Here is a 288358-nt window from a genome sequence, read left to right as displayed (position 1 = left end):
TAAGTCAGCACTACAAACATCCGAAATTTCGACAAGTGAAAAAATTGTTATTGAAGTTCAATGTACTTTTTGTACTAAAAGAATATCGAAAATAAATCACATTTCATCTGGTACAAAAAAAAAATCTGACGGAAATGTACAACCCAGGGATAATCTGAGTTAAATGTGACGGATAATGCATCATTTCCCGAGGCGGAAGCTATGCGGTTGCCCGATGGTCCTCATTACGAAAAACATGCCGCTGTTTCCATAATTAACAGGATGTTACGTTGTAATACCAGCCACGCTGCAGTATCTTCTCTCCCCTCTAGTGAACTGGACGTAGTGAGAGCGCAGTTCCCGCAGAAGTGTAAACATAGCCATTCGAGCTGTCTGGAGAAATCGCTGCTTCCTTACGGGGCAGTGGTAACAGTCGGTGAATGGCTGTCGTTCTTTATGCTACATAATAATAAACAAGAAGCATTGCATCCTCAGCAAATGAATGTTACCGGCACAATGTCTTTTTTACAGATTTTTCATCTTCGAAGATTTTCCAAGCTTTTGTACTTCGTTGTAAATTTCCTTGACAATCTTTATAACAGTGATTTTTGTTGTATTCGACCATGCCACAATTCTTTCGATCATCTTGTTAACGGACATACACAGATTTCTATTGTATTTTTCTCTCTCGGAGTAGACGTGTACATACTACTGCACTACGTCCACTCGCTTCCCACGCCCGGGTTCCCGGGTTCGATTCCCGGCGGGGTCAGGATTTTCTCTGCCTCGTGGTGACTGGGTGTTGTGTGATGTCCTTAGGTTAGTTAGGTTTAAGTAGCTCTAAGTTATAGGGGATTGATGACCATAGATGTTAAGTCCCATAGTGCTCAGAGCCTTTTGAACCATTTTTGAACTTTGCGTCCACTGACGTCAGACGAGTCCCCTGATCAGTTGAACGGAATCAAATGTCTCTATTTACAACATTTGACGAAATTTTTTCTGATATTGTTCAGCATAACAAAGCACGCAACAATTAAAATGGTTCAAATGGCTCTAAGCACTATGGGACTTAACATCTGAGGTCATCAGTCCCATAGACGTAGAACTAGTTAAACCTAACTAACCTAAGGACATCACACACATCCGTGCCCGAGGCAGGATTCAAACCTGCGACCGTAGCAGCAGCGCGGTTCCGGACTGAAGCTCCTAGAACCTCTCGACCACAGTGGCCGGCACAATTAAAATAATACATTCCGCAACCATAAGAAATACAACGAACAAAATGACAGCACACAGCGAACGATCACGTAGGCAGGAAGTTGCTGCCAATTGACTCGCAGCGCAGCCGGCAATTTGAGTTGCGGTAGTGGAAAAGGCGACTGCCAACAGTAGGTGCTTACTGCGGCTACAAGTCTGATGGAAGTCCAGATCTATATTTACATCCAAACTCTGAAACCTAATGTTAAGTGGCTTATGCAGCTGGGGGAAGAATGCTATTTAAAAGGCTCTGTGTGCACTGTAATATCAACCTAATCATATCCCAAGATACCTACGGAGGTTATGTAGGGTTAAATTAAATGTATACGCAGTTGCGAATATGGACCACCATCAGCTGTAGGATGGAATGACTAAAATGGAAATTTTGCCGAACAGGGACTCCAACGCGCGGATTTCTAGCTTATGGTGAGCGGTCGCCTTACCGTTTGGCTGTCCATGCAAAATCTGACTGAATAAAAAAATGGCTCTGAGTACTATGGGACTTAACAGCTATGGTCATCAGTCCCCTAGAACTTAGAACTACTTAAACCTAACTAACCTAAGGACATCACACAACACCCAGTCATCACGAGGCAGAGAAAATCCCTGACCCCGCCGGGAATCGAACCCGGGAACCCGGGCGCGGGAAGCGATAACGCTACCGCACGACCACGAGCTGCGGACTCTGACTGAATATTTATGCACCTTCTTCTACACAGTACTTGGCTATAGATAACAGCATGAACTGCAAAAATCCTAGGGTTACTAATAATATTATCTGCAGGGCAATAATACACAACATGAAGAGCTGGGGTCCAAACCCATTTACCGGTGGCACTTCTACGTCAATGACTCTCCGTTCAAGGTAACGCGCTGCGTTCCCCCTACGAAAACATCCTCAATCCAGGCACAAATTTCACTTGATAACTCATACTATCTTACTTTTGACAGGAAAAGCAGACGTTATACTTAATCCAATGTTTTTGGGAACTCGAGAAATACTGCATCTACTTGACTGCGTTCATTCATTTCATAGTGTAATGGGAGAAAAATGCGAGTTAGAGTTCACTTGAAGGATGGCTTCGAAAATTGTGCTGGTTGGCCTGCAGGAGGTCATTCTGTTCGATGTGCTCCAATAATTTTCAGCTGAGAATATGTGCTAAGATTCTACTACAAATGGATGTTAAGAATATTGGTCGCTAGTTTTGTGGGTCAATCCTGCTACCTCTGTTGTAGACTGGAGTGCCCTGCGTTTTGTCCCAACTACTGTACATGATTTTTAGTTGGAGGCATCTACGGTAAATTACAATTAAAAGAGAGCTATCTCAGCCTCGAATTCGGTGCATAATCTGATAGTGTGTCCATGAAGTCCTTGAGCTTTGTTCAGTTGCTAAGCAAGTTCCGTTGGTTCTCAATACAACCGACACTAATCCGCTGACGGAATAAAAAATTGCAACACCAAAATGACAATTAATGTAGAGTAATGAAATTTCAGGAGTACATCTGTATAGATAACATATATAAGTGATTAACTTTGCAAGACCACAGGTTATTGTAAGCGCGCGATAAGCCACTGCAAACATGACATGCTGGTGCATTAATGACTGGTGTAACCACCAGAATGTTGAATGCAAGCACGCAAACGAGCATGCACTGCGCTGCACAGGTGCCGGACGTCAGTCTGTGGAATGGAATTCCATGCCTGTTGCACTTGGTCAACACAGGGACAGTTAGTGCCTTTTGGAGACGACGCTGGGGTTATCCTCTGCTGATGCCAAGTGTATGCTCGATTTGAGGCATCTTGGACCAGGTTTATCACAAGCACCCTATAATTAGGAATGTATGGTGCTTATCTATATTATTTCGTGCACGTTGTGCGCCTCTAGGTGAATGCAAGATACTGTAGTAGCACAACCCCGTCCCCAGAAAAACACGTGGCAGCATTTAGTAAACGCAAACAGAAACCTCAAAGGTTGGTTTATAGTCAGTTTTACCTAAAGTTGCGTCATGTGTCAGACATCAGGTATCAACTGTCAAGTGTAAGACGTCAGGCGTCATACGTCCTGTGTTAGGTGTCACGTGTATCTGATAAGTCATCGCACTTCCGAAGTGTTCGGTAATATGTAATCTGAAGCCTCATTGTGCATCCGGTGCATTTCGAAAGACAAATATTGAAGTAAAATGTACTTGGGTGGAAGGACGGAGGTCTCCTCTTGATGCGATATGTTGCTCAGTATTAGGACTGGCGCTTTGACAGTCTAAACAAAGTTTCCGACCCTTCAGAGTACGACCGGTCGCGAAGGCGTCCGGAAAAGTAATCACTTGTATTGATTAAATAGTGGTGGAATATTCACCTAATGAGTATTTCACAATACGAAAGGACGTAATTAATTATTACCGTAGCGTTTAGAGTCCAAATCAATCACATTGGACAAATCAGCGAATCTCGTTTTACGTAATCACAGGTTGGACAGCAAATTAATATTCATCACGACGGACCGTAAACAGGTCACCAACATTAAATGAAAATTTCATGCCGTTTCCAGTAAACCACACGCCCAGGCGGAGGCGGCGCATGGTCTAGCTATCGGACGTAACCGCTGCCCTGATGTTCATCCGACATAAGTGTTCTTTTAGAGACCAATAAGTTTCCCTTAAATTCTCTGGTTTATTATACGCTATCGTTTCATCACATTTTACGCAAAGCGTGTAACTATCTTTATCAGATCAGTTATATAAAACACTGCACTGTTCACAGTAATTCACAAAGACAAAGGCTTACATTGGTTGCTTACATTTCGCTTTTGCATACAGGAAAACAAATATCTTTCAACGAATAGAGTTACTGCTAAACAGTTGTAGATTTAGTACCGTGTATGAGGGTAGGCTTCGCTACTGTGAGTCTAAATTCTCCATTGTTTGCAGAAGGCTGTTTCAAGAATTATTACTCCCAGAAAAAAAAAAAAAAAAAAAAAAAAAACCTCAATACGTGTCAACTGTTGTTTTTACAAATATTGTAAAATTGCATCAAGTATGCACTGATTAATACTAGAAATTTATATATGCAGGGAGCAACACAGAAAGCTCATTACAGGAGGCGGTTCAGAATTTGGACATGAAGACGTTTCTACATTTTACCTCATCCTATGACAATCGCACGAAACACTGAAAGACAAGTCGATAAAATACCAGAGAATATGATGCCCAGCATTATCTAGGTCATCAACATGTGTGCCTGTGGGTGTGCAAGGGATATATGGATCGATACTTAGCGGAAATCTATTACCTATCTATTACTGTGAACTTGGCTTATCAAAAACAGTCACTGCTAAATATGGGACTAGGGTTCAAACCCACGTCCGGCCATCCTCATTTATGTTTTTCGTGATTTCCCTAATAGGGTTCGGGCAAACGCCAGAATGGTTCCTTTGAAAGGGCACGGCCGATTTCCATCCCTATCCCTGAAGCAATCCTATAGAACCATTGACCTCCTGTTTGGTGTCTTCTCCCAACTCAACGAAGCAACCAATACAAATGTTGGAAGCCAAGGAGCTCTGAACAATTCAGTTTATTTTGTTTTCGGTGCGCAAGCTGAAGAGTCAGTGTGGTACGGAGCCAGAAGATACAGAGGTACGTTTAAATTAATATAGGCAAGCTACGCGTTCAGCAAACGAAAACTGCGCTTAAATGCAAAACACCTGTTTCAGTGTCACCGGTATCTTGACAGTACTGTACAATGGTCGTACTACCGTCTATTAACTACAGATACTATGACTGCTGAAAGATCGTTGTCTCGTTTGATTGCTCCAGTTTGTTGTCTGTCCTAAATGCAGTTTTCTCACATTTTCTGTTACGGAATGGCCAATTTGTACTGGATAATTCCACAATATAGCAATTATATTTCTGCGATTTTTTTTCGTTTTGTTAGTTTACGTGCCAACGAGATGGAACTAGCCCTTGAGCACAGAATTTTTTGAAGAAGGTTAATTAATGTTTATAAGGGTGGCATGAGATCTCGTCGATTTCTGTACCTGTGAAAGTACGCTTCTTAAAATTCCTACCTCAGGCTTCTTATTCTTATTCTCGATCCTCATACCAAGATAATTTAAAATTTCCTGTTGCTCACGCTCTACGGCAAATACTAAATTCTTATCCATTTTTTCAAGGTCACTCGCCAATTTATTTATTTCCTTCTCAGATCCTTGATATACTATAAATATGTCTTCAACATTTCATCTACGTGTTTTATCGTAGTACTTAACATTTCTGAGCCGGCGGCCTGTTCCGTATCTTACCCCTTACACATTCATGTTCATAAAAACATAACACCTCGAACGACTAGAGACAGGTCGTTCATATTCACAGGATATGTACATAAGTATGTTCTACAGAAATGATTACTATTTCAGTGACATTGGTTCAGCATGACTCCCGTTGCCTAGTACGCACAGGGTCTCCCATGGGCCCTGATTTTGGAAATTTGTGGTAAGGTAGTATGGGACTAAACTACTGAGGTTATCGGTCCCTAAGCGTATGCACTACTTAAACTAACTTACGCGAAGCACAACACACACCCATTCCCGATGGAAGACTCGAACCTCCGCCGGGGGAGGCCGCGTGGACCGTGACAAGGCGCCCTAAGCCGCGCGGCCACCCCGCGCGGCTGGGCCCTTAGAACTTGTTCCATGCTTTATGGTATCGATGCGTGTAAGGCCCGAATGGCGTGCTGAGGTATAGCCATCCTACACATGAGGACCTCCCATCAATTGTTGCTTATTAAACTATCCATCGAGATTAATTCAAATCGCCCTCAATGTCGTGCAAATAGGTACACTGCACCGTCAGCGACGACGGTAACCACGTCGCAGAGACATTGCTGAGGCACGTCAACACACAGTGAACGTAGCAAGCTAACACCCAGTGAAGGCCCAGAGCGAAGCTTCCGCACTCCTCGACGTTTGCAGAGCGAATGACGCTCCGTGCTGCGGCGCAGGTTGCTCCCGTCAGGCCGCTTATGGCTGACGTCACGCCTGTTATCACTTCCTGTCACTGACTTTTAGCCCGGGCAAGGCCGAGTAAAATTTGAGGCCCCGTTCGCGGGGCAAACGCCTATGTAGGCAACCTGCAATCGCAGTCGGGGCCTGGAACCTAACTTCATCTGTGGTATTTCACATTGGATCACAGTCCGGCAAACGTTGTTTCACCAGATTTTCGTCTGACTGACTGACTGAAGAGTCAGGGCAAAAGACCGACATCCTGTGACAGCAAGAAGGCAAGTGTTCGTGCAGCAACCTATGGTCGGGCATTGTCTTGCTGAAAAATGGCGTCTGGGGTGTTGTACAGAACGTGTATGGCTACGGATCGCAGGAGGTCATTCACGTACCTCACACTTGTCACAGCGCACTGGACACACACTAACTGTGATCTGGTTATACCCAGTAGAACAGCATAAGGCCTTGAGTTGGGGCTGTATGTCTTGAACGAATGCAGACACTGTGATGTCGCTCTTCCTGTCTGCGGCGAACCAAAATATGGCCATCATTTTCAAACAAACGTCGAAAGTAGGCGGAGAAGTGGATGATGTGCACGTAACCCATGCCTTAATCAACGATGATGGACCGTAACCCCTGACAGTGTACGATCTATTACACTGTTGCGCCGGAGCAGAGGAGGACTCAGCTCTCTCCTGCAATACCATTCGGATAAGGTGTATCTTCTCGGGGGGGGGGGGGGGGGGATTGGGGCGGCGGAGGGGGGGGGGCTGTTTCTGAGAACCATTCGGCACACACCAGTTGCAACTGCAATTCCGAAACACACGAGCTGCAGTTTTCCAGATAGGTGCATCAAATTCTCTCATACCAATAATGCAACCTCTTTCAAAAAAGTTCAAATGGATCTGAGCACTATGGAACCTAACTTCTGAGGTCATCAGTCCCCTAGAACATAGAACTACTTAAACCTAACTAAGCTAAGGACATCACACACATCCATGCCCTACGCAGGATTGGAACCTGCGACCGTAGCGGTCGCGCAATTCCAGACTGTATCGCCTAGAACCGCTCGGCCACAGTGGCCGGCACGTCTCAAACTCATTGATCTGGCACATTTTGATGGTAGGTGGTGTTGCGACACGATTTAGATGTTGATCTAGAACCCGAGGTCCGACATGGTTCATATACCAATAATTTCTGCAGAACATACTAATGTAAATGTCTTGTGGATATGAAGTCCTATCTCTAGTCGTTCAAGGTGTTCTGTTCTTTCTGAGTGTATTATCCGGCTTTGCAAACGTGCTTAGCATATCAGACATTCATTTCTTCATTTTGCTTTCCGAGTCGTTCTGTATTTACCGTGCGATAGTCGCGATTTTGCGGATATAACTTGAGTGACTAGGACGTAGTTACTGATTATGTAGATAGGCGCTTATACGTCAGTATGGTATCAAGCTCATTTCTGGTGACATTCAGATTGTTCACGTCTTGAATCGGCTCGTAGGATCTCTTATAACTGTAGAAAGCAACATTCCCACGATTTGCAGTGACATGTCAGTCAAGCTTTGTTTTTCCTAGCACCTGGCTACCCGAGAGGACAGCCGTATGGCGAAAGGCAGCACGGAAATTATTCGAAGGCCGCGTCTGGTCAATGGGATATGGTGCCGACGGCAATCAATTAGGGGAGCGTTGTGTACAATAGCATCCAGACCTTCGCGAGTGGTTATGTTGAGATGAGCGGTTTTGATGGCCAACACTGAAACAGCCTGCTATCTTTTCTCTCATGGCGTTGTCCCGCTAAGCCATAGTTGCATTTCGGAAATCTTCTCTGTCCTCGTTTCTCGGGAACAAGGTTGGTCGCGTTCGTAAAATTTGCGGAATTTACCATCGTGGAGAACCGGCCGGCTGGTCGGGGTGGACGAGCGGTTCTAGGCACTACACTCTGGAACCGCGCGATCACTACGGTCACAGGTTCGAATCCTGCCTCGGGTATGGATGTGTGTGATGTCCTTAGGTTAGTTAGGTTTAAGTAGTTCTAAGTTCTAGGGGACTGATGACCTCAGAAGTTAAGTCCCATAGCGATCAGAGCAAGAACCAGCCGTGGTAACCTTTGGTCGCTAAATTTTGGTTTTCGTTGGCTCATACATGTTAAATTTTATCGCGGGAGACAGGGAACCAATTACCAGGTCAGGAATTTTCGGTTGACGTGCTTTTGCTGACTGGACGTGGAGTGGGTTTTACAAGCACTATTTCGAGATGAGGAGGAAGGCCGTGTGCGCCAAGATGGGGAGACAAGTTGATGGTTAGTTAAGTGAAAGAAATGGTTGGACTTTGGCTTTCTGCCAGGTCATTCCAGACTCAAACTTGTCCCCACTTTGAGATTGTTCAACTACGTCAGTATTGAAAAGATGATGTTTTCGGCTTCACGCAGTCAACGCGCTACAACCAGCGGCGTTTTTCATTAGTAGCTCTCACGCCTCAGCGGTTGGCGTCGCTACCTTCGGCTACAATTACGCCTCAACGGTAAGAATGAAAATTGCGTTGTACGCTTTCAGTTTTGGATTATGCGGTAGAGTGGAATAACAGAGGCCTATCCTCGCTTTAAAGACCAGTTTCCGAGGCACCGCTCGAGTAACAAGAAGCCACACATGTTTTTGTTTGACTTTTATTTTCTTGGCGATTTTCAGTCGTTAACAACTCACGAATGAATTAATTGATGCTGCAGGTCACGCTACTAGTGTAATTATTTTGAATCACTTGGAGTCCTAATTCTAATCCGGCTGTGTACTCCGTTACGGTCGGGCTAATATTCTTCTTTTTCTACTGCATTTGAAATTATTATTTATGTGTACGTAATTTGTTTTATGCCTTATATCAATCTAATTGTCCAATATAATTCTGATGGCGACCCTTTGTAATTAATTGCTCAAAATATGTCTTGTTAAAGGGTGCCATGTTTTAACAGCTCTTGTCTTTCCAATCTATCGACGAAGTTTTCAGATGTACCCAGTTTCTTCCTGAATAAAAATAAAATATTACCTCACCCTACAGTCCCACTTAGTTGTGTTACATTGCCCTAGATAGCGATTTCTCGAATTCTCTAAGCACAAGTTAGCGGACGAGGCCGGCTGGTAATATCAGGCACATTCAGCGTTTCTTGTGCACAATAGTCGGTATATCCGTGTAATCCACGTGCTTCTTGCCGGTATCAGTCGTCATTAATCAGCAAGGTATGACCATTCGCATACCCATAGTGAATTCGTTGAGGCGGTGCCTCTGCTCACAGAAGAGCGTCTTCTGGCACTTTTTCCTTTAATAACACTGTTTCAAATGAGTTCAAAAAGGTGTCGTCCATATTCCCTGCTAATACACAACGCATTCCATAGCAGGTTCCCTTACAGCGCAGCGGTATGTCGACCACATTCTACGCCCTATTTTGTTGCCCTTCATGGCGAGCCATCTTGGACTTACATTTCAGCGAGATATTGCCCGCCCGCCCACGGCGACAGTTCTTACTGCTTGTCTCCGATCTTCCCGGACCCTACGTTGGCCAGTAAGGTTGCCAAGTTGAGAACATCCGATTTATGTTTCATTAGACTAATTCCTCAAATTATTATCTTGGCAGTTGTTCAAATCCTGGAATATTTTCTTCGCCTTCTTGTAACGAAGGTATTGAGTGTGTCTTCGCGCTGATGTACTTCACATACCACCACAATTGCTTTGAATTTTCTGCCAGATTTCGCCACAGACTTCCATTGTGGAAAATATTAAAAACAACTCACCTTTAATTCCTTGGGAAATTTCGAGCTTCAGTAAAACATAGCCATCCTTGGAAATTTTTCATTATTTTAAATCTGGCATGCGTTTTTCGTTGTGTACGCTGCAGTATTTTGGAGTAATTTGTTTATCATAAGAATTTATGAAACAAGTTCCTCTTTACATAATAATCAGACTGTGTTCTACAATCCACAGTGACAGAGAATATTTCCTAATTTAGTTTACTAAAGTTGTTCTGTCCTTCTGGGGCAGAAAATCATTTTTCCTTGCTAGTACGTAGTTCTGAATAGCAATATTTCATGTGTCCCCGATTTAATAAAAACTGAAACAAAAATTACTGCACTACAGAAACTCTTTTCGCCTCTTGATTCTCTCTCTTCATTTATGAAACCACTTGACAAAAAGTAGTTGCTCCCAGGATACATCAAGTTAGTTCCTTGTAATACCGCCTCCATCATTCATCAATGCCTCACATCTGCCAGCAAGTGTGCCCATTAGTATCTTTAGGTGAGCCATTTTCAGCTAAACTCCGTCATTAGTGAATAGATTTCATAGAAATACCACATTGCTGTGACTCTGCGTGGCATGTTTCCCACTACGATCCAAATGTTTTAGCCGTCCAGTGCGGAAGGTAGCCTCTTTTATAGTGAAACCAGAAACGTTTGCCTGCAGCCCTGTCGACGCCGTTGTTGCCATGTTGAAATATACAACCTGATTCGTGTCCACGGTAAACCAAAGGATAGGCCACAAGTCACGAAACGGAGAACACCTCAGACACATCCGCTTATTACCTGAACTACACACCACACACATTGCTGGAGTAACATCTCAGAAGGCCCGTCTGTGGACTCGGTGCCTTGAACATTGAAAACGGACACAAAAGGCACCTCGTCACACTCACACTACAGGCCTTCATTTAATTACAGTCGAATTTGTTTCTTATTCTCCCAATAAAGAACTGCAGCTTCATACGCCTCTGTCTTTTTCATGTAGTCGACTTCATCTAAAAAAACTGCGTGCAGAAAGGTAGGAGTGTTCGCTAGGAATCTTGTTCAGAGATTCCTGTATTCACTCAAAACTCGAGCTCAGACACCGTCAGAACGGGCCATGGAAGGCCCAACGGTACCGACCGACCGTAGTATCATGATCAGCAGACAGGTGTCACTGGATGCGGATATGGAGGGGCGTCTTGTAAGCAAACCACTCTTCCAAAGTGATTTTTCGTGGCCGGAGCCGCTACTTCTCAGTCACGCAATCCTGCATTCACTCGCAGTAGCAGTTATTGCCGTTAAAGGCGCAACACCCGTCTCGTGTATCCTTCGGTTAAGATTATTTTCACGAACAATGTTCTTACGGCGTGTCACACGGCTGTGAGTAGCACACCATTCCCTGTAACCGCGTTCGAAAAATGCGCTGGTACACCAAACTAGCAGGTAAATTCATTCGCTGCGTTGCCATCGGCACGTACAAACAGGACAGCCGCTTTCTGCACTTCGGTCATGTCCTCGCGTCGATAGTGCTTTCTGTGGTGATTATATACAACCGAATTAAACAAACACACACGCGACGAAACTGTTACGACTGGTACCAGTGCTACATCATTTACATAAAGCTCTTGTAAGGAGTAACTAATATTTTGTCGCTACAGCTTACTTTCTTTTAGCAGAATCAGACTGTAAACGCTTCCAGCCAGGTACTAGCCTCCTTCACGAATGTTAAGCTGTGACCCACCGGGCCATTTCGCACAGTGAGTGCTGTGGAGCGCCTGGCGCTTCATCACTTTGCATTCCGCGCTGGCCTCGCCTCGCTGGCCGGCTGCTATTTCAGTCATAACGCTGCTCCTTTGACCTGCGCCAAACGCCGCAAGCGCGCCTCCCGTACCTGATGTTAATCGACCGCTTGTTGGAGCCAGCCTACTAACATGACAGCGCTGGAGATCGCCCTTCTACTTTCGCACAACGTATAGTAAATATCTACACAATTTACGGAGATATTACACGACGAGTGAACTGTGGGATACAATAGATATACAGAGAGAAGCTGGTCGATTGATATCACCTCACGCCAGTGTTAATGAGCATGCTACACAAGTTTTCCCTTTCATAAGTTATGAAGATACTTTGTCAATGTTCGATCCTACAATTCCTCATCCAACCTATAATATTCAAACACGTGAACACGTCGGAATAATTACTAGTCTTTGCTACTCACTATACATAGCACTTACGCTATCTGCAGTCCACAAAAACAAATGAATCATTTTTGATGATGAATAACAGTACACTGTTTTTGTTCTACTGATTTTTTATAACGAGCTTTCGGCGTACTGGGCCATCTTCAGGAATGATTAACGTCCGAAAAGTACACTAGTTCTTAGGTAATCAAACATTATAAGAAAATATACAATACACTTGCGTAGAGTTTGTGCAACAAACTTGTTTCTTGACGCTGAAATTACACTTTACACAATGGACAATATTAAGCACAATAAATAATTAAAGTACATAATGCTACAGGAACTGATTAGGTATCTGTGTGGTGCCAAAAATGGCAGTTGATCCTGAATAAAGAAAAGTGTGAAGTTCTTCACATGCGTACTAACAGAAATCCGCTAAATTTCGATTACGCCATAAGTCACACAGATCTGAAGGCTGTAAATTCAAATACTTAGGGATTACAATTACAAATAACCTAAATTGGAACGATCACATAGATAATGTTGTGGGTAGAGCAAACCAAAGACTGCGATTCATTAGCAGAACACTCAGAAGGTGCAACATGTGTACTAAAGAGACTGGTTACACCACACTTGTCCGCTCTGTTCTAGAGTACTGGTGTGCGGTGTGGGGTGTGGGATCCGCATCAGGAGTGACTGACGGATGACATCGAGAAAGTACAAAGAAAGGCAGCTCGTTTTGTATTATAGCGAAATAGGGGAGATAGTGCCAAAGGCATGATACGTGAATTGGAGTGACAATCATTAAAACAAAGGCGTTTTTCGTTGCGACGGGATCTTCTCATGAAATTTGAATCATCAGTTTTCTCCACCGATTGCGAAAATATTCCGTTGGTACCCACCTACAAAGGGAGAAATGATGAGATAAAATATGAGAGATCAGGGTTGGCACAGAAAAATTTAAGTGCTCGTTTTTCCCGTGCGTATTGTGAATAGCATAGTAATCACATAGAAATAGATGTTAAACGGTTTTGATGCTAAAATTTTTGAGGCCTTCACATTGACTGAGAACCTATTAAAATGAGCACCCTTTATTTATATTGTGAACAGGCATGTTTTTTAACACTCTAAATTGAACTGGACAATGTTATTCACAATAATTAAAATACACAGTAATATAGTATATTATAGTATTGCAGGCTATATGGCTGTGTTGCCATAGTTTGTGAGGTCATGACATTGGCTGAGAACTGTCTAAGTGAACACTGGTAACTTTGAACAAAATATATGTTTTACATTGTAAATTACATTTCATGCAATGGGCAACATTAAATAAAGTACATGCTCGAAGTACACAATATTACACTATTGTAAGTTATACTCTTGTATGTAAACGTAGGCTTCCGCGGCCGTTGTCACAGTTAATAAAATTCTTCTTGGTTTGAGGCCGCATTGGCAACTATAAAATTGCGACGTTTCGGCGACTGTTGCAATATGCGTTCCTCAGTTCCTCAGTGTGTACTGATAACAGTTAGCAGTACATCCTGAGGATGGCGTCTTACAACAGTTTCCGAAATGTCGGAATTTTATGGCTGACAATGCGGCTTCAAACCCAGAAAAATTTTATTGACTATATTGTTGAAGTTTGTTGGGCAAGCAAGGTAATTCCTTTGCGTTTTAATTTTGTATAGCAGTATGTGTCATTGTGGCGATTTGTTGATATGTGGCTGGCTGATTGCATCATGTGAAGATTAAAAGTGGGGATCTATTCAGTTGTACATGATCATTTAGAATCATCTGGAGATTTTGAGCTAAATGTTTGTCTATCTCCAGCGCTTCTAACAGGCTTAGTTTTTCTCGTTTGTTGGCTGTATGAAGCACTTCTCTGAGGACTTGTTATCTGTGCCCTCCCTTCCGACCTTGTAATATCAAGCTGCGTTCGTGTTAAATCAGCCTATTTGTTATGGCCCTGCCTGTCTGAGCGGTATTCAGTTTGTTGCAGTCACTGTAAGTGATAGTAGAAACACCACTGGTCTTAATACATATCTTTCGTACTTGCTGTTGAATAGGATATGAACTTTAGTGCCTTTTAAATAAAATGAAGTATTGAATTGCAGGATTCGATGATTTTTGCTAGTTTGTTGGATACGTTTCCTAAATATGGGACAGTACACCACATGGTGTTGTTGCAGGGGGGGCATACATATACGGCAACATTTTTCTTCTTTGTTTTTTGTGTAGAATGTTGTCAGTTAATTCTGGGGTATAGACATTCTTTGATACAATACATTTAATTATATCTATTCTGACTGAAAATTTTGTTTTGAATGGTGTAGATGTAAGAGGATGCACCATGGAGTGGAACGCAGCCGGTTTGTGTGGTATTGGGTGTTGTGTACATGAGGGTATTACCGTGCTTGTTGTGGTGGGTTTTCAGTAGTTTTTGGTACTGTTTATGTTTTTAGTTATATCTATGTTGAGGTCTAAGAAGTTAATGGATTTTTCAACAATCTCCATGGTGAACTGTATATTTTTGTGTTGTGGGTTTAGACGTTCCAGAAATGTGTTCCTTTGTGTTTTGTTGCCAGTTCACAGATACAGTATGTCATGTACGTAACTGTTCCAATATCTGATAATATCACCGAGGGATTCATTATGTAGGAACTGTTCTTACAAGGGAACCTCCCCATCGCACCCCCCTCAGATTTTGTTATAAGTTGGCACAATGGATAGGCCTTGAAAATCTGAACACAGATCAATCGAGAAAACAGGAAGAAGTTGTGTGGAACTATGAAAAAAATAAGCAAAATATACAAACTGAGTAGTCCATGTGCCAGATAAGTAACATTAAGGTCAGCATCAGCTCAGAAGCGCCGTGGTCCCGTGGTTAGCGTGAGCAGCTGCGGAACGAGAGGTCCTTGGTTCAAATATTCCCTCGAGTGAAACATTTACTTTCTTTATTTTCGCAAAGATAAGATTTGTCCGTTCGTTCATTGACGTATCTGTTGACTGTAATAAGTTTAGTGTCTGTGTTTTGCGACCGCACCGCAAAACCGTGCGAGTAGTAGACGAAAGGACGTGCGTCTCCAATGGGAACCGAAAACATTTGTTTGTAAATAAGGTCAACCAATTCCTCCACAGGAAAACACGTCTGATATATTCTATACGACACTGGTGACGGCATGTGCGTCACATGACAGGAATATGTTGTCGACCCACCTAACTTGTACACTTGGCGAATGGGTAAAAAGATTCTTCTACCTTGCCCGATTTAGGTTTTCTTGTGGATGTGATAATCACTCCAAAAAAAGTGATGAAAACATAAGAGTTTGTCACATAAACTGCAACAAATGAATGCAACAGTTTCACAGTCGCACAGTTTTCCCTGTTTTCTGCCAAAACATATGTTTTTAACGTTTTCAAATTTTACCGTGTCTAGACCTTCAAATCCTGCATATGTCCAAGCAAATCTGAACATGTCTTGGAATTTTGAAGAGTGAAGTTGATTATATGTGAGTGCCTGAACTTTGATAATTGTCTGAAAATAAAAAATTAAACTTTTCACTTGAGGGAATACTTGAACCAAGGACCTCTCGTTCTGCAGCTGCTCACGCTAACCACGGGACCACGGCGCTCCTCGGCAGACACTATCCTTAATGTTACCTATCTTCCGCATTGACTACTCAGTTTGTATAGTTTGCTTATTTTTTTCATAGTTCCACACAACTTCTTCCTGTTTTCTCGATTGATCTGTGTTCAATTTCTCAAGGCCTACGCATTGTGCCAACTTGTAACTAAATCTGAGGGGGGTGCGATGGGGAGGTTCCCTTGTTAGAAATCGTTCATGAAGTGGAACAGTTAAACATGGAAAACACAACGACTTCTTCCCTATCAATTTATCTTCAGATCGACGAAGTCACCACTGAAAACTAATTCGAACGTGGAAGACCGGCCCATATGGTACCTTTTTTTTATAGTATACCACAGAGTAAAAAAGCAGCGGAATGCAATGAGAAATTTATTAGTAACCCCCTAACATGTTTGATAAGCTGTTTGGCCTCACGTTTGACAGTCTTTCCATGCTCAGGGGATACTATAATCTACCACCAATGGAACTCTAATTTTTAAATGAACAATTTGATTTACAAGATATTCATGTTCTAGCTTTACTGCACATTCTACTTGTACGATGGTAACTGGTAACACTAGTAATCAAATACACAGACCTTTTTAACACCCTTTGACAAGCCAAATCATTATGATCGCTGCCCACAGCGAGACTGAATGCTGCCTGCTGGCATTGCGTGTACATGAAGCGACATTTACGAATACGAAAGGCAGCAAATGAGCAATCATCCTGGTGAGGATACGGGCCATAAATGAAGAAAACAAGTGACATACGCGACTTTGACAGGGGGCACATTGTTATGACGCGGCACCTAGAAATAAACTTCTCTGTGACTACGAAGCTACATGTCAGTTCACTTGATACTGCTTCTTTTCGTGGTTATAATGTTCCCTCTCGGAGGTAGCATCTTCCAACAGGACAACTATCCGTCAGAGGACCACGACAGTCAATTACCGTTTATGTCTTTGTCCTCGAATTCACCTGATCTCTGGCGCTATCGGTCCTACGAACTACCGATGGGTAATTTATGGGAATTATGTGACCTGTGCTTAGACATCTGGAGTTACACACGTCCGGAAATCTACAAGGGACTTATCGAATCCACGCCGAGATGAATTGCTGCTGTACTGCGTTCCAAAGGTGAGGCGACGCAGTACTAAGCGGGTCGATATAATGCTTTGGCTCATAAGTGTGTGGAAATGCTATTAGGGTCAAAAACTAAAATTTTAAACTTATTAATGTTTTAACCCTTTTTTGAGTCGTCAATCATTTGACTAGTTTGATGCTGCCCGTCATGAATTTCTCTCCAATGCCAATATCTTCATCTCAGAGTGGCACTTGCAAATCTACGACTTCTTAACCCTAACGATACCAAAATAGTTTTCAAAACACACATTACCAGTGGGGGTCCTTTAAATCCTCCCAAAAAATAGTTTAAAAAAGAAAAAATTATTGTTGGCTTATACTAACAATTTAGATCTTAAGAAGGTACTGATCCGTAAATATGGTCTAGAACCTGAAAATACATTTTAGCACATTTTTTAAACAGATATAAGTAAGGTCCTAAACTTGAAAATATTGAATATGACGTTCGTTGTGGAATGCACATCTCCTACTAATACTGTTTTTCGATTAAGTTTAAATGAAAATTTAAAACCTTTATGGAATCTAATGGAAGAATTCATTATGAAATTTTTTCAGAATTTTAAAATACAAACACAGTGACTAGACTACAATATTTTCATAACGTAGGCTTAACAATCGCTGGTACTGCGGGGGTTAACGGCCTAAACACTGAATCTAGAGGACTGTCTGATTTGTAGCAAAGTATTACAGATAAAGTCAAGTGGTATATGGCAAATATGTAGACATAAAAGGATAGGATAGCGGTGGCCCTTGTTTTTCTGTATAAAACAGACAGGTAACTAGGCAATACCTGACACTTTTTGCGCGCTTTGTTTGACTAAATACGGGCGGAGGGAAAAGTTGAAACTTCTTAGCGTGGTGTCATTGAAATACTGTTCTTAAACCTCGCAATACCAGTGAGGTAGTGGTAGGGCGAGCACTTTGTGCCCACCATTCCTTAATTTGTAAAAAAAAAAGTTTGTTGTCCTTAATGAAGTGCTCTACCAGATTCCATTAACATGTTAAAATTTTCACTCAGCTTAACCAAAAAATTAAGTCTTATTCGTATATGTCATTTCCCCAGTAAATATATACCCAGTATTTTCGGGTTCATGACCTAACTCACACATCAGTACCTCTTTAAAAATTATTTTCTGTGTAAAACTAAACAAAAGAAAACAAAGCACGCATGTCTTAAATCGTTTAAGAGCAGGCATATACTGGCCCCTCCTGGGTTGTACAAGTTATCGAAAGTGCGTTATACCGAGCGTGGTGGCGCAGTGGTTAGCACACTGGACTCGCATTCGGGAGGACGACGGTTCAATCCCGTCTCCGGCCATCCTGATTTAGGTTTTCCGTGATTTCCCTAAATCACTTCAGGCAAATGCCGGGATGATTCCTTTGAAAGGGCACGGCCGATTTCCTTCCCCATCCTTCCCTCACCCGAGCTTGCGCTCCGTCTCTAATGACCTCGTTGTCGACGGGACGTTAAACACTAATCTCCTCCTCCTCCTCGAAAGTGCGTTGATGTTGCTTAGAATGTGCTAAAAGGTATTCTCGTGTTTAGGACGTTAGTAACACATCTGTACATCTTTAAAAAGTATGTGGTTAGTATAAGTCAACATCAGTTATCGAATATTGTATTTTCCATAAAAAATTTTAAGGTGGGCATAAAGTGCTACCCTCTCCCTTCTTCATAATGCCCGTTGGGAAAATGCGTTGGTATCGCACTTATCAACGACCCTTCTAGATCATAGAACTTGCACTGAAAATTTTTCTAGTGATAAAAGTCCGTTTTTTAAATTTGATTCTGGAAATTTGCAAAATATCTGTCTGTGATTGCTACGTCTTCTTTGCACTCAAAACATTCAACAGCGACAATATTTTGAGATACGGACGGAGACGGAAGAAGATGTCAAATCTGTGTTGCAATTTAGATGTTCCTACTACAATATACCTAAACTGTTCTGTTGCCGAAACATCTTCACCCCTAGCGTTCTCGCTTCCCACGCCCGGGTCCCCGGGTTCGATTCCCGGCGGGGTCAGGGATTTTCTCTGCCTCGTGATGGCTGGGTGTTGTGTGATGTCCTTAGGTTAGTTAGGTTTAAGTAGTTCTAAGTTCTATGGGACTGATGACCATAGCTGTTAGGTCCCATAGTGCTCAGAGCCATTTGAACCATCTGAACCATCTTCACCCCCTCCCCTTCCTCCTCTACCAAAAAGTGTCCCGTGTCCGCTTTTCTTACTCTCACTCACCGTAAATCTGTGTAATGTTGGATAGCTATAGTTTTATCCTCTGGAAGATAATAAAAAAGGAGACATTTAAATCCCAGAAAATAATTTCTTATAACCTAAACTTCATAAGAGATGGTTATCGGCATATTTACGAAGAATCGACGTGTTCCAAGTACTGTTGTGACTGTCGTTTTGGTTCTTGGGTGAAGTGATACACCAGTGTTGAAAATCGACACATCGAATGAGTTGAATACTTTTGCCACCGGGAGATACGCTGAAAACATTTTTTCGAAATAAATTCTCGCAGTCAACTCTTATAACTTGTGCACCTATGGGATTTGCTATTTCACAGAGCTGTAAGTTATAATCGTCCACTGACAAATTACTTAGTTTCACAGTGCTTTCATCTATTGCTGAGGTTTTCGACCGTCATGCACTGAGATCATCTTCAAAAGAAGTAGACACATTTCGATTTGCTGCCTCTTTCTTGTTTATAGCCGGCCGCGGTGGTCTAGCGGTTCTGGCGCTGCAGTCCGGAACCGCGGGACTGCTACGGTCGCAGGTTCGAATCCTGCCTCGGGCATGGGTGTGTGTGATGTCCTTAGGTTAGTTAGGTTTAAGTAGTTCTAAGTTCTAGGGGACTTATGACCTAAGATGTTGAGTCCCATAGTGCTCATTTGAACCATTTTTTTCTTGTTTATATTGGAGAATGATGTTGAGCGGCTGACACTGCTAACAGTGATATGCGAAGCAAAAAAAGAGTATGATACAATTTGGCTATATAATTAATCTATTACACCGGAACGCTCAAATACCATTTACTTTGAAACTATGTATAAACATAATTCTTCCCATATCACGTTCATCAAGATTTGCTATATTCCAAAGAACAAACGTAAGTAATAAGTATTTACTAAAATTAGTGATGTCTTTGTGCCGGGGAGAGAACTGTTCAGCCATTTTCCCGAACTCGGCGAGGCAACTAAAACAAAGCGTTCAAAATATACCTAGTTTGCACTTTCAATAAAACGTACTTCCAAGGAGCGGCAAGTTTCTAAAAGAATTGAAGGTTTTCGCTAAGTTGTAGCGGACAGTACGGCGAACTTTAACTCCAACTTCGTATTTTTAATGCAACTACATACATTTTCCGTGGAGCTGTAAAAAGCCTTTGAGGACTTTCAGCGGCGTAAGCTGTTGTTGTACTTCGGCATAGTTCACTGTCTAACTTGATGAAATGGGTTTACTGGGAAACACAAACGGATCACAAAGACTCGAAACACGATATAACACGGGCATGAAATGCTGTAAGGGCAGGCGAGATTTAACTGTCTGTCCAGAAATGCTTTATTTCGTTATACATATTGGACTTCCGGCACTTATAGATGATGGACAGATGTGCAGATGCGTTACTAATATCTTGAGCATGAAAATACCTTTTAAAACATGCTAATTAACATCAACGCACTTTCAATACCCTGTATAACCAAGAAGGAGTACGTTCAAGTCCCCTCTAAAATAAAATATAAGAGATACGTGTTTTGTTAACTTTTGTTTAATTATGCACACAAAAGAGGTACTGACGTGTGAATAAGGTCGTGAACCTGAAAATATTGACTATTATATTCATTGGAGAAGTGACATACACGGCTAAGACTTAAATTTCTTGGTTAAATTTGAGTGAAAGTTTTATAATGTTAACGGAACCTGGTAGAACACGTCCTTCAAGAAAAATAAACATTTTTTTTCAAAATTTCAAAATATAAAATAACTGACTAAATTATAATATTTTCATAAGGTGAGCACGAAGTACTCACCCCCTCCCCCCGCCCACCACCACCACCACCACCACCTTCGTACAGCGCGAGTTAAGAAACAGTATTTCATTGACACCAGGCTAAGAGGTTTCCACTTTTTCCCCCGCCCGTACCTAGTGAAATAAAGCGCGCAACGAAATTTTAATACACAGTGTCAGGGTGTTGGAATAACAGCTGTCGTAAGATATGGCATAGTTACCTGTCTGTTTTATACAGATAAACAAGGTGCCCCCTCTATCCAATCCTTGTAGGTCTACATATTTGCCATATACCGCGCGACCTTACCTGAAATATTTTGCTACAAACACAATACCTAACAAATCAGACAGTGCTCTAGATTCAGTGTTTAGGCCGTTAACCCTCGCAGTACCAACGGCGGTTATACACACTGTTTGAAGATAATGTAGTCTAGTCCCTTACTTTATGTTTTTTCCGAATAAAACGTTCATAATGAATTCTTCTATTAGATTCCATAAATATTTTAAGTTATTCAGTGAAACTTTATCAAAAAATGTAAGTCTTATTAGTAGATGTCGCTTTCCACAACGAACGTCATATTCAATATTTTCATGTTAAGGATCTTACTTATACATCAACATCTCTTTAAAAATGTGCTAAAAGGTATTTATACATCAGTACCTCTAGAAGATCTAAATTTTTAATATAAGTCGACAACAGTTTTTTTGTCTTTATTAAACTGTTTTTTGGGAGGACGTAAATGACCCCCACTTGTATGTTATGGAAACTATTTTGGTATTGTTAACGTTATAAAGACGTAGTCTGCAAGTGCTACTCTGAGATGAAGAGGTTGGCACAGGAGAGGAATTCATGGCGAGCCGCATCAAACCAGACAGAAGACTGATAGCTGAAAAAAGAGCTAAAACATTAAACAGTTTAAAATTTGTTTTTTCAGCCTAATTGCATTTTCACACACTTATGAGCCACAGCATTACGACGACCCGCTTAGCACTGCGTCGACCCACCTCTAGAACACAGTACAGCAGCAGTCCTACTCGGCATGGATTCGACAAGTCCTTGGTTGATTTCCAAAGGTGTCCAGCACCAGACGTCTATTCACAGATCACATAATTCCCGTAAATTACCCATCGGTAGTTCGTAGGCCCGATAGCGTCAGAGATCAGGTGAATTCGAGGACCAAGACATGAACGGAAACGACTCTCGTGGTCCTCAAACCAGTGCTGCACGATTCCACCTTGGTGACACGTTTGGTTGTCCTATTGGAAGATGTGATCTCCGCTGGGGAACATATTAACCACGAAACGAGGCGGGTGTACCGCAACAGTGTTCACGCAGTCCATAGGTGCCGTGATACAATGCTTCTGCTTCTCTTAATAATTGATGTATGCGCATCAAAATGCATTAAAATGTAGTCACTTCACTCTAGTAATGAACATACTGGTACAAACTGATTCCGAACTGGTTTGTGAGTCTGTACGCGAAGGTCACCGAACTGGAGGGCGTAATTAATTGCATATTACTGTCCTTCAGATTAGTCACCAGCGTTGTGCAGAACCAGTTGCCAGCGATGTGGAAGGCGTAGTATACCGTAAGCAGAGCCTGCTCTGTTGATGGTGCGAATGGGGCGCTCTATTGCCTGTCGAATCTCTGGAACAGTTCTGAAGCGAATGCCACGAAGTGGTTCCTTCGTCTTTGGAATCAAATGCACAGTATTACTGTTCAATTTTGGAGCATCACCTGCGACCACCCTTGCGAAAGAAGCGGCGGCACTTTCTGCTCAACCCACCCATCATTTTGCACGACAATGCGCGGGCGCATACAGCACAAGCTGTGGCTGCTCTGTTCTGTCGATGGGACTGGGAGGTACTGTACCATCCACCATACTCACCTCACTTAAGTCCTTGTGAATTTGACTTGATCCCGAAACTGAAGAAACCACTTCGTGGCATTCGCTTCAGAACTGTTCCAGAGATTCGACAGGCAGTAGACCGCTCCATTCACACCATCAACAGAACAGACTCTGCTAACGGTATACTACGCCTTCCACAACGCTGGCAACGGGTTCTACACAACGCTGGAGACTACTTTGAAGGACAGTAACAGGTGCAAATATGTAACTCTTTTGTATCGGTTGCGAATAAATAGTTGCTACTATTTAAGTTGTAGCCCTCGTACTTAGTTTTAGCGACTACATTTTTCGGGCTTCTTCGTTCTTGTGAAGCATTTTCACAGAAATAGGGGTAGAAGGGCTAACAAGCAGAGTAAATCAGGATTAGTTAATTAAGTAGTTAGTTAGCTAGTTATATGTTCCATTGAACATTCGGACGATTATCTTATCGAAATGATGTGAAACGAGTTACATACTTTACAGGACGTGAACACATGGTTAGTGATAACAGTGATGAACACATCATTTTATTCCTACTCATGAAGCTACGCTTAAAAGAGGTTTTTTTAAAATACTTGCTACTAGTTTTTAGAAATTCGTCAATGGAATAGTGAGGGAAGAAACAGATAATTACTCTGTATCGAGTCACTGCATACCATATGTCACTTATATCAGAATGGTCCTAGAATATTCTTGAACAGTATCCGAAATTTTGGTGAGTTCGTCCAATATTAGTACCAGGCCAACAACCAGATGTTAGTTACTTATTGGCAATGGCCGGCCGAAGTGGCCGTGCGGTTCTATGCGCTGCAGTTTGGAACCGCGAGACCGCTACGGTCGCAGGTTCGAATCCTGCCTCGGGCATGGATGTGTATGATGTCCTTAGGTTAGTTAGGTTTAAGTAGTTCTACGTTCTAGGGGACTAAAGACCTCAAAAGTTGAGTCCCTTAGTGCTAACGGCCATTTGAACCTTTGGCAATGAATGAGATGAAGCCTGTGAAAATTTCAGGGGCATGTTAAACACCTGAACTGGCTGGAAGCCCGAGAGGATTTCATTCAGTCACACTGCCGCAGGATCATGCGTTCACGTGTGTTTCAGTAGGCCCATTGTGTAACTGACGTCATATTCATGGTTTATGTGTACTCCTACTGTGGTAGTGCGGAGAGGGTTCAATAACCTTTCCAGTGGCACAGATGTATATTTGCGGCAGTTTCAGTGAGAAGAATTTTCTACGGGCTAGTGTAGCGAATTACCAGGTTGCAAGAAGCTCTCGCTTACAATCAGCAATTATCGTTGAGCGAAGTTAGTGCAATGTGCTATGTGTCTAATGACATAAACTGACTAGTGAGACATTATGACCAATTGGCTTATAGTGTGGAAAAACAATACAACAGCGATTGAGAGTGACATGGATTCGACAAGTCCGTGGTAGGTTTCTAGAGGTATGTGGCACATCATGTCTGAGCACAGGTCACGAACCCGCCTGGGTAACCGCGCATGTTAACGCGACCACCTCCAGGACGCAGATGGAATCCGCCCGGCAGATTAAAACGAGGGTTCGGTGTGCCGGAGATCTTGTATAAGGTTTTTAGGGAATATAATTTCTATCTTGCGTGGGCAGATGTGTGACTCGGCAATTGGCGTCTTTCTCATGTTTTCACTCTCAAGGCTATTCTCTGCGTTGGTTGCATAGTTTTCTGATGTTTTCCTGCATTTGTTTGTTGCTGTGAGAGCAGTCACACAGCACTTCTTTGTAACGGCTATCTCTACGTGAGGCCTGGACAGTCTCGTGTTTGTGCTTAATCTAAGCATCTATCTAGCAAAGACTTTTTTTTAAGCAGGCTGATTCTCTTCACAGGCCGCGTGGGATTAGCCGAGCGGTTTGGGGCGCTGCAGTCGTGGACTGTGCAGCTGGTCCCGGCGGAGGTTATAGTCCTCCCTCGGGCATGGGTGTGTGTGTTTGTCGTTAGGGTAATTTAGGTTAAGTAGTGTGTAAACTTAGGGACTGGTGACCTTAGCCGTTAAGTCCCATAAGATTTTACACACTTTCTCTTCACAGTTCTTTAGTTTCACACGTCACCTGAGTGAATTCCTGACGCGTTGTGTCTACGCTCCGTTCCAGTGGCTGCAGGGGTCCATCAGTCTCCGGCACGCTTCTCATTGTTCGCCAGGTTCTTCACAAGGTGTCCTTTCCGCTGGTCTGCCCTCTGCCTGATTGCAGAATGTGTTCGCTCTAAGAGGTTGACTTTGTACTGGACCCCTGGCGCTGTGACCCGACGAAAGCGGCCACCATATAAGGTATCGCAATCAAAAAAACATTTTCTAACACGTAGATTTATATTAGATCAACATGGTACCGATTAATGTATTAACATACTGTTGGCATCAGGTCTAGAGCACTATGGCGAAGAAAGAGTCCTGAACTTTTCGCCACGTACTGAATACTCAGTGATGTTCAGCAAATGTAGCCTGAGGTCGCTCACTATTAAGCACGATATTTCGCTTTGCCATATGGCAGACATCGTCAGCTGAGCCGTCGAAAACTGGCATTCTGTCATTCTCGCACAGATATCTACCACACTGCGTTACATTACCTAGAAAACAGTCTTAATCCGGATGTATCATCGACACTTGCCTCACTTTTCCTTAATTTTTATGTTTTAAGATTGTATAGTCTTCCACTTACCACTCATCTCCATAAAATGTCATTCGTTTTGTTCTTACACGACTGCCGTCCCTGTTGTCGAATTGAATGGAAAATTTGTGTTCCTAAACTCCTCTTTTAGACGATTGACTCGTATTTCTTTCTCGTCTAATACTTTTGGCAAGTTAAATGCACTGGCGTTGGCTTTGTACTGCTAGGGATAGTAACAAGGCATTCCTTATACCTTGATCAATGCGATTTCGGACCCTTAATAGCCGCTGAGGTAAGGATCTCAACTTCACACTCTAAATTAGAATTTTTGCCCCTGAACTGCGTTCCTCCCTTTTTCCTTAGATATCCCTGATGTAACAATCATCAGCCACTGCCAATTAGTGACTGACATGTGGTTGCTACTTCGTTTTGATAATGGATAGACACGAGAAAATTTCAGATGCTGTTGAGGGATGTTATGTGAGTATTATAATATGAGTGTGCTTAACAAATGCTCAACGAAATAGGCATTTCTAGCTAAGCAGTGAAAGTAACAGAACTAAAAAAAAAAAGAAGAAGAAACCAAATGTCCGAAAGTATTTAGGATTGAAATCATATCCCGTTATTCCGACTAAAATAAAAATGCATGTTACTGCCAATCACACTTCTATCTATTCTTTGAATCTGTAATGTTTTCTTTGTTTGCTATCTTTTCACTTTCTGCGATTTTTCCCAATCTCTTTAACAATTTTACCTGTTGCATTAAATATTTCCGAAAATATATGATTAATTAGAAAGGTTTACTCGAAATAGAGTTATCTGTTTGTGACTTATTACTCTCAATGTGAAATATTCGAATTATGCTGGTGACATCTTCTGCATCGTAAAGCAGTTGTGTTCTGAAGTACGATGTAATCTTATGTTATTAACCTTTGATTTCTTGTATATCAACAAAGATGTACATTTATCTTTTCGTTATTGTTTCCTGGTAATCAACGTAAAAGACTAAAAAATTCGTTTCAATGTAACTTGGGTTGTGGCATCAAAGCAAATCCTAAACATTAGCTGTACAGGTCAATGAGCACTCAGCTGCTGGAGAAGCTTGCGTATGTTGGTATCCCTGCGAACTCTTACAGCTTATACGTATGCAGCTGCACGCTCAGCCAGCCGAAGGTTTAATTGGGTTCGGAGCTGTCGCATTGTTTCGCAGAACTTCCTTCCATTTTAGCAGTCGATACCGTAAATCGTGAACCGCGTACTACTTCACTGGCCCCAGGCTGTTACACGCTCTCGCACGCTAGTTGAACTACCATATACTACAGCACCTGAAACAATAGCGTTTATCTCCTCATTCAACGTGTATTCTCAGCACAAGGATCATGTCTCTTGAATTATTTTTAACCTGTGTCATCTGTGCACTCTAAGTAGCTAATTAAAGTAAAAAGAAACATAGTTTTGAGAAGATCGACCTACAAATCACAAGCAACAATTAACTATTACGGCTAGATGTATTTTGTCTTTCGGAAGCTTTTTTATTCTGTTTGGATCGTTCTCTTGTGATCTAGAGAAATGGTATTGTGTAGGCGTTGAGTGTATTACAAGTGTTTATTAACATTGCTGTGTGTGATATCAGTCCTGATCAGCACATCACTCCAAAATTTTACTGTGGTGACACGAGTGTGAAGACGGGAAAATTACCGATAAACTTGGAAACGGCAATGTTGAACAGGAGAACACGAACGAGGTACAGCACACAGCACGCCTTAATGCATCAGGTACTTCCACCGTCCAGCAACCACCGATTCATCCGTTTCCTGAACAAGGTAGTACTGCACATTAAGACAAACAGCCTGCATTCCTGACATTTATACCAGAACTCTGGTTCATACTAACTGAACTCCTGTTGCCAACATCGTGTTCACGACGATACTGCTCATTTTCACTGCGTAAATGTATACTTAAATGAATCGCAAACCGTATAGTTGGAGGATATTTTGCGTACACTTAGTTACACGGCATTCAAGAACGGTTTAATCGTACAGCTATCACGTGCTATGGAGTCTAGGTTACAGAGGTTGTAAGCGGACGAGCGCTTGGGAAGCAAGACGCTGAAACAACTACTGGAACTTCGTTCACTGCCTGGTTCAGATCTGTGGTCTGGGAGGTCACTGAGAATGATTTGGTTAAGGGGCTCCGGAAAGGCTCAAAATCATGAAAATTTCAATTTTTACTTTTTTCCGTTTTCTGAATCTGCAGACTATTACCTTTTAATGGATGTAAAATTTATTCAATTCCGAAGACTACAACTATTTTTAAATTTTTTTTGAAATGTGTTCTACATGGGCGTGACCCACTGTGGCGCTGTTAAACTGCTGTCAAATGGTGTTATTATTAACGTCCGTGTTCATCAGGTACATTTTAGTGACGTGAGATAAAGTATGTGTTGTGGCTAACCTGTGATGGTTCAATATATATCGCTGGTGTGATTGTCGATTGTTTCATGTTTATTTACTCTGTCGTTATCTCGAAAATATTCGTAATTAATTCTGTTTCTTGAGTCTCTGTTTTGTTGAAGTATAATAATGAGTAAAAGTAAAGTTATTAGAAATCCTCTGAAGGCTTTTAAGAAAAGGAGAAATGTTGGAAAGCCAAAGGTATGTGTTATTACTGTAAACAATAAAGACAATGAAAATCCCCAACATAGCTTGTGTCCCAAAGAAGAAGACAGTTGGTGTAAATATAACAAAGGATTGCTAACTGGTGAAGTGTACACTCATAAGCATAGTCTGCCTCATGCAATAATGGAGGTGATAAAAGCTACTTTCAGAGACTTAGCAGCACCTGAACTGTTGAAAAAGTGTATTCACGGAAAAACTCAAAACCCCAATGTAAGTGTAAATAGTGTTATATGGTCGAGAATCCCCAAGACTGTATTTGTTTGAATAGAAACACTTCACTTTGGTGTGTATGATGCTGTTGCGACTTTCAATGATGGAAACATTGTAAGGTGCAAGGTATTTAGAAATATGGGAATGAAGATAGGTTCTAACATGGTACGAGCGATGCTTGCTTTAGACAAGGAACGCCTTCGGGCTGCAGACAGGGCTGTAAAGAGTCTAGAAATACAAGCAAGAGTAAACAGGAGGAGGAACAAGAGGAAGCTGGAGGAGGAGTTTGCAGAGGATGAAGATAATCCATCCTATGGACCTGGAATGCACTAAAAAGTTAATCCAATCTTTGTCGCTCGATTCCCAAAACTTTTATTTTCTCATACTAATTACATGTTTTCTAAGGATCTTCCAAACATATTTGTTTCAAACTATCAGTAAATGTTACACAGTACCTTCTGCATAATTTAACACAGCCTTTTTCAAAAAAACTGTATATTTTTTAATATATAAATAAAAAATTGCAAAAAATGTTGTGAATTTTCATTACAATTGAAAAAAAATCATCTTTAATAACTGAACTAAAATTTTGTAAAATCCCTGTGTTAAGTTGTAGCCCATATTCCAATAAAGAAACTGTAAAAAGTTCAACTTCCTACCTCAAATACTTTGTGAGGAAAGATGTAATTTATAAGCGTTATTTTAACATTGCAAGTATAGGGCGTTCCGGAGCCCCTTAAAAAGGCTTCCTGTTAACGTGACAGTGATACCAGACGCGGACACGGAATTTCCTCTAGCAGTATTGGCAGAAAAGCGGATATCACTGCTGCTTGTGTGCAGTTCAGTGTTGCTAATACTGTAAAACGACGCGGCTGGTTGAACCAAACATTTCAGGGGCAGTTACACGAACCAGCCCCGGATCAGCATTCTACGAGGTGCATTCAAGTTGTAAGGCCACCGATTTTTTTTCTCCGGACTGGAAAGAGATAGAAACATGTGCATTGTTTTAAATTGAGGCCGCGTTCATTGTCAATACGTCCCAGAGATGGCAGCACCGTACGGCAGATGGATTTTTACCGCCAGCGGTGAGAATGAGAACTGTTTTAAATACTTAAAATGGCGACGTTTTCCTTACTTGAACAGCGAGCAGTCATTCGTTTTCTGAATTTGCGTGGTGTGAAACCAATTGAAATTCATCGACAGTTGAAGGAGAAATGTGGTGATGGAGTTATGGATGTGTCGAAAGTGCGTTCGTGGGTGCGACAGTTTAATGAAGGCAGAACATCGTGTGACAACAAACCGAAACAACCTCGGGTTCGCACAAGCGGGTCTGACGACATGATCGAGAAAGTGGAGAGAATTGTTTTGGGGGATCGCCGAATGACTGTTGAACAGATCGCCTCCAGAGTTGGCGTTTCTGTGGGTTCTGTGCACACAATCCTGCATGACGACCTGAAAATGCGAATGGTGTCATCCAGGTGGGTGCCACGAATGCTGACGGACGACTACATGGCTGCCCGTGTGGCATGTTGCCAAGCATGTTGACGCGCAACGACAGCATGAATGGGACATTCTTTTCGTCGGTTGTGACAATGGATGAGACGTGGATGCCATTTTTCAATCCAGAAACAAAGCGCCAGTCAGCACACAGATTCACCACCACCAAAAAAATTTCGGGTAACCGCCAGTGCTGAAAAAATAATGGTGTCCATGTTCTGGGACAGCGAGGGCGTAATCCTTACCCATTGCGTTCCAAAGGGCACTACGGTAACGGGTGCATCCTACTAAAATGCTTTGAAGAACAAATTCCTTCCTGCACTGCAACAAAAACGTCCAGGAAGGGCTGCGCGTGTGCTGTTTCACCAAGACAACGCACTCGCACATCGAGCTAACGTTACGCAACAGTTTCTTCGTGATAACAACTTTGAAGTGATTCCTCATGCTCCCTACTCACCTGACCTGGCTCCTAGTGACTTTTGGCTTTTTCCAACAATGAAAGACACTCTCCGTGGTCGCACATTCACCAGCCGTGCTGCTATTGCCTCAGTGATTTTCCAGTGGTCAAAACAGACTCCTAAAGAAGCCTTCGCCGCTGCCATGGAATCATGGCGTCAGCGTTGTCAAAAATGTGTACGTCTGCAGGGCGATTACGTCGAGAAGTAACGCCAGTTTCATCGATTTCGGGTGAGTAGTTAATTAGAAAAAAAATCGGAGGCCTTAGAACTTGAATGCACCTTTACTGGCCCCTCAGGCGAATTCCGCATAGCAGCTGACAGAGAGCGTTGAGGAACTTACTGCGCAAACTGCGGCACGTAATAAATGGGCAACGTTCGGTGGACCCAAAACTAACAGAGGCCCTCAGCCGCCTACCAAGCAGTGTAGAGACACGACAAATTACGGGTAAGGATTATTGGCGTTGGTTTGACCAAGGTTTTGGAGGCAGGGTACACAAGTACACAGCCCTATGCAAACACCAGAATTCTTTCGACGGTCTATAAAATGCACTACACGCCGCTGCGCAGCGTTTTTCAGTCACAATAGTCTTGCAGCCAGCCGTGAGGATAGTTGAACAGATCCCTGTGAGTGAACACCGGTTTCTTCCCGTGAGGCGTGAGCGCGGTCGGCATCAGCGAAAACGTAGTGTCGCGGAACAGCTTCCCGAAATCATAAGTAATCGTCGCCGGTGGAATCTGTGTAGGTTTTTCCGTAATAAGCTCAGTAGGTAGTCTGAAGGTTTCCTCATAGTCCAACTGAGCCGCTGTGTGTCCAACGTCTTTTTTCAGAACCGTCCTTAAACCGAGTATGACCAAAACCAAGACATGTATCCATTTTTCACCTGCATATCAACGCCACCTACAAGGTGCGGTGCAGCTGTTTTGCTACCCCGTTACTTGCTGGATGGTAGCTGATGGTGCAAATGTGTGTGCAGTTGCATAGTTGAAGCAACTTCTGAAACAATTCTGTTTCAAATTGTGGTAATCGGTTTTGGAGACCCCAATCATGAAATTCAGCTATTAACATCCTTGCACTGCAGCTTCACTAATGTCTGCAGTGGAATACACCTCGAGCCATCTTGTGAAACGATGTGCACCCGTGATCAAGAAACAATAATTGTCTAAATGTGGCAACAGCCCTACCAGGTCCTCATGAATATACGAGAATTGTGCCGTAAGCGTCACAATGGTGCCTCTAGTTGGCGAAATACGCCTGCTTAGTGTGCGTTGCTGGCAACGTCGAAACTGTTGAGCCCACCATCTGCAGTCCTGTACCAAATTATTATCATTGTATGAAACTGCACCATGGCATCTCCCAGATGATACGAATTACGAAACGCATTGAAGAATAAACGCCAAAAGTGTTTAGATATGAAGAGTCTAAGCTTATTACGAGATTGATCACACCATTAAGATACTCAGTTTCGGTACACACACCTCCTCTGATTCCAGGCTTGATTTCCCTTGTTACTGCGTGAAACAAAGTTCAGGGCCCAGTCCTTGGACCTTAGCAATATTATCCCACGGTCAATCACGTACGTTTACGCTGCGTGTGGATAGAAAGTCAGCGACCACATTTCTGCTTCCACTAATGTGACCCACGTACATCGGAAATTGTGACACGAACTCTGCATGTCTGCATTGTCTAGAAGACCCGTTGTAGGTTCCTTTTGCAAAGAGCGCCGTTAGAGGAGCGTTGACTGTGTAGATCAGGGCCGGCCAGAAATTGTGCACGCGTGCGGTGCTCCTGCACATGTGCAACTTCCGGGTCACAGCGTGCACGCCGCAGCCGTCAGCGTTCGCGTAGTGCATGTTTCTACCCACAGATGTCGCTTTATCCACTTGCTGGGATACTCTGTACCAGCGCATTCTAGTGCTCTTTCCACAGCTTGCAAGCCAACCATGGGATGGTCTTACGCTTATTAAACATTTAAAATACTGTTACAGTCTACTCATTGAGACGTCTACATTTATGTTAACAGTTCAACCCAGTAAGACAAGTAATACAGTTAACAAGCGTGGGTTTTTATTAAGGAAGCTTCACTGACGGCGCGTAAATACGCGGAATGTTTTTGATCTAGTATTTAAGAAAGAGAGCACTTAGCGACTTCCAACGAACCTTATTCATGATTTCAGATAACATTAAACTAATGCAACGTTTCTTATAACTAGTTTTCGGTGCCCTCAGTTACACCCACATAATTTCTGTCTCACTGATCTCTGAACAGAATGATAACCGCAGACCTCTCGATGATCATCTGTTATTTCGATACCATTATTGATATATCTTTCCTCAGTTACGTCTGAAATCTGCACGAACCGACAATTAGATGAATGTTATGTTTTATCGACTTCAGCTGAGCGTAGCCCTTCACACATTAAAAAAACCTTAAATGTAAGTATACATTGGAACAATCGGTTTAATGACCAACATTCCTGACAATAATGTAACATGGAGCAGAATGAGGCAATAATGGACAGTTAGTAAACAATAATTTTTAATTATGAAAGGAATAAATCCAAACAAGTTTATCACTGGTCATGAGAAATGATAATCGAGTTGATGTGTCTCATCCATTTTCTTAAGGACATTTAATTTTGCTTGCCCTTCTTCACTGTTGAGTACACTATACTCGTCTTTGTGATATGTATTGTAGTGTCTTTCAATTGAAAACTTACGCTGGCCGTCTGTTATTCGGCGGCACAGCAAACATTGTGAGTTTTCACCAACGGCTACAAAAAAAGAATTGTAGTTCCCAGTCATTTTTAAACGACTGAGAACATAGATCTCCCGTCCTTTGCTTTTTCACAGTACCTGCCATTTCTCAGTACTTCTCTGTTAAGGTTACGGTCACCAGAGGTAAACCAGACTGGGTATGTTGCCCTCTTGCTTGAACCATAAACAGGGAAGAGGAGCCACCGCCGTTCATTTAGGACACATGTATAATAACAGATGTCACTGTCGCACACGTGTGCACATGTGCAGCACTTCCGCACGTCTGCACACTGTGCAGCGTTTGGCCGGCCCTGGCGTAGATGGAGAAATGTTTCCATTCAAGTGAGTGTCTAAAATGCCGAGAGCGGCATACACGGCGTACAGCTCTCTATCGACTACTTCCCAATTCTCCTAAACATCAGTGAGCAGCTGAGAATAAGCGCTAATAGTTACAACGCACCATCAAGGAACTGCTGTAGGACCGCCGCCCCCCTCCCCCCCCCCCCCCAAGCCGCCAGCGTAGCATATACCATGCCGCAGGTACGATATGGCTTGGATGTGCAAGCAGTAGAGCACGCACTATATAGGGTCAAGCGAAATTTGCGCACTCAGGCTTCACAGCGCGACACCTCACATGGCAGCAATAAAAAAATATCTCTTACAAAATTTCGTCCGTTGAGTACATCCGGCAGGAAGAGGACGTGGCAGTCTGGCAACACTGTAACCACGTGTAGGGTAAGTACCTCGGTAAGCATATATTACCTGTACTGTACAGTTGGTGCAGCAGCTAGAGTTTTGTGTTAGCATGCAGGTGTTCTAGTGTTCGAGCCTAGGTTGGGGCGCATTTTTTTTTATTTGCTAATTCCATTCTGACATTACATACTGTAATATTTCTTGGGTCACATGTATCCTAAATTTACAACATTTTGTAACGCTGAACATAACAATTACGTGGTTAGTCAAACAAGAAATAGACAATTGAAACAAATGATCTGCCATAGGACAGAATAACTACAAAAACAATATCAATTTCGAGATGCTAGAGATGATAGCACAGTACAACAACAGAACATTTACTTGTCATTTATACTACATGTAATATGAGGGCTCAGGTGTCGCGCATTAGCAACCAGTGACAATAATAATGTCCATATCAATGTACGCATGATCTACACAACAAAATACGTTGTACTCAGAAAAACAGATTCTCAAAGTGACCTCCCTGCAGGTCCAAACATAGCGCAACCCACCGGATCGTACAGCTCTGGACCCTTCGCAGCAAAGCTGCGTCGACAGTACCAAGAGTAATCACGAACACACGCTACTAATTCTTCCACATTCGTCGGTTCCTTCAGGTGTCCCCATAGGAAGAAATCCAGGGGATTTAGGTCAGGTGAACGCGGTGTCAACTAGGCCTCCACGCCTGAGCCATTTCCTTGAAATGTTCTGTCCAAATACTGTCGCACATTAATTCCAGAGTGTCAAGGTGCACCATAATGTTGGAACCATATTCTCTGCCGAACAGGTAGTGGGGCGTCTTCCAGCACAACATGCTGATAGTTTGAAGGGAATGCATGATACCTTCGTGCAGTCAACCGGTCAGGCACCAGTATTCCGAGCCAGACGTTGATACCAAAGCGAACCTGATAGCTACGGCCGCGGGTGATATGCGGGTTAACCTCACACCGATGGTGGGCAGTGTGCATATCGAAGACACCCTCACGAGTGAATGCTGCTTCATCCAACCGTATTTTGGTGTTCACGAAGTTATCGTTGGCTTCCTGATGTTGTTGGCATCATTCACAGAATTGCATCCGCTTACGGCGATCTGCAGGATGCAGGTGTTGCGTGGAAGCATAATGATAGGGGTGCAGCCCAGGCGCGTTAACGACTGTGCGTTGCAAGACGTTCAGCTGTCTTGCTGCGCTACGTGTACCTCGCTGAAGTTCTTGGTGTATGACCTCCAGATTAGCTTCCTCAGTAGCTGGAGTACGGCGAGTCCATGGACGATCTCTGTCACGCAATGGTGAAAGGAGAGAACCTGACTCCTGAAGGTGCAGCTCCAGACGACGAAACACATTTTTATCTGGGTGGAGTCGACGAAGTTATCTAATAGCATATTCACGAGTGGCAACACCAGCCCCGTTATCAGATGCACCAAGCACCAGAAGCATATCCACATATTCAGCGTTTGTGTATGCCATACGTCTGCCACATTGGTTTAGAGGTTTACAACGAGAAAATTCGACACGTGTACCCATGTACATTGGAGTCTGACACTGTCGCGTTACTCCGCTCACAACTAGTCCCTGTCTGGTGGACAGTGCATATGGTATAAACACGCCGTCAGTCCTGCACTCTGTTCCACATAACTATCATTTTCCCTGTGACGGATACTGTTCTGCATGATTCACCTCGACACGGCTAATGTGAAACGTTCGATTTCGAATTACATTGTTTCCCTAACGGTAATAGACGTTATGTTTCCACAATACCATTTATAGAATAATAATAATAATAATAATAATAATAATAATAATAATAATAATAATAATAATCCCCGCGGAGGCCCGGGAAAAGAATAGGCCTCCGGTATGTTCTGCCAGTCGTAAAAGGCGACGAAAAGAACAAACCACTAATAGGGCTAACCCCCCTTTTAGTGTGATTAGTTGGTTCAGGACAGAACTAAAGAAGCCTCGGACAAGCGCCGTCATGGTCGGGGACGACGCTTGAACCCTATGCCCGTCCACAATGGTAACGACACTGCTAGCCAACTGGAAAATGATTTAAATCCAAATAGAGGTGTTTTGCAGGATATGCTTCCTGCAACCACCCTAGAACGAAAACAGACAGAGGATGAGATGGTCAGATGAAGTTAATCGACACCTCATGTTCTGTTATTACCAAGCAACAAACCTAGGAACCAACACAACTGGATACAGATCACAAGTATACACAACATTTATTACCAAATACCCAGAATTAAAATTTTTAACAGAACAACGACTAGCTGATCAGATCCGTGTAATAATCAAAAATAACAGGATACCCCAGTCAGAATTAGAAAACATCAAACAACAAGTACAACAAATACTGGAACAAAATAATGTGCAATCAGAAGAAGAAGAAAATACAGTAATGGACTTAAACATCCCAGAGGAAACAAACAAAGAACAACACGCACCAATTAAACAATCAGAGGAAAACGAAATCGTAAGACAGCCACCAGAACAAGCACAAATAGAACACGAAGTGACACAGATGTTAGATATAGAAGAAAAATTTCAGCTAACATATATAGAATACAAAGACACAAATACAGACATTAGACCATTCTTGCATAGACCACCAAATAACCCACAAGTCGAAACAACAATAAAAACTATCAACACAATCATACACAACAAAATAAATGAAAACACAACTATGGAAGAGTTAAAACTACTGGTTTATATAGGAGCACTCACTACACTAAATATACACACTAGGCAGAGATCAGAACCAACCAACACACAGAAGAAACCCACAAAACCAGCATGGCAACACAGGCTACAGATCAAAATAGAAAAACTGAGAAAAGACATCGGACAGCTAACACAATTTATAAGAAATGAAATCTCGGAAAAAAAAACGAAAAAGGTTAGGTAAAATCTCACAACAAGAAGCGACAGAGCAATTAGACGAAAAGAAGCAGAAATTACAAGCATTAGCCAAACGACTCAGAAGATACAAAAAAATGAAAATAGAAGGAAACAAAACCAAACATTCAACACAAACCAAAATAAATTTTACCAGACAATAGATAACACACACATTAAAATAAACAATCCACCAAACATAACAGACATGGAACACTTCTGGAGCAACATATGGTCAAACCCGGTACAACATAACAGGCATGCACGGTGGATACAAGCAGAAACAGACACATACAAGATGATACCACAAATGCCTGAAGTGATAATTTTGCAACATGAAGTCACCCAAGCAATTAATTCTACTCACAATTGGAAAACCCCTGAAAATGATAAAATAGCAAATTTCTGGTTAAAGAAGTTCACCTCAACACATTCACATCTAACTAAATTATTTAACAGTTACATTGTAGACCCATACACATTCCCTGATACACTTACACATGGAATAACATATCTGAAACCTAAAGATCAAGCAGACACAGCGAACCCAGCTAAATATCGCCCCATAACATGCCGACCAACAATATACAAAATATTAACTTCAATCATTAAACAGAAATTAATGACACATACAACACAGAACAAAATTATAAATGAAGAACAAAAAGGCTGCTGCAAAGGAGCACGAGGATGTAAAGAGCAACTGATAATAGATGCAGAGGTGACGTATCAAGCTAAAACTAAACAAAGGTCGCTACACTACGCATACATTGATTACCAAAAAGCTTTTGATAGTGTACCCCACTCATGGTTACTACAAATATTGGAAATACACAAAGTAGATCCTAAATTGATACAGTTCCTAAACATAGTAATGAAAAATTGGAAAACCACACTTAATATCCAAACAAATCCAAATAATATCACATCACAGCCAATACAGATTAAGCGTGGAATATACCAAGGAGACTCATTAAGTCCTTTCTGGTTCTGCCTTGCTCTGAATCCACTATCCAACATGCTAAGTAATACAAATTATGGATACAATATTACTGGAACATACCCACACAAAATCACACATTTGCTATACATGGATGATCTAGAACTACTGGCAGCAACAAATCAACAACTCAACCAATTACTAAAGATAACAGAAGTATTCAGCAATGATATAAATATGGCTTTTGGAACAGACAAATGTAAGAAAAATAGCATAGTCAAGGGAAAACACACTAAACAAGAAGATTACATATTGGATAACCACCGCGACTGCATAGAAGAGATGGAAAAAACGGATGCCTATAAATATCTAGGATACGGACAAAAAATAGGAATAGATAATACAAATATTAAAGAAGAACTAAAAGAAAAATATAGACAAAGACTAACAAAAATACTGAAAACAGAATTGACAGCAAGAAACAAGACCACAGCTATAAATACTTATGCCATACCAATATTGACCTACTCATTTGGAGTAGTGAAATGGAGTAACACAGGCCTAGAAGCACTCAATACACTTACACGATCACAATGCCACAAATATAGAATACATCACATACATTCAGCAACAGAAAGATTCACATTAAGCAGAAAGGAAGGAGGAAGGGGATTTATCGACATAAAAAACCTACATTATGGACAGGTAGACAATTTAAGAAAATTCTTTCTAGAACGAGCAGAAACTAGCAAAATACACAAGGCAATCACTCATATAAATACATCGGCTACACCACTGCAATTTCATAACCACTTCTACAACCCTTTAGATCACATAACATCAACAGATACGAAGAAAGTAAATTGGAAAAAGAAAACACTTCATGGCAAGCACCCGTATCATCTAACACAGCCACACATCGATCAAGATGCATCCAACACATGGCTAAGAAAAGGTAATATATACAGTGAGACAGAAGGATTCATGATTGCAATACAGGATCAAACAATAAACACCAGGTATTACAGCAAGCATATTATTAAAGATCCCAATACCACAACAGATAAATGCAGACTTTGTAAACAACAAATAGAAACAGTAGATAACATCACAAGCGGATGTACAATACTAGCAAATACAGAACACCCCAGAAGACATGACAATGTCGCAAAAATAATACATCAATAGTTTGCCTTACAACATAAACTTTTAAAACAACAAGTTCCTACATACAAGTATGCACCACAAAATGTACTGGAGAATGATGAATACAAATTATACTGGAACAGAACCATTATAACAGATAAAACAACGCCACATAACAAACCTGACATCATACTCACCAATAAAAAGAAGAAATTAACACAACTAATCGAAATATCCATACCCAATACAACAAATATACAAAAGAAAACAGGAGAAAAAATTGAAAAATACATCCAACTGGCTGAGGAAGTCAAAGACATGTGGCATCAGGATAAAGTTGACATCATACCAATTATACTATCAACTACAGGAGTCATAGCACACAATATCCACCAGTACATCAATGCAATACAGCTACATCCAAACATATATATACAACCACAGAAATCCGTAATTATTGATACCTGTTCAATTACCCGAAAGTTCCTAAATGCAATATAACACATACCGTACAGTTAATAGGAAGTGACGCTTGATCAAGGTCCGCGTCACTTTCCATTCTTAACCAGACTTAACGTCTGAGAAAGTAAAGAAATAATAATAATAATAATGCATTGAGTTACATACTAAAAGCATGAGGTTACCAGACTCAATATTGAAAGGCATAATTAGTGGGACCATGTTGATAACACATACAAATAGTAATCGAGATTGGACATCATTCGTAAAGCACGTTTCTAGTCCTACTGGTAACGTAAGGACGTAACGAAGTGTGATGGACCTGAACGAGGCAAGAATAATAGTTGGTACTAATCTATGGGATCATTGGAGTAGGGTACAAAGAAAACAGATTTCGCATCTAGTAGATGATGTGGTGAGAATAAATTCACGCCCACGAAGTGAAAAGGGTTGCTTTCACGGCTGACCAATCTTCCATTTCTACGATAGTAGTATGTAAGTGCAATTGTTTTGTGGAGGACCCGCTGCAATAACTGTTGACGATTAAGATGCCAGATACCACCCTGATTACATTTACCATATAAAAAACAAGTCTCAAGCCAGGTTCGAACCATCGATCTCCTGCATGCTAACCCAAAACTCTGTCTTCTGCACCAGCTGTACACGACGAGTAATATATGCTGGCAGAGGTGCCACCATGCACCTGGGTACAGTGTTGCCAGATTTCCACTCTATATCGTCCATTTTATGCCAGATGTACTCGCCGGACGAAATTTTGAAACAGACATTTTTTTAATCACTGGCATGTGAGGAGTGCGCGAATTTCGCTTCGCCCTGTACAGTCTTTGACTCTGTCGAAACCGATCAGTTGCATCTTCCTTTTTCCAGTAGTACACTTCCTTTTTAGGAATGGAGATAGTGGTGCTAGCAACGAGCGATGTGTGGCAGGTGACAGCTCTTATAGTTTAGTATGCCCAGAAACCTTCTCAGACCTTTGTATGTTTTAGGCAGAGAGATGCTGCAGACGCCGGCCGAAGTGGCCGTGCGGTTACAGGCGCTGCAGTCTGGAACCGCAAGACCGCTACGGTCGCAGGTTCGAATCCTGCCTCGGGCATAGATGTTTGTGATGTCCTTAGGTTAGTTAGGTTTAACTAGTTCTAAGTTCTAGGGGACTAATGACCTCAGCAGTTGAGTCCCATAGTGCTCAGAGCCATTTTAGATGCTGCAGAAAGAATCCACGCGTTCCGACGAGGGTGTAATTTCCGCCCATGATACTTCAAAGCCACAGAACATGACACATTTCTTCCCAAATACACACTTCTGTCTGTTGACTACCATCCCATACTCTAGTAGACACTGAAACACTTGGCGCAGGTGGACCTTGTGGTGACTACTGATCTCCGAGAAAACCAGCGTGCTATCCATATAACAAAAGAGGAATTCGGGGCCGCTGAGCACTTGATGGATGATGCGCTACCAATTCTGGTCGGCGTTCTTCAACTGGTACCGCATGTAACGGTACTCGAATAATGCAAATGGTATGGTGAGAGCCGTCTTTTCAACTTCTGTCGGTGTCACGCGTACTTATGAATAAGCCTGTGTAAAGTCAATGACGCTAATAACTTTATCTGTTGCCATGGAGTTGTTGAAATCCATAAGATGTAATATCTGATGTTGTTAGGTATAATTCTGGAGTTTTGTCCGTGGTAGTCGTCACTTAATTCCTGTGATGTCCTTGACTTGGAATATATTTTAAAAGGATGAAGCGAAAATTGTGTTGTTCAGTACGTCAACCAGGTCGCAAGAATGAGCACTGCAGCGATCCAATAATTTTTTTATTTTTTATTTTGGGACAAAATATTAAGTCACACGGCTGAATATAACATTTCCATTTTATATCCTCTCTCGATTGACTGGTTTAGAGCGATGTACAAACAGACAATTTCCTCAGGCTTCAGACAAAACGGCAGGGAAAGATTCACTACATCTATTAGTTGTTACACTGCAGGAAGATATCATGGATAAATACTAAATTTTCTTACTAGATCCTCCAGTTAGTGCCAAGCCCAATTGAATCAGGGCACCGTGCTGCAAAGAATATGGCACACCGTGGAAGATATTGTTTCACCTCGCTCGAGAGAAAAATCTGAATAGTTAATTCAGCAACATGACCTCACTGAGGACGGATAATAAAGTCACTCTGACAGCTCAGCATGGTGCCGTAAGAACGAGTAGATCTTCCATAACAAAGCCTAACAGCCCGCTGACATGACGGAAAACCACCAAGCTGATCCCCTAAAAGCCGATGTTGTGACAGTGACGTATGGCAAAGGACATTGATGAGCACAAAAAACGGGTACAATGGTGGTCACCTACAGCCGGACATGCGGATATGCTCTGAAAAATTTATGCGTGCACCATCATTGTGCTCTTTTGACATGTGCCAATACTAACACCGCAACATCGGCAACCACGACTGAAATTGGCACTTGGCTATCGGCACCATGTGTTGGTACAGTGGCAGAGCCTTAAAAGTCTAATGACTTCTGGTACCTTCTTCATCATGCCAATGGGAGAGCGCGAATCCGTCGTATTCCAGCTTCTTGACACCCATACTGCAGGGCGGAGACAAGCTGGTGATGGTATGCCCCGGGTGCTGGGTGCCGTTTTTCAACAAGTTAGCGGCCGGCCGGTGTGGCCGTGCGGTTCTAGGCGCTACAGTGTGGAGCCGGGCGACCGCTACGGTTGCAGGTTCCAGTCCTGCCTCGGGCATGGATGTGTGTGATGTCCTTAGGTTTAATTAGTTCTAAGTTCTAGGCGACTGATGACCTTAGAAGTCGCATAGTGCTTAGAGCCATTTTTCAACAAGTTATTGCGCCATGTCACTGAGCCAGGAGAATGGAGTGGTTCGAGGAACAGAGTGGCATGTTCCAGTTGATGTTCTGCTCCCCACCCCCTCCCCGCCACCAACTCGTCAGATCTGAACCGGACTGAATACATCTGGGATGTGGTAGGCGTGGCATCAGACCTCACCACCCCTTTCCTAGGAATTTATCGGAATTAGGTGACTTACGTGTGCAGGGCCCCGGGAGTAGACAATATTCCATTAGAACTACTGACAGCCTTGGGAGAGCCAGTCCTGACAAAACTCTACCATCCGGTGAGCAAGATATATGAGACAGGCGAAATTCCCTCAGGCTTCAAGAAGAATATAATAATTCCAATCCAAAAGAAAGCATGTGTTGACAGATGTGAAAGTTACCAAACTATCAGTTTAATAAGTCACAGCTGCAAAATACTAACGCGAATTCTTTACAGACGAATGGAAAAACTGGTAGAAGCCGACCTCGGGGAAGATCAGTTTGGATTCCGTAGAAATATTGGAACACGTGAGGCAATACTGACCCTACGACTTATCTTAGAAGAAAGATTAAGGAAAGGCAAACCTACGTTTCTAGCATTTGTAGACTTAGAGAAAGCTTTTGACAATGCTGACTAGAATACTCTCTTTCAAATTCTGAAGGTGGCAAGGGTAAAATACAGAGAGCGAAAGGCTATTTACAATTTGTACAGAAACCAGATGGCAATTATAAGGGTCGAGGGACATAAAAGGGAAGTAGTGGTTAGGAAGGGAGTGAGACAGGGTTGTAACCTCTCCCCGTTGCTCTTCAATCTGTATATTGAGCAAGCAGTGAAGGAAACGAAAGTTCGGAGTAGGTATTAAAATCCATGGAGAGCAAATAAAAACTTTGAGGTTCGCCGATGACATTGTAATTCTGTCAGAGACAGCAAAGGACAAGAGCAGTTGAACGGAATGGACAGTGTCTTGAAAGGAGGGTATAAGATGAACATCAACAAAAGCAAAACGAGGATAATGGAATGTAGTCGAATTAAGTCGGGTGATGCTGAGGGAATTAGATTAGGAAATTAGACACTTAAAGTAGTAAATGAGTTTTGCTATTTTGGGAGCAAAATAACTGATGCTGGTCGAAGTAGAGAGGACATAAAATGTAGACTGGCAATGGCAAGGAAAGCGTTTCTGAAGAAGAGAAATTGTTATCAATGAGTATAGATTTAAGTGTCAGGAAGTCGTTTCTGAAAGTATTTGTATGGAGTGTAGCCATGTATGGAAGTGAAACATGGACGATAAATAGTTTGGAATAGAAGCTTTCGAAATGTGGTGCTACAGGAGAATGCTGAAGATTAGATGGGTAGTCCACATAACTATGGAGGAAGTATTGAATAGGATTGGGAAGAAGAGACGTTTTGTCCGCAGCTCGTGGTCGTGCGGTAGCGTTCTCGCTTCCCACGCCCGGGTTCCCGGGTTCGATTCCCGGCGGGGTCAGCGATTTTCTCTGCCTCGTGATGACTGGGTGTTGTGTGCTGTCCTTAGGTTAGTTAGGTTTAAGTAGTTCTAAGTTCTAGGGGACTGATGACCTCAGAGCCATTTTTGTAAATATGAGGTGTGATCAAAAAACATGGTGAATGAATTCTTTTTGCAGAAAGTGCTGACTCTGAAATCAGTTGATGTAATTTACCCGATAGCCTGATCCGTAGAGATAGACAGCGTCAAGTTGGAGCACATTCTACACGTTCTGACTTATCAGTCAGCTTCCAGAGAGGCTAAACGTACGTTGCGTTTATCGTGTCTGCGGCGCATAATGAATTTCGAACAATGCGGGAATATTAAGTTCTGTTTCAAGAAGAAGAAAGATGCCAGAGAAACTTTTAAAATGTTGCATTAGGTGTATGGCGACAAAGCTCTAACTCTGAAGACCGCTTACAAGTGGTATGCGTGATTTATAAAAATGAGTCGGCAGAGACGGGAACCGTTTGGCACATCCATTAAACTTGAAAATAGAAGAAAACGTACAAAATGTGCCAAAAATTATTTGTTTAAATAGGCGAATAACTATTCAAGAGCGTATCTGAAAACTTAGCATCTCATACAAGCCCGAGCAAAGCATTTTAACCGATAATTTGCAAGTGAGACGAGTGAATTCTAAATTTGTTCCTAAACTTTTGAGTCAAGAACAAAATTTAATCGTGAGTCAATTTGCACAGAGCTGATGGGTCGTCTTCTTTCATATCCGGGATTCATGTCCAACAATAGAACTTGGGTCACAGGTTCACAATGAAAAAACCGGTAAATCTCTTCACAGTAAAGACGCACGGTAATGAAAATCGAATTTCAAAGTCACGTTTACCGATTTTTTTTATATTGAGGGCATATAGAATTTGTTCCAAGGAGAACAAATGTAAACGCTGAATTTTATAAGGGCGTTGTGCAACGGTGGCGAAACGACGTATGAAGAAACTGACCAGAAAAATATGCCAGTGGCTTCATTCTTCACTTTGTCTTGATGTGAGAGGTATTGCCTGGAAAATGTGTTCCTGTCTGTCCACATCCTTCTTGCGCACCAGATTTAGTACCACGCGACTTCAGGCTGTTTCCAAAAATTAAAAAATATCCTTAAAGGAAAACGCTTTGACACCGTTCCTAACATTGAAAGGGCCACGACACAGCAGCTGAACGCTCTTCCAAAACAAGCCTTCCAGAAATTCTTCCAGTGCTGGAATAAGTGCATTGCTAGTCAACAACGGTCTTTGAAGGGGATAAAGCCAAATTCCATGCAAGCTCATTACTTTGTTTCAAATAAAGTTATTTCCAGTATTTTTTAATCACGCCTAATATGTATAGAGCTGGAGAATATAGCAGATGAACTATCAAGACATTAAAACATTCAGTTCATTTCGCAATAAGAGATTTCAGTGTCCTAGTGGGAAGAAAAGATGGTCCTGATAGTAACTATGAAACAAGCAGTTAGAACGGTATCTGGTTGATTAACTTTGCCAAAACGAGGAGTATGACTATTAGAAGCACGTACTATTCCTGCGAAGTAGTAGATACGATTGCCTAGACATTCGCAGATGGAAGTACAATGAACTAAATCGACTGTGTTCTGGATGACAGCGGAGTCATGGAAGTGTGGAATATTTGTAAACCCCCAGTATGGCAGATATGAGTTACGATCAATTTTTGGTGGCAGTTGGATTACGTCTGAAAGTGTCTACCAAGTGGTGAAGTAATATTGAAAGTATTGTCCCTATCGACAAGTATAAACTGGAACATGTGGAAGTTAGTCAGCACTATCAAGACAGAACTACAGAACACCTCACAATATCTCTAGATCCTAATAATGTATACGGTGCATGGTTAAGGAACGCATTGTCAATTAATGCAAATGAACAGCTCGTTTGTCATCCAAAACGCAGAAGTAAACCTTGGTTCGTCAAAGAATGCTGTGAATCGAGAGACCAGACCACTAAAGAGACTAAAACGCTAGAAAAACTTTCGGAAGATGCAAAGACAGTTTACTAAGAGGAGATGCGTCTCCCAGATTTCATTAGGAAGAAGAAGAGGAAACACCATAAAAGTTTGTTGATAGCAGTCGACGAATCTAAGACGTCAGGCTCCGTTTTCCCGGCCACAAGATTTCCAGAGGTGTCTACCGACGACGTACATTGGTTCTAACGAATGAGGCTGGTGACGAGGTACAACCATCAGGAAACCTATTTAAACAACGTTTGGAGGACGTACTAACTCATTACATCGTAACAGTCGTGACAACTCAGATGGGCACTCAGTCTGATACACTAGAAGTGTTGAACCATCAGAGGAAGTAATTAGTGATGTGCTAAAGAACCTCAAGAATAACAAGGCTTCAGAAGGTAGTCGTATCACAGTTAACACTCTCTACTTCAAAGGTGAAAATTGATGGCTGTTTTGAAGCTGTTAATACCAACAGAAATAATTTAGAAAGAACAGATGGGAGCTACATTATCTGTCCACCATCGGGTTAGGTGTAGTGCACAAGTATCCAACTACCGAGGGGTTTTATTACTTGAATTTGGTTATAAAGTCTTGACAACGATGCTGCTAAGCCGCATGAAACAATCGACTGAAGCAATTGTTGACGTCTACAATTGTGGCTTCCCTGGATGATCGACACTTGATCACTTGTTTACCTCGAGGAAGCAGAAAGAAAAATTTTATGAATTCGAAAGGGAAATTCCATTTCATATTCACTGATTTTCGACAAGCTTACGACGGCACAGGCCGCTCCATATTACGGAAAACGACAGAGTAATTTGACGTACCAGCGAAATACATCCGACTAATTGTAGCTTGCTGCTCTACTTCAGCTTGTCAAATAGGTTCACAAAGCACCGTTCAGTACTGGAAATGGACTGAGATAAGGAGATCCATTGGCACTATTCATCTCGACCTCGGGAAAAATAAGTCGAGACTCCAGTCACAGGAATGAAAATGGTGTGAGCAGACACAGTTCTGACGTTATATGACGACACTGAGAATCTTGGAGACACACTGTAGAATGTATGCTCTGTTACTTCCAGATTTCTCAACAATTCGAAGAAAATTGTGTTGCTGCTGAATAATGACAAACAACATTTCTCGCTGTATCACGTCTTCAAGCTCTCTCCTTCCCTTCATTGTTGTTAAAGGGCATGCCTTTTAACGAGTTCAAAAAATCAGTTACCTTGGATCCATAATTATTAATGAAAGTTAAATGATGAAAGACATGCATCAACAAATAATAAACGGTAATCGCATGTTTCTTAGTGGGAAAATCTACTCAGCTCACGTCTAATATCACTTAAAGAACTAGATTCGGCTGCATATGACCATAGTATTACCTGTACTTTCGTATGGTTGTGAAACCTGGGCATCATCAGCCATAACTGACGAAACAGTCTGTGTTTTCGAGAAGGAGGTACTTCGAAAGATCTGAAGACTTGTCTACAATGCCACGGAAGGTAAACGGAAGCGAGGAGCGAAATAAGACCTGTACCAGCAGCGATTTGGAAAGCCACATATTGGATGCCTATTAGGGAAGAAAAAGACTATACTGGTTTTCCCGCACCTTTAGAGCTGATGGATCCCATCCTAACCGAGTACTCCATTGTCAATCTGCTGGAAAACGCCCAAGTAAATGTCCAAAGACGAGATGGAAGGATGGAGTACTAAAAAAATGAAACAAGAGGAGCTGACAGCGGTGGAAAATGAAGCTAGACATCTATAATAGGTACATCCTTTCTTTGTGACTGACTGACTTCCCTTTTATGTGCTTTTTGTATAGTGTTTCTTTATAATTATTTACAGAGTGCATTTTTGTATATTCTTGCTGTGGTGTGGTTTATTTTAGCATTGCTGCTTTGCCTGCAAATGCATTTGACATGTTATTGAACACCATTCCTCCTCCGCCTCTCTGCGTATACTTCTTCCTCTGTCTTTCCACATCATCCTTCCACCTCCATCTTTCTGTCTCCATTCTCTTCATCTCATTCTCCCTTCTCTCTTTCCATCTCTGGTTCCCCCTCTTCCTTTCTCATCTGACCACTATCCTCTACACCTTCCACTAGCCCATGCATCCCTCCATCCTCCCTTCTTTCTGTCCATTTTGTTCTCTGCTTCTCGCTGCCCATCCCCTCCCCTATCTATCAGCTTGTCTCCCACCATGCTCATTGACACATGTAGCCACTGCAACACAATTGAATAAAACAGGCCGACATTCCTCCGACAACACTTCTGTCATGCAGAGCACACTGCACCTCAGCGATATGAAAGTCTTTATCTAACCACCCCCCCCCCCCCCCCCCATGCGCAACATACAGGCCGCTATACAAGGTAGGTCTATGAAGCAGATCGGCAATATCTCATCAGCACAACACTCCTGTCATGCAGGACAGTCTACTTATTGGGACCCAGAAAACCTTTCTTGCCCATGACATGTAATACTCCTGCAAAGCAGGTTGATTTTGCTGGTCAATACTGTTCCTACACAAAATATTTGTTGTGTAGAGTAGCCTACTGAACAGTGTTGATACTCGTGACACCCGCTTCATCTGTACAAAATTTAGCAGAATCCTCTTCAGGCATTTGCGAGGAGATACCAGACGTATACACATGTATAAACTATATACGAAACAGATGTTTTATATATAGAGTGTATGTTTGTTTGTTCAGGATTTTTTCTCCACAACCCCAGGCATATAGGATGCCCTTCAGGAGGTGTAAAATGTGTCGGAATAGTATCGACCTGCCTTACTGCCCTGTTTTGCTTGGAGTCTACATGTTAGGCACATACAATCGTTTCATAGCACCTTTCATACAGGCTGGACTGAAAAAGACGAAAAGAACTGAGAGAGGGAAAAGAGGACATGGCGAGGGAGAACTGTGAGAAGATGGACAGTGATGGTGTGAACAGAGGATAGCTAGAGAGTGGGTGACTGAGGAACTGGTCAGAGAGAGGAGGAGACAGTGTTGGAGAGAAGGTGTGGGGAGAAGGAGATGGAGAGAGAGCTAGGGAGGACGAGATGTGTGCAGTGTTTGTATTCAATGCGTCAGTAGGCAAAGGTGCCTCTCATTCTCTTTGTCCATCCATGAAGAGGACAGAAAGAGGTGGTAGGCTATTTGATGTGTGTGTGTGTGTGTGTGTGTGTGTGTGTGTGTGTGTGTGTGTGCGTGCGTGCAAAGGCAAAACAGGGGGAACGGAAAGCTCGTAAACAATGTATAACATTGTCCCTTGTTGTCTGTCTCTTTCATATTTAGTAGCATGTGGGATCACTAACTCTGTCTCGAGGGTTCGGTTAAGAAGAGGTCAGCTGCTTCATTAGCCGGCAATCTCCCAACGAGAGCCAGAAGACTATAGAGAGGCGACCCTCGGCCATTAGCAGCAAAGGCGCTTTCCGCTAATGTGACCGACGTCATGAAAAGCACGCTACTGGAGCTGCGCTCCATTTCGCAAAGAGCAAAGACAAATTTCGTGAGCTGAGCTGAGAGATGGCGGGGGAGGGAGTGAAGGGAGCTCTCGTGAGCAAATGAAGGAAGGCGACGCCGCGCGCTGCGGCGAGTGTTTTTCCCACTCGGGAGGAGGCGATTAAAGTTTCTTTGTGCGCTGGTGGGAGGCGGCTAATTGGTGCCTGGTGTCTGTCTAATGGCAGCCGCTTCTGCTGTCGCCTGTCTCTGTCTGCTCTTGCTCCGCTCTGTCCTCGCCTGTCGCGTGTCGCCGTGCGCCTCCCCTCTCCACGGCGGCAGACCTGGAGGGGCTTCATTGGCTGAGTCGCACGGCTAATTACGTCCGCTCGCAATCACCCCGCTGTCAACCGCGCCTCGGCAACATGTTAATCTGGCAGCTGTCGGCCCGCCGGATTCATTAAAGGTCGCGCCGCGCTCTGTGCGAACCACGCCGCACTCGATCATCATCGCAGGGTCAGTGCTCAGAACTCAGCCATTAGGGAGCGGAATTTCGTTTGAACTTTGAACGGTTTTTGTATCAGTTTCTTAGAACTTCCTGTTGGAGCAGCCGTGCTCTCGTAAATGATGTCAGCGCTTTCTATGTTCCTATTTTAGGACATTTCTGTAAATTTCTTTGCTCTGATTCACTATCTACATATCCATCTACACCCATACTCCGCAAACCACCTGACGGTGTGTGGCGGAGGGTACCCTGAGTATCTCTATCGGTTCTCCCTTCTATTCCAGTCTCTTATTGTTCGTGGAAAGAAAGATTGTCGGTATGCCTCTGTGTGGGTTCTAATCTCTCTGATATTATCCTCATGGTCTCTTCGCGAGATATACGTAGGAGGGAGCAATATACTGCTTGACTCCTCGGTGGAGGTATGTTCTCGAAACTTCAACAAAAGCCAGTACCAAGCTACTGAGCGTCTCTCCTGCAGTCTTGCACTGGATTTTATCTATCATCTCCGTAACGCTTTAGCGACGGCTAGATGATCCTGTAACGATGCCCGCTACTCTCCGTTGGATCTTCTCTATCAACCCTATCTGGTACGGATCCCACACTGATTAGCAATAATCAAGCAGTGGGCGAACAAGTGTATTGTAACCTACTTCCATTGTTTTCGGATTGCATTTCCTTAGCATTCTTCCAATGAATCTCAGTTTGGCATCTGCTTTACCGACGATCAACTTGATATGATCATTCCATTTTAAATCACTCCTAATGCCTACTCCCAGGTAATTTATGGAATTAACTGCTTCCAGTTGCTGACCTGCTATATTGCAGCTAAATGATAAAGGATTTTTCTTTCTACGTATTCGCAGCACATTACACTTCTCTACATTGAGATTCAATTGCCATTCCTGCACCATGTGTCAATTCGTTGCAGATTCTCCTGTATTTCAGTACAATTTTCCATTGTTACAACCTCTCGATGTACCAGAGCATCATCCGCAAAAAGCCTCAGTGAATTTCCGATGTTATCCACAAGGTCATTTATGTACACTCCTGGAAACTGAAATAAGAACACTGTGAAATCATTGTCCCAGGAAGGGGAAACTTTATTGACACATTCATGGGGTCAGATACATCACATGATCACACTGACAGAACCACAGGCACATAGACACAGGCAACAGAGCATGCACAATGTCGGCACTAGTACAGTGTATATCCACCTTTCGCAGCAATGCAGGCTGCTATTCTCCCATGGAGACGATCGTAGAGATGCTGGATGTAGTCCTGTGGAACGGCTTGCCATGCCATTTCCACCTGGCGCCTCAGTTGGACCAGCGTTCGTGCTGGACGTGCAGACCGCGTGAGACGACGCTTCATCCAGTCCCAAACATGCTCAATGGGGGACAGATCCGGAGATCTTGCTGGCCAGAGTAGTTGACTTACACCTTCTAGAGCACGTTGGGTGGCACGGGATACATGCGGACGTGCATTGTCCTGTTGGAACAGCAAGTTCCCTTGCCGGTCTGGGAATGGTAGAACGATGGGTTCGGTGACGGTTTGGATGTACCGTGCACTGTTCAGTGTCCCCTCGACGATCACCAGTGGTGTACGGCCAGTGTAGGAGATCGCTCCCCACACCATGATGCCGGGTGTTGGCCCTGTGTGCCTCGGTCGTATGCAGTCCTGATTGTGGCGCTCACCTGCACGGCGCCAAACACGCATACGACCATCTTTGGCACCAAGGCAGAAGCGACTCTCATCGCTGAAGACGACACGTCTCCATTCGTCCCTCCATTCACGCCTGTCGCGACACCACTGGAGGCGGGCTGCACGATGTTGGGGCGTGAGCGGAAGACGGCCTAACGGTGTGCGGGACCGTAGCCCAGCTTCATGGAGACGGTTGCGAATGGTCCTCGCCGATACCCCAGGAGCAACAGTGTCCCTAATTTGCTGGGAAGTGGCGGTGCGGTCCCCTACGGCACTGCGTAGGATCCTACGGTCTTGGCGTGCATCCGTGCGTCGCTGCGGTCCGGTCCCAGGTCGACGGGCACGTGCACCTTCCGCCGACCACTGGCGACAACATCGATGTACTGTGGAGACCTCACGCCCCACGTGTTGAGCAATTCGGCGGTACGTCCACCCGGCCTCCCGCATGCCCACTATACGCCCTCGCTCACAGTCCGTCAACTGCACATACGGTTCACGTCCACGCTGTCGCGGCATGCTACCAGTGTTAAAGACTGCGATGGAGCTCCGTATGCCACGGCAAACTGGCTGACACTGACGGCGGCGGTGCACAAATTCTGCGCAGGTAGCGCCATTCGACGGCCAACACCGCGGTTCCTGGTGTGTCCGCTGTGCCGTGCGTGTGATCATTGCTTGTACAGCCCTCTCGCAGTGTCCGGAGCAAGTATGGTGGGTCTGACACACCGGTGTCAATGTGTTCTTTTTTCCATTTCCAGGAGTGTATATTGTGAATAGCAGGCAGTGGTTTGCAGTTTAATTTTCAATTAAAGTCTCTCTTAGGTCAACGGCCGGCGACACCACAATGGTGTCGTGTGCATAGTATCACCCAGTGGCCGGCGACACCATAGTGATGACGTGAGCATAGTACCGCGCAGTGGCCGGCGACAGTACTTTAGTGTCTTTTGCACTCTGTTGGTGATTTTTCAACAAGTTCTTTGTTTTATAAGTACTTGTGCACTTTGCCAGCCGAAGTGGTCGAGCGGTTCTAGGCGCTACAGTCGCAGGTTCGAATCCTGCCTCGGCCATGGATGTGTGTGATGTCCTTAGGTTAGCTAGGTTTAAGTAGTTCTAAGTTCTAGGGGACTGATCATCTCAGAAGTTAAGTCCCATACTGCTCAGAGCCATTTGAACCATTTTAAACTTGTGCACTTTCCTCATGGCAGACGAAATAGACGATAAGATTATTTACGATGATTGTGCGGACGTCTTTTCTGACTTTCCCGATGACGTGGCCGATTGGGAAGACACTGGATATAAAAAAAAGGAAGTGAAGCAGAATCGCAAAATATAGTGAAATACGTCCAAGAAGAATTCGGCGAACGCTACAGTTGCCAATTGATTCGGATGAATCAGACGAAGAAGACAGACTATGATTTACTGCGGAACAATAACAAGTTTGAAGGATCTCCGGGTCCACACATATTTCCCAAAGATACACTGAGCGTCGTGGATATCGTAGAATTATATAATGGGAACGATCTATTTGAATATATTAGCAACAAAACCAACAAGTACTAGAGTAAAAATTGCAATAGAAGGAAACTAGATTAAAAAATGCCAAATTTGTCTACGTTACGTGACCAGACCTTAGAAAATGATTTTGTCTTCCTACCCTTATGGGAAATGTAAAAAAAAAAAAAAAAAAAAAAAAAAAAAAAAACAAGAGTCGATGATTATTGGTCAACGAATACGTTGATTTTATTTGTCGTCAGTCTACTGACTGGTTTGATGCGGCCCGCCACGAATTCCTTTCCTGTGCTAACCTCTTCATCTCAGAGTAGCACTTGCAACCTACGTCCTCAATTATTTGCTTGACGTATTCCAATCTCTGTCTTCCTCTGCAGCTTTGCCCTCTACAGCTCCCTCTAGTACCATGGAAGTCACTCCCTCATGTCTTAGCGCATGTCCTATCATCCTGTCCCTTCTCTTCATCAGTGTTTTCCACATATTCCTTTCCTCTCCGGTTCTGCGTAGGACCTCCTCATTCCTTACCTTATCAGTCCACCTAATTTTCCACATTCGTCTATAGCACCACATCTCAAATGCTTCGATTCTCTTCTGTTCCGGTTTTCCCACAGTCCACGTTTCACTACCATACAATGCTGTACTCCAGACGTACATCCTCAGAAATTTCTTCCTCAAATTAAGGCCGGTATTTGATATTAGTAGACTTCTCTTGGCCAGAAATGCCTCTTCTGCCACAGCGAGTCTGCTTTTGATGTCCTCCTTGCTCCGTCCGTCATTGGTTATTTTACTGCCTAGGTAGCATAATTCCTTAACTTCATTGACTTCGTGACCATCAATCCTAATGTTAAATTTCTCGCTGTTCTCATTTCTACTACTTCTCATTACCTTCGTCTTTCTCCGATTTACTCTCAAACCATACTGTGTAATCATTCATTCCGTTCAGCAGATTATTTAATTCTTCTTCACTTTCACTCAGGATAGCAATGTCATCAGCGAATCGTATCATTGATATCCTTTCACTCTGTATTTTAATTCCACTCCTGAACCTTTCTTTTATTTCCATCATTGCTTCCTCGATGTACAGATTGAAGAGTAGGGGAGAAAGGCTACAGCCTTGTCTTCCACCCTTCTTAATACGAGCACTTCGTTCTTGATCGTCCACTCTTATTATTCCCTCTTGGTTGTTGTACATATTGTATATTACCCGTCTCTCCCTATAGCTTACCCCTACTTTTTTCATACACTCGAACAGCTTGCACCATTTCATATTGTCGAACTCTTTTTCCAGGTCGACAAATCCTATGAAAGTGTCTTGATTTTTCTTTGGCCTTGCTTCCATTATTCGCCGTAACGTCAGAATTGTCTCTCTCGTCCCTTTACTTTTCCTAAAGCCAAACTGATCGTCACCTAGCGCATTCTCAATTTTCTTTTCCATTCTTCTGTATATTATTCTTGTAAGCAGCTTCGATGCATGAGCTGTTAAGCTGATTGTGCGATAGTTCTCGCACTTGTCAGCTCTTGCCGTCTTCGGAATTGTGTGGATGATGCTTTTCCGAAAGTCAGATGGTATGTCGCCAGACTCATATATTCTACACACCAACGTGAATAGTAGTTTTGTTGCCACTTCCCCCAATGATTTTAGAAATTCTGATGGAATGTTATCTATCCCTTCTGCCTTGTTTGACCGTAAGTCCTCCAAAGCTGTTTTAAATTCCGATTCTAATACTGGACCCCCTATCTCTTCTAAATCGACTCCTGTTTCTTCTTCTTCTATCACATCAGACAAATCTTCACCCTCTTAGAGGCTTTCAATGTATTCTTTCCACCTATCTGCTCTCTCCTCTGCATTTAACAGTGCAATTCCCGTTGCACTCTTAATGTTACCACCGTTGCTTTTAATGTCACCAAAGGTTGTTTTGACTTTCCTGTATGCTGAGTCTGTCCTTCCGACAATCAGATCTTTTTCGAGGTCTTCACATTTTTCCTGCAGCCATTTCGTCTTAGCTTCCCTGCACTTCCTATTTATTTCATTCCTCAGCGACTTGTATTTCTGTATTCCTGATTTCCCCGGAACATGTTTGTACTTCCTCCTTTCATCAATCAACTGAAGTATTTCTTCTGTTACCAATGGATTCTTCGCAGCTACCTTTTGTACCTCTGTTTTCCTTCCCAACTTCTATGATGGCCCTTTTTAGAGATGTCCATTCCTCTTCAACTCTACTGCCTACTGCGCTATTCCTTATTGCTGTATCTATAGCGTTAGAGAACTTCAAACGTATCTCGTCATTCCTTAGTACTTCCGTATCCCACTTCTTTGCGTATTGATTCTTCCTGACTAATGTCTTGAACTTCAGCCTGCTCTTCATCACTACTCTATTGTGATCTGAGTCTACATCTGCTCCTGGGTACGCCTTACAATCCAGTATCTGATTTCGGAATCTCTGTCTGACCATGATGTAATCTAATTGAAATCTTCCCGTATCTCCCGGCCTTTTCCAAGTATACCTCCTCCTCTCGTGATTCTTGAACAGGGTATTCGCTATTACTAGCTGAAACTTGTTACAGAACTCAATTAGTCTTTCTCCTCTTTCATTCCTTGTCCCAAGCCCATATTCTCCTGTAACCTTTTCTTCTACTCCTTCCCCTACAACTGCATTCCAGTCGCCCATGACTATTAGATTTTCGTCCCCCTTTACATACTGCATAGAAACACTGATGTTTCGCAAAATGATGTCCCGCAACCGATTCAGACAAGAATTACCAAATTTACATTCTTCCGACAACAATAAACCGGATAATGCCGTCCGGCTTTTCAAACTGCAATTCGTAATTGATTATTTTTCAAAACGTTTAAAGAAACGTTTAATCTACGTCAAAACATTTCAACTAATGAAGGAATGATACCGTGTCGTGGACGGTTAAATTTTAAAGTTTACAATCCGTCGAAAATTATGAAATATAGCATACTCATTCGGATGCTGTGTGGTTCGAGTACGGGATACATTTCCTCATTCAAGATATATTCCGGCGCTGGGTAGCCGTTAGCAAAAACAGAACTACAGACACCTTCTTATGGAAAGTGGCACCACCTCTACATGGATAAGTATTGTAACAGTGTAGAACTTGCAAAGAAGTCACTTGAAAAGAAAACTCGACGGTTTGTGGGACGATACGGCAAAATAGACGCTTTCCGGAAAAATTAAAGCGCGCAAAAGTCAATGTGTTTGAAACTTGTCATCAACGGAAAGCTAATAAGCGGCCGGTGGCAAGCCAAGTAATCAGAATTAGCGCTGCCGGCGCCACGCGAATAAATTTATATGAGACGTGCGGACGGCAAAGTGTTAGGAGCCCTAATTTCTCTTATGATCGTAGTCCTTACGTGAAGCACTACGTTGACGGCAATAGGATCGTTCTGCAATCAGTGTCGAATGCCGGTTGTCTAAATTTTCTCAAGAGGCTTCTTTGAGAAGAACGTCCCCTTGCCTCCAGTGATTCCCGAAGCCCTAGCATTGTGTCTGCAACCTCCTTTACAGATAAACGACATTTTCTTAACTCTCCGTTGTTGTTGTTGTGGTCTTCAGTCCTGAGACTGGTTTGATGCAGCTCTCCATGCTACTCTATCCTGTGCAAGTTTCTTCATCTCCCAGTACCTACTGCAACCTACATCTCTTGGTCTCCCTCTACGATTTTTACCCTCCACGCTGCCCTCCAATGCTAAATTTGTGATCCCTTGATGCCTCAAAACATGTCCTACCAACCGATCCCTTCTTCTAGTCAAGTTGTGCCACAAACTTCTCCCCAATCCTATTCAATACCTCCTCATTAGTTACGTTATCTACCCACCTTATCTTCAGCATTCTTCTGTAGCACCACATTTCGAAAGCTTCTATTCTCTTCTTGTCCAAACTGGTTATCGTCCATGTTTCACTTCCATACGTGGCTACACTCCATACAAATACTTTCAGAAACGACTTCCTGACAGTTAAATCTATACTCGATGTTAACAAATTTCTCTTCTTCAGAAACGATTTCCTTGCCATTGCCAGTCTACATTTTATATCCTCTCTACTTCGACCATCATCAGTTATTTTGCTCCCCAAATAGCAAAACTCCTTTACTACTTTAAGTGTCTCATTTCCTAATCTAATCCCCTCAGCATCACCCGATTTAATTTGACTACATTCCATTATCCTCGTTTTGCTTTTGTTGGTGTTCATCTTATATCCTCCTTTCAAGACACTGTCCATTCCGTTCAACTGCTCTTCCAAGTCCTTTGCTGTCTCTGACAGAATTACAATGTCATCGGCGAACCTCAAAGTTTTTACTTCTTCTCCATGAATTTTAATACCTACTCCGAATTTTTCTTTTGTTTCCTTTACTGCTTGCTCAATATACAGATTGAATAACATCGGGAAGAGGTTACAACCCTGTCTCACTCCCTTCCCAACCACTGCTTCCCTTTCATGCCCCTCGACTCTTATAACTTCCATCTGGTTCCTGTACAAATTGTAAATAGCCTTTCGCTCCCTGTATTTTACCCCTCCCAACAAACCGAAATCTATCGTTTGCTCTCCTCACACATTCCATTTATATCGCTCTGCAACGTTAAGCCTCGATATTTAATCGATTTGACTGCGAGAAGTAGCACACTACTAATGCTGTATTCGAATGTCACTGGATTGTTTTTCCTACTCATCTGCATTGACTTACATTATTCTACATTTAGAAAAAGCTGCCATTCATGACACAAATTATAAATTCTATCTACGTCATCTTGTGTCATCCTACAGACCTCAACGACGACTCATGCTCGTAAATCACAGCAGATTGCTGGTCACCCTGTCCTTCAGATCATTTATGTATATAGAGAGTAATAGCGGTCCTCATCTACTTCCCTGGGAACTCCTGACGATATCCTTCTTTCTGAAGAAAATCTACCGTTCAGGAAAACATATTGGTGCTAATACATAAAAATTATTCTAGCCAGCCACGTATCTGGGAACCTAGTGCGCATACTCGTACAATTGTTAACAGTCTGCAGTGGGGCACCGTGTCTAATACTTTTCGGAAATCAGAGAAATAAGGAATATGCCTGGTGCCCTTCGTCCAGAATTACAGGATATCCTGTGAGAAAAGGGAAACCTGTGTTTCGCACGAGACATGCTTTCTAAAAACTTGCTAATTTGTGGAACGCAGCTTTCCCGTGTCAAGTAACTTTGTTACATTCGAAATTAGAATATGCTGAAAAATTCAGCAGCAAACCGATGTTAACGATATTAATCTGTAATTTTGCAGCTCAGTTCTTCTGCCCTTCTTATATACAGGAGTAACATGCGCTTTTTTCCAGTCAACTGAGAGTTTGCGCAGGGTGAGCGGTTTACTTCAGTAAGGGGTCAATGCTATGAAGTACTTTTTGTAAAACCGGATTTCCTCCTGAACTCTTTCAATTGCGTCGCCACGTCAGTGATGCCCACTACTATGTCTTCCATACAGGAATACATGCGGTGCTCTTTGGAGATGTTCATCACATAGTGGTATTAAATGACTGTACTTTAATTCTTTTCGGAACTGATGTCTATTAGCGGTGTCAGTATGACATCTGGCCCCCACAGGCACGAAAATGCTTTGTATAGGTTGCAGTATGGAACTAAACGGCCCCCAGATATTATTATTTTGACGATTTTCTCCCCAGCCTGAAACATAAGCTGGAGATTGGTGTGAGACTATACGTCTTTACAAGTATGATCTCTGGATTACAAATCAGGTTGCTGGACAGGTCAGTCAAGTGTTCGTACATTCCACAATGCATTAATTTTGTAGTGTGTACTGCCATGTGCAATCTCGCATAATCCTGATGAAATATAGGGTGACCATTTATAAAACCGACAACCTGCAGGTACGAATTCCTGGCAAAAAATGGTGGAAAAAGGGCCCTATGAACGTCCGGAAATGCATCCTTGCGATAATAGATAGCGTTGACGAATGAGAGCTCCTCTGAGCAAGTTCCGTGTGTTCTTTGTGTGTTGCAGGCTGCGCCATTTACGCAGTGCACTGTAAGCAGCAGAATGATCCGGTATTCACGTCGGGAACAAGCCTAAATGGTGTTTGTGTACAGCCAAGCAGTTGAAAAGAAAGGCAGCACGGCAATGTCGAAACAGGTACCCTCACAGACGTGGCCACATCACAGTTTATTTAAAGCCCTTTTTGCACGATTAGGTCATCATGAGTCTATTCAGACAGACGAACGTGCGGGCAGTTGACCGTTTCCGTATGCTTGGCCGTATACAAGCACCATCTCGGCTCGTTCCACACATCAGTACCGGATCATCCTGCAGTTTACAGTACACTGCGTCAATCACACAGCCTGCAGCACACAAGAAATACACGGCACGCGTTCAGAGGAATTGTCATTCGTCGGATCCATCTACCAAAGCAATGATGCAATTCCGGACGCACGTTCACAGGATTGTCCACAGCTCGTGGTCGTGCGGTAGCGTTCTCGCTTCCCACGCCCGGGTTCGATTCCCGGCGGGGTCAGGGATTTTCTCTGCCTCGTGATGACTGGTATGATGTCCTTAGGTTAGTTAGGTTTAAGTAGTGGTTCTAGGGGACTGATTACCATAGATGTTAAGTCCCATAGTGCTCAGAGCCATTTGAATCATTTTTTTCACAGGACATTTATCCCTCCATGTCCAGTAAGGAATCCATCCCTGTAGGTTGTCGGTTATGTTAATGTTCCGGCTGAATGCCTCTGGGTATCTTAGTCATTAAGGATGTGGTAATTTAGTCTGCTATTCTTGCTACGTGCAGGTTACCATTCAGTTTCCAATTAACAATTGCTAAATGAGTCATTGTATTATCCTGGACCTCCCCACGCCATGGCTGAAGGAGATGGAAAAGTGTGAACGAAGAGAATTACCGCTTCATCAGCTCGTTTACAGACACATTGGCGTTGATCTGACCACGACAGCCGGCCGGAGTGGCCTTGCGGTTCTAGGCGCTACAGTCTGGAACCGAGCGACCGCTACGGTCGCAGGTTCGAATCCTGCCTCGGGCATGGATGTGTGTGATGTCCTTAGGTTAGTTAGGTTTAAGCAGTTCTAAGTTCTAGGCGACTGATGACCTCAGAAGTTAAGTCGCATAGTGCTCAGAGCCATTTGAACCAACTGACGACGACAGACGAATGCGAGTTCAGTCATATCACAGCATACCACTAGTATCCCAACCTACTCGGCTATAGGCTACCACAGTATAACTCATGCAACGACGACACTCCTGGTCCTGCGACGGCAACGTTTCAAGCGGGCAGACAACTGTACATCTGGATATGATATCAGATACGAAGGAACTGTGTCGTTTATATTGATTTCCAACATAGTTTTACAATACAGAGCGCCATAAAAATCTGAAACAAGAAAAAATTTAAGCCACATTTGTCTTTCTCTAGTTTTCCAAAGTCTCTGGGACGAATGAAACGCTACATTACAAGACATTTACCATATCTTGTAACCTACGTATATTTACTGAAGAATTCCGCATTGTTTTAAGAACAAAAACTGGCTATAAGCAGCAGAACACCTGAACTTTTTCAGAAAGACGGCTATATGTTCCCAAGAAGGTGAAGTTTTCTTCAGTATATCATCATCATCATCATCATCATCATCATCATCATCATCATCAATATCATCGCCATCATCATCATCATCATCATTATCGCCATCATTTAAGACTGATTATGCCTTTCAGCGTTCAGTCTGGAGCATAGTCCTCCTCATAAAATTCCTCCATGATCCCCTATTCAGTGCTAACATTGGTGCCTCTTCTGATGTTAAGCCTATTACTTCAAAATCATTCTTAACCGAATCCAGGTACCTTCTCCTTGGTCTACCCCGACTCCTCCTACCCTCTACTGGTGAACCCATGAGTCTCTTGGGTAACCTTGCTTCTCCCATGCGCGTAACATGACCCCACCATCTAAGCCTGTTCGCTCTTACTGCTACATCTATAGAGTTCATTCTCAGTTTTCCTTTGATTTCATCATTGTGGACATCCTCCTGCCATTGTTCCCATCTACTAGAACCTGCAATCATCCTAGCTACTTTCATATCCGTAACAAAATGGTTCAAATGGCTCTGAGCACTATGGGACTCAACTACTGAGGTTATTAGTCCCCTAGAACTTAGAACTAGTTAAACCTAACTAACCTAAGGACATCACAAACATCCATGCCCGAGGCAGGATTCGAACCTGCGACCGTAGCGGTCTTGCGGTTCCAGACTGCAGCGCCTTTAACCGCACGGCCACTTCGGCCGGCATATCCGTAACCTCAACCTTATTGATAAGGTATTCTGAATCCGCCCAGCTTTCGCAAAGCTGGTCGAAAGATTGAACGGTGCACAGATAACTTAGTCTTGGTACTGACTTCCTTCTTGCAGATGAGAGTAGATCGTAGCTGAGCGCTCACTGCATCAGCTTTGCTACACCTCGCTTCCAGTTCTTTCACTATGTTGCCATCCTGTGAGAAAATGCATCCTAAGTACTTGAAACCGTCCACCTGTTCTAACTTTCTTCCTACTATTTGGCACTCAACCGTTTATATCTCTTTCCCACTGACATTACTTTCGTTTTGGAGATGCTAAGCTTCATACCATAGTCCTAACATTTCTGATCTAGCTCTGAAATATTACTTTGCAAACTTTCAATCGAATCTGCCATCGCAACTAAGCCATCCGCATATGCGAGAATGCTTATTTTGTGTTCACATATCTTAATCTCACCCAGCCAGTCTATTGTTTTCAACATATGATCCATAAATAATATGAACAACAGTGGAGACAGGTTGCAGCCTTGTTTTACCCCTGAAACTACTCTGAACCATGAACACAATTTACCGTAAGCTCTAACTGTGCCTGACTATCTACGTAAAGGCCTTTAATTGCTTACGAAAGTTTGCCTCCTATTCCATAATCTCGTAGAACAGACAATAACTTCCTTCTAGGAACCCGGTCATATGCCTTTTCTAGATCTATAAAGCACAGATACAATTCCCTGTTTCACTCGTAACACTTCTCCATTATTAGCCGTAAGCTAAAGATCTGGTCCTGACAACCTCTAAGAGGCCTAAACCCACGCTGATTTTCATCCAATTTGTCCTCAAATAATGCTCGCACTTTCCTTTCAACAATACCTGAGAAGATGTTACCCACAACGCTGATTAAAGAGATACATCTGTAGCTGTTACAATCTTTTCTGTTTCCATGTTTAAAGTTTGGTGTGTTTACTGCTTTCGTCCATTCTGATGGAACCTGTCCCGACTCCCACACCATTTCAATTATCCTGTGTAGCCATTTAAGACCCGACATTCCACTGTATTTGATGAGTTCCGACTTAATTTCATCCACCCCAGCCGCTTTATTGCACTGCAATCTATTGACCATTTTCTCCAATTCTTCAAATGTGACCCTATTTCCATCATCATTCCTATCCCATTGTACATCGAAATCTGAAACATTACTGATCGCATTTTCACCTACATTCAACAACTCTTCAAAATATTCCCTCCATCTTCCCAAGGCATCAACAGGATTCACCAGCAGTTTTCCTGACCTGTCCAAAATACTTGTCATTTACTTCTTACCTCCCTTTCTAAGACTGCTAATTTCACTCCAGAATGGTTTTCCAGCAGTTTGACCCAAAGTCTTCCCAAGATTTCTTCTTGGATGCTGCAATTATCTGTTTGGCTTTGTTTCTTTCTTCAACATAACTTTCTCTGTCTACCTGAGCTCTAGTATGTAGCCATCTTTGATACGCCTTCTTTTTCCTGTTACAGGCTGCCTTGACTGTGTCATTCCACCAAGCTGTTTGCTGCATCCTACCTTTACACACCACTGTTCCAATACATTCTTTATCCACTTCTAGTACTGTGTTCCTGTACCTTGTCCATTCCTTTTCCAATGAGTGTAACTGACTACATTCAACTAACAGGTACCTTTCTGAGATCACTGTTATGTACTTGTGCCTGATTTCCTTATCCTGAAGTTTCTCCACTCTTATCCTCCTACGTATGGACCTAACCTCCTGCACTTTCGGCCTCACAATACCAGTTTCACTGCAGATTAAATAGTGATCAGTGTCATCAAAGAATCCCCTGAGTACACGTGTGTCCTTCACAGCCTTCTTCAGTACACTTTCAGTCAAATCAGCGAATGTGGAACGTAGGAATCTTGGTTGGATTGCAACATCTGCGTTACATAAAGAACCAAATAAGCGACCAAAACTGTAGCTGAAGGAGGAAAAACATGCACATAAGAATAAACCAACGAAGTAGTAAAACTTTTTCCCCACAACAGAATAAATCTGTTCCACCATTTTCACTACATCTAATCCACAGCTCACAAGAATCAACACATTCGCTTTTGAATCAAAAGTAATTCAATTTACAAAAATATTCGTGTGTTAGAAAGTTGAGTGAAGTGTCAAATATGCGAACAATAGATTCCGTACTAAAAATTACGTGTTAATGAAAATACCTGTCATAATAAGTACCGACAACAATAGAAATGTGTGTTTCTCAAGCCTCATTCGTAAAATATATGATTGTATTCTCTTGTTTTCAGCCGACTAACAGAAAAATTTAAGAAAACATACTTGGGCAACGCTGGTACTCAATTACTTACAAACAGTCTATAGGGAAATATCAAGGAAAATAAATGACCATGTAATCGATGGAAATTAATGGAGAGTAATTAAAAGCAAAACATAACGATAATTTACGAACTCAGAATGAGTTTTAATTGAAATTGAGAGGATAAAGGTGTAGGAAATTAATTTTTTGTTTGTTTTCAGGTCTATAATTCCAATATACGTGATACTATCAGCTCCAACGCATCGAAGCATGGTGCTAAGGAAACCAAAATAAATAAGGCTGCCTAGAGATAAAGTGCAGACTGGTTCCACCATTTTGATTTGGACCCGCTAGCGGCGTGGTACGATACCGCAGTGCAGAGATTTCAATGTTTAGCAGGATCGAAAACAAACAGAAAATGAACTACGTAATTTTATTTTTTCGATGTTACGTTTGAATCCTTATGACTGGCCCTTGTATTAAAGCGAAACAGCCGCTGGCGGTAATATGCTAAGTGCTGATCCGACCAAGTTGGGAAGGGCTATCTATTAACGGGCCTGTGTTATCTCAACGACAACATCGCGTACGCCGGAGATACGCTGGCTTTGTGCGCTACGCCCGACGTAATTACTAAATCAATAGCGGTGGGACAGCAAGTAAACACAGCCATCAAACTCCGGTCCCCACCCTGCCTCCTGCCTCATACAGAATTCCTCCCGCCCAGTGCTGGACGACGCACAAAGCGCAATTTAAGCTCTTCTTCTGTTGCTTTGGCAGGCTTGAGAGACCGAAACTGTCTGCGGCCGGCACTAACGTACTAAAGTCCCTGGGCACGTTAATCGCTCAAAAGTATGCATGGTAGATAAATTTCCAGTTTCGTGCAACAGGTGTCACCACTTGATAGGTCGATTAATACTGAGGGGCCTAGTACAAAGGACGTAGCCAAGAGTGGTGAGGGTCCAGGTGTTCTGGACCTCCCTCCTCACCTATCGCCTGGAAGTAATTACATTAGACCTAGTTCCCGTATAGTGACACTGAAAGATATATATTTTTTCAGTCATATGACGAGAAAGGGATACGCACTGTCTATAGCCAACAAGTCCACTGACAGATTTAAATTATTGATATAACAATAGCACCATCACCTATCTCCTATCCACATGCCATACTTTACCCAAGACCAACTGCGGCACATTGTTAAACTTAGTTGAACTCTTTTTCTTTTTCTGTTTTATCAGCCAGTTCAGTTCCTACTAGTATTTGAATTTAATGTAAGTGCTGCCCTTTATTGTTTTTGTTTTGTCTACCGCCATGACAGTTTCTGATTACAGGTAAGTTTGTATCAAGAAATAAGAGGAAAACCGATTTTGATTGTCCAGTAGTGTTATGGTAAGTTAAAAATATGTATGCACTACTACAATAGCCTAATAACCTCATTTTCTGTCTATTGCAAGTTAATGTCAGCACTGGAGTCGTTATTTGAAGAGTGGTAGAGCTTCGTGCATGCACTATTTGAGTATTTCACACGGAAGCGGGGCGGTAAACACAACTACAAACAAAATTAGATTAAAATCACTGCATAAAAATACAGTTGGAATTGCCTGCATCGCCCAAAACTTGATCAACAGAAATATAGCCCAAATGGCGATGATTGCATTTCATAAAAAAATTGCTTAAAATTCTGTCGTTAGCAGCCCAAATGACAAAATATTGTCTAGCCTGGTGCACCCGGGCGTACTCAGTTATCAAAACCAGTTCCGATACGGAAGAGCCGGCCGCGGTGGTCGAGCGGTTTTACGCTCTGCAGTCTAGAACCGCGTGACTGCTACAGTCGCAGGTTCGAATCCTGTCTCGAGCATGGATGTGTGTTCTAGGGGACTGATGACCTCAGATGTTCCATAATGCTTAGAGCCATTTGAACCATTTCGATACGGAAGAATTGCGAGGGGCTTTTTGGAGAGCGGAAGGGGTATGTGACTACAGCTCATTCTATAGTTCGTTCGTTTCTAAAAGTTCTTGCCAGAGGGCTGCTTCAGTTCGTCCGAGACGACTGCTCCCTGCATCCGCAGTCTATTTCACTCACCCCTTTCGTACTGAAGCTATTTAGGCTCTTATAACACTAAAATGACTGAAGCGTTGCCTCATGTTGTACGATAATCTTCAAACTGTAATGTTTTTAAATTGTAGAAACAATTATGTAAAAAAAATATTGTTGTTACTTTTGTACTACTACTACTTACATTGATTTGGCAGACAGTATGTGATTTTAATATTGGTTTTAATACGATGTAGACAATATGATAAGTTCAGCGATATTTTCATTGGAAGGAAACTAGCGATCATCATTTTGTACTATGTGTCTGTGCACAAAGACGGCTCACTTGTGGAACGGCGATATACCATGCTTTAAGGTTTCATTGTAAGACAGATGATCTACTGTGAAATGTCATAGTCGTAATATCCTCGGTGCATTGTGTCCAACTGTCAAAACTTTAATGTATTTGTGAATAACCGTCATATGAGCGATAATGTATGTTGTACATCACAGAGGAGTTCATAATGATCCAAATTTGTGTAACCACATTATCATGTGTAAATGCAAACTCATATGAGACGTCGCATATACTGCAAATATAGCTGAAATCAATTTACAAATCCAGATAAAATCAATGCATGAATAAACGTTAAAATGAAATGAAAGATACTTAATCTGAGACTGAATTGAGGAACTTGGAATGCTCTGAAGTGCTGACAGAGTTCTGACTTGGTTTCACATAATCCAGAAATTCAAATACAGCATTGTAGTAGGAGAAAGATAGCTGTTAACATTCCACTTTTTGCAATCCGGCATTACGATTCTTCAGCTCTAAGATTGTGAACCTTATATCAGAAGACAGATCTGTTTTGTTAGCAAAGAGGCAATAATTATTTTAGAGTTTTCATTATTTTTGCAAAGAAGTGAATTTATGTACTATTTGTATAAATGTCTCTAGAAAGTAAATTACGTACATGAAATTAAGAAATAAATTTTTTTTCAGAATAAATAAAAATAAGTGACTTTTTGAGGTACTCTTCAACAAATCGGAGCCCCACATCCCCACCCCTACCCTTACAAAATCCCGGCTATGTCGTTGCCGAAACATAGCAAAATCTGAGAAATAATCATTTGCAAAATAAATGCTGCACTGCCAAACAGTTTCTTATTTCAGTATGTCTTCCACATATTTTAAGTAACTGGAATTTATGATAAATTGAGAAATATGACTTTTTTTACTTTTTCAAAAGAAACCACATATTTAAAGCAGTAAATCAATGATACAAATGGTTTTTTTTCCTGAATGAATATTTCATTGGTGAACTTCTGAAAATCCCTGTAATATTCCCAATATTAATCTTTTTGAGTGTACTCAACTGGACAGTGTTTAAGTTGTACCCATAAAACATCGAACTAGTCGCTATTGACCTCTATAGATGCTGTAGACGTAATACCAGGGTGTAATGTGCCCCTCCACTGCTGACTTTAGCGTTTGTGAAAAGTGGTGCATTAGTCGGTCCAGGGGAATCAGCGCAGTATGATTCGTCGACGATTAGAGGTGACAATTTGAGAAAGGAGCTGTCATGTTTGTAAGCAGCCATGGCTTTGGCATACTCATTTAGCTTGTCGTGAACATGATTCAAGATGTTCGTTTGAACACTACCAGAGTCCACAATGTTATCCATGTATGTATGTATTCAAATCTTCAAATAGTCCATCTCCTACTTCCGCCTCTCTCTGTCCACCTCCTGCTACCATCTGTCTGCTCCTTCCCTTCTCTCTGCCCATTTGTTCTTGCCTCCTCTGTCCATCTGCTCCTTCCCCATCTCTCCACCTCCTTCTTCCAGTCTCTCTCTTCCTCAATCCATGTAAGTCCAGCTCCTCCTCCCACCTCTCTCTCCTTCCCTCTCTATTCATCCTCTCGCCTTCCCTTTACCCATCTATTTTCTCTTTCCCCTCCCTTTTTCCATTTCCCCTTCATCTGTCTCTGTCCATTTCATCTTCCCCTCCCTTTCTCCATTTCCTCCTCCCTCCCTCTCTCTCTGTCCATTTCCTCCTCCCCTTCTTTATCTACATTTCCCCCCTCTCCTTCTCTCTCTCTCTCTCTCTCTCGATCTATTTTTTCCTCACCCTCTCTCTGTCCTTCACACGCTCTGTACATTTTGTCCCCACTCTCTCTCCCTCTCTCCACTGCCTCCTCCTCACACGTCTGTCCATTTTCTCCTCCCAACTCTCTGTCCATTTTCTCCTCCCACCTCTCTGTCCATTTTCTCCTCCCCCATGTCTCTCCCCATTTTCTCGTCCCTCTCTCTTTCTGCCAATTTCCTGCTCTCCTCTCTCTCCTCGTTTCCTCGGCCTCTTCTTTATATTTCCTCCTACCCCTGTCTCCCTGTCTGTATTTCCTCCTCCATCCTCTCTCTGTCCATCTCTCCCTCCCCCTGCCTCTCCCAATAGGTGCCTGATGATTTATGTAACCAAAATATTCTGGGACTATGTGATCCCGTTATTTAATTCTATAAAATGAGAAAAACAAATCTTTGATTCGCATTATTACACATACTAACACACACATATGGAAAATCTATCTACATTGCCTAGTAGCTTAGCGTACCTTAAAATTAATATGCCACTAGGCAAAGTCAAAAATAATAAGCAGGCATCAAACATGCACTGTCTGTTTACACAACTGTCCATTATATATTTATAGCTGTCAGTGGCGCTTATCTCTCTCACCACTGCGAGTGATGTACCAGACTTTTTAACGCGTATACAGCGCAGGCCCAGTCACCCAGGCGAGAGCAGTGGAGAGCAGCGGCAGCAGTTCGTGTTGGTACACAGAGCTTCGCTAAGTTTAATACCTTTCTCATGAGCGTCTGTCAGGAAATAATATTATCTGTGTTTTATTTCATTCACTAGTGTTTATTTGAATTCAGAAGCTGGGTATTTATTTCGTGCATTAGCTTTTATATCAAGTGAGTTCGTAGTGAAAAGTAACTGCGGTTACATCTGCTTCCAGTAATGAAATTTATTTTTCTTTTATATGTTTGCGTGTTTTGGGATCTTAGCGTATACAAGAGGAATTTGCAGAGCAGACTGTGGTTATGCTTCTCATTTACATTTTGTCAAACTTTCATCTCCTGTAGCGCCCAGTCGGACAAGTTTCTCTCGAGCTGAGGTCTGTCTGTTCTCTCAGTTAGTCCTGACTGTGTTTTTGAGATTTTATACAGTTTTTTACACAGTGTTGATGGGGACTGCGCTCGTTATGCGTGCTCAAAAGGAGAAATGGCCGTTGTCCATAAACAGCTGGCAGCTGCGTTGGTCATGACGAATAGGTTTCAGTGTACTGTTCAATGCTGCAGCGAGATTGAGGCACCAATAACGAGACCTGCGATATGTTTGTTGCCTTTGGAAACCCCTGGCACCTCGTCGATGCTGCATCTTTCGATTCGCTGTATCTGACTGGTCTGTCTTCACTTGAGAGCGAGCGGTGGGCAGTGACAGGTTCACGTACCTCTGGGCAGAGGGCAAAAATGGGAACTGGCCACACAGTTGGCTCCTTAGCAACAGGCTTGAGGTGCTACCCAGTGTTGACAACGTTTCTGAGGCAGCACAGGATGCCTGTCCTCTTGAGGCAGTGGCCATGTTCCGGCCCAGTCTAGACAAGTGCAGATGGAGTGTAAATTAGTCATTGGCAGCTCCAACGATAGCCGAGTTACGGAGGCCTCAGGGTCTCAGCAGGGTCTCGTTTGGTGGAGACAGCTGCAGGCTAAATTAACCTTTATAGCTTCGCAGCCAGAGTCGACAGCGGTCCTCTGATTTGCAGCCGAGTGGAAGGTCCAAACGACAAACGATTCTGCCACGATGTCGAATGCGAATTAGTCAATGTCCGCTATGGGGTAGATATTTGTAGGGGACAGAGCAATTAGGCAGGTGTACGCTAACACGCAGGAAGCGACAACGGGAGTAGACGAATACCTGTGGCGTGCACATGGATAAGTTTTACGTTAGAGAAACACCTCCACCACCGACCCGTGGGGTCACTGATGACCTACCTGACGAAGTTCAAGGTAAAAAAGCCACATTATTCTTCCAGAATGCTCGGAGACTCGATGTACGTAGAAAAGGTTAACATCATAATAGTAAATCCACGTTAAGGTCTCAGAATATCTCAGATTATGAGTAATAGTACCCATATAGTTTTGGAACTGAAATTTGCTTGACAGCAGCAAAATCGTAAATACAGTTTGGAATATTTGTCATAAGGATAGGTTGGACTTCAACGGTGGCGGCGTATTTATTGCAGTAAAGCATTCGATAATATCTAATTGTTACGGAATCCGAATGTGAATTAATCTGGATGAATTTTAGCGTCAAATGTGGGTAAAATATGGTAATCGGACGCTCTTACAGGCCGCCTGCTGCAGGAACTGTAATGGCAGAACGCTTCAGAGACAGCTTGCAGAACGTAGTAAGTTTCCTGATCACACAATTGTAACACGGAGTGACCTCAGTTTTCCACGTATGAAATGGGAGAGTCATGGTCACAGAGACTATGAATGCCTTGTCCGAAAATTACTTCGAGCAGATAGAGAATCAGCTCTTGAGGATAACTTCTTAATCCTCCTAGGAACAAGCAGATCTGAACTTTCCCAGTGATAAGACTGCGATAATATCAATTAGTAAAGGTGTTGTAAAGGGTGTTAAGAATGGTGGGGAAAGTGTCATCATTTGTGCGACTTAAACAAACATATTCCGAGCAAGGTTTTAAGGGATGGGAAACATTCACCTAGTTAGAGAAGTGCGTATAAACAATGAGACCTTCACTACAGGTTTCAGCTAAACTTTTCTGCCGAACAAAAGCTGAACGAAGCGAGAATGAGCGTTGGACGGCAATGAAAGAAGAGCCCAGTGACTCTAAAAGCAAAATTTTCCCAACCGATACGATCCAGATCTCTACAGATTTTGGTCTTATGGGAGCTCAGTAAGCGGTAAGAAACCGTCCCTTCAGCCATTCAGTGGCCATAATGACGCCTAAGCGGAAAATGACAGGAGGCGGAGATACTGAATTCGGTTTTCCGCAATTGATTTCCCGTGAATATCGTTACAGGGTCCCTCCTTTCAATCAGTGTAAGGGCTCTGAAATGACAGAATCTCAGATAACTGATAGAGGAATAGAAAAACAACTACAAGCGCTTTGTAGCGGAAAGGCATCTGAACCAAATGAGATTCTACAGAGACGATGTGCGAGAACTTGCTCCATTTCTAGTAACAGTTCTTAGTAGGTAGCTGGAGTAACGAAGGTTAACTATAGACGGAAAAAAGCGCAGGTTATTCCCGTTTTCAAGAAGGATCGTAGGATAGATGGACACACTTATTGGCCTATATTACTGACGTCAATTTTTTGTATAGTTATGGAACATATTCCATGCTCACGTGTTATGTATTTTTTGAAGAAGTGAAATCTCCTCTACAAAATTCAACATGTATTCCTTAAACGATCTTGCGAGACGCAGCTCTGCCTGTTCCTCCACGAGATCCACAACGCTGTAGACATCAACACTCAGATAGATGCCGTGTTCTTTGACTTCAGTACGACACTTAATACAGTCCCGCACTGCCGATTAGTGTCTGATCAAATTTAAAACTGGATTCAAGACTTCCTTGCAGACAGATCGCAACACGTCGCTCTTAACGGAATAAAATCGACAGAGGTAGAGGTGGTTTCTGGAGAACGCAAGGAAGCGTGATAGGGCCAGTACTGTTTACAATACACGTAAATGATCTAATAGAAGACTTCAGAAGTTCCATAATGCTGTTCGCAGTTCAGTTAGTGGTACCGGAAGTATTCTCCGCCACGCGCCTTGTTTTATTGAGTTTGATAATGGGATCACGCAGTCACGAAACCACACATTTGGACGAATGGCGCGTAATAATCTCCGAATAGTTCTGTAAGTGTCGATAAAAATTTTCCGTTCGAATGCCGTACAATCGAGAATCGATACATCAATCAGGCAAAATCGCCGTGATTTGAGATACCCTTTGCGTAAAACACCGTGTACTGCTGCGCGAAGAAGTCCTTAACTACCTGCTGCCAATCTTCATCTGACAGGAGTGGTAGACGTTTCAAGGGACTGAAGACGTGATAATCGCATAGGGGAGATCTGGACTATACGGCTGCTGCGAGAGTGTCCTCCACTTGAGCTGGCGTAACTTCTGCATTACATTTCCGATACGGGGACGGGCGTTATGAGGCAGCAGCACATCTTGACGCACAAACCACATCGGTAGTTTTCGACAAACATGCTGCTCCACATACATTCCTCATTTTCCGATGGACGTCTGGCGACGTGTGCTCTTCGGCAGCTACAAAAATAAGAACAGCGCACTGGTTGTATCTGGACGCACTTGGTAAGAACGTCGCCATTTTTCACGTTTCCACTTTTACCGCACGCGTGTCGTAAAGACACGAATACCACACCGATTCCTTGCCTACATGTCTATGCTTATACAGAATGAGGCAGGTACGACAGGCCATCCCAAATATGTCCAGAAATAATAAACATATCGAGTCCGGTTTTAGCCAAGCTATAGCGAACAACAAGCTGATGTGACGGATTTCCGAGAACATCATGGGTTATCGTAATTGTACTTGACTCACTCCGTGTGTCACTTCGAGGGCATTTTATGATATAAGAAACTAACAATCTTCGTCTGTACGGCGTTTAATGGGGACAGAACTTTTATTAGTTTTCTCCTTTGCCAAATTCGAAAACCCCTGCTTCAATTCCTTTGTAGAGTATTCTTTGGCATAAAATACTGCTTTGTTACGAGATCGTACGAGTGGAAGCTAGCGTTCAAGTATGTACACACGCCTGTCGTAGATATGGCAGTGGAAACCAAAAGAGGTTCATGTTTTAACGCAACAGTTCTCTTCAGCGGTTCAGACCACGGGAGACCCAGATGGGCAGTTTCAGGGCTGGAATAGTAGTTGATGGGACCCACAGGAAGAGCGTTTTGTTTCTACTCCTTCCTCTCTCCTGTCATTCGTGCTTCTGCTTTCGCCTATGTTAACACTGGCGGCTGTGGACGCTTATCAAATTATGTCTCTACGTAAGCGGGAACGCGGTGTTACTCCTCCTAACGGTGCCTCCATTGTACTGTTGTCGTCGACGACGAGGTCATTGAGGATAGAGAAAATGCTATAATATGGGAAGGAATGCTGGGGAAACGTAGTATTCTTTTCGAAGAAACGATCCCATCACATGCCATAAGCAAATGGTTCAAATGGCTCTGAGCACTATGGGACTTAACATCGGAGGTCATCAGTCCCCTAGAAGTTAGGACTACTTAAACTTGTAAGTAGGATGTTTAGGTTTTTTATTGGTAACGCCACCTCTGTATGAAAATCACTGGCTGTGCTGTGTTCAGTCTGTGGCTGCTTTGCATTGTTGTAATACTCGCCATTGTAGTGTTAGGCAGCTGGCTGTGAACAGCGCATAGCGTTGCGCAGTTGGAGGTGAGCCGCCAGCAGTGGTGGATGTGGGGAGAGAGATGGCGGAGTTTTGTAATTTGTCATGAACTGCTATATATATGATGATATCAAGGTAAATACATTCTTTGTTCTCTATTAATATCTTTCATTTGCTATCCCTATCAGTAGTTAGTGCCTTCCATAGTTTGAATCTTTTATTTAGCTGGCAGTAGTGGCGCTCGCTGTATTGCAGTAGCTTGAGCCGCGAAGATTTTTGTGAGGTAAGTGATTTGTGAAAGGTATAGTTTAATGTTAGTCAGGGCCATTCTTTTGTAGGGAATTTTGAAAGTTAGATTGCGTTGCGCTAACAAAATATTGTGTGTCAGTATAAGCACAGTCCTGTAAAGTTATTAAAAGGGGACGTTTCATAGGGCGACCCTGCCAGGATACCTCACTGGAATCTTCTGATTTTTTCTTGTAGTTTGTGTAATTAGTGTAGATTTTGTTTATTGCTATCGTGTAATTGTAGAGAGAATCTCCTTTGTAGTTGCAGTCTTTCATTGTTGTACAGTAAAACAGGTGTGGCACGCATGTAGATTTGCACGAAGTATTTCGAGGCTGCAATTAACTAGATATTATTTTCAGTGTTATGTTAATGTGTTTTCTTATTTTTGCTCTTCAAATTGTGCTTTTCTGTGTTGTCGTGTGAAATACTGTGACAATAATGGCGTGTGAAAAACGTAATACTAGGCTCCAAACTAAATTGAGAAATGACAGTGAAGACGAAAGCAGTGTGTTAGCGCCGCAGAGTAATGAATTAACTAATGTTCAAAGTAGTAATTTGGTAATTGCGCATAGGGAAATGGAGTGGGCGGCAAACAATGGTGTAGACAGTGAAACAATTAGAGAACAGGGAAGCATTATCGATCAATCGGTCAGCAACAGCTCGCCTCAGGAATCTGAAATGACAGGAAACAATCTTGCAAATATTGTAGACTCAGGTTTTGGGTCCTCACCGTTTTCTCAAATGAGTCAAGACACATTTTCTGCTTGTCAAAATGTGAATGTTGCCGGTGCAACTTCACTGCCGAATAGCACTGAGGAACATGTTTCAGACACCAGTGCACTGTTATTACAATTAATGCAACAAATGGGACAAAAGCTTCAAAAGTTAGACATAATGGAACAAAATCTTCAAAAGTTAGACACAGTGGAACAAAATCTTAAAAAGTTAGACACAACACTTGAACAAAATCAGAAACAAATAGGACAAAATCTTCAAAAGTTAGACGCAATGGAACAAAATCTTCAAAAGTTAGACTCATTGGAGCAAACTCTTGAACAAACACGCGAGGATTTAACTACTGAGTTACATCACATTGAATCGAAATGTCAAAAAGTCTGTCGTGACGTAAAAACACAAATTTGTGAGCATTTCCAACCTATTTTTACGCGTCATGAAAATGCACTACAGAATCACGAAGCAGCCATAAAAGAACTGCAAACTACTGTTCATGAAAATCATGAGACCTTGCAAGCTAAATTTGACTCAGTTGCATCTACCGATTCGGTTACGCAACTTGCAAAAACTCAGGAAAACTTGAAGGACACAGTAGATTCGATTTCAACACAAATGGACACTCTGAAACTTGGTTCAGAAAAACACACTGAGGAAATGTGTTCACTATTGGAGAAAGTAGCCGAACTTTCGGATCAGGTAACTAACTTATCTACAAAGGTAGATGATGATCTGAATGACACAAGACCTGTAGCCTTCACTGACACAGAAGAGTATGAACAAATTAGAAAATTCAAAGAAAATCAAAATCAAATCAATACACAGTACAAAAGAGAAATCCGGGTAGTACAAGATCAGTGGACGCAGGTAATACAAGAATTACATATTTCAGAGGACACTCGCGCTCCAGTACAGGAAGAGGGACATAGAAATACGGAACAGCCACAAAATAGTAACACAGCCCATTTCGGAAATTATGAAAGAAATTGGCAAGGTGCACCGAATTTTGAAGTGGAACCGCCGAAACGACGTAACAATGACCGATATGCGACTCGCCGACATGATGACTTTGACTATAAGCTGTTCATTACTACACGTAAATTCAAAACGTTTAAAAATTCTGCCAACGACATTCATCCACAAGCGTGGCTCCATCAATTCTCTCATTGTTTTCCCCCCAACTGGTCATTGGAGCACAGGTTAGAATTTATGTGTGGCTACTTGGAGAATGAACCAGCTGTAAGAATGCGATCGGTCATTCACAATTGCCACAATGAAGGAGATTTTTATCATGCCTTCCTCTCAGCATATTGGTCTCAAGCTACACAAGACCGAGTAAAACATAGCATCATGATGATGAAACACTTTGAACAATCGGAATTTTCCAGTCTTGTCAAATATTTTGAAGACATGTTGCATAAGAATCAGTATCTTTCAAACCCATACTGCCCCTCAGAACTCATCCGCATTTGCTTACTCAAATTGCCTGAACATTTACGACATATTATTTTAGCAGGACGTTGCAAAGACGACATTGAAGCTTTTCAGGGACTCTTACAAGAATTAGAAATTGACACAGACAGTCGCCGGATGCGAAAACAGGACAACAATCACTACAGGTCACATACGTCACAATTCCGTGACGACAGAAACAATAAATGGACACGACAAGGATATTCTTACAACGTATAAATCGTGACGAAAACAGACACCACCCGTATGACAACCGTTGGCAGAGTAAAAATAATTACAGAGAAAGATCGCATTTCCATAGTAATGACTATCACAGAGACTACCAGAGAAACCGACAATATGGGAACCAAAATAATTATTATCAAGGGAGACAGAATAACTTCAGATGCAACAGTTCGGCGCACAGTTACGATTCACGGAGAAATTCTCCACAACGTGATGGACAAGGAAGAAACTACGGAATCTACCGACATGACGACAGACGATATATTCATAACGACAGACCTGAATTGCATCAGAACTGGCGGGATTTAAACAGAGCAGGGCCTTCTCGTCAGAGTGAATTTGTAGAAGTTAGGTCTCCTAATCCCAATAACGGCGCGCGCCAACAAAGAGACAGACAATGACTCGCACCGCAGGCAGACACCTGCGCCGGCTGGCTCCGAGAAAAATATCACAGACGATAACCTTGAGAAAAGATTTAGCATTCCTTACCGACGTATAAAACATGACAATTGCTTTTCAGTTGAAAGTCTGCGTAATAGGAAGAGTAAAGGTTTACACCACATTTCACATGTAAAACCGTTTATTGAATGATAATTTGCTGTTTAACTTTGTCTTTGCCATAAAACTTTTCACTTTACATTACTAGTATGCTTGTCACACTGAGAAACTGTTAACATGCAACAATGTTTGAAGTTAAATATCCAGTCAAGAACCAAGAGAACTTATTGAAACAGAAATTACGAATGCATTGTTATAGTGAACAGACGACACAGTGTTATTGTGTGTGTACATTCTTGCTTGTTAGTTGCATGATTACGTAACGACTATAAGGCTTACATACTTAGAACATTTACCAGTACTGTTAATGAGATTTTAATGCAACATTTTGGTTTATTTGAAAATACATTCTGAAATTAAAGTGCTTTCTGAGAGATACCAGATGACACAGAGGTTAGTTTATGTGATAGCTACACGATTTTATCACGACGCTACTAATGAGTGACAATTTACAATGTTGCTTTTGCAGTGTTTCTGTTTTATTTCTGCACAGTTTTTCTGTATTATTCTGGAAAGTAAAACAAGTTTTAGTAGTAACTTTTGTGGTATAGCTACAATGAGACAGCCTTTTTCGTGGCACAACAATATGTTACAGCACAGTACTTTCTTCATCACGGCAATAAGCGTAATAACTAAGATATCTATACGCAAAGCATTTCACTTTTGTTTATCATGCGGTAAGTACATTGGCTTCTGCAGAACTTAGCTTTCGGAGGACAATAACTACGACACTTCCACAGAGATTATCTTAGAGCAAGACGCACATTTAGCGCTACAGGACACGCATTTGAGAGATTAATTTTGTACTTAAGCCATTTATTTTTCAAGATTTTTGAATTGCAAAGAAGGTTTTCCATGATACATTTCATTCCATTGCTGTAATCTGTAACACCTGAGGGTATAATTACATTTATCCTCAGGGGGGTACTCGCCTACTTTGTGTACCATGTGTTTGGCAAGCACAAGGGGCCCTAGCTAATATGGTATTTGCTTATACAACTTTACACATCGGTACCATATTTCTCTAACACATAAATTACACAGCTATCTGATTATTTAACAAAGAAACAAAGATTTTTTTACTACATCAGTGACACATGTTTACACAATTTCACAGTTGGGTAACTTCACACTTATGAAATTGTATTTTGTCTGTACTTTGTGAAATGCTCATATTTTTCTGGAACCATTGTGATACTATGAGAGCTTTGAATGATGTATTTGGTAAGGGAGCATGATTTTTAAAGTACGTTTGAGGTAAATGACACTACTGACATGAGCAGAGAATTTTTTTTAGGTTTTGAAATTATTGGAGGAAGCTACGACGATTTTGAGAATTGACTGAGGTGTTATGATGTTATTATTACGATGACTATGTGTATTATGCTGTTGCGGTATGTTTATGATCAGTAAGCTGATGCTATATGAGTTATTTGATTATGCTACGTATTTATTATCAGGAAATATTAAAGAAGCGTCGACGAATTTGTATATGTGTAATAAGGTAAGGAGTAATGAATTAGGGACTCTGACTTGTAAAAAAGGATGTTGGAAACCAAGAATCGTACTTTAAGAGGTAGGAAATGTGTGTAAATGTGTGAATGTTTCACAATGCCGGCAAAAATTTTTTGGACACTGTTATATTCATAAGATATTGTTTCTACACATTTGTAACCAAATTCTCAACCTGTGAAATTTTTTATATGAGACTGTCACTGTAGCGAAAACTGCTGTCGTCAATATTTCGGTATGAAAGGTAAGTGACCGTGACGTAATTCATTGTGAGCGGCCAGGTGTGCCAGCCGCCTTGAGAAAAAGCCATTAGGTGGTAGAAAAAAAAAGGGGGGAGGCCATTATCCTCGCTATTGACATTCGTTTGTAGAAAGCATCGTAAATACGACACGCTAATAATAGCTTCGAAACATTCTTACATCTGCACACCTGATTAGGACAAGTGTCTATCTACGAGAATTGAGAGAAATGCCATATGGCTTGCTTTATGTATTTATTTACTCATTTTGTTTAATATCTAGATTCTAGCTGCACTGCAGCACTGGTTAAAATAAAATTTTATAGATGTACTAATATAAATATTTTCTGTCTCCAGATCCAGTAAATAATAGTTTTGTGATATATTTCCAAAAAATGAGGGAGCATAAAAAGACATTTCCCTTCACAGGAATTGCATAAACAATTTCTTTACGATTTGGTAACTTATCTGCTAGTGTAAGTTCTCGTGATGCATCACTCTAGTGTTAAGATGTGACATAGGTATTAGACATGGCCATTTTTAGTGTAATATTTTTTCTGCTTGAGCTATGTCATGTTTAGGTATAAGTTGCTGCTGTTTGCCAGGCATAGTGTTATTGAATTTGACTTTGTATTATTCTGTTAAGCCAGTTTTACTAATGATTTATTTTTATTGTTTGCTGCACATTGCCTTAGATTAGTTGTAATATTACAATTGCTTTGCTAATTTCTTAATGCTGCTTGCTTCGCAAATCTGCGTTTTTTTTCATTGCTGTTTATATTAATTGTTTTATGTGATGCTGCATTGCCTCGTCCCTTGGTATATATATCTGAGCTCAGTAGATTTAAGTTAGCTTAAGAGGGGGTAGACTATATATGAAACTAACTATGATGAATTTATAAGAAATGCATTGAGAAGCTATCAGAAAATGGTTTGGCAAAAAAAAAGGATACTGTACAGTGGAGAAAAACTATTTTTGACAGAGGATGTGAACAGAATACAGAAAACAGGCTTAGATAGGACTTTTGGGAATAATGATGAACGAAGGGAGATCTCCATGCAAAATACTGCAGTAAAACAAACCCTGTCCTTTCCTTTTGTGTTATCCCACTATGTGTTTGTGTACCCTTGTGTATTTGTTTTCTTCCTGTCTCTGTGTAGTTTCATAGAATTTTTTCTTCTTCTAATACTAAGCTACATTCACTATGATGAGGAATACTGTTGTCCTCAAATATAATTGGCATTAATGATATGTTATTTACCTTGTAAATATGCTTAGACATTATTTATTTTGTTTTATTTTAATGCTCATGTGTGAAGTTGATGTTTCGAAAGTTATTCTGATCTTTTATGTATGTACTCATGTCATAATTCCTGTAACACTGACGTATATGTCTATTTCTATTCTTTTGTAAAGCCCCTATTACCACAAATGTGATCTGTATTGTTATGTTCTTTACTGATGTGTTTTGTACCTTTGTTATTGTGTTCTTATGTTATAAAATTGTAATTGACACCAGTTCATCAAATTAAGCAACTTGTAAGTTACATTTCACTGCACACGTTTTTGTTGGTCATAGTATATGGACAATATGTGAGAAGTAGGGACTGATAGTGTTTGCACGTGTGTTAATAATTCAGCAAGGGACTGGATAACAGCATTGCTGGTTCTAAGGACAATTCCAAAAACTTTGTGAGTGCACAAGTGGTGGTTATGGACTTGCTATATTATCCGCAAGACTCTTCAATGGTGATTGTGCACCTGCACAGTCACAACAGATGGCTGCTGGCCATCTCTACAAGGACTGCAGTGGGTCTGTACCTCTGGTGGCCCACCAGTACCGTAATCTCTACCAGGACTACAGTGGGTCTGCTCTGTGATGACCTACCCACCAATACTCTTCAAAACTTCGACTGACTCTGTTGTGGGTTTGCTTTGTTGTGGCCCATTACCTGTCTGCATGTCAAGAGTCAGCACTGTCTTTCCGTTGGAAGGACAACACTACTACTTCAAGACTGCATGGAAATCCACTACTTCCGTGTGCATTTTCTTTTACTGCTCAGACTTGGAGAAAAACACTGCTATTTTACTGTGATGAAAGATTAGGACTGTCTTTATGGACTGTGAGAAAGTTTAGCTTTTGACCAACATTGTATCAATAAGATGTGCATTTGATATCTTTGTTATTGTAATTATGAAAAATTTCTTCAAATCTGTATTGGCCACTGTCCAACACAATTTGTAAAACTTTTTGTGCGGAGCATGGGGGCTATGTAAGTAGGCTGTTTAGGTTTTTTATTGGTAACGCCACCTCTGTATGAAAATCACTGGCTGTGCTGTGTGCAGTCTGTGGCTGCTTTGCATTGTTGTAATACTCGCCATTGTAGTGTTAGGCAGCTGGCTGTGAACAGCGCGTAGCGTTGCGCAGTTGGAGGTGAGCCGCCAGCAGTGGTGGATGTGGGGAGAGAGATGGCGAAGTTTTGTAATTTGTCATGAACTGCTATATATATGATGATATCAAGGTAAATACATTCTTTGTTCTCTATTAATATCTTTCATTTGCTAACTATCCCTATCAGTAGTTAGTGCCTTCCATAGTTTGAATCTTTTATTTAGCTGGCAGTAGTGGCGCTCGCTGTATTGCAGTAGCTTTAGCAGCGAAGATTTTTGTGAGGTAAGTGATTTGTGAAAGGTATAGTTTAATATTAGTCAGGGCCATTCTTTTGTAGGGAATTTTGAAAGTCAGATTGCGTTGCGCTAACAAATTATTGTGTGTCAGTATAAGCACAGTCCTGTAAAATTATTAAAAGGGACGTTTCAAACTTAACTAACATAAGGATATCACACACATCCATGCCCGAGACAGGATTCGAATCTGCGACCGTAGCAGTAGCGCGGTTCCAGACTGAACCGCCTAGAGCCGCTCGGCCACACCGGCCGGCTCACATGCCATAAGCGGTTTAGGGCCACCACGGAAGTTCCTTACCAGCATCTGTATCTAGTACAGTACCGTATTAGTCAAACAAGTCTAAACTAGCCTACTTCTTGACTTTTAATGGTTTCTGCAGTGAAAATAGAGTTTTGAAACCACATTTTCTTTCCTATTCTCTTTGTCACACTCATCTTTAAAACCTACCGATGACACCGCTCATACACAATCTTCTGCAACGGTTTCCCCTTATTGCTTAAAGTTTTTCTTAAAAAGCACTAAGTTTATTTTAGACTTGGTACATGTAACCCCCACGCATTTATTATTGTGGCTCAGTATCTCACTAAATGTTGCAATGTAGTCACTTCTACATACATAAATTTCAAACAGTACCTGTTACAGTAATTCCCTGGCATTTTTCTCAATAAAAAGAGCATACTCAGTTTATTTAATTTCAAAAATGAATAATACGAAGACGTAGTTGAGAGCTACCGCAACTATTCAAACATTATGATTCATCGCAAACTCAAATGCAAAATTCTGATATTTGGGATTTCCATTTCTTGTTGGCCCTTAATTAGTTTGTAGTGCTTGTTTATTTTTGAGCATCTGATCCATTCAGTTGCAGAAAACCATTTGATCTTAATAATTAAGGGTTGACGGTCCTGAAATTTACCAAAAATATTAATTTTCAACTTTTTTTTGTTTATTAGTAGAACTCGTGAGCAACAAGTTTCCAAGATGAAATCGCATAGAAAGTGCCCAAAAAATAATTGTGAGACTTGACCTATAGGCTAATCCCAATTTTCGAAGCAATACTTCAATACTAGCTCGGTGAACAATGATTCCCGTGGATTACTTTCAAACAACTTGCACGTGATACATCAAGAGGGCTGCGACAAATACTCTTTGGTTTTATAAATCATCTGTGACACTGTTCTGCATCTTAGGAACAATAATAAACCAGGTGCTCTGTTTATGAGGAAGCAATCCACGTTTTTCGTTGTGCAACTGACGGATTTTTTCCCGAATTGCAACTTATGATGCAGTTCTTGTATTTAATGATGGAAACCCAGTTCATGAAGGTATCAGTGAGAATGGAATTTAAGATAGGATAATTCACTCAAGACATCTTGAGAAAAATAGATCTGCAGCTCCTCTCTGCAGCTGAGAAGTCAGTTGAAGATCTAGCGAAGGAAAATAGGCAGAAAACAAGAAACCAGAAGAGAAGCCATAAAGGAAAAGGAAATCCTTAGTATAAATCGTGGACCTTCTGAAGAGCTGACATAAGAAAAAAGTTGAACTTTAAATTGCATTTCCTGACAATTATGTTCTTTAAAGTTTATGTATCTTTTTCTCAGAATCTATGAAGGCTAGAACTTCTGCATACCCAATAAATGTCTCTAGAATTCTGAGTGTAAGCTGAGATATGGAGACGTGCTTGCAATTTTGCATGAATTTTATACTATACTTACAGAATTATAACTGAAAATTATTAAAATTCTCATATTCGATGTAATCAAAAAGTTCATGAAAGAAATTTGCTATAACAGCAAAGAGAATAAGCACAGAAAATTTTGAAGAAATCTCTTTAATAGTTTCTGTGGAAAAGGTACATGCATTATTTTTTGAAAATAAAGTTTGTGAATGCCATGTGAAAGTTAAATATTTATAACCCAAGGAACTTAACAGTAAATGTATTAATTTTATGAAAAGCATGGTATAAATTTTCATTGCCGTATCCGCAGAATTGTGGACTTGGTGCACCTTTTCAGTGGTGTGTGCTTTTTACATGAACGTCCCCTATTAAATGTATTGCGTGTTTGCAGTCACTGTTACGTGATTCCAGCCCTAGCTTCCAACATCTGGTAAATCAATGGAATCATATACCGTCCATGTATTTATATATACAGGGTGTTTATAAATGAATATCGGTGTTTTAACGTTTTATAATATTTGTTACATTAAACGTACAGTTACAAATGATATGTCAAATGAAAGAGAAACTCAAACAGCTGTGTTTGGCACCAGTACGCACCTCATTGGCATCCGAAGTACGCGACTGGTTGAACTTCACTGTGCCAAAGTGCTGGATAGGCTGCAAGGGTCACTATGACAGGGCTGGCTTTGCATGGCCTTTACATTCACCCGACCTAGCGCTATGAGATTTTTTTCCTTTGGGGCTTCATCAAGGTTTGTGTGTACGTGCCTCCGCTACCAGCAGACCTCCCTGAATTAAGAAACCGGACTGAAGCAGCTGTTGCTACAATCACTGACGACACACTTATCTACGTTTGGGAAGAACTCGGCTATAGACTTTATGGGTGCCGTGTGACAAATAGTGCTCACATTGAACATTTATAAGGTTCTTAGTAAAACTGTTTGAGTTGCTCTTTCATTTGACATATCAGTTACAACTGCAAGTTTAATATAATGAATATTATGAAGCGTGAAAACCGCGATATTCATTTATAAACACCGTGTATTTCATCATTAGCAGACTTTCACTCTAAAACGTAAGGACTAACCAAACGCATCTAACCAAATAATGGGAAAGCATATTCAAATTAATGAAAGACGAGAAGAAAATTTTACGTCGCAGGTGGCTTGAAGAGCTTTAGTAGTTTACAGTACGATGAGATTTCAAGTTGTCCAGTGTCCGGATGACGGCTGTGTGAAGAAAAGTGGAGCATTTTATACATTATTTTTATCCTTTATAGCTTCTTTAATAGGTTTGCTCTAGAAATGATTTTTAATGTATAAATGAAGTCTTCAAATATTCACGGCGTACTGTTTCTTCAATAAAGTTACGGTTATGGAGCTGTATCCAGTCTCCTCAGCCGATATTTTGGATGAACGGTTCTCAACCAGTACACCAGCTGAGGAAACTTACAGAATACGGCTACATTCCCGTAAATTTATTGGTTAGAAAAGCTAAAAATGTGTAAATGCTACAATTACCCTTACAGTAGTAGCTTAATACTGGCACTTTACTTATAAAGTGGATTTCCATTATGAAGGTTCAACCAGAAATTCACCGACAAACAGTCAGAGTTTCTTTCACGAACACCACCCTGGTATATTGGTGTTAGAGACCAGGGGTGTCCAGCGATTCATTAGGGACAGGGTAATAATGTTGCATTCGGTTTGTTACCTCATCTGCCATTGTTTCTCTGAAAATATCTTAACAAAAGTGAAAAACCTGTAATATGCAATTACCGGAACATTCAACACAAAACGCGACAAGTCACACGCTGCGGGAACAGTTCGGCATAGCGTGGAACTATACATAAATTACCTACGTGTCTCCCAGCACTTCATCAGTAAACCTATCTCTACTGCTGTGTAACACTGCCAGAATATCAAACCTGAGACAGAACCGGGCAGTACTGACAGCAAACTGTAGCCAGTACGGAGAGCCGTGATTGAATGGAACAAGTTTGCTCCCACGTAATTCACAAAGCAGCCACGGTAGATTTTTTCACTGTTGTGGACTGTTTTCAGTGCAGTACACCTACAAAGCTATTTGAGACAAGAAACGAAACGAAGTGCCATAACTCTGTAACGAGCTGCCGAAGACCGTGGATTCCTTGTAACAAAATACGCAGAAAGAATCCCTGGCCAACGTCTTAGCGTTAGTTGGTGTGTTAAAACCTAAGTATGGCGCCTCCGCATGTGATTCTCTGAAAAGCTAATGAAACCAAAAGCAAATTCAGTAACCGAAGTTCGTTTTATTCTTTTTGGTGCGGAAAACTAAATTTTCATAACAAAAGTACGGGTATACGTAATGCGGTACTTTTTAACTTTCTTAAGGCTGAAGGGAATCACACATACAAAGACGTCCTACTCAGACCAAACTTAGAATCCATTAGATCGAAATATTTGCCAAGCAGTAAGATATCCTGAATAAGATTTTCACTGTGCAGCGGAGTGTGCGCTGATATGAAACTTCCTGGCAAATTAAAACAGTCTGCCGGACTGAGACTCGAACTCGTGACCGGAAATTTCAAACCAGCGCACACTCCGCTGCAGAGTGGAAATTTCACTCTGGAAATACCCCCCAGGCTGTGGTTAAGCCATGTCTCCGCAATATCCCCGCAACATCCTTTCTTTCAGGAGTGCTAGTTCTGCAAGGTTCGCAGGAGAGCTTCTGTAAAGTTTGGAAGGTAGGAGACGAGGTACTATGAGGACACGGCGTGAGTCGTGCTTGGGTAGCTCAGTTGGCAGAGCACTTGCCGGCGAAAGGCAAATGTCCCGAGTTTGAGTCTCAGTCCGGCACACAGTTTTAATCTGCCGGTAAGTTTGAGTGAGATATCCTCTCAAGCACTGGAGTGTTTGCCTCCACGTCTGAAGAAACGTAGGAGAAACCGCCTTGCGAACGGATATGTAGTTCAGAATGATCCTTAGATAGTTTTCAACACGGCTGTGAAGAGCTCACTACACTCGGAAGCCTGATGGTTCTACAGTGAAAAGAGTGATAGATATTCGGTAACCTCGAGTGTGACCTTTCGGCAGCACTAAAAGAACACCTACCAAGCCAGTTTCTTCGTATAGTGGGAAGAAAGTATGTTTAAGTAAATGTGTTGACTGATTCAATGATTCACGATCGCCCAGCGAAAAGAATTTCGCCCTAAGGGGATGAAAAGTGGGATGATTTTTTTTAATATGCCACTATTAAAGTAATTGTTGTTGTTGTGGTCTTCAGTCCTGAGACTGGTTTGATGCAGCTCTCCATGCTACTCTATCCTGTGCAAGCTTCTTCATCTCCCAGTACCTACTGCAACCTACATCCTTCTGAATCTGCTTAGTGTATTCATCTCTTGGTTTCCCTCTACGATTTTTACCCTCCACGCTGCCCTCCAATGCTAAATTTGTGATCCCTTGATGCCTCAAAACATGTCCTACCAACCGATCCCTTCTTCTAGTCAAGTTGTGCCACAAACTTCTCTTCTCCCCAATCCTATTCAATACCTCCTCATTAGTTACGTGATCTACCCATCTTATCTTCAGCATTCTTCTGTAGCACCACATTTCGAAAGCTTCTATTCTCTTCTTGTCCAATCTAGTTATCGTCCATGTCTCACTTCCATACATGGCTACACTCCATACAAATGCTTTCAGAAACGACTTCCTGACACCTAAATCTATACTCGATGTTAACAAATTTCTCTTCTTGAGAAACGCTTTCCTTGCCATTGCCAGTCTACATTTTATATCCTCTCTACTTCGACCATCATCGGTTATTTTACTCCCTAAATAGCAAAACTCCTTTACTACTTTAAGTGTCTCATTTCCTAATCTAATTCCCTCAGCATCACCCGACTTAATTCGACCACATTCCATTATCCTTGTTTTGCTTTTGTTGATGTTCATCTTATATCCTCCTTTCAAGACACTGTCCATTCCGTTCAACTGCTCTTCCAAGTCCTTTGCTGTCTCTGACAGAATTACAATGTCATCGGCGAACCTCAAAGTTTTTACTTCTTCTCCATGAATTTTAATACCTACTCCGAATTTTTCTTTTGTTTCCTTTACTGCTTGCTCAATATACAGATTGAATAACATCGGGGAGAGGCTACAACCCTGTCTCACTCCTTTCCCAACCACTGCTTCCCTTTCATACCCCTCGACTCTTATAACTGCCATCTGGTTTCTGTACAAATTGTAAATAGCCTTTCGCTCCCTGTATTTTACCCCTGCCACCTTCAGAATTTGAAAGAGAGTATTCCAGTCAACATTGTCAAAAGCTTTCTCTAAGTCTACAAATGCTAGAAACGTAGGTTTGCCTTTTCTTAATCTTTCTTCCAAGATAAGTCGTAAGGTCAGTATTGCCTCACGTGTTCCAACATTTCTACGGAATCCAAACTGATCTTCCCCGAGGTCCGCTTCTACCAGTTTTTCCATTCGTCTGTAAAGAATTCGCGTTAGTATTTTGCAGCTGTGACTTATTAAACTGATAGTTCGGTAATTTTCACATCTGTCAACACCTGCTTTCTTTGGGATTGGTATTATTATATTCTTCTTGAAGTCTGAGGGTATTTCGCCTGTCTCATGCATCGTGCTCACCAGATGGTAGAGTTTTGTCATGACTGGCTCTCCCGAGGCTATCAGTAGTTCTAATGGAATGTTGTCTACTCCCGGGGCCTTGTTTCGACTCAGGTCTTTCAGTGCTCTGTCAAACTCTTCACGCAGTATCTTATCTCCCATTTCGTCTTCATCTACATCTTCTTCCATTTCCATAATATTGTCCTCAAGTTCATCGCCCTTGTATAAACCCTCTATATACTCCTTCCACCTTTCTGCCTTCCCTTCTTTGCTTAGAACTGGGTTGCCATCTGAGCTCTTGATATTCATACAAGTGGTTCTCTTCTCTCCAAAGGTCTCTTTCATTTTCCTGTAGGCAGTATCTATCTTACCCCTAGTGAGACAAGCCTCTACATCCTTACATTTGTCCTCTAGCCATCCCTGCTTAGCTATTTTACACTTCCTGTCGATTTCATTTTTGAGACGTTTGTATTCCTTTTTGCCTGCTTCATTTACTGCATTTTTATATTTTCTCCTTTCATCAATTAAATTCAATATTTCTTCTGTTACCCAAGGATTTCTATTAGCCCTCGTCTTTTTACCTACTTGATCATCTGCTGCCTTCACCACTTCATCCCTCAGAGCTACCCATTCTTCTTCTACTGTATTTCTTTCCCCCATTCCTGTCAATTGTTCCCTTATGCTCTCCCTGAAACTCTCTACAACCTCTGGTTCTTTCAGTTTATCCAGGTCCCATCTCCTTAAATTCCCACCTTTTTGCAGTTTCTTCAGTTTCAATCTGCAGTTCATAACCAATAGATTGTGGTCAGAATCCACATCTGCCCCAGGAAATGTCTTACAATTTAAAACCTGGTTCCTAAATCTCTGTCTTACCATTATATAATCTATCTGAAACCTGTCAGTATCTCCAGGCTTCTTCCATGTATACAGCCTCCTTTCATGATTCTTGAACCAAGTGTTAGCTATGATTAAGCTATGCTCTGTGCAAAATTCTACAAGGCGGCTTCCTCTTTCATTTCTTCCCCCCAATCCATATTCACCTACTATGTTTCCTTCTCTCCCTTTTCCTACTGATGAATTCCAGTCACCCATGACTATTAAATTTTCGTCTCCCTTCACTACCTGAATAATTTCTTTTATCTCGTCATACATTTCATCAATTTCTTCATCATCTGCAGAGCTAGTTGGCATATAAACTTTTACTACTGTAGTAGGCATGGGCTTTGTGTCTATCTTGGCCACAATAATGCGTTCACTATGCTGTTTGTAGTAGCTAACCCGCACTCCTATTTTTTTATTCATTATTAAACCTACTCCTGCATTACCCCTATTTGATTTTGTATTTATAACCCTGTAATCACCAGACCAAAAGTCTTGTTCCTCCTGCCACCGAACTTCACTAATTCCCACTATATCTAACTTTAACCTATCCATTTCCCTTTTCAAATTTTCTAACCTACCTGCCCGATTAAGTGATCTGACATTCCACGCTCCGATCCGTAGAACGCCAGTTTTCTTTCTCCTGATAACGACGTCCTCTTGAGTAGTCCCCGCCCGGAGATCCGAATGGGGGACTATTTTACCGCCGGAATATTTTACCCAAGAGGACGCCATCATCATTTAATCATACAGTAGAGCTGTATGTCCTCGGGAAAAATTACGGCTGTAGTTTCCCCTTGCTTTCAGCCGTTCGCAGTACCAGCACAGCAAGGCCGTTTTGGTTTATGTTACAAGGCCAGATCAGTCAATCATCCAGACTGTTGCCCCTGCAACTACTGAAAAGGCTGCTGCCCCTCTTCAGGAACCACATGTTTGTCTGGCCTCTCAACAGATACCCCTCCGTTGTGGTTGCACCTACGGTACGGCCATCTGTATCGCTGAGGCACGCAAGCCTCCCCACCAACGGCAAGGTCCATGGTTCAAAGTAATTATGAAGCTAGAACCACGAAAATTGATATTTAGTTTCCTGCCCAGTAATAGAAAAAACGTGTTTCTGTATTTTTAGAAATTCAGCCACTAGTGGAGTGAAACAGTAGTTGAAAATTTTTGAAGGAAATCATTATTAAAGAACTACTAAACTATTTTTAAATCTAGATTTATGAAAATACGTACCTGATTTCTCGGTTTGAAATAACAAAAATACTCGTTCCAGTGCGTCCGGAAATTCAGCCTCTAAGGGGCTGAACTAGGGATTGAGACATTTTGAGGAAGTAGAACCGCTTTTTGGTCAGAAGTGTATTCTGAAAAAAAGAGAGCCATGCTTCTATGGCCTTACTTAAAGTGAAAAGTTTACAAGATGTTGCAATTTTGTGAGCTCAATGGAAGAAAGTTAAGTCACGACGTCAATTCGGGTTTGTCAGTATTGCATGTAAAAAGAGACGGTTCTTTATTAATTTTACAATTGGCCTAACATATCCTTATAAAACTACTTTTGTTGTAATTACCACGCAAGCTAATTTTTATTTATGACAAACTCTATACCACGTTTAAACGCAATTACATGTACAGAAATATCCGTTTGAGATATGAGAATTCAACACCAGGTGTCTCACTGACTACAATAACTGTAGGACCACTTACCAGATTTGTTTCTTTTTGTTATCTTTCTACACGATTTTAAATTAAACTCATTCTAACGCTTTAATTACGTTAAGATTGGCAGCCATGCAAAGAGTCACTAACTCGTCTATAGTGTATAAATTTACACATGAGCTATGGGTTAACAACATACAAACTCAATTAAAGGAAAGCAAAAAGCCTGTGTAGACCATACAGTCTATGTGAGCGAAGCAGCAAGCGCTAAGAATGTACAAATACAGTAAGGGTAGAGAAGTCATTTTAATATGCGTTACCATATTTGTATAAGATGCCTTTGGGCCGATGGTCTATTAACTGCTATGTAAGCTGCAATTGTCTTGCCATCCTGCTGCGCACACAGTAAAACAACTCTGACCAATGGCTTATGAAACTCTGTTAACAGGGCTGATGAGCCTGCCACATATAAACTCGCGATATTATCTGAAATCTACGCTCCAGAACTGGAGTGGATTGCAGCTCCAATCTATATTCCTGGACCCCACAGTGGAATTCTCTTTCACGTCATACTTCAAAATTCAGACCCAGGCAAAACGAACTTAGAGAGAATTCCGATGAAAACTACGAGATTCTTCGTAACTTCCAATATCGTGTAAATAAGAGCTGGCCAAGCAGTACCGAACTTCACGCGTGCTGCATGTGCGTGCTGCGGACAGCCCAGACCTGGTCTGTCACCCGGTCGCTCGGTCCTTCCCGGAAGTACACGGAACAGCGAGTTATATCATTTAGCATTGCGGTGTGGCATTTTTCGGTTGGCAAAACTCTCTGAGTTCGGCACAACCGTGCTGTCAGCGCTAATGTTCGTGGTATGAAGCAAGTCGCGGTGGCTATTTGCACAACATGAGGCAGTATAGCCATGCATCGCCGCAGTCCTTTAAAATGGACTGACGGAAGAGATGGAAGAGAATTCTCATTAGCGACAGGTACTGCATGTATACTACGAAATAACATTAACATACCATACAGCGAGACTCTAAAGTTAACAGTGAAAGAGCAAAAACTTACAACGATAGACAGACGAGATTCATTGTTCTGAACATAAAAAGCACTCAGTGCTAAATTTACAGGCCTGGAGGACGTGAAGAAATTGGTCATAGTAAAATTCCTAAAGTCGCACTTATTGTTCCGTTATCAGCTGCAACAATTTCCAAAGAAACTGAACTGAGAGATTGGAGACTTCATGTATTACTGCACTGTCCGTTGATTAAGTCAAAGAGCATGCCTGGAACAATTTTCCGATTTAAAATTCGCTACTGTTGAATTTATGAAGGACAAAGGAGTGTACGAACGAATGGAATGCACACTTAGCATTTTAAGTGGACTCCAATACACGCTGCCAACTTTAAGACGTAGCAAGTGAACTTCTTTCTAATTTGATGGGGATGCCTGAAAATGAAAATCACGTTGTAGGAGGGACACACAGTGAAAAAGATATCCAGTTCCCTAAGCTCACTGGCCTTGAAGGAAAACGCGAGGTCTGAAGAACTCATTGTGCCCTTGAAAGAACTACTAGGATAGCTTTATAAAGCTTTTGAGGAGAATCTCAGTCTTTCACTTATTTTCATGCTGGTTTTGAGACCGTTTGCCGTTTCAGTTGAAAACGCTGCCGTGCACGTGCAGCATGTGAATCGATTGACCTGCTGCGTAGTTCCAGTTTTAATGACAAATCTCTTTGCGTTCAAACTGTCAAGGATGTCTATATTATTTTCCTTGCTTAGAGTTCCCAAGTCTCCATAATCAGGTTGCAAAAGTGCTACAATATTTCGATCGCCATATTTGCGTGAAAAACATGTTTTCGGTTATGAAACTAAATAAGTCAGGATAACGTGGCAACTTTAGTGCAAAGCTCTGTGAAATTTCCTGCGTCTGTCCGTCTGTCGACAGTTTGTACCAGATAAAAATTAGCACATGTCTTCAGAGCGCAAATATAATTAAATAATTCTGAAAGTTGTTTGTCTTTGTGACCTGCGTTGTTGAGACATGTGAAATATGAAATCAGCTACTATGCAGTACGATTTCACAGCCATTTAAGTGCGGCGCGTTCGCAGTTTTCCGCTATTTGCCCGCCTTGCGCCCAGACAGCATACTGCGGTGGGCGGATCTGAAGCGAGGCTGAGCGCTTTGTCACTCGTCCCCAGGCATGGCCCGAATGCCGAAATCTCGGCCACCCCTGGTTTAAGAGCTAGTATCAATTTTCATTTGATTCTTTAACAAATGTCACTGTGCTGTAATTCTTACACAAAAAATACGTGATTCTCCTTAATAACTAACATTTCTGTACAGCTCAAAATTATTTTACCAGTATCTCGTAAAATGATTTAAAATTTTCTACAATGATATTCATCTTCTGCTGGAAGCTCATTTTTGATCGCGGTTGCTTCCTAGTACATCATTATGAAAATACGGTTCTGCCTAGAGCGAACAAATTATTCTTGTTTAGCACCCAATCATGTTTCGGTGAAGTTTCATCATAGTCAGTGGGCTCGCTTACTTTCTGTGAAATTATGTGGAAAGAAAGCTTGCTTAATTTAACCCACATTGTGAGATTATGCTGTTTACACTTGCAAAATTATTAACAGGAAAACAACGGAAGGAAACAATGTACCACAGAATCACATACTGTTGTTTATGTAGCTAACATTTGCAGTGCATTTGATATTTTGTTGTGGTATGTTGAGGAGCATTGTAGTGAACTGACGTCGATGTCTCGGCGACCAAATTCGCCTGATGTAAAGTCTATGGAACCTATCTGGGTTGGTATGGTGCTCCACCACCGCGTACGCAAACTAGCGCCCCGCTGTTTACGTGTATTGCATGACTGGAATACTCTCTTTCAAATTCTGAAGGTGGCAGGGATAAAATACAGAGAGCGAAAGGCTATTTACAATTTGTACAGAAAGCAGATGGCAGTTATAAGGGTCGAGGGACATGAAAGGGAAGCAGTAGTTGGGAAGGGAGTGAGACAGGGTTGTAGCCTCTCCCCGATGTTGTTCAATCTGTATATTGAGCAAGCAGTAAAGGAAGCAAAAGAAAAATTTGGAATAGGTATTAAAATCCATAGAGAAAAAATAAAAATTTTAAGGGTCGCCGATGACATTGTAATTCTGTCTGAGACAGCAAAGGACTTGGAAGAGCCGTTGAACGAAATGGACAGTGTCTTGAAAGGAGGATATAAGATGAACATCTACAAAAGCAAAACGAGGATGATGGAATGTAATCAAATTAAATCAGGTGATACTGAGGGAATTAGATTAGGAAATGAGACACTTAAAGTAGTAAAGGAGTTTTCCTATTTGGGGAGCAAAATAACTGATGGTCGAAGTAGAGAGGATATAAAATGTAGACTGGCAATGGAAAGGAAAGCGTTTCTGAAGAAGAGAAATTTGTTAACATCGAGCATAGATTTTGATGTGTCGGCAGCTGGGCCAACACCTTGTAGATAGAGGTGGCTTAAAAGGCACGCTAGACTAACGCAGACGGGCGTGAAGTACTGGAACAGGATACGTAATTAATGCTATGAAGAAAAGTACGTAGCTGGTATAATACTTATCTTTAATCAATCATTGTGGTACATCGCACAAAGGAGACTTTAATTACAATCACTGTAAGGCTAATGGCGCCTTGCTAGTTCGTAGCCATTAACTTAGCTGAAGGCTATTCTGTCTCTCGGCTAATGAGAGAGAAAGGCTTCGTACGTCTAGTCGCTAGCTCTGTCGTCCGTACAACTGGGCTGAGTTCGAGTCAGTCTCTCGAGACCTGCCTTGTGGTGGCGCTAGGTTTGCGATCACACAGTGGCGACACGCGGGTCCGACATGTACTACAGGACCGCGGCCGATTTAAGCTACCACCTAGCACGTGTGGTGTCTGGCTGTGACACCACAGATTTAAGTGTCAGGAAGTCGTTTCTGAAAGTATTTGTATGCAGTGTAGCCTTGTATGGAAGTGAAACATGGACGATAAATAGTTTGGACCAGAAGAGAATAGAAGCTTTCGAAATGTGGTGCTACAGAAGAATGCTGAAGATTAGATGGGTAGATCACATAACTAATGAGGAGGTACGGAATAGGATTGGGGAGAAGAGGAGTTTGTGGCACAACTTGACTAGAAGAAGGGATCGGTTGGTAGGACATGTTATGAGGCATCAAGGGATCACCAATTTAGTATTGGAGGGCGGGGTAGCATGGAGAGCTGCATCAAACCAGTCTCAGGACTGAAGATCACAACAACAACAACATAACCTATGAGTAGACATCCGATGCCACACTTCCACGAACGTATAAACAAACTGTTGGATCCGTGATATGCAGAATCACTTATGCATTACGTTCCAAAGAGGGAAAAACAAGTTATTCAGCTGATGAACATAATTCTTTGGCTCATCAGTGTATGGTAATTGCCTTGTTGCCCCCAGACAAAATACACTGTGCCACTCAAGTCGTCTGCCCGTAGGTACTTAATGCTACCCGTGCGAAGCCGATTTGGGTCGCTAGTCTAACAAATAATAATGAGTAACTGTTGGTTCGTTTTCTGAAAGTTCCTATATCATTCGCCCAATTATGATGAAAGTTTCGTGAGTTATGCGCACGCCCGCTAAGGTTTCTGTTGTATAAGACCCACCCACCACCAATACGGATATGGTGAAAAGCTGGTAAAATAGAAGCTTTCCTCACTAATGTCTGGAACAATTTCAGTCAGATTTTGTAGATAAAGGCTAATTATTTGAATAATTAGTTGTATATAACTACTATGGAGTAATATACGTCAACCATTCACAGGGTGAGAAGACGTGACATGCAAAAATGCTCAGTAACAACTGATATTAGTATCAGATCTTCATATTTAGAGATCGCTACACTTCCTGGTGTCAGTCACGTTGACAATTCACTCCTAGAGATATTGGCAGGGGGAAAAGGGGAGCGAGCGGAGAGGTGCAAAGACAGTGACATGTACGCATATATCTGTAATACCTGAAGGAATTTCTACAACTGGCACAGGTATCACTTCCTATCCGGATAGATTCACTGTGCTAGTAAGACATCCTTATCAGTTCTATGTCTGAGGCCTTTGGGTGGGAAGGTATGACAAGCCAGGAACGTCTAGAGGAATGTCCACCAAATTTGGTATTTACATGACTCATTATTTGCAAACAAATACTGTGGAAGTAAGATAACCTACTAACGCTAGGGGCTGGGGTGACGGTGAAAGAAGGCGATATGCAGAAACATCTGAAAACTAATTCTTGTTATTCAGTTCCTGTGAGTAGTTGATTTTGAGTGTTTTAAATGTCTTTCACTTGTTTGCGTCGTTCAATGAATCAACCACTTCGTAAAAATGAGCACTGCAGCGAGTCAATAATTTTGTCAACATATCTAACTGCCGAACGTCATGCCACATGGCTCGATACCGTAGGAACTTTTAACGTCTTCTCTACAATTGGATGCTGTATAACAGCGGACAATCGGAGTTTCCAGCGACAATACTTTCTCTCGAAACGGCCATCATTTATTATTCTCCCAGTAATAATAAGTTCCCTCAGAATTCAGACGGGACTGCCTGATGAAATTCGCTAGGGATACGGATATTATGAGTTCAAATATGTGAAATTTATTAAATGTATGTGAAATATATAAGTGTGAGAGATATTTGTGACATATCCATACGCTATGTGTAAGTGTATCTACTTATTAATACAAACAGGCATTGCAAGGCATACTTGGCCAAAGTAGTTATCAATAAAACACCATTTCAAGCATACCTACAGAGTGGAGCTTAAATTTAGAAGTAGACGATGTGCGCCTGTGGCAATGAAGTAAATAATTTCGACATTTTCGGTTAAGTGAGTAATAGCCTGCGGTTATTAATGTCCATGAAACCGTTCTGAGCTTCAGTTGCCTAGATCACGAAGGAACGGTAACAAAATGAAATACTGTCTTGCCAGAGCCACAAATGTGATGAAATTTCAATCAGCAGACTGACAAATGGTGAGGATATGATGGGAAAAAGTTCTTGGATACCTGGTTGTAGCTCAGTGTCCTGCAGAGAAGGCACTGGACAATACTGCTGTTGGATGTGGGTGGTTGGCTAGGTGGGGCTTAGCTTCCCCTAACCTTAACTACTACAAAGAAAATTATGTATCGCATCTGTATTTCGACTTTTAATTTCGTCAACAACACAAACGCTGAGGCACAAGCCTCTCGAACTGGAATAATATACACTGAAGAAATAACCTTTTCACGTAGTTCCTTTTACATTATGTATTTTCCTGTGCATGTGTATCATAAAGTCTCAAACAAAAGGATCCATTTCAAAGACAGTAGAAAGCAGAGAAGTGCAATTACTGTCATCTGCAATTGAAATTGTCGAAAATTCTGATTATTTTTTCTTTAAATAAAGTCAAGTACATTGGCTTTCCTAGCTTGAATGAACAGTACATTCCGGCCCAAATTGTCATTGTTGGTTGGTAGCGTGCTTAGTGAATAATATCCTATAACCTTGTATGCAACAAATGTTGGCAGAAAGATATCATTTTGTAAAAAGTTAAATAGTCTTCGAATTAAGAGGCAACTTCGAATTTATAATAATGAAATAACTAACCATAAGAGCTAATGGCGGTTGTAGTCTAAACAGAAGAACTGAGTGATTGATCATTACCAAATAGAAACAAATCTGAAACATAATGGTCCAATTGTCAAAATGATAAAATGAAGACACCTGTATCTGCATAATTCAACTGCCGAAATGGAAGGAGGAAACAGTGTAATGTTGCTTTTTTCATAGATGAAGTAATTAGAACTTTGTAGAACAAAGATTAACATCACATAATGGGCCTATAAACACAATTTTTTCGTAAGTACAAGGCGCATTCAAGTTATAAGGCCGATTTTTTTCTAATTAACTACTCACCCGAAATCGATGAAACTGGCGTTACTTCTCGACGTAATCGCCCTGCAGACGTACACATTTTTGACAACGCTGACGCCACGATTCCATGGCAGCGGCGAAGGCTTCTTTAGGAGTCTGTTTTGACCACTGGAAAATCGCTGAGGCAATAGCAGCACGGCTGGTGAATGTGCGGCCACGGAGAGAGTATTTCATTGTTGGAAAAAGCCAAAAGTCACTAGGAGCCAGGTCAGGTGAGTACGGAGCTTGAGGAATCACTTCGAAGTTGTTATCACGAAGAAACTGTTGCGTAACGTTAGCTCGATGTCCGGGTGCGTTGTCTTGGTGAAAGAGCACACGCGCAGCCCTTCCCAGACGTTTTTGTTGCAGTGCAGGAAGGAATTTGTTCTTCAAAACATTTTCGTAGGATGCACCTGTTACCGTAGTGCCCTTTGGAACGCAATGGGTAAGGATTACGCCCTCGCTGTCCCATCATTTTTTCAGCACTGGCGGTTACCCGAAATTTTTTTGGTGGCGGTGAATCTGTGTGCTTCCATTGAGCTGACTGGCGCTTTGTTTCTGGATTGAAAAATGGCATCCACGTCTCATTCATTTTCACAACCGACGAAAAGAAAGTCCCATTCATGCTGTCGTTGCACGTCAACATTGCTTGGCAACATGCCACACGGGCAGCCATGTGGTCGTCCGTCAGCATTCGTGGCACCCACCTGGATGACACTTTTCGCATTTTCAGGTCATCATGCAGGATTGTGTGCACAGAACCCACAGAAATGCCATCTCTGGAGGCGATCTATTCAACAGTCATTCGGCGATCCCCCAAAACAATTCTCTCCACTTTGTCGATCATGTCGTCAGACCGGCTTGTGCGAGCCCGAGGTTGTTTCGGTTTATTGTCACACGATGTTCTGGCTTCATTAAACTGTCGCACCCATGAACGCACTTTCGACACATCCATAACTCCATCACCACATGTCTCCTTCAACTGTCGATGAATTTCAGTTGGTTTCACACCACGCAAATTCAGAAAACGAATGATTGCATGCTGTTCAAGTAAGGAAAACGTCGCCATTTTAAGTATTTAAAACAGTTCTCATTCCATCTGCCGTACGGTGCTGCCATCTCTGGGACGTATTGACAATGCGCATATTTCTATCTCTTTCCAGTCTGGAGAAAAAAAATCGGAGGCCTTAGAACTTGAATGCACCTCGTACAGTCGAAAGACATACTTCTTTACCGTTCATTCAATGTAGTTGCCATAATTCTGCTAAAAATTTTAACTGATATACAATAGCAATTATTACACAGGAGTACACAATCAGGAATATTACTTTAAATTATTATTGTCATGTCGCTTAGGGACTGTTTAGTCATGCACAGTATTTCACTTTTGTGATTTATCAAAAGGTATGTTGTTTTCCAACGGTGAAGGAAAAGTACATTGGTGTAATCTGTCTTCTGTCATACGCCAACATGTTATTCACATCTGTAATTAAGAAAGCTTCAGAAAGGCACACTAAAAATTACTCATTTGGTTATTTTAATTGATTACATAATGTTTGTGGTAAGCGAACTCTTTCATTGAACAAAGTTAGTAGTTCGAACATGGTTTGCAAAACAAAAATGGAATGAAAATTTCACTCTGTAACGAAGAGTGCTTGGATATGAAACTTCGTGGGAGATTAAAACTGTGTGAGGGATCGAGAATCGAGTTCGGGACCTAAACCTGTCGCGGACAAGTGTTCTACAATTTTTTTTTCTTTTTTTTTTTTTTTTGGCCATCACAACACGCGACCAGTCCTCACCTCTTTACTTCTGCCAGTACCTTGCCTCCCACCATCCAAACTTGAAAGAAGCTTTTGTGTGAACCTTGCAAGACCAGCACTTCTGGGAGAAAGGATATTGCAGAGACATGGCTTAGCCACAGCCTGGAGGATATTTCCAGAGTAAAATTTTGGCTCTGCAGGGTAGTGTGCGCTGATATGAAACTTCCCGGCAGATTAAAACTGTCTGTTCTACTGAGACCCAAACTCGGAACCTCTGCCCATCGCGAGCAAGTACAATCTGAGCTACCCAAGCACAGCTCATGACCCGGTCTCACAGCTTTCCTTCCGCCAGTACTTCGTCTCCTACCTTCCAAACTTCACAGACGCTCTCTGCGAACCTTGCAATAATAGCACTTATGGAAGGAAGGTTATTGCGGAGACATGGCTTACCCACCGCCTGGGGGTGTTTTCAGATTAAAATTTTTCACTCTGCAGCAGAGATGGCGTTGATATGAAACTTCCTCCCAGATTAAATCTGTGTGCCAGACCGCGACTCGAACTCGGAAACTTTGTCTTCTGCGGGGAAGTGTCCTTCCATCTGAGCTACTCAATCACGTCTCACGACAGGACCTCACAGCTTTACTTCAGCCAGTAGCTCGTCTCCTACCTTCCAAACTTCACAGAATCTCTCCTGCGAACCTTGCAAGACTAGCACTTTGTGAGAAAGGATATTGCGGTGACATGGCTTAGCCACCGCCTGGGGGATGTTTCCAGATTAAAATTTTCACTCTGCAGCTGTGACCTGGCAGACGTTCTTATAACCACTGCACCACTCCTTTTTATGCTCTGAACACTTAACATCCGGAATCTTTTATTTTTTCTTTCATGCATCGATTATATATATATATATATATATATATATATATATATATATATATATATACTACTTTTTGGGGGGGGGGGTGAGTTCCGGGAAGGTAGCGGCAAAGATGGCAGGGGTCAAGAATTCTGAGGTCTGTGAGGTCTGGCCACGATGCCGCTCCCATACCTGTCACCAACTCACGTTTTATGTAGGTTTTTTTATTTTTTATGATCTTTGAGAAGACTTTCAGCTACTTGTAGGCAGAGGAAAAGGGGGCAGGCGTCAAAGATCCACGACCTGGCCACCATCCATACCACTTGCCACTGAGTTGCTCAATTATTCCCACGAATTCTCCTGTTTGTTCCCATATATGCCTTAATCTGTAGAACATATCTGAAGCAGTAATTAAGGTAAAATTAATAATAGATTGCCCTTTCCAATGGTGTGAGGTCCGTGAAGGACATAACTCATAACAGTCAAAAAGGTGACAGAAAAATCCATAACAAACTTTCATTCAAAAACATTTTTACAATTTAAGTTATTATGCACTGGATGCATATGGTGTATGTAAGGATGTCATATAATTTTGTACAAATGAAACAAAGTTCGCAGCGGGAGAGGTTTTGCCCAATCAGAATAGTTCTTATTTTAGAACCAAAATAAAAATGTTTCCAGGAATAATAGAAAGAAAGAATAAGTATTCTGCTTCCAATCAGTAAACTGCCCTCCTTTTGGTGGCCCACATAAATCAATAGATAAATTTTGAAACCATTCCTTATATTTGTTATTCTTCTGCAACTTAAAATGTTGTTCTGCGATGTAAAATATGTGCTCTTCTATGTTGGAAATTTTGTTCGTTGACACGTAAAACACAAACTGTCCCAGGAGCCGCGAATAACTTATTCTTTGCGGACGGGTAACATTCCCAGACGGGTTGTAAAGCTTCAGTTATCGGCATATGACTTTCTGTGGTTCTGTTGATAAGTGCTAATTTCTTCCTAGTCCTGTTCCAAATTCTAATATTTTCAAATAAGAACATGTGCGCAACAGTTCCTACAAGCTTACATTTGTCGCAGTATGGTGATGGTCTCAATTTGATTTTCCATAATCGTTCCGCTCTGGGTTCAAATGTTAGTCCAGTCTTCAGCAAGATATTTTACCTGAATTGCGTTGTGAAGACGATTTTTGGTAATACAGTCATAGACGGCTCTATTGTGGGTTTGTGCTGGTGGAAGTCTTATAGCTCTAATCGACACAATACTTCCGGACGTAATCCAGGCTGGCATCCACATGTGCTAAATTAACAGGAGCGTTCCTGTCACCAGGATCTAACGAGAGGAGGAAGTTTCGCAATGCCTGTCTTAGTGGCATGTATTAATGTAAAAGCGCGAGTTAGAAACAGAGCGTCACATCTAGATCTAACATCTATAATTCCAAGTCCCCGTTGTGCCTCTGAAAAGTCGCAAAGTTTAAGGATACTTTGAAGATATTTTCTTTCCACACATACCAACACACTGTAGCTAGTATTTTTTTGTGCGGTGACATGAAGTATCGGTAAGAGTTCTGCGATATGTTTTGCTAAGTATGTATTTATAAATCGGTCTAACGATCGCATGTCATGGTCCTTTAGCAAGGCTCTAATGACATTAAGTTCCCTCTTCCAGTTGTTCGTATGCATGAGCTAGGGATTCGCCATTAACCGCAATCCGTGCTGGAGTCTCTCTTCAGTTATATCTTACCAGTGCAGACCTATTGCACTATTGTAAGAACCGAGATGCATTATTTTGGATTTTTCAATATTGGTGTATCAATGTTGCACTTCACTGACGTCACTATTCGAATTTACAATAACGCTTATGTCGTCAGCATAACCGTGACAAACTGTCTTAATATTGAAGATCTGGTGCATTGTCGTAAGCAAAGGTTGCACCGCAATCGCGTATGTCACACACAGTGGACATCCTTGACGTACTGATTGTTGAACTGGAAATGTTGCAATCAGTTGTCCATTATTTTTAATCCTTGAAAAAACCCCAGTGATACATTTACGTATGACAGTTATAAAGTGGTCGTTGAGACCCATTTTCTGCATGGTTCTGAATAAGAAGCTAACCAAAGACTGCGTTTTATTGGCAGGACACTTAGAAAATGTAACAGACCTATTAAGGAGACTGCGTACACTACGCTTGTCCGTCCACTTTTAGAATACTTCTTCGGGGTGTGGGATCCCTACCAGATAGGATTGACGGAGTACATCGAAAAAGTTCAAAGAAAGGCAGCACGTTTTGTATTATCGCGAAATATGGGAGAGTGTTACAGAAATGATACAGGATTTTGGCAGGAAATCATTAAAAGAAAGGCGTTTTTCGCTGCGACGGAATGTTCTCACGAAATTCCAATCACCAAATTTCTCCTCCGAATGCGAAAATATTTTGTTGACACCGACCTACACAGAGAGGAACGATCACCATGATAGAATAAGGGAAATCAGAGCTCGTACTGAAAGATATAGGTGTTCATTCTTTCCGCGCGCTATACGACCCAGGCACTTAAATGTGATTTGCACAGTATCGATGTAGATGTAGGAGCCATGATTGATCCTATGAAAGGCTTTATCAATGTCTAAAAACAATAAAGAAAGACTACAGTCACTTATAAAAGTGATGTTTATGACTTCCCTATACTCACATAAGGTATCTAGCATTGATCTTCCGTTTATTCCACTCGTTTGGTAAGGACCTGTGACATTTTGCAGGAGTGGCTTCGTGATGCAAGCGAGAATTTTAAATCCAGGTAAGTGATCGTAAATTGTAAATCCTCTTGCCGCTTGGTTTCTTCGGAATGACTATAATTATTCCCTCCGTAAATATAGAAGGGAACGCCTTGTTAATAGAAAACTCAGTGAACATATCTGCGAGCTCATGCCCTGTTATGTCCCACATCCGTACATAAAATTTGACCGAGAGCCCATCGGGACCAGCTGACTTGTTCCTCGGGGCGTCGTTAATTATGGTTTCTATTTCGTCTTGTGGTGTATGTTCTATTAGACTGGCATTATCCTCCTCACATATTCCCGTCGTAACGTTTCCTAAAATTTCTTTACCATTCAGTCTAATTCCGTTCCAGCGCAGAGGTTCCTATAATACTTCGCCACATTGTGACGGTCTGAGTAGTGTACTCTCCTCCGTCGTCATCCGCCAGCGTGGTTATTATTCTCTGTTTCCCTGTAGGTGTCTCCCTTGTCACATTATATAACGACGTAAGGTCGTACTTGCCTCGGCTCGCGTACTACAACCCGTCTTGACGCTGCCGAGGTAGGGCGGTTATTTTCGACTTAAAGCGTTTCAGTTTATGTTAGACGAAAGGATATGTGGTTGTTGATAAAGCTCTCGTAAACAGGAGAACTAATTTTCAAATAACTTCCGGGAATTCAGCCAGGTAACACTTTCAGCGACCGCCGATATTTCGGCGGGAGAACACCCCGCCATTTTCAAGGCAAACTGCAACGGACAGGCGGCGTGCATGCAAATTTAATACCTCGGTTCTGCGACAGAAGCAGGAAAGATAACACACACACTGAACACTAGTGCCACCAAAGATGACCAAAGTCAGAGCTATCGATAGTGAGACTATGAATTCACAGGTGAGGCAGCATTGACTCTGTTCCTCTGTTTTTTGACAAGGGAGAGAGCCGGATTCCAAACAGAGTTCAAACAGAAACCTCCATCCCTGTTAACGAGGTTGCTCGCTAGTTTAATCTCAACTGCCTCCTTAATGACACTGTCCCAATAGCTGGACGTGCATGCCAATATCTCGGTGTTATTATATAACATGGGGTGACCAGTATCCAAGCAATGTTCGGCAATAGCAGATCTATTTGGCTGCTGTAATCGTGCGTGCCGTTTATGCTCAGTACATCTGTCCTCCACGGTCCTGATAGTTTGACCAATATATGCCATACCGCAGCTACAGGGAATACGATACACACCTGCCTTACGCAATCCAAGATCATCCTTAACGGAACTCAAAAGTGCTCTAATTTTAGATGGAGGTCGGAAAACACATTTCACATCGTATTTCCGTAAAATACGACCGATCTTATTGGACGTGTTTCCTACGTAAGGCAAAAAGGCAGTAGACTTAGGTGTTGACTCAGAATTATCATCAATCACCCGATGTACAGTTGGTCGATAGCGCAACGCACGTTCAATCTGTCTATCACTATAACCATTTTGACGAAATGTAACTTCAAGATGGGACAGCTCAGCTGGCAAAGTCTCAGCGTCAGAAACGACATGTGCCCTGTGTACCAAGGTACGAAGTACCCCTTCACGCTGAGCCGAATGGTGACAACTATTAGCTTGTAAGTACAAATCGGTGTGAGTACGTTTCCTGTAGACTGCATGTCCCAATGATCCATCATCCTTCCTCCTAACCAACACGTCGAGAAAGGGAAGGCAACCATTCTCTTCCACCTCCATCGTAAAACGAATGTTCGGGTGGATCGAGTTCAGATGTTCTAGAAAGACATTCAAATTCTCCCTACCGTGAGGCCAAACAACGAAGGTATCGTCAACGTATCTAAAGAAACAGGCGGGTTTTAAAGGCGCCGACTCCAATGCACGTTCCTCGAAGTCTTCCATAAATAAATTTGCGATCACAGGAGACAACGGACTACCCATCGCAACTCCATCTGTCTGCTCGTAATACTGGTCATTAAATAAAAAGTAAGTGGATGTCAACACATGCCTAAAGAGATTAGTTAAATCAGTACCAAACCTGGCTTCAATTAACCGCAACGAATCAGACAGAGGAACACGAGTGAAGAGAGAGACCACATCGAAACTCACTAAAATATCAGAGTCATTCAGCCTCAGTCCCTCCAAACGACGTAAAAAATCAGCTGAGTTCCTGATATGATGTTCACACTGTCCTACTTGTGGACTCAACAGAGAAGCAAGATGCTTGGATACACGATATGTCGGAGCGCCGATGTTACTCACTATAGGACGGAAAGGAACCCCTTCCTTATGAACCTTTGGAAGGCCATATAACCTAGGGGGAACGGCACTATAGGTGTTAAGCCTCTTGATTGTGTCCTGCGAAAAACCACTTTTCTTCAGGAGGCTGTTGGTCTTTCTCTCAACACTTTTCGTGGGGTCAGCATCGATTCTGCGATACGCTGAATCAGATAGTAAACGTTGCATCTTTTGTACATAATCAGGTTTATTTAAAACAACGGTGGCATTGCCCTTGTCAGCAGGTAAAATAACAATACTGGGATCAACTTTGAGAGAGCGTAAAGCAGCCCTCTCTGCTGCTGTTACATTACTCTTGGGTGGACGAGCCCTAGTCAAAACACGGCATGCCTCCCTCCTAACTTCCTCTGCAGCGTCAGGAGGTAGTTTGCAAACTGCCTGTTCAATTGAACTAATAAAATCAACTACCGGCAAATTCTTCGGAGTGGGTGCAAAATTTAAACCCTTCCCTAGCACGGATAAGGTTGCGTCGTCAAAAGATTTCTCTGTGAGATTTATCACAGAACGTCGAGATATAACATCCGACTCCGCGCGATGAAAACGTTCAAACTTTGCCAAATGCCGGGCAGTAACGGAGTTGTACTCCCAGTCAGCTTGGGTCCATGAGGCACCGTCCAACCAATCCCAAGTGAAATCAGACACTTCAGATGCAACCATTAAATGAAAACGATACAATTCTTTGGAGACAGAATCCAAACGTCGACGAGTAAAACGAATCCTTTCGCGAACAAGAGCCAAGCCAGCACGTTGCTTGATACGATTGGCAGCAGGTGAATTAATATGGTGCACAACCTTAGCAAATGTTGGGACATGATTCTCATCACGACACCTCAATAAAAACGACAAAGCACATTGCAGTCTAACTCGACAGCTACGAAGTTTATCCAACTTACGTAAACACCGATACATTTCCTCCCCGTAGAGGTAAACAATGTGAGACCTGAGTTTCTCCTGGCGTGTACAACTTTCAAATAACTTCCGGGAATTCAGCCAGGTAACACTTTCAGCGACCGCCGATATTTCGGCGGGAGAACACCCCGCCATTGGGATTGGTTGGACGGTGCCTCATGGACCCAAGCTGACTGGGAGTACAACTCCGTTACTGCCCGGCATTTGGCAAAGTTTGAACGTTTTCATCGCGCGGAGTCGGATGTTATATCTCGACGTTCTGTGATAAATCTCACAGAGAAATCTTTTGACGACGCAACCTTATCCGTGCTAGGGAAGGGTTTAAATTTTGCACCCACTCCGAAGAATTTGCCGGTAGTTGATTTTATTAGTTCAATTGAACAGGCAGTTTGCAAACTACCTCCTGACGCTGCAGAGGAAGTTAGGAGGGAGGCATGCCGTGTTTTGACTAGGGCTCGTCCACCCAAGAGTAATGTAACAGCAGCAGAGAGGGCTGCTTTACGCTCTCTCAAAGTTGATCCCAGTATTGTTATTTTACCTGCTGACAAGGGCAATGCCACCGTTGTTTTAAATAAACCTGATTATGTACAAAAGATGCAACGTTTACTATCTGATTCAGCGTATCGCAGAATCGATGCTGACCCCACGAAAAGTGTTGAGAGAAAGACCAACAGCCTCCTGAAGAAAAGTGGTTTTTCGCAGGACACAATCAAGAGGCTTAACACCTATAGTGCCGTTCCCCCTAGGTTATATGGCCTTCCAAAGGTTCATAAGGAAGGGGTTCCTTTCCGTCCTATAGTGAGTAACATCGGCGCTCCGACATATCGTGTATCCAAGCATCTTGCTTCTCTGTTGAGTCCACAAGTAGGACAGTGTGAACATCATATCAGGAACTCAGCTGATTTTTTACGTCGTTTGGAGGGACTGAGGCTGAATGACTCTGATATTTTAGTGAGTTTCGATGTGGTCTCTCTCTTCACTCGTGTTCCTCTGTCTGATTCGTTGCGGTTAATTGAAGCCAGGTTTGGTACTGATTTAACTAATCTCTTTAGGCATGTGTTGACATCCACTTACTTTTTATTTAATGACCAGTATTACGAGCAGACAGATGGAGTTGCGATGGGTAGTCCGTTGTCTCCTGTGATCGCAAATTTATTTATGGAAGACTTCGAGGAACGTGCATTGGAGTCGGCGCCTTTAAAACCCGCCTGTTTCTTTAGATACGTTGACGATACCTTCGTTGTTTGGCCTCACGGTAGGGAGAATTTGAATGTCTTTCTAGAACATCTGAACTCGATCCACCCGAATATTCGTTTTACGATGGAGGTGGAAGAGGATGGTTGCCTTCCCTTTCTCGACGTGTTGGTTAGGAGGAAGGATGATGGATCATTGGGACATGCAGTCTACAGGAAACGTACTCACACCGATTTGTACTTACAAGCTAATAGTTGTCACCATTCGGCTCAGCGTGAAGGGGTACTTCGTACCTTGGTACACAGGGCACATGTCGTTTCTGACGCTGAGACTTTGCCAGCTGAGCTGTCCCATCTTGAAGTTACATTTCGTCAAAATGGTTATAGTGATAGACAGATTGAACGTGCGTTGCGCTATCGACCAACTGTACATCGGGTGATTGATGATAATTCTGAGTCAACACCTAAGTCTACTGCCTTTTTGCCTTACGTAGGAAACACGTCCAATAAGATCGGTCGTATTTTACGGAAATACGATGTGAAATGTGTTTTCCGACCTCCATCTAAAATTAGAGCACTTTTGAGTTCCGTTAAGGATGATCTTGGATTGCGTAAGGCAGGTGTGTATCGTATTCCCTGTAGCTGCGGTATGGCATATATTGGTCAAACTATCAGGACCGTGGAGGACAGATGTACTGAGCATAAACGGCACACACGATTACAGCAGCCAAATAGATCTGCTATTGCCGAACATTGCTTGGATACTGGTCACCCCATGTTATATAATAACACCGAGATATTGGCATGCACGTCCAGCTATTGGGACAGTGTCATTAAGGAGGCAGTTGAGATTAAACTAGCGAGCAACCTCGTTAACAGGGATGGAGGTTTCTGTTTGAACTCTGTTTGGAATCCGGCTCTCTCCCTTGTCAAAAAACAGAGGAACAGAGTCAATGCTGCCTCACCTGTGAATTCATAGTCTCACTATCGATAGCTCTGACTTTGGTCATCTTTGGTGGCACTAGTGTTCAGTGTGTGTGTTATCTTTCCTGCTTCTGTCGCAGAACCGAGGTATTAAATTTGCATGCACGCCGCCTGTCCGTTGCAGTTTGCCTTGAAAATGGCGGGGTGTTCTCCCGCCGAAATATCGGCGGTCGCTGAAAGTGTTACCTGGCTGAATTCCCGGAAGTTATTTGAAAGTTGTATACGCCAGGAGAAACTCAGGTCTCACAGGAGAACTAATATTCCGCCCTTTGTTTATGCCAATATGCTTGGGCATTTGCATACTGTATATAGCATTTACCAAGTAGGGTTTTGCGTATTCGGTCCACCAAACGATCCGCGTCCGTATACTTCGTTTGGGAGCGTAAGCATTTGTGCCAAGTCTGTCTAATCTGTTGACTATGTTCAGCATCCTGTAATAATGAGAGCTTAAGTTGCCGCACCCCACGGCCACGAAAAGGTTTTTGTGGGATATACCTGAACGAAATATGGGCGGATAAGTTTATGGGCCATATCTCAAATGTTCAAATGTGTGTGAATTTGTAAGGGATCAAACTGCTGTGGTCATCGGTCCCTAATCTTACACACAACTTAAACTAACTTATCCTAACAACAACACACACGCCCATGCCCGAGGGAGGACTCCAGCCTACAGCGGGAGGGGCCGAGCAGTCCATGATATGGCGCTCGGCCACTCCGCACGGCGCCATATCTCATGATCATCAACATTGCACATGAATTATTTAGTAACATACTGATAGATTCTATATAACCTGCTTGCTGACATGCTACTGACTTAAGTATATCCCATAGGGTGGGGATTCAGATACGTCCAGGTGTCTTGCAGTTCTAAATCAGTCACCAATGTTTGGAGCTCTTGGCGTCTGTTAAAACTGGGCGTCTGGTTTTCACGGAGCAACACACAGTTAAAATCTCAAACTGTGTGCCGTACCGAGACTCGAACCCGGGACATCTGCCTTCGGGGGCAAGTACTCTACCATCTCTTTCTTTAATATCACAATGACTTGACACTATCATAACACTTTAGTGGACCATAGTCATCATGTAATATAAGCTGCAAATGAGAGAAAAAAGAACAACAAATAAAAGGAGAAAGGAAGAAAGGCCGAGAACGTAGCCGACAAACCACCAGCAAGGTGACATGCTATGTATCAAGAATTATTTTTTGTTTTTTATAATTTTTTAATTTTGTAGCTTTCGTATATTTTTATACTTTGTAATAGAAACAAGATTACATTCGAAATAGCAAACTAAGAAAAATCCCACCTTGATTGCAAGGATTTAATCTATACTTCACCTAGACACATTTACACTAGAACTGGAGCGATGCTGAGTCAAAACACAAAACAAAACGGGCAGGGAAATCAGGAGAGGACAAGCCGAAGCATATCATATGGGGACAGACACAACAAAGAAACACACTTATCAGAAAAATTAAATTAACCAACGCTTGGCCGACGGAAAACAAGATTCAGCATGTTGATGAAGAGGTCTCGATATCGAGGCATTCCCAAGCGTGTCCAATAGGCAGAGATCATGTACTACATGAAGTTCATGTGATCTTCCCCCTCGCCTTCTACAACATAATGAACGAAGTGTCCCAGCAACCACATAACGGTATGGGTTTTGGACCGTGGAAAGAAAGAAGAATGTGGGTGCAATATGATGTCTGTGGTGTATGCAGTCTCAGAAGATCGAGTAAGGAAGGCCAATTGTATCCTGATCCAAGACCAGTTTGTCATATGACCTCCACAACTAAAGCGATGTCGTATCGTATCTGGAGACGTACAACGTCTACATAAATCCGAGTTACTAAGCCCAATACGGGAAAGTCGCTAGTTTGTTGGAATCAAGATATTTACTACCTTATACCACGAGGATCGGCAAAATCGGAAGACTGATATTGAACCCAACTGTCGTCCAGGTTATTTGTGGCTATTCTCTTTCATCGAGGTTCGGGCAAGGGACTGCTTCCCAACGAGTCTTTAGAAATTTCATGGTGAGGACAGGTATCCGTAAGTTGTCAGCCCCTAAATAGCTCACCGCGAAATAGAAGTCACGAATGTGTTTTAACTTATAAGTTATGCGACCAACATCAATAGGGGGTTCAAGACTATCAGAACGGACACAGAGAAATAAATGAGACGTGAATGTGTGAGTTTCTTGAGTCATCGTCAAAATAGTAGGACGCACATATAGCATCAGCGTCTTCCTTCGTATATCAGTCAGGTCCAGCCCCCCAAATGAGCGAGGATTCGTGATCACTTCATACCGCAAGCGAAATACGAGGGTTGGAACTTTAATAGTTGCAACTATTTATTTACAGCTCGTACAAAATAGATACGTGTTTCGAAGTTTCACCGACCTTCAAAGTAGTCATTTTCCGAACACAACCTACAACCACCTTAGAGACAGAAGTGATGACACTTTCTGCAGTACCTAACCATCATTTTGCAGGACAATGCTCAAGCATGTACAGTGCAAGCTGTTAGTGATATGTTTGACAGATGTTGCTGCTAACAAGGGAACCTCCCCATCGCAACCCCCTCAGATTTAGTTATAATTTGGCACAGTGGATAGGCCTTGAAAAGCTGAACACAGATCAATCGAGAAAACAGGAAGAAGTTGTTTGGAACTATGAAAAAATAAGCAAAATATACGTACCGAGTAGTCCATGGGCAACATAAGCAATATCAAGGATGATATACGCACAGGAGTGCAGTGGTCCCGTGGTTAGCGTGAGCAGCTGCAGAACAAGAGGTCCTTGGTTCAAGTCTTCCCTCCAGCACAAAATTTTAACTTTTTATTTTCAGACAATCATCAGAGTTCAGGCACTCACCCATAATCAACTTCGCTCTCCAAAATTCCAGGACATGTTCAGATTTGCTTGGACATATGTAGGATTTGACGGTCTACACACGGAAAAATTTGAAAGCGTGAAAAACGTATGTTTTGACAGAGCACAGAGAAAACTGTGCGACTGTGAAACTGTTGCATTCATTTGCTGCAGTTTATGTGACACACTCTTATGTTTTCATCACTTGTTTGGGAGTGATTATCACATCCACAGGAAAACCTAAATCGGGCAAGGTAGAAGAATCTTTTTACCCATTCGCCAATTGTGCAAGTTGGGTGGGTCGACAACATATTCCTGTCATGTGACGCACATGCCGTCACCAGTGTCGTATAGAAAATATCAGACGTGTTTTCCTGGATCAAATATTTTCGGTTCCCATTGGAGTGGCACGTCCTTTCGTCTAATCGCACGGTTTTGCGGTGCGGTCGCAAAACACAGACACTAAACTTATTACAGTGAACAGAGACGACGATGAACGAACGGACAGATCATAACTTTGCAAAACTGAAGTAAGTAAAATTTTCGCTCGAGGGTAGACTTGAACCAAGGACCTCTCGCTCCGCAGCTGCTCACGCTAACCACGGGACCACGGCGCTCCTAGGCCCGAATTATCCTTAATGTTGCCTATGTTGCCCATGGACTGCTCAGTTTGTATATTTTGCTTATTTTTTCATAGTTCCTCACAACTTCTTCCTGTTTTCTCGACTGATCTGTGTTCAGTTTTTCAAGGCCTATCCACTGTGCCAAATTATAACTAAATCTGAGGGGGGCGCGATGGGGAGGGTCCCTTGTAAGTGCTGTACCACCTACTGTACTCCCCTGACATAAGCCCTCGTAATTTCAACTTGATTTCTAAATTGAAGGAAACACTTCACGGCATTCGCTTAAGAACTCCTGCAAATTCGTCAGGCAATAGACCGCGCCGCCGGACTGTCAACACAACCAGCACTGCTAAGAGTATCCTACCACTTCAGCATCGCTGGAAACGGGCTATACACAATGTTGGTGGCTGCTTTGAAGGTCAGTGGCTACTTTGAAGGTCAGTAAAATTTTGTACGAGCTGTAAATAAATTGTTGCCACTTTTAAAGTTCCGACCCCCATAAGAAACTACCAGACAATTGTTGTAGTTTCTTCGCCGTCATCGAAGGAAGTGAATAAACTTGAGCCACGTAATAAGCTTTGCATAAGCCATATGTATCCAGTATTCGGACTTTCTGGAGCAGAGTAAGAGAACGCCTTTCATGCTCTAGTATCGCACTCTGAATTTTTTCCATAACAGACTTCCAGTTGAGCGCCGCCATTTTGAGTGGACAACGGTCTATGATGATACCGAGAGACGTATGACAATCCACCGCAGCAGCCCATGGAACAACCGCGTCATCAAATCCTCGCAAGGGAAAAGCTTGCATTTATGTTCATTAAGTTTTGCACCTGAACTCCGACAAAAATCATCGACTTCTGCCTTCCGTCGAGATATCGCAGCAGGTTTGCGAAGTAGAACCATCGCGTCATCCGCGTATGCACGATCAGCTATAGTCCCGGCGGAAAGCGTCCAACCTGTCAGCTGGAATGCTAGCATCCGAAGCAGGGGCTCCAGAGACAACACAAACAAAGTCATTGACAGCGGGCTTCCTTGAGGCACTCCCCTGCGGATATTCATTGGGGGCGTCAGTTGGCCATTAGCAATCACCAAAGCCGAAATACTCTTAAACAGATTTGAGAGCACTCGCCGTGTGTCAACAGTGAAACCAGCTGCCTCCAGAATCCGAAGCAGATAGTCGTGATTAACACGATCAAATGCTTTATCGAAGTCTAGAAAAGGAGGAGGAGACTAGTGTTTAACGTCCCGTCGACAACGAGGTCATTAGAGACGGAGCACAAGCTCGGGGGAGGGAAGGATGGGGAAGGAAACCGGCCGTGCCCTTTCAAAGGAACCATCACGGCATTTGCCTGAAGCGATTTAGGGAAATCACGGAAAACCTAAATCAGGATGGCCGGAGACGGGATTGAACCGTCGTCCTCCCGAATGAGAGTCCAGTGTGCTAGCCACTGCGCCACCTCAGTGAGAAGTCTAGAAAAGAGAGGGAAGAAGGGACGGACGTAACAGCAGCAACCGAAACCACGTCCCGACACTCTACTATAGCGGTAAGAATTGTATGACCAGGTATGCAACTTTGATGTTTTTAAACAATCGTCTTCGTCGGACCCGCCATCCTACTATTACCTGCCCCCGCCATAGTTTTATTATCAAATTTTAACAAAGTAAGTGGGCTAAAGGCCGGTCCAGTACGTTTCTGGATTAAAACAATTTTTTTCCACTTTGAATGAGCTCGGCACTACTCTACCCTGTAATTCTTCATTCAAAAGGAGGTAAAGGTTGCACCCAACAACGACCAAAAGCGCACGTAAAATTCCTTTGGAAAGCCATCTAGACCCGGAGAATTCTGAGAAGGCGATCCCACAATAAGTTTGTAAACTTCCTGAGGCTGAAAGGCAGCTAAGGGCGTTACATTACGTTCAGGTGTAGTTATATCCAAGATGCTGACAAGTGGGTCGTAAAAGTTTTCATTGTACTCATCGATGTCGTAGATGGCTGTATAATACTGCTGTAAGATACGCACTGTATCAGCTTGCGCCATTACGATACATCCATCATTTGTCGTGAGAGAATGAATACGAGCGCGTCGGTGACGGGTCTGATGCCGAAGCAAATGATACAATCAAGTCAGTTCTGCCGTCACCAATGAACGCGGCTTCGATCGGATTGTCAAACCTTCAATTTGTATTCTCTTCAACAATTTTGCCTTTACACGCCTAATATCCGTAATTCGCAGAGGGGCGTGATCCGAAGCAGCATAAAGTTCACGCAGAATGGAATAGTAATATTCATAAGTTCTCCGAAAGTCTCGCGCTCTGGCAGCACAGAAAAGTGTCAATGTTTGCCTGAGCCTCGGATTTGCTAGCTGTGATCACCAGTCAAGGGTGGAAAACTGTTTCCCAGTGGACCTTAGAGTACGCTCCCGCACGACTCGCATCACGTCATCGAGAGAGGGGGTCAGCTAGGTTAGCGACGTTTAGCGTGTACGGAGGGCGAGACGGTTTGACTGGTTACCGTTCAAGATTGAGAGTTGTGGCCACAGCACAGTGATCCGTAAAGGAAATTGGGATATCTGCCAGGCAGCACGATAAGTAAAACCTATCAAACCTGCTACTAGAAGTCGCAGCAAGGTTGATAAATTTAACTAACGTCGGGTATTTACAAATCCAGACGTCTTTTAGGCGTAAGGAGCGGACCAATTAATGTAATTCACGAGAGAAACTAAAATTTGGAGATTGATCCGCAGGACGCAATACACAGTTAAAATCACGACCCAACAGAGTACCCGGAGGAATCTTACGCAACAGATAGGCAAATCCTCTTTATAAAAATGCGTACGACTCACTGCGCGATTAGTGCCAGAAGGAGCATATAAAAGAACCAATGTAAGATTAAAAATTTGACAACCTATGCCCCTGCCAGAATCCAACACTACTTCCACCTCAGCAATAGGAACGCCTTCGCCAAAGAATAAGGCGGTCCCCGTAGAATATTTGGGTACTACGTTAAATATCATACGAAAACCATGTAAGGAGAAATTACTAAATAACACCTTCTGTAAGAAGATTTTGTCCGCACATGAATCATAAATGAACTGACACAGCGAAGCCAACCGCAATTCTGATTCCACACTATTAAAATTTAAGGAAAGGAAGTGTAGACTTGGGTCATTTATCACAGCTATACAGGGATTTACGGAACATATTGAACAGAATTAGGTAGATAGCTGAACACTCGGACGCTGGTATAGTAATGGAATTATCGCGATGCTTGGACCGGACTTGAGTATCATGTCGCGACAATAGTCTTTCAACGTAAAGAGGTTCCATAAACTTAACGTAAAGCACGTACTCGTCTTCATCAAAATAAGCGGTGTGCACCTCATCAAAGTTCACATGAATAGTACTGACAAGCCAATCGTGGATTTCTAGAGACCCGTGCTGCACATGTCGCTTTGTTGTATCGAAAGTAAGGCTCACAGTACCTTTTCGTGGAATACACGTGGAACCCATGGTAGCCATAGCGGAGCGGCCGACGCCTCTGCAAACAGACGAACACAAACAGGCAGTAAGGCGGAGCGGAGACACTACGACTTACTCGGCAGACAGAACAACACTAAAGAGGAAAACTTCACATAAGCGACACTGCGGCAAGTGAAATAAACAAGAACCTTCCCGCTCGGCGCTCGAAGCGAAACTACCAGTACAACGCACGACCCGTCCTCACACCTTCACTTCAGCCAGTACCTCGTCTCCTAGCTTCCAGTTTCGCAGAAGCTCTCCTGCGAACCTTGCAAGAGTAGCACTTCTGGAAGAAAGGATGTTGCGGAGACATGGGTTATCCACATCCTGGGGTGTGTTTCCAGAACGAAATTTTCACTCTGCAGCGGAGTGTGCGCTGGTATGAAACTCCCTGGCAGATTAAAACTGTCTGCCGAACTCGAAACCTTTGTCTTTCGCGGACAAGTACTCTACCATCTGAGCTACCCAAGAACGACTCACGACTGCTCCTCACACCTGTATGTCCGCCAGTACCTCGTCTTCTGACTTCCGAAGTCCCGATTTCAAGTCTTCGTCCGGCACACAGTTTTAATCTGCCAGGAAGTTTCGAAACGAACTTTATCATTAGAGTCTTTCTGTGGCATGTTATTCACCACGTTAATCAGTTACAGCTCGAATCAAGTCTATGACAGATAATAAGAGATCATATTGTATGGTCAAAGTCTGGATTAGTTTTCCAGTTAACCCAAAATTTAAGTTGATGTAGCAGATCATATTTCTACAGTGACTGTTGCATTCAATATTTCCGTGTTTATTGCATAACTTATGCATAAAGATCTCTTTTAAAAGTATATTGAGGATAATAGTCAACAAAAATGTGAGAATTCTGTGTTATCTTTTCTTTGTGGTGGAGATTAAGTCGGTGGTACACGTTATTGAAAGTTCGCTGATAGTGCTAAGAGTGTGCTAAAAGGTTCTTTCAGTTCTAGACCCTACTTACACATCAATACCTGTTTGAAAGACATGTTTTTAATGTAATTCAACAACAGTTAACGAACTTTGGACTTTTTTTTTTTGGGTAGAAAGTACCGTGCCCCCTATTGGTAATATGCGTTGTGGAAAATGTCTTGGTATTGTTAGTGCCAACATCATTTGTAGTTATAAATAATGCGGATCAGGAAGAAATGAGTGGACTGACCTGATTCTCCAGATTTCAAGGAAGAGAAAGCTTCTGGGAAGAGCAAATAAGACAATTACTAGTTACAGTAACAGAAAATATCCGCCTAAGGGAAGCATACTGTGGTAAAAAGTTAACTCAACTTCAAGAATTCCATATGGGGATAAAATACTTTTGAGAATGCAGTCAAAATCATTCGTTTGGAAAAAAAAATCACAAATGACCAGTCATATATTGAAGTCCATTTAAAGTAGTTAATGCACCTCATGAAGTAAGGTACTTAGGAGCCTTCCCTGATTCAAACGAGGTTAAAGGACTACAACCTTAGCAGGCCTAAAGAAATGCATATATTAACTTGAAGTTCTCGAAATATAGAGGTTTGCCGAAATACATTAAGCCTCTGATCCATACAATACTGACATAAAATGCTCTAAGTTCGTTTCAGGAACATCTATTAATTTTTCTCTGATATCTAGTGGTAGTTTATATTTAAGAAAGTGCAACACTTCTCGATGTGAGATCGCTTCATCCCGCTACTATGTTTTGTTCCTATATTTTAGAATTATTTATATAAACTGTGGAAGGGCTCTGGATTAAATACTTTTTTCATAATACTTCCCTCTGTACAGATAGACCAGTATTGGGAAAAGAAAGCCTTCTAGATTTTTTGACGTGTCTAACAACACTCGGCACCTTCTGTTGTCCAAAGTGCTACTTCATCCTGGATAAATGCTGTAGTGAATTGTATTTTTATGCAAATCACTTCATGTCTTAGATAAACCCCCTTTAAATTGGTTTATAAAACGACTGGATGTGTGCTCTTTTCATCAGGTGAAAAAGTAACTTTTAATTCAGAGCGCAGTTTGTCATTAATCTGAGTGTCCTTCTCAAATACCCACATCGTAAACCCATAAGAAAAGTTGTGGCTCCGTATTTCCGATTGCCTTCTAACTTTACCTCCTGTTCAGCAGCTAAGCTATTTAGCTGTTGAACAGTCCCTTTCAAACTGGATTCTTCCATTTGTGTTGAAGCTATCTCATCTATTGATTTCTTCACACATGGACATGCTGAAAAGTAATGCCTCCAAATACTTAAAGTGAAAACTGTTAGAGATATTTAAACAAAAAAACGTTATTAAAATTCTACATCTTTGTACACAGTTATTTCTCAATATAATAACTCTGGCAAAGAACACTTTTCTCCCAACTGGAGTCCAGGTTGGTGATGCAATCACTGTAGAACGTTTCACCATGTTGACAGAGCCACAACCTTGCTTGAAGTCCTCAAAAGTATTTTTTAAGTTTTAGAAACAAATTAAAATCGGAGGAGTCAAGTGCGGACTGTATGTACAACGACTGATGACGGTGAACCAAAGGCGTCGGACTGTTGCAGATATAACAGCGTTCATGTGTGGCTTGGCATCGTCTTACTGAAATAGTGTGTGCTCGACGTGTCAACGAACTGTATGGATTCGAAACTTGATTACAGCATGCTGTTTCTTACACACGGACATGGTTACATTACACATCGCCATATTATATGGTTCGATTCAACACCCTCTTACAGAATAGGCTACAAACGTATAGTAACGATGAATAAGGGTGCTGAATGTTAATAACGTTTGTTTTATTTGCAATGTTTCGAGGTCTTTCATATTAAAAATTCCGAGGCATTACTTTTCAGCATGCCCTTGTAGCATCAGGACTGCCCTTGTAAGTATTTTTAATGTGGCAGTGTTTAGAGTTTTATACAATCTGAATTTGTTTTCATCATTGTTTCTTACACTGTTTGATAAATGGATCTATTGTGAGGTTAGTTTGCAGAACAGACTCCTCACTTTCGGCTCGCGATTCCGTTTCCATAGCTGAAGGTTCTACATTTTTGACCGCTGGATCATCAAATTTGCTTCCATTAGCTTGTACTTCATCATCACTGATATCTACACATTCAATATTTATAGTTTATTCGTATTTTATCATGCCACAGATGCCTGAAATTGTTTTAATAAATTTTATCCATTATAACAGTAGTAAACAGGTGATATGGAATCAAAACAGGAATTTTCGACGAGAAACCATCAACTTGCACGGAAAATATAACAGTGTGGTTCTACATTGTCAGCGCTGTGCACAAAGTCAGCCCTCTGATTACAGATTCAGGAATAACGTAATCAGTTACCATATCTGGGATAACTTATGGGCTGTCTGTTATCTACCCAACTGACAGATCTTTGTAGTACGAATACGGAGAGGAATAAACAATTATGTCGTTGCCTTATGTGTGGCGGCGTATTTTAGGTTGTCGCTAAAAATACAGTACTGGAAAACTTTATTTTGACAGTTTCATGATTTGTTGTTTGTTTTTTATACAGATTTTCATTTTGCATATATTGCTTATCTACTCCATTTGTTTACACCAGGTCATCTCATCATACCTGTAGGTGGACAAGAAAAAGAGGAATACAATTTGTATTTGAATGATAAGAGAATTTGTGTACATAGGAAACTCGAGAGAATTACATTATTTCTTAGTGAACGTTCGCCACTTGAAGTGGTTCCTTTCGTATTATTTAATCCAGTTTACTGTTCACGTGTATCGTAAAGTCGCAAACAAAACAATCCATTTCGAAAGCGATAAAACTGGAGGACGTTGAATTATTGTCATTTGCAATTGAAATGGTTGTGAACACTTTTTTCTTTAAATAGAATCGAGTTAACTGGCGTTATTAGCTTGAAGAAAAATATAGTTCAGACTTGCTTGTTGACGAATGACCATGCATGCAGCTAATGTTTATGAAAAAGAGATTATTTTGTGAAAAGTTAATCACACTTCCAGTTAAGATGCAGCTTCGACTTTCTAATAATAAAATAATTAAGGATAAAGTACTTACAGAACTCGGCTATTGCGTAATCAATCAGTAGCTTCCAACTTACTTTAAATGGTCAGAAGTCATTGGCATTATCTATTTAAAACAGGAAAACTGACAGGTCAGTCACTTTACGAAATAAAATGGCTGTGAAACATAATGATTCAATTATTACTGGTAAAATGATACAATGAAGACACTTGCGAGGGCATGCTGAAAAGTAATGCCTCCGAATATTTTACGTGAAAATTCTTAAAGCTTTTTAATTGAAAAGGACGTTATTAATACTGTACATCTTTATGCGTCATGTGTACGTATTTATTTCTTGACATAGTCACCCAGGCAATGGGCACATTTCTATCAACGAGACACCAGTTTGTTGATGTCATCACTGTAGAATATTTGTTTTTGTTGACGAAGCCGCAACCTCACCTCTGCTCGCATCTCGTCACCAACATCAAAGGGAAGTTCTCGAAAGTGGTTTTTTTATGTTTTGGAGACAGATGAAAATCAGATGGGGCCAAGTCGTGATTGCACAGAGGATAATTGATGACAGTGAAACCAAGTCTTCGGATTGTTAATGATGTTTTGCAGCGGTCGTGTGCGTGTTCTAGCATTGTTATGTTGAGGGAGAGGGAGATGCATGTGTGGACGAACTTTTCGAATTCGAAACTAGATTACAGCGCACTGTTTCTCACGCACCAAGATAGTTACGCGACAGGCAGCAAATCGGAGCCCTCTAGCGCCAGAGGGTTGAGTATACGTCGACGTGAAGAATGACAATGTAGAACATTAATAACGATTATTTTATTTAAAAAGCTTTAGGAGGTTCCACATTAAGCATTCGGAGGCATTTCTTTGCAGCACGCCCTCGTACACTAGCATCGTGTTTCCGCCAGAAGGGGTAGAAGGAAACAATCTAATGTTGCTTTTTGCATAGATGAAATTTTGCAACTTCATCAAACAAAGATAAACACTACATAAGCGGATAAGAGGTGTTAGTTTTTCCAAGACTTTGCTTTTTTTTATAAGTAAAATTAAAAGAATGCGTTTTTACTGTTCACTTAACGTAGATAGCAAAATTACGCAAACATTTCATATAAAATCACATGAGGCATTATTACATTTGAGTCCATAAGCAGGAATATCAGTATTATTATTTTCATGTCCCTTATGGATCATTCAGTTAGTAACAAGAGTTGACTCTTGTGGTTTATTAAAAGATATGTTATGTCTGACACATGCTTGACTCTCAGCCAATTATATTATCAGTCTTCGATCTTACAATTTCCCAGACATGTTCGCAGTAAATTTCAAGACTCTGAATAGACAATGTGATTAAGAAGGATAAGAAATGTACCGCTTACCCCTACGTCTTCATAAGAAGACAACTATTTACATCTGTTAGTTTCAGTTCTTAGTTTACTCAAACCTTCTCACAGAATATCAGCTTTAGAGGTATTGCTCCATGACGCAAAAGTTTCCAAATTACTTTCTCCCAAGCTCCGACTTCATTTAGTAATCGGCTGCACACATTGTCCAGTTTAAGGGCCTCATACGTGACGGACGACAAAAGTGTTTAGAGATATGAGATTATTACAGTTATTTGTAAATTTAGTTACTAATATTTACTATTTTTTTCCTAATTTGTGTCTGTAAAAGGGAATTTATACAGACACAGAAACAAGACAAATTGTAGTTCCACAATATGGTGGAAAGTTAATAATTTACTGTAAAACTACTTTTTGATTTCTGCAGCTTGCCATACACTACCAATCAAAAATTCAAAGGAATACGAGATACAGTGTCTCCCATAACTTAGACAAACATAGGTGTATCACAGATCATAATTCACTCTTCATCCCAAGTGAACTAAAGAAGTCTCATCTAACTAATTGTACTACTCGGTGATAGGCATAAAAATGTCTTGAAGATTTTTAGTGCTAATAATCCAGAAAGATACACTACTGGCCATTATAATTGCTACACCAAGAAGAAATGTAGATGATAAACGGGTATTCATTGGACAAATATATTATACTACATCTGACATGTGATTATATTTTCACGCAATTTGGGTGCATAGTTCCTGAGAAATCCGTACCCGGAACAACCACCTCTGACCGTAATAACGGCCTTGATACGCCTGGGCATTGAGTCAAACAGCGCTTGGATGGCGTGTACACGTACAGCTTCCCATGCAGTTTCAACACGATGCCACAGTTCATCACGAGTAGTGACTAGCGTATTGTGATGAGCCAGTTGCTCGGCCACCATTGACCAGACGTTTTAATTAGTGAGAGATCTGGAAATGTGCTGGCCAGGGCAGCAGTCGAACATTTTCTGTATCCAGACAGGCCCGTACAGGACCTGCAATATGCGGTCGTGCATTATCCTGCTGAAATGTAGGGTCTCGCAGGCATCGAAGGAAGGGTAGAGCCACGGGTCGTAACACATCTGATATGTAACGTCCACCGTTTAAAGTGCCGTCAATGCGAACAAGAAATGACCGAGACGTGTAACCAATGGCACCCCATACCATGACGCCAGGTGATACGCCAGTATGGCGATGACGAATACAAGCTTCCAATGTGCGTTCACCGCGATGTCGCCAAACACGGATGCGACCATCATGATGCTGTAAACAGAACCTGGACTCATCCGAAAAAATGACGTTTTGCCCTTCGTGCACCCAGGTTCGTCGTTCAGTACACCATCGCAGGCGCTCCTGTCTGTGATGCAGCGTCAAGGGTAACCGCAGACATGGTCTCCGAGCTGATGGTTCATGCTGCTGCAAACGTCGTCGAACTGTTCGTGCAGATGGTTGTTGTCTTGCAAACGTCCCCATCTGTTGACTCAGGGATCGAGACGTAGCTGCACGATCCGTTACAGCCATGCGGATAACATGCCTGTCAGCTCGACTGCTAGTGATACGAGGCCGTTGGAATCCAGCACGGCGTTCCGTACTACCCTCCTGAACCCACCGATTCCATATTCTGCTAACAGTCATTGGACCTCGGCCAACGCGAGCAGCAATGTTGGAATACGATAAACCGCAATCGCGATAGGCTACAATTCGACCTTTATCAAAGTCGGAAACGTGATGGTACGCATTTCTCCTCCTTACACGAGGCATCACAACAACGTTTCTTCACCAGGCAACGCCGGTCAACTGCTGTTTGTGTATGAGAAATCGGTTGGAGACTTTCCTGATGTCAGCACGTTGTAGGTTGGTTGGTTTTGGGGAAGGAAACCAGACAGCGTGGTCATCGGTCTCATAGGATTAGGGAAGGATAGGGACGGAAGTCGGCCGTGCCCTTTCAGAGGAACCATCCCGGCATTTGCCTTGAGTGATTTAGGGAAATCACGGAAAACCCAAATCAGGATGGCCGGACGCGGGATTGAACCGTCGTCCTCCCGAATGCGAGTCCAGTGTCTAACCACTGCGCCACCTCGCTCGGTAAGTTGTAGGTGTGGCCACCGGCTCCAACCTTGTATGAATGCTCTGAATAGCTAATAATTTGCATGTCACAGGATCTTCTCCCTGTCGGTTAAATTTCGCGTCTGTGGCACGTCATCTTCGTGGTGCAGCAATTTTAATAGCCAATAGTGTATATATAGCGACAAATTATCTGGGGCATATGAATTCTAATATCATGGTAATGTACACATAAATTGCAGTTTAATATTATAACAGTTGGATGATATATTAAATATCCTAAGGAGAGAAGTTTAATAATGAATTCTGCTTCGCTTAAATTAATTATCTATCAGTATCTTTGCCTTGAAGTTATTCTTATAGTCTGTTATAATGTTATATCTTCTGTGAAGTTATTTTTACTGGTTTTGTCCTCCGAGAGGAGAAGGCTGCACCACTGTTAAGGAAACATTTCTATTAAGAGCTACATTTATGCCACAACGAAGTCTAATTCAGTTGCAACGGTGCGCACCAGAAACTGAAATTCTTCGAGCATGCGGTTTTCGTATTAAATGAAGCTTGTGGAATGGAACGATGTATGCAAAAGATAGACGCCTCCGCTCTTCCGAACACGCGCCTAGTATCGACGTCAGAGCAAGACGTGGGAACGGACAGCTGTGCCCTGGGACGCAAAAGAAAGCTGTCTTACCAGGCGCGGACCGCGCGACTGCCAGGGCCTCAGGGAACCGCGTCGCCTGAATGGTGGCGTGAAAAATGGCGCTTTCGGAATTACTGTCTAGTGGGGCGAACAGAGGAGAGGAAGGATGGTCCCCTTTATTATGGAACAAGCCGAAAAGCCATATTTACATATCGCATCAATCACTTAAGTGATATATTGTAATGACGGAAATAGGGCGGTACACGGACTATTTCAGAGTTTAGTCTTTGTACGTTTATGATGCCTATTTACAAATGACAATACTTAATACACCACTGGCCATTAAAACTGCTACACCACGAAGATGACGTGCTACGGACGCGAAATTTAACCGACAGGAAGGAGATGCTGTGATATGCAAATGATTAGCTTTTCAGAGCATTCACACAAGGTTGGCGCCGGTGGCGACACCTTAACGTGTTGCCATGAGGAAAGTTTCCAACCGATTTCTCATACACAAACAGCAGTTGACCGGCGTTGCCTGGTGAAACGTTGTTGTGATGTCTCGTGTAAGAAGGAGAAATGCGTACCATCACGTTTCCGACTTTGATAAAAGTCGGATTGTAGCCTATCGCGATTGCGGTTAACGTATCGTGGGTCGAGATGCAATGACTGTTAGCAGAATATGGAATCGGTGGGTTCATGAGGGTAATATGGTATATGCTGGATCCCAACGGCCTCGTATCACTAGCAGTCGAGCTGACAGGCATCTTATCCGCATGGCTGTAACGGATCGTGCAGCCACGTCTCGATCCCTGAGTCAACAGATGGGGACGTTTGCAAGACAACAACCATCTGCACGAACAGTTCGACGACGTTTGCAGCAGCATGGACTATCAGCTCGGAGACCACGGCTCCGGTTACCCTTGAGGCTGCATCACAGATAGGAACGCCTGCGATGGTATACTCAACGACGAACCTGGGTGCAGGAATGGCAACACGTCATTTCTTTGGATGAATCCTGATTCTTTTTACAGCATCATGATGGTCGCATCCGTGCTTGGCGACATCGCGGTGAACGCACATTGGAAGCTTGTATTCGGCATCGCCATACTGGCGTATCACACGGCGTGATGGTATGGGGTGCCATTGTTTACACGTCTCGGTCACCTCTTGTTCGCATTGACGGCACTTTGAACAGTGGACGTTACATTTCAGATGTGTTACGACCCGTGGCTCTACCCTTCCTTCGATGCCTGCGAAACCCTACATTTCAGCATGATAATGCACGACCGTTGTTGCAGGTCCTGTCCGTGCCTTTCTGGATACAGAAAATGTTCGGCTGCTGCCCTGCCCAGCACATTCTCCAGATCTCTCACCAACTGAAAACGTCTGGTCACTGGTGGCCGAGCAACTGGCTCGTCACAATACGCCAGTCACTACTCATGATGAACTGTTGTATCATGTTGAAGCCGCATGGGCAGCTGTACCTGTATACGCCATACAAGCTCTGTTTGACCCAATGCCCAGGCGTATCAAAGCCATTATTACGGCCACAGGTGGTTGTTCTGGGTACTGATTTCTCAGGAACTATGCACCCAAATTGCGTGAAAATGCAATCACATGTCAGTTGTAGTATAATACATTTGTCCAATGAATACCCGTATATCATCTGCATTTCTTCTTGGTGTAGCAATTTTAATGGCCAGCAGTGTAGTTAATTTAAGCGTCTGTAGATTCACTGGTGTGCAGAACTTTCGCATGATGTGTCACAGTCAAGCAACGTAGCTCGATGAATACATAGAAAGAACAGCTTCGCAGAGTAGAACGGGTAAATGAAAGGAATATGCAATGAGGTGAATACAAATGACAGTGTTATTCAAAGACAGTAATTATACAGAGGTCACCGTGAATCATAATGGTCCTCTAGACATTACAGAACGCCGGAAATAGTTCTTAACAGCGTGTGTAGTCGTCACAGACGGCAGTGCATGTTCTGCAACGTCCTCCCACGCTGCAGATCAGGTTGGTACCATTCCCCCACAACCGCCATTTATATCAGCTGGATGGTCGCTACAGCATGTAGACGTGCTGAAGAACCCCTTCCCAATGCATTCCACACGTGCATGACGCGGTTTATGTCGGGGGAATTTGCAGGTCTCCGCATTCGCCTAATATCCTTTCTCTCCAGAAGGCCCTCCATCTGCGCTGTTCGGTGCGGCCGCACATTGGCAAGCATAAGAATGAAGTCAGGGCCGAATGCACCGCTGAAAAGGCGCACACAGGTAAAGACTACCGTGCCACAATAAGATTGTCCATGCGCTGGCGGTCAGTACAACCACCCAACGTTATGCCTCCCATCACCATAACCCGTGGACCACAAAAACCATAGGCTGCTCTAATGTTCCTGGGTGGATTATATATTCCCACTACTCGCCATGTGAAGGTACGACCACCATCATGCGGAAATTAATTTATGTCTTGTGATGGTAAGAGCGGAGGCTAAATGGTAAAATTCAGGGCAGAAATTACATTACACTTTTTACCAAAAAATAATTTATTATACCAAGATTGGGTTCTAAAATTAAAGCTCAAAACTTAGTTTTCCTTCACAATTAAACCTCACATACCCAGATTTCAAACTGAAGTTTCTAATGATACCATGTTACAAGAATGACAGCTTAGCAGTTTGACGGCGTTGCATATGAAATCAAGCTCACATTACAAGTTTTACACACTGACTAACTCAGAAAAACAAGGTTTCAGAACTGCCATCAATTTCATAGAGATTATGTAGCAACTATACAAGTTAAAGACTGAATTAGAAAACTTAGCTGCGCTTTCACAAATTTTGACGTAATTCAGTTCCAGGAGAATCAACTTGCAGTTACCATATAAAAACTTGTAAAAGGCGTTATAGCAATGTTCACTGCACTGAACAGATTTTAAAAAGAGCAGTAGTAATTACACATCTTCGGCTACTGAACACTTTGAAATTTAGAGATACATACGCAAATACTAGTCTCAGGTACACGACGTTTCCAAACAGTATCTATCTATAGGAGCTGACGCTTCTCATTAGAAACAGTAATAGTTCTCAGAAAACATTCATGACAGTTTATAATTAAATAGAGATTTTCTGTAACTAACAACAAGTAATAATTACCGCTGACGAATTTACAGCATAACAAATTAAAACGTTGACTAACTTACAGTATGACAAATTAAAACCCAGATTCCTTAAGAGCCTGGCTCCCAATAGTAACATGCACTGTGAAATGGTTGTTTCGTGGGTTTTTGACAAACCATTAGCCATCAAGATGGCTTTTACAATGAGTTAACAAAGAGAAACCTTGTGGTACAGTCACCTAAAACATACACATTTTGCCGAAAGCAACGAACACAACTAAAGCATAAGGGATAGCACTTACTAAATTGTTAAGTGCTATAGTTATTGTTCTGAATGTTAATAAAACACGACCAACTTGAGGTCATAGCAGTTATCAAAAGTTGACATAACATAGAAGCTGAATAAATGAATTAAAATTTGCACCATGGCCGGGATTTGAACCGAGGTATCGTTCCCTACTAGGCAGGAATGCTGACAATTACACCGCAGCAGTACTATAGCTAACGCTGGACCACGAACTGCGGAAGTCCAATGCCCTCCCCAACACAAATTTCAATTCTTATCTTCAGCTTATTTTCACCTACATCGTAACTATTGCCAGGGATCTCCGCACTGGACGGCCAGGGCTGCTTACTAAGCAAGGAGACCTGTGTTCAAGTCCCAGCCATAGTACAAATTTTAATTCATTTATTCAGCTTCCATCATTATCGTAGATGTAGATGAGACTTAAATGCCTCGAGGAAAATTTAATTATAAGATCTAAACATCGAATAAGAGTTAAGGTAACTCGGCTCTCAAATGCACCCAGGGCGTCCGCCCGATAGCTGAGTGGTCAGCGTGACGGATTGCCGCCATACGGGCCCGCGTGCGATCCCCGGCTGGGTCGGGGATCTCCGCTCAGGGACTGGATGTTGTGCTGTCTTCATCATCATTTCATCCGCATCCAGCGCGCAGGCCGCCCAATGTGGCGTCGAATGTAATAACACCTGCACCAAGGCGGCCTTACCTGCCCCACAAGGGGCCTCCCGGCCAACGACGCCAAACGCTCATTCTTTTTTTTTTTATCCCAGGGCGCGGGAACAGTACAAGTGAGTACAAAAATTCTGAGTGCTTTCCGGAGAACTCAGTAGAAGAAAACCATGGGCACATAGCTAAGCTCTCTAGACCAGTTATAATTTACATGACGGCGAAAGGATACAACTGTCAACACTCCCACGATAGTGTGCCACAGTGCCACACCCTAATTGTAGTCTCCACAAGAGGCGACTCCACACAATTCCAAAATAGCACACTGTCTTTGCTCTTCATGATGTTAAAGGGGCCCTTTGAGGCACACGTCTTAAGCAACGGCAAGCCGAACCACGCTACAGCACGCGTAACAGCCACCTACAGCTAATTGCCCCGACGCCTGTAGTCGTAGTCCGCGTCACACGAGGCAGCTCGTCGAGGGTCACCACGCAACCCGCGGCGCCACGCTCCAAGAGACACTCAAAGCAAATCGCACGACTCCACATAGCCTCCCGTTCACTACACAAGAGACCCTCTGACGGGAAAATTTCGAGAGAAAAATCGAATCTCCAAGAAGTTAGAAAGCGCAGCAAGATCTTCGCAATCGACTTTGATAAAAGCAAGCCGGAAAGCGGACGGCTCAGTTTTGCACACCAGCGTATGTATTACCTCTCTGTCAAAATGAAACTGCACTGATGTTCACGTATGCTTTGCACGATAGTGTCACTAACAAAGTTAACACATAAACAAATACAACATCGTCCCCAAAGGCTACTTACTAAGACCTACTTCACCTTTAAGATATATTTGGCGAAATGGATAGTAAAAGAAAGTATTGATTATATTAGTAGCAACAAATTAATGTCGTTTTGGTACCCCCTGGATAAGCTCACCAGAAAAATCGTCAAAAAAAAGAAAAGTGGTCACTTTGGAGAATTGTAGAAGGTTTGAACCGACAGGGCGAAAAGTTTCGAGAATGGATAAATAAAAATGTCAGAAAGTTTAATATGACGGTTCTAATGGTTCAGGTTGTCTACATGGTCTCGCCGCCGACCCTCCTTCCTTTGAATTTTTGAGTCCTCAGCCTTGTGAAAGGTTTGACGCGATCCATCACGAATTCCTCTGTGCTAAACTCTTCATCTCAGAGTAACGCTTGCTACCTACGTGATCAGTTATTTGCTGATTGCATTCCAATCTCTGTCTTACTCAACAGTTTTTTACCCTCTGCAGCTCCGTGGAAGTTATTCCTTGATTTCTCAACAATGTCCTACCATCCCGTTGCTTCTCCTTGTCAGCGATTTCCATTTCTTCCTTTCCTCGCCGATACTCCAGAGAACCTCCTCATTCCTTATCTCATCAGTCCCCCTAATTTTCAACATTCTTCTGTAACACATCTCAAAGGCCTCGATTCTCCCCTGTCACTGTTTTCCCACAGAGCATGTTTCACTACCTTTAAATGCTCTACTGCAATCGTACGTTAACAGAAATCTCTTCCTCAAATTAAGGCCTAAGTTTAATACTAGCAGACTTCTCTTGGTCAGGAGTGCCCTGCTTTTTCTGTTCTGCCTTTCTAGTCCGTCATGAGTTAATTTCCTACTTAGGTAGCAGAATTCCTTAATTTGATCTAATTCGTGATCATCGATCCAGATGTTAAGTTTCCCCATGTTCTCATTTCTGGTACTTCTCATTACTTTCGTCTTTCTTCTGTTTACTCTCAATCCATATTCCGTACTCATTAGAATGTTCATTCCATTCAAAATATCCTGTAATTTTTCTTTACTTTCACTGAAGGTAACAATGTCATCAGCGAATCTTATCATTGATATCCTTTCACTTTGAATTTAAATTCCAGTCTTGAACCTCTCTTTTATTTGCGTCATTGCTTCTTCGAAGTATAGATTGAACACTTGAGCGAAAGGCTACATACCTGTCTTGACACCCCATTTAATCCGAGCACTTCGTTCATGTTCTTCCACTCTTATTGTCCTCTCTTGGTTCTGGTGCATTTTGTACATTTGCCATCGCATAGCTTACCCCTATTTTTCTCAGAATTTCAAACAACTTGCACCATTTGACATTGTAGAACGGTTTTTCCAGGTCGACAAATCCTGTGAACGTGGCTTGGTTTTCCTTAGTCATCAACATAGCGTCAGGATTCCCTCTTTGGTGCCTTTCCCTATGCCAAACTCATCGTCATCTAACACTTCCTCAGTCTTCTATTCCATTCCTCTTGTCAGTACTTTGGATGCATGAGTTGTTAAATTGATTGTGCGATAATACTTGTCGGCTCTACCAATTTTCTGAATTGTGTGGATGATGTTTCTCCGAAAGTCAGATGGTATATCGCCAGATTCATACATTCTACATTCCAAGGTGAACAGCTGTTTTGTTATCACATCCCTCAATGCTTTTAGAAATTCCGGTGGAATTTTAACTATCACCTCTCCCTTATTTTATCGTAAGTCCTCAAGGTTTTTTTTTTTTTAACTGTAATTCTATAACTGAATCCATTATATTTTCTCTATTAACTTGTGATTCTTCTTCTATCATGTCATCAGGAAAGTCCGCTCCCTCATAGAAGCATTCAGTGTACTCCTTCCACGTATCCGACCTCTCCTCTTCATTTAGCAGTAGAATGCCCATTGCACTTTTAATGTTACCACCGTTGCTTTTAATTTTACCGAAGACTGTTCTGACTTCTCTATGTGGTGAGTGAATCATGCCGACAGTAATTTCTTTTTCGATTTCTTCACATTTTTCATGTAATTATTTCGCCTTAGCTTCCTTACACTTCCATTCCTAAGTGGCTTGTATCTCTGTATTCCTTAATTTACCGGAACATTTTTGTTCTTCCTACTTTCAAGGAGCAGCTGAAGTATTTATTCAGTGAACCATGGTTTCTTCGCATTTAGCTTCCAGCATCTGTGATTGCCCTTTTTCGAGATGTCAGTTCTGCTTCAACCAAGCTGTCTACTGAGTTATTCCTTTTCGCAGTATCTATAGTGTCAGAGAACGTCAAGCGTATCTCTTGAGTTCTTAGTGCTTCTGCATAGTCTCTTAAACTTCAGTCTACTATTCATCACTATTGAGTCTATATCTACTCCAGGGTACGCCTTACAGTACAGTATCGGATTTCAAGATCTTTGCTTAACTATGACGTAATGTAATTGCAGTCTTCATGTATCTCCAGGCCTTTTGCAAGTTTACCTCGTCGTCTTGTGAGTATGTGAACAGAGTATTCGCTATTACTAGCTGAAATTTACTGCAGAACTCAAACAGTTTTTCTGCTCTCTCATTCCGGTTACACTAACCATTTCTTCTTCACCTTCCTCTACGACCGTATTCCAATCTCCCATGACCCATATACTTTATATTTATTCATATTATGCTTGCGATGTCGGCATATATACCTGAACTATCGACGGCAGTGTTGGTTTTCTGTCGATTCTGATGAGAACAATCGTATCACTGAACTGTTCACAGTAATTCATCCACTGCCCTACATTCCTATTCATAAAAAATTCAAATCCCTTTATACTATTTTCCGGTGCTGTTGATACTACCTCCTACTCATCTGACCTGAGATCCTTCTTTCCATTTCAGTTCACTCATACCCACTATACGCAAATTGTGCCTTAGTATCTTTTTCCCAGCTTTCGTAGCTTCCATCCCACTGAAATTCCACGAGCCGACTTGTAGAACGTTATCACTACCCCGGAATCTTTTTGCCACTGAAGAGAACATCATGAAACTTTTTCAATTACAGGCCACCCGTCCTGTGAAAATGCCTTATGTGTCCACAATGCAGTGGTTTCCATTGCCTTCAGCATTCTCGTGTCGCTGATCATTGCTGATTCTGCCACCTTTTAGGTGTAGTTTCCGACCCCAAGAACTATACAGTGCCCTAAAACTCTGGCCGTTCCTCTGTCCTCTTTGACAAGGCCGTTGCCAGAATAAGGGTGACTTCTTACGCTGGAAGTATTCGGCCTCCATTGCTGGAGATTTTTGTTCAATATTTGAGCTGTTGCGGTGTTTGAACCCGGGACCGAGGACGTATTGATTACTAATCAAAGACGCTACCCCTAAACTGCAGGTGCTTCCCGCCTTTCAAGACCCATGTGAAACTGTCAGAAATGTTCTTCTTAGCGATGTTGTTCAACTCGCGCCTCACAATTGCTTGAGTGTCAGTTATGTTGTCAAAGCTCTTATAATGTGATTATACTGTAAATGATGAAAGTATGTGAATGCAGCTTGCCGCTAACTTGGTGTAATGTCTCTCACACATAAACCTGTACAGTAAAGTAAAGGCCTCCTGTTTTATCTTTGGGCTGATCCGTGATAAGACAGACAAACAATTATACTAATGGAGGATTCTGCGTATTTTCTCTAATTTCATTCGCTCTCTCTCTCTCTCTCTCTGTCCTTTAGCTATATACAGTTTTAAATATATTATTTAATTACGTGAACTCAGCCCAATAGAATCTCTGGTGGAGCCCTTCTTCTTAATATTCAGCGGCTGGCTTGATGTAAAAGATCTTTATATCTATTATTATTGTTAAGCGCTGCATTCAGTTGGGAAAATCGATCGTTTGAACAATTCGTTCATTTTACGACAGATTTAGAATTTCAGATGTGTCCGAAGCCTTTTTGGACGATTTTATAAAATAGCGGTGATTGCAGGCTCTCTTCGTCACAACTGACACTTCCCACACTAATTACAGGGCCAAGACAATCATCAATGATTCAGACAGAGAATTTATTCGTCATTCACTCTAGAATAAAAAGGTCACAAACCTTATTTCTGAGGAAAAATTGTATATTCAATCCATCTCCAGTACATGTTCCGTTTTCTGTTGATTCCAAGTCTTATTTAATTTGCGTTTACAGTTTTTCTCTCTCTCCAAATAACCCGCTAGTGGCACAAACGTTAATAGCTCGCTTTAGCGAGAAGAAGAGCAAATATGTCTCTTTTAGCAACCCGACAATCTTCTAACCGATACTTCCGAAGCTGTTCTAGTTATTTTTTCCTTAACAACCATGGAGAATACATATATGTATCTCTGTTCTTCCAAAGAATAAACGTACTAGAAAAATACCTTGGCGTCGACGGGCTGTCGGCGCATATACACTCCTGGAAATTGAAATAAGAACACCGTGAATTCATTGTCCCAGGAAGGGGAAACTTTATTGATACATTCCTGGGGTCAGATACATCACATGATCACACTGACAGAACCACAGGCACATAGACACAGGCAACAGAGCATGCACAATGTCGGCACTAGTACAGTGTATATCCACCTTTCGCAGCAATGCAGGCTGCTATTCTCCCATGGAGACGATCGTAGAGATGCTGGATGTAGTCCTGTGGAACGGCTTGCCATGCCATTTCCACCCGGCGCCTCAGTTGGACCAGCGTTCGTGCTGGACGTGCAGACCGCGTGAGACGACGCTTCATCCAGTCCCAAACATGCTCAATGGGGGACAGATCCGGAGATCTTGCTGGCCAGGGTAGTTGACTTACACCTTCTAGAGCACGTTGGGTGGCACGGGATACATGCGGACGTGCATTGTCCTGTTGGAACAGCAAGTTCCCTTGCCGGTCTAGGAATGGTAGGACGATGGGTTCGATGACGGTTTGGATGTACCGTGCACTATTCAGTGTCCCCTCGACGATCACCAGTGGTGTACGGCCAGTGTAGGAGATCGCTCCCCACACCAAGATGCCGGGTGTTGGCCCTTTGTGCCTCGGTCGTATGCAGTCCTGATTGTGGCGCTCACCTGCACGGCGCCAAACACGCATACGACCATCATTGGCACCAAGGCAGAAGCGACTCTCATCGCTGAAGACGACACGTCTCCATTCGTCCCTCCATTCACGCCTGTCGCGACACCACTGGAGGCGGGCTGCACGATGTTGGGGCGTGAGCGGAAGACGGCCTAACGTTGTGCGGGACCGTAGCCCAGCTTCATGGAGACGGTTGCGAATGGTCCTCGCCGATACCCCAGGAGCAACAGTGTCCCTAATTTGCTGGGAAGTGGCGGTGCGGTCCCCTACGGCACTGCGTAGGATCCTACGGTCTTGGCGTGCATCCGTGCGTCGCTGCGGTCCGGTCCCAGGTCGACGGGGTGCACCTTCCGCCGACCACTGGCGACAACATCGATGTACTGTGGAGACCTCACGCCCCACGTGTTGAGCAATTCGGCGGTACATCCACCCGGCCTCCCGCATGCCCACTATACGCCCTCGCTCAAAGTCCGTCAACTGGACATACGGTTCACGTCCACGCTGTCGCGGCATGCTACCAGTGTTAAAGACTGCGATGGAGCTCCGTATGCCACGGCAAACTGGCTGACACTGACGGCGGCGGTGCACAAATGCTGCGCAGCTAGCGCCATTCGACGGCCAACACCGCGGTTCCTGGTGTGTCCGCTGTGCCGTGCGTGTGATCATTGCTTGTACAGCCCTCTCGCAGTGTCCGGAGCAAGTATGGTGGGTCTGACACACTGGTGTCAATGTGTCCTTTTTTCCATTTCCAGGAGTGTATTACTAGAAAATCCGATCAGATACTTTCCAAAAGGGAATAAATGTGGATGATTTGATTGATAATTATTAATTATTGCTTGGTAGAGGGTAATTTTCCGTGGGGAGATTACACTCTGACCTTCCATTTCAGATATTTAGTTCCAAGGAACGAGCGGCACTTTTAATTTTTTAATGTGTGTGAAATCTTATGGGACTTAAATGCTAAGGTCATCAGTCCCTAAGCTTACACCTACATTATCCTAAGGACAAACACACACACCCATGCCCGAGGGAGGACTCGAACCTCGGCCGGGATCAGCCGCCCAGTCCCTGACTGCGGGACCTGGACCACTCGGCTAATCCAGCGCGGCGGCACTTTTACCCCTCCAAATTTTTTGTTACATGTAACTGACAAAAGAGCACTGAAACTTGTTGCAGTAGGTAACGAAAATTTGTAGGAGGTAAACAAAATACTAGTGTGTGTACCGTTGACGTTATATGGGTTCTGTAAGCAGATTAAGTCGCCAGTTGTGTGTATCGTATACGACTCGTGGGAAGCGAAGAGGATAAACTTTTATACTTTGTCGTTTAGTGGTATGTTCATATCGATAACACCAATTACGTCAGCCATTATGATCTATTCCAGAAAAAAAACTGTTGACATTTTGCATTTCTATTAAGTCGTATCAGGCGTCCTTCCGCCGTCGGTATTTCGGAAGTCAAGCTTTGTGAAACAAAATGTGTACACACTCCTCTCTTCTTCAAGGCATTCTGAAATATTTCTTGATCCCTTCAGTTAGATACGTTGCTCTACTTTGTGTTGTGACACAACAACGTTGACCCACTACGGCAGCACATTCACCACTACTTGCTTACAGCTGAGTCGTCGAATGCACTTCTCGTACCTATAGATATAAGTAAAAGCTGTCACCGTGCCTGCTGCCCTGACGTCGTTTAAATGTCAGGAATAAAATCCTTCTCTAAACTTTTTGGACGGGCGATTACGTGTGGTGAAAGGCAGTCAAATGAGCTCCTATTACGGGTCAGGATGGTGTGAGAGTTACTCGCTGGCCACGATGGCGGTGTAGGATGATTGACTGGGCAGCGGCCACATTAAACGCCATCATCACCTGTCGTGGAATCATTAAGGCAGTGCTAATGGCAATACGTTTCTAGCAGAACAGTCGGTATGCACAGCGTTATATGGGCGTGCAATGACACCGGGAGATTGCACTTGCCCAGCTAAGCACTCACCAGTGGGTCAAGAGCGTGACGCCACAGCGAAGGAGTGAACTCAGAACCACGGCGAGTGTGTATCTGCCTGAAGATGGCAGGCGCGTAGCGACGTAAAACTCCAATGGAGGCCGGCCACGTTGATAGGACGTAATACAGCGACCACTCAGCGGCTCACCCAGTACATCGGATTGTTAACCAAGGGCCTCTGGAAGGAGCCCTAGAGTCGGTTGATATCATCCAGCAGGAGGCCCCAGTTGGAAGGCATCAGTTCAGCTCCTGGCAGCATGAGGGCTAGCAGAAACCCACAGACTACCCGCTGGTGGAGGCAGCGTCCAGTTGTATTTGGGGCTGGATGACCCACATTGTGTCGATGGTTGCTAAGTAGTACTTCTCGGTAAAGGCGGCAATCGACAGCAAATACTGCTGCGTATTTATGCTGGCTGGCCTTAGATTTGTGATGAAAATGAGCTGCTTCTCAGCGGCGCTTAAATCCGGACAGATTTCAATTTGAATTTCCCGCCAAGTCGTAGTTACGCCGGAGATTGCGATTGGCGTTCTTCAAAGTCGCAGGCATCTAGTAAACAGTCAGAACTTCAAAATGGCCGATATGCTACAGACAAATGCGGCACGAAACGGAATAGCCGCGATTATCGAGTCTTCGCGCTGGGCATTCGCCCGCTAAAATAGTTCGATTCTTCACGTACCCAAGATCAACTGTTTACGATATTGAGTTGTGGCCAGGTATAATGCTTCGGAGGTGTCTGGGGAACGTTCCGATAACACGGAGAGGAAACTTCATTTGAGGAACCGCGTATCAGGACCTTTTCCTGGAAATGATTCGGAGGACATGGGGCAGTCATTGAGGAAACTGACGTCAGTACTGAATGTCAGCGAGCGAACAATGCGTCCGATGGCAGAGGTGGACTTCATGCGAGCCATTTAGTCCAAAACTGGCTGTCGGGTAACGTTGATATGTTCCGGTCAGAGGAGTTCGGCCCCGAATAGCCCGGATTTGAACCCACACGACTCTTTGTTTGGATTGTAGTCGAAAGGATTACCAATACGATGAGGCACCCTACAGTCTCATCTCTACGCACCGCTACAGAAACAACATTCGCGAATATGGACAGTGCTGTTTTAAAAAGTGCGTGCGATCGCTTCAGGACATGATTGGAGACGGTCACAGCAGTTGAAGGTGGTTACATCGAGTAATGTTACCCTTGAAAGATACCAATAGTTATACGTGAACGGCTATTCATTTCTATTTTGTTTTAATAAATTTGCTTTTAAAAAAAGTTTCATTTGTCTATATTTAAGTGCCGCTCCTGTACAAGGCCTTGGCAGTAGCCACCCGGGCCCTGCGTGTGGTAACCTGTTAACGGGTTCGGCAGACTGCTTGTTTGGAATGCCACCTTGGAAGGATAGCAGCTTTACACTTCTCTGATCTTTAGAAGATCTGATCCGCAGGAATGGGGGCTGATATTTCCTCTGCAAGTCATTTAAACAGTTCATTTTACATTTTCCTTTTTTGCATTTACGTACAATTCCCGTTCCAGCTGTTCTTATATTAAGCCAGTCCAGTTTACAGTGTCCAATGGCTGGCATGCATAAGAACTACTTACTTGCTAAGTGTGACCCACTCAGTTGGTATATGCTGTACAGTGGGTATGGAAGGGTGGGCGGTTTTTCGCTGTACACGAATATAGGCTGGAGAACCATAATCAAGATTTTATCTGAAGCTGAGACGCCTAACAGCATTATTTTATGGCAGCAATGACTGCAGTAACATTGCACATTCTAACACGCACCTTCTACGCTACTATCAACTCATCCATTATAGCTAAGTCAGGATTTGGGCAGATCGTACATCTAAAGGTTTTTAGTGCAAGTACATTAAAAGCTACGTTACGTTCAGAATCGTAGGATCAGTTATGGGAGGACGGAAAATTACAGATTAATATCCCCTACAAATTGCGGTCACTAGGTACGGAGAACAAGCTCGGAATATAAAATATGGGGATAGAAATCGGCCTTGCCGATCCCGACATTTGCCTGCAGAGATTCAGGAAAATTATGGAGAATGTATAGCTGCCTTTCTGGACACGGATCTGAGCCGTACTCATCCTGTGTGTGAGTACAGTGTGCTAATTATTGCCTCAGCTCGCTCGATTGGAGACGTGCAGTTAGGTCCGACGTGACACAGGTCATACCGTTTCTCAATACACTGTTACCTTGTAACTCAAACCGGTCCACAACATTAGATCGCCTCTGCTCGCTGCTATTAGCGATAGTGATATATGAGTATATTCAATGTGGAGCGGTCCTCTGGAAGTAGGGTTGTGATGAAATGAAATGTCGTCGAAGAGCGGAGAGGTGGGGGGGTAGGGGGGTGGAGTAATGGGGTAGCGAGGTGTCCTTACACACCTGCCCCTCTTAAAAGTAATTCTATTTCACATGTTCCTTTGGCAGCCTGGATTACATGTTGGGCACTACACAACAAACTCATCCACTTCCAGAATCTCCACAATCTTGCACTGTACGCCAAATGTTACTGTTCATAATATGCTCTTCCAGCACCTTTATACAATTAATTACAACAAATCGAAAAATCTCAGATATATTGTGAAGCAAAATAAACGCACATCTCACTATACCCTCAAGACAAACAAAAAACATAGGCAGCAACAACACACAAGAAGAAATTACAACTTTTCCAAATTGCTAAATAAATCATTCGTTAGTCAACAATGATTCCCACTAACAGTATCAGAATATCAACAATGAACGATAGAGAATTAACCCCCCCCCCCCTGATTACTCAAACTCAGTTGCTTGAATCAACCATCCATAATACATCAAGGAATAACAGTTAATTAAAATAATCTCCTATCTGCAGTATCACGCCAAAGATTTCACAAAGCAGCAGTAAATTTCCATGCATCACATCCATGTCACCAATCACAACTAATTAGAAAAAGCACACAATGATTCGAACACAATTATTATGAATATTAATATGACTCCAGAAATGCATTCCAAAAATCTGCATTTCTACAGCTTGTTAGCATTATCCGCTGCCCCATATGAAACTCTGCTATTTAGCACTGCACTACCCTATCTGTTCCTGGCATTCTGAGTGAATCTCCATACTTCTCTCAACGTCTTCGCGAAGTTTCGCACTGCCTACTGTTTCTCCCCACTTTCAGTTTGGTTATTTCAAATGGTACAGTATTTTTCGACAGGACCCTACTCCATATGATGATAGGCCTGCACTTCCATTGATTTTAGAATTAAAAGCTTCTATAACTTACGACAATAAAGTATCCCAATCATAGTAATAGATATTCACATACTGGCTTAGCATTTTCCGATCGTTTGGTGTACATGCTATGTTCACCCTTTAACTTATGGATGAAATGGAATTTTTCTCAGCTTGTGAATATGCAAGAAACGGGATGACTACTCCATGATTTCACAATTTCACTTCAAATTACAATCACTCTGTCTTATTCTCACTCAGAATGGGATATCCAGCCATCACATGTTACGAAAAATGTAAAATGACAATTTTGTCATGCAAAATGCAAAACCAACATCTTTTGACAATGTTAAAACACACTGCGAAAATCCAAAACGACCTAAAAAAAGGAGCTGATTACACACTGAAACCTTCTCCTACACCGAGTCAGATATCGGACAGAATCTTAAGACTCGCATCACATTCGTCCCGACGTCTTGTTAAATAGAGGAAAAAATCAGCTGCTACACTAAAATCAGTCCTCTTATCTTAGCGTCAACATATACAGGAGTCCAAGCAAGCTGCACTAATGGGAATTACCGAGAAAGTAGCGCCTTTGTGCCTCTAATTAGTATCATATGAGTTTTCTGTGTAATTACGTGTGCTTCTCAGATCCTGTCCTCATAGGTATGTCTGTTGTACATTCGTCTTCAAGGAGGTCATTTGGTTGACAGTGATCGACCGGTGATTCCTGAACTCACTCCGAGAGCTGCTAAGAAGCTTGGTACTCACTAAGTTCCAGACGAGGCAATGGTTTATCATACGGCCAAAGGACACACCTAGTTAACGCGATACCTTAACAGCTACTCAGTTACTGTCAGTCCATCCCTGTTTTAAGGAGTAGGAACAAAATTACTTCCCACAGAATCTGTGTTGTTGTTGTTGTTGTCTTCAGTCCTGAGACTGGTTTGATGCAGCTGTCCATGCTACTCTATCCTGTGCAAGCTTCTTCATCTCCCAGTACTTACTGCAACCTACATCCTTCTGAATCTGCTTAGTGTATTCATCTCTTGGTCTCCCTCTACGATTTTTACCCTCCACGCTGCCCTCCAATGCTAAATTTGTGATCCCTTGATGCCTCAAAACATGTCCTACCAACCGGTCCCTTCTTCTTGTCAAGTTGTGCTACAAACTCCTCCCCAATTCTATTCAATACCTCCTCATTAGTTATGTGATCTACCCATCTAATCTTCAGCATTCTCCTGTAGCACCACATTTCGAAAGCTTCTATTCTCTTCTTGTCTAAACTATTTGTCATCCATGTTTAACTTCCATACATGGCTACACTCCATACAAATACTTTCAGAAACGACTTCCTGACACTTAAATCTATACTCGATGTTAACAAATTTCTCTGCTTCAGGAACGCTTTCCTTGCCATTGCCAGTCTACATTTTATATCCTCTCTACTTCGACCATCATCAGTTATTTTGCTCCCCAAATAGCAAAACTCCTTTACTACTTTAAGTGTCTCATTTCCTAATCTAATTCCCTCAGCATCACCCGACTTAATTCGACTACATTCCATTATCCTCGTTTTGCTTTTGTTGATGTTCATCTTATATCCTTCTTTCAAGACACTGTGCATTCCGTTCAACTGCTCTTCCAAGTCCTTTGCTGTCTCTGACAGAATTACAATGTCATCGCGTGAACCTCAACGTTTTTATTTCTTCTACGTGAACATTAATACCTACTCCGAACTTTTCTTTTGTTTCCTTTACTGCTTGCTCAATATACAGATTTAATAACATCGGGGAGAGGCTACAAACCTGTCTCACTCCCTTCCCAACCATTGCTTCCCTTTCATGCCCCTCGACTCTTATAACTGCCATCTGGTTTCTGTACAAATTGTAAATAGCCTTTCGCTCCCTGTATTTTACCCATGCGACCTTTAGAATTTCAAAGAGAGTATTCCAGTCAACATTGTCAAAAGCTTTCTCTAAGACTACAAATGCTAGAAACGTAGGTTTGCCTTTCCTTAATCTATTTTGAAAGATAAGTCGTAGGGTCAGTATTGCCTCACGTGTTCCAACATTTCTGGGGAATCCAAACTGATCTTCGCCGAGGTCGGGTTCTACCAGTTTTTCCATCCGTCTGTAAATAACTCGCGTTAGTATTTTGCAGCTGTGACTTATTAAACTGATAGTTCAGTAATTTTCACATCTGTCAACACCTGCTTTCTTTGGGATTGGAATTATTATATTCTTCTTAAAGTCTGAGGGTATTTCGTCTGTCTCATACATCTTGCTCACCAGATGGTAGAGTTTTGTCAGGACAGGCTCTCCCAAGGCCGTCAGTAGTTCCAATGGAATGTTGTCTACTCCCGGGGCCTTGTTTCGACTCAGGTCTTTCAGTGCTCTGTCAAGCTCTTCACGCAGTATCGTATCTCCCAGTTCATCTTCATCTACATCATCTTCCATTTCCATAATATTGTCCTCAAGTACATCGCCCTTGTATAGACCCTCTATATACTCTTTCCACCTTTCTGCTTTCCCTTCTTTGCTTAGTACTGGGTTGCCATCTGAGCTCTTGATATTCATACAAGTGGTTCTCTTCTCTCCAAAGGTCTCTTTAATTTTCCTGTAGGCAGTATCTATCTTACCCCTAGTGAGATAAGCCTCTACATCCTTACATTTGTCCTCTAGCCATCCCTGCTTAGCCATTTTGCACTTCCTGTTGATCTCACTTTTGAGTTGTTTGTATTCCTCTTTGCCTGCTTCATTTATTGCGTTTTATATTTTCTCCTTTCATCAATTAAATTAAATATTTCTTCTTTTACCCAAAGATTTCTACTAGCCCTCGTCTTTTTACTTACTTGATCCTCTGCTACCTTCACTACTTCATCCCTCAGAGCTACCCATTCTTCTTCTTCTTCTGTACTTCTTTCCCCTACTCCTGCCAATTGTTCGCTTATGCTCTCCCTGAAACTCTGTACAACCTCTGGTTTAGTCAGTTTACCCAGGTCCCATCTCCTTAAATTCCCACCTTTTTGCAGTTTCTTCAGTTTTAATCTACAGTTCATAACCAGTAGATTGTGGTCAGAGTCGACAACTGCCCCTGGAAATGTCTTACAATTTAAAACCTGGTTCCTAAATGTCTGTCTTACCATAATATAATCTATCTGATACCTTCTAGTATCTCCAGGATTCTTCCATGTATACAGCCTTCTTTTATGATTCTTGAACCAAGTGTTAGCTATGATTAAGTTATGCTCTGTGCAAAATTCGACCAGACGGCTTCCTCTTTCATTTCTCTCCCCCAATCCATATTCACCCACTATGTTTCCTTCTCTCCCTTTTCCTACTCTCGAATTCCAGTCACCCATGACTATTAAATTTTCTTCTCCCTTCACTACGTGAATAATTTCTTTTATCTCATCATACATTTCATCAATTTCTTCATCATCTGCAGAGCTAGTTTGCATGTAAACTTGTACTACTGTAGTAGGCATGGGCTTCGTGTCTATCTTGGCCACAATAATGCGTTCACTATGCTGTTTGTAGTATCTTACCCGCACTCCTATTTTTTTATTAATTATTAAACCAACTCCTGCATTACTTCTATTTGATTTTGTATTTATAACCCTGTATTCACCTGACCAAAAGTCTTGTTCCTCCTGCCACCGAACTTCACTAATTCCCACTATATCTAACTTCAACCTATCCATTTCCCTTTTTTAATTTTCTAACCTACCTGCCCGAATAAGGGATCTGACATTCCACGCTCCGATCCGTAGAACGCCAGTTTTCTTTCTTCTGATAACGACGTCCTCTTGAGTAGTCCCCGCCCAGAGATCCGAATGGGGGACTATGGGACTATTTTACCTCCGGAATATTTTACCCAAGAGGGCGCCATCATCATCTAACCACACAGTAAAGCTGCATGCCCTCGGGAAAAATTACGGCTGTAGTTTCCCCTTGCTTTCAGCCGGAGAAACTCACAACTTTATAAAATTTTAATAAAAAATTCTACAAGGATTTTCTTCGATATCTTTCTAAGTCGCTGCAGCATACAGTTACTAGGCGGAGTAACACGAACCTCAGTGTAGAATCGAACTTTCAAATTGAGAGAGTTCAGTTATGGGACTCATCGTTATTTGAGCTAAAGTCTAGCCCACCCCTTTTACGATTAGACGCTATCAAGGGAAACCAGACTGACCTGGCGGTTGCATTTACCCTGGCGAAATGATGCGCCATTGTCCAGGTGTTTTCCTGAGTTTTGTTAAGGGACACCCGTTCTCCTGTATGACCGATATAGGTAGTCCACATTGAATCCTGGAAATCATTCTGATAGCTCGTCATGATTGTCCTGGGCTACTGGAACGATTTCAAGAGTGCAGGATTTCTTGCCATTATCCTTCTTATTATCATCCTAAAAGCCTTGAGGTCGCGTGCAGTCGGCATAAGAGCCTGCACAGAACCATGCGACCCATCCTGATTACAAAACGACATTCTCCTCTCCATAAAGGCAAATGCAGTCTTTCCAGGTGGCATGACGTCTTTGGTATGGATTCATCAGCGGTTTCGGGGATCACTGTCGTAATGTGGTCCACCCATCTTGGATGCTGTGTAGCATTCAACATTACATAGTCCATTTAGCATTCATGAACACAAACTGTGGGAACTTCTCGGTCTGTTTGGTTTATCCAAATGGGATCGCAGTCGCCGTTGTTCAGTTCGCCGACCATTTCCTACTGAGCAGTATCAGCGAGGATTGAATGGCATATCTAGAGATATTTACTATAGAACGACGCGGAATAGCGTGCTCTGAAATGTGTTCAGAACACAACATGAGTCTGAAGTAATAAGTTTTTCAACAAGTTGGCCCCGCATGCAGGTGGATGTAGACAGCTATAGTACATTACCTATACGAACGGATGGGAGGTCTGTGCAGTGATGTTCCTGAGACCTTCTGGAAGTTTAACTTCACTAGGAGGTATTTTAAACGTAGTGTCATCCTATGTGGCACAATGTACAAATGCATCAACTGCCTGCATAATGGTATTCAGCAGTTTACATTACTATTAGTACTCGTCATTGACAAATATGACTGCACCGTCCACATCATCTGTACACCTCTTCCGTCAGCATTCGTGATTCCTGTGAAGGTTATACTCCTCGGTGAAAGGGCGAAAAGGGTGTCAAACTACTTCAAACGTCCCCTTTGAAAAAAATTAATGAATTACTGTGCTGACAAACCGCTTACATTATTTGATTTTCAAACAGCTGAGCAGAACTGATTGTACTCAGACATTTCGCTCTTTACCTATTCTGATCAACGCTAAACTGACACACAATATTTTTAGCGCAAAGCAATCTGACTTTCATTAATCCCTACAAAAGAATGGCCCTGACTGACATTAAACTATGCCTTTCACAAATCACTTACCTCACAAAAAGATTCGTTACTCGAACTACTGCAATACAGCAAGCGCCACTACTGCCAGCTAAATAAGAGATTCAAACTACTGAAGGCACTAACCACTGATAGGCTTAGTTAGCAAATGAAAGATTTTGATAGAGAACAAACAATGTATTTACCTTCATAGTGTTCAAAAGTCATAGCATATAGCAGTTCATGACATCCAGTCTTACAAATGTACTGTCTCTGATGCACACACGTCCAGATCATCCGCTCTCAAAACTCCGCCATCTCTCTTCCCACATCCACCACTGCTGGCGGCTCACCTCCAACTGCGCACCGCTACGCGTTGTTCACATCCAACTGCCCAACACTACAATAGCGAATATTGCAACAATGCCAACCAGCCACAGACTGCACACAGCCCAGTCAGTGATTTTCATATAGAGCGCTACGTGGCGTTACCAACATAAAAACCTAAACAGCCTACTTACATAGCCCCCATGCTCCCCACAAAAAATTTTACAAATTGTTTTGGGCAGTGGTCAATACAGATTTGAAAAAAATTTTCATAATTACAATAACAAAGAAATCAAATGCACACACTTATTGATATACTGTTGGTCAAAATCAAAGATTTTCTCACGATCCATAAAGACAGTCCTGATCGTTCATCACAGTACAATTGCAGTGTTTTTCTCAAAGTATGAGCAGTAATAGAAAATGCACATGGAAGTAGTGGATTTCCATGCAGTCTTGGAGAAGTAGCATTGTCCTTCCAACGGGCAGACAGTGCTGACTCTTGACATGCAGACAGGTAATGGGCCACAACAGAGCAAACCCACACCAGAGACAGTCGAAGTTTTGAAGAATGTTGGTAGGTAGGTCATCACAGAGCAGACCCACTGTAGTCCTGGTAGAGATTATGGTATTGGTGGGTCACCAGAGGTGCAGACCCACTGCAGTCCTTGTAGAAATAATGGTATTGGTGAGTCATCAAACGTGCAGACATACTGCAGTCCTTGTAGAGATGGCCAACAGCCATCTGTTGCGACTGTGCAGGTGCCCAATCACCATCGAAGAGTCTTGCGGACAATATAGCAAGCCTGTAACCACCACCTGTGAACTTACAAAGTTTTTGGAATTGTCCTTAGAACCATCAATGCTGTTAACCAGTCCCTAGCTGAATTATTAACACACGTGCAAGCGCTAACAGTCCCTTTTTTCACATATTGTGCATATACTATGACCAACAGAAACGTGTGCACTGAAATGAAACTTAATTGGAAGAACTGGTGTCTATACAATTATAAATTAACAACATAAGTATACAATTACAAAGGTACAATTTACAACATTAAAGAAGATAATAGTACAGATAACATTTGTAGTAACACATGCTTACAAAAGAATCGAAATAACATATACATCAGTGTTACAGGAATTATGACATAAGTAAATATATAAAAGGTCAGAATAGTTTTCGAAACATTAATTTCACACATGAGCATTGAAACAAAACAGAATAAATAATGTCTAAACATCTTTAGACAGTAAATAACATATTATAAATGCAAATTATATTTGAGGATAACAGTATTTATCATAGTGAATATAGCTGAGTATTAGAAAAATTCTACAACGTAAGTCTTATCAGATAAACAGATAAAGACGGGAAAAACACAAATACACAAGAGTACACAAACACATAGCCGAATAAAACAAAAGGAAAGGACAGGGTTCGTTTTCAGTGTAACATTTGGTACTGCAGTCCAACACAAAACTTCATTCCATAGACATTTCCTCTTATTTCAACATTTGCTCCTGCAGAAAAAAGTCCTATCTAACCCTGTTAAATAAATATTTCTCATTGTACAATACTCATTTTTGCCCAAATCTTTTTCATCTAACTTTTCAATGCATTCTTGCCCTATTCTTCATAGTTAGTTTTTTAAATAATCTACCCCCTCTTAAGCTAACATAAATCTACTGAGCTCAGATGCTAAACTAAGGGACGAGGCAATGCAGCAGCACAAAACAATCAACGCAAACAGCAATGACAAAAAATGCAAATTGGCAAAACAAGCAGCAATAAATATAAATTAGCAAAGCAATTGAAATATTACAACTAATATAAGGCAATGTGCAGCAAACAAGAAAAATAGATCACTAGTAAAACCGGCTTAACAGAGTAATACAAAGTCAAATTGAGTAGCACTATGCCATGCAAACAGCAGCAGCAAATGCTGTAACTTATATCTAAACATGACAAAGCTCAAGGAGAAAAAATATTACAGTAAAGATGGACATGTCTAATATCTACATCAGAACTTAACACTAGAGTGATGCATCACGATAAATTACTCTATGAAACAAGTTACCCAGTCATTGACAAAATTATGTATGCAATTACTGGGAAGGGAAATGTTTTTTTGGAAGTAGATCATAAAATTATTATTTACTGGATCTGTAGGCATAAAATATCTACATTAGTACATCTATTAAATTTTATTTTAACCAATGCTGCAGTGCAGCTAGAAACTAGATATTAAACAAATCGAGCAATCTCTCAACTAGAAAGACAGTAGATGTAAAATGTTTCTCATCATTTCGTTAGGTATTTTAGTAAATATCATAAATTAAGAGCTCCACAGTGTAATCATATGATTTCAAGTTCGAGCGTGTCGTATTTGCGATGCTTTCTACAAAGAAATGTCAATAGCGAGGATAATGGTTTCTTTTTTCCACCTTATGGCTTTTTCTCCAGGCAGGTGGCACAGCTGTACGCCCACGACACATTACGTGAAGGTCACTTAACTTTCTTACCGAAATATTTACGACAGCAGTGACAGTCTCATATAAAAAAAATTCACAGGTTGAGAAATTGCGTTACAAATGTGTAGAAACAAAATCCTATAAATATAACAGTGTCCAAAAAAATTTCGTCGGCATTGTAATACATTCACGCATTTACACACCATTCATAACTCTTAAAGTACGATTCTTGGTTTCCAACATACTTTTTCACAAATCAGCGTCCCTAACCACTACTCTTTATTCCTTACCTTATTACACATATACATATTCGTCAACACTTCTTCAATATTTCATCATAATAAATATGTAGCATAATCAAATTCCTCATATAGCATCAGCTTGTTGACCATAAACATACCTCAACAGCATAATACACATTGTCATCGTAATAATAACATCATAACACTTCAGTCAAATCTCAAAAACGTCGTAGCTTTCTGCAATAATTACAAAACCTAAAAGAAATTCTCTGCTCATATCAATAGTGTCATCTACCTCAAACGTACTTTAAAAATCCTGATCCCATACCAAATACATCATTTAAAGCTCTCATAGTATCACAATGGTTCAAAAAAATATAAGAACAATTCACAAAGTACATACAAAATACAATTTCATAAGTGTGAAGTTATCCAACTGTGTAATTACGTACGAACAATTCACAAAGTACATACAAAATACAGTTTCATAAGTGTGAAGTTATCCAACTGTGTAATTACGTAAACATCTGTCACTGATGTAGTAAAATAAATGTTTGTCTCTCTGAGTTAAATGATCAGATAGCTGTGTAATTTATGTGTTAGAGAAATATGGTACCGATGTGTAAAGTTATAAGCAAACACCATATTAGCTAGGGCTCCTTGTGCTTGCCAGACACATGGTACACAAAGTAAGCGTGTACCCCCCCCCCCCCCCCTGAGGATTAATGTAATTATACCCTCAGGTGTTACAGATTACAGCAATGGAATGAAATATATTACGGAAAGCCTTTGTATCTTTGTAATTCAAAAATCTTTAAAAATAAATGTTTTAAGTAGACAACTAATCACTCAAATACGTGTACTGTAGCGCTAAACTGTGCGTCTTGTAAGATAACCTCTGTCAGTACTTGACGGTAAAAAATGTGCCAAGTGTCGTAATTATCGTCGTCCATAAGCAAAGTTCTGTAGAAATCAATGTACTTATCTCGTAATAAACAAAGTGAATTGCTATGTGTATAGATTAAGTAGTTATTACGTACAGTACCGTGATCAAGAAAGTACTGCACTGTAACGTTTTGTTGTGCTACGAAAAAGGCTGTCTCATTGTAGCTATACCACAAAGTTAGTACTAAAAGATGTTTTACTTTCCAGAAGAATTCAGAAAAACTGTGCAGATATAAAGCAGATACAGCACCAAAGCAACAATGTAAATTGTGTCACACATTAGTAGTGTCGTGATATAATCGTGTAGCTGTCACAGAAACCAAATACTAAGTCATCTTTAATCTCACAGAAAGTACTACAAATAATGTCTTTTCAAGTAACCCAAAATGTTGCATTAAAATCTCATTAGCAGTATATGTTCTAAGTATCTAAGCCTTATAGTCGTTACGTAATCGTGCAACTAACAAGCAAGAATGTAAACACACAATAACACTGTGTCGTCTGTTCACTATAACAATGCATTCGTAATTCCTGTTTAAATAAGTTTTCTTGGTTCTTGACTGGATATTTAACTTCAAACATTGTTGCATGTTAAGTTTCTAAGTCTGACAAAGCAACGTCCCCTTTGAAAAAATTAATGAATGATTGGTCTGATAAACCGCTTACATTATTTGATTTTCAAACAGCTGAGCAGAACTGAACGTACTGAGACATTTCGCTCTTTATCTATTCTGATCAACACTAAACTGACACACAATATTTTTAGCGCAACGCAATCTGACTTTCAATAATACCTACAAAAGAATGGCTCTGACTAACATTAAACTATACCTTTCACAAATCACTTACCTCACAAAAATCTTCGTTACTCGAACTACTGCAATACAGCGAGCGCCACTAATGCCAGCTAAATAAAAGATTCAAACTACTGAAGGCACTAACTACTGATAGGCATAGTTAGCAAATGAAAAAGTTTGATAGAGAATAAACAATGTATTTACCTTCATAGTGTTCAAAAGCCATAATATATAAAAGTTCAAGACATCCAGTCTCACAAGTGTACTGTCTCTGATGGACACACGTCCAGATCATCCGCTCTCAAAACTCCGCCATCTCTCTTCCCACATCCACCACTGCTGGCGTCTCACCTCCAACTGCGCACCGCTACGCGCTGTTCACATCCAACTGCCCAACACTACGATAGCGAATATTGCAACAATGCCAACCAGCCACAGACTGCACACATCCCAGTCAGTGATTTTCATAAAGAGCGCTACGTGGCGTTACCAACATAAAAACCTAAACAGCCTACTTACAGAGATAATATAAGTCTCTTACAGACACATGAACAGGGATTGCTAGTGTCACGACTCATATCAATCCTGAACTCTTGCAGGTTCCACTGCCAATTCTTAGTCGGCGTGAGAGCGTTGGTGAAATTCTAAACAAGTTCTTTTGGCAGACATTGCAAAAGAGGGGCTGGACTTCAAGAAGAGGTTTACTATTGAAATTTCGAAAGACCTCTTTCCGGGCAGAGCAGGATAATATATTACTTCCTCCCACGTACACCTCGCGTAATGACCACGATGAGATAACTCGAGAAATTAGAGCCAATGCAGAAGCCTACAGTCATTCATCACACGCACCATTCGATAGTGGAGCAGTATACGGGTGATCAGGTAGTGGTACCAGATGCACCCTCCACCACACACCATGAATTGGTTTGCGGAGTATGGTGTGGATGAAGATTGTGACATTTTCCTTTATATTTTTTTTCTATCGAAATTGCAGACGTACGGCAGTTGATGAATGAAGTGCGTGGATGGACCCTCTTCGGACTCATCAGTAAATACTAGTTAGGGATGGTCTAACAGATTTTGAGTTGCCCTTTCATGTTCATTCGTTTGACGTTTCCCTCTGAGTGGTGGTATTGACGATCATGGACGATTTGGATTGTTGCATTCTGTCCGTTTTGACACTATTTGCTTGATCTCCAGTGCCCTCGGTATTTTACAGTCACGACATGACACACTAGAATTTTCCTACAGCAAAACTCAAAAGATCCCACTTTAAAGAACACACATAACTGAAAATATACGGTAAGGACATAAATCTTGAGAATCAGCGTTGTTCATGTCGTGCAGTACGTACATGACACTTTCCAGTGCGATGCAAGAAAACATCCCGTCACTGCTACTTCCTCAATAATGCGAGTTGCCTCGTCTCCAGCGTCCAGGTGCTACGCAACAGCCCACTTATTCATCAAGTAGCAGATATCTGCCTTGAACTAATTCAGGTTTTCTCCAGAACTGCCAATTTGTCAGTTTTCGAAGTGAAAAACTGCTGTGCACAATTCTCGGAGCCCAATATGAAATTATATTTGTCCGGTATAATACTTCATTCCATTGGTACATACTTCGCCTGAAGGAAAAAATCAGTGAACTGCAGTTAATTAAAAGCTTTTGTACATCCCGAAAATTCTCCCAGACACGTCCAATTTCTCTTTCCATAGAAATTAATAAAAAACGCGTTATATTTTCAGCTAACGGTAACAGTTTTTTTACCCTTCAAATAAACTGGTGCATCCATTGCTTTTTTGATTTGTTTCCATTTCTTTTCGTTCTTGCGCTTTTACAGATTCCTGCATTCATGTTGGTGACACGTAAAATGAGTTTCCTCGACTTGCTTTTTATTTAACCCTTTACTAGGAAAAGTTTCATCTTCTTTGTGTCTGTAGTTTCGTGCTTCTTGCTGAGCGTCTGACACTGCTGCGCCGACTGTGGGGTCGTATTCACTTGCACGTTTTGGCAATTGAATCCCGTTTGGCTCGGGAGAGGATCATACAGTGCTGAGTAAATTTAATTCGTCGGTACGTGTTAACTGTTAGGAGGCCAGCTAACCGACCTCGTAAGCCACTCGAGTTCTCCTTTATTCGTTATGATGCTTTAGGCCTCGTCAACGTAATTTTGTCCGTTTCTTCATTCATTTAAGCATTTATTTGGTCTGGAATATCTACAGGTACGTGAAGCTCTCGTAAATCTGACTAGTGATTCTGTTACATGTAATGACACTCGGCAGTGTTATCCCACACAGACACAGAAGTTATGTTCAGACATTAACAACTAATGTTTAACCAGGACTGCGTCAACCTAGTGGAATAGGGGGACAGGAGCAAAGGTACTCGTGCGAAAGATGCTACGAACACTGACGGCCCAAAACATTATGGCCACCAGATTAACAGCGTATTATCCCACACCTGGAACGTAATGCAGCAGCGATCCTCTGTGGGATTCTGCAAGCCTTTGGTAGGTTTACAGAGGTATTTGGCATCTACGCGCAAGTCACGCAATTCCAATACAGGACGGGTCTATGTGAGAGCAGAGCTGGCACGCGATAGTGCTTAAGATGTATTCCGTCAGGTTCAGATCCGATGGATTTTTTGGCCAAGGCATTATCGTGATTTTCCTGTGATGCCCACCGACCCACTGTAGCACGAATCTGGTCTTATGTTACGGACAGCTGTGCCACTGAAAGACACCATCGCTATCAAGGAAGCTATGAAGGTAGTCTGCAATAATCAGGTAGCCCACAGCTGTCATGTTGCATTCGATTTCCACCGCAGGTCCCATGCAAGCGCACAGCGATATATTGGCTCCTCTGGCGTGTGTCCGTGGCGCAAATCATGCTTTGAACAGCCGTTAGCCCTGGTGACGGCGATTCTGCACACGACTGTTGACTTTTTATAACAAGATACGTGATTCATCCGAAAAGCCAACATGGTCGAATCTCGATGATACACTGCACTCTGCAATCGTAATACACGATGTTATTGGGCAATGTGAGAACACATACGGATCGTCTTCTGCAGAGCTACTAGTTGCTGGCCGTTGTGGCCGAGCGGTTTTAGGCGCTTCAGTCTGGAACCGCGCGACCGCTATTGTGGCAGGTTCGAATCCTGTCTCGGGCATGGATGTGTGTGATGTCCTTAGGTTAGTTAGGTTTAAGTAGTTCTAAGTTAAGTAGTTCTAAGTTCTAGGAGACTGATGACCTCAGATGTCCCATAGTGCTCAGAGCCATTTGAACCATTTGAGCTACTAGTTCAACAACATGCAGAGAACGGTCTGCTGTAAAACAGTTGTGCCTGCACCAGAAGATCTGCCAGGGACCACCGCCTATTCCTTTCAACACAGCTGGAAAGCCCATGACGGCTGTGTTCTGTAATGAGATGAGAACGTCCAATCCCTTCACGCTTTCTCGTGGTTCTGTAGTATCACATTTTATCAGAGAAATTTCTCTGTCACGTACTGTGCTGTGTCTATGAAACAAAGACTTTCACTCCTTACATATGAAAAGCGAACATTATTAATCCATTAACTCTGACTTTATTATCTCTGTTATTGAATGTAATGTTAATGACTCCAATGTTGTTCTTGCTCTTATACGATGGTCGTTCAATAAGTAACACCCAACATTTTTTTTTCTCTGAACATATTTATTGTTAAGTCAGAATTCGGTGAGAACATACATCAAAACATCTTGTCCGTGTCCTGTTTTTCTACGTAGTCTCCATCACGTTCTATGGTCGTACGCCAACGTTGTGGAAGAGAATCTATACCCTGCTGGTAAAAGCTCTTGTTCGGTAGGCAGTAGGCAGCGACATTGCTGCTCGCGTTGGTCGAGATTCAATGACTGTTAGCAGAATATGGAATCGGTGTGTTCAGGAGGGTAATACGGAACGCTGTGCTGGATCCCAACGGCCTCTTATCACTAGCAGTCGAGATGACAAGCATCTAATCTACATTGCTGTAACGGATCGTGCAGCCACGTCTCGATCCCTGAGTCAACCGGTGGGGACGTTTGCAAGACAACAACCATCTGCACAAACAGTTCGACGACGTTTCCAGCAGCATGGACTATCAGCTCAGAGACCATGGCTGCGGTTACCCTCGACGCTGCATCACAGACAGGAGCACCTGCAAAGGTGTACTCAACGACGAACCTGGGTGCACCAATGGCAAAACGTCATTTTATGGGATGAATTCAGGTTCTGTTTACAGCATCATGATGGTCGCATCCGTGTTTGGCGGCATTGTTGTGAACGCACATTGGAAGCGCGTATTCGCATACTGGCGTACCACCCGGCGTGAAGGTATGGGGTGCCATCGGTTACACGTCTCGGTCACCTCTTGTTCGCACTGACGGCACTTTGAACAGTGGACGTTGCATTTTAGATGTGTTACGACCCGTGGCTCTACCCTTCATTCGATCCCTGCGAAACCCTACATTTCAGCATGATAATGCACGACCGTTGTTGCAGGTCCTGTACGGGCCTTTCTGAATACAGGAAATGTTCGATTGCTGCCCTGGCCAGCACATTCTCCAGATCTCTCACCAATTGGAAACGTCTGGTCAATGGTGGCCTAGCAACTGGCTCGTCACAGTACACTGCTCTTGATGAACTGTGGTATCGTGTTGAAGCTGCGTGGACAGCTGTACCTGTACACGCCATCCAAGTTCTGTTTGTCTCAATGCCCAGGCGTATCAAGGCCGTTATTACGGCCAAAGATGGTTGTTCTGGGTACTGATTTCTCAGGATCTATGCACCCGAATTGCGTGAAAATGTAATCACATGTCAGTTCTAGTATAATACATTCGTCCAATGAATACCCGCATATCATCTTCATTTTTTCTTGTTGTAGTGATTTTAAGGACCCGTTGTGTGATAGTAAGGCATTCTTCATGCTAATATTAGTGTCAATACTTATAGTAATATAAATACTATAATCTCAAAAAACTTTCAAAGAAAGGCTGTTTCATCTGAACAGGAGCGTTTTGAGACCGACCGAGAGGCCTTTCTGTGACGTAGCGTTACGGGGGACGAAAGCTGGGTGCACCACTTTGCGCCGGAAAACACTGTTCTTCACCAAAGAGAAGAAATTCAAGACAACTCCCTCTGCCGGAAAAGTTGTGGTGACCGTCTTCTGGGATTGTGATGGCGTCATTCTCGTGGGTGTGATGCTAAGGGGGTCAACCATCAATTCAGAAGCATACGTGAAGACTCTGCGTAAAGTCAAGAACCCTTTTCGCCATGTTCGATATGACAATAATCCAGCAGAAGTCTGGCTCCAATAAGATAATGCGCGCCCTCACAAAACTCTGAGATCCCGGAAACACATCGCCAAATTTGGTTGGATATCATTGCCTCATCCACTCTACAGTCTCGGCCTGGCATCCTCGGACTTCCATCTCTTTGGACCGCTTAAGGATTCTCTACGGGGAACATACTTTGAAGATGAAGAGAGTGTCAGTCATGCAGTGACGAGACGAACCATTAATTTTTTCCTTCCCAGGACTCCAAACCGGCACCTATCGCTGTTACATTCTAGAGAAAACGAAATTTAAAATATGACATGTGAGCACGTTTGAACTAGAAATAATATGACGAAGAGTTCAGTGCTCACAGGCAATGGAGCCCCACACATATCGTTGTTGACTACACACAAAGACACGTCAGCTACCGAATTTTTCTCCACCAGCAGCTCGGGTAACATCTAGAACTTACAGTAATCTCGCAAATAGTTCTGTGTCCCACTGGGAGTCAAAAATGTCAGATATAGTTAGTGTTGGCAACGAATGAAAATACATTAAAAATCAAAATTATTATCCACCAGCATATAGGTGTTCTCATGCTAGAGCTTGATAACAAATAATGAAATCGTTAGTGCTGGGCCAAGTTTCGAACCCATTCATGCGTAATATGTGGAGATGTTGAGGAATCTGCAGTTTTGAACAAACAACAAATTGTAGCCGAGGTGTATTGCCACGAAGGGATCAAATTCCGCATTAAGGGCGGTTTGAGTAGCATTCTCAGTTCAGAACCAATTTTATCGACATACAGAAGCTCAGATAAAAGATGGAATAAGTGTCCTGTGAACCTACAAAGCGTTTGTTTCGTCACAAGAAATAAATAACTAGTATAAGAAAAGTTACTGGTGATAGAGTATCTACATGTCGCCACTCCAGACTTTATTGTCGTTCAACCTAATGTCTACATGACAGCGAAGGAATATCATCTTTAATGTGAATTACAGACCATACTGCCATTATATCTTCTTCACTTGGTGTAACCAGAAGAGAATGGAATCTTTCTCTCCCTATCTAAAATCATTGACAAAAGTGGGAATCGAACCCAGACCATAGGTATAAGAACCTATCATCAGTCCAACAGACCACCAAACCCTCTTTTCTCTCATCCATTTTTCTATCGTAACACCGTTGCGCCACACTGGATGAAAATTCTGACACACAGGCTCCCTGTAGTAAATTGCAGCATGTTCAGTAAATTCATTTACTTGGATGACCGAATCACCATGAACTAGCTGCCTCGGCTACCCAGTGCATATATTCGACTCTATTTTGTAATCACTGAATTAAAATCACGTAACTGCCACCTACACAGAACTGCCAACAGTGTAGGATGCAGAAATTTTAAAAGGAAGTGTTCCTTTCGGCTTGAGCTATTCTATTGCGCTGTCTGTTTGTAGAAAACGTCGTGCAGCGCCAAAGAAAAGCTGTAACTTTCTCTCAGAAATCTAGACCCGGCCATTTGCATTATCTCGCAGCGCTGTGGTATGCAGAAGTTCTGGAGGAATTGTTGTTCAGCTCTGGAGCTCTTGCAGTTATGTGTCAGCTAGTAGAGTAATATTAAGTGTCGTGCGCTATAGATGAGATGTCGCGTGTTCAAATACATTTGCTGCTAATTTTTTTTAAAACGCAATTCTGCTGTCTGCTGAAGTTACCAATGTGGTGGAACTTTGAACATAATTCCCTTCACTTCTCAACCCAAAATAGTCGCAGGTGGAAAAACGGCTAACTTCTGTGACATTTTGTTCTTTTCAGGTTTAATAGACAGCCAGGCAGCGGATGCATCTCGAAGCTTTTGTATTACGTATGGGGAGAGCGTATCGTGCACGAATACGACAGAAAAGTATTTTCTACATTAGCTGTCGTGTGTTAGTGGCATTTCATCCTTATTCAAACATTGTTTGACAGCTTTAACTCAGAACAAGTTTTCTACATACATGTAAACAATAAACTGCATGTGCATTGTCAGAATGTTATAGATAACTCAGAGAATTCGCATGTATCGTTAATGATTAATTTCGCTGTCATGTTTACTATTGTTTCAACAACACTAAAGGAAACCTTACAAAAATTGTGCACTCTGTTATAAGAAATGAAATAAAACTACCCACTATAACCTTACAACGAAAGTCTGTTTTAATAAAACTGAGAATCTGTACACAAGCGTGCCTCTATCGACATGAATTAGTAAAATACTACTCACTTAGATTTTGATTGGGTCTGTGTTTAATTGGTATGCTGTGTCATACTCAAGAGGTATCCAAATCAGGTATTTCATAAATATAGTTATGTATTTCTAGAAACCCAAAATTTGTTTGTCAGCAGCAGCTGCTATGGCCAGGAATACGTAATGCGTCAGATTCGCATTTCTGTAACTAGGTTTAGGGACTGGAGCGTAGTTACTAATAATACTCAGAATTGACTGCAAACTAGGCATCATAAATCAGTAACTCTCACAGTTGTTTTTATATTTCTTTCGTTAGTGTACTCAAAACTAAGGAACTCATTCACAGACGTTTTCGTGCCTCGCCGATAGTCCAGCACAACAAACTAATAAAAATAAAAAAAGAATGTGTGTGTGTGTGTGTGTGTGTGTGTGTGTGTGTGTGTGTGACGGAGAGAGAGAGAGAGAGAGAGAGAGAGAGAGAGGGAGAGAGAGATAAATAAAAAAGAATGAGGGAAAGAGTGTGCGTGAAAAATTGTTGTAAAGAAATTGTATCATGGTATGTAAATAAATCTTTAATTTAAAATGACACGTTCCTCATCATTACGAAATGTCGTATTCATGATCTATGGAACAAGAATTAATCTAATGTAATCTAATCTAATCACATCACATTGATGACTAGAAATGAAAAGTGATGAATTACCGAAATTTTTGCCAATACCAGGAACCAAATCTAAACTTGAAAATAAAAGACGACGATTTTTGTAATAAACTGGGACTCCTATCAAAACCCTTTCGTTTCTGCATCCTACACTGTTGGCAGTTCTGTGTAGGTGGCAGTTACGTGATTTTATTTCGGTGATTACAAAATAGAGTCGAATGTATGCACTGGGTAGCCGAGGCAGCTAGTTCATGGTGATTCGGTCATCCAAGTAAATGAATTTACTGAACATGCTGCAATTTACTACAGGGAGCCTGTGTGTCAGAATTTTCATCCAGTGTGGCGCAACGGTGTTACGATAGAAAAATGGATGAAAGAAAAGAGGGTTTGGTGGTCTGTTGGACTGATGATAGGTTCTTATACCTATGGTCTGGGTTCGATTCCCACTTTTGTCAATGATTTTAGATAGGGAGAGAAAGATTCCATTCTCTTCTGGCTACACCAAGTGAAGAAGATATAATGGGAGTATGATCTGTAATTCACATAAAGGATGATATTCCTTCACTGTCATGTAGACGTTAGGTTGAACGACAATAAAGTCTGGAGTGGCGGCATGTAGAAACTCTATCACCAGTAACTTTTCTTATACTAGTTATTTATTTCTTGTGATGAAACAAACGCTATGTAGGGTCACAGGACACTTATTCCATCTTCTGAGCTTCCGTATGAGCTTCCGTATGTCGATAAAATTGGTTCTGAATTGAGAATGCAACTCAGACCACTCTTAACGCGGAATTTGATCTCTTTGTGAGAATACAGCTCGGCTACAATTTGTTGTTTGTTCAAAACTGCAGATTCCTCATCATTTCCACATATTACGCTTGAATGGGTTAGAATCCTGGCCGGCACTAAAGATTTCATCATGTGTTATCAAGCTCTAGCATGAGAACACCTATCTGCTGGTGGATAATAACTTTGATTTTTAATGTATTTTCATTCGTTGTTAACACTAACGATATCTGACGTTTTTGACTCCCAGTGGAACACAGAACTATTTGCGAGATCACTGTAAGTTCAAGATGTTATTCCGAGCTGCTGGTGGAGAAAAATTCGGTAGCTGAAGTGTCTTTGTGTGCATTCAACAACGATATGTGTGGGGCTCTATTCCCTGTGAGCACTGAACTATTCGTCATATTGCCGGCCGCGGTGGTCTAGCGGTTCTAGGCGCTCAGTCCGGAACCACGCGACTGCTACGCTCGCAGGTTCGAATCCTGCCTCGGGCATGGATGTGTGTGATATCCTTAGGTTAGTTAGGTTTAAGTAGTTATAGTTATATTATTTCTAGTTTAAACATGCTTACATGTCGCTGCTGGTGCAACAAACCCATATTTAAATTTCGTTTTCTCTAGAATATATCAGCGATAGGTGCCGGGTTGGAGTCCTCCTGGGAAGGAAAAAATTAATGGTTCGTCTCGTCATTTCAGTTAAAACATCTAGTTACTGCCGAGAAAGTCCGATATGTCACAGTTGGTTGTGCTTCGATATCAATCCGATTAGGTTCTGGGTTCGAATCCCTGTCCAACAGAAGCCTTTACCTCACGGAATTTCAAGTAAGTTACTTGTGAAGAAGCAATATTTAATATCTCTCGTAGTTCGTCAACAGGGACAAGAGATGCTGGGTAGGAATTCGCGTCCGTTAATAATGTTTGCGTTATATAACTTAAAGTTGATATTTGCTGACCGATACTAAAATCGAGATACATCACTCTCTGTATGCCTAATGAGGAATGACTGTTAGTTTGCGTCAGTCACGAAATCTTTGCTTAGTCTGCCTGACCTGGGTTTGAATCCATATGCAAAACGAGACGGTTCGTCGTGTCATTTGAAGTTCATACATATTCTCAACTCGCTGCTCGTGGATAACATAAATTTTTAATGTCATTTTGTGTTATATAATAAGTACTGTGTGTTACTTCGAAGAGGAGATCATGAATACGACGAACTTACTACGTGCATTACCTATCTGACGTAATAATGAGAGTGGTAACATTTCAGGTATGTCATTTATTGTAATAAATGTGAACTTCCAAGCCTGAAGGACAGTCTTATCTGTGACAAGGTGTTCCCTGACATTTGTAGCATCGTGGTATTACTTTACATCTTGAGTTACTGCGATACAGGGCAGTGTTTTGTAGTGGTAACTTGTTGGAACCATTTCCAATATTCAAACGACTGTACCAAGGAGCGATTAGAGGAGCTGCCAGATAGCCGCGTTATGCCGGCTGCAGGCGAATCTGGCGAAATGCAATTCAGGTCGTTCGGATACTTTTGAGCATGACTGTACAATTAGATAGTATCTCTAGAAATTCATCAGAGAGCTACCTCCATTTTGCACGGTGATGCGTTACCGTTCATTACCATTACAGTCATAATAGTGTCTTCTGCTCCAGTGTATTCACGATCCTTTCTTTGTTTTTCCCTAATCTACTATTTCTAAGCATGCATCTCCGTGTTGCTTCCATAACAACTTTCAGTTATTTAAGGGATTCCGCACTAAAGAGCCGACACTGTGACATAGCTCAAGCATTACAATTTTCGCGTGTCAGACAACAGAATATGGTTTTAAAAGATCTGTCTAGTTTCCCAAAACCACTCCAGGGCACTGTCACTTCTCTGTTTTTTTTTATATTACTACAAAACACTCGACATATTCCGTTGCCATACAAAAAAATCTCTTCCTCATGGTCCTTGATTTCATTTTAAGTATGTGACATACTTCGCTTGAATCAATGACTATTGCTATAGATTTAGTTCAAACTCGAACAATATTCTATAGTCATTCCTTCATTTTCTAACCAGAAGACTTCACATATCGATATATTTCCGTCGCTTCACTGTCCAGTATATTTTATTCGTTGCAGCACCACACACCAGCCGCTTTTCAAGTCCTTTACCGTCGACCAGTGATACACACCATCAGATATTTATAAAAGCCACGTCCTTAAGGTTACCGCATTTCGGCATTCACACGTAAGCGAAGTCCTCAACTACCGGTAGCACAAGCTGCTTCAATTTAACTTTTCGTACTTTGATGTTGTCTAATTAAACATTTTTATAAGTTTCTGCACTGCAAAGTGTGTTACTGACTGATAATATTTCTGAAATGTCTCTTGAAACACTGTAGAATGGTCTATCTGATATAAATGTCTCGTAAAACAGCAACGGTGTACACTTTGAATTACTGTTAGAAGAAAATTATTACATACAAATAGCTGTAGCGGAAGGAGAAAACATAATAAATGAGTACAGAACACACTGAAACAACACACTATTTGGTGCTTTAAGAAGAGAACTGAACACAAGTAATTATATGTATACACTGTAGCGCCAAAAAAACTGCTATAGACGTGCGGATTCAAATACAGAGATATGTAAACAGGCAGAATATGGAGCTGCGGTCGACAACGCCTATATAAGACAACAAGTGTCTGGCACATTTGTTAGATCGGGTACTTCTGCTACAACGACAGGTTATCAACATTTAAGTGAGTTTGAATGTGGTGTTACAGTCGGCGGATGAGCGACGAGACAAGCATCTCCGAGATAGCAATGAAGTGGGGATCGCCCCGTACGACCCTTCCACGAGGGCACCGTGAATATCAGGAATCCGGTAAAACATCAAATCTCCGTCATCACTGCAGTCAGAGAAAGATTCAGGAAGAACGCGACAAAGAACGACTGAAGATAATCATTCAACGTGACAGAAGTGCAACCCTTACACAAATTGCTGCAGATTTCAATGGTGGGTCATCAACAAGTGTCGGTGTGCGAACCATTCAACAAAACATCATCGATATGGGCTTATGTGGGCTTTCGGACCTGAAGGCCCACTCATGTGCCCATGACGACTGCACGGCACAACGCTTTACGCCTCGCCTGGGCGCGTCAACACCGACATTGGACAATTGATGACTGGAATCATGTTGCCTGGTCGGACGAGTCTCGTTTCTAGTTGTATCGAACCGAAGGACGTCTGCGGGAACGTAGACAACCTCTTCAATGCATGGACCCTGATGTCAGCAGGGGAATGTTCAATCTCGTGAAAGCTCTGTGGTAGTGTGGTACGTTTTCACTTAGAGTGATATTGGACGCCTGATAAGTCTCAATACGATCCTGACATGTAACACGTACGTAAGCATCCTATCTGATCACCTGCGTCGATTCGTGTCAATGGTTCATTCCGACGGACTTGGGCAATTACAGCAGGACAGTGCGACACCTCACACGTCCAGGATTGCTACAGTGCTACAGAGTGGCTCCAGAAACACTTTTCTGAGTTTAAACACTTCCGCCGGCCACGAAATTACCCGGACATGAACATTATTGAGCATATCTGGGATGCCTCTCAACGTGCTGTTCAGATACGATCTCCACCCCCTAGTACTCTTTCGGATTTATGGACAGGCCTATAGGATTCACGGTTTCAGTTCCCTCCAGCACTACTTCAGACATTATTCGACTCCGTGCCACGCCGTGTTGTGACACTTCTGCGGACCTCGGTGGCCCTACACGATATTAGACAGGTATACCAGTTTCTTTGGCTCTTCTTCGAGTTTCTTTGTCTCGGAGAGGAACATCTATTGATACCACACTAGAACCCCCTCCCTACCCCGCGCATGGGTAGCTTCGGGATACTTTGTAATTGAAAATGGGAACCCTCGCTTTTTATTGCAGATTACGGTTCTCCGGAAAAATCTACAGACGCTTTGCCTGATGCATTTTCTTCGTTTAGGCACAGATTGCGCTGTTGGCTGAGGAATAGAAATGGGCACACATTCGTAACTTACGACATGCTACTCAGTGGCCCTTGAGTATTCAATGCCACGTGGGATCCCACCTCCATGCTGCGGGGGTAGGGCAGCTCAGTATTCCATAACTTCTAATTAGAAACCCCATTCACAACGTTGCGGCTCAAGGTGAACGCTACTCTACTTTTCCAGTTGGAGTAAATGTTCAAACCTAGTACCATTGCCTTTAGTATACTTCCGCTTTTCAAATGATCGGACACAGGACAGAAGCATATTTGCGGGAATGTCAGCTCAGGCATTTCTGATGTGGTCGACCACGTTTCCAAGGCCTATTCGCCCTTCATGGTACACCTTATCATTTAAATATCCCAAGGAAATGGTTCAAATGGCTCTGAGCACTATGTGACTTTACTTCTGTGGTCATCAGTCCCCTAGAACTTAGAACTACTTAAACCTAACTAACCTAAGGACATCACACACATCCATGCCCGCGGCAGGATTCGAACCTGCGACTGTAGCAGTCGCGCGGTTCCGGGCTGAGTGCCTAGAAACGCTAGACCACCGCGGCCGGCACGGAAGGAAATCCGCGACCTAGAAGGGCCAATTAATACTACCACGTCTATCGATCAACAGACCAGTCTAATACCTGCCGTGCTTCAATTGCGAAATGCGCTTTGCAATCGTCATGCTGAAATCACATATTTTGTCGAACGTCCAGGGCAACGTCCTGCAGTAGAACTGGTAGTTCCTGTTCCAAAAACGTTCGATATTTGCGTCAATTCAAAGTGCCGTCGATAAAATACGGGTCAGTGAGTTTGTTCTCCATGATGCCACATCATACGTTAAATGATCAAGGGTGCTGATGGTAATTTGCCGTAAGCAGTGGCGACTGTCTACACTCTGTTAATGCTTGTTATGCCGGTTGATGCTACCATTGTTTGTGGATGCAGACTCAGCGGAAAACAGTGTCTCGGCAAAGAGGGTGGAGATCGTTTCCATTTGTTGCCTATTCACAAAACACTACTGGTCACAGAAATCGGTGCCATTTAGTCCTTGATGCAGTGACGCGTGGTATGGATGATAATGATGACGATGCAGTATTGTGACAATACTACCTACAGACATATCAGAATCGCTGTGTAATTGGTTCAAATGGCTCTGAGCACTATGGGACTTAACTTCGGAGGTCATCAGTCCCCTAGAACTTAGAACTACTTAAACCTAACTAACCTAAGGACAACACACACATCCATGCAGGAGGCAGGATTCGAACCTGCGACCGTAGCGGTCGCGCGGTTCCAGACTCTAGCGCCTAGAACCGCTCGGCCACTCCGGCCGGCGCTGTGTAATTTCCGGCGGCTTATCCATGGGTTGTGGTTCAACGCCGCCAAGACAGCTATTTTATTAGCTTCTCCTGTAACACGTTTGCTTCGTTTCCCTCCGGTCCGTATGCTGCCATCAGACATCAAGGTGTTCACGCCATTATAAAAGAACGAATGAGAGCGAGCTTTCTCTGGAAAACACTCGGTATACGAGGCAATAGCAGTCTCAACTTTCCCCATACTTTCTGCGTAAATCAGGATCATTTCCATTTTTTCTTCTGTGATTGCAACATTCATCGTCCACTTGCACGTCTGTATTCCAAACGATAGGTAAGTGTGTTGGCAATAAACACTGCGCAAATATTGTAATGTTTAGAACCTCTATCTGTTCCACGTCTGTGCGATACGTGTGCTCCGGTCACAGAGTACTGCCTGTTAAGATACGTCGCAAGCCCATGCATGGCGTGGGGTGACGGGTCGAGTAGTTGGTGTTAGAGGTGCACCTTTTTTAGATTGAAGTCAACTGATAGGTATACCTGCTTAAAGGAAGTCTAACTAACGGCTCACATTCCGTGGATGTAATGTTTTCGAGTAGAGAAGGAATTAGCATATTTCATCAAAATATAAGAGGTATTCGAGATAGTGAACTGCTTATAGATGTTGACTATGACATTATTGGTATATCAGAGCACCACTTAAATAATCTGACAATTCAGAGGCTTCCGTTACCAGGCTACAGATTAGATGGAGTTCCTTGTGGGGTGGGGGAGTGGCTCTGTACGTAAAAAACAGTATTACATTTGAGCCCACAGACGTATCACGACACTGCACTGAGCAGATACTTGAATGCTGTGCAGCGGTAGTTGAATTTAGTGAAACTAAACTTCTAATTGTTGTTGTTTATAGGTCCCCTAACTCCGACTTCAGAGCATTTTTGCTCAAGCTAGAGAGGTTTCTTGATTCACTTTGTAGGGAGTACCAGCAACTTGTTATATGTGGTGACTTCAATGTAAATTTTGTATATGATGGTGCAAGAAAAAGGATGTTGGTAGATCTCTTAAATTCATATGATCTGATGCAAACTGTGTTTTTTCCAACTAGGGTGCAGGGGAACAGTAGCACAGCCATAGACAATATTTTTAATCATTCTTCATTACTAGATGGGCATTCTGTTAGTAAAAGCGTGAATGGCCCTTCAGACCATGATGCACAAATTTTAACACTGAAAGGCTTTTGTACTCAAACCAATGTCATATTTAATTTGCAAACTATGTAGGAAAGTTAAGCCAACAGCAATAGAGAGTCACTTAAAAGTCGTCAAGGAACAAGAGTGGAAGGATGTTTACAGTGCCGATAACATAGATGATAAATACAATGCTTTGCTTAATACATTTTTCATGCTCTTTGAGAGCTGCTTTCCATCAAAACATTCTAAATCGGGTACTAGCCGTAATGGGCAGCCCGGGTGGCTGATTAGTAGGATAAGGATATCATGTAGAACAAAGCGGGAATTATATCAAAATGTTAGTAGTAGTCACAATCAAGCTACAGTATTATAAGGTGCTTAGAAATGTTATTAGGAAGGCAAAGAGTATGGGGTGTGCAAATAGAATAGCTAATTCACAGAATAAAATTAAAACCATATGGTCAGTTGTGAAGGAAGTGTCTGGTCAGTAGCACAATGTCGACGATATAAAGTCAGTTCGCAGTAAAAATATCTTGTAACTTTCTTGGCAAATGCCTTTCCGAGAGTGATGTCTGAAATACTCCTCTGTGATACAGACAAGAGGGAGATTGAGTCAGTAATTAGATCACTAAAAACTAAGGACTCTCATGGCTATGATGGAGTGTCTAGCAGAATATTAAAGTACTGTGCTGGACATGTTACCCCTGAATTTAGCCATATTTGTAATTTTTCCTTTAGGAACGGTCAGTCTCCTGAGCGATTATATTACTCAGTAGTAAAGCCGCTTTATAAAAAGGGAGAAAGGGATAATGTAGATAATTTTAGACCTATTTCTATGCCATCAGTGTTTGCGAAAGTTAATGAAAAGGCTATGTATGTAAGGATAATTTATCATTTTATATCACACGATTTGCTATCAAATGTACAGTTCGGCTTTTGAAGTCGTTTAACAACTGAAAATGCTATATTCTCTTTTCTCTGTGAGGTATTGGATGGGTTAAACAAAAGGTCTCGAACACTTGGCATATTTGTTGATTTAACTAAGGCATTTGATTGTGTTGATCACAGAATATTGCTCCATAAGCTGGACCATTACGGAATACGGGGAGTAGCACACAATTGGTTCTCCTCTTACTTTAGCAACAGGCAGCAGAAGGTCATTATTCACAATGTTCATAACGGCTGTGATGTGGGGTCTGAGTGGGGTACTGTCAAGTGGGGGGGGGAGGGTGCCCCAGGGGTCAGTGTTGGGGCCACTGCTGTCCCTTATTTGTATAAATGATATGCCCTCTAGTATTACGGGTAACTCTAAAATATTTCTGTTTGCTAATGACACTAGCTTGGTACTAAAGGATGTTGCGTGCGACATTGGCTCGGTTTCCAATAGTGCAGTACATGACCTCAGTTCATGGCTGGTAGAAAATAAACTAACGCTGAATCACAGTAAGACTCAGTTTTTACAGTTTCAAACAAACAATTCAACAAAAACCTGACGTATCAATTTCACAAAATGGGCATATGATTAGTGAAACTGAACAGTTCAAATTTCTAGGTGTTCAGATAGATATAAGCTGTCGTGGAAAGCCCACTTTCAGGATCTTGTTCAAAGACTTAATACTGCCATTTTTACTATTCGCACGGTATCAGAAGTGAGTGATCGTTCGGCACGAAAATTAGTCTACTTTGCTTATTTTCATTCGCTATTGTCGTATGGTATTATATTTTGGGGTAACTCTTCTCATTCCAAAATGGATATCTTTGACTCAGAAACGGGCGGTTCAGGCAATAAGTGGTGTTATTTCACGAACCCCTTGTCGACCTCTGTTCACGAGTCTGGATATTTTGACATTGGCCTCTCAATACGTATATTCCTTGTTGTCGTTTCGTGTTACCATCATTAGTTTATTCCCAAGAATAAGCTGCTTTCACTCGATTTACACTCGGCAGAAATGAAACATGCATCTGGATCAGACTTCCTTAACTCTTGTGTAAAAAGTTGTGCAGTATACTGCTGCATCCATTTTAATAAGCTTCCACTTGAATTCAAAAATCTTAGCAGTGATCCACTCGATTCCAAATCGAAATTGAAGAGTTTCCTCATGCGTGACTCCTTCTATTCTGTCGAGGAGTTCCTTGAAAAATTAAGCTGATTTTTATTGTATTGCTTATATTGTTTACTTAAACTTATGGACTGACTTTTTTTAAGATTCATGAACATTTATTTTTATCTTTTGCTACGTTTATGTTGTAATTTCATGTACTGACACGTTCCATGACCTTGGAGATTTGCTCCTCAATTTGGTCCTACGGAATTTGACGAGTAAATAAACTAAAAAAGTCTTCGGAGGTCGTCCCTCCGAGACAAACAAATTGGAATTATAACTTTCTTTCTCCCGTATACAGTTTTCAAGATACTTCGGTACCTTTTGTTAAAATGAATAGGAGAAAAGTCGCAACACCTAGAAGTAATTAATGTGGAGCAATGAAATTTCGGGACTACTTTTGACTTATGTGATTAACATTGTTGGATCACAGGTTAATGTGAGTCTAAGATAAGCCATTGCAAATGTGAAATGCTGTTACGTCAACAACCGGTGTAACAGTCAGAATAATGAACACAAACATGCAAATGTGCATGCATTGTGTTGTATAGGACGCGGGTGTCAGTTTCTGGGATGGAGTCCCATGCCTGTAGCACTTCATCTGTCAGTACAGGGACGATAACGCTATTTGTGGATGATGCTGAGGTTGTTGTCCTATTATGACCCATATCTGTTCGACTGGGTGCAGATATGGTGATCGAGCAGGCCAAAGCAACATGTCGAAACTCTGTAGAGCATGTTCGGTTACGAAAGCGGTACCTGGGTGAGCGTTGTCCTGCTGGAAAGCAACCCGTAGGATGCTGTTCATGAATGGCAAATGGCTCTGAGCACTATGCGACTTAACTTCTGAGGTCATCAGTCGCCTAGAACTTATACCTAATTAAACTTAACTAACCTAAGGACATCACACACATCCATGCCCGAGGCATGATTCGAACCAGCGACCGTAGCGGTCGCTCGGCTCCAGACTGTAGCGCCCAGAACCGCACGGCCGCTCCTGCAGGCTATGAATGGCAACATAACAGGTCGAATCACCAGACAGACGTACAAATTTTCAGGCAGGGCGCATGGAATAACCAAGAGTGTGCTCCTGCTGTCATACGAAATTGCACCCTAGCCCCTGTCCCCAGGAACAGGTCCAGTGTGTCTAGCACACAGACAGGTTGTTTGCAGGCTCCCAACTGGCCGCCTTCTAAATAACACATGGCAATCACTGGCATCGAAGAAGAATCACTTAGTTATACAACAGCTGCCTGGCCCTATTAACTACGTAAACGGGGAGAAATTTTTGAAGGTTCTCATCCAGCGAAAACCAACATTGTCACCCTCTCCAATACATGAAAAAAAAATTTAAGCTCAGAATCTGCCATAATTATTACCGCCAAGTAGTACGAGGCATAGTTACTAGTGCCAGTTACTCCGAGACTACCTCCAGTTACTCCAAGATATAGTCACTACCACCACACGGTTCGGAACACAGATACCACTACCACATGCTATGAAGTCACAGATACTTTGGTCGTATGTACTTAATGAAGTTGATGTATCCAATTTACTCCTGCTACCTCCTTTGAATAACAGTTAACTGGAATCAAGAACTCCGAGCTGTAGGTACTACTGCTGATAGCTCCAAATCACAGTTACTTGTGCAGGGAGCTCTAAGTTACGAGTACAAACACCATCGCCACCTGGAGCTCTGAATTAATGTTCCTACCAACAGACGCTTCAAGTCATAGTTACAACTACCGGCCACTTGGAGTCGAAGTTACTATTGCCACTTTCTCCAAGCCAATGGTAGTAACTCCTCATTTTGGATTGAAGGCTACGTATGCTCCAAATTAAGGTTACTACTGCCGTGTGCTCCAAATCAGAATTACTACCATCTACCGCTCCAAGTCATAGCTACTACGGATACTTGCTGCAAATCATAGTTACTACCGCTATATGCCTCACGACGCAGGCGCTCCAAGTGATGATAACTACAGCCAGTTGCTCCAATTCATGCTTGGTTTCCAGTGAGTCATAGTTACTAGTGTCATCTGTTTTCTCTCTGAGATACTATAGCCTCATGCTTCGAGTCATAGGTACTACCTGGCACTATTTACTTTCGCTATGTGCTCTGGGTTATTGTTAGTAACACCTGATGTTTGCATCACAATATTACGACTGCCACATGCTCCAAGTCATAGTTACTATCACCAAGTGTTCTGTGTCAAGGACACTACGTTCAGCTACGCCAAGTCACAATTATTACCGACTCATGCTCGAGGTCACAGCTGCTCCAAGTCATAGTTACTGCCACTGCGCGCTCTGAGTAATGGTTACTGCAACAGTGTTCTGAGTAAATTCACAACTGCCATCTGCTCTGAGTGATACTATCACCAGGTAATTGGATTCACAGTTATTACTACCAAATGTTCTAAGTCTTAGTTAGTACTACGAAGTGCTCCACATCACGATTATAACCAATATGTGCTCCGAGTCGTAGATGCTACTGTTAGGGAGAGGGTTGAACGTCCCGTCGACATCGAGGTCATTGGAGCCATATCATAGATACTACCGCTATGTGCTCTGTGTCATAGTCACCACAGCCAGCTACTCTGTGTCTTCGTTACTACCTCCAGATTCTCTGAGATAGAACCTTAGATTTTAATCTTGGCAGACTGGCTACAACGATGCTACATACAGCTCATAACAAACAGCGTACATCAAGCATACGACAGGCTGGTAGCTCAAACCGTAGAGAAGCTGCAGAATAAACACAAGGACTGTTGTATTTGCTCTTGGTGAAGCTGTCGCTTGAATCCAATTCTGGGAAGGGTCTTTTGAAAGGGGTACAGTCGATTGCCTCCTTTATTCCTCACTGACACGAGTCCCCGCTCCACGTCAAATGACCATGTACTCACAACAACCATCTTTCGCTCTACATCTGAATCTGTAGTCCACAAACCAAAGAAGTACGTGGTAGATGGTATTTCCCATAGAGGGTTTCATCCCACTCCATTCCTATACTGAACACTGAAAGGACTACTTAAATGCCTCTGGGTGGGATGGGAAGTCTAGAGGAGTGATGTGTAGATTAGTAAATGCCTGATTTAATGTTGTTTCTTGTAATTTTGTAAATATCTTTTTACGGGATAGTTGGCATTTCTTGGAGTTCAAGCCAGTTTCGGTGTTTCAGGATTTCCATGAAACTCGTCCCATAAGCTACAATTGCGCTCGCCATCTTTTAACAAGTTGCGTTCCCCTTGTTTTTACTATTAGGAATGTGTTCCACACAACTGAGCGATGTTCTATAATGGAGCTTTGTTCACCCGTCAACTTTGCAGTTAAGAACATTCAGCCCTCGAGCAAGCGCAGCGGTTTTCGTAAGACGAGTGGGTACGTGTCGCTCTTCGTAGATAAATATGTATTAGCACAATTACACTTTAATTTCAGTATCATTAAGCAACAATAAAATAAACTTACACAATATGAACTAAAGCACGTCTAATAAAACAGTAAGTAATTAAGGGGCTCCGGAACGCCCTATACTTGCAATGTTAAAATAACGCTTATAAATTACATCTTTCCTCACAAAGTATTTGAGGTAGGAAGTTGAACTTTGTACAGATTATTTATTGGAATATGGGCTACAACTTAACACAGGGATTTTACAAAATTTTAGTTCAGTTATTAAAGATTATTTTTTTTCAATTGTAATGAAAATTCACAACATTTTTTTGCAATTTTTTATTTATATATTCAAAAATATACAGTTTTTTGGAAAAAGGCTGTGTTAAATTATGCAGAAGGTACTGTGTAACATTTACTGAAAGTTTGAAACAAATATGTTTGGAAGATCCTTAGAAAACATGTAATTAGTATGAGAAACTAAAAGTTTTGGGAATCGAGCGACAAAGATTGGATTAACTTTTTAGTGCATTCCAGGTCCATAGGATGGATTATCTTCATCCTCTGCAAACTCCTCCTCCAGCTTCCTCTTGTTCCTCCTCCTGTTTACTCCTTCTTGTATTTCTAGACTCTTTACAGCCCTGTCTGCAGCCCGAAGGCGTTCCTTGTCTAAAGCAAGCATCGCTCGTACCATGTTAGAACCTATCTTCATTCCCATATTTCTAAATACCTTGCACCTTACAAAGTTGCCATCATTTAAAGTCGCAACAGCATCATACACACCAAAGTGAAGTGTTTCTTTTCCAACAAATACAGTCTTGGGGATTCTCGACCATATAACACTATTTACACTTTCATTGGGGTTTTGAGTTTTTCCGTGAATACACTTTTTCAACAGTTCAGGTGCTGCTAAGTCTCTGAAAATAGGTTTTATCACCTCCATTATTGCATGAGGCAGACTATGCTTATGAGTGTACACTTCACCAGTTAGCAATCCTTTGTTATATTTACACCAACAGTCTTCTTCTTTGGGACACAAGCTATGTTGGGGACTTTCACCGGTTGAAGAAGTATGAAAAAAAGAGCCCAAACAGCCTTCTTCATTTCGTCGACACTTTGTGTATTTTGCCTAATAGCCATTCCATAATAGTTCTGTATTTTGTCAATTACACTGTCAGTTAACCTTCCCTTCCCATCCAACCCTTTACCATCACTGAGTTTTTGTTTTTTGTACGAAGCTTTCAGTCGCCGAAGTCTTGTTCCCATTCGCTTCTGTACGTGTCCAATACACTCAAATTTCTGCACTACAACATCATCACCATAGGGTTTCAGTCCTTGAACATGTTTGAAACTTTTAGAATCACCGTCACCAAGGTAATTAACATATCGCACTTTATCACACGCCTCAGAACGCTGGAATATACTGGCAACACCAGCCACTTCCATTCCTCCACTACTGCCACTATAGTTAGCTTTGCAATTATTTTCATGTGTACCTTTATATTTTTGTGGACATCTACAATACTTTGATATTACTGCTACATCTAAAACTTTCCCTGTATACATACTGGTGGCAGATACTACACCATGAAGAGATGTGTGTCCCCGTTTAGGCCAGGTACCATCGAACGCTGCAGTCAAATCTCTGTTACCATTATTTTCCATTACTGCCTCTTCCACAGCGTTCTTCATAGATTCTATACAGACATCTTCTACTTTACACCATATTAATTTATTATAGGTCGTGAACTTGGTTGGGGGATTTGGAAGATTCATGATGCCACAGAAAATTGCACCTGCAGTAGCACCCTTACCAACTGAACGCAAGGAATAAACAAATCTAATGTTGTGTTCGTAGATTTTGCTACCATTTTCTTCAGTTGCAGTTACTGCAACACTGTTCCAAAAGGTGGTCATGTATGAACACTTATCACATTTCAGTTGTATTTCACCAGCAAGTCCTACGTGCTTTATTATGGAGAGTTCCAGACCAACTTCACTACAATGAATACATCTTACACAGTTTGAAAAAATTCCTTTGAGAACCGACATATCAAATATTTCATTCACATCCGATTCGCCCATAAAACATTCATAGTTTTCACTCATTGAACCAAGCTTCTTCTGTGAAGTATTTTCTTTCCCACTTTGACTGCTATGGGCAGGTGTACTTGAGAGGTTAGGTTCACTCACTTGGTTATCGTCTTTATTGTTTACACTAATAAGACATACCTTTGGCTTTGCAACATTTCTCCTTTTCTTAAAAGCCTTCAGAGGATTTCTAATAACTTTACTTTTACTCATTATTATACTTCAACAAAACAGAGACTCAAGAAACAGAATTAATTACGAATATTTTCGAGATAATGACAGAGTAAATAAACATGAAACAATCGACAATCACACCAGCGATATATATTGAACCATCACAGGTTAGCCACAACACATACTTTATCTCACATCACTAAAATGTACCTGATGAACACGGACGTTAATAATAACACCATTTGACAGCAGTTTAACAGCGCCACAGTGGGTCACGCCCATGTAGAACACATTTCAAAAAAAATTTAAAAATAGTTGTAGTCTTCGGAATTGAATGAATTATATATCTATTGAAAGGTAATAGTCTGCAGATTCAGAAAACGCAAAAAAGTAAAAATTGAACTTTTCATGATTTTGAGCCTTTCCGGAGCCCCTTAACTTCCATTATATCAATCTGTTGCCCACACTAATGAAGCACTTGCAGGGTTAAACAGCACAGTTGTATCAGATCACAGCCAACCCGCTTACTCTGTTAACTCTGTTAACTCGTAGGTGACTGCCTCATTGTGGGACTCTGCTGCTAGCTCGTAATCTGGGTAAATTATTTCTCACCTAGCTCGCTGTTTCTTTTATATTACTGATGCACACTGTGTTACCTGAATCAATAATAAACCCATAGATAAGGGCCGCAATTGTGAAACAACGATGGAACGGTGTGAAATAATTTTATTTGTGGTTGACGCGCTTTATAGATAGGCACGGACGCTCAAGGGTTTAAGCAAACTACCAGTCTTTGTCCACCTTGAAAGTCTTATCAAGATTTGATGGGCTATTGCGGTATCAAACGTTATCCTGTCTGCTGTACTTTCAAATACGCGCGCCGCTAGTTTGCTGCAGCAGCCACTACGGCACGAGGATTCTGCCACTAACGATTGCGCCCCTACCAATGAGATGTAACCATCCCCTTCGGGGGTCCAGCGCCGGGTGCATTTAAGTTGGAACATTCATACACTGCCCTCATTTGTGTGTGTTTACCAGTGGAATAACGTTTACAGACTTCGATAGCGGTCAGTGCTCGTCATATGTGGAATAGACATTGTACTGAAGAGCGACAGATTACAAAGCTTTTGTATCTGGATATATTTCTACATTCGGATTTACTGTTAGCGACTAATGCTGCAAATCAACAACAAAATTATGTATTATTTTTATTATTTTGCATTAGAGGTGGAATAAATTAATATCTGTTTCTCGCTCCTGCATCCATTAAAAAAACCACACAGAGGGCAAACGAAGACACAACAGATATTTATGCATTTTTTTCTTTTTTAGATAATCGTTACTTCGTGGATTTTGAACTAACAGCTGGCAGACCGAAAAGATTTTTATTAAATTATATCTTATGAAACTACATGTTCTTACATCTTCGGTAGTAACACTTAAATTCCTCCCATTACGGCACTAAAGTCTTACAAAGAAAAAAAAAAGAAAAGAAAAAAAAAGAAAAAACATGTGAAATTTTATTTATGTTGGCATTACAATTTATAACAGATTACACTCTTAATACACCTTCGAAGACATAGACATTGCTTTTCTATAGAATATATCGATATTCCAGCCCTGTCATTCGTACCTTACTCAGACTCGATGAAAGATAAATGAACATAAAGAGAACATTAAAAAAATATATATTTCCATGTCAACTCAAAGGCTGCTGGAAACACAAACAAGTGAGAAATTCTGGTATCAGAAATTTATGACACACTTACTCTCTTAACAAAAGTAGATGATTATCGAAATAATTGATAAGACATGTAAAAAGGACGCAAAATTTCAATTTTAGTATTAGTGTTCCATTAAGCACTCATACCGAGACACTGCATGGCATGTCTTTGAAAGAGGCCCAATACAACGCTACAATAATCAGACAGCGTAATCCACTAATGTGATAATGTGATGATTAAGCCAAGAATTATCCGAAGTAGGTAATTTTTGAAGCCATTTCACCTTACTCACGATGTAAGATCGAGGGAAACCTACATAAATAAAAACGTAAATGTTCATTTGTTCAAAATCGTGTGTCTCCGAAAGTTCTTCACCGATTAATTTTGATATTTTGGCACAACGTTGCGCTCTAATACAGGCATGTTTCTAGATAAGTATATCTTTAACATGTGTGTATGCCAAACGTTTTTAAACTTTTAGTAGAAACGTTTCCTTATTTTAAAATTTATGAAACATTATACATCGCATACATTAAAAAACATGTATAAAAACACACGCATGTTCCTGTACAACTTTGTGTCAAAATTTCAAAAACTATCGGAGATTTGCGAGCAGAAACATTATACGATATTGCAGTTCATGTGTTGTTCTGATTATATGTCGTAAACATTTAGTTGACTACATATGGAAGTTTGGGTGTAGCCGTGAGTGATGTAAGGATAGACCAACGGGAAGACTACTGATCGCGGAAAATCCGGGTTCGGATCGAGGTCCGGCACAAATTTTCACTATCGTCATTCCGTTCTACAGCTGATGATTGTCCTTATTCGCAATTGTAAATTCATTTAATGTAGAAACATTTATAGTTTGTACATAAGTACAAAGATGCTCGTCTCTTCAAAATCCCAAATCTCCGATTGTTCTTCACGGATTGCTTTGAAATTTGGACACAACATTGCAAACTAAAGTCGCGCACTCCGGCTTCGCAGCGCGACTCCTCATATGCCAGCGATAAAATAATGCCCTCACAAAATTTCGGTCGGCGAGTACATCCGGCAGAAAAAGGACGTTAAGAGTGGCAATCTGTCAACACTGTAACTAAATGTATCGTAACTATCTCTGTCAGCACAAGTTTGTCGCGCTGTACGGTTGCTGCAGTGGATAGAGTTTTGGGTTAGGTTGTAGGAGGTCGAGGTCTCCATCCTGGGTTGAGGCGCATTTTTTTATTTGCTAATTTAATTCTGACATTTTACACTGTAATATACACCGTTTCTTAGGTCACAGGTATCCTAAATTTACAAGATTGAAACAAATTACCCGTCATAGAACAGATTAACAGCAAAAACAATATCAGTTTCGAGATGCTGAAGATGATAGCGCAATACAATAACACAACATCTTCTTCTCAGTTATACTAAATGTGATACTAGCGCTCAGATGTCGCACATAACAACCAGTTACAATAATAATGTCCATATAATGACTGCATGACGTTCTCAACAGAATACGTTGTCCTCAGAACAGCAGATACTCAAAGCGACCTCCCTACAAGTCCAAACATTGTGCAACCCGCCGGATCATACAGCTGTTCACGGCAAAGCTGCTTCCACAGTAACAGAGCAGCATGAACACGCGCTACCATTTCTTCCACATGCGTCGGAGAAGTGAGGTACACTTGCTCCTTCGGGTGTCCAGGGGATTTAGGTAGTCAGGTGAACGCGGTGACCACGTAACTGGACCTCCATGTCCAAGCCATTTCTCTCGAAATGTTCCGTCCAAATACTGTTGCACATTAATTCCAGAGTATGGAGGTGCACCATCATGCAAAAACCATATCCTCTGAAGAACATGTAGTGGAACATCAGGCAGACAGTTTGAGATGAATGCATGATACCTTCGTGCAGTCAACCGGTCAGGCAACATGTAGGGGCCCAAACACCTGTCGTCCAGCTCAGACGTTGGTACCAAAGAGAACTTCATATCCCGAGTCGTGAGTGATGTGTGGGTTAACCTCACACCAATGGTGGGCATTGTGCATATTGAAGACACCCTCACGAGTGAATGCTGCTTCATCTGACCATATTACAGTGCTCACGAAGTCATCGTTGGCTTCCTGTTTTTGTTGGAACCATTAACAGAACAGTATTCGCTGAGTTGGAACCATTATCAGAACTGCATTCGCAGACGGCGACCTGCAGGATGCAGGTGTTGCGTGAAAACATAGTGACAGTGGTGCAGCCCATGCTTGTGCAGCAAGTTAAAGACCGTGCATTGCAAGACACCCAGCTGCCTAGCTACGCTATGTGTACTTTCCTGAGGTTCTTGGTGTATGACCTCCAGAATAGCTTCCTCGGTAGCTGGAGTACGGTGAGTCCATGGACGACCTCTGTCACACAATGGTGAAAGGAGAGAACCTGACTCCCGAAGGCGCAGCTCCAGACAGTGAAACACAATTTTATCTGGATGGCGTCGACGAAGATACCTAACAGTATATTCACCAGTGCCAATACCAGACCGGTTATCAAATGCACCAAGGACCAGAAGTATGTCCACATCTTCATCGTTTGTGTCTGCCATACTTCTGCCACGCTGGTTTAGAGGTTTACAATGTGAAAATTCGATACGTGTGCGCATGTACACTAGAGTATGTCACGGGCGTTGTGACGGTACGTCATATAAATATTGACATTTTTATCGGTTGTAAGCAGTGATCAATATTGTGAAGTCTTAAGGGTGAACTAAAAATTATTTGTAAACACTTAACGTATTTTATGAACATTATTTGTATAAAAGATACAGTTAATAATCTTGAAAAAACTGATATGCACCGACAATTTAAAAGCACCAACTTTATTTAAAGCAGGTCTATGAAAATAAAAAAGGATCGCTAAGAGACGCGATTGTACGGCCGAAGAGGACGGACGGACTTTATGTTACACACACACTGTTTTGTTTCGCGATAGGGAGGGCAGCCATTGAGCGACTACACATATTTTATGTAAGTTACTCTGTATTCTGCTAAAATAAACTAATTATTGTTTTTACAAAATGAATTTCTTTGTAACAGTTGTCACCTCAAATGGTCGCAGCGGCTAATTATTTTTAATAAGCTTTTTTTCAGTAATTTGCGCTGCTGGAAGCTCATCTTCTAATGCAGCCTCTGGTCGGCCATTACACGCCGAAGTATTAATTTATTTTTCAAAGTGTTAACAGTAACTGTAAATGCGACAGATTTTGTTGTAAGAACATTTCTAAATTGCAGCAGATAATTAATTTAACGTTAAAGTTCATTTTTTAAATTATACAGATTCCATGAGTTCAGTAAGTTTTATCATGGCCGCTCCACGGCAACAATCGAAATTCTCTCGAGCCTTGCTTTGCAGTCGACAAATAGAAATTAACAAAATTCAGTTAACGGCAACTATATTTTAGTCATCACGTTCAAAATCTAAAGTTGGTACATGAATTACAGCGGCCCTTCAAGAACCCGTTTCATATTTACTTATGCACGTAAGTAAAAGTGATGATAAAAGATAATATCCTTGAGAGAAATAATCATGCTCTAACAAAAAAAACTTCACCTTATAAATTAAAAATTAAATAAATATAATTTATATATATATATATAGCGTAACTGCGTGTTACTCTGCTCGCAACTAGTCCCTGTCTGGTGGACAATCTTCCATTTCTACGATTGTAGAATGTAAGTGCAAATGTACAGTATAAAAACGCCATCAGTCCTGTGCACAGTCCCACCTAACGCATATTACCCCTCTGACTGATATTGTTCTGCATGATTCGTCACGAAACTGGTAATTGCGAAATGTTCGGTTCTGAATTACACTGTTACCCTAACGGTAATAGACGTGATGTTTCCACAATTCCATATATAGAATAATAATAATAATAATTTGAGGTATGTGCTAAACAGTGCACAGTTACCAGACTCAATGTTGAAAGGTATAATTAGAGGGACCATGTTAATAACTCATGCAAATAGTAAACGAGTTCGGACATTATTCGCAAAGCACATTGCTAGTCCTACTGGGAACGTAAGGTCGTAACGAAATTTAATGGAACTGAACGAGGCAAGAACATTAGTTTGTACTAATCTGTGGGACCATTGGAGGAGGGTACAAAGAAAACAGGTTTCGCATATAGCAGATGAAGCAGTGTGAATAAATTCACGCCCACGACGTGGAGAGCACTTCTTTCAAAGCTGACCAATCTTCCATTTCTACGATTGTAGAATGTAAGTGCAAATGTTTTCTATAGGACCAGCTGCAATCGCAGTTGACGATTAAGATGCCAGATGCAGTACCACCTCGACTATAAGTACCAAATCAAAAATACAAATCTGAACATAGGACCGAACCATCTACCTCCGGCATGCTAAAACAAAGCTTTATCTACTGCACCAACGGTATAGCACGAATAATATATACTTACAGAGATAGTTATCATACTTTTGGTTACAATGTTGCCAGACTGCCACTCTTTAACGCCCTTTTTCTGCCGGATGTACTCGGCGAACGAAATTTTGTGACAGATATATATATATATATATATATATATATATATATATATATATATATATATAAGTATGGCTGTATTAGCATTCTCATTGTGGCAAAATTTCGTAGCAGTTGGACAAGAATTTCTGTAGATTAATGGTTTTGAACAAACCTACATTTACATCTTTATCTTGTTTCCCAAGGGAAACAGGACAAAGATGTGAAATTTCGTAGCAGTTGGTGAAGAATTTCTGTAGATTAATTACAGAATTAGATACAGCCATATATATATATATATATATATATATATATATATATATATATATATATATATATATATATGGTCTAGCGGTTCTGGCGCTGCAGTCCGGAACCGCGGGACTGCTACGGTCGCAGGTTCGAATCCTGCCACGGGCATGGGTGTGTGTGATGTCCTTAGGTTAGTTAGGTTTAAGTAGTTCTAAGTTCTAGGGGACTTATGACCTAAGATGTTCAGTCCCATAGTGCTCAGAGCCATTTGAAATATATATATATATATATATATATATATATGCTAGTGATAAAAATATGTCTGTCACAAAATTTCGTTCGCCGAGTACATCCGACAGAAAAAGGGCGTTAAAGAGTGGCAGTCTGGCAACATTGTAAGAATTTCTGTAGATTAATGGTTTCGAACGAACCAACATTTACATCTTTATCTTGTTTCCCTTATATATATATATATATATATATATATATATATATATATATATATATATATATACTACTTACTTATCGCGAATGGACCCAGAAGGATCACGCAAAGCTTTCTGACGTCGTTTCTTCCATACTTCTTTCATTCGTTCTCCATGTTTTCTTTTTCTTTCTTCTGTCCATTTTGTTCCTGGTCTCTTTAGTGCTTCCTTCTCCGACAATACATTCCACTTTTCCACCTTATTTCTAAAAGTTTTTCTATCTTTGACATCTTTAAGTTCAATATTTGCTTTTTGTAAATCTAATTTTACTTGGCTAATCCATGGTGTTGTTGATTTGACGTTTTCTATGTAAGTGAGAATTCTGTTGGTGAGTCGTGTGGGGGGAAGTCTAGTGACATGTCCATAAAATTTTAATCTTCGCCTTCTTATGTCTGCTGCCAGGTTTGATATAGTTTCTGTGGTTCTTCTTGATTGTATCCGGTATCCTTCTTCTGTTAATTTTGGACCTAAAATCTTTCTCATAATTTTTCGTTCTTCTTTTAGTATTTTTTCTAAATCACATTTTGTGTGGAGTGTAAGCGTTTCACTAGCATATAGTGCTGCTGGCTTAATTACTGCGCAGTAGTGTCTGATTTTTGTGTTCGAGGAGATGCATTTTTTATTGTATATTTCATGTGTCATACCATATGCTCTCTTCATTTTCTGTTGTCTGATCTTCTGTGCAACTTTCTCTCCTCCGGTTGGCTCCAAAATTTCACCTAGGTATTTAAAATGTTTTACTCTATTTATTTTTCCATATTTTGTGTTCAAACTGTGTATATGGAATTTCGTACAGAAAAATTCTGTCTTTTGAAACGAAATTTGTAAACCTACTTTATCCGCGCATTCCTTAAGGATCTCTATTTGTTTGGTGGCGATTTCTTCATCATCTGCAAGTATGGCCAAGTCGTCCGCGAATGCTAAACAAGATATCTCCACGTTGTCTTTGGTTCTACCAAGATGGATTGGTTTCCAGCAGGATTGATTTTTTAATTCTTTTTCCCATTCCTTAATGACTTTATCCAGGACTATATTAAACAAAAGTGGAGATAGCCCGTCACCTTGACGTACTCCAGTTTTTATTAGAAAAGGTTCAGAGATTTCTCCCCTGAATTTAACTTTAGATACAGTGTCTGTCAGTGATTCTTTGATAAGCCTTAGTGTTTTGGAGTCAAGTCCAAGTTCCTCTAAAATGTTAAACAAAGATTGCCGGTCAATTGAGTCATAGGCTTTCTTAAAATCTACAAATGTACAAATTATGGGGGCATTTCTAATTGCTTTGTGTTTTAATATTGTCTTTAAATTAAATATTTGTTCTATGCATGAGCGACCGGGGCGGAAGCCTGCTTGATAATCACCAATTTGGCATTCCAGCTGCTCTTGTGTTCTTTTCAGCAGGCATGTTGAGAGAATTTTGTAGGTGACTTGTAAAAGTGAGATTCCCCTGTAGTTATTGACATTTGTTCTGTCTCCTTTTTTATGTAACGGGTGAATAAGGGCACATTTCCACTCCTCTGGTAATTTTTCTGTTTCCCATATTTTTGTTATTATTTTTGTGAGCTCTTGCAACGTCTTTGGTCCTAGGTTTTTTAATAGCTCTGCAACAATGCCATCTTCGCCAGATGTTCTATTATTTTTTAAGTTTTTAATGTGACATTTGATTTCTTCCTGTGTTGGTGGTAATGAATCCGGTTGAGCGTTGGCACAGATTTCTTTGGGAAACCTTAAACTAGGTTCTGGGCAATTTAGTAGGTTAGAAAAATATTGAGCCAATACTTGACAGTTTTCCTGGTTTGTTAGGGCTAATTTACCATCTGGTTTTCTGAAACATAAATTTTGAGGGATATATCCTCGTATTTTATCTGCGAAAGTTCTGTAGAAGTCTCTTGTATTATAGTTTTGGAAATTTTCTTCTATGGCATCCAGTTGTGCCTTTGTGTACTTCCTTTTTGCTTGCCTAATAGATTTTGAAACCTGTTTTCTAACCTCGTTAAATAAATGTAGGCTTTCTTGTGATTTTTTACTGTTATATTCTTGAAATGCCTTTTTTCTCCTTTCCAATGCATTTTCACAGTCTGAATCCCACCAAGGGTGTTTGAATATCTTTTTCAAGGGAATAGTTTCCTTAGCTATTCGCGTGATTTTAGAATGAAATTCTTCCCATGTGTTTGCCTTTTCCTTTTATATATATATATATATATATATATATATATATATATATATATATATATATATATATATATATTATTATTGGTGTTTTGCCCTTAAAGAGCGCATTTGGACTAAACTACATGGCCAGTTCCTTTTGCTGCCTTCCTTGCTGCCCAAACTTCCCTCATTCGCTCACTGTGTTTCTGTTTCCGGTCCTCTGTCCATGCTTCTTGTCGGCTTTGTGTCTTCGGCTTCATCTTGATTGCCTTTTTGGTTGCCCATATTTCTTTCATCTTCTGGCTGTGATCTTGCTTGCGTTCTTCGGTCCATTTTATGCCTGTTCGTTTGTCGCATTGTATCTCATGTAGTTTACTTTTCTTAATGATGTTTCTGAACTTTATTCTGTAGTTTATTGTGTCTGCTGTTATGTTGAGCTGGTTCAGGTCGTTTTCTACCTCTGCCACCCATTTGTTGTTCCTAGTGGTTACCCAGTCAAAGATCTGTTTGGTCAGCCTGTGTGATGGCATTCTGTATAGGTGTCCATAGAATTGTAGTCTGCGTTTTCTAATCTTTTCTGTGATTGTCTCCGTATGTTTGTACAGTTCCTCTGTAGGTTTCTTGATCCATATTCCATTGTTGTTAGTTGCGCCAAATATTTTCCTAAGTATTTTCCGTTCTACTTTTTCTAATTGTCTGATACGTGTATGCCCTATATATATATATATATATATATATATATATATATATAAATGTTGGTTTGTTCAAAACCATTAATCTACAGAAATTCTTCACCAACTGCTATGAAATTTTGCCACAATGAGAATCCTAATACAGGCATACTTTTAGATATCTAATTCTTTAATATATTATGTACAATATATGTGTATGGAGATTTTTGAGTTTTTCTGTAACATCGTTTCCATGTTAACAAATTTATATAAATCAATGTATTATATATACCTAAAGAATATATAAATGAAAAAACCCACATTCTCAGTGGAAATTCTGACAGAATTTCAAAGAAATTGCTAGTAGCAGGCCTATTTTGTTAGTGCAGGTTGCTTACATCAAGGACAGGTATCAACTCAGGGGCAAACCTATTGTTGTCATTAACCTATTGTTCTCCTTTGATTGACATGTACTTAACTTATTGTTCTGCTAAAAGGATCCTTCCTTTTGATTGACAGGCACTTAAACTATTATTTCCCCACACTCTCCCTGCCCCCCACCCCCATCCCAACCCTCAACATTGTGTGTGGTGATCCATCTTCAAACTCTGTCCAAGAAGTGGCATGTTGTGGATCCAGATCCTAATATCACTCTGTATGTGATGTGCAGCGGATCCACGCTCAAACACTAACTCTGGTCTACTGTGCATTCTAGTAGCATCTGTGACATATGCACATACAGAGACATACAGAGAAAATCAAATGCACTGAAAATGTGAGATATGTTTGTGGAGGCGACTGGATGCATACAAGTACAGTGCTATACTTCTCCTCCCGATGAGCAAAATAGTAAATTTGCGCTAAGTGTTGGCAGCTGTTCTACATTGACAGTCAGTTTTAGAACACAGAACGAGAGGTTAAGTTATGATCGCGTGGGTAGAACCGACATAAAATATCGATAGAATTGCGATAAATGATGAAAAATACGTTAAAATGAGGGAAAATACGCTGAAATGCAGGGAAATTGGAAAAGTAATTGAGGTAACTGCGTGCCTTCTGGTTGGCGCAGAACAGTTCTTGTACATGGAGACAAGTATGTGACAGCAAGAGGAATACGAGAAAACGTCGACATGGCAGCGAAGGAAACCAGGGAAACAGTTACTTTTCTTTTTGTCGATTCAGCATTCTACTGTAAGTGTATGTCTATTGACATAGCATTGATACACATGACTACTGTATTGGATGCTTTTAAGGAAAGCAGAGAACCATCTTCCTCCAAACTTACATGAATCTGCGTTATAGAATAACAGAAAGTGGACAGGTTGATCGATTGAGACGGAGCTGCAATGAGGTACGATCCAATGGCAGACTGATGATGCAATCTAGAGAAGGGGTACATGGTGGCGCAGGGCATTTGACCATTTTCTCAGCTGTCTACTTGCGATCGTTAACAGCAAACTTCTCCATCATCAGAGGGATTCCATCCCATGTGTGATAAAACGTGACCATCCTGTTACGACACATTCCTCTAAACGATCGAAGATTTATGCAATGTACTCCATTTCCTTGTCGCATCTTGGGTATAAAATCGACATCGGTTTCATAACTAAAATGATTCTACGTTAGCGATAGGTGTTTGTGAAACACTGTGAGCCCCATGTATACATCTGCTTGACAGATGTCCGGTTTACAGAGTTAGTGGTGGCACGACATGTAATTTCACACGTCGGACGCTGCTGCTTTTCATTTATCTGTCTCTTGGTAGGAGGTATTCTCTGTTCCTAACAATCATTTTACACAGGACTTATACGAGCATAGTATAATTTCTGAAGCGTGATCGGATGTGAACAGTGGACGCTATACATTGTGCACATATCACACCGAGGCATTGTTTTAAGGAAGTAGTTCTTTCGTTTTACAGTTTGTTACCATAGTGTATCATAGAGAAGCCTGCAAGAAGGATGTATGTCATGCACTGGAGATATACTTCTTACACTGGAATATTAACAGCGCTGCATTCCAAACGACTCATAGGTCAGAAACTCAAGCGATCTAACATTATAGCCTGTTTTAAGTGCAGACTTGTGTAGCCTTAGGAACGGGTATGTTTATGCTCTCTCTTACCAATACCCTCCTGGCACAATAGAACAATACTTTAAAATTGATAGAGTAGTTGATTTACTTAATACTCTTCTAAATCCATCAATCTGGATCTCCATAATGGGTAAAAATCACCCATTTCTTGTTCTTCTTAACCGTCAGCTATAACATCACAACACTTTCATACACTGATAAGGGGTGATAGCCTCCTCGACATGGGCGCATCTGGAGGAATTTTGTGCAATTGGATGGGTGAGGGCTCGGCAAGCACCATTCTTTCACAAGACGTAGAATATAGCGTCCTACTTCTGGTCAGCTACAGATTAAATGGTAAGGGCGGGCTGGTCAAAAACAGTGCGAGGGGTATTTCAGTCTCTAATTTATACTAAGACCGCGAGAATGCTCTGTGACTCCCATCCACATTGAGATAGATCATAAATTAAGCACTATGCTCGAGGTCCTAGGAATACGTAGAGCACTATCTAGTACATTTTGATGATGTATGTGTTCGAGAATTAACACTGAATGGACATACAGTCATCTACTTACATTCGCAAAGATACTCGCAAAGTAGAAGAGGGGCAGTTTAGATATGACACTGAAATTGGGAAACATACTGTCCCATGATTGGTTGGTGTTGAAATTACTGTAAAATTGCTAAAATTGTTCGCACTACCACCTGTGATGCTTATTATTACAGTATATCGAGAGTGTCTTTTCCATCCCATCCATCCACTGGTTACCACATAATGATTGACTGACATCACTGGTTTGGGTTGGAGAAAGAGTTTTGGTGGAGCGGCAACACCTTCTGGTGATGGCTATCACCGAAACAGTGATTACATACATTACTGTAATATGAGGAATCACTATTGTGACAGATGAGTTTAAATGTATTTGTCGTCAATCACCTTCGGACTGCTGTTTGGAAACTCTCTGCAATTCTGACAAACTCTCCCAGTTTCCTTATGTTGTAACTGTCTTTTATTGAAAATCATCCAGTGTGTGTGGTGTGTTATGGTAGCAGTAGTAACAACATAATCTGCACTGTGCGACATCTAGTTTTCAGCGAGAGGCAATAGACCACAACATGTTAATGCCAGGCCGGCCGGTGTGGCCCTGCGGTTCTAGGCGCTTCAGTTTGGAACCGCGTGACCGCTACGGTCGCAGGTTCGAATCCTGCCTCGGGCATGGATGTGTGTGATGTCCTTAGGTTAGTTAGGTTTAAGTAGTTCTAAGTCCTAGGGGAGTGATGACCTCAGATGTTGAGTCCCATAGTGCTCAGAGCCATTTGAACCATTTTTTTTTTTTTTTGTTAATGCCAGTTTAGAACCTGACACAGAACTCAAAGTCATGGTGGAAAAACAAAATGTATGGCGATGTACAAAGTGCATCACAGCAGAAAAAAAAACAATGCTTCAAACAATGACACAGGGTTACAGGGAGTGTCTCAATACAGGTGATGAAGCTTTAAACTGGTCTGGGCAGTTGATCAATACCTGTATGTTTAATAGGATCGTCAAATGTGCTCGATGCCGGCATGCATGTGGTATTTTTTTTTATATGGGAGGAGAGAGATGTGGTATAAATCTTATTGAGTCCTCTATTGGATGAAGTTAGTGGAGCTCTTATAGTTCGTAATTTTTGTCTGTTGGATGGTACAGAATACCGAAGATAGCATGTTGGGGTGATAGACGCGATTGGGTCCTGAGGGATGCAGATCTGTAGTACTTGTACGTAGTTTGGGGATGCACCATGGTGCAGTAACTAAATCCTTGCCCTTCTCCCAGTTCCCATTTCCATCGAGTGGTCAGAACACAGTAATGTCACAGTAACTTAGTTTAGACTGTTTCAACATGGGTTGCAGAAGGTGGTAGTTATAGTTTTCTCTGACCTCTACTCAGTTCCAACTTACATTGGAATTATCACATGCTCAAAGCTACAGGGATGGTAGCGCAGAGTCTGAGCGGCAGTTTCAAGATGCGTAGGGACTACCTTAAACCACGCTGGAATTTTACTGTAGCAGATAGGTTCGAGAAAGGTGACTCGTTTTGAGATATGAGAGTGCCAGAAATATGTTTCACTAGTAGCTGTAAAGGACTTCTCCATACTATCCACTGCAGGTATATGTTTGAATGGAAAGACTTGATTCCAAATCGCAGATAACATTTCCACCGAACGCGTAGTACTAGAGATCTGAAAAGCTCATACCATTTCTTACAACCTCAATCATCACTCCATCTACTACTAGTCGTGATCCTTCTCAGTCAACCATCACCTGTAACCCAGTCGATATATCACCGAATCTCTGACATGGCATCGAGACAGAATGCATTACAAATACTGATACTATACAGGTTGGCGATCACTTTCTATGTTCAGTGTCATGGTATTGTCTGGAAAAAAAACCACTTCATTCAGAGGTAATGCCATATGTAGATTTATAAAGCCAGTATAGCTTTTAACAAGACCACCTGTGATGGTAATATAGTTGTGTATCATTTTCTATGTTCAGTGTCATGGTATTGTCTGGAAAAAAAACCACTTCATTCAGAGGTAATGCCATATGTAGATTTATAAAGCCAGTATAGCTTTTAACAAGACCACCTGTGATGGTAATATAGTTGTGTATTTAGCACTGGCAGTTTGTAAGGCGATTCAGCCTCTCTTTCTAAGACACCATGGTACCACCTGCGAGAAAAATAATGACACATTTGCATCCATCGTTGATTTTTCAGTCAGTATTATTTCGCATCAACAGCAATCAGTTATTGACGGAGTATTATACTTAGCAGTATGGTATGTGTGATAGATTCACCCTGAGCAACAGGCTTATAAAGTATGTGTTCCCATTCTGACATGTGCAAATGAAATGACTATGTCCAGTAGTAAGGAAGATATGGATTTGACGTGGAATACTGTGACAGCTAAAGGGAGAGTATGTCAAGTCATAAGAATGGTACGGAAATTTCTATTTGCAGAGCCATAGCCGTCAGCAGGTTGTATTTACGATACTTCACTCATTGTCGTTAAACTGAGACCGCAATCGTAACATTTAATTGTAACTATAGCGATCAAATATATATGTGATCGATTTCCGACGATGATGATTCTGCCTATGCGTGCTTGGGGTGCAACAACAGTGGCCTTTGGCGTGAATGATTAACATTTCTGTTAACAGCAGGATCTGTCTGCATGATAAAGCCTGCTGGGATGCGGGACTGTAGTTGACTTAACCATGTCGTTCTCTAGATGGCCGAATAGCGAACTAATACTTAGCATGTGTTGGACAGCATTCGTGATCATGTGGAAATTTGAGGAGATTCAATATGGACGTGTGTTGTGCTGGACCATTATTACATCTCATGTAAATTGTGTAGTTGACTGCTTCTGTACATTTCGCACCTTTATTTCGTTGAGGGAACATCGATTGTGGTGTGTGCATCTAGCAGGTGAAAGACAGGTGCAAGACATGTTTGCAGGTTCTCTAGAAATGAGAAACACCTTAGTTGACTTTGTAAATTATAGGGATGATTTGGAATCTGTTACGTCACCGACTTCTTTATTCGCCAGTGGAAATATCAGTTTCCTATATTTTTTTCGATTTTTCTCGTAAAGGTGTTTGCAGACGTGGTGTGATTCTAGTTACTCAACCTCACTTAAGTTTCGGGTGTCTAGAGAAATAATTTACAGTCTATATCTTCGGAATTATGTTGCGTGAGAGATAATGCTATCCAAGCGATATTGCTGTGTGCTTGATATCGAGAAGTATCGCGAAAATGGTATGGTATTCTGGCAAAACCTTGCGAGGTTACATATGTTCTTCTAATCCCTGGAGAAGGCTGTAGAAAATCATGTAAGCAAGCAGATTGGGGCCAGAAGCAGTAACGCTTTTGTGCCAAGGGGAAACTACCCAGCCTTTGTACAACAGTTCTGAGAAAAACGTCGGTCCACTGAGGGCACTCTGGTCATGTGTCAGGATTGGATCATTGCCCAACCTCACGGGAAATACCTAGTGCAGTGAGGAGTATACTTAAGCTGCTGTCTGTCTTTGCGGTATATGTACGAGTGTTTGGCAGCCAATAGCTATACGAATGATGTAAAACGGGCGATTTTTATGGCACAGGATACGAATTGTATGTTTCCTACATCGACACAGTATGTAGTGATATAATGTGAGATTGGAGATAGGTTTCACGGTCTAATATTCAACCTCTCGTTCTCAGTGGCATAGCAGTGTATTTGAGTAAGAGTCTTTCCACATTTGACGATCTGTAGGCCACTTTGCATGGTTTCACTGTTGGTGGAATATGGTGATTCGTACAAAATAGTTTTTGCCACTGAAATTCTCATCTGTAGAAAGAAAAAAAGGTGCACAGTGCTAGCCACACCGGCGGTATGAGTAATTCGGCGGGTAAATTCTATAAGAACCAATCATAATGCTCCATTCATTCGAAGACGTCCTTTGTGCCAGGATGTAGGAGTATCTACAAACTGATTCGAACACGGTGGATGCAAGGTATCTACGGAAAGTTCTGAAAAAGCAAGTGATCAAAGACACGTTGAAACAGACCATCTATCTCTGACATTGATGCCATCACTCATCTGCCAATGTGGCATTAGGAAATCACCAATAATACCCGCCATTTTTCTCTTCTGTAAGATAGTGCTTCGAATTCTGTGTAATTGTTCTGATTTCCCCCCGTCTCTGATTAGACAGTGCTCTACTTCCAAACAACAAGAATGCTTTTATAATTAACGCTGTTTTCATAAGCGTCCACAGACATGATGAAGGCTTTTAACAGTGAGAAACTTTAACATTTCTGGGATGTATGTTGACAGCAGGACGAACATTTTGTGCCGATGCATCAGCCACACTGGACATGTAAGTACGCATGCACGGATACACACATCTCACATGTCCTGTTAGGTTTGATAGGCTGTGTTATACTGGTAAGCATTCCAACAGATTTCTATAGCGTGTCCAGAGAGGGCACTTGGCTGATATTTACATAAATGCCTGACATCGGTATAACAGGGAGAATCTCATAGCTGCTGTGCCAACATCACTCGGCGATTGACCTGTACCATTGCTATGCGTCATCATGCTAGGAATAGTGCCTAGGTATTTCGACAGGAATTTCTGAGGTGTCAAGTATGAAAGGAATGCCACCACCTCATGCTTGCAGGACCCGAACAGAGACCTGTGTGTGTCTCGGCAGCTGACGGTCCAATCCTCATTTTGCAGGGGCCACCAGTCCACCCAGACTCCTGGGGGTGCGTGCGGAGTCAGTAGGCTAGGAGTTGGGCGTTGGGTGGTGGGATCTGTTTTTTACTAGTGATCTCTTGTTTATACTATATTTCATCGATTTCAATAACCTATAGAATGCAGTGAATTAAAAAAAGTTACCCCCATACAATTTTTTTTATATCACATGGTGTTAGTGGTACCGTAGTTAAGGGGTGGGGTGAGTGGGTGACATGGAGCAGAACAGCAGGTTAAGTGCAGAACACTAGATTAATTTGCATAATTTTTATGTAGATGCAGTGCAATAGTTTAAGGCTGTAGGTGACAAAGAAAAATGCATCAGAAATGGAGTTCAAAAGCATGTGAAATTAGAAAAGTGTACCAGAAAATGGTGTGAGGACATAACTAATTACTTAATTTGGTATCAAAGGCGGTATGATAGTTTAAGGAAATGGGAGCGACATGGAAAACCACTTAACAGAACCATAGGTTAAGTACAGACAAATGGCCAAACATTAGGTTAGGACACCCAGAGTACAGTGCCGAACATCACGTTATGCAACATGTTTGCCCTATGTAATTACTTCTTACAAGACCTACGTGTTTCCAAACAAAAGAAAATGAAGTGCAAGAGAAATCCAACCCCACAAACTGCATTTTTTTAATAAATAAACAATATCTCCTGAATTTCCTGTTATGAGATCCTTCCTCTCCACCAAAGAGCCACCAATTTCCACATATTCCATACACTGCCTTGAATCACCTAAGTTGTTTACATAAACAATATTCCACACAATGTGTAAATTGTTTAAACAATATTCCATACACAGCAATCGATTTCCAGGCAAATCCTGTAAGTAAATTAATAAACTTTTTTCCATACATTGCCATAAATAATTAAATCATATTCTATACATTGTCTAAGGTGTTTAAGCAATATTCCACACACTGCAACCGAATACCCTCCAAATGACTGATGAACTGAGTCTTTTTCCTGCCATTTTCCAGGAGGGAGGGTGGGAGGGAGGGGTTTTCCATAGGGGGAGAGGGTAATTAATTGATCAATTTAATTAAGTAGTCGATCAATTGATAAGAGGGGGCTATTCTAGTAACTCAGAGTTGAAAGAGTACCTGTAGCAGCGAGGGGAGAGGTTTCCTGAGGGTTGGGACAGGGAATGGGGGGATGGGAAGGGGGTGGGGGAACAATAGGTTAAGCGCCTGTCAATCAAAAGGAAGGATCCTTTTATCAGGACAACAGGTGAGGTACTTGTCAGTCAAAAGAGAACAATAGGTAGTTACCTGCCAAGCAAAGGAGAGCAATAGATTAATGACCTTTCAATCAAAGGAGAACAATTGGTTTGCTGCTGAGTGCATACCTGCCCCTGATATAGGCAACCCACACTAACAAAATGGGCCAGCTGTCTCTTTGGTCTACTACTATCAGTTGGAAAGCTTTTGGAGATTTGCGATTAGAAGCATATTCATTTTTTATGTAAGTAGAAAAGTAGATGTTCCTTCTTTCAAAATTTCGAATTTCCGAAAGTTCTTCATGGATTTCTTTGATATTTTGACATGACGTTGAATGTTGTTACAGACCTTGTTTTAAGTACTTAATTCCTACATGATTAGAATACTACCACAGATTATTAATTTATAATAACAATAAACAAGACTCGTTTTGGAGAAAGGAGGGAAGAGGAGAGTGACAGGAGGCTGGGAGGAGAGGTACATGTAAAACGTGAAGGATGAGATGACAGTGAGAGGTGCCAAGAGGAGATAGAGAGAGAGGGGAGGAGAAAATTGACAAAGACAAGGGGAGGAGGTGATGGACTGGGAGAGGAGGATGAAGAAGAAGATGTTCAAAGGAAAGGGAAACGGGAGATGGACAGATACAGGCTAGAGGAGAAGATTAGGACGTACGTATATCCAATACCCAGACATATCAGTTAGTAGTATATCACAACATCTCCGAGCTGCTACATAGTTCTTTCTACCTTTTAAAATATTCCGTTTTATTACGCCGTAGTCAGATGAATTTCCTGTTGAAACCCAACATTTCGTCCCTGTCTATGGAGAGCACCTTCAAAGGTAGTTGTAGCTTTTTCGAAGATCCGATTAACACACTATCAACTGACATGGTAGGAATTGGATCTTTGGAAATTTTACGACTCCCCTAGAAGATGTCGTGCTTAGACAATGACGAAACGTTGGATTTCCACAAGAAATTCGTCCGACCAAGGCACAGTATCCCGAAATATTTTAACAAGTGAAACATCTCCGCCCCTGAACGTTTACGTATTACAATAACTCTCTCTGTTTAGTTTCGTCGTTTTATGTAACGTTTTAATCTTTTTGTTTTCCTCGTGACATATCCTTTACTGTCGATCAGGAGCTCACGCAAGCAATTTTCCCTCTTCTGGTGTCCAAATTGCAATTGCTTTAAAACAAACGGAAGATGCAGTGGCAGACGTACTCTTTCTCCCCATGGCAGATGTGGAACTGAGTGGACGTAAAGGGAATTGCTCTTACGATTTTGTAACTTAGTTTTTTTGTTGTTTTTTTATGGGACCAAACTGCTGAAGTAATCGGTCCACAAGCTTACACATTACTGAATCTAAGTTACCCTAAGGACATCACACACACCTATGCCCGAGGGAGGGCTCGAACCTCCGACGGGGATTTTGTGACATCTTTGTGGAAATTAATGGCGAGTTTTAAAATTCTTTATTGTAGCGTAAGTTAATTAATAACCTATTCAAAGAGTTTATCTTTCAAGTTGCTCGAAGGGTCCACAGAAAGAGAAACAGAGACAGAAACAGAGTTATCTGTAGAACAACGAGAAGTTTGCTTTCTTCATACGCTGGAGGTTTTAAGAGAAACTGTACAGTTTGAAAGAGCTATGTGAGAATATTACAGATACAAATATGTGAAAGGTACCATAACTGTATAGCATAAATAAATCGACGCTTATAGGTTGAAAAAAATTGCTTGCAATACTGATAATAGGGTGTACTTACCACGAGCCTGCACACGTGTACTTCGTTAATGGGATCGACGATCAACAAAGGTTTCTTGTTAAGTACATACAGGCGTTGTTCCCCCACGGTCTTTTGAAATATGTCGACCCGTTGCACTGAATACAAGATGGAATTTGCCGCTGTTTACACCGGCACCGGAAGCGAGCGGTTATCGCCCACACTCAGCCATTCACGTCGCGACCGGTACACGGGCCATGTTTTAAGCATGATCAACATTTCAGCAGGTAGGACGTCACAGGAGACCTCTGTGAAACACGGACCATCGCATCTGCCACGCTATCTCACATTTAAGGAGGTATAGTCACCCGTCTACATCTGGGTTCGTGCCATGTGCGTGTCATCGTATGTTTTGTTTACATATTTTCTGCGTGTACTTGCCCGTGTGTGTGAGTGTATGTGTGTGTGTGTGTGTGTGTGTGTGTGTGTGTGTTTGTGTGTGTCACATACCTACAAGTATATATGCTCTACATGTTGTGCGGAGGGAATAGACAAGAAGGGCTACACGTTATATTTCAGCTAATATGTTTCTTTATCGATTCGAGTTATAGTTAATTTAGTCACCTCTGTCAGTCAACTGGAAAAATGGTGTACTTGCGTAAATAAAGTGTCCCATGGCTTGATTACGCCACTGTACGTTTCCATTTAACACGCGAAGTGCGTTTCGCTCTATAGACACATTTTTATGTACAGAATATCTCTGAGAATAACAGCAGCTTCACTGTGGTAATCCCGTTTATTAACTTATATGAAGCTTAATAATTTCAGTACCAAAAAGTTCTGTAATCTCGTTTTCTACCACAGTCTACGTGTTTAATATTGCGGAACGGAATTTTCTTGAATGTAAGTTGCATTTGGTTGCCGCGTTTTGAGGAATATTAGATAACATCTGAAGATCACTAATGCTCTTCACTGTCATTGGAGGTCGCCTCGTCATGGAGTTGTTTACAAATGTAGGAAAACATGCTGATGAGCAACAGTTGTTTTAAAGATTATAGTCTACTAATGCTGTTCATTGTCATTGGACTTTTAAGAAGAAGATCGCTTAATCATGCAGTTGTTTCCAAACGCCGGAAAATATGCTTCTAAACGATGGTTGGACCAAACACAAACACCTTTCCCTTACAATAAATAATAAGTCAACAGGCATGAACGAGGTTCGAGTCTCTGCTCTGAATGCGTTCATAGACAGCAGAGAGTTAAATAACGCTGCTCCGCAAAAACCAACAAAATTCGTTTTTATGGAGTACTCGTGATTCTCATGGAAACACTTCCTAAATTTATATCTGTAATTAGTTTTTCTTTGTCAGGCACAGTTTTCTAGTTACTGGCAATATCTATTTTTCTTCTATGTTCCGTTTCTACGCTGTGTGTTTATACAGGGTGCTCGGAAATTTCTTTTATAAATATCTAGGACCTATAGAGGGGAGTGAGTACACAATATTTTGAGTAAGAACCTAGTTGTGGAAACGTATCGTTTCCGTTCTACGACGATTTCAATCCAGATGTTTAACTAATTCACTTCTGCTTGTGAAAATGAATAGTATCTATACAGTGCAATTGTTAGGTAACCATTCTAAAGATAATACCTAGTATTCTGTTGATACGGACCAGTACTGATGAATTACAACAGCGGCTTGATGTGGCGACCACCAGTACTGTAATTGTACCTACAAAGCACGTTCTGGTATACACTTTCCATCCCACCTAGCGTCTCGTCAACTTCTAGTGCAACGGCCAGAGCTCGTGCTAGTAGATCGTTCTCTGCCTCTACAGGAGTCTCTTCAATTACACATTGCCTACGATTCCACAAGAAGTAGTGCAGAATATTATGTATGAATTCCCATTGTAACAGAAATTTCCGGACAGCCTCTATAGACAAAACAAGTATTGCTGTTCTAGCCACAAATATAATTATTTAGAGACCATTCATACAGCATAAAACAAAAACATATGCAGACCTCTACATTTTCATCCACTGTGTGAAATTACATCATTATGGCTCTCAGGTAAATAGCGTAGATATATATCTAGAAAATTCTCTTTCAAAGACATGTTGCATCCTAAATCCCTATACTAATTTATCATTTCGTGAACCAGATCTTCATAGTTGTCAGCTCTCTTTCTTCCCAGAAATTTTTGGACTACAGTCGTGAATCATAGCATGACTTTCTTATTTGGTTCAAGGCATTCGTGAAGATGTGAGTCTTTTTGAAGTTCCCTAATTTTGGGGCTCAAAGACACACCGTTCTTTATTTTCCTGAAAAAGTACGAGGAAACCTCTTTTCCAAATTGATTCAAGGCCCTTAAACACTACTGAATAAGGTGTAGATTCATGCGAAGAGGTGGCAAAAGAACTTCCACACTGGCTACCAGTTTCTCAGTTCGTATATTTTTCCTCCCACTTTCCAGCTCCGTTGAGACCAAATCTTTCTTTTATTGCTGGAATTCTTGTCAGGACTATCCTACTCACACAAAAAACTTTCATATTTCGTGTGGCCTTGTTGCATAACACATACCATGGGAAGTATTTTCGAGTCACCTCATATTTTCCACTTACGTTCATAATACTCAATTAACTGCAACATATTTTTCAAATCACGATAAGTCTCATTAGGCATAATGGCATACGCAAGTGTGACATAAGGCATTGCATTCCCATTGAGGAGAACTTCCTTTAGAGAGTATTTGGAACCGTATGTGAAATGTCTCCACATCTGTGGCTCATATTTGAAATTCGAAGAACACACGAGGCTTCGAACATCACTGCAGTATTTTATGATCCCATCATCTTTTGCAAAATAGGGAACAAAAATCCCTTCCCTACGGGCAAACATAGTTATTTTCGTGTCTGATGTTAATGGGCCTTGTTTACTTGTTGTTGGTCGTAAATCACGAACTAGGTCACTAAAATAAGCTTGTGTCATGAAATGTGGAGTCAAATAGCTCGTAGACAGGTATGATGGGTCATTCTTTCAGGAGACAACGTGCATTCGTCGCTCACACTTTCTCCATTGTCGGTATCTGTTTTATTCCCTTCGTTTGTTGGTCTAGTAGACATTGGAAGAGTCTCTGAGTGTGGGATTGCAGCAAACACATTAGATAACACTATTTCTTAGATTTACGATCTGCAAAATCATGACCCTTTTCCAGACAACAATATGTAATGTGGCTCTTCTGTTCCCTTCATACCATTGGTACTGTAAACCGCTACCTTTCCACCGGTTTATCTATTTAACATAACAAGTCGCGCAACAAATATGGGGTGCCCAGCCCTTCTATTTATCCACAAGTTCTATTCCAAAACAATGATTGTACGCTTTCCTTATAATACTCTAAATCTTCTTACTTTGTCTAGAAAACGTAAACTCTTGCAGATATAGGTGAACTGTTAGGCATGTTGATGTAGGTTCCATGGGTAGGCATTTTCTAGAAGAGAAATTTTCATGTGAAGCTATTTTGATGAGACACACTGTGGAAACAAAGATATAATACAAAACGTAAATTACTACAACATACTCATGTTATCCAAAAGGATGGTCACTATAAACTCAAGATTTCACAGGTTCTGTGTATTAGAAACTGTCTAGTCTGCTTCTATAATTGAAGAGATCTCTTTAAAAGAGAAATATGGACTGTTGTACATTTTTATACACTATAGTTATGAATGTAATATAGTTACAATGTCAATATTTAGTAGCATAAAAACTGTTTCCACTAGTTAAATAACGGTAGTTTAAGACTCAGTTTTAAACAGTAGTGTAACAATGACTCATATATTGAGATAATTCTATTGGAAACAGGGATAGGAACATACGAAAATTGAAACTGATACTTGAAACTGATTATTACCAACTGCTACAAAGAAAATTTCTCCAACTTCGTCATACCTAACATCTTCAACTTAAGGTACATTTATATCCTCACATAACAAAAAAATGTTACTGATAGTGAATTTATGAGTTCGGATTTAAATTCCTCACATGAAAGTTTTTTGGGAACACGTATTTCCATATGAGAACAATGATCCTTGTAATATCTCCTTGAAATACAAAATTCCAAGTTAAAATATCAACGTCTTAGTTTGGGAAATTTCGGAACTTTCTTGTCCACATTTGTATACATATGTGACAAAACTGTCAATAGCTATTAATGAGTAGTTTGTTGGTACAGATACCGAGGTTCCGACCGTTGACGACCGTGTCATGCATAAGGAGCTTGAAAATTGATCCCAGTTTTATGCTGCGTACTAGAATGAGGCAACCACATGAGAGTAGGCACACGCTCGAAACTAACAAGCAGTCCACATAGTTACAAAATTTTGTATATATGTATGCTCGCACGCACGTTCCACACCTCATCCTAAATCACGGCATCGATTTCAGACTGGGAACACATATCAATGAAATAAGTACTATAGGAGTAATAACAAGTGGATCGAAATTGGAGCAACATAAAAGAGTAAGTGAGGAACGTCTGGGCAATTTCAAAGAAATTTTGTGTATATATAACATTCATTATTTGCGGAATAATTTCCACAAAATCTCTTTGGGGTTAGTGTACTACTACTATGCCTATAGTTGGTTTTGGTGGTCAGAAGCAGTGACATGTAAAAACGTTCAGTACCGACTGATACTGGTATCGAATTCATACTTTTGGGGATCGCTAGGCTCCTTGGTGACAGTCGCGATGATGTTTCACCCCTAGGTGTGCGGGTGAATGGTGTTGGGATAAGTAAGTACAGTGACGCATCTCTGCATGGTCTCAAGCACTAAAATCTTCTCGGTTTAAATGCCGCGTCTCTTAGCCACCACGAAAGACTCCGAGGACAAATATCTACCACACTTGGCTGACGTATAACTTGCTATCAGGGAAAAATTACATTGACAGTAAGATACCCCTAGCACCCCTATGATTGAGGGTCAGGGAAAAAAGTAACAAAAACCCATCTCAGGAACTCTTATAGAGATTTCAGTGAAATGGGATAAATAACTGATACTTAGTATAAAAATTCTGTTGGAGTAAGGTACCTCTACTATCCCTAGGGAAAGACGCGTGGGTGAACAGGGGTAGCAACTAAAACGTTTTGGAAATGGCCTGCTGTTGTTTCTTTCCTGTACTTAAACGACTTGCAATACTTTAAAAATATGGAGTTCAATCTGTCTCTTAATTCACCTTCTTGAGCGTGCCAACAGTGTAGCGTTAATCGGCAATGACGGAAACAATAATTTTGTCGCCATGTGTCGTGACTAGAGACCATGCCACATGGCTGAATACCTCAGATATATTTAACGTTCTGTCTTGAGCTGAATGGTGTAAATCAGATGACAATCGAAGATTGAAGTACACTAGTGTGCAAACCATAAGGACAAAAATAACTTCCGCACGATGTGTCACTGTCAAGTACTAAAGCTCTTGGAAACTTGGACCATGCGTAGACAGAACTGCAGCAGTGCTACAATTGAGAACAATACGCAATCAGACAAAGAGAAAAAAAATATTCAAAGACAATAACTACATTGAAGTGACCGCAATTTATCATGTCCCCTGAACATAAAAAACAGGCAGAACGTGGTTTGTAATATGCTGTGTGATCACTAAGGATAGCAGGGCATGCTCTGCAAGTGCTCTCATGCTGGCCATAAGGTAGGTAAGGAATTATTGTGATAGGGCATTCCATTTCTCCGCCAGAGCGGTAGAGAACTGCTGAATGGTCAATTGTGCATGTGGGTGTCATCCCACAGCGTCCTTCACGTACTCATTTGGATTTAAGTTGAGGCGACGATTAGGTAAGTTTATTCTTGCGAATATCTCCTTGTTCCAAGAGCCTGTGCTGTTCAATGTAGCCACGCGTTGTCATCCATAATAATGAAGCAAGAATTACTACGTCAGAATAACGCTGACCGGCTAGTGTACTGTATTTAAAAATTACGTCAGGATGCCCACGTTACATTATGCTTCCCAACACTAGAACACTTGGAGTACTAAAGCTATCCTGTTCGACAAATCTAGACGTACCATCATATGGCGAGAATTGGAAACACATAGTGTGTTGTATTGTATGTTAATCGGGGGCCTAGAAACGACGGAGAGGCTCCGTCCCCGCCGCAGCCGCAGTGGTCCACAACAAATGGCTCTATACACTACGGGTTTTAACATCTGAGGTCATCAGTTCCCTAGACTTAGAACTAGTTAAACCTAACTAACCTAAGGACATCACACACATCCATGCTAGAGGCAGGATTCGAACCTGCGACCGTAGCAGCAGCGTGGTTCCGGACTGAAGAACCTAGAACCGCTTGGCCACAGCGGCCCGCTAAACGTGTGTAACCCGTATTTTTGCGTGGTAGAGTAATGGTGGTGTACGCGTACGTGGAGAACTTATTTGCGCAGCAATCGCCGACATAGTGTAGCTGAGGCAAAATAAGTGGAACCAGCCCGCATTCACAGAGGCAGATGGAAAACTGCCTAAAAACCATCCACAGACTTGACGGCTCACCGGACCTCGACAGAAGTCCACCTGACGGATTCGTGCCGGGGACCAGGCGCGCCTTCCCAGTCCAGAAAGCTGTGCGTTAACCGGGTGGGCAACACATAGTGTGCTCAGGAACATTATAACGTGACTGTTGCGATGATCCAGTTGTTATGGTGGAGGCGTAATGTTACAAGGACGTACTGACCCTCATATCTTTAAACATTGTACACTCACCGACTGACATTGTCTTGACACTGTACTGCATCCCCACGTGCGTCTTTTCATGGGTTCATTTAGACCTAATTTCATGGATGACAGTGAGCGGTCGCCTCGCACAGCTCTGGCTCTTGTGATTAGACGATATTCGGCAAATGGACTAGCATGCTGCCCCTCCCCCACCCCAGCCCCGCCTTAAATCTCGTCGAAGTTGGGAAGCGTTAGGGAGAGGTATCGACATGTACCAAGGACCGTCCCGCAGTTACCAACACCGCTGGTTGGATTGGGACGCCCCACCAAAAAGGCTCCTTACCAACGTTGTCACCTGCCAGGGAACATGTTGTAGAGCATACTTTGCTGTCCGTGGTGTTCACACACTACATTAAAAATCATGTCCTGCCTTTTGTAACGGTCAAGGGTCCATCATGAAGCACAATCACTTCACAGTAATTATTGTCTTTGAATAAAAGTGTCATTCCTCTTCGCCTCACTTTGTATTTCCTTCCGCTGGCTTGTGTAGTGTAAATAATAGTTCATTTTACGTATGGTCCAAGTGTTGTCGAGCTATATTACGTGGCAAAGACATGTCATGAGAAAGTTACTTCGACCTTAAGCTTCGCACACCAGTGTACATTTGACATAATGTGTACGCACATACGGTCGAAGCAGCACGTAAGCAGTTCTCATTTAAAAAACAAACTGGTGGTAACGATGTCGTTCTTTAAATTTATCGACGCCCCGTTTTTTCTTTACTGAATACAAATATTCACCTACACTTGCGATGCCAAGCGTTTCCTACAGGGTACCCGGAGACTCTTGCCACGACATGATACTCTTTAGCCACCACCTCTTGGTGGACGCGGCAGCGTCTGTGACTGCAAACACGTCGCTACGCAAACTTAGCGTCCCAGGCGGGTTTGACGCGCAGAAAGAGCGGCAGCTGCCTGGCAGTCAGCAAGCGCCGATAAGAGAGAAGAGCGAAGATTCAAGCGAGAGTTTCGGCAGCTGCCCCAGTAGAGTGAAAACTGTGAGCATCTAAGCTGCATATTTGCGAATTCATTCCTCGTGCCTACCATGTCTAGCGATTTCAGAAAACGCATATTTCACCTTAACATATTCTAGACAAAGCTGTAGCTTCATACTCATAACCTATGACACTTGGCACGCATTGGTTAAGTATTTACACAGAGTGTATTCATCACTTCAGAACTGAATTCAATTTACTGACGTAATTTTTAAATTTGTACCTGAAATCTGTGTCACCGACTTTACCCGTTCAGTAGATATGATAACAAACAGTGCTATATATTACATGTCCTGGGTGCGTCAGGAGGAACAGCAGATATTTCAGGAGGCGGTACTGTAGACTGAAGAAAGTATTCCACATAGCATGTGTACAGTTTGCGTTGGTTACAGAGATAGAGCTGGTCACATAGAAAAAACATTCATTTTCTGTGTTGGTGCTGTCGATTTATTTATCACAAGCTTCGAAATAGTCGCAAATAATACAGTAATTCAACAGTTGTAGAATAAATTTTGTGCATCACTCACATGTTACGATGCATTGTGTGCCTTTGTCTATTGACGACGTTTATTTATATTTATATCTGTTACTGGAACACCCCCAGATTTTGACAACTCTGGTTACAAGATAGTTACCTATACAGTACTAGCTGTTACCCAGTAGTTTGGTTGTGATGGCGCGTAATTACGTTATTGTATGTGCAGTAACATCAGCTGCCCTCACGTGTCTGTAAGTCTAGGTAGGCATAGCTCATAAAGTGTGCCTCCTCATCACTTCCAGGCTGTCCCAGTGCATCACAGCTCAGCACACACAGCATCACTGCCCAACAAGAGCTGCAGAGGGCCGTGGGCAACAGCGAGCGTCTATTCGTTGTGCTAGTGAAGCAGCTATACATTACACAACGTATACGTATCTTCCATTACCTACTTTACCCTCTTAGGGGTAGATCCTTTCTTTTTTACTATCTAGAGTACTCTGTGTGCATCCTTAGGGCTCAAACTATCCCCATACCAAATTTCATCAAAATCGGTTCGGCGCTTTAGTCGTGAGAGGATAAACACAAATTCACCTTCATCACATTAGTATAGATGGTGTAGCAATTTCTTCATCCAAAGCTAATAATTTTCGGCATTTTTTTCAAGGTCCCTCAAGAATGTGATTGAAAGTATTTGCAATACTGTACGCCTCACAAGCTGCATGAAGTGAAATACATTTTAAAACTAGAGGTTACTCTTTACCAAGAAATAAGAGCAGCGTATTTAGATAAAATCTTGATCGAGTCTGATAACATTGCATCTTACAAGAAGTCTCTTAAATTCGCAAATTAAGCACAAGCAAGTCTCTTTCACTGTATGTTAGGAAGTTATGAAGAAATGGACGCATTTTGTAATGTCGGTTGTTATAATTCTCTTTCTGTCAATCTAAAAGAATGATAGTTAAGAGTTCTCTTCTTGATTATTTTTGACTTAGTGACTGTAAAATGTTTTGCTCACTTGTGTATCAGTATACGTTAAACATCACGTAACATTCCAGACACATATTTTCCGTGCTGATGATTTCTGCCATATTTCTTAAACGACAAAAAATACGAAGGCTATGAAGAAAATGTCATTGAATACATCAGCTGAACTAAAATAATTCCTGGACTAAGGTAAGTGTCATAAGCCTACTGGCTTTTCAAGTTGAAACTATTTCTTTTTCAATGACAACTCCGTATTAATCAGGACGTTTCCTGAAATTTCGTACTGATCATTTCATAACTGTATATCAGAATTTAGTGGACTTACACAGATACGTAATAAACTTCTGTTTCAGATTCTTTCTAAATGCTCAGTAATGTATTTATTATCAAATGAAACACGTTAATTCTCTTCAGATTATACCTGCGATCGCTTCTCTTGTTTTAAAATTATTCAGTAATAAACGCTTGAACCAGAAGTAAAGAAGATTTGGGTGTTCTCTGGGCCGAATTGTTGATTCTACTTTATGCTCAATATTTGGGTGACCGTCCTGATTATCTTCCTCAAGTGATGCGAGGCGTGTTGTTGTACTTAATCCATGTGTGGACTCCAATCGGGTCGGCAAAAATGTTCCTGGATACGTGAATATTGAAAACACATCACAAGTTTGATGCTTATTATTTGTTGTTATAGTCTTTGGAAATGCTTATTTCAGACACGATCTATTCATTTTCACTAACAGATTGGGATCGCACCGGTTACATATCCTTCTTTCCGATCAAGCAATTTCATTGATTGTAATCGTATATTATTTCTTAAAATTTTAGACAGAATTTTAGATTTTGTAATGATTATTTACTTTCACATACTACTACGCTGTGCAAAAACAGAAAAATAACATATTTTCAGAGAGCAGAGAAAAGCACATTTCCATCCCAGGCGCAATGTTTACTTTTGGGATCTTATGGTAAATCAGCTTACAGAGTTAACTTATAAGTTTCGCATAAACGCGAATAAACCGTGGAATAACAGGCTCCATGTATATGCTCTGCGTGTCTCACAATTTAAACAAGCTACAACGCTTTTTATGTGACGCATTTCGCTGCTGCCGACAGCGGTTTATGCTGGGGTCCACGTTAATTCATATAACAATGACGATCCGTAGGGTAATGTTTTTTACTATTTTTATAGTAAGAGTCTGGGGATGATGGGAGGGGCGGGGTTGTTACAACCTCTCAGGTAGGCATGAGGAGGCCCGTCACGACCTCCTTACCTGTCTCATATTCCTTAGCTCAGGCTTCCGCTTACAACGAACGTCCTCTCTTATTTGTTGGATCTATCCCAGTCTGTATCTTCCCCTACAGTTCTTTGCATATTTGGCTCCCACCAGCACAACTGAAGTCATAACTTCATGTCTTAACAAATGTTCTACCTCCCTTTCTTTGTTCCATTGCCATTGTTTCCCACATATTACTTTCTATTTCTCACTCATTCTGTGAAGAGTCTCCTCATTTATTATCTTATCAGTCCATTGAGTTTTCAACATACTGTGAGACATCATACTGGAGACACTTTTAATGATTTCTCTACCAGATTTTCCTAAAGTTAGCTTTCCAGATAACTCTCTAGTATAGGGGACCAAATAATTTGCTCCCTTTGAGAATCCCTGCGCTTTGATTGAGCACCTTGACTATTTTGAAAGTTAACAAAATTTAATAAGACCAAAAACTTATTTTATTCAGTGATGACTTCATATTTAAATCGTAACTACCTAGCGATCTCCACAATGCTCCGCAATTGCCAAGTATGTATGGTAAGTGGATATACACTGATGGAAAAAATCATAAAACCTAAAAATAATTAATAAAGAGTAATGAAATTTCGGGAATACATTTGTCTTAATAACAAACTTAAGTGATTAACACTGCAAGATCATAGCTTAATGCAAGCACGAGATATGTCATTGCAAATGTGAATGGAGACACGTTAATAACCGGTATAACAGCCAGAATTTTGAATGAAAGCTTGCAATTATGCGTGCACTGTGTTTTGCAGGTGCCTGATGTCAGTTCGTGGGCTGGAGTTCCAAGCTGGTAGCATTTGGTCGGGATAGTTAATGCTTCTTGCGGATAACGCTGCTGTTGTGGCTCGATTATATCTGAAATGTGATCGATTGGAGACAGATCTGGTGACACAGAAGACCAAGGCAACACGTCGACACTCTGTACAGCATGTTGGGCTACAACATACGTGGAAGAGCGTTATCATGCTGTAAAACACCCCCTGGAATACTGTTCACAAATGGCAGCACAACAGAACGGATAACCAGAATGACGTACAAATTTCCAGTGAATGTGCGTGGGATAACTACGAGAGTGCCCCTGCTGTCGTACGAAATCGCACCCCAAACCCTAGCTCCAAGAGTAGATTCATTGTGTCTAGGACACAGACAAGTTGGTTTCAAACCTTCAACTGGCATTCTTCTTATCAACAAAAGGCTGTCACAGAACCGCCGTTCATGAGAAAACAAAGTAGACCTTTACCTTGCCCTCTAATGAGCTCTCATTTACACCAAAGCAGTCACAAATGATGGCGATTCGGTATTTGTGGAATGCACCCTGCAGGGCATCTGGCTCGAAGCTGTCCTTGCAGTAACCGATTTGTAACAGTTCGTTGTGTCGTTGTGGTCCCAACTGCTGCTCAGACTGCTGCTGCAGATGCGCCAGAGCCATATGTCGGACACGATGGCCTTCTCTCTCGGTAGTGCCACGTGACTGTCTGGACTCAGATCTTTTTGCGACCGTGTATTCTCGTGACAACCCCTGTCAGCAATCATCTACAGTGGCTGCTTCCTGCTAGATCTTTCTGCAGCATCGCAGAATGCACATTCAATCTAAAGTCAAATTACCTCGTCCAATCTCAAAGGACACTAACACACACGAGAGCTACAAAGAGTATTTAAAGAAAACCTGGCGCTTCTATAATCACTCTAATGCAACTAGTGCAAAACGGGGATAAGACATCTTTAAGATGTAGAAACATTCCAACCAACCTTCGTTGATGCCTCAAAATTACTTCTTGGTGCTGCGGTTTTCTTCCAGTATACATGCTTAACTTCTGTCCCCATCTCTAAAATAAAAGAAAATCACTCTCCCATCTCCTCCTTCCCCCTCTCTTTGTCGATCATCTCCTTGTCCTCACCCTGCTTCTGTACATAACTTCCCCCGTCTCTCTCTGACCAACCATTTCCTCCTCCCACGTTCAGTATCTATCTCTTTTCCCTCCCCGTCTCTGTCCCAACACCTCTGTAATGAAACACTGATCGGGGACTGACGTCGCTTGAAATAAACGGATGAATCAGTAGGAATAATTGGTACAGTAGTATGAATGAGACATCTCCAACTGCTGGATCTAAGAGGAGAGTATATTCAATGACAGTATTTGGCCTAGATTTCATCCGCTAATGTGTAGGATTGCAAAATTTTGGGCCACTGAGATCCTGTAGTGAACCATAAGCTAATAAACCATATACCAAGTAGCCCACGAAATCCATCCCCTGAATTTTTATGTTTCCCACTTACGTTAGTGCAACAAGGGTTGCCTGTTCACTGCTGTCCAAAGAGGAAGTGCACGTACAAGCGAACCTTCAACGAGCTGTGCCGTTTTCCTCCTGGTTCTGCTCTGATAAGGCAGCGTGGCTGCACGTTTATAGTTAGAGTCAGGTTTTACAGTCAATGCACTCCAGCGAAGACCAAACAATTGTGATACTGATCCATGGAGAGACGCACCACATTGCAGATGAGACTATACGGCTCAGTTCACGTTTTCCAACGCGATGTCTACCTTCTGCGCATGTTTTTAGACGTACAGAGATTCGTTTAAGAACCGAGGGAGCTTTCCAAGTACAACCTGTCATGGAAAGATCAATCCACGACGTTCCCGATGTTGCCCGGAACCTTTTCAGCTTTCTGGAGCATATTCCACGCACGATAAGCATAGCTTAAATGAATATAACGCGTGCGTACAATGTAGTGTAAACGAAATTGTTATTATGCTATTGCATTTAGGTTGCAGTATTATTTGTACCTACAGTAATATTATTGTTATTAATAATAATAACAGGGTGGTCATTATTGTTAATATTATGAAAGTCATTATATCTCTTCCAGTAATATCTATTTCTTATAGTAATTAGGACAAAGAAGAGCTGAAGCGGGCCTGAGGGCATCGAGTCTTTTGTACAAAGGATTCTGGAGGAACGAAAATGACATCCCTTTAAACTGCTCCCGTATCAACAGCTATCCGGAAACGATTTCCAAAATCGGGAATACTGCCGAAGATGTCTGGTACGTTAATCAGCTTTAATGCCGGATTTCAGCAGGCAGATTTTCCGGGGAGATGAATGCTATTACGCCAATGGCACCACTGTCAATGGACACAATCTGGTCCTACGAATCCTCGCTGGTTACGACTACATTACATGCAAGCGGACTCGGATGTTAATCTATGGTGTGGCGTTCTCGCAAACCACATCTTTGGACCAGTTTATTTGGCTCCCAGACTGAATAGTAGGCTATATTCCCAATTCCTACAGAATGAGCCGAATTTTGGATATCTCCAAGAATACATCCCAGCTGTGAGGCACCGGTTTCATCACTATGGTGCACAACCTCATTATTGTGAGAGGTTAAGGAATATCTCAACAATGTGTACCTCCAACAATAGATATTCACGGTTGTTGCATTCGATGGCCTGCGAGATTGCCTAATTTAACACCCATGTATTTTTTTCTTATGGCGTTATATCAAAGCCAGGGGTTACGAAAAGGAACCAGAAAAACCGAGGTGTGTTAAAAGAGCGAATACATCAGGATGGCGCCTCAGTATCTGCAGAAATGTTAAGAGGTGTGCATGTTAACATCGAGAGGCGCTTACGTCAATGCACCCTACAACGCGAACATACATTCCAACCTTTGTATTATGAGCAATGAAGTTATAAAGATCTGCCAGTCAATACACAGGTTTAAGGGTACATCATTCATGATATTCGTTGTATTTATCGATATTTACTGCAATCAGAAATATGACCGCATTTATGTAATGCTACAAATTAAGAAACACGAATTGGTGCATTATGTGTTATTAATAAATTATCTTTCATGCCTTTAAATATACACTCCTGGAAATTGAAATAAGAACACCGTGAATTCATTGTCCCAGGAAGGGGAAACTTTATTGACACATTCCTGGGGTCAGATACATCACATGATCCCACTGACAGAACCACAGGCACATAGACACAGGCAACAGAGCATGCACAATGTCGGCACTAGTGCAGTGTATATCCACCTTTCGCAGTAATGCAGGCTGCTATTCTCCCATGGAGACGATCGTAGAGATGCTGGATGTAGTCCTGTGGAACGGCTTGCCATGCCATTTCCACCTGGCGCCTCAGTTGGACCAGCGTTCGTGCTGGACGTGCAGACCGCGTGAGACGACGCTTCATCCAGTCCCAAACATGCTCAATGGGGGACAGATCCGGAGATCTTACTGGCCAGGGTAGTTGACTTACACCTTCTAGAGTACGTTGGGTGGCACGGGATACATGCGGACGTGCATTGTCTTGTTGGAACAGCAAGTTCCCTTGCCGGTCTAGGAATGGTAGAACGATGGGTTCGATGACAGTTTGGATGTACCGTGCACTATTCAGTGTCCCCTCGACGATCACCAGTGGTGTACGGCCAGTGTAGGAGATCGCTCCCCACACCATGATGCCGGGTGTTGGCCCTGTGTGCCTCGGTCATATGCAGTCCTGATTGTGGCGCTCACCTGCACGGCGCCAAACACACATACGACCATCATTGGCACCAAGGCAGAAGCGACTCTCATCGCTGAAGACGACACGTCTCCATTCGTCCCTCCATTCACGCCTGTCGCGACACCACTGGAGGCGGGCTGCACGATGTTGGGGCGTGAGCGGAAGACGGCCTAACGATGTGCGGGACCGTAGCCCAGCTTCATGGAGACGGTTGCGAATGGTCCTCGCCGATACCCCAGGAGCAACAGTGTCCCTAATTTGCTGGGAAGTGGCGGTGCGGTCCCCTACGGCACTGCGTAGGATCCTACGGTCTTGGCGTGCATCCGTGCGTCGCTGCGGTCCGGTCCCAGGTCGACGGGCACGTGCACCTTCCGCCGACCACTGGCGACAACATCGATGTACTGTGGAGACCTCAAGCCCCACGTGTTGAGCAATTCGGCGGTACGTCCACCCGGCCTCCCGCATGCCCACTATACGCCCTCGCTCAAAGTCCGTCAACTGCACATACGGTTCACGTCCACGCTGTCGCGGCATGCTACCAGTGTTAAAGACTGCGATGGAGCTCCGTATGCCACGGCAAACTGGCTGACACTGACGGCGGCAGTGCACAAATGCTGCGCAGCTAGCGCCATTCTACGGCCAACACCGCGGTTCCTGGTGTGTCCGCTGTGCCGTGCGTGTGATCATTGCTTGTACAGCCCTCTCGCAGTGTCCGGAGCAAGTATGGTGGGTCTGACACACCGGTGTCAATGTGTTCTTTTTTCCATTTCCAGGAGTGTATAATTAATATGCTTTGGCCCTTGTGCGTATTGTTTTGGCCAGGGACAATCGTTATTCTACACAGACACCTTTCTAGAGTCCAGGAAATGATCCTGGCATCCCTGCTACAGCAAACAAGTTTTCTAGCGGCGAACTATAGAACCAGCTATAGCTGTAAAGTGTTTGGTTTCAGGCGCTCTTACGTTTAGCAGGATTTCCTCTCTATTGGTATGGGGTTCCCTTTACCTTACATGGCAAACCTTTCGGCGTCAGTGACATCCGAGATTAACTAACGTCAACGGTGGACAGCGTGCGTGGTCCACCTGGTTCATACTAGGGTAATTCGGAAAGTAAGTTCCGACTGATCGCGAAATGGAAACCACGGTGAAAATCAGAAATATTTTATCTGCATCTACATAGTCACCACTCCGACTTTGACATTTGTCGTAGCGTTGTACCAACATTCCAATACCCTCATCATAGAAAGCAGCCGCCTGTGCTTCCCGCCAATTTTCTACGCTCATCTATAGCTGGTTGTCTGTGCGAAAATATTGTCTTCATAGCCAGCAGTTAATGTGAGCAGAGATGAAACAAAGAGGGAGCCAATTACGGGCTGTAGTGCGAGTGATCAAACACTTCCCATCGAAAACGCTACCGTAGCACTTTCATTGCCCCTGCAAACTGCGACCGAGAATTGTCACTAACAAGGGAACCTCCCCATCGCACCCCCCTCAGATTTAGTTATAAGTTGGCACAGTGGATAGGCCTTGAAAAACTGAACACAGATCAATCGAGAAAACAGGAAGAAGTTGTGCGGAACTATGAAAAAAAGTAGCAAAATATACGAACTGAGTAGTCCACGTGTAACATATGCAACTTCGAGGTTATTATGCAATTAGGAGCCCCGTGGTCCTGTGGTTAGCGTGGGCAGCTGTGGAGTGAGAGGTCCTTGGTTCAAACCTTCCCTCGCCTGAAAATTTTAATTATTGGTTTTCAGACAATTATTACTGTCCGTCTCTCCGTCCGATGCGATCACTTTTTTGGGAATGATAATCACATCCACAAGAAAACCTAAATCGGCAAGGTAGAAGAATCTTTTTACCCATTCGCCAAGTGTACAAGTTAGGTGGGTCGACAACATATTACTGTCATGTGACGCACATGCCGTCAACAGTATCGTATAGAATATATCAGACGTGTTTTCCTGTGGAGGAATCGGTTGACCTATGACCTTGCGATGAAATGTTTTCAGTTCCCATTGGAGAGGCACGTCCTTTCGTCTACTAATCGCACGGTTTTGCGTTGCGGTCGCAAAACACAGACACTAAACTTATTACAGTGAACAGAGACGTCAATGAACGAACGGACAGATCATAACTTTGCGAAAATAAAGAAAGTAAATTTTTCACTCTGGAATGGACTTGAACCATGGACCTCTTGTTCCGCATCTGCTCACGCTAACCACAGGACCACGGCGCTCCTGCCTGCACATCACCCTTGAAGTTGCATATGTTGCACGTGGACTAATCAGTTCGTATATTTTGCTAATTTTTTTCATAGTTCCACACAACTTCTTCCTGTTTTCTCGATTGATCTATGTTCAGTTTTTAAGGCCTATCCACTGTTCCAACTTATAGCTACATCTGAGGGGGGTGCGATGGGGAGGTTCCCTTGTAAGTAGGAACCGTATGTCAGTTCTGTAATGTGGGCTGCATAACATCAGGCAAAATCTCTCACCAGGACCTAATACTTGGTGGGAGACACTATTTTCTACGCATCTTCATCATGTGCTCAGAACTGAAAAGACCTAAGTGATGCGACCGGCAGGCATACTAGAGACACTGTCGAACACATATGTGCAAAGCTTTATTAGATTTCCACAGTGGTTTGCATTTCTTGGCCGATCAGAACTTACTTATCGAATATCCCTCGTACGTAAGGAGAAAGAATATACGAGGACTATGTGGAAAATAAGGTCCGATGGGGTTCGAAATGGAAACCACAGTGAAAATCCCATGAAGCTTTGCACAGATACGTTGGGCAGTGTCTCTAGTATGGCCGTCGATCGCATCACATCGCTCTTTTCAGTTCTGAGGGCACAGTGAACACGTAAAGATGCTTAGAACAATAGTGTCTTCCGACAAGTACGATGCCTTAGTGTGACATATCGAATGATGTCATGCAGCTCACACAACATAACTGACATATTTCCTTCTGCATGACAATTCTCGGCCGCTCTCTCAAGGGTCGATGGAGACACTCCTGCAACGTTTCCGAAGGGAAGCGTTTGATCTGCCACAATGGAGCCAGTAACTAACTCTCCCTAAGTTTCATCTCTGCTCACATGAACAGCTAGCTATGAAGACAACGTTCTGACACAGACAACGAACTGTAGAGCAGCGTAGAGAATTGGCAGAAAGTACAGGCGTCTTGCTTCTATGACGAGGGTACTGGAAAGTTTGTACAACGCTATTACAAATTTCGAAATCGGAGCGGGATTGTGTAGAGAAATAGCTGGAAGGTGTAGCTAACTGTTGCAAATAAAACATTTTTTACTCTCAAATTGGTTCCCGTTTTGCGACCGATCGGACTGTACTTTCCGAATAGACCTCGCATATGCGACAAATAATTTGTCTGTGGTTTACATGCACTGCTGTTGTAGTTTAAACTGACTGCCAGAATGAAAATGAAAGCACACATTTTCACAGCACAGCAAATAATTTTGTGTCGTGCGGTTTAAAAAATGTGTAGCATATTTCCATCAGAATGTTTATTAAAGAATCTTGTAAAAATTTGAAGTAAATCTTTCAAGAATATTTCGAGGTTTTTAGTAACGGCGTAACAGCCGCAGTCTGACCGAATGTTCATGAAATTATCGTGCAAAATTTGGAGTAAATCGGTCAAGTACTTCAGGTCTTTTGGTAACAACGGCTGTCGTGTACATATTACATACGAGTATATATCAGAACATATAGCTCATCTGTGCGAGTGCACATTAGAGTATGATGTAAGAATTCGAAGTAAATCGATTAAGAAATTTCCGAGGCTTTTGGCAAAAATGCTTCCCTTTTCGGTATTAATTATATATTTATCCCTACATTAATAAAATACCTACGCTATGTAAGTCCACATGTTCATCAGAGTGTCATGTAAAATTTTTAAGGAAATCGGTTAAGAACTTTCCAAGATTTTTGGAAACAACTTTCCCCCTTATATATTCATATATGATGTAGATTAAAAAATTATAGCCTATAGCCGTACGAATGTTCGTAACAGTATCGTGTAAAAATCTGAAGTAAATCGTTCAAGTAGTTTTCGATGTGTTTAGTAACACGTACAGATAACGCAGAAATCGTAACAAAATGTTACAAAAAAACCAAGTTATTAACAGTTTTTAAGAGCACACCTTCTCTTCCCATGGAACGCCAGTTTTCCGCAGCATGCAGTTTGGGAAACTGTGCTCTAGTGTGACGTAAGATCTAGTACGACTTTGGTAACAAACTGGTCTATAAATAATATCCGTATTCAGTATCATAAGTTCGTCTGATCATCAGCATATCTCTGTTAGGTCATTTTACTCATTTGATTCGTGATGAGTTAGCTAGGTGCAGAAGATATATGTAATAACACTAATTAACTTATAGTGATCAATGTAGTTATGATCCCAGAATAACGAGCGTTGAAGAACAATGATACTATATGCCAAATACTTACTGTTTACATCAAGAGCCATATCAACAGTGAGGATTTTAGGGAGCTAAGAGTCATCTCAGGAGCTGTCTTACTGCCTGGAAGTTTATACACCGTAGCGGTTCAGAACAAGACGACTATGTCTTTGACGACTGCTACGAACGGTGATGGACCTTAGGTACAGAAGAGACTGGAACAGCACATTACGTCCAGATGCTAAAACCTTTTTATTGGTCTTTTTCACTGTCACACATGTACATTACCATGAGGGGTGAGGTACATGTTCACACGTGGTTTCCGTTTTCAATTACGGAGTGGAATAGAGTGTGTCCCGACGTGTCAGGCCAATAGATGTTCAATGTGGTGGCCATCATTTGCTGCACACAATTGCAATCTCTGGCGTAATGAATGTCGTACACGCCGCAGTACATCTGGTGTAATGTCGCCGACGGCTGCCACAATACGTTGTTTCATATCCTCTGGGGTTGTAGACACATCACGGTACACTTTCTCCTTTAACGTACCCCACAGAAAGAAGTCCAGAGGTGTAAGATCAGGAGAACTGGCTGGCCAATTTATGCGTCCTCCATGTCCTATGAAACGCCCGTCGAACGTGTACCTCACCCCTCATGGTATGGTACATTTGCGTCAGTGAAAAAGACCAATAAAAAGGTGTTAGCATGTGGACGTAATGTGCTGTTCCAGTCTCTTCTAGACCTAAGGTCCATCACAGTTCCCTTTGGATCCCTACGTAATTCGGTGCTCTCCGATACACACGAACGAACAGCGGAGGAGTGGTACTCAAGCGTCAACTTTAGGTTACAATGTCTCCGGATGTAATTAACATTTTACAATGCAAGAAACGGCACTGATTACGTATTTGTTTATATGTTCAGATGTGCTAACAAAACTAACGGGGTTCCATTTAAAAAAACGTTGGTTTGTGTTAAAAAACATACCTCCGTGCATTTTTTATGGTTTGTATTAACCAATTACGATAGCCCCTCTCCTCACGTTCGGTCTGTGGAATCGATTCGACAGTATTTGATGTGGTTTACGAAATATATCCAGTGGTAATGTTAGGTGACTCACCCTGTATATAAAACAGTATTTTCAGTTAGATAGTCTCGATTTAAGTAAGTATTCTGCGGTAATACGTTTATACTGATAACACATTAAAGTAAACCTGAAATAAACCAGCCTTGTCATTGACCAAACAATTTAATGTTCAGTAACTAGTTCCGGCATAAGCCTACGTTCGGATATCAGCATACAGGTAAAATGTCCTTTTTGTCCTTTTATATGACATAACACTCTCCATTAACTAATCAAGTTGTGGAATTCCATGGAACTCTCATTGAAATTAAACTTCAGACAACAAAAAGAATGACCGTAATAAGAGGCGGATTGAGAGAAGCAGCAGTTTCATGTCCCATGTATCATTTGCACGATAAATCGTAATGATGTGGAATGAGTCAATTTACATTCTCATAGCAAATTAGATTGTAAATTTGGTTACATAATGAATATTTATAAGACCGTTTTTTATTTCTTATATAATATTTTTTATTGTTATTAAAGACAATGCTGGGAGTTAGTAATTCAAAAACAAAAAAAAATAGGTAGATTACTTAAAACCATACACTTTACACGTATGAGACCGGAATCACTTGGTCTCAGAGTAGGAAAAACTAGTCCAGTGCGATATAATAAAAGTAGTATTGGCAGAAAAAATGGCTCCTTAAATAGTCTTTGTTAGACATACAGGTCTCAGATGATAGTTATATTAATTACATTGTTCAAATTGGATAATGTGTGACATGTTGAAAAATGAGACTGGCTGATGGCAACAATTGTGTACGTCCTCACATCTCTTATGTCTTCTGACGTTATGTCAATAAGGGAATCTCAGAACGGCATCTGCCTTTCCCATTATCAGCTCTAGCTGAGTATAAGAAAGCTGGTATGGACAGCAGCAATTTTGTTACCAAAAATACTTTGGCACAAGAAAGTGTTACTTCACTTTTCTGATAAAGTAGAAGGATACTGTGGTGGCATACTGAAAATGAACACTCATCAGTGTTTGCATCTACACTCCGTCAGCCACCTTATTGTGCATGGTGACGAAAACGAAACAGTAGAGATTATACCAAGGCACAGTTAGCATGTCGCCGATCACATCACACTTATAGTCGTGGCGGAGAAAGCGAGGGGCCATCCTGGAAGATGGTAGCGGAGTCCATAGCGATCTGTTACTGAGATATTCTAGTCGTTGGCTCGGTAGGATGGAAATGCTGTGCTAAGCTCGCACACCGGCCTGAATCCTCGTGAAATAATACTTTCGATCCTGTTTTGGGTACGTGGCCTTTTAGATGGAGGAAACGTTACGGTACATGTCCGTGGACGCCACCTGGCGGCCTGTCCGTGAAGCTGTCGTCGCCGCCTTCGTGTCTGGCAGAGAATTTCCTTTCATAGTTCACGCTGTCTATATTCCGAAGGGGCCGAGCTTCCTGCAACCCAAATGACGTAGAAGTTGTGCGGGTTGCCGTATGCGCCTGCTGTCTAGGGCACCACGGTAGCTGTTTCGATAATCTGCTCTGCAAACGTAAAATCACACGATACTAAGACTTTCAGCCCATTAATGATGAACATGCAACTTTTATACCGAGCATCATTTACCAGTATCTGCGTCAGGTTCGATCCTCTGCAAACCTTCCTGCATATCGATAGAGTTCTCTAGACCTCCGACTTCTCTGTATATAATATCATACACAAAAAGCTTCACGGAACTACTAGCGTTATCCACTAGGACATATGAAAAATAATGAAAACTAATGGTTCTATAGTACTCAATTATCCCAACGATACTTTTACAATTGATAATTTCTTTCAGTTAAGATTGACGGCCTGCGTTCTGTTTACTAGGAATCCGTCAATCGAATCACACATCTGGTGTTATGTTCCGTACCGTCGCATTTTTTTCGCCGGATGACAGTATGGAAGTCCTTCAAGCAGCTGAGGAACACGGCATAAACCTGGGCGCCGGTATCGACTGGATTTTGGATCTCATTGATGAACAGTGCAAGCTGAATTTCACATGACTGTTGCTTGCGGCAGCTCTGTTGATTTTAGTTTCCAGGAATGTCATAACATGTGCTCTAAAATTCTGGTCAGCGCTGTAGACTTATCGTTTAGCGCGTCTGCTCTTGAAAACGGGAATGAACAGCGAATTTTTGTAAGCACTTGGAACGCTTCGCTTTTGCAGAGACCTACGGTACATTGCTGCTAGACGATGTCCAATTTCTTTATCGTACTCCATCCAGAAACGTATGTATGTCCCACAACGACATCTTATCCTCTGTTGAATGATTTCAGATGATGTTCTGTTCCATGGTCACCTGTATGTCAGTTTGACGTTAGTGCTAAGATTTAAATTAAGAATCGCAGAACCATTTTCCTCAGTGAAACAACTTCGGAAGAAAAGACCCAGGCTTGTGCCCTTCTCTCTGTCCTCCTCTGCTTGGATGCTTCGATCTGTTTACACTTTAGTGTAAGACCAGAAGTTCTTAGGATTTTCAATGAGAATTTTCGTTTGTTGTCTCGCATATGGCTCTCCTTACTATAATTTTGATATGTTCAGAATGTTTTTGTATACGAGTCTTTGGCTACGTATTGTGTTGAAACTCTTTTTCGAAGAACCTTTCGAACGTGGATGTCAATCCACTGCTGATCTTCCAACCCCTCACAACTTTGTTCGGCACATACCTAACGCTAGTTGTGTAATGCTCTTGCACTTTGTCCACTTCATACTCAACGTTGTCAGTGCAGGAGACAAAATTTTCATATTGACCACTCATGCAATCTGAAAAATGTTTATGGTGCAGGTGCTAAGCAGAAGTATATTCATTGATGTTCTGTGTCAACCGAGTCGCAAAATTCAAGCCTTTTTGTTACTCCGAGACCTAAGAAGGCAGAATTCGAACCTGCGACCGTAGTTGTCGCGCGGTTCCAGACTGTAGCGCCTAGAACCGCTCGGCCGCTCTAGCCGGTTCGAATAAGTCATGTAGGGCCATTTCACATACACTGATTCATGAGTAAGGTAAATGTAAAAAGAGTCAATTTATAGTGAAAATATAAGACCCAAATATTGATACGAGCAGCATTAGAACACAAATAACACTTGTTATTCACAAATCAACGACAAAGCGAAATAAATTGTCAAGTTACAGCAGGCCGCAATCTAAACCTTTATGAAATAGCTATTTTCGGCAGTTACAGATAAATTTTATAAAAATTGCATTATGCCATTACTAATTTCTCCGTACATTTTTAACAATGGGAGGTTACAGGAATTATTTGAATTTTTTCAGGAAGCCTGATGTGTCTTGTCATCTTCGTAGGGTACTTATCAACAAGTGCAGTGACCACTTTGATAATCTACGCACGAAGTAACTATACGGTCCACTCACATTATTGTAATCACTGCCTAAGTTCAACGTCAACGTGCAGCAACCGCTCACAGACGCCAGGTGGCAGCACTAGCAGAGGATAATCTACAAAATGTGTCGGAGGGATATGGAAAACATTGCATCCGTTGTCGTAATGCGGAAACTTAGCGATTTATCTAACTTCCAAAAGGACATGACCATTGGCTTTCAGGCCAAGCATGAACGCATTTCCGAAACGGTTGGATTTGTGAACTGCTCGCGTGCTGCCGTCGTTAATGTACACCGTCGTGCGTGGCAAAATAACGCTGTCCAAAACTGGCGCAAATGTGGTGCACCATGGGCCAGAAAAGATATGGGTGAACGACGACTGCGAAGATGTGTACGGACGAATAATGAGCAACTGTTCAGCAACTGATGGCCCAGATGAACCAACAATGTCTCCTAAATGATCGTTCAGCGAACGTTGCAGCGTCTGGGCCTCCACAGCAGGTCATACACCCTTGCTGACAACAGTTCATTGGCGACGAAGGCTGGAATTCGCTCGTCAGAACCGCTACCGAAAGTCGATGAGTGCCGGCAGGTGGCTCTTTCATATGAATCACGTTTTATGTTACAGCGAACACAGGGCCGTTGGCGTGTACGGCGTGAAACGTCTGAAACCAAACACTTTGCAACAATCGTCTGAAGAGTCCAGGCGGGAGGAAACCAATGTGTTGCGCATTGTTGAGGTACTTAGCATGACACCACACTTTAAGGCTGCTTGTCGTTTCAATCGTGCATGGAGCGTGGGAAAAATGACTACTCATACTCCTCAGTTTTAGCCGTAATTATTCTAATTTTATCATTACGGTCTTTACAGGAATCATAGGCAGGAGGACTGACTTATATCTGTAGATTATTCATCTAATATTCTCGAAAATGTTGAACGTTGACTTTTTCGGGGTAATTGTACTCTTAAAGAGTGTCTCCCAAAACCAAATATTTCAAAATTTCCGCCACGGAATCGAAGAATTTGCGACTTTTCGAGCTGGTCTTATGACGAAAATCGCATGTTAGTCGTATCTGGTAATGGCGTCACAGACTTGAGCAATTTTCAAGGCAAGGCGCACACGTGAAATCTATATGATTATTCCATTTAATATCACTACAAATTCTACCATTGCCTGCTGTTAATTTTAGCCTTACAACGCAATTAATTTAGAGAAAAAACGTATTTCTTAAATGTGAAAATGATTGTGAGTTAACGAGCATTTCACTCTCATTTAAAGATATGGCCGAAAGAATCAGCCTTCAGGATTTGTGAAACGAAAACTTTCGTCGAGGACCGTGTGCCACAAAGGGCGCAGATTCACCAAAAGGTGGGGAAATTCACAGGCGTCTATTGTCTCTTGAGGACTAAGCGCTGTAGTGTGCGAGTGAGACAATCTACGTCATAGGGAAACCCAGAGAAGCGGACCTAATATCGGCTATACAGGGAAACTATTTAATTCTGTATTAATTCAGAGAATTAAGCCGCACTTATTTTAATCTACCAGTCTTCATAAATTTTCATGATGATCCCAATAAAACTTGATCATATCTACGTATGTTAAAGTGAAATTAACAAGTTATCTGACAAATACCTGAATGCTAAAATCTGAACGCTTTGGTCGATCTTAACGATCGATACTTCATGTGGAAGCGTATCATTAAAATGAAAAATGTTGTAAATATCAACTCTGTAACTTCATTTGTTTAAAATATATAGTAAATTTAAATTATCAGTATTTTCAGTTATCATCAGATCGTCATTTCCTCCACACAAAACACATTGAATGATGATAGCATGACACTTTATTGAATCAACAGGTAATACAATATTTGTTGTGAAGTTTAGTGCATAATGCTTACTTTCGTTCTTTATTTATTTATCAGAAAGCACATTGGCGCAAGGCTACGGACCGTGACATGGAAAGTTAGGAAGGAAATTCTATCGGTTACATGTAAAAGAATTTAACGTTTATTATGTAATGGATATTATTGTTGCTTTATTTAGAACGTGAACGTGGTCATGCTTTGATTATTTGAATATGTTAAAATGTAAAATAATGTAGAATAAGCTGTTGCCAATCAGATGGACGGTTTGAGAAAAGGGAACTGCCCTAGTCAGTTGAGCGAGTATGTTCGACGAGCGGGAAACGCGGCCTGGGACGGGCAGAGGGAGTCCAGACGCGAAAGCTAACAGTTCTGGTATAAACACCAAAGGGTACAGTGCTGGTGGACACGCGAAAGTGGACGGTACGTTTTTAGGTAGGTAGGAACTGAAACGTCTTAGAAAATTTCGCGTTGTGCGGTATTGCGGGACTTAGTCTCTGAGCGGTGAGCATCAGCGCTCCTGGTATGAACTCTAACTTTTCGCGAAAATAACGAGATAGAACGTTAGACTTGTATTTCGCGATGAGAGTGTGAATGATCGAACTGTGTCAAATGGATATGCGCTCAAGTGTAATAGTAATTCTAAATAAGACCACTTTCGCTGTTAGTCTGTTTTATGAATAAACATTATTCTAACCAAATCGCAACTGTGTGGCCTACAGCATTTACTGATTGTTAATTTAGTTCCCAATTTTGTTATTACTGTTACTATATGTTATATTAACTATGTATTTCGCAAACTTGCCATCAGCCAGATAATTTAGCCCGCATCTCGTGGTCGTGCGGTAGCGTTCTCGCTTCCCACGCCCGGGTTCCCGGGTTCGATTCCCGGCGGGGTCAGGGATTTTCTCTGCCTCGTGATGCTGGGTGTTGTGTGATGTCCTTAGGCTAGTTCAACCCCTAGACGAGTTAGACGAAGAAGAACCGCATGTGAGCCCGAACGTCTTTGGGATATTAGCTCGCATGATGACCTACAGTTTCATCATATTCGTCTCTCGCTCTGTCTAAACATCAGCCTGCTGTCAACGTACATCACAGTTATGAATAGAGATACAGACTATACCGCGTGTCTTACACCTTAGACACTTTTTAACGGAAAATAGAAACATTCACAATTATAATAATAATATTAAAGGAATTTTATTCATATGTGTACTTTTGCTATTATCAGTTTTAGGTAAATAGTAATAAAATTAACGACGTGATTTATGGCTTATTGGTGTTACGAAACGAGCGCAAGCTTTTGCACGAACGTCTGGAACGAGCTAAGCTACAGGAGAGAGTAGCTGTTTGGGTGCAAAGTATCTTGTTGATGAGAATTCAGCAGCTGTGGAAATTTCACGTGGTTTTTTGTGTGAGAGAAGAGTTTGCATTTAAATAAACTCGGCGTTAAGCGTAGGTAATGTTTATTTAGCCTGTCCGACGTCTACGAAAGGGCAGCTGCCAGGATGTGTGGGTGAATTTATTTCCTTCCTTAGTGAGCTTTGCACGAGAACTGTGCAGTACTAACGATGTATTTGTAAGAGACTGTAACCCTAGAGCACCTGTACACAGGATCTCGCGTGTGTTAACAGCGGAGATAGCAAGGTTGATGACAGGGTCCTACAGGCGGTTATCCAGGAGTTGCGTTATGTTCAAAGCGTAATGAGGAAAGCGAAAGAAGGAACAGGTTACGCCGAGAGAGGTACTTAAGTGTTAATAACTAGTTATTTGGCGTGGTGTCAGCTGTGTATGCACCTGCTCTTTCGCGAGTGGCTTTGTCAGACCTTTGTTCTAACGAATTGTCAGCTACACTGGTATCCACTAGGGCTGCAACACCGTAATGACGGCACACGATGATTAGTGTGGAACGTACTACATGCTTACATGTGTGTTTCAAGTGTTTATTTAAGTACTTTTGAACGTATTCTGTACTTTTTTGGATTTCTTTGCATTGAAACATCTGTCACGACTAGAAAAAAATCAAGGCCACTCAAATTTAATCATTTCTAGAAACTGTAGGCACTAAAACTTACCAGTTTTGCCTTTCGCTTGGATATATGCTCATCCTGACAGTATTACTTAACCGGCTGAGGTAAACGCCGGAAAGCATTTATCTCCATGGCCGTACAGGGACATGAACCGCTGCTTTCGAAACTAGGCCAACGTCGTAACAGTGCTTCACTTGCCTTGGCCTGTTCAGGATTACGTACTTGCAGACATAATTCAATAGTCCGATGAACTATACACTTATTTCAGCATGAAGCATTCAGAATAGTGGAAGTAATTGGAAATGCATCTGTTCGTAGAATATCCACCAAAATACACAATACTTAGGAAAAAAAGGTATATTCAGTAACCTGCCATACAGCAGACACACCGAGAGAGGTGGCGCAGTGGTTAGACACTGGACTCGCATTCGGGTGGACGACGGTTCAATCCCGCGTCCGGCCATCCTGATTTAGGTTTTCCGTGATTTCCCTAAATCGCTCCAGGCAAATGCCGGGATGGTTCCTTTCAAAGGGCACGGCCGACTTCCTTCCCGTCCTTCCCCAATCCGATGAGACCGATGACCTCGCTGTCTGGTCTCCTTCCCCAAAAACCAACCAACCAACCAACAGCAGACACATTTGGCTAAAATTTAATTTAATCACAAAGACAAGCATTTCCTAATGACAAAAAGTGGGTTCTATAAAATCAGTTATAAAAAGAGTTTGTCACACTAGATAGGCGAAACAGGTAGGTAACTGCGAACCAGACTTAAAAACCACCACATAAGCTGAAAGCTACAATCATTTACGTAGAAGTTTTGGGAAATGAGATACATTCACGTATCAGATATAGAGATGTTACCTGGAACAATGAAAATCGAACAAAGAAACTGGAGCTTGGAGACAAACGGAGCAGCTTCTTCTTTACTTCATGGTCTCTCACAACCGTATCGAGATCGGAAACAATCTTAAGTCAAGGTTGTCTCGGAAAACTCGCATTTGCGAACAATAAGTAGTGCTGGTTTTGAGTTGGAGTTAGATAGGTATGCAACAAACTTTAAAAAGTGCATTGTGGGCACAACTAGTAGAAACTATCTATGCTTGAAACAGTAGAGATCAAGTGACACTAAAAGCACGATCATGAAAAGCTACGGAAATAAGAAACAGACTTCAATTTCTCTTCACTTTTTGATACTACTAAGTTTGACAGATAACCTACTCTATTTTGTTAAGTTATTCCTCTCAATAAATTAATTTGGTAGTTATTTATTTTGGTGTTATACAATTGTGAATGCGTTATTTCCCATATTTAGTATTATCAGTTAACATTTCTGAAGATCGTAAATTCTTTGTTGTGTCTATTTGTCAGTAATGCTAGACAGCACAATAATAACCCGAACTAGGCCACAAAAATCTATAGTTACTAAACCAAGTGGCAAACAGAATGTGGTTCTTTTTTTCGTGAAATAATGTTACATCAAGTACCCACAGCGAAGTGAACAGAGACCCCAAAACGTTGCTGCAGGCTGTGGCTATCCCAGAATAATACATTTATTTGAGCGTGCAATGTATAGAGTTAAATGGAATCTGCTGTGATTGAGTGCCGTCAACTGCAGAACAATATGTACAAACAGATTACTTCTGCCTACGCAACCACTCGGCTCGCATGAGTAGTCGTAAATGAGCCGTTCCGATCTGTTAAGTGCTCGCGGCTATCATCTGTCGTACGTGAAGAGTGTTAGCTAAATGTCACTTGGTTGCTGGCCACTCGGCTTTCTTTCCACAGTATTTTGTAAATGACAAGTTGCTGTTAGCTTATGTTTCAGTTTTAAATAGTGTTTCAGTATTCCCTCACAACATCTTACTTACGAAGTGAGTGAGGTGACAAAACCAACAGCTGCACGTAACTCTTACTTATATATGGACGGCAAATACAGTTTGCTTAAATGAACTAGAAAGGGATTAATGAATATAGCACCTCCATGATTTTTTGAATAAAATGTGTGTAACAAAGGGTATATATATATTTATTATTTCGGGAGACCAAAGGTGACACACAACTGTGTTCAGAAAAGTCTCTCCGCAGTGCCGTATCACTGTTAGCCGCCCGTGCCGTATGCCGCAGTGAATATACCGAAATGAAACTCAGTGAAATACAAGTTATTAATTTATTGAATATTCATTTTTACTGAGATAAACGAAACAGCGGAATGCTGGGAGAGTCCACTTGAAGAGAAGTAACCCAGGCAGGCGAACAATCATACGGAACGTGCGGCTAACAATCATACGGCACTGCGCAGAGACTTTATATGTGGACTCTTCCAACATTCCGCTGTTTCGTTTATCTCAGTAAAAATGAATATTCAATAAATTAATAACGTGTATTTCACTGAGTTTCATTTCGGTATATTCACTGTGGCATACGGCACGCGCGGCTAACAGTGATACGGCACTGCGGAGAGACTTTTCTGAACACAGTTGTGTGTCACCTTTGGTCTCCCGAAATTTTATATATATATATATATATATATATATATATTTACCTACGCAAGTTCAAACTGATTGCACTACAGTGTGTTGAAAGGTTTTCGGATAGGTTATCGTCACAAATTTAAATTACGCGTCAATGACTATTGCTTTTCACTTTGTGTAAGAGACGACTCCGTTTCTACTATAGACTAGATGATATAAAAAATGCATCGATTTTTCTACTGTCACTGTTTTCTCCCTATGCCTGACAATAACGCAGTCTCTAAAGAGATTGTTTCGAAATAGTACTGTCTAAAGGAAGTCTTAAATTTTGTTCAGGATTTAAAAAACATTCCAAAAAATTACCTACAGCTTTCAAGGTTTCTCTACCATCCGTCCTCACAATAGCAGTTATCGCTCCACAGTAACTTTCAGCTTTCGCCAATACAACAGTTACTAACATGTTGGCTCCTTCTAATCCTTGTTGGTTTTCATATTTTCTTGGAGTTATTAGAAACGTCTCTCCTCTCCTGCTCCCTCCCTAATTTTCTCACTCTTTCTTTCTGTTGTGGATTGGCCAGAGCGCCAACCCACAATGGGAGGAAGCCGAAAGGCACGCGTTTAAGCTCACGCAGGATGGCGTGAGGTCTGGAACAGGACAAGTAATGGAGACTAGCAAATAAAGTACGTAGCTTCTGGAATACTTAACTTTAATCCATAATTGGTGAACATCGGCCTGACGGTACATGCATCACAAGATAAATAGCAAATGATAATGGCGCCTTGCTAGGTCGTAGCAAATGACGTAGCTGAAGGCTATGCTAACTATCGTCTCGGCTAATGAGAGCGTAATTTGTCAGTGAACCATGCTAGCAAAGTCGGCTGTACAACTGGGGCGAGTGCTAGGAAGTCTCTCTAGACCTGCCGTGTGGCGGCGCTCGGTCTGCAATCACTGATAGCGGCGACACGCGGGTCCGACGTATACTACCGGACCGCGGCCGATTTAAAGGTTAGTTACCACCTAGCAAGTGTGGGGTCTGGCGGTGACACCACATTTTCCTTCTTCACATTCAACTTTCACATATCGTTTTCTATCCCCCACACACTCACTGAGCCGTGCGTGGCTCGTGTTCGTGCCATATCTCATTTCACGTCCTGTTTTTACTGTACTACCACCTCGTTATGTTAATGTCAATTTCTGGTGTCACCGAGTTGCCGCCTTGCCTGCCCGTGAGCGGCAGAAGCGCGCTTATGGATATAAGCCCTGGCGTATTATCTCTGCTGACATCTATTACTCCCCGGTTATCGTGTGTTCGGAGATCGCCGTAAGCTTAGTGACAACAGTGCATCCCAATTTAAGTTATACAATATAGCACTGAAGATGGTCACTCAGTGACAGAAAATCGATTTTGCAATAGTAAAAAATATACGGCCAATGCTGTCTCTTTTTTCAAGTATACCTGTTATCTGGTCGTAGTGCACAAGACAACATGGAGTCGCCAATCAATATCTTCACGCAGTGTCGTATCTCCCATTTCATCTTCATCTACATCCTCTTCCATTTCCATAATATTGTCCTGAAGTACATCGCCCTTGTATAGACCCTCTATATACTCCTTCCACCTTTCTGCTTTCTCTTCTTTGCTTAGAACTGGGTTTCCATATGAGCTCTTGATATTCATAAAGTTGTTCTTTTTTCTCCAAAGGTCTCTTCAATTTTTCTGTAGGCAGTATCTATCTTGCCCCTAGTGAGATAAGCATCCTTACATTTGTCCTCTAGCCATTCGTGCTTAGCCATTTTGCACTTCCTGTCGATCTCATTTCTGAGACGTTTGTATTCCTTTTTGCCTGCTTCATTGACTGCATTTTTATATTTTCTACGTTCATCGATTAAATTCAATATTTCTTCTGTTACCCAAGGATTTCTACTAGGCCTCGTCTTTTTACCTACTTGATCCTCTGCTGCCTCCACTACTTCATCCCTCAGAGCACCTACCCATTCTTCTTCTATTGTATTTCTTTTCCCGATTCCTGTCAATTGTTCCCTAATGCTCTCCCTGAAACTCTGTACAACCTGTGGTTTAGTCAGTTTATCCAGGTCCCATCTTCTTAAATTCCCACCTTTTTTGCAGTTTCTTCAGTTTTCATCTACAGTTCATAACCAACAGATTGTGGTCAGAGTCCACCTCTGCCCCTGGAAATGTCTTAAATCTAAAACCTGATTCCTAAATCTCTGTCTTACCATTATATAATCTATCTGATACCTTCTAGTATCTCCAGGATTCTTCCATGTATACAACCTTCTTTTATTATTCTTGAACCAAGGTACATATGAAGCTTGAAAGACGAATATAGGCATTGTGGGGATTAGACCGACCTACCTGCCACAGGGACAAAGATATAGGAAACAATTGTACACCCCAGACATGTAAGCTGCCCTACATGACCATTTTATGTTGAAGTATTATCAGCCTGCCTTACTGACATACTTTTCAGAGCAGCCAGCATATCATGTGCAAAAAAACTGTTTTCAGACCCATGACATGTCGGCTGCCAGACATAACAGGCCTTTTCTGGGCGACGTATGTCTTTATCAACCTGTTTTTCAGGCGTCTCAGATACTTTGCAGCATGTCTAGGGAGAAGTTTGAGATAGATACAGGAGGAGATGGACAGAGATATGAGGCATGAGGGGAAAGACAGTGAGACAGTATGGATTAGAGGATAGATAGAGAATGTGGGGAGGGACAGTGAGAGGGAGCAGGAGGAGATAGAGAAAGAGGAAGACTGCAGGGAGAGAGTGTGAGAAGGAACTGAATAGGGAGAGATGTAGAGGAGGATATGAAGGGGTATGAGGAGGTGACCAGGTAAAGGACTGCAGGAGAATATGGACAGAGAGATGACAGGAGGAGATTAGCAGAGAGATTGGGGCATGAGGAGTCGACAGAGAGAGGAGGTGGGAGGGGATGGACAGAAAAAGTGCGTTAGGAGAACAAGGACAAAAAGATAAATCGAAGGAAGGAGATGGACAGGGAGTGGCAGAAAGAGGAAATGGACAGATAGAGAGTGGGAGATGGAGATGATGGACCAAGAGAAATGAAAGCGAAGAGAGGCTGGAAGAGATGGACATATAAGAAGTATGAGGAGGTAATGGACAGAGAGGGGAAGAAGATGATGGACTGAGAAAGGGAGCAGTCGATGTGGAAGCACCTGGAAGAAGAGGAGATGATCAGATAGAGGAGGAGGAGGAGATGAAGAGTGGGGCAAGTGAAGGAGCGGCAGTATGGAGGCGGGAGGTCTAGATGAGTGGGCAGATGTAAAAAGAAGTGGAGAAGGACAGAGACAAGGGAGGAGGACATGGACAGAAGGAGTGGAGAGGAAGATACATTCAGCAAGAGGGGGCAAAGGTGATGAAAGCCGCCGTTGTGGCCGAGCGATTCTAGGCACTTCAGTCCGGAACCGCGGTGCTGCTAATTTTAGCTTGGATATTAACGACACATTCTCACATAGAAATGGATGGTTCACTGTCGCCTTTGTGAGAGGTGGTAGCGGAGTGTCTAGTGTACCTGGACTTGAAAGTTTTAATGATAGAGATGTAATTGCCTAGCGTACCTACCATATGTTTGAACTTGCTAATAAAGACTTTGGTAAATCTGCTTATGACTCTACTTCTCCACTTGTGTTGTATACACGTAACAAAAGAAAACTCAATCCGAATGAATCTGTGTGTATTTCGATTAAAGGTAAAGGTGTATGTGAATATGCAAAATTTGTTGGTGATTGTACTTTATATTTTCATAAATAAAGATCTGTAGCGTCAGCCACTAACCGGACAAGGGTACATCTCGAACCGGGGGCTGAATGATGCAACAGTTTGAAAAAATTTATAAACCATCGTGCCACACTGCCTGCCTATCGTCTAGACGGTGATTACGCAACCCGTCTAGGCGTTACGTAAGCCGTCTGGCTCGGTGTTGGCATGGATGTGTGTGATCTCCTTAGGTTAGTTAGGTTTAAGTAGTTCTAAGTCGAGGGGACTGATGACCTCAGATGTTAAGACCCATATCGCTCAGAGTCATTTGAACCAAAGGTGATGAACAAAGAGACAGGTGAGGAAAAGGTAGGAACAGAAAGATGGGGAGGTGGTGGTGGACAGAAAGCTGGGGGTGGATGGGGGCGGGAAATGTGGATACAGACAGGGAGGAGAAGGAGGCCATATGTGCAGTGTATGTGTCAAACGCAAATAACGCAAATACAATCTAATCTGCAGGGAAAAGGCTATTATAAATATATGATTGGTCTGTGCATGCTACCATAGCTCCAAAACCCAACTTTGCAACCCCTTGCAGGTGGTATGGTAATCGTCCATTCCTCATCTATGAAGAAGGTTCCAGTCTGCAACTGTAGGGGTGGGCATCGTACCATGGCTGCTGGTAACCGAGTTCCAAATAGGCAGACTTTGGCCACAATGTTACTGAACATTCTAGAATGTTCCAGAAAGTTCCAGGATCCTCTATAATCTTCGAGAAAATTACAATTGATGATGACGGGACGCATGTGTCAGCTTATCTTAGGAAATCGATCGAATGGATCAAGGCAAAACAAAAGTGATAAGAAATTAAATAAGTTTAGAAAACATGGTGCAGTGCCCCAGAGCTTTTGTTAACGTACTTGAATATTTTTCAATTTTCCAGAATATGTATGGTGATCTTAAAGAAATGAATAAATGAGTGAAAAAGTACGTTATTTCAAATAATAGAATTTTTTAACAGTTCAATGGATTTATGATCAATTAAGAGTATTTTTGATCAACCATGTGTACGTACGAGAATGAAATTTTAAATTTTTTTACGATTTTTAACGTTATTTTTTATGATGTTCTCGAGTGATTTCGAATCTTCTCAGAGATAGCATGAAAATGACGAAGCGGAGCCTTTTTCAGCTAGTTTCTATTAAATGTGGGGTGTGAGTGATTTCCTGTCCTCGCTGGTATGATTTTAAAGTGTTCTTTGGCGGATGGAGCGTGCACGAATATCCTGCTGTGGGGTTTTTTAGGCAAATATACTGCATGAGTCTATACAAACTGGATGGAGAAAGACTGTCACCCGAACGCAAGTCATCATACTCACCCACCGGTGCAATGAGTCTCTATTCAGCGACTCACTAATCCACTTCCGTACAGCATCTGCTATTTCACTACAGTGCACAGATAGAGGCAGTGCTAAAGGCTGTCCACACGTTACGAGTTTACTAGCGTAAATTGTGGAAGCACTTCGTCCTAAGTACCCATTCACACTTTGTGCAGTTCAATGATGGCATGCTGAAGAGTAGTGCTTTCGAATTTTTTGTGTAAAACTCGTACAGCTTTTTAAATAAAACAAACGTTATTAACACTTTACATCTTAATTCTTCATTTATTTGGCAACATAGTCAGCCTCCCTGAAGATGAACACATTTCTCTCAGCGAGAGACCAATCTGTCGATACTGTAAAAGTTGAATATTTAATTTTTTGAGGGAGCCGCAGCCTCCCCTCTGCTTGTGCCATTTCATCGCTGTCAAAGTGGAGTCCTTGAAGATGTTCCTTACGTTTTGGAGAAAAGTCGTATGGGGCCAAGTTGTAACTATATGGAAGATGAGCGTGGACAGTGAACCCAAGGCATCGGACTGTTACAGATGTTGCAGCGCTCGCGTGTGGCATTTTCATAGTGAAGGAGAGGGTGCTTGATATGTGGATGAGGTTTATTGGGTTAGAAACTCGATTAAATTACGCTGTTTCTCACGCACCGACATAGTTAAGTTACACACCTCCGTGTTACACGCTACTATTTGGAGCCATCTAGCGGAAGAGGGTTGCAGCTTGCGTCAGCGAAACGGGAAAATTTAACGAGTAATGTGAATGACATGCAATACCTCAACCGATATTGAGAACGGAAGAAAGAATTTGGGGAATTGATTTTCAGCGACCCCTTGTGTATAACGCTTGTACAGGGGTTGGGGAAAAATATGCAGACACCTCGAGTAATGCATGCTTGAACATAAATACAGATGCTGGTTAATCCAGCAAAGTTGCACCGTTTTATTTCACAGCAAACGGCACCTATGCAATGTCCTCAATACGTTGTACGTGTCAATCGTGGTCAGAACAGGGTTCGGTGTAGTTATGAGTGCATTATGACGAAGCAAAGTGAATTCAAACATGGAAAATTGTTCATGCATATAGAGCATGCTTCCGTAGGCAAAGTAGCCTAATTGTTCCTTTTTTTTTCTTTTTTGTCTTTCACGAGTCGCAGTATCGAAAATTTATACCTCTATAGGTAAAGCGGAAAAACTTCACCCCTGCGTCACAGCGCGGAAGAAACTCCGTAAGTGATCGTGACAGACGGTCATTGAAGAGGATTGTCACGAAAAATAAGAGGATGACGGCTGAAAAAGTCACTGCAGCACTGATTGCCCCACACGCGAACCTTGTCAGCAGCAAAAGAATCCGATGCGAGTTCCATACATGGGGAATTGTAGGGCGAATTGGAATTCCAAAACCACTCGTCAGTAATGCAAATTCCCGAACAGGATGATGTGGTGCAAAACCAAAGAATCTGGACTAAAAAGCATTTTATGTAAGTCATTTGATAGGATGAGTCTTGTAGCAGACTGTTTGCTACATCTGGTCGAGTTTCCGTCCCGTCCGCAGCTCGTGGTCGTGCGGTAGCGTTCTCGCTTCCCGCGCCCGGGTTCCCGGGTTCGATTCCCGACGGGGTTAGGGATTTTCTCTGCCTCGTGATGACTGGGTGTTGTGTGCTGTCCTTAGGTTGGTTAGGTTTAAGTAGTTCTAACTTCTATTGGACTGATGACCATAGATGTTAAGTCCCATAGTGCTCAGAGCCAGTTTCCGTCCCAAAAGGGAAGCATAGCGGGGGTTCGATGATGGTTTGGCCAGTCATATCGTGGCATTCCGTGTGGGGCACGATTACTCTGCAAGGTGGCATTGCTGCATAGGATTATGTGACTCTCTGGGTTGTTCGTGTCCATCTCAACGAACAGTGTTTGTTCCCCAATGGTAGTGCTGTGTTCCAAGACGACAGGGGGTCCAATTCTCAGAGCTCGTACTCTCGGGGTCTGGTTTGGCGAGCACGAGGATGAATTAGCCATCACAGTCATCACATCTCAGTACTGTTGCATCTTTTCGGTCTGCTTCGGAGAGAATGGTGAGTGATCGATTACCACCACAGGTCCTATGCAAGCCTAGATCACTTAAAGCAGAAGACTGGCCCCATCGAACTGCATCAGTGGCGCAAAGCATGATGCGAGAAGCAGACCGCCGGGATGACGGCGATACGTCGATCTGGTGTAATATGAAACGTGATTCATCCGACCCGCACACGCTGTAATCGTAACTGACGATGTTAACATGTGAACATGTAAGCGTCGTCTTCTGTGGAGCCCCTTGTTCAACAATTTACGCTGAGCGCTGAACACCGAAACTCGTGTACCCGCAACATCTTTTACTCTATCGTCTTATCTGCCACAGATTGCAACCAGTTCTGCTTTAGAGATCCTTTAAGCCTCCAAGTTCTGTGACGAGGCATGGACACTCACGCCCACTTGTTTCAGCTACTTTCTGCAGCTGCTGATGAGAGTAGCACGCGAAAGGGCAACCTGCTTCGACATTTCCTAGATGCTCGTTTTTGGCGTCTAGACATGACGGTCTGCATTTCCTCTAAGAAGACTGTAAAATTTAGTCGACGGATATGTTATACTTGCAGATGATCTAACACGAATTTCAACTGACGTAACAGCAACAGCAGACTGAGATAACTCACTGTAAATACGAGCGGGAAAAACAGCGTCGCCAGTCAACATCTACTGCAGGAAAGCTGCTATCGTAAAATAAAACGCATCAGCACTAATATAAGAGGTCATTCTTTTGAACTCTGAAGTTTCCGTGACAGGTGCCTGTGGAAACCCCTCTCTTCACGAGGGAACCGATTACACGGGTTCAGGACAACTCCAGAAATTTTTTGCACGTTCAGTCTCCTCAGGTAACACAGGCCAACGAAAATTTTTTTTGAGAATCTTTTTTTTGCTTTCATAGCTGATATTTATAGATTCTTATGAATCCAAATCTAGCTTTAGTTTTTTTGTTTCGCCTATAGTTTTCTAGTAATATGCTTTGTATTGTATAGTATAAAAATCCTATGCTATACGGTAAACGGGGAAATCAATGAAACGCTTTGTTGCAACATAAGCATGGTCTTTACTTAGTAAGCTACTTAAAACAATGATATGTGTTAATAGAGGTTTCACCTGTCAGCTGGAATTGGTTAGCATTTTCTTTCTCTTTTATCTTTGAAGTTCCTTGTGTAGCTTTTTCTACGATGATTCGCTTCCTGAACTTCTCGGTGAAGTGACCAATAGTAGTCCCCCATGATGTTGGTGTTACAGCGACCTTGGTAGCGTTTCTCCATCACTTTAATGTCCTCGTGAAAACGCTCTCCTTGCTGCTCACTACCATCTCCCATATTGTCCGGGAAGTAATCAAGGTGACAGTTCAAAAAGTGACCTTTTAGGCTCATTAAACATGCTAAATTTTTAAACTTCTTTAACACTGTAGCTATAATAGAAACACATTACGGGTCTTTTTCATGTCCTATGAACGACATGGCAAGACTTGGCAAGACTTGGCAAGACCTTTACAAGCTGTTTCATTATGCCTAACTTTATACGTAGTGGTGGTATGAGTACATTTTTAGGATCTACAAGGTTTTTGCGTAGAATGTTCTTCTCACCAGGTTTTAAAGACTCCCTCACAGGCCCTAGCAATACTGTCTCATTCAAACAAGAAAAATGGAAATTTGGTAAAGCCACCTTGCTGATAAAGGGGCATGCATGTTACTTTTAGATCGCCACGTATCATCCAACCAAGAGCAGAATAGCATATTTTATTTAGCACTATTTCTAGGTTTTCACAGCTTTCTTTCATATGTACAGAATGTCCAACAGGTATAGATGCATACATGTTACCGTTGTGTAATAAAACATCCTTTAAACTAGTTTGGCATGAATCAATAAACAGGCTCCAGTTTTCCTTTTTGTATTCAATACCAAACTCATTCATCAGACTGAGAATGTCTGAACAGTACACTAAATCACCTTGTTGTTGAAAAAACTTGGAAAATTGCTGCTCTCTCTTTCTACACATGTACATGCTGGTTCCAACTGCCAATAAGTTCTTTTCTTTTAATCTAGAGCCAAGCAATTCAGCTTTTTCTTTCGTTAAGCCCAGATCCCTAACCAAATATTTAAGCTCCGTCTGAGTAAACAATTTGGGCTCTAAACTTTCTGTATTACAATGGAATTCATCATCATCTGGCTCATCTAAATCACACTGTACATCAGAAAATACTTCTGTTAGAATAGAATTTAAAACATCTGGTGGTTCAGGAACCGGCAAATCTACACCATGCCCTACTGGTCAGATGGCGGACGAAACGGTAACTTATTTCCTTCTTGTTTTTCAAATTATGACCACTAATATCAACACTGCAAAAGTAGCAATCATCAGAATGACTTCTTGTCTCCCTCCATCATAGGAACAGCAAACCTAAAGGCTTTTGTCACCTTTTTGACCATTCTCTCAGATCTTCAACACACACACAACCTATGTGAAGCGGCGCCCAAGATTTATCTTGTTCACCAAGTTTAGATTCAAAGGATGATATATAAAACTTTTGCACAATGTCTGTAATGTTTCTTTCGTGTTTTTTAATCACAAATTCACCACAAATATAACAAACACAGTCAGCAGAGGTTTTACAATCCTGATTAGATATTGTACAGAACACATGTACAGGAAACGTGAAGGTGAGGTTAGGTCGACAGTAAACAAAACACCATCTGTTAACACAAAATATAATCGACATTTTTCTGTCAGCAAATGTTTTTCAGCAGTGCTACCAACGTCATCTACATTGAAACTTCCTGGCAGATTAAAACTGTGTGCCGGACCGAGACTCGAACTCGGGACCTTTGCCTTTCGCGGGCAAGTGCTCTACTTACTGAGCTACCCATACACGACTCACGCCCCGTCCTCACAGCCTTACTTCTGCCAGTACCTCGTCTCCTACCTTCCAAACTTTACAGAACTTTGCAGAACTAGCACTCCTGGAGGAAAGTTTTAATGATACAGTTTTTTAAGTATCATATTTGGATTTCCCACCCTAAAAACCGTAAGAATAAGGTATTTTCAGCAAAAACTTTTTTCCATCGTTGACCTGTGTATTCAATACGGTGGCTGGAAACCACTTATACGTTTCTCTCCCACAGTCGATTTTATTTGTTCAAATCCTAGTCCCAACTCACTCGAAAGGAAAATTTGGAGGAACAACGACCCATTGAGGTCTCATGATGTCAAGCGAAATTCGTTGAATATGTCATGCTATGGTCGGTATTAGGGAATAATTTCCCAATCCCTCGCGCTGCTCGCAAATAAAATGTCACAAATTCCCGTGCATTTTGAAACACCTTTCGAAACTTCTTTTGAGGATCGTACCTCGCCCAACGAATGCAGAGGTCTTTTTTGTACCATAATTGAAGCAAATAACATTACACACCAGACAAGATGAGGATCGAATATTTGCTGTTCCGATAATGTGTATGTTTTTCATTGTTCTAATCTTCTCACTTAAGCTTAGCATTTACGTCTACCGTCGTGAATTATTGATTGCATACATTCTAATCTTTGTTTTTCCCAACAATTTTTGCCCTCTGAAGTTACCGTTTCTCTTAGTGTGTATAACAACAGGAAATGTATTAATGAAAGATTCCCGTATAAAATGAAGCGTTCAACGAAGATGTTTTCTTGGGCTACAGATGAGTAACTAGATAATGACAGTAGGTGATGTGCGCAACAGATATTAAAAAAAATGCTTTCTCTTGACGCAGAAGGACTGAATACTTTTTCGGTTTTGGTTTCAAAGAGGCTTCTGCTGATTTTACAAAATAAAAGATAAAAGGGGGCCATATTTTTCTATAAAATAATTTTGATTCCTTTTTATATAGTTTGTGGCGTAATTTCGTCGACCAGTTTCTTAGACAAAGGAATAAAAAAATCATAGATACAGTTACTCATACACACCCTGAAAAGAATAAGGTAAGAACTCGGCAAGCGCAGTTTCGAACTTCGGCAGCGCAATTCATTTTACTTCTACAAAACTGGCCCTAAAACTTTTTGACTCCACATAGAACACGCACTGAGACAGTAAATGCTAACAGTCCACTCTAACATGAATCGCAAAGTATTTGACGATTACTACTTTGGTCAAACTGATGCTCTCATTTCCTGCTTTTGTAAAGTAAAAAAAATGAAAAAAAAGACTGGAAAATTCAAATATTTGCTCATTTCCTACATCGACAATATTAAGAAAAAATTTCCATCCGTTCGCTGAATGAAACCAATGATCGACTGTAACTTAAATATTGGAAGCGAACGAAACCAGTGCAGAGTACTAAGGTCAGACACTCTTCTACCTGATCAATAACACTGCCACTAGATACACACCAAACCGTAAGAAGAGGAAAGTACTAAAACTTACCTCGGATCGCTGAGCAGACTGCATAGAGAGGAGAAACATGTGTACGTCAAAATCAATTCAAGAAAGACATTGCTTGCTCATTCAAAACTAATATTGCAGCCAGTCTCAATATCAGTACCATGCACTCCCTCTCTTCCAATGAGTGGCAACAGAACTGTCAGACCAGAGCTTGTGTCGTACAAACAACTTCCAGCCAGCCCCTTCCATCTCAGCGCTGCCTGCTCGCACCAACTCACAATAACAGGCAGTTCACGCGCTGAACTGCTCAGCACGGACTCATAATAACATGGACTGCACTAAATGGCAAGCCCACTCAGGACAGCGCACGTCTGAGAACAACAGGCTGACTGCCTCAGTACAACTGCTTCCATACAACTAACTCTTTACAACGGCCACCTTGCAACTGCCTCCTTTCTTTCAAATACAGCACGTTCACGTGGCGCTACCATGACCTAGGCGTTACTTGCCTGAGATACCCACGGCAAAAATCGGCAGGGAAACCTAAATATTCCTATGTAGCAATGAAGTCGACCATATACACTGAAGAGCCAAAGTAATTGATACACCTGCTTAATATCGTGTAGGGCTCCGTGAGCACTTCGAGTGTTGCAACATAACGTGACATGGACGCGTCTAGTGTCTGAAGTAGTGCTGGAGGGATATGTCCATAAATCCTAAAGAATACGACTGAGTGATCTCTTCTGAACAGCACGTTGCAAAGCATCACAGATATCCTCAACAATGTTCATGTCTGGGGAGTTTCGTGCCGAGCGGAAGTGTTTAACCTCCGAATAGTGCTCCTGGAGCCACTCTATAGCAGTTCTGAACGTGTGGGGTGTCGCATTGTCCTGCTGATATTGGTCAATTCCGTCGGAATGTATAATGGACATGAATGGATGCAGGTGATCAGACAAGTTGCTTACGTACCTGTCACCTGCCAGAGTCGTACCTAGACGTATCAGGGGTCCCGTATCACTTCAACTGCACAGACCCACACCATTACAGAGACTCCACCATCTTGGACAGTCACCTGCTGTCATGCAGGATCCATCGATTCATGAGGTTGTCTCCGTTCCCGTACACGTCCATCCGCTCGATACAATTTGAATCGAGACTCGTCCGATTAGGCAACATGTTTCCAGTCATCAACAGCCCAATGTCGGCGTTGACGTTCCCAGGTGAGGCGTAAAGCTTTTTATTGTGCAGTCGTCAAGGGTACTCGAGTGGGCCTTCGGCTCCGAAAGCCCATATCGATGATGTTTCGTTCAATGTTTCGCAAGCTGACACTTGTTAATGGCCCAGCACTCAAATCTGAAGCAATTTGCGGAAGGGTTGCACTTCTGTCACGCTGAACGATTCTCTTCAGTCGTCGTTGGTCCCGTTCTTGCAGGATCTTTTTCCTGCCGTAAGGATGTCGGAGATTTGATGTTTTACCGGATTCCTGATATTTACGGTACATGCATGAAATGGTCGTACGGGAAAATCCCCGCTTCATCGCTACCTCGGAGATGCTTGTCTCATAGCTCATCCGCCGACTATACCAACACGTTCAAACTCACTTAAATCTTGATACTCTGCCACTGTAGCAGCAGTAACCGATCTAACAAATGCACCAGTCACTTGTTGTCTTCTATAGGAGTTGCGAGACCGCTGCCTGTTTACATGTCTCTGTATTTGAATACGCATGCATATACCAGTTCCTGGGCGCTTCAGTGTAACATTGTATGATAATTTGGACTATAGTTGTCTAGATGTTCAGAAATGTACCAAGTCAATAAGATGATAATAATAACAGAAACAAAAGTAAAAGTAATTATCTGGCTGCCATGTGCGGGACCCGGGATTGATTCCCGCTACTGCCTGCGATTTTTTCCCTTGGTGTCTCAGCCTCGCGAGACTCTCTCAGGAGTTGCTCGACCGAGTAGCAGCGGTTCCAAGGTAAAGAAACCCGACAGCAGCAGAGAGACTGGTGTGCTGACCACATGCTACACCACAAGCATCTGACGATGCCGTAGGCAGAAGATGATACGGCGGTCGGTTGGACCCGACTGGCCCGCCTAGGGTGAGAACGCTCAACTTCACCTTTACCTCGAATTTACTACGTTTTTCAGGAAATATTCTAAATGTTTATTTGTGTAGGCAATCTTTCTCATCGTTTCTGACACTGACAACAAACAGAAGAAATGCCATCATGACATCCACCGCTAAGTCTACGAAAAATAAGTGAACACTCCATCCGTAAATGCAAATGATTGATACGACTACAATGTTATCCGTAAAACATTTACAAATTTTCAAAACACAGTGCCCACTTGCCCAAAAATACACATGCACACACACATACGTTTGAAGGGAGAGAGAGAGAGAGAAAGAGAGAGAGAGAGAGGGAGAGAGAGAGAGAGAAGAGAGAGGAGGGGAATGGGGGAGGGGGGAGTAATAGTGCAGTCAGGATTCTTACGTAACTGGACAGTCTCTAAGTATGAAGTTCCTTAAAATCACAATCCCTCAGAAAAGAAGGATATAGCAAATATTAAAAGAGTTACTAAACTGCCTCATTATTACTTGGCAGACTTGGCAGCATTGTCGTTACAGAGACGTTGCTTTCTTCCATATTGTCTCGTGTAGTGCAATCCGCCAAATCCCCGCCTTTACCGGCTTGAGGACATTAACAGCCTGCCCAAAGCGTGGTGACGTAGTCATTGGGATAATGGATTCCGAAATTAGCGAATAGGATTATAATCTCCCAGTCACTCATCCCGCATTCAGCAGTCCGTGGTTTCCATGAATTAATCTCAGAGTACTCGTAGCAGGACTGCAATCGATTACTGCTTCTATCCCCGCTGGAGATAGTATACGTCGAAACTAAGTTCTAACATGAGACATTATACATTGAGGAGGTAATACAGTGTTTGCTAAATAATCAAATCCTTAAAATTAATGTACTGGGAAAGTTGTTATCTGAAACATAAGACTTTAAATCATCAATTTTTTTCATCCATCAGTTACGGAATTCTCACATACGTCCTAGAAAATTTCATCCATCTCTTCACGACGACACTGTATGTTCTCTTTTAATATATTTCCATAAGTATACAGGGTGAGTCACCTAACATTACCGCTGGATATATTTCGTAAACCGTATCAAATACTGACGAATCGATTCCACAGACCGAACGTGAGGAGAGGGGCTAGTGTAATTGGTTAACACAAAACATAAAAAAATGCACGGAAGTATGTTTTTTAACACAAACCTACGTTTTTTTAAAGGGAACCCCGTTTATTTTTGTTAGCACATCCGAACGTATAAACAAATACGTAATCAGTGACGTTTCTTGCATTGTAAAATGTTAATTACATCCGGAGATATTGTAACCTAAAGTTGACGCTTGAGTGCCACTCCTCCGCTGTTCGATCGTGTGTATCGGAGAGCACCGAATTACGTAGGGATCCAAAGGGAACGGTGATGGACCTTAGGTACAGAAGAGACTGGAACAGCACATTATGTCCAGATGCTAACACCTTTTTATCGGTCTTTTTCACTGACGCACATGTATATTACCATGAGGGGTGAGATACACGTACACACGTGGTTTCCGTTTTCAATTACGGAGTGGAATAGAGTGTGTCCCGACATGTCAGGCCAATAGATATTCAATGTGGTGGCCCCTCTGGAGTTGTAGGCACATCACGGTACACATTCTCCTTTAACGTACCCCACAGAAAGAAGTCCAGAGGTGTAAGATCAGGAGAACCGGCTGGCTAATTTATGCGTCCTCCACGTCCTATGAAACGCCCGTTGAACATCCTTTCAAGGGTCAGCCTAGTGTTAATTGCGGAATGTGCAGGTGCACCATCATGCTGATACCACATACGTCGACGCGTTTCCAGTGGGATATTTTCGAGCAACGTTGGCAGATCATTCTGTAGAAACGCGATGTATGTTGCAGCTGTTTGGGACCCTGCAATGAAGTGAGAACCAATGAGGTGGTCGCCAATGATTCCGCACCATACATTTACAGTCCACGGTCGCTGTCGATCTACCTGTTTGAGCCAGCGAGGATTGTCCACGGACCAGTAATGCATGTTCCGTAGATTCACTGCCCCGTGGTTTGTGAAACCCGCTTCATCGGTAAACAGGTAGAACTGCAACGCATTCTCTGTTAATGCCCATTGACAGAATTGCACTCGATGATTAAAGCCATCACCATGTAATTGCTGATGTAGCGACACAAGAAACGGGTGAAAGCGGTGACGATGCAGTATGCGCATGACACTACTTTGACTGAGTCCACCGGCTCTCGCAATGTCCCGTGTACTCATGTGTGGGTTCATGGCAACAGCAGCTAACACACCAACTACACCCGCTTCTCCCGTGACGGGCCTGTTACGGACCCGTTTGCGTGCTACGACCATACCTTTTGGATACAGTTGGCGGTAGATGTTTTGCAATGTGCGGCACGTTGGATACTCTCTGTCCGGGTACCGTTCTGCATACACCCTGCAGGCTTCAGCTGCATTTCGTCGACACTCGCCACAGATGAGTATCATCTCTGCCTTTTCAGCGTTCGAATGCACCATGGTCACAGTTCCTACAACACTACACTATCACAGACGTCTGGTAACACGGTGTACTACAGTTGGTCTGCGTGCGGAGACGAATGCAGAATAACAATAGCAGCAAGCGCTACATGCGGACACTGCGACAGCTAGACCAAACCACAACAGCGCACTACAGCCACACTCGTAAACACGGTCGTCGTCGTAAACATGTCCCTGCAGATGCTGCTCGCCGACCGTGGCCCGTGTTTGTTACAACACGCAGCTGAACGTCGGAGGTTTCAAGCGTCAACTTTAGGTTACAATATCTCCGAATGTATTTAACATTTTACAATGCAAGAAGCGGCACTGATTACGTATTTGTTTATATGTTCAGATGTGCTAACAAACTAATTTGGTTCCATTTAAAAAAACGTAGGTTTGTGTTAAAAAAGATACTTCCGTGCATTTTTGTATGGTTTGTATTAAACAATTACACTAGCCCCTCTCCTCACGTTCGGTTTGTGGAATCGGTTCATCAGTATTTGATGTGGTTTACGAAATATATCCAGTGGTAACGTTAGGTGACTCACCCTGTATGTCAAATGATCCTCAAATGTACTGAATTTTCTTAATATAGTTTCCATTTGACGTGACGAAAGTGGTATTTCTACGTGACAGAAATACTGTTCGGTAACATTTACTAGAGTTGTATGGTAACACAAAATAAATTTTAATGGAACATCTCATGTTTCGTAATTATAATTTTACGCAAAACATCATCAACATTTATCGCATTCAATGATCCAAACATGATAGAATTCTCTAAGTACTAACAGAATGATATTGCCTGTTCACTTTTATCTCGAGATTTTCAACCAATGTTTGCTGATGACGATTTGAACAATGGAGTAAGTATCTCTGCCAATGTGAGCCAATCGTTCTGCCGCCTCGTGGCGTATTTTTCCTTGTGAGTATAATTTACAAAAGGACTTAATATTTTTCAATAATATTTGGAAAAAAAATGGAAATGAGCGTTTGGCGTCATTGGCCGGGAGGCCCCTTGCGGAGCAGGTCCGGCCGCCTGGGTGCAGGTCTTATTACATTCGACGCCACATTGGGCGACCTGCGCGCCGAATGGGGATGAAATGATGATGAAAGCAACACAACACCCAGTCCCTGAGCGGGGAAGAACCCCGACCCAGCCGGGAATCGAGCCCGGACCCCTTAGGACGGCAGTCCGTCACGCTGACCATTTTTTTTAATCTCATTTTTTTCGTTTTCGTTCGTTGCATCTACTCGTGGCGGACGTCGCAAGACACTCGTTTCAGCTCGTCGTTGATCCGTTAACTCAGTTTCTTTTTTATTACAGACGGCAGCTAACCCTTTGACCGAACACTCTGAGTTACGGTGCAGGCATCCATTCGGCTATTGGAGCGGACTCTGTAAAATGTGAAAAAAAAATTGACATATTTTTTTGTGAAGTTCATCGAGTAAAAAGGACAAAGACCATAGCATAATTTATTATCTGTGTAGCCAATGACTGAAGAAGACAATATGTTCTCTGTTAATTTTCATTTGTCTGATAAAACAGATAATATGGTACCTTTTCGAGTAGTACCGCTGGCCTAGCAAGGCGCTCTCTTCCTACGTTCCATTTTAAGAGGTCTGTAATAAGTGTAATAATCGTTGATTTATCTAAATTGTTTCGCCGGCCAGAGTGATCGAGCGGTTCTAGGCGCTACAGTCTGGAACCGTGCGACCGCTACGGTCGCAGGTTCGAATCCTGCCTCGGGCATGGATGTGTGTGATGTCCTTATGTTAGTTAGGTTTAAGTAGTTCTAAGTTATAGGGGACTGATGACCTCAGAAGTTTAGTCCCATAGTGCTCAGAGCCAGTACCAGTACTAAATTGTTTCCAGAATACAAAATTTTGTTTGTTACTATGGAAACCATCCTTTATTTAAAAAAGAGTTGTGTCCTTTCCCGCAGTTATTGAAAGTTTTATTAGTTACGATCGTACCCTATTGTTGTCAGCCATTACGGTCAGTAGAAATATTTTTGGTAATAACTGCCCTTCCAGACCAGATATCATTAAGATGACTTATTGAATTTATGCATTTATGAAAGTATTCAAGCGTCTCCACCATTATTTTTATTTCCCCAGTGTAAATTTTGCCGTACTGGGTCACAACTATGGAGTACGTTCTTTTTTGCGAAGGCGCCATTACAGAGAAAGATATAACGAAATATGCTTCATGCAATTAAAATTATCGAACCAGAGTGCTACTAAGAAATATACGTACATACGAACCCTAAAGTTTCAGCCGCTGAGAGCAAAAGATATTACGTTCGTATGTTGCATTTGCTTAGGAGAGCAATAACTCATCAATACGATTACATAACTTCAACAAAAAGAAATAATTATAATCAGTTATTTAGCACACCGAAGTGTTGTGTGTAATACGTATGTGTCAACATTTTTCACTTTAAAAGATTGTAATACGATCTGTGATAAAAATAATTGACCGTTGTCTGTTTAAAAGACAATTTCATACAACACATTACAGTTAAGCTACACACAGATCATTCATTCGCATTTACACACTATATATACAGATAAACCAATTTTATTTTAATTTTTACGCACATAGTCATAAGTTGTATCATACTAATGAGTATGTATTTTCTTTTCATGAACTTAGACATTTAAATGAACTGAGAAGAAGACAAGTAAAGGAAATAAAATCAAATGATATAACAAACTGGAGTTGGCCACTTATACTAAACTGTATCACAGTATTATCCAGAAAAGATATCACAAGTAAGGACATATACACATGTTCAATCTCGGATCGTTTACCAGTAAGCTTACGCTACATCCGAACAGCCTATTTTTTGAACTGGCCATTGATCTACTCAGCACGAGTTACTTGCGAAAGATCAGCTGCGAAACAGTCTTCAGCTGCAACGACTTAGAGAGCAGCCAGTAAACAATTTTGCACCAATATTTGTGTGTTAATTATAAGTTCTTTTCTTTGTAGTGTTTAGTGTTTTTTTTTTAACGTCCCGTCGACAACGAGGTCATTAGAGAAGGAGCACAAGTTCGGGTTAGGGAACGATGGGGAAGGAAATCGGCCGTGCCGTTTCAAAGGAACCATCCCGGCATTTGCCTGAAACGCTTTAGGAATCTTTTCTTTGTATTTTTTGTACTTTATGTGAGTTGCGCGTGAAGTTTAATAATACCTTAGCGCAATGGTCAGGCCAAAGCGAAAGTAAATCCCTGACTCTGAATAGAATGACAATTTGCAGGACATAAATACGACAATGATCCAGACTTAACCGACATCTGAAATTCCCACATGGGAAGCAAAAATTCAAAATATAGGTAAAAGCATTCCGGATTCGGAACAGGACGTACTAGACAAGGGAAATATATTTCCTACGTCCGGTAGTAAAAATGTTGTAGATATTTCTGTGCAGAGGGCACCACCAGCTGATCATTTAACAGGAACAGATTTAATTACTATCTTGTTACAAAAACTGGATGTAGGAGATAAAGAGCGTGTAGCCAAACAGGCTGCATAGGAGACAGAGCGCGAGGAGCGACAGGCTCTTAGGGAAAAACAACTCATGATCGAGTTGAGAAGGAACGAGATAGTCTTTATTAGAAAAGAGCAAGATGAAAAACAGCAGCCTAGGGAGAAGGAAATGATAACATAACTAAAACAAGCACTAACTGCTGGAGATGATGAGTTAGTATCAAGACTAAATGTTGTCTTAGACGCTCGTGATAAAGCTATCGTGGAGAATGTTAAGGAGGCTGTAGATAGTATTGGCGAAGACATCACTACTTTGCACACTAACTGCAAAGACTCGCCGGATGAAACGAAAAAACTGATGGCAGATCTAGAGGGAATGAAAGTATATCATAGTATTGTAGAAAGTCGAGTGAAAAAAGTTACTTCAACTGCGTACGAAATTAGTACACAGATGAGGGAGAGTATCAAGAGAGAGGTAGAGAAAGAGGTAAACTAGTCACAATCGAGGTAGCTTTTGGCAAAGGTGAGCTTTGCCGTCGTTTACGTGAGGATTTATCTAGTATTAGGGATATCATACAGTCTACCTTTCCCATGTGACAAGGTAATCGATAGACGCCGGTAGGTGAACGTGACAAGCAAAGGCATAACGAAAACAACGCAGACGGAAATGTTGTAACACCGTTCCTCAGTATGGAAATACAACAATAGCACTGCCTGTGTATGACCTTGTGTCTAGGGATGAAAGAATGCCATGTAATAACACCGGTTATGAGACAAACTGAAGTATGTTTTCCACGGAACCAGGCATACCAACATTGACACACTTAATGCAAGAAGAAAGTTTGATCCAACATAGCCAGTTGAGAACTATCATTGAAGACAAAAAGAATATCCACGCTGTGGAATTCATAAAGAATTCCGAAATGTTCTGCCAAGATCATGGTCAGAAAGACAGAAAATTATGTTTGTCATCTCACATACAGCTAAGGCACTTCAAGTTGCAGAGATATGCTACATATTTCTAGATTTTGAGAAACGCATTTTAGGACGGTTTTGGTGTACATGTGTGCAGGAACGTCTTAGGGTGGGGAATATCAGAAAATACTTTGAGAAATATATTAACATGACCAGATACTGGAATGAATCGATCTCTCACAGAGTCGTTTTCAGGATATTAAAGGCTCGTCTTCCCATAAATATACAACAGAAAGTAGTAATTGTTCCTGATACTGACCCGGAGAATGCAATGTCAGTTATCGATTCTTTCAACCTCATACACGAGGACGCCAAGAGATCGAACGACAGCAATCGGAACAACAATAGTTACTGTAATGATGATAACCGCAGAAACTGCCGTTTCAAGCAAAATAATACCGGAAACAACGGTCAGAACAATAACTGAAGGCCAAAATGCAGTGGCAATGATAAAAACTACCAATCTGCTAATAACAACAAAGGAAACTACCAGAAAGTAGCAACATCAACTATAATAAAAAAGGCGAAATAATAACGGTTTTGATAACAACAACCGTAAGAAAAATAGGACTGCAAACGGGTCGTGGAAAAAATTCCGGAACCAGTGGTTGGATGCAAAATACTGCGCCGCCACCACAGCAACCACAAAACATGCACACTAATCAGATGTCGGCGATACCGATGGCACACTGTGGTCAACAGCAACACAGGCAATCCTAGCAAACATTTGCATTACCGAATCAGACGCAGTCACAGAGTGTATCACTATGGATGCAACGGAAGGTTAGCAGAGGTCACATTCGCAGGCGTCAGACTGTGGGCGATCACTGTAGGGCCTTCGTTAGTCGGTCTCTGCACAGAATTAAGGCATTGTACAACCACACTTAGCCCAGTTGCGATACGATAACGGGGATGACCTGAGCCAAGAGGTGTCTCAGGAAACCCATAATTGTACGAAATACCAAATGGAAGTGTACAGGCCGCTGTTAACGGTTCCATCTACACTCCTGGAAATTGAAATAGGAACACCGTGAATTCATTGTCCCAGGAAGGGGAAACTTTATTGACACATTCCTGGGGTCAGATACATCACATGATCACACTGACAGAACCACAGGCACATAGACACAGGCAACAGAGCATGCACAATGTCGGCACTAGTACAGTGTATATCCACCTTTCGCAGCAATGCAGGCTGCTATTCTCCCATGGAGACGATCGTAGAGATGCTGGATGTAGTCCTGTGGAACGGCTTGCCATGCCATTTCCACCTGGCGCCTCAGTTGGACCAGCGTTCGTGCTGGAGGTGCAGACCGCGTGAGACGACGCTTCATCCAGTCCCAAACATGCTCAATGGGGGACAGATCCGGAGATCTTGCTGGCCAGGGTAGTTGACTTACACCTTCTAGAGCACGTTGGGTGGCACGGGATACATGCGGACGTGCATTGTCCTTTTGGAACAGCAAGTTCCCTTGCCGGTCTAGGAATGGTAGAACGATGGGTTCGATGACGGTTTAGATGTACCGTGCACTATTCAGTGTCCCTTCGACGATCACCAGTGGTGTACGGCCAGTGTAGGAGATCGCTCCCCACACCATGATGCCGGGTGTTGGCCCTGTGTGCCTCGGTCGTATGCAGTCCTGATTGTGGCGCTCACCTGCACGGCGCCAAACACGCATACGACCATCATTGGCACCAAGGCAGAAGCGACTCTCATCGCTGAAGACGACACGTCTCCATTCGTCCCTCCATTCACGCCTGTCGCGACACCACTGGAGGCGGGCTGCACGATGTTGGGGCGTGAGCGGAAGACGGCCTAACGGTGTGCGGGACCGTAGCCCAGCTTCATGGAGACGGTTGCGAATGGTCCTCGCCGATACCCCAGGAGCAACAGTGTCCCTAATTTGCTGGGAAGTGGCGGTGCGGTCCCCTACGGCACTGCGTAGGATCCTACGGTCTTGGCGTGCATCCGTGCGTCGCTGCGGTCCGGTCCCAGGTCGACGGGCACGTGCACCTTCCGCCGACCACTGGCGACAACATCAATGTACTGTGGAGACCTCACGCCCCACGTGTTGAGCAATTCGGCGGTACGTCCACCCGGCCTCCCGCATGCCCACTATACGCCCTCGCTCAAAGTCCGTCAACTGCACATACGGTTCACGTCCACGCTGTCGCGGCATGCTACCAGTGTTAAAGACTGCGATGGAGCTCCGTATGCCACGGCAAACTGGCTGACACTGACGGCGGCGGCGCACAAATGCTGCGCAGCTAGCGCCATTCGACGGCCAACACCGCGGTTCCTGGTGTGTCCGCTGTGCCGTGCGTGTGATCATTGCTTGTACAGCCCTCTCGCAGTGTCCGGAGCAAGTATGGTGGGTCTGACACACCGGTGTCAATGTGTTCTTTTTTCCATTTCCAGGAGTGTACGTTGTTGCTGTGCAGTTAGTTATAGACACCGCAGCGTCTGTTTCAGTTATGAATTACGCTTTCTTCAAACGTATCAGTTAAGTCAAGCGTTTTCCTATATTTCCCGCACAAAATTGTAAGGTTGTGGAGGCTATTAGTACTAAAAACCAGGTGACTAACACCAGGTCCAGGCTGACGCCGTTGTTGGAAAGCGAGCTATTTGTCACAGTTTTCTATTAGTAAATAATTTGTCAGTTCCTGTGATTCTGGGGACGCAGAGCTCTCATGTGGGCTTATTTGCATTGTAGGCGATGGAGAAAAAACTGTACTGAATCTTGAAAAACAATCGGCATTCATGGCAAGTACTGCCATGATGTCCAGGTGAAATGCTTACGGCCTAATGTCTTGTTTTACACAACAACCGACCAGATTAAGGTTACTATGATATAAATGCTGCCTATAACGAAGAAGCACGCAATGTGAATAATTTAGCGCAGGCTAAAGTAGCACAATCGGATAAATTAAGTGTTGAGCAACAGCGTGAGCTAGTAAGCTCACTCCACCATTACAAGGAAGTATTCTCGGAGAAACCAAGGTGATACGAGGATACACGTACGATATACAACTGTACGAACATCAGACCTATTGACGTGCCATGCATTCTGTGCTGTGGTCTCAGAAAGAGGCAGTGGTGAAGAAGTTACGCAAAATGATAGATTGTGGTGTGATCAAGACTTCTTTCTCGCCCTATAACAGGCCGGTGTTAGCTGTGGCTACGCCTGACGGTAGCTGGATGCACGTGACATCAATAAAATCATTGTGCCCGTCAGGACAAGATCCGAGAACCTGGTAGAAGGGCTCCAGAAATTCTTCAGAACGAGATACATTACCTTGATTGATTTATCATCATCGTACTGGCAAATTGACCTGTCTGAACTATCGAAGAAATACACTGCGTTCGTATTCGCTGGTTGAAGTTTTCAAAAAAAAAAAAAAAGTGTGTGAAATCTTATGGGACTTAACTGCTAAGGTCATCAGTCCCTAAGCTTACACACTACTTAACCTAAATTATCCTAAGGGCAAACACATACACCCATGCCCGAAGGAGGACTCGAACCTCCGCCGGTATCAGCCGCACAGTCCATGACTGCAGCGCCCAAGACCGCACGGCTAATCAAGCGCGGCTAGAAGTTATCAGTTTAGAGTTTTGCCCTTTGGTTTGAACATAAGCGCTGGTGTGTTTATTGCGGCACTCGATACAGCTCTGACAGTTTATGTCAACGAACTGCTTACTGCGACTGCCACTTACCGGGAACTCTTCGAACTGATTGGCAAGGTGTTGGTTAGGTTTGCGTACGCAGGCGTAACCGTTCGGACAGCGTGAAATAAAATTCCTGGGCCATATGTTTTCCCCCAAGGTATAGTACCTCAAGCGGGAAAATGGACGCAATAAAACAGTTTCCCATATCCAAGAAACAAGAGGCAGCTCAAAACTTTTGTGGGATTTGCTTATTTATTTAGGTTCTTCGTCCTCGCACAGTTACTTAGTAGTAAGAAACTACTGAGTCTACTAAAGAAGAATCGGCATTGGAGTTGGATGAATATCTGTTAGGGTGACTTTGATAAAATCAATCACCTGTGAATTCTTATGTCCTACAACACTCCGACAAAACTAAATATTTTTGTCTTGGAGCGGATGCCACATCTTATGATTTTATGATTTACTCGCTTGCCTCTTCCAGGCCAACGAACCGTTGAGTAGGGCTGGAGTGCAAATTATGTTAAAAGGGCGTACACAGAGTTGGAAGCATTGGCAGTTGTGTGGTCCTTAAAAAAGTACCATTATTACACGCATGGAAAGCATGCGAAGGTCTTTTATGACAACCAAGCTTCAAGTTTCCTATTGTCATGCCGATTATTGCACGCCCGCCTGTCACATTGGCTGTTGGAGCTCTAGGATTATGATTTCGAAATTCGCCACGTCAGGGGGAAGGACAACGTCGTTTCAGGCACCTAGTGTCGGCTTCCGCAGGGTCTGCCAGAGTTCGCAGATATAGTTGAGCGATCGACAGAATTCCGAGTACTGTTGATCTAAGATGCCACTTACAGACAGCGAATATTAAACATGTGTAGAAATACAGTGCAACTGCAAGACGGAGATCCGGTGTGGCGAAACGTAAAAGAGGCTAACAAGGCAGATCCCATGAGCGCATTTAACTACAATATCAATTGTAGCATGAAGTGTTATTCTTCAGATAGGGCATAAACACAGACAATGGGCAATTTATACGCTTTTATCTGGTATACACACCATTCCTGGCAGCATTTCGGCATTAACAAATGTGCAAGCAAAATTGCATTAGCCTAAAAGAGACGTGTACAACTGTTAATCAGAACCTGCGTCATTTGTCAGAAAACCGTGCCCAACAATGTAGTATATTTTCAGAAAATTATCCTAAGGGCAAACACATACACCCATGCCCGAAGGAGGACTCGAACCTCCGCCGGGATCAGCCGCACAGTCCATGACTGCAGCGCCCAAGACCGCACGGCTAATCAAGCGCGGCTAGAAATTATCAGTTTAGAGTTTTGCCCTTTGGTTTGAACATAAGCACTGGTGTGTTTATGGCGGCACTCGATACAGTGCTCGCACCTGAGCTGTTAGATCGTCTGACAGTTTATGTCAACGAACTGCTTACTGCGACTGCCACTTACCGGGAACTCTTCGAACTGATTGACAAAGTGTTGGTTAGGTTTGCGGACGCAGGCTTAACCGTTCGGACAGCGTGAAATAAAATTCCTGGGCCATATGATTTCCCCCAAGGTAAGAAACAAGAGGCAGCTCAAAACTTTTGTGGGATTTGCTTATTTATTTAGGTTCTTCGTCCTCGCACAGTTACTTAGTAGTAAGAAACTACTGAGTCTACTAAAGAAGAATCAGCATTGGTGTTGGATGAATATCTGTTAGGGTGACTTTGATAAAATCAATCACCTGTGAATTCTTATGTCCTACAACACTCCGACAAAACTAAATATTTTTGTCTTGGAGCGGATGCCACATCTTATGATTTTAAGATTTACTCGCTTGCCTCTTCCAGGCCGACGAACCGTTGAGTAGGGCTGGAGTGCAAATTATGTTAAAAGGGCGTACACAGAGTTGGAAGCATTGGCAGTTGTGTGGTCCTTAAAAAAGTACCATTATTACACACATGGAAAGCATGCGAAGGTCTTTTATGACAACCAAGCTTCAAGTTTCCTATTGTCATGCCGATTATTGCACGCCCGCCTGTCACGTTGGATGTTGGAGCTCTAGGATTATGATTTCGAAATTCGCCACGTCAGGGGGAAGGACAACGTCGTTTCAGGCACCTAGTGTCGGCTTCCGCAGGGTCTGCCAGAGTTCGCAGATATAGTTGAGCGATCGACAGAATTCCGAGTACTGTTGATCTAAGATGCCACTTACAGACAGCGAATATTAAACATGTGTAGAAATACAGTGCAACTGCAAGACGGAGATCCGGTGTGGCGAAACGTAAAAGAGGCTAACAAGGCAGATCCCATGAGCGCATTTAACTACAATATCAATTGTAGCATGAAGTGTTATTCTTCAGATAGGGCATAAACACAGACAATGGGCAATTTATACGCTTTTATCTGGTATAGACACCATTCCTGGCAGCATTTCGGCATTAACAAATGTGCAAGCAAAACTGCATTAGCCTAAAAGAGACGTGTACAACTGTTAATCAGAACCTGCGTCATTTGTCAGAAAACGATGCCCAACAATGTAGTATATTTTCAGAAAACATACGTATTAAATTATATCCTGTCACGTCCGCGTCTGCCACTTCCATTCTGAACAAGGTCATCTCTGATTACACGGTGACACCGAATAACGGGAATGTTTGAAATGAGTAGTGGCGGCCACAGCAGGTAGCATCACTGCGGGTTCGTGACAGTTAGCGAACAAACAGTCCGCCGTTTCAGATGTCATGGATCAGTGGAACGGATAACAGCGTGCGTTAGCCATAAAAATGTTTTATAAAAACAATGATAGTTTAGTAGCGGCGCAGACAGAGTTTCCGCGTTTTTATGATTTAGGACGTCATGATGCCGTTCCGTCGAAACACGCGATAAAATGTTGGATTAATAACTTTGAAGAGTCTGAATCTGCCCTTAAAAACTAACCAACAGGACGACCAAGAAGTGTGCGTTCTCCAGTGAACATTGATGTTGAGCGCGAGTCTGTCTTACGAAGCCCACGGCGTACAAGTCGTAAGAAAGCAGCAGTGGTTGGAATGTCCCGGAAGAGTGATCGCAAAATTCTTCAACTTGATTTAAAATTTCATTCGTACAAACTATAGATGGTGCAACAATTGAAAGACAACGCTTACCGGTTACGATTAGGATTCTGTCAACAAATGGCAACAAAAATAAACAATGACGATGAATTTGTAACAAGTTGTAGATGTCAGATGAGGCACATTTTCATCTCACAGGTTATGTGACCTTACGGGGCAAATCTTAATGACGCTCATGAGAGCCGTTTACGTGCTAGTCAAGTGACAATATGGTGTGGTGTTTCATCACGTGGGATTATCGGATCGTATTTTTTCGCAAATGAACAGGAAAACACAATAACTGTCAATATCAATCGTTACGTGGATGTGTTACGAACTTTCGTTACACCTGCATTGAACAACTTTCCAAACGTTCAAGAAGCATGGTTTCAACAGGAAGGAGCGACATCACACACTGCAAGGCAATTAATGGGATTTGTGCGAGAATTGTTTGGCAGCCGTGTGATCTCATGATTCGGTAATATTCCTTGGCCCATAAAGAGACAGATTTATCCGTCTGTGATTTTTTTCTTGTGGGTCTACCTCAAGAGCAATGTCTACACGACACGACCAAGAAACCTGGATGAGTTAAAACAAGGAATTTTGTGTGCAATTCATAGTATCCCAGCTGAGGTGTTGCAGCGGTCAATGAGGAATCTCAACACCATATTTCAAGAATCTATTCGCGCAGGACGACGCCATCTAAAGGACATAATTTTTAACAAATGATAAATGACATCAGTGTTTCGTAAGTGGAAAAACAGTAAGCTTTCAATTACTATGAATGCAACTTCCTTCCTTCGTCACTTCCAGTTTTATTGGATTGTGGAAATATTCCCGTTTTTCTGTGTCACCCTGTACTTTCTGCCCGTCGGTAAATCTGACTCAGTAATTTCCGATAATGCATCCTACTTCACTAGCAAGAACTGGAAGGCTTCCATGCAATTACATGGCATCAAACGTATATTAATTTCATTTTTTTATCCAAACACTAATCCCGTTGAGAGCATCTTAAAGGAATTCAGTAGTTTCATTAGAACATATGCCTATTCTAAACCAACTAATTCGATTGATTATTTCGACTCTTTTGAAACCATCTATAATCATTTGCCCCGAACTTCGACAGGTTCTCACCTTCTGAACTGATGTTCACAGACAATGAAACAAATGAATGAATAGATCAGATACCGAGAGACTCTGCAACACAGCACACTAAGGTAGAACAAGCTCTCAGTACCCTTGCAAAACAAGCCAATATCAGAAAGAGCAAGTACGACAAAAATACAGGATGTTTCAAAAAGAATCATCCGATCTGGCACGTCTATATTTCTGAAACTAATAAGCGTATACAATGAATTTTGAATCCTGATAAACGGGAAGCACAAAAAGATTTTTTTTCATATGTTTTCATAGGTGTTAAATATGTCTCCCTTGAGATGCACGGCTTATGTCAGTGAAGTTTTCAGATTGTTCCCATACGGCAACGAGCATGTCTTTAGTCCACAGTTGCTGTTATGCGATGTCTCAGTTTACTCATTCCTGTTGGCAAAGAAGTGTGTTATATAAACCCACAAGAAGTGTGGAAGAAAACTGCCATCCTTCAGCTTGCCAAAAATAAATTACAAAACTCCACATGTTGTTGTTGGTCACCTCAATGAAGAGCTTGCAGTAGCTGAATTTTGTATGGTTTCATGAGCAAGCGTCGACGCAACACACGCCAGATGGACATCGGGTGCACGTTATGCTGTCGAGCTGCACGGCGAACGGATTTCTGCGGACTCCTTGTGAAACTACTGCGGATGGGTACGACTTCTGTGTCAGACACTCTAATGCTCTGTGCTGTAGGAGGACCTACAACATGCCTAGTACGAAAGTCACGCTGAACTGTTTTACCGCCCCGCAATGAGCAAAACGTAGAACGCAAAACGCTTTCTGTTGCGCGGAAAACATTTTTTACACTTTGGTGTGACGTCATAAGCGCGTGACTGCGTGTGAGATCGCTCTCTAAGTTTTCATCTATTTTTAGGTTTCAGATAAATATTTTAACTGTTTTTGTGATAATATTTACTATATAAGTGACTTATTAGTGGTTTCTTCATTTACCTCTGCATTTCTTGTGTTGTGGCCTGATATTTGTGAGTGTTTCGTGTCGAGCAACTTAACCTCTTACCCGTGTTTACATTCCGCGCTGACCAGTTGCAGCTGTAGCGGCGCATCGAAAGCTAAGTACTAATTAATTGTTTGTGTGTAGTAGTTTATTTAGGAACTTTAGTAGTCTTCAACCGGTGTTCTTGGTGTTTTCCGGTGAAATAACTTCAGAAGAAATTTTTGCGAACTACTTTCAGTTTCGTTACTGTCATTAGACGTTTGATTTTCTTTCTGTGTTAGTATTTTGTTATATTCTCATTTGTTGTTGATTAATACTGTCAATAATAGTAGTTACTTCCCTTGTAGAGCAAGTTTGTGATTATTGTAGTGTTTTTAACATCTTCTAACTGTAGTAGCGGAACTTAGATAAAGTTGTTTTCTTGTTTCAATAATTGTAAAATTTTACCATGAGTGAGAAGTGTGGGCTTTGCCGTAGGTTCGTGAGCAGTGGATTGCGGTGTGAGACTTGTTCGAAGTATTTTCACCGGGGGGAATGCAGTGGGGAAGCCAGTGGGCATTCTGGTGAGATCCTCTCCTGGAACTGCAGGTTATGTAGCAAGAGTAAGTTGATAGAGGAGCAGGAGCGTAAGATCTGTGTCCTTCAGGTGCAGTTGAAAAACGCACAGGAGGAGCTAGATAGGATGAGGAGGGAGAAGGGGGTTGGGGAATGGGAGCTGGCTGTTGGCAAGAGATCTGCTAGGAGAAGGAGATTTTCAGATAGTTTTACTATTGGTGTTTGTAATAGATATGACCAACTGTCAGAGTCTAGTGGAGAGGAATCTCTAGTAGCTGTAGATGTAGGAAGTATGCAGCAGACCTCAGCAGTTACGGTGGCTAGGACAGTTGCAAAGTCTAAGAGAAAGAAGAAGGTTCTGCTGTTAGGTAGTTCTCGTGGTAGAGGTGTAGGCCAGCAGTTGCAAGAAGTTTTGGGGAGTGAGTACCAGGTCACCAGCATTGTGAAGCCTAATGCAGGATTGGCTCAGGTGACTTTTAACATAGGGGGGTTATGTAGGGATTTTACTAAAGAGGATCAGGTAGTGATTGTGGGTGGGGCTGGTAATAGTATTGATAGGGATGGGGAGTATGACATAGATGGTGACCTGGAAAAGATAGCCACTCAGACTGGCAACACGAATGTGCATTTCGTGGAACTGTTTCAGCGTCACGATCGGCCTCATCTTAATACAGCCGTCAGGCGTAATAACATGAGACTTGGGGGTGCGCTGATGACAGAAGGCATGAGTCACATTTCAGTGGTGTCGGTGGAGTCTATCAGCAGGACGGGTTTCACTAGACATGGCCTGCACCTCAACAGGTATGGGAAGGGGAGGTTGGCAAAACTTATAGGTGACAGCATAGGTGGGGGTGGTGGGATCACTCATGGGAAAATTCCGGTAGTTGTGGGTGTTAGAGCTGTACCTTTTTTAGATTGAAGTCAGCTGATAGGTATTCCTGCTTAAGGGAAGTCTCTCTAACCAAGAAACCACTTTCTACAAAGCTTGGGTATCCGATTAATGAGGGAATTAGTACATTTCATCAAAATATACAAGGTATTAGAGATAAAGTTAGTGAACTGCTTATAGATGTTGACTCTGAAATTATTGGTATATCTGAACACTTCCTAAATAAGGAGATAATTCAGAGGCTTCCTTTACCAGGATACAGGTTGGCTGGAAGCTTTTCTAGGAGCTCTTTGCGGTGTGGGGGAGTAGCCATGTTTGTGAAAAACGGTATCCCATTTGATGTTTCAAAGTACTGCACTGAAAAGGTGTTTGAATGTTGTGCAGGTGTGGTTTAATTTAGTGGAGCTAAACTTCTTACTGTTGTTATTTATAGATCCCCAGACTCCGATTTCACAACATTTTTGCTAAAGCTAGAGGAGGTTCTTGGTTCACTTTATAGGAAATACAAAAAGTTAGTTATATGTGGTGACTTCAATATTAATTGTATAAGTGATTGTGCAAGGAAAAGGATGCTGGTAGACCTCCTTAATTCATATAATCTTATGCAAACCGTATTCTTTCCAACGAGAGTGCAAGGGAACAGTAGAACAACCATAGACAATATTTTTGTTCATTTGTCATTATTAGAAGGGAATTCTGTTAGCAAAAAGGTGAATGGCCTTTCAGATCATGATGCACAAATTTTAAGTCTAAAAGATTTTTCTGCTGCAACACATGTTAAATATAGTTACCAACTTTTTAGGAAAGCTGCTCCAGTTGCTGTACAGACTTTTGTAAACCTTATCAAGGAACAAGAGTGGCAAGATGTTTATAGTGCTGATACAGTAGACGATAAATATAATGCTTTCCTCAAGACTTTTCTCGTGCTCTTTGAAAGTTGCTTTCCGTTAGAACGTTCAAAACAGGGTACTAGCACAAACAGGCAGCCTGGGTGGCTGACTAAAGGGATAAGAATATTTTGTAGAACAAAGTGGCAATTATATCAAAACGTTAGAAACAGTCTCAATCTAAATGCTGCAGCCCATTACAAACAGTATTGTAAGGTGCTTAAAAAAGTTATTAGGAAGGCAAAAAGGATGTGGTATGCAGATAGAATAGCTAAGTCTCAGGATAAAATTAAAACCATATGGTCAGTCGTAAAGGAAGTGGTTGGTGTGCAGAGACAGATCGAGAATATAGAATCAGTGCGTAGTGGGGATGTCCGTGTTACTGATAAGTCGCATATATGTACAGTACTTAATAATCACTTTCTGAATATAGCAGGTGAACTAAATGGAAACCCAGTCCCAACAGGGAATCATATAGCGCTCTTAGAAAAAAGTGTTCCGAGACTGTTACCTGAAATGCTCCTCCATGATACTGACAAGAGGGAGATTGAGTTAATAATTAAATCACTAAAGACCAAGAACTCTCATGGATATGACGGGGTATCTAGCAGAATACTGAAGTATTGTTCCACGTATGTTAGCTCAGTACTTAGCCATATCTGTAACTTTTCCTTTAGGAGTGGTCGGCTTCCTGACCGATTAAAGTACTCGGTAGTGAAGACACTTTATAAAAAGGGAGACAGGGATAATGTTGACAATTATAGACCTATTTCTATGCCATCGGTGTTTGCTAAAGTTATCGAGAGGGTTGTATATACAAGGTTACTGCAGCATTTAAATTCACATAATTTCCTGTCAAATGTACAGTTTGGTTTAAGAAATGGCTTAACAACTGAAAATGTTATAGTCTCTTTTCTCTGTGAGGTTTTGGACGGATTAAATAAAAGGTTGCGAACGTTAGGTGTTTTCTTTGATTTAACGAAGGCTTTTGACTGTGTTGACCACAAAATATTACTGCAGAAGTTGGAACATTATGGAGTAAAGGGAGTAGCTTACAATTGGTTCGCCTCCTACTTTAAGAACAGAAAGCAGAAGGTAATCCTCCGCAATATTGAGAGTGGTAATGATGTTCAGTCCCAATGGGGCACTGTTAAATGGGGCGCTCCCCAAGGGTCGGTGCTGGGGCCACTGCTGTTTCTTATTTATATAAATGATATGCCTTCTAGTATTACAGGTGATTAAAAAATATTTCTGTTTGCTGATGACACCACCTTGGTAGTGAAGGATCTTGTGTGTAATATTGAAACATTATCAAATAATGTAGTTCATGATATAAGTTCGTGGCTTGTGGAAAATAATTTGATGCTAAATCACAGTAAGACTCAGTTTTTACAGTTTCTAACTCACAATTCAACAAGAACTGACATTTTAATCAGACAGAATGGGCATGTTATAAGCGAGACGGAACATTTCAAGTTCCTAGGCGTATGGATAGATAGTAAGCTGTTGTGGAAAGCCCATGTTCAGGATCTTGTTCAGAAACTAAATGCCGCTTTATTTACCATTAGAACAGTATCTGAAATAAGTGACATTTCTTCACGAAAAGTAGTATACTTCGCATATTTTCATACGCTTATGTCATATGGTATTATTTTTTTGGGTAATTCTTCTGATTCAAAAAGGGTATTTTTGGCTCAAAAACGGGCTGTTCGAGCTATGTATGGTGTAAGTTCGAAAACCTCTTGTCGACCCCTATTCAATAGTCTGGGAATTTTGACATTGCCCTCACAGTATGTATTTTCTTTAATGTCGTTTGTTGTTAGCAATATTAGCTTATTCCCAAGAGTTAGCAGCTTTCACTCAGTTAATACTAGGAAGAAATCAAATCTGCATGTGGAATGCACTTCCTTGACTCTTGTGCAGAAGGGAGTGCAGTATTCTGCTGCATCCATTTTCAATAAGCTACCACAAGAACTCAAAAACCTTAGCAATAGCCCAAACACTTTTAAGTCTAAACTAAAGAGTTTCCTCATGGCTCACTCCTTCTATTCTGTCGAGGAGCTCCTGGAAGAGCTAAAAAATTAAGCAAATTCCAGTGTTATATTCTTGATTTTCTTTATTTAAACTAACGACTTGTCGCCTGAATATGTTTCTTATATTTCATATCATCTGTTTCTACAATCGTGTTATAATTTTATGTATTGACTCGTTCCATGACCATGGAGACTTCTCCTAAATGTGGTCCCACGGAACAATAAATAAATAAATAAATAAATAAAAGAACTGAAGTGTTCGCACACTGCTGCTACCTACCGGGAACCATATGAAACTGGAGAGTTTTCTCTTTCCAAGACTACGTTTTTCATGCACGTATCAGAAATAACATAATATTATGATTTTTTTAAAAATCGGAACTTTTTGATAGACCCTGTATTTTTAAACCACAATACTAACCAGATAGGAGATTTAGTCTTGTTGAAATTGCACCCTAAAGCCTCAATTCTCAAATGGCAGAACAAAAAGTGGCATTTACTGTATACAGGGCCATATAAGATAATAACCATGCTACATGAACGATCTTGCAGTGTGACAATTATTGAACTATATGAAATGAAATCGTCATAACTTCTGAACGATTTTCGTTAGGTCGTTCAAACTGCACCGTTACACGTGGGTCATGATGGGAATTAGTATGCGCATGCACACACACCTTGTTGCTGTCGGCCATTTGCACTTGAAAATGTCATGAGCATAGCGCCTGTGATGCCATTCTATGTGAGCAGTAACAGCCTAACTGCGGCTCAAAGAAAGTTTGGGGTCGAGTTAAAGGTGAAGACAACTGGTGCAAGTGTGCTAACAATCAAGAATTTGATTCGCAAGTTTGAGTGAACGGACAGTGTTCTTGATGACAGTGTTGGCAATGTCGGTCGTTCAAAAAGAGTGAAAACGCCAGAAAACAGCCCCAGGACATCGATCACAAAACAGGTGGGAATCAACTGGGAGACACGGCGATAAATTGTTGTTGCAGATCTGCATCTCTTCCCGTACGAAATTCAAACACATCGGCCATTGGGCCGCAGAGTCATAGAACAGCAGTTGTGTTTCGCCAACACATAACTGACGAAGAGGATTTGATGTGAATATGTTTGGTTTGGAAAAAATGGCTCTGAGCACTATGGGACTCAACTGCTGAGGTCATTAGTCCCCTAGAACTTAGAACTAGTTAAACCTAACTAACCTAAGGACATCACAAACATCCATGCCCGAGGCAGGATTCGAACCTGCGACCGTAGCGGTCTTGCGGTTCCAGACTGCAGCGCCTTTAACCGCACGGCTACTTCGGCCGGCGTTTGATTTGGAGACGAAGCCCACTTTCATTTGGATGGGTTCATCAATAATCAAAATTTGCGCATTTGGGAGACTGAGAATCCGCATTACGCGATCGAAAAATCTTTTCATCCTCGACGGGTGATTGTTTGGTGTGTAATATCCGGTCACGGAATAATGGGTGCGATATTCATTGATGGCACGGTGACTACCGAACGGTACGTGAAGGTCTTGGAAGGTGACTTCATCCCCATTATCCATTGTGACTCTGATTTCGTCAAGATGTGCTTCATGCAAGACGGAGCTCGACCCCATCGAAGCAGAAGAGTGTTTGATGTCCTGGAGGAGCACTTTGGGGATATTCTGGCTCTGGGGTACACAGGGGCCACTGGCATCGGCCTCAATTTGCCGCCATGTTCTCCGGATCTGAACACATGCGATTCGTTTTTAAGGGGCTATATTAATGACAAGGTGCACTGCAGTAACCCCGAAACCATTGCTGAGCTCAAAACAGCCATTCAGTAGGTCATCGACAGCACCGATGTTCCGACACTTTGGCAGGTCACGGAGAATTTCGCTATTCGTCTGGACCACATCATCGCCAATGATGGCAGGCATATCGAACAGATCATAACTTACATTCGAATATTTGTAGTGACGTTTACATGTTGAATAAAGTGTGTGCACGCCGTAGTTTGTTACTAATTTACGTTTTTTTCACATAATTCAATAACTGTCCTCGCAAATCCACATACATTGAAGGTGTGACAAAGCGATTTGTAGTTTAATAACCAACATTTCACTGTGATCCATGTAAACAGTAGTTAGTAGTTATTCTCTTGTTACTAGTAAGTAAGTTTTATATTTATTATGTAAATAGTGTGTGTAGGCTCAAGCGCAAATGAACACTGTTCAAGAGTGCAAAACTTTGCCCAAGTGCAAATGAAACCTCTCAAGTGCACAAAACTTTGTGTACCAGAAGTACTGGTGTCGATCATATTCTTTAAGGAATCTTGTATAAATTAGTATTTTTGCCAGTGATAAAATTGCTGTCATTCACTTCATGAATTTAATATCCAATTTGTTTTTGTATATAATTATCTCTTTATTTTTTATGTTTTGAATGTATTATGTAATAAACCCATTAAAGAAACCCATTACCTGAATATTTGACGAAAATCTACTTAAGTCATACTGTGACTATGAGTATGTATACCACGCAGGCTAGGAGCATGTGCCGTAGACTTGCGGGCACCGATCGACGTTTACCGCTTTGTGTAGACATAATTATGGACGATTTTTGTCCGCTCGTTGTTTCGAGTCGTGTTTAGGTTCGTTTAAGATAGCGTGTTTTTCATTTTTTGCTAGAGTGTGTGCTTCCTGTTAGGAAACAAACAAATGCGTATAGGTCCCCTTTTTATCATTTCAAATGCAGACGCCGAAGGTAAGAAACTGTATAAATGAAAACAACACTGAGCAACCTACACGACACTTCTAGTCCAGTGCGACCAAATGGTCTTACTTTCTGCAGAGAACATTTTTATTTGATACAAATTAGAACTGTAATTGACACTAATGTAGAAATGCATCAACTGTAAATTTGGACAACGTGTATTTCAGTCACAAACTAAATGTGACCAGTGAAATTGGACAGAGACCGTACTTACGTGTGACACTGCCCACGTCAAGCTACGTAAGAAAGAAGAGCTCTTACTTGAATTATGCTGAACACGAACTGTATATTAACGATGTTAATAGCTCAAATCTGTGAATGGACTGATAAAACATTTCGTATTAATGTGATTAGAGATGAAAAGAGGCGCTCTGTGAGTGCCTCTTTACGTGAATCAAGGGACATTCATTTATTAAGTAACTTTAGAATGAAGTAAAATAACAATCAAAACTGATGTATGAATGAAGTTGCATAAGAAAGCGTGTGCAGTGTCACACCTTATGGCACGGATTGTATCAGTGCAACGGCCTACAATCAATGCTTCGAAACCGTCTAGTCGTAGCGTAAAGAAATGTTGACGTAATAAAACGCAATCATGTGCGTCACTTAAAATCACCATAAACAGTGTTCTGCGGTGAAATATGCATTACCAATTACAATGCTTCTACCGGAATTAAGCTGGACTACGTAGTGATAACACAGACACACACTAAAATACTAAAAACGCAATCAAGTGCATCACTTAAAGACACCATAAACAGTGATCTGTGGTGAAATATTCATTACCAATTACAGTACTTCTGCCGGAATTAAGCTGGACTACGTAGTGATAAAACACCCACACACTAACATTAAAATACTAAAATCTACGAGCGAGTGAGGTGTGAATCGGAACAAATACTAATTCCCTTCCTTGCAGGCTAGTAAAGTATTAGCTGTGTGAACTGATAAGCTTCTTCGTTTTTTCATACAATTTGATGGTACGTGCCCCAGAGGAAGCTGCAGCTGGACTCCCTAGTTTGGAGAGCGGAGAGGTTCCCTGCCTTCCTTTCTTGCAACCGCGAACGGCGCGTTCCAGATCGGCGTGCGGCGTGAACTGTCTACCATCGACATCGGGTAGTAACATAAAGCAAGAATGAAGACTATAAACCCGACGAAAGCCTTGCTAATTTACTACACATACCAAAAAATTTTTGCATCAACTCGGTTCCGAGAGTTCGGAAACCTGTACAGAAAATCAACAAGAACATCATTTATGCCCTTTTTATTGCTCATGAAAACCACACATTGCTTGTTGTACCACCATACAGCGAGACCTTCAGAGGTGGTGGTCCTCATTGCTGTCCACACCGGTACCTCTAATACCCTGTAGCACGTCTTCTTGCATTGATGCATGCCCGTATTCGTCGTAGCATACTATCCACAAGTTCATCAAGGCACTGTTGGTCCAGATTGTCCCACTCCTCAATGGTGATTCGGCGTAGATCCCTCAGAGTGGTGGTGGGTCACGTCGTCCATAAACAGCTCTTTTCAGTCTATCCCAGGCATGTTCGATAGGGTTCGTGTCTGGAGAACATGCTGGCCACTCTAGTGGAGCGATGTCGTTATCCTGAAGGAAGTCATTCACAAGATGTCCACGATGGGGGCGCGAATTGTCGTCCATGAAGACGAATGCGTGACCGAAATGCTGCCGATATGGTTGCACTGTCGGTCGGAGGATGGCATTCACTTATCGCACAGCGTTTACGGTGCCTTCCATCACCACCAGCGTCGTACGTACCTGGTTGCATCCAAACACGTCTCCGAAGATTGTCTGGTTGAAGGCATATGCAACACTCATCGGTGAAGAGAACGTGATGCCAGTCCTGAGCGGTCCATTCGGCATGTTGTTGGGCCCACCTGTACCGCGTTGCATGGTGTCGTGATTGCAAAGATGGATCTCGCCATGGACGTCGGGAGTGAAGTTGCGAATCTTGCAGCCTATTGAGCACAGTTTGAGTCGTAACTCGACGTCCTGTGGCTGCACGGAAAGCATTATTCAACATGGTGGCGATGCTGTCAAGGTTCCTCCTAGCCATAATTCGTAGGTAGCAGTCATCCACTGCAGTTGTAGCCCTTGGATGGCGTGAGCAAGGCATGTCATCGACAATTTCTGTCTCTCTGTACCTCCTCCAAGTCCGAACAACGTCGCTTTGGTTCACTCCGAGGTTCCTGAACAACTTTCCTTGTTGAGAGCCCTTCCTGGCACAAAGTAACAATGCGGACGCGATCGAACCACGGTATTGACCGTCTAGGCATGGCTGAACTAAACACGAGCCATGTACCTCCTTCCTGGTGGAATGAATGGAAGTGATAGGCTGTCGGACAGCCTCCGTCTAATACGCGCTGCTCATGCATCGTTGTTTACATCTTTGGGCGAACATCTGAACAGTCAAAGGGACTATATCTGTGACACAATGTCCACAGTCAACGTCTATCTTCAGGAGTTCTGGAAACCGGGGTGATGCAAAACTTTCTTTCACGTGTGTACATAAACTCACTCAAGGTGTGAGTTTATCCAGAACGTTATAAACGAACATTTTTAAACTCAAGTATACTTTTTTCCAAATTTATGGCACCTTTTACGCAAAAGTTTGGCCTGAATTGATGATCTTCAACGAATTTTGTAAACTCATTAACGAATTGGTGTCTTTCAATAAATTTTAGTAAAGTACACACAGTCCCATATAACCGTTAACATTCTATTGATGTTTGTGAAAGTATACAGCCACACAGGAATTTGGTTTGCTCAACACACGTCACGTCAGGTATCTGAAGGCTCTGGGGTGGTTTAAATCCTGGTTTTTCTATAGTCCCGTAATCCGAATGGGGTAGCAAAGACAAATTTAGTCCCACGAAGTATACAAAGTTTCTTTTTCCGGACCACATCGTGGTAAATACAGCATTAATAAAAAAAATTTCTGCAATGATTACCAAAGATCTGTTGTATACTAAATGAAATATAAAATCTCTGTAACCTTGCAACCTCAAGTACCGTAAAAAATGCAGTTTCAATTCAGCATACTCATGTATGAAAACTAATGCGGCTATGTGTAATATACGAAAAGAACCTGTGCGAGTTCGACGTACATGGCCTGTTTAGCCATAAAATTTCATTTAAATGTAAATAGTCGAGGGGGCTATATGCCGTCTCCTGTGAATATACTTGTAAAAAGGACTTAATATTTTTTCTGTAAAACGTGAAATACATTGACATTTTTTTTATGTGAAGTGCATTGAGTTGAAAGGAGAAAGAAAATAAGCATGATTTATTATCTCTACAGCCAATGACTGAAGAAGACAATATATATTCTGTTATTTTTCATTTGTCTGATAAAAGAGAAGACATTGAACCTTTTCGAGTAATGCCGCTGACCTATCAAGATGCACGCCTTCCTACGTTTCATATTAAGAGGTCTGTGTAATAGTTGTTAATTTATCAAAATTTTTTCACAATGCAAAATGTTTTCGGTACTTTGAAAAACATCTTGGAACTATAAAATAATTGTGTCCTTTCGTGCACTTATTGAAAGTTTTATTAGTTACTATCTTACCCTATTGTATTCTGCCATGACGGGCGGTAAAACTGTTTTTGATTCGCACGGCTCTTCCAGCCCAGATATTATTAAGTTAGCTTATTCAGTTTGTACAGTCGTGAAAGTATTAAAGCATCTCCGCCGTTATTTTCATTTTGTGATAGAAATTTTGCCGTATTAGAGCAGAAATATCGAGGCACCATTACAGAGAAAGCTATTACTATATATACTTCATGCAGTTAAAATTAACAAACTAGTATGCTTCTAAGAAATATACATACATACGATCCCGAAAGTTTCAACCCCTGAGGCCAAAAGAGATCATGTTCATATGCTTTTACTTAAGTGTGCACTAACGTATCTGCACGATAAGATAACTTCAATAAAAGGAAATAATTATAATCAGTTATTTATATTTAGCACACCGAAGTGTTTTGTGTACGAAGTGTGTGTGTGTAAACATTTTTACAGTTTAATACTTGTAAGATGATCTGTGTTAATTAACCATTCCCTTTTTAAGAGACAATTTCATACAATACATTACAATTACGCCACACACAGATCGTTAATTCACATTTACACACAAACAATTAGTAATTACAATACTTCGTGCTGGCGACACGTCAACATCAGAGAAATGATTAAGCAAATATCGGAGAAAGATACCGAGACCAAAACCATCGGGCAACAGTCAACATGTTATCACGAAAGCCTCATCAGTTTTGTACTCGTATAATGCCAGTACTTTGATAGCAAAAGACACCAAATTAACACGAGCTTAGCCGATATTACTGGGTTTTCCGTTGAGGAGGTAGCCAAAATAGTTCATATGGCTCTGAGCACTACGGGATTTAACGTCCCTTAGATATAGAACTACTTAAACCTAACTAACCTAAGGACATCACATACGTCCATGATCCAGGATTCGAACCTGCGACCGTAGCAGCAGCACGGTTCCGGACTAAAGTGCCTAGAACCGCTCGGCCACATTGGCCGGCGAGGAGGTAGTCGTTCGTAGTGGCGATCACTTGACGTGTACTGAGTTAAAGCATAAAATGCCGTCTTATAGCAAGAAGACAATCTCCAATGGACGATCAGTTACCTGTTCTGCAGGGAGAGGCTAATTTCAAAGAGATTATTTTCAAATGCTTTGTTGCCTGTAGCAAAAATGTCGAGAGGAGAAGACAGTAATCATCGACTGCATTATTTGCACCACGTAAACGTCGCCGCGTAATGCGACTGCCATCATCCGAAAACGACAGTTCGCCTAATGGTTCAGGAAGTTGGGACGTAGCGCAATACATCGTACCTATTGAGATTGGAGATCTGTGAACACACTTGTAGTATGAGTCATGTGCAGGCCTGGTGGCGTCAGATACCAGTGTGTATTTAGTTTCTGTGCGATGTGGTAGAGGTCACTAGCTGACGGACATTGAGCAGCACTCAAAATACTGTCATATTTATTTGTTGTTCTGTTTCTTCACTTTTCTAACTATTTATTAATGACTACTATAATTGTGCTTGGATGTGGGAGTGAATGAAGGTGTTAATGTGAAATAATATTTTAGGTAAAGTATTTATACTAGACATTGAAGTAACTGGTCCCGTGATGAATGTTCAAGAATGACGTATGTGTTAGTCATTCTTACTGGGGAATTTTTTTATAAACTATTTCATTAATTGATGCTACTGGAAAAATAAGATTATGATTTCGCTAAAGCAGTTTTGTTAAAAGGGTGTACATTTTACACTTGTGGGTTTTCAGAATTTATCTATGGCAATTTACTGTTCTGATTCACTGACAAATTTTGACTGGTTCTATATACATGCGCTGGATCGACGCTGCTTTGCGACTGGCTGTGATGTTCCTGTGACAGTCAGAAATTAGCATATTCACGCTGTGTAGAGAGATGAATGGAGTCGGGGCTTCGATCGCATAGTGATCAGACCTACTGACATGCGCTCCAATCAAAATTATTGATATTGTGATAATTCGGTACGAAAATGTTTGAGAAGAGCCGTAAAGTGTGGAAGAGAGTTCGATTTAATTCACGGTGTGAAATTCAGAACCTTTCGGGACGTTTTAAATAGCTAAATTCCGCGTGACGTGCTGCCTACTCGTGGACGTGAACATTCTGTTACGGGATACCAAATATAGCAACATCTGAGCGACCTATACTAAAAAAAAAATGAAAAAAAAAAACAAAAAAAAACATTCTTTCGTGAACTTTCTGAGAAGATCCGTACCCAAAGACTGGAACGTTGCACAGGTCACACCAATATTGAGGAAAGGTAGTAGGAGAAATCCACTTAATTACAGGGCACTATCATTAACGTCAATATGCAGCAGGATTTTGGAACAAATATTGTGTTCGAACATTATGAATTACCTCGAAGAGACAGTCAACATGGGTTTAGAAAACATAGTTATTGTGAAACACAACTAGCTCTTTATTCGCATAAAGTATTGAGTGCTATTGACAACGGATTTCAGATCTATTCCGTATTTCTGAATTTCCGGAAGGATTTTGACACTGTAGCACACAAGCGGCTTGTGGTGAAACTGTGTGCTTATAGAATATCGTCTCAGTTATGTGACTGGATTTGTGACTTCCTTTCAGAGAGGCCACAGTTCGTAGTAATTGACGGAAAGTCATCGAGTAAAATAGAAATGACATCTGGCGTTCCACAAGGTAGTGTTATAGGCCCTTTGCTGTTCCTTATCTATATAAACGATTTGTGAGACAATCTGAGCAGCCATCTTCGGTTGTTTGCAGATTACGCTGTCGTTTATCGACTAATAAAGTCAACAGAAAATCAAAATAAATTGTAAAATGATTTAGAAAAGATATCTGAATGGTGCGAAAAGTGGCAGTTGACCCTAAATAACAAAAAGTGTGAGGTCATCCACATGAATGCTAAAAGAAAAGAATTTGTTTATCCTCGGTTACACGATAAATCAGTCAAATCTAAAGGCCGTAAATTTAACGAAATACCTAGGAATTACAATTACGAACAACTTAAAGTGAACACATACAAAATGTCGTGGGCAAAGCTAACCAAAGATTGCGTTTTGTTGACAGGACACTTAGAAAATGTAACAGATCTACTAAGGAGAATGCCTACACTACGCTTGTCAGTCCTCTTTTAGAATACTGTTGGGTGGCGTGGGATCCTTAGAGATAGGACTGACGGAGTACATCGAAAAAATTTAAAGAAGGGCAGCACGTTTTTCATTATGGCAAAATATGGGAGAAAGTGTCACTGAAATGATACAGGATTTGGAGTGGACATCATTAAAAGAAAGGCGTCTCTCGTTGCGAGGGAATATTCTCACAACATTCCAGTCACCAACTTTCTCCTCCGAATGCGAAAATATTTTGTTGACACCGACTTACATACGGAGAAACGATCACCACTATAAAATAAGGGAAATCAGAGCTCGTACGGAAGGATATAGGTGTTCGTTCTTTCCGCGCGCTACACGAGATTGGAATAATAGAGAATTGTGAAAGTGGTTCGATGAAACCTCTGCCAAGCACTCAAATGTGATTTGGAGAGTATCCATGCAGATCTACAAGCATCACTTATAATTATCATAAACTGGCGACGGTTGTGAATAATGTGTCTTTCTGGACTTTTCAGACTCTGTGCAGCTTAGAGTAAGGCTTGGTAGTAACTAGTATATACAAGGTTACCGCAATAGAGAGAAATTTTACCCTCGCAAGTACTGTCATTTAACTATTCCTTCCACCCACAAAACAGTTTTAGTGCGACTTGTGGTTACCACGTGTAGATTTTTTTTTCCTGATGCTCTTTCCTGCTGACAACTATGATTCAATAACTCCAAGGAGGCATACGGGTACGACGAGATTCCCCGCATAGTGATCAAAGTAGGTGGTTTGATCCTCGAGATAACTAAGTCAAACGCTGTGCATTTTACGGGTCCCCATTGGTCAAAGTGAATGATGTAATATTGCAACAAAGTCTAGACTTTTGGGGTGTCTTGTCACAGATAAAATATTTGATCAGCGAACACGCAGATATTTATGCTACGCAAACGACTTCGGTTTCTGAACATTTGAATCAATGGGTGTCAACAAGCCAGATTGAAATAAATCGATTGCTTGGATTGCTTTTGTTGTGGGGGTGTGGTCAATCTCCCATCCATCCATATATATTGGTCCCAGATTCCACTGTTTATTCAAGCATTTTTGCAAAATGCAATGCGCAGAGATCGCTCGAAATTCCATTGAGAATACTGCATTTTGCAGACATACAAAAGTTGGTGCTTCAAAGCGTCTCCTGGAAGTTCGAGTCATTATCGACAATCCGAATAAAAATTAAAAAGAAATTATGATCCTGCCGGAATACAATGTATTGACGAGTCTGTAACACCATTGCGAGAACGAATTTTATTCCGGCAATGTTTGAAACAAAAGAGACATCAGTATTCTACCAAAATGTGTTGTGCATGGTACCAATGTATTCTAAAATGCGGCGCGAAAATTCGTTTTTTCAGCGTATCATATCTGGTGTTCTATCGACCACAGAGATAAGAGATCAAGTGTTTTTCTTAGCCCTTTGCCTTGAAACCACATGTATACATATCGGAACAACAGGCAATTGCAGCTATTTTACAGTACAGGCTCAAAATTTAAACTTTACACACTTCCTCATGTCCAAGCAAATTTAGCCAATCGGTTGCTTCTTCTTCATTATATGTTGCTAGACTGGACCTTGGCATATAAAAGCACTATTTGTTGAAATTCGTGATGTTTGTGTACGCAAAATATCAGTTGTTGGGATGGCCACTTCTGTAATTCTGTTTATGAAAAATCGTCCAAAATTACCACATGTTCTTAAGAGTGATACTCTCGGGTAACTTCGAAACTTTTTCCGATATTATTATCCGTTGCAGTGGTACAAAAGTTTGAAGTTATGCAGAAAACCGCAAAAACCAATTTTTAACCTTCCGTCAGAGTGGTCCTCAATTACCTAAATAAATAGCCGTAGCTAATGGCTCAAATTTTAACTGCACAGTCTTAAAAATTCTTCAAGAGACGCCGTTTTTCCTTTTTCGAAAATCTGTAGCCGTTGCAAAGATATACCAGAAAAACTATTATATTTGAGTCCCAAAAGTACAAATTGTGCGGATCGCTTCTTCTAAAATTTCTCTTCATGGCTTATTATCGAAAATTTTTTCATATGTTCTTAAGACGATGTTTTATGGTAATCTTGAAACTTTTTTCGATATCATTATCCGAGGTCCAGAGGTTCAAAGCTACCGTAATTCTGCACGTGAAATATGCAGGTAATATCCTGTCTGAAATGTAGATGTATTTTTCACTGACGTAGTGAACACATGGCATCGGTTCCAGCGTCATCTCAAGGGTTCTGAGGTTACCAAATTATGTTTTTAGTCAGTATTTTTCACCAATAAAAGCTTATGACGTGCTGTGCTTTTATAATGGGCACTTCACGCGTATACAAATATGCCCAAAGTGGTGTTGCAGTGACAAGAAAATGGGCTAAAAAACTCTTATCATGCATGAAGAGAGCATAAAATGACTGTCAAAAATTAACTAAAACTCGAAAGACTGTGAATTCAGCAAAGTATTTCTAATAACATTTTTAGTCCTTTAATACATATCATAGCCCGGGCGTTTTCAGTTAATTGCAGTTGATATGCAAGGTATCAGAAAAAATGCAAAGCAAACGATTTGGTGTTAATCTCGTATTACGCCTACTTATTTGTTGTTTGTATGTATCAAAGTATTTAAATGTGTCGAAGAACATAAATAAACTGTCTGTCAAAACCTTACAGATCTACAGAATTCGTTTCATGTAAGTATCACATCGTGCAATAGCAGATACAAGAAGGTAGCCAACGGAAGAATGGTCCTGTCGGAGCACAAAAAAGGCGAATAGAAAAGTGGGAAACCAGATGCCACAAATCTCATTCCACGTTCCCCACCAAAAATTTTGACATGCGAACATGTTTGCGCTTTTTTATGCCGAAATAGAGCACAATAGAGACAGTGACGATCGAAGAGAGAGGAGACAGTGCCCCAGTGGCAGAGAAAGAGAGAGCAGTGACGATGATTGTGGGAGAGAGAAAGTGGCAATGGAAGACAAAGGCAGATGGATGAAGACAATAACAATGAAAACCAAGTAGAGAGGATACTGGTGCTCATTGGGAGACAGTAGTAGTATAATACAAAGACAAATGGATGGAGATGGAAGCAGTGAGAGTAAAAGTGAAAGTAGACGGTAGAAATGAAAGATACGTATCAGTGGAGAGCATACATAGTGTTGGAGGTTCTGGGTCCTCCAAGAATGGTGAACTTTAACACGTGTGTGTAAGAGGGTGGACAGTTTCGGCCGAAATTTTAAACACGTAGGCATAGAAGAAAAAGTAAGTTGTAGCCTGTCACAATATTTGAGCTGCGGTGGAGACAGCTTAAGTGACCGAGGATGCAGTGGCAATGGGATATATTGTAAATAAATGAGAGGAAAAGTGGACCGTGGGACGGAGACAGCGAACTGCTGAATATGAAGGCTTTAAGTATAAAGAGAGACTGGGCAAAAAGATTTTGAATATTCTGTGTTAAAAGAGCGCGAATATATTCCAATGATAACTTTTTTGCTGAGGTAGGCGGAAAGAGGATAGATACGCCCCCACTTTTCTCTTCGCCCTTTTTGTTCTCCGACAGGAACATTCCCCCCCCCCTCCCCCTCCTACTGGGTACTTTGATACTGCCGTTCTCATGCAGTGATGCCGCCCAGAAGTAAAATACACTGTCAAGCCCAGGGGATTGACGGCACTCAAACGATGAGTCCTCTGTCAGTCCCACGGGACTGACGGCGCGTTTAACGTGTTAAGCTATGCAATCCATAAAATGTTTGAGCACAGATCAGTCGGATGAAGCTGAGTACGACTTCTCCTGATATTCCTCATCCTGCTATATTAACACTCGACAGAAAAAAAATTTTGCAATCGTTAGAAAACTACAAAATCGATCGGTAAATGCTGTATCTTTGACAGCATGAATTCTTAAAGTGCCCCTCCATCGCCTCTCAACACTGATAATGCGGCACAATCGTAATACGATTTGGTGGATTCTCCAGAAGTTGTTTTCGAATAATGCCTTGGACAATCAGAATCGCTGATTGCTTCAATCATCTTCAATGAGGTCACACATGAATCCTTTCCTTAATCCTGCTATATCAAAATTGATTAGCACAGTATCTCGCATGACCCGCTTATCGTCGAAACATTCATTATGGAAAAAAAAGTCTCGCTTCCCACGCCCGGGTTCCCGGGTTCGATTCCCGGCGGGGTCAGGGATTTTCTCTGCCTCGTGATGACTGGGTGTTGTGTGCTGTCCTTAGGTTAGTTAGGTTTAAGTAGTTCTAAGTTCTAGGGGACTGATGACCATAGATGTTAAGTCCCACAGTGCTCAGAGCCGTTTGAACCTTTTTTTTTTTTTTTTTTTTTTTTTTTTTTTTTTTTTTTTTTTTTTTTTTTTTGGAAAAAAAAGGAAGTGGGTTTCAGTCAGCTACACCGGAATATCTCGTTCTCAGAACAAAAATATCACTATCTATCATTTCCGCCAAAGGCCCTGCGCAGTGGTAACACCGGTTCCCGTCAGATCACCGAAGTTGAGGGTTGTGGCGGTGGGCTAGCACATGGATGTGTCACCGTTCTGTCTATCGAGCGCTGTTAGCAAGCTGGGTGCACTCAGCCCTTGTCAGGCAAACTGAGTAACTACTTGATTGAGAAGTAGCGGCTCCGGTCTCGTAAACTGACATACGGCAGGGAGAACGGTGTGCTGAGCACATGCCGCTCCATATCCGCATACAGTGAAGCCTGTGGACTGAGGACGACACGGCGGCCAGTCGGTACCGTTGGGCCTTAAATTTTAGTTTTTATCAATCATTTCCATTATAGTAGAAAGAATAACACTTACAGCAAAATTTTGTTTAGTGTGTGAATCTGTGGGTAAAAGTAAAAAAAGAAAAGTATTACGATAAACCGAACTTTTTTTCTACAGTTTTCCACAATGTGTTGTGTATCGATAGAGTCCGTAATGCGACGCATCAGGCTACGGGACAGCGTCTCCAATTACGTCTTGACAAGAAATACGGCTGGAAAATCAGCACTAGGAGAGGAAAATGTTTTTATGGATCGCAAGAAATCTCCTACAGAAACAAATAGTACTAAGTTAACATTTTTAATGAACTGAATGTAAGTAAAAATCAATGGATGTAGTGAATTCGGACGGTGTATGGAGTCAAGTGATCGATCATAAACAGAATGTAGAGATATATATGTCTGCGAAGAACATCGGCATAGCCCGCATCTCGTGGTCGTGCGGTAGCGTTCTCGCTTCCCACGCCCGGGTTCCCGGGTTCGATTCCCGGCGGGGTCAGGGATTTTCTCTGCCTCGTGATGGCTGGGTGTTGTGTGATGTCCTTAGGTTAGTTAGGTTTAAGTAGTTCTAAGTTCTAGGGGACTGATGACCATAGATGTTAAGTCCCATAGTGCTCAGAGCCATTTGAACATCGGCATATCCGAAAGACACAATAACTTTTCAAGTCAAAAGGTAACAAAGCAATATTGCATTGTTTCCTTTAGTTTCGTCTACAACAAGGAAGAGACGCTGAATAGTTAAAAATGATAAACACAAGAAAACTTTGGAAACGCCACTACTTCAGACTTTGCGTCTATGTCTGATCCATTGTATTTTATATGAATGCGCGACGTCTCTTCTTTCGGACATGTCTGAAAGAAGAGACACCACGCATCCATATAATCTCGTACGCCTAGATGGGCAATTGATCCACCTACTCCTGTGCGGATGCACAAATATGTTCCACTTCCGTGGAGAATTTCAAAGTACCGAAAATGGCGGAGATGGACCGGAACTGCGGATAGGTAGCGTTAGGAGAGAGTGTGTGGTCCGACGAGACGCGTGCCGAAATAATCCGTACAGTTGTGACAAAGACTGTGTAGGGGTGGCGTAAGTGATACGAATTTGACTTACTAAGCAGGAGACCTCGGGTTGGAATCCCAGTCCAGCACACATTTTCACTCGTCGCCGCTGATGCCGGACAGAGTCGTGAAGCAGCTGATATCACTATTCCCTTGCCTCGCTGTTCCTTTCTCCCCTCTCTTCCTTCAGTTTAACGCTACATGGAACGAGTGCAAATCACAGTGAAAATGGACCGATAACACGAAAGTACAAGTCTCAGACGTGAGATTTGTTAGATCTGTGACAGGCTGTAGGTAAAAGGCAGAACTGGGTGAATAACGAGGTGATGATATAGGTTGAAAACTGGAAATTTTTAGTATGAATGATAGAATACAATACAACAAACTAAAATAGGAACAGAGTATTAATGGAATGGAAAATAACAAAATTCGAAATAATTTGTTGCAGTTAAACCGAAAAGGAGGAGGTAATGTAGATGGAAACACCGCCTAGTGGGTGGACAGTTTCCATTGTAGATGAAACATCTTCGGGCTATAAAACACAACGAGGATAATAGCGTAATATGTTTGCACATAAAATACAAGAGGATGAAGGTAGAGATACAGCTCAAAGCTCCATTTGTTTGTACATGTGTGTGTAAGAAAACTTATAAAACTTAGCTTAATTTGTCTATTTTCCTCTCAGAAATAAATCACTGAGGGCGATAGGGACACAGTTAATATTTAATATCTCACGTCTATTTGCACTATTTTTATGACAGAAACAGTATATATTTGAATCATATACGTGCTGACGAGTCACAAGTAAGTACAATGCCGAAATTCTACTGAACGACATAAGGAATTAAAAGTGATGAATACCCCTCCCAAATGAACAGGTAGGCTGCACAACCTACGGAACCAAAGATTCGCAGCTGGATCGTGAAACGGAAGTATTAATATATCCCAGACACAACACAGGCGAAATTCTACTTTTTAAGTCCCAATGTAACGCGTGATAATCATGACAGGTATTTTGATACAGGAAATACAGAAATTACATCAACTACATGTAGATGAGAATATCTGAAACGCTAGATATTATTTCGTGTTTCATAAAAATTCTTATGTCGCGACGCAACATAAATAGTAAAAAAGAATGAAATAAAATTAACAGCTACCTCGATATACTGGTTCATGTATCAGGAAGAGGACATTATATTCTGTTGCGACGGGTAGCGAAGCAACATGATTAATAGAACTTGGAAACGGTGGTGAAGGGACTTAGTTTGCCGAGACGGTCGTCTAATGTAAACGGAATTCACGAGACCTAGGAGATACGAAGATCTTGAAGAAATACCCAACGCTTGTGGAACAAAAATACAAATTAGAGTACCGTGCAAACGATAACAACTTAAATCTATACGTGTGAAGCACAAAGCGTCATACATCCAGAAAGAACTTATATATGAGGCGACAGGCATTTTGTCTTGATAGGATGTTGCAGTGCCTGTGTCGGTATGAAGAACGAGGCAATGTTCGTTAGGACATTAACGCATGTCTGAAGGAACATTGTGTGGTTCCTCTTACCAACACAGGCACTGCAACTTCGTATTTATCCACTAACTCCAGGCATCGACATTCAATTAAAAGTGGCCACTGCTGTACGGGAATTACATAACAGGTTGTGACGCAGGAACGACGAAATATGAAAGTTTGGGTCTGGCCGTGCATGGATGAACAAAGCGGTTAAATTGACAGTTCTCGTAAGAAGGGAAATTCGGGTTCGAGTCCAATTCCATGGTCCGGTAGAAATTATGATTGTAGTCATTCCCTTATACAATTGATAGTTGTTCGTATCCGCAAACGCGAATACGTTTCATGTATTTTATCTTGAAACACGTTCCAGAAACAAGTGCCTCTAATGAGAGTATCAAGCGTTACTATGGCGCGTGCTGACACACAGACTTGTAAGGTGTTCTTATGATACAGAAGTGTAAGGTGGTGTGTGCGTGCGCGCACGCGAGTGTGTGTGTGTGTGTGTGTGTGTGTGTGTGTGTAAGCGAGGGAAAGATAGAGAATAGCGAACAAGAGAGGGTAGGAATTTGTGCAAAGTGACAAATCAAGAGAAACTTTTTTCCTCTTGAAGTGACCAGCAAAAGAATTTCTGTATACTTCTTACATCAGGTGCACAGCTAGCTTAGTATCGGCGGACACATACAAACGCTCGCACACATACACGCAAACACACACACACACACACACACACACACACGCGCGCGCACACACATGCACACACACACACACAAACACACAGAGAGAGAGAGAGAGAGCAATATAAAGAGAGAGGGAGAGAAGGGAGAGAACAGAAAAAAAGACCAGAAACGGATGCGATATATATATATATATATATATATATATATATATATATATATTTATGTGTGTGTGTGTTATCTGCAACGTTAATGAAAGATTTCAATCGAACACTGAGACGAAAATTATCAAGAAAAAAATTAATGTTTTAAGAAGTTTTGTGTATTAGTATTTGCAGTGTCGTCTCCGACAGTATCAACGAGAATAAGACGGCATTGCAAGTAGAAGATTAAATATTAGAGAGATACAGTTACCAGTTCTCAAATGGGAAGTATCTCAAATGATAGAAGTTCTACCAGTTTGTTATAGCTCCATTAATTCCGTTTAGAGGTGATAGACATTTCATAACTTACTCTAGAGACAACAGCCGTAGAAGTATTGTTTACACGTCCTACTTGTTACACATTTCACACTCTGCAATATGTTACAGTGAATGAACTACAATGAATTGCATTGAACTACAGAAAATTTTCTTAAAGGAATGTTATCGTAGCTGATACATAGATGTGAAGGTAGCTGGTAAAACTGCCTTTCAGTAGTCTAACCCATTTTGCAACTCTTTGAAGATTCTGTAAAAAAGAAACCACTGTGTTTCCTTCAGTGTCACAAAACTTAGTAAAGTACTAAAAGAAAATTGAAAAAATTAATCCTAATGATCTACGTTGTAATGCAGTACATGGTATATCGGAATAGATGTTGCTATCCTGGAAGGAAAGTGGGTCAGCGTAGACCTTACTTTCAATGACTGCTCAGCTGCAAATGTTTGAAATTCATGGCGTTTCTCATATGTCAGTTGACGTTTCCGTACACTGGATTAGTGATAGTGGGATTGGGTTTTTGTGAGGTTGCTTGAATTTTTATGCCTGCAGAAAAAAATTGGCAATGATAAAGGAGATAACATAAGCTTTTCCGGGCAATGGTGCCGCATCGTGTCGTAAAATCACTGTCACTCACTAAAAAACGATGTTCCGACCACAATTTTAGTGAATTCCTCAGCCTGTATTTTACAGTAACAACCGGCACCATACTCACAATATCTTTCACTAACGCTGGCTGCGGGAGTCTACGCAGTTATAAATAAAGGGATAGTTAACACTAGCCCATATTAAGAACACTGTATGTGCCTACGCGAGCAGGTAAAACTCATTATAATTGGCGATGGTAGCGAAAAAAATCTGTGTGGCATCTTTCAAAGAATCGTATCTCAGTAATGAATGACCTAGAGTGATGATAAATCCCTCGAAAATGCTGCATGCTTTTGCGTCTTAACATTTGAATGATTCCTTCTGTAACAGACTGTATGGCCAACCGGGAGAAATTACGTAAAGTCCTTGTTAATTACTTACGTTTTCTAGTGAGAGATATGTGAATGTACTTACTCACACGATACCCAGAGTGTCCCACAGGACTGGTGACACCGTCCTCAGTTGATACTGAACAGACCGAAACGAAGAAACAGCTGTGTCACTATAAACAACGACACTGTACGCGAGCTCAATGGGATCGAAAGAAAACGCGGTCGCGGAGAGCCGGAACGGAAGAGCAGAGACGCTGTGAGTAGACGAGAGACCGGAAGAACGCGACCGCGCGGGCCGTGCGTGGCTGCGTGGCGCGCGCTGGGAAGCCGCGAGAGGTTCGCGACGCGGCGGGCGTCGGCTCCCGCGGTCGACTGGGGGGGCGTCGCCGCGCCAGCATCGGAGGCGGCGGCGGCGGCGGCGGCGGCGGCGGCACGGCCGGAACAGACCACTGTGCGCGCCGCGCTGCGGGGTGGGGGGCGGAGCGCACCGACCCCGACCGCCGAGGCCGCTGCCACCGCCAACAATGACAGCCCGCCGCGCTCCGGAATACTTTGCGCTGGTGAGTAAAGACTGATCAGCCAGAACATTACGACCACCGACATACTATCGATATAAAACAGGGCAGGCAGGAGCAGCGTCACCTTGCAAGGAGTGACTGTTAGGCAGACACGCAGGGTGCATGTAGCATTAGTGAGCATGCTGATGCTGATTTTGACCGAGCGCAGATTGTGATATAACCGAGGCTCGGCACCAGCATTTCGGAAACTGCACGAATTTTCGGTTGTTGCAGGAGTTCAGTGGTGGGTGTTTCAACACGTGGCGAAAACAAGTTGGAACACCTCAAGAAGTCGTGGGGTTGGGCGTCCACCCCTCATTGCAGATATCGGAGGTCTATTCTCGGCAGAATGGTGAAATAGGAGAGGTGGCGAACTGTGGCGGAAGTAACATCAGCCGTTAATGCTGGGTAGAGAACAGGTGTGTCTGAACACACAGTGAACCGAGCACTCCTAACGATGGGCCTCCGCTGCTGACGGCCAGTAAATGTTCCAATGTTAACAACACTACACCGGCAGCTACGACTGAAATGGACATGTGACCATTAGCACTGGACGTTGGCACAGTGGCAGAGGTTGCATGGTCTGATAAATCCGGTAGCTTCTTCATCAAGCCGATGGGAAGGCGCGAATTTGTCGTCTTCCAGGGCAACAGCTCCTTGACGACTGTACTGTGGCGGCGGCTACATTATGCTCTCGGGAATTTTCACTTGGGCACCCATGGGTCGAGTGGAACGCGTGCAAGGCACCATGGCGAGTATCGTACATTGGTTACAGACTACTCACACTCCTTCATGACGATCATCTTTCCCTATAGAAATGGCATTTTTCAACAGGATAATGCGCCGTGTTGTAAGGCCAGGAGGGTGATGGAGCTCTCCGAGGAACGAAGTGATGAGTTCCAGTCGATGTGCTCGCCCCTACCGATTAAGTAGCGCCACTACCCACTTGTAGCGGTCCTTGTTCCTCCTTCTCCTTCCGACGTCGGCAACCCTACGTGAAATGGGTATGTGGCCATCAGCACTGGACGTTGGTGTAGTGCCGAGCGTTGAATGATCTGATGAATCTCGATACCATCTCAGCATGCCTTTGGCAGGGCACGAATCTGTCGTCTCTCTGGAGATCAATTCCTTGAAACCTGTACTACGGGACAGAGACAAACTGCTGGAGGCTCCATTATGCTATGCGGAATATTGACGTAGGTCTCTATGCGTCCAGAAGATCCCATGGAAGGCACCATTGCGGCCAAGGAATATTGTAGACCACATACAGCCCTTCATGACGATCATGTTTCCCAACAGCATTGACATTTTTTCCCAAGACTGACCATATCACAAGGACAGGGGTGTAATGCAGTGGTTCTGGGAACACAGTGGGAATATTGTAGACCACATACAGCCCTTCATGACGATCATGTTTCCCAACAGCATTGACATTTTTTCCCAAGACTGACCATATCACAAGGACAGGGGTGTAATGCAGTGGTTCTGGGAACACAGTGGTGAGTTCCGGTTGATCTACTGGCCTACCAAGTCGCAGGATCTGGGCACATCAGGTACGCTACTGAATGTGGCTTCAGATCTCATCGCCCACCTCTGGGGATTTTCGGGGATTGTGTGTGTGTGCATATGTGGTACCAATTCCCTCCAGCGAACTACCAAAGCCTCACTGGTTCCATGCTACGACACGCCGCCGTTATTATCCGTGCAGAAGGTGGACGTGCCGGCTATTAGGTAGGTGGTGATAACCTTCTCGCAGATCGGTGTAGACTTCTATTTGAATAAAACGTTATTGACGGTAGAGCAAGGGGGGCCCAGTGTTCTCGGTTCACGTTTGCCCAGGCACACAATACAGGTTGACAGGCACGCTGCCTCAGCTCGGGAGAGGAAATTCACAATAATCTTATAGTAGTATTAACCTTAGGGCACAGCCTGCGGTAGTCGTGAGATGTGATATGCGGTTCGGATTAGCATGGTGATGGTGTCGTCTTGGGTAAAAATCTTACCAGAGTTTAATATCACGTCGGAGGGCGCTGCCTAGCGATGAAGTAGCGCCACTAGCCGCTTGTAGCAGTCGCGGTCCTCGTTCCTCCTCCTTAGTTGGTGTAGAGCCTTCTCGCCGCACATTGGCATCTGTCAGTGACGTAGGACTCGCCAGCCGCTTCATACAGGTAATGTTCCGGAAATTCGTATGTCAAATGAAACACTCGGCCGAGGATGTTGGTCTTCAGAGGCTGTAGTCGCTTTATGTCGCTAGGAGTTTCATTTACTCATACCTCGATGGCGTATTTCACGTCAGGCCGAATGCTTAACCTCTAGATAGAAAGACCACGGTTAACTGTCAAGGGAACCCTCACATTGAGCAACTGATTTAGCCACTGAGTTGTTTGCTTAAGCGTATGAATAATGTACTCCTTCCATATGAGCTTGTGATCTAAGAAGACCCACAGGTATTCCGCGGATTTTGGCCATCCAGTGGGGTACTCAAAGAGCACACTTTTGGCGATTGCAGGTGAACGAAGCTTGGTCGGGGTCAGCGCACACAATACGGCTGCGGCAGCAAGAGCTGCTTGTTCCATTTCTGGACACATTCTCACGCTCCCATTTGATGTGCAGTGCAACCTTGGGTGCGATTAGCTGGATGGTGAGACCGTTACCACAACTTTTCTGCTCACTTTCGTAACTCCGCTGTTTGCCAAAAATGTGAAGCACCCAGAGGGTGTGAGGTGTTAGTTCAGTGATTACACTCTCCAGTCAAATAACAAAGAAATCTGCAGTATGAGCCCATTTTCCAGCATGAGGCTGCAATGCGTTATGGCATGGGCGCATGCGCTGATTAGGTTGGGAAAAGTTGTATAAAGGCCTCTCCTGAGGCAAACTGGCCCACAACAGTTGTAACTGGTCCTTCATATCCTCGATACTGTGATGGAGCTGACATCTGAATTTGTCCCACACAGGTTGTTTCACTGACATGTCTGTGCATCTTTCTGTTCTGGCCACAGACGTACCTCAACAAAACGCATACAGCTCCAAGACACATGATCCATGTGTGAATGAACATTGTTAAGTTGTCAAATAAAACAGTAGTAATGTCGCATAAGGATGCAGGATGTCCGTCACATACTGCCGTCTCAATGACCATCGGCCTTGACCATGGTTCCACACATCATGACAGGAGTAACACCTCTGTGCATCTCCAAAACCTTGGAAGAAAAGGATCTCTCCCAAACAGCTACCGTATTTGCTGACGGTGCGCATTCGGGGTACTGCTTAACACAATTCGTCGCCATTCATCATCAGTCCATGCTTCCTGGTAACGGCACAGAATTTTGAGCTGCGTCCATTATGTTTTCTATGATGGCAGGTGAAGATGTGAAAATATTGCGATGTGGTTAGTGCACAACACCTCGATCCCCCCTGGAGTGGTCAGACACTCGCGAGCGAGCCTTGACGACGGGCGTGGCCCCCATGATGATACTATGCATTCTATCACCGGGTCACTGTCATATCTGAAAGCACCAAATATCTGGATATTGCACGGCTAGAATAGCTTGCCAGGTGGAGACCCACAGTAAGGTCCCTTTCAAACAATGTCTATATCTACATCTACATCTACATGACTACTCTGCAATTCACATTTAAGTGCTTGGTAGAGGGTTCGTCGAACCACATGCTATCTCTCTACCATTCCACTCCCGAAAAGCGCGCGGGAAAAACGAACACCTAAACCTTTCTGTTCGAGCTCTGATTTCTCTTATTTTATTTTGATGATCATTCCTACCTATGTAGGTTGGGCTCAACAAAATATTTTCGCACTCGGAAGAGAAAGTTGGTGACTGAAATTTCGTAAATAGATCTCGCCGCGACGAAAAACGTCTTTGCTGTAATGACTTCCATCCCAATTCGCGTATCATATCTGCCACACTCTCTCCCCTACTACGTGATAATACAAAACGAGCTGCCCTTTTTTGCACCATTTCGATGTCCTCCGTCAACCCCACCTGGTAAGGATCCCACACCGCGCAGCAATATTCTAACAGAGGACGAACGAGTGTAGTGTAAGCTGTCTCTTTAGTGGACTTGTTGCATCTTCTAAGTGTCCTGCCAATGAAACGCAACCTTTGGCTCACCTTCCCTACAATATTATCTATGTGTTCTTTCCAACTGAAGTTGTTCGTAATTTTAACACGTAGTTACTTAGTTGAATTGACAACCTTGAGAATTGTACTATTTATCGAGTAATCGAATTCCAACGGATTTCTTTTAAAACTCATGTGGATCACCTCACACTTCTCGTTATTTAGCGTCAACTGCCACCTGCCACACCATACAGCAATCTTTTCTAAATCGCTTTGCAACTGATACTGGTCTTCGGATGACCTTACTAGACGGTAAATTACAGCATCATCTGCGAACAACCTAAGAGAACTGTTCAGATTGTCACCCAGGTCATTTATATAGATCAGGAACAACAGAGGTCCCAGGACGCTTCCCTGGGGAACAACTGATATCACTTCAGTTTCACTCGATGATTTTCCGTCTATTACTACGAACTGCGACCTTCCTGACAGTAAATCACGAATGCAGTCGCACAACTGAGACGATACCCCATAGGCCCGCAGCTTGATTAGAAGTCGCTTGTGAGGTGCTGATAACGCCGCCTCAAACGACTGTGGCATCTCTATCATTTACTCAACACTTGAAGTTGTTCGCGCCCCTTATATACCCTTCCAGGCCTAATGCGTACTAATGCACTCTGATGACTGTATTACCAGTCACAGAGACTTGCAACTCTAATCATTCATATACTTGCTCAAGGTTTATACGTATTCTAAATTAGATTGACATACCGAGAAACTCACATGTTGCAAATTTAGCTGGGCCTAGCAGCCCATGCTCGATGTACAGGGAGCTATTGAAAGCACACAGGACGCGTAATATGAATCAAATTCATTAACCCCCCCAATGGATTACGTGGTGTAACATTATAAATACTCGAGCTTAGAGGCTAAGACATTCAGCCATGCCGCAATTTTGGCTGAGTCTTGAACTGGAAAGGGTGACGGGCTTTTAAATTTCAGAGTAACGATGACTAAACCCTGGCGATGAAGATCTGCTGGCTGCCTGCCCGCTGATTAACTCGTCAAGTTCTTGCAGTCGCCGCGCTCAAGCTGTCTGCAAGTCGGCTAGGGGATGCGCGCCCACGTGAAGTCCTAGCCACCTAGACATCGTCGGCTGTCATCCCGGTCGATCCCTGCGTCATGACTGGGACACTGTTGCACGGCACCGTGCATCTAGTGTCCGCTACCGCACCCAGGCGCACAACGTGGAGACAACGGGCGTGTGAGTGAGTGCATAGCAGACAAAACCATAGAGGACATGGGTGGGCCATACCCTGTCAACATCCAATGGTGACACACACGGCACAACGGTAGCTGCCTTCCATGGCCCAGGGCATCGGACGTCATGGGCGCCATTGAGACGTTAGGGCATTTTGGAAAGGCTGCCTTCACACGTACAGAGTACGTCCCCGAGGCCGGCCAGCACGTTCTATAATGTTACTGGAAATAAATACCTATCACACTGGGCCCGCATCTCGTGGTCGTGCGGTAGCGTTCTCGCTTCCCACGCCCGGGTTCCCGGGTTCGATTCCCGGCGGGGTCAGGGATTTTCTCTGCCTCGTGATGGCTGGGTGTTGTGTGCTGTCCTTAGGTTAGTTAGGTTTAAGTAGTTCTAAGTTCTAGGGGACTTATGACCACAGCAGTTGAGTCCCATAGTGCTCAGAGCCATTTTGAACCTATCACACTGGCTGTGTTTCACCAACACAACGCGTCGTGAATCTGCCCTCATCCACACCATTTCTCTCGCCCCATTCTGACGCTTAACAGCACAGAAACGCCTGGTCGTTACAGTTAGTCAGTAAATGGTCGTTACGCTTCGCAACACGACGTGTTCTGTCGAGTAGTGTTCGTCCCATATCAAAACACAACAGTTTGGTGACAGAAATGATTGCTGGGCAGTTTCCGACTGACATCCCTGGGCTAGCAGGACAGAGCGGATCCGGTTATATTTGTGGAAAGGGGCCAAAACAAGTTACTGTCAGTTGCACTCAACATTATAAACTTTATTTCTTAAATCACACAAGCAAGAATCAAAAACTTTTCAGGCTTTAACGAAAGACCTCCTTTTATTTAACTTACATCGGTTGAAGGCCTAAGCAAGGAATTGAGGTACAGGAGTTCTTCTGGAGGTTTCACTTCTTTAGAAAGAAAAAACTTTTTTATCTTCAATATAAATAGGCTGAAAGCCTTAGCTTAAAATTTTCCTATACAACTCGGCTGAAGGCCACACATTAATCAAGCTTAAGGCCGAGACAAAGATTTTCAATGTATAATCTAAAAAGGTTGAAAACTCGACTGAAGGCAGCATACAAACTAGAAAATATCTATTACGGCTTAAAGCCTAGACAAAACTCCGCTGAACGCCACACAGTACTTTAGACTAAAAAGGAAATCACTATGTAAAACACAAGGAGCGGCGCTCAAGGGTCGGCCCGGGAAGGTAACACTAACGCACGTTTGGGTGAGACAGGCAGCCAGACCGACAACCTCTTAATTGGTCGCCGGCACGGTAGCTCAGCGTGTTCGGTCAGAGGGTTAGTAGCCCTCTGTAATAAAAAAACTGAGCTAATCGATCAACAACGAACTTAAATGGATGTCTTACGACGTCCGCCCCGAGCAGATGCAACGAACAAAAGCGAACAAAAATGAGATTCAAAAAAAAAATTGGAAGGCAGCACAACCTATGGACGGTTCACGACCGACCGACAATATGAGCGATTTCCAACGGTCAGTTTCAGCTGCATAGATAATGGAAAATATCACACTATGAAAAGTAAACAAAAATACTAATAACTTCAAACTCGGCCTCACCGAGATCAAAGCATCAAACACCACTCAAGACAAGTTTAAAAGAATACCGAAAACACAAGTCACAACTGTCAAGTCACTACGGGAGGCTGCAGATTCTAGGCAACAAAACACACGACTTGTTATCACACGCGTCAACGGCTGAGGAAGCAACAATCCACAAATAACGAACAAATCGTAACAGTCGAGTTTTAAGAACAGGTAACTAATTACTCAATTTGAGGATCCCTCTTCGGAAGAAAGCGAAAAGTCGCTCACACAGCTAGCGCCTCCAGATGTAACAGCGCGTGCCCGCCGCCAGAAACCCGGGCCTGGCTTCGCGCTGTGGAGACTGCGTCGCTGCTCAGTTCCAACGAACCAACAAGGTCCAACCACATCCCAATCCTGAGGATCCATGACGTCGTCGACTAGACTGGCCGAGCAAACGACCAACGGCAGCCCACTTTCTTCGACAGCGGCCCCGGCGTATACTAACACCACACGGACTCGACTGTTGCTGGCTGCCAACTCTTCCCCGAATGATCCTGGTGTCAGTGCTCAGCAGACCACATGTCGCCATCCCACGACCAGCCGACAGACCGACCAACGGCTTTCCGTCTGCGTCGACCACGGTCCCGGCGCGTACTTGCGCCGTGCGGACCTGCCTGCTACTGACTACCAACTCGTCCAACCGCCGAGTAACGATGAACCCAACTCACAAGGGGAGGCCGCCAATTGTGAAATTCAGATTCGATTCATACTGTGCATAATAAAAGCTCATGGCCAGAGGTGTAATGTGGCAAAGCATCAAGATGCACTTCTCAGCCGTTGTCGAGACATTTAAATGAAACCGTTTCCGTGAAATACTCTCTACGCTTAAAAAATTTCTACAGCGTCGTGGCGCAGCGGTAAGCGCTCGGGTTCGTAATCCGAAGGTCATCGGATCGAATCTCGCGCCATGCAACTTTTTTTATTATTTGTTTTTCTTTGTAATTCAAATGTATATACATACACTTGAAATAAATCCAATCCATCGTCCACCACCAATTGTCTTCTCCGATTTTTGCCGATATGATACGATACGCGTGGTATGCATCAAACCTGACGAACGATAGAACAATTTTTCAGAATGTCAATCAGGTGTGTTTCCCAACAGATAATTTAAAAACAATTGTTCTTGTAAAAACGCATCGTTTATCAGATGTGCTCGATGTCGTGCTGTTTTCTGCTTTCCATGTTTCTTTGATAACTATCACTCTGGTTCGTGCGATGCTCCAGCTACTTCTGGTCACTAATTGTTAATTATGTGCGAGTGTATACCGAACTTATCAATAAATTGTATCCACTTGAATATTATTTGTGATATTGTGTTTTATTTCAAGTATTATTTTTCCACGACAGACGACTTTGAACAACTTATTATATGCATAATTGTTGCAACTGATTGCCGGGAATTATATATATATATATATATATATATATATATATATATATATATATATATACCGTTGCGGTATATATATGAATTACAAAAAAACAAATAATAAAAAAAGTTGCATGGCGCGGGATTCGATCAGGCGAGCTTCGGATTACGAACCCTAGCGCTTACCGCTGCGCCACACCGTTGTAAAAGTCTATTAATCGTAGAGAGTACTTCACCGCAACGGTTTCTTTTAACTGTCGATTTTCTCGACAACGGCTGATAAGTGCATCTTGGTGCTTTGCCACATTACTGCTCTGGCCATGAGCTTTTATTATGTGCAGTATGAATCGAATCTGAATTTCACAATTGGCGGCCTCCCCTTGTCAGTCCACAACCCAAAAGCGACTGAGACTCAGAGCCGATTGACAAACATGCGACTGCCTGCCTTTCGACTGACCCTGCCGACTCTCTCCACCGACTCACTGCTGCTGCTTCCCGACTGACTTCCAGACGACCCGGAAATACTATCGCTTGCTCCGGAGATAGTACGACAGTGCACTTATCGATAAGCGCTGCTGCTGCCACTCATGGGCAGGTAAGGCTGGAAGTTAGTGCCAGTAAATGGAATAAGAAAACGAGGCGGCAGTACCCTAAGAGAACATGACAAACAATAAATCGGATGAACACGAGCCTCGTAAAGCACAGTGGTTTTGTGTCAAGTACTAATATTCGGTACTTTGGTATTTACTAGCAGTGATACTTAGCACATCTCCAGTTCAGCATTATCGGGCCAGTAGAATGGGGTGGGGTCAGTCTCACTTCCATTATGCTTGTTCCAGTGTCTGTTCTCACTTTTTAGTTCGAATTTATGCAAGTACTGGACACATTATGTTCAAGGTTAAATTTGCAAAGTCACATGAACACGTGGGCTTATTGTTTAAGGGTAATGATGGACCAGTAATTCTAGTACTAGTAATGTGTCACTTTTCCAGTCTTGTGGTGCACGAATTGCTATGCACTAAGGCTGAAGTAGTCACATGTTTTACGTTAGGACATGTTTCTCATTTAGTTCTTGATTGTTGAGGGCGTAGATGGGCCACAATATACTGTAAAAAGTAATTTATAAATTTTTTTGAGTACTCAGTGTATTACGTGTGTGTTTCTGGTAATTACCATAATTGGTGTAAAGTACTACAGGGCCTTTTGCTGTTCTAACAGAGCAAGTGAAGGTGGTAAAAGAGTAAAATTTTCGCCAACAGCAGGAGGATGAGGTGCTCCTTTTTATTTTTGAAGCTTTGGAAGTCGTCTAGGTTCAGCCATAGTCTCAATTAGGATAAAATGAGGCAGAATTGGGAATGGCCTCTTCTTCTGATCCGGCTGCAACCGCACTTATGAATCCCTTTTCGGGTAAAACAACGAAAGATATGATGATTTTAATGGCGCAACTGTTACTGATGCAGTGAACGGTTGGTCAGATGAAGTAAGTAAGCCAGGACAGGTGCATCATGTAATGAAACCTCAGTAAAGCACAGTCGTTTCAGCAGTTGGTCGCTGGACTACGCCTGCGTCACCAAAAACAAAATAGCACATGGTATTCTCGCGAGAAGTTCAGTACTTTGAAACGTAGACTCAGTGGAATTATCTTCAGACAGGATTCGAAAAGGCAGTGTGCAGAAGTACGTGTCAACACAAAATGTGATGGCTAGATCTTACTACAGGATGCAGAAAATAGGGCGTTGTGCGTTTTCCTGCTTGGAACACCAGCGGAAATGTCAAGATCAGTTCCCATTGAGAACCCGAGTGATTTAACAGCAGCTCTTAGTACGAGTGCGCAATTGGTGGACATTGATTCAGCCGTGAAGCAGCGGGTAGATCACCGAGTACTCGTTTCAGAGGTCAAATGTTACTGACGTGGACCTAATGGCAATATGCAGGAACAATGATGACTACGAGAGTGTGACTTGTTTGGGCCACCGAACACAGGATTATCGGAAGGGGAAGTATCGAATACACAATACATACAAACAGTCCATCTCAAACAGGAATGCTTCGACCGAGAGAAAGCAGTCCTGACATACCGCAACACAGCACAATCCACTGTACAGACGGAATGCTACTTAGTGGGCTTAGTTAGCGATGCGGAACAGAGGCTCCTTTTGGACATGGGGACGCACATGTCCTATATCAGTCTCGCATGGGGAGCAGGAGGCATAGAACACCACGATGTAAGTTACGTGGAGTTGGTGATAACAGTGTGCAGTCGTTGGGTACGACGATTCTTGAGTCAAATTTACGGTACATATATAGGTTTTGCCACATGTGAAAATGTTCAGTGACTCTCGACTTGGATTTTGTCGGCAAACATTTTGCAGATAATGCACGGTTGAGCTCAATAAGGCTTTGCTTCAATTGGCTGGTACATTTGCAAATGAAGCAACGCCGTCAGGTTCACCTGCAATCAAGGTGAGGCCAGTTGAACTGCAGACGAGTTCATTAATGATTGATCAGCAGAATGAAGTACCGGCAGGTACGAGGAAAGTAGTGGGGGTTGCAGTAGGTACCGGTTTGGCTTTGTCTTGAGCCACTCTCAAGCTATGAAGATTTGGATGCTTCACAATGTTTTGTGTGCGGAAGCGTAGCGCATGTGACTAATATTAATGGGAAATGTACAGTATGTTTCCAGTTAGCATAGATAATACTTAAAGTGGTCAAATTAGCCTGTCAAAAGGCATAGTAATATCCACTCAGGAAGTATTACAGAAAGAAGAAACTTCCACAGGTCGAGGCCGGACGTAAGCCATAAGCAAACTGTCGATGTAGAAGCGGTACGTGAGAATGTGGGTCGGTAGAAGAGCAGTGATGTTGCAACTGTGGGAGAAGTATTGAAGTTTAGAAACATGTTTTGTACAGGTGGGTGTATACCAGCAACTCTGGTAACTCAGCACCATATACCTACGGGGGATAGTACACTGATTTATAGGAAACTCTACTGCACTGTGAGATATTTACAGCCGTTAATGCAGAAGTTCATTAAACAGCAACTATGAGGTGGCTAAATAGAACCCAGTGGCAGACCCTGGATCTCGAATGTACTTGTCGTCCATAAGAAATAACTGTACGAAATGTATAAATATAGTATTTGCTGTGATTATAGGTTTCCAACTGCACAGACTGTTGGAGAGGCTTATCTGATCCCTAATATTACAGAGACATTGGTAATGTAGATCAGTGTTGTTATTTTATGGAAATGTATCTAAAATATTCTAATCATCGGTTTGAGGTAGCACCTGAGGATAGTACAAAGACAGCGTCCACAACACTTAGATGCCATATAGTTTAAAAATACACTTCTTGCTTTTCAGCAGTTGTTGGATGGAATTATGAAAGAAGTGAAGCCTATTCTTTAGGTAGAAGCCATAATAGTTTTCCAAAGGGCGTACCAGAAAATGTGAGACAACTTGGCGATGTTTCTACATCTACATATATACTCCGCTAGCCACCAAGCGGTTTGTGGTGGAGGTCACAATTTGAGCCAAAGTCATATTCTCCCCCCCCGCCCCCCCCCCCCACTTGCGGATCGCGCGAGGGAAAAATCATTGTCTGAACGCCTCAGTACGAGCTCTGATTTCCCTTATATTTGAATGGTGATCATTGCGAGATTTGAAAGTTGGTGGTAATAATATAAGCTCTACATACTCGGCGAAGTTCCGATTTCGAAATTTAGTGAGCAGCCCCAACCGTTTAGCGAGTCATCTATCTGCAAGTGTGTCCCACTTCAAACATTCAATGAAATTTGTAACGCTCTCGCGATGGCTAAATGTACCAGTCACGAATCACGCCGTTCTTCTTTGGACCTTCTCAATCTTTTGAATCAGACCCAACTGGTGAGGGTCCCATACAGACGAACAATAATACTGGACGAACTAACGTATTGTAAGCAATTTCCATTGTTGAAGAACTGCATCGATTCAGGATTCTACAGAGAAACCGCAATCTAGAGCTCGCCCTGCCCGTTACTTGTGTAATCTGTTCATGCCATTTGAGATCATTTCGAATAGTCACACCCAGATACTTGACGAATGTTACCGCTTTCAAAGACTAGGCATTGATTTTGTACTCGTACATTAATGGGGATTTTCGCCTTGTTATACGCATTAGGTTACACTTACTAATATTGAGAGATAACTGCCAGACATTACACCGTTATTGTTGTGGTCTTCAGTCATGAGACTGGTTTGATGCAGCTCTTCATACTACTCTATCCTGTGCAAGCTTCTTAATCTCCCAGTACTTACTGCAACCTACATCCTTTTGAATCTGCTTAGTGTATTTATCTCTTGGTCTCCCTCTACAATTTTTACCCTCCACGCTGCCCTCCAATGCTAAATTTGTGATCCATTGGTGCCTCAGAAAATGTCCTAGCAACCGGTCCCTTCTTCTCGTCAAGTTGTGCCACAAACTCCTCTTCGCCCCAATTCTATTCAATACCTCCTCATTAGTTATGTGATCTACCCATTTAATCTTCAGCAGTCTTCTGGCCAAAACTATTTATCGTCCGTGTTACACTTCCATACATGGCTACACTCCATACAAATACTTTCAGAATCGACTTCCGGACACTTAAATATATACTAGATGTTAACAAATTTCTCTTCTTCAGAAACGCTTTCATTGCCATTGCCAGTCTACATTTTATATCCTCTCTACTTCGATCATCATCAGTTATTTTACTCCCCAAATACCAAAACGCCTTTACTACTTTAAGTGTCTCATTTCCTAATCTAGTTCCCTCAGCATCACCCGACTTAATTCGACTACATTCCATTATCCTCTTTTTGCTTTTGTTGATGCTCATCTTATATCCTCCTTTCAAGACACTATCCATTGCGTTCAACTGCCCTTCCAAGTCCTTTGCTGTCTCTGACAATATACAGATTGAATAACATCGGGGAGAGGCTGCAACCGTGTCTCACTCCCTTCCCAACCACTGCTTCCCTTTCACGCCCCTCGACTCTTATAACTGCAATCTGGTTTATGTACAAATTGTTAATAGCATTTCGCTCCCTTTATTTTACCCCTGACAACTTTAGAATTTGAAAGAGAGTATTCCTGTCAACATTGTCAAAGGTTTCTCTAAGTCTACAAATGCTAGAAACGTAGGTTTTGCCTTTCCTTAATCTTTCTTCTAAGATAAGTCATAAGGTCAGTATTGCCTCACGTGTTCCAACATTTCTGCGGAATCTAAACTGATCTTCCCCGACGTCGGCTTCTTCCAGTTTTTCCATTCGTCTGTAAGGAATTCGCGTTAGTATTTTGCAGCTGTGACTGATAGTTCGGTAATTTTCACATCTGTCAACACCTGCTTTCTTTGGGATTGGAATTATTATATTCTTCTTGAAGGGGTATTTTGCCTG

The sequence above is a fragment of the Schistocerca nitens genome, chromosome 9 (assembly GCF_023898315.1).
Source record: "Schistocerca nitens isolate TAMUIC-IGC-003100 chromosome 9, iqSchNite1.1, whole genome shotgun sequence".
NCBI classification, from domain to species: domain Eukaryota; kingdom Metazoa; phylum Arthropoda; class Insecta; order Orthoptera; family Acrididae; genus Schistocerca; species Schistocerca nitens.
This window is presented reverse-complemented; position numbering follows the sequence as displayed.